This window comes from Oncorhynchus clarkii, chromosome 6, assembly GCF_045791955.1.
Source record: "Oncorhynchus clarkii lewisi isolate Uvic-CL-2024 chromosome 6, UVic_Ocla_1.0, whole genome shotgun sequence".
In the NCBI taxonomy this organism is placed as follows: domain Eukaryota; kingdom Metazoa; phylum Chordata; class Actinopteri; order Salmoniformes; family Salmonidae; genus Oncorhynchus; species Oncorhynchus clarkii.
In genome coordinates, this window is record NC_092152.1 from 52,862,126 (window position 1) to 53,150,483 (window position 288,358).

The window sequence follows — 288,358 nt, forward strand, 5'->3', positions numbered from 1 at the left end:
CACAACACATCCCATGACTACACACACACAAACTCACATGAAGTGCCAATTTATAAACTTACCAGGTATATGTGCACATGGTATCAAATAAAACTTAAGATGATTTGGTTCCTCCACTTCTACCGATGAGTGGGAGAGTGGAAATCTTCACTCTGTTGGTTGAATTTACACTGCAGGACTGTGGGGAACTCAGGAAGGGTGAATATTGTGGGCCACAGTTTTGTGTTGGCAACTAGCTAGCTCATTTGAGTTAGCCTGCACTGTAGCTAGTTAGCTAATAATACATTGTTTTTTAAAAACATTTTCGGAATGTATTTACTTACTTGAATAGGTTCTCCCAGCCTTGTGGCCAATTGTAAACAGTGCAGCGAAGTGGGTTTGTCACCAGCGTGTTTTATAGGATATTACTATTGAACTATGTACCAATTTAAAACCAGACATTCATGCAAACTTGTTATGCTACATTTTTGATGCACAATCGAACATGCTGCTTGCTATATGCTGCCAGCATGCACACTAGTGAGTCACAATGGGCGGCCTAAGCGACACATGGCTAGCTATCTAGCCAACTTCACATACTGTATAGATAGGTAGCTGGTGATATTTAATTCACTTAGCTAGCTAACTTCATATTAGCTAACTATATTGACGTATTTATCACTGTAAAAAACTAACTCCAAATGAATTTGTAGTTAGCTAGCTAACAGCCATGGAGGAGGGTGAAAGTATAGCAGATCCAACTGTCAAAGTGAGAGAGTAGGCTATTCTGGATAAGGCAGGTACTTTTGTGTAGTTCCTGTCCCTGGATGTGAGGACGAAGATAATAGTAACATAATATTCAGTGTGGTGTAATTTGACTATTATGAAGTCTGTTTCTTGTGAGGTTTTCTGTCCTCAGATAAAGATAGCTATGAAAGCCTGTCTACATACGAAGAGCAGTGGTTCTCAGTCCTGGTCCTGGGCACTCAAACGGGTGCACATTTTGTTTTTGCCTTAGCACTGCACAGCCGCTTCAAATGATCAACTCATCATCAAGCTTCAAGTGGTATTTGTGTATTCATTTATGACGCTAACCTTGATATGATCCTGTTATTGTCACATGCTACACATGCACATGTGTGCCCATGCATCTATCAATCCAATGTTATCATGATTTGTTATCACGGTTATTATACTTTAGTAATCCACAATGACCTTGTGATGTAAAAGTCTAATAATTACATTGTCTTCCATATTCATACAGATACCTTGTAACTGGAGATTCCTTCAAAACGATTGCCTACAGTTAACGTGACGGGCACTGCAAGGTTGGGTGACCAGGGCAATCTGGGACTGCCTCCTGGAGAAATTCAGGTGTTTTAAGGCTACCTGTGTTCTGCATAACTTAATGAGGATGGACATGAGGAACAGGAGGGGATCTGCAGCTCGCCGCCGTGTGCCAGAGGAGAAGTCTGCTGCTCTGCAGGATGTTTCAAGGATGGGGTCCAACAACGCAGCAAGAGAGGCAATCCATGTGCGGGAGATCTTCACCTCCTACCTCATAGACACCCTATAACCCACACCTACACACTCATGTATCAATCTGATTGATGGATTGTGTTGTGCAGTAAGCAGGCTCAGGTGTATAACTGTGCCTCCTTCCACCTTCAAAGAATAGGCAATAGGGCCAACCATGGAGAATAGTAAGACACTTCATTATTTCTATAACTAAGCGATATTATTTGTCCTCGTGTGTCCGTTCATGTTTTTCAGCATAAAGTACTCTGCAGCCACTTAGTGTGGTGTGGAGGCCACACACACAGATTCCTGTTGAACGCTGTCCCTTTATCTACCTTATTTTCTCAATAAGTCTCTCTCCTCTTCTCCCTAGATTGTCTATGTTATATCAGCTGATATCAGCAATATCAGCTGAACCCCTCCCGCATCTGAACTGGCTATATAGAGGGCACAGCATGATCAGAGGTGAGATGTCACTTGGTCTGGTCAACAGGAAGTATTATTAAAGAGATGCTTTACATTGAACTACAGGTAGGGAGGGATGCAGTAGTCCCAGAGTTAATGATCCAAGATCAGTTTGCATTGCACCTCCTGATTATTATGATGAGTAACACTGTTAGAATAAAAAATAAAAACAAGGCTTAAAAATGCTATCTCTTATCTCCATCTGTCTCTCGTCTGCAGATATGTTTTGATGTGAGAGAGGATGCCAACCCCCAGTCCCATCATCGCCACCTCATCCGCTTTTAAGATAACCTTCGGGCCGACTAGAGACACTATTATGTAATTGTGATGAACAGAGAATATTTGGGTAGCACTGATTCATGAATCATATCCCTGCTCCTATGTTCTTACCTCTTTCCCTTTGTCTTTTACACCTTTCTCTCCACCGCCTCTTTCTTCCTCTGTTTTTATAATGCACAACAGATGTGCATTGAAGTACAGATGTAACTTTTATTTGTACTACAATTATAATATTAACGAATGTATTCATAACACTTGGATAATTAACTTCTTTCAATGAAGCGTTTCACATTCTCTACTGGTTGAAATTAAGTCTCGATTTGATTAAATACTACACCTATCCTGTGTTTCAAATCAAATCAAAGTTTATTTGTCACGTGCGCCGAATACAACAGGTGTAGATCTTACAGTGAAGGCTCTAACCAATAGTGCAAAAACGTTTATCAGATCAATGTAGGTGAAGGGCATTAAGCCATTGAGATGAACCAGTTTTAGAGTATTTACATGATGCATAGGAAGTGTAGTGTACTTAAAAATATATATATATTTCTGTATGTATGAATTACAAATCCGCCTTTAACTAGTTAAATCCTGTTTCTAGTCTATTAGTTACAATGTGTAATCATTGATGTCCCAGGAGCAGGAGTGGTAAACACTGTTGAAGCGTAAAATTGTAATACATACATGCAGACATACCATCATTCAAAGACTGAAATTTGATACTCATAGTATTGGGTATGAGTGAAAAATTATCTTAGACATTCATACCTGAACTGCACCTTTATTTGCCAAGGTAGAATACATGATCAGTGAATATATTAAATATACAGGCTACAATGTGAGAATCTCATGCATGGTAATAACTACATGTATATACGACTTGCATCCTTGGCACAAAGTTATATTATATTCTACTCAATCCATAGGCTTCATTAATGTCATTGACTGTTTTTAAATTGATATAACTGGCTATGATAGCTGAGGTTCATAGCTAGCTTCTGAACTAATATGTACAGTTGAAGTCGGAAGTTTACATACACCTTAGCCAAATACATTTAAACTCAGGTTTTCACAATTCCTGACATTTAATCTTAGTAAAAATTCCCTGTTTTAGGACAGTTAGGATCCCCACTTTATTTTAAGAATGTGAAATGTCAGAATAATAGTAGAGAATTATTTCTTTCAGCTTTTATTTCTTTCATCACATTCCCAGTGGGCCAGAAGTTTACATACACTCAATTAGTATTGGTAGCATTGCCTTTAAATTGTTTAACTTGGGTCAAACGTTTCGGGTAGCCTACAACAAGCTTCCCACAATAAGTTGGATGAATTTTGGCCCATTCCTCCTGACAAAGCTGGTGTAACTAAGTCAGGTTTATAGAACTCCTTGCTCGCACATGCTTTTTCAGTTCTGCCCACACATTGTCTATGGGATTGAAATCAGGGCTTTGCGATGGCCACTCCAATACCTTGACTTTGTTGTCCTTAAGCCATTTTGCAACAACTTTGGAAGTACACTTGGGATCATTGTCCATCTGGAAGACCCATTTGCGACCAAGCTTTAACTTCCTGACTGATGTCTTGAGATGTTGCTTCAATATATCCACATTTTTCCTCCTCATGATGCCATCTATTTTGTGAATTGCACCAGTTCCTCCTGCAGCAAAGCACCCCCACAACATGATGCTGCGACCCCCGTGCTTCACGGTTGGGATGGTGTTCTTCGGCTTGCAAGCCATCCCCTTTTTACACCAAATATAACGATGGTCATTATGGCCAAACAGTTTTATTTTTGTTTCGTCAGATCAGAGGACATTTCTCTAAAAAGTACGATCTTTGTCCCCATGTGCATTTGCAAACCATAGTCTGGCTTTTTTATGGCGGTTTTGGAGCAGTGGCTTCTTCCTTGCTGAGCTGCCTTTCAGGTTATGTCGATATTGGACTCGTTTTACTGTGGATATAGATACTTTTGTACCGGTTTCCTCTAGCATCTTCACAAGGTCCTTTACTGTTGTTCTGTGATTGATTTGCACTTTTCGCACCAAAGTACGTTCATCTCTAGGAGACAGAATGCATCTCCTTCCTGAGCGGTATGACGGCTGCGTGGTCCCATGGTGTTTATACTTGCATACTATTGTTTGTACAGATGAACGTGGTACCTTCAGGCGTTTGGAAATTGCTCCCAAGGATGAATCAGACTTGTGGAGGTCTACAATTTTTTTCCTGAGGTCTTGGCTTATGTCTTTTTGATTTTCCCATGATGTCAAGTAAAGAGACACTGAGTTTGAAGGTAGGCCTTGAAATACATCCACAGGTACACCTCCAATTGATTTGAATGATGTCAATTAGCCTATCAGAAGCTTCTAAAGCCATGACATAATTTTCAGGAATTTTCCAAGCTGTTTAAAGGCACAGTCAACTTAGTGCAGGTAAACTTCTGACCCACTGGAATTGTGATACAGTGACTTATAAGTTAAATAATCTGTCTGTAAACAATTGTAAGAAAAATTACTTGTGTCATGCACAAAGTAAATGTCCTAACCGACTTGCCAAAACTATAGTTTGTTAACAAGAAATTTGTGGAGTGGTTGAAAAACGAGTTTAATGACTACAACCTAAGTGTATGCAAACTTCCGACTTCAACTGTACATGCACACACTACGAACTCCGAAATTGCTCTTTCTAATATTTCTATATATCTTAATTCCATTAGTTTTTGCTTTGTGTGTTTTGTTGTGTATTGTTAGATATTACTGCACTGTTGGAACTAGGAAGACATGCATTTCACTACACCCACAATAACATCTTCAAAATATGTTTATTCAACCAATAACATTTGATTTGATTTTGATTTAAAGGCGGTGGAATTATTAGGGAATGAAGTAAAGGTCAGTATATGGCATATCTTTTGACAGACACACCGCAACACCTTCATGTATTCGATCTCCAAACCAAAACGAATAGCAGGTGTATAGCACCCGATTCTCATGCTTAAGTTCAAGGTGAGAATACGCATAGAGAGAAAGACCTGTACGTGAAGGCGGAGAAATGTGAGTTTTCCAAACGAGCCGTTTCCTTCCTAGGTTATCACATTTCCACCTCGGGGATGGTGATGGAGTGTGACCGCATCAAGGCCGTGCGTAATTGGCCGACTCCGACCACGGTAAAGGAGGTGCAGCGGTTCTTAGGGCTTGCCAATTACTACCGGAGGTTTATCCTGGGTTTTGGTCAGGTAGCGGCTCCCATTACCTCACTGCTGAAGGGGGGACCTGTGCGTTTTCAGTGGTCGGCAGATGCGGACGGGGCTTTCAGTCGTTTGAAGGCGCTGTGTTGGCGCATCCGGACCCTTCTTTAGCGTTCATAGTGGAGGTGGACGCATCCGAGGCTGGGGTTGGAGCAGTGCTCTCACAGTGCTCGGGTACGCCACAGAAGCTCCGCCCCTGTGCTTTTTTTTTTAAGAAGCTTGGGCCGGCGGAGCAAAACTATGACGTGGGGGACAGGGAGTTGTTGGCTGTGGTTAAGGCCCTGAAGGTGTGGAGACACTGGCTCGAGGGGGCTAAGCACCCTTTCCTCATCTGAACTGACCACCATAATCTGGAGTATATCCGAGCAGCTAGGAGACTGAATCCTCGTCAGGCAAGGTGGACCATGTATTTCACCAGATTTCGATTTACGATCTCGTATAGACCAGGTTCCCTTAACACTAAGGCCGACGCGCTGTCCCGTCTCTACGTCACCGAAGACCGGTCCATCGATCCTACTCCCATCATTCCGGTGGCTAGGCTGGTGGCACCGGTAGTATGGGAGGTGGACGCGGACATCGAGCGGGCGCTAAGGGAGGAACATGCGCCTCCACAGTGCCCGTAGGGTCGTAGGTACGTGCCGCTCGCTGTCCGTGACCAATTGATTCGGTGGGCTCATAGTCTACCCTCGTTGGGTCACCCGTGTATTTCGAGGACAGTGCAAAGTCTTAGGGGGAAGTACTGGTGGCCCACCTTAGTTAAGGACGTTCGATTCTATGTCTCCTCCTGTTCGGTGTGCGCCCAGAGTAAGGCTCCTAGGCACTTGCCACGAGGGAAGTTACAACCCCTCCCCTTTCCACAACGGCCGTGGTCCCATCTATCGGTGGACTTTCTCACGGATCTTCCCCCGTCTCGGGGAAACACGACGATCCTGGTTGTTGTAGATCGGTTCTCTAAGTCCTGCCGTCTTTTCCCGTTGCCCGGTCTCCCTACGGCCCTACAGCTGGCGGAGGCTCTGTTCATCCATGTCTTCCGGCACTACGTGGTGCCCGAGGACATCGTTTCTGATCGGGGTCCCCAGTTTACATCACGAGTGTGGAAGGCGTTCATGGAATGTCTGGGGGTCTCGGTCAGCCTGACCTCGGGGTATCACCCAGAGAGTAATGGGCAGGTGGAGAGAGTGAACCAGGAGGTGGGTAGGTTTCTGCGGTCGTATTGCCAGGACCGGCCAGGGGAGTGGACGAGATACATCCCCTGGGCTGAAATGGCCCAGAATTCACTAAGCCACTCCTCTACCAAAATGTCACCGTTTCAGTGCGTGTTGGGGTACCAGCCGGTCCTGGCACCATGGCATCAGAACCAGACCGAGGATCCTGCGGTGGATGAGTGGGTGCAGCGCTCTAAGGAGACCTGGAGGGCCGTCCAGGAGTCATTACGTCAGGCGAGTGGACGGCAGAAGAGGAGTGCTGACCGTCACCGTGTTTGCACCGGGGGCGAAGGTCTGGCTCTCGACCCGAAACCTGCCCCTCCGCCTGCCCTGCCGGAAGCTGGATCCGCAGTGTGTGGGGCCATTTAAAGTCCTGAGGAGAATAAACGAGGTGTGTTATAGATTATTACTTCCTTCGTATTATTGTATTAACCCCTCGTTTCATATGTCTCTCCTCAGGCCGGTGGTAGCTGGTCCCCTGCACGAAGGTGAGGTTCCGGAGGTCCCTCCGCCCCCTCTGGACATCGAGGGGTCCCCGGCGTACATGATACGGGCCATTCTGGACTCGAGACGCCGGGTGAGGGGCCTGCAGTACCTTGTGGACTGGGAGGGGTATGGGCCGGAGGAGAGGTGCTGGGTCCCGGTGGGGGACATATTGGATCTATCTATGCTGAGGGAGTTCCATCGCCTCCATCCGGATCGCCCTGTGTCTCGCCCCCCGGGTCGTCCCCGAGGCCGGTGTCGGGGCACTGCGGGAGCCGCGCGTCGGGGGGGGGGGGGGGGGGGGGGGGGGGGGGTACTGTCACGAATATTACCGAAGGTGGCTCCCCTTCCCGTTCGGGCGGCGCTCGGCGGTCGTCGTCGCCGGTCTACTAGCCGCCACCGATCCCTCTTTTCCCTTTTCGTTTGGTGTTGTCTAATTGTTTTCACCTGTTCCTTGTTGGGGTTTTTGAGTTGGGGTATTTAAGTTTGGTTAGCCCGCCTGTGTTTGTGCGGGCTTGTTACTGTTTACGTGAGAGGTGTACTCTGTTTATTGTTGGGTTTTCACTGTCCGGTATTTCCCAGTTGCACTTGGTTTTGATATGTTACGCCTGTGTTCGGAGTCACACAGATACTTCTGCTCTATGCGCCTGACTCCACACCCATCCTCTTCGAGCGTTACAGTATCAGTCTATTGAACGCCCAGTTTGTCAACAACTATTGAAAAACAGTGCTAGTGTGTAAGAATATTTGAAGATAAATACACCACGCAGAGGACTAAAGGTCAATAGAGTACTAAAGTTCAAGAGGACTAAAAGTCAATAGAGTACTAACGATCAATGGAAATAGTTTTTTTTCTGTGATAGGGGATTAATGATCAATGGTTCAGAGACATGGGAGGAATTTTAGTCCGGGACTCATAGCTACAAGGCAAGTTCTCATTGGTCCAAATTGTTTATTGAGCATGAAATAGGATACTTGTTATTTGAATATTGGCCAAGTTGAACTGCAATGAATTCTAATTAGTCAACTGTGGTTGGGTTGGGTTATAAAACTACATCCTGTCCCTTTGTTCTGTGGAGAGAATCACCGAGGACAGGGGAGAATGAACATCTACCTCCCATCATAACATCTATGATTTGTCCTCTTTGAATAAACCTATTTTTCTCCCCCCGATTTGCTTTGGGGTCTGTGTTACTGAAGAGTAACATCAACTGCCAACAAGTGCAACTGAGTTGAATTGGTTAACCTCACTTGCAATGCCACCTCCCGTGCTATCAAATTGCTAGTTTTTCGGTGGCTTAGCTGGCTAAGGCAGTTGTTGACAGGGTGTTCATTTGTAGTGAGAGGGTGTTCACGTGTAGTAGTAAGTGCTCGCGAAGAGGCTACCGTATACTGTCAGCGGCAGCGTGACCCCCATTACAGTGGTGTTATGACTGGGATAACTTGTTGTTGATTTGGGAGGTGGCGCTCTTTTTCATGGTCCTTCGAGACGGATCGAAAGAAGCAAGACGCTTGAAACACAAAAATCGGCACATCAGGAATTAAATTAATACAACCATAGTGCAATGTTATATTTATTTCTTACAGTAACTTTTGTTTGGTTGCCATACAAGAAGTATTGAGGATTTGGGGGGAAGGAAGAGTGCAGTTACAAGGAACTTCTCTTTCTTTTTCATTTTGATAATTAGATAGTCGACTCTAAGTATGCAGAATTACAACATATGGAACATGAACACAAATATACACAAAAGAGAAACGTCTTTGTAATTATGTAGAATAAAAAATAAAATAAAAAAATTCAACCATAAGAGAAAATAACAAAAGTATCAAAATAGTTGCCGATGGGTAAGTGAAGGACTGTGTTGTGATGGTAGTGATGATAGTGAGCCATGCCAGTCCTTATGTAGCATAGCCTTATAGTCACACAGTGATGGTTTGTATAGCATCTTAATACGACTACTCAGTTCTATAATTCTGCAAATAAATTAGCTTAGTGATATGTTTTTTTTTTTCCCCATGAAGTCAACAGTCACAACTAGTCTTTTTTTGTACATGTCTATGTAAGTTGAGCATAAAAGTGTTATCGGGACAGTTTTCGATCCAGTGGACTATGAGCTTATGTATACATTTAAAGCGTTTCAGTCATTTATACACACATTATACACAGACTAAGTGATTGGAATTGTCAAAATTTACAATATTCAAGATAGGCAGGTGATGGCCAGAGGATAGTATATAAAATACATTTTTATTGGACAAATGTCTTCTGTCCACTCCAGCTATCAGTGTTCATAACATCAACAGGTGATGATATATCATGATAGTTCATCTTAAGACTGGGAAAAACCACAACCAAGGAGATCCATTCAGTAAAAATATTGCTTCTTAGTTTCCTCATAAATCTGATAATATTAATTTATATTAATTAATATTTATATATAATACATAATATAATATAGTAATATATTTTAAAAAAACAAAAAACTTTTTGGCAAACCACACTTCAGAGTTGAACATTTTTCTCCAAATGTCTTTTAGAAGATTCCATATAATTCTATATAATCATAAAAAATACTGTGCTTTTTTTCTGTCACTCTTTTGTTGTTTCTTTTAAAATAATGAATGGATTATAGCAGCGTTAATACTCCTGTAGGTCCTCTCCTTCTGTTGGCCTGGTATTCCCTTTTTAAATCATTTTTAAAAAATCATCCCTTTGTCTTCCCTTCATCATCATACAGTTGCACACAGGGACAGGGAGCGAGAGAAAGGAATAATCACCAAGGGAGCTTTTTTTTTGGTCCAACAGGAGACCCTAAATTGCAGACAATCCAAACAATCATGGTTATGTTCATAGAACATCCCTGTGAACTGATAGAATCATGGATAATGTCTCAAATGATCACACATACTGTTCACGTTTTAGTGATATGTTATAATATATAGGTAATCTGGGTACAGTAGAATACATGGCTTCCACACTTCTCTTTGCAGTGCATTATGGGGTAGTTATAATCTAGTTCAGAGGCAGAAAGGCCAGAAATGGGGCACTATGTAGAGAATAATGAGCTATTCGAGGCACTATCCAAACACAAAACAGGGATAAAGTGACAAGGAAATAAGTTCTGAGGGTGGATACAATGGTCCTATTCTTTCATAGAAATTCTCTCTCTAAACCTTTTAGAAATATTATACATATCATTATTCTATAGATGTACTCTTTTCTTTAAATCATTCCTTTATACACATTCAAAGCAATAAATATATTCAATTTACGTAAAAACCAATGCCACCAAACACTTCCTGGGTACTCACCTATCAGCAGTTCTCATATTAACATTGAAGTAATGGTGTTTCATGAAAAGGGATGGAGACAATTGATTGGCTGTCAGATGGGATTTCTGATTAGAAGATAAGCTTGTTCTACCTGCTCATTGGTGTGAGAGCTTTTCACTGGTGTTGAGAAAATGTCTCAGTAACACTTTACTTGAAGCCTGTAGTAATAATACGTTATAACGTTTTATAAGCAAGCCTTACAGAATGGTTATACCTGCATGCTTAAGTAAAGTGTTACTGAGGACTCTCCCTCTCATTCTCAAATTAACAGGGACAAAATGCATAATCTAAAGCCTGCTCGGTCAGTGCTGCTGTGTCACACCTATTTTCTTCCCTCTGGAAACACCAGATAGGATTAACACCTCTTCTTGTCAATAATTACGTTTTGTGATTCATCGGCGATGCAAACACGGATTATACACAAACTTTGTAAACGTTCCTATAAATATTTTTTTAAATCCTCTTCGGTGATTGTGTGAATGTCTGGGTAGTAGATTTATTATTATTTTATATATATATTTTTTAATGTAACCTTATTTAACTAGGCAAGTCATTTAAGAACAAATTCTTATTTACAATGACGGCCTACCCCAGCCTAACCCGGACGAGGCTAGGCCAATTGTGCGCCGCCCTATCCCAATCATGGCCGGATGTGATGCAGCCTGGATTCAGATGGAGTGCCTTAGACCGCTGCGCCACTCAGGAACCCACATTTTTGAGTTTTGAGTGAATTCATATTATTCCTATTATTCTTGGCCCCTGCACTACACAGTATACTGTAGGTGAGCACACAGTCAACCACAGTGTCCTACGTTAACAGAGACCACGAAATAACGTCCGTTTTGCTCTCATCCTTTCAAAGTGGGCGTCTTCAAATTCTTGCCGAGAATCATTGTCAACCAAAGAAAATACAGCCCTCACCTATACCACAACAGCACACACTGGTACTAATATAAAAGCAATGTTTGATTTGCGAAAGGAATCACTCAATAACTAGAAATGATTAAAGATGGCTGAACAAAGAGGAGAGATGGCGATATTGTGGCAGAAAATTGAGTTTCCCCAGGTTGTTGTGATAGGTGGATTATTTCTGTTATAGGCCTGAAGGGAGATTGGTCGGTTGGGCGGTAGGGTGTAGGGAGGTTGCATCCCACTCCTGTCGGGGTCGCTGTCAAGTGTGTGGAAGACGATGACAACACACATGATGCCAACACTTAGGGCTAGATTCTATCAGATTCATGCCATCCGCGTAGCTGTTGTTTTTGCGGTGTCGGAGGTGGAACTGTGTTAGAGCTGTCAAATCCACAAGCGGCTCCCAGCATTATACCTAAAACGGACATTGCCATTGGCTGTACGGAGTTGCATTAAGATAAATCCCATGGAGCCCTGTTTACAAGTTCGAACACTGGAATGTGAGATGCAAGAATCTGACAGAATCTAGGCCTTGCACTCTCACTCATGTCTTTCTAAAACACATTTAACAAACCTCCCACAGCGTGTGCACACACACACGTACATCACAAACATGTCTCTGACAAAAGGCAAATACACACACCTTCCACAGTGAACAGGGATGTGAAGGGGACAGTGGCGCCTGCTACAGTGGAGCCCCTCCAGCCATGCATTAGAGTGACCAACACATCATTGTGTGTGTGTGTGTGTGTGTGTGTGTGTGTGTGTGTGTGTGTGTGTGTGTGTGTGTGTGTGTGTGTGTGTGTGTGTGTGTGTGTGTGTGTGTGTGTGTGTGTGTGTGTGCGAATTATATAGTTTAGGATTCAGCTAAACATTTCTGCAAAGGTTCTCGTTTCTAATGTTTTTCAAATGTCTGTTTTTCAAATGTCTCTACAACGTCAGATGCATCCATAAATATAACCCACGGTTTTACTCTAGTGAAGAAATATTATCTGAAGAAACTCTAGCAAAGATAGAAAAGGAGTGCCAACCAGCTCAGCTGGTTTCAAACACCCGCGCTGGGGGAGCTTGAAAAAGGATTGAGTATTCCAATACTGATTTTTATCAGTATTTCAAAGTGTTTGAGGGCTACGTTTCAAGAGTATTCCAAAGTGTGGTCTTTTGTATTGTGAGCATCCCTAAAAAGATGCAGGATTTTTTCCACTCTTTCTCCATTCTGTATTCGGAAACGCCGCCTTTCTCCAGGCTATTCCCAGCAGTTCCGCCAGGATTCCGACATCCCCTGATACTCGGGAAGCAGAATAGGAGTGATCAAACACAAACACGCCACAGAGGCGAGGCAGGAAGGGAGTAGTCAGAGGCCGATTTCTAAATCGTCCAAGACTTTCCAAGACTGAGAAGGAAAACAGGTAGGAGAGAGAGTGTTCCAGATAAATCCACACCCCCTGGCTTTATCTGTCCTGCAGCATTTTGAGGGCCCTCTCGATGTTCATGCGGTGGCCCACCCGCGTCACCCCCAGGTCAATTAGATCTTCTTTCTGCAGCGAAGGCAGGTGGGCGCCTTCGATCTCGTTGTCCAGGAAGGCGTCTTTATGCTCCGACAGATTCAGGCTGTCCAGCCAGTCGGCCACGTCCAGCTTGCTCCACAGCTCCACGGGCTTGGAGGCAAAGGGCTTGCCCGAGGTGGCTATGGCCTGCATTAGGGTGAGCGGCGAAGGGGAGCGCGAGCCACCGCACGAGGACCCTTCACCAAGGCTACCGCCCATGCTGCCGAAGCCTCTCACATTCTCCATGGGCAGGGTGGGCAGGCCGAAAAGGTCGCTAAGGCTGGGTGAGGAAGAGTGGGTTAAAGAAGAGGGGCAGGGGGGCGAGGAGAGGGACGAGGTGTCCGGGGGGCTGCAGAGGTGAGGGGGCAGGCTGGAAGGAGGGGTGCAGGAGGAGGGGGGCAGGCTGAAAGACACGCTGGAGTTACGCTGGCTTCCTGTGGCTGGAGAGCTGAAGAGAGAGAGAGAAAGAGAAAATAGAGAGGGAGAAAAGAGAGATCATGAGAACCTAACATATGTATGGCACAGTGATGAACTATGGTATAGAGTGGCTGTACAAACGAGTCCAGACCATAATGATCAGAACATAGCAACCAAAGAAGACCATGGCAACCTAGAGAAACTTGGCCAGATAGAAACATCCGCCAAGAAGCAGACTCCTCCCCCTCCACACGTGACTCACATCCTCCCACTACAGCATACGTGTGGTTGGGTGTGTGTGTGTTCAGACCTGGCTAGTGTTCGCTGACCTTGACGTGTGGTAAACCTGCTGAGGCTTGGTGTGGAAGTGGGGTTCACCTAGAGCTTTCTAAATAAACACAAAGTTCATGAACATTCAGTATCTTACTGATCTAAGCACAGAATTCTACTGAAATACTTGAAAGAGCCACTATGGTGCAGTGTTGTAAGTGGATTTTTACCTAAACCTTTACTTCACTGTTATTTTACAGTCTACTATTTAACAAGTAGGCTATCCATATTTAGCATTTTTCAAACACCTGAAAAGCTTTTTTCCCCTGCAATATAGAGCCATAATCATTATACTTAATTTTGTGTACAAAATATGTTTATTATTCAGCATATTTAAGCATACATCTTGAGCTGTCTGTATTCTCCTGATGTATTTTTTAAAGAAACTAATTATGCTTCTTTGCATCTTTGCATCTCTGCTCAAATCTGGGTAGAAGATTTAAAGGAATGTGAGTCTTATTCAGTACATTTAGTAATTGCTTGCTTTTCTAAAGTCTATCAACCCTGTCAGCAGGCATGCCAGCTAAGACAGACAGCAAGCTACCTCTTCAATCTGCACACAATACACCATAATGACAAAGCAAAAACAGGTTTTTAGAAATTGTCCAAGTGTATAAAAAAAACAGAAATATCACATTTACATAAGTATTCAGCACCTCTGGCAGTGATTATAACCTTGAGTCTTCTTGGGTATGACGCTACAAGCTTGGCACACCTGTATTTGGAGAGTTTCTCCCATTTTTCTCTGCAGATCCTCTCAAGCTCTGTCAGGTTGGATGGGGAGCGTCGCTGCACAGCTATTTTCAGGTCTCTCTGGAGATGTTCGATCGGGTTCAAGTCCGGGCCTTGCCTAGGCTACTCAAGGACATTCAGAGACTTGTCCCAAATCCACTCCTGTGTTGTCTTGGCTGTGTGCTTAGGGTTGTTGTCCTGTTGGAAGGTGAACCTTCACCCCAGTGTAAGGTCCTAAGCACTCTGGAGAAAGGTTTTCATCAAGGATCTCTCTGTACTTTGCTTCGTTCATCTTTCCCTCGATCCTGACTAGTCTCCCAGTCCTCGCCACTGAAAACATCCTTACAGCATGAGGCTGCCACCACCATGCTTCACCGTAGGGATGGTGCCAGGTTTCCTCCAGGTGTGGAATTGGAATTCTGGCTAAAGAGTTCAAGCTTGGTTTCATCAGACCAGAGAATCTTGTTTGTCATGGTCTGAGAGTCATTTAGGTGCCTTTTAGCAAACTCCAAGTGGGCTGTCATGTGCCTTTTACTGAGGAGTGGCTTCCACCTGGCCACTATACCAGGCCTGATTGGTGGAGTGCTGCAGAGATGATTGTCCTTTTGGAAGGTTCTCCCATCTCCACAGAGAAACTCTGGAGCTCTTTCAGAGTGACCATTTGGTTCTTGGTCACCCCGTTGCTCCCCTCGAACGCGTCTTTTTTTTAGGTATTATATAGTGGAGCTGCATAAATATTGATCTCCACTTTCTGGAGGATCGAGTTTTGAAATCAGTGGAATTAGAGTATGATAGCTAAAGAGATCTCCGGATTACATCTTCATACTAAGGGCAACTAGGCAAGTCAGTTAAAAACATATTCTTATTTACAAAAAGGCAAAAGGCCTCCTGCGGGGACGGGGGCAGGGATTAAAAATAAAATAAATACAAATATAGGACAAAATACAGATCCCGACAAGAGAGACAACACAACAGTACATAAAGAGAGACCTACATTTCTAAGTGACCCCAAACTTTTGAACGGTAGTGTATATTTTTTACACATTTGTAAAAATGTCTAAAGACCCGTTTTCATTTCGTCTTTAAGAAGTATTATGTGTAGATTGATATGGAACTTTTTTAATTTAATACATTTTTGAATAAGGCTGTAACGTAACAAAATGTGGAAAAAGTCAAGGATTCTGAATACTTTTCGAATGCACTGTACATTAGATAACTGTAGGGGGCGCTGTGTTGAAGCCACCGTGCCTACATCTTGGCACTCCCTCACCATTTAAAAAATATATTTTTGGAAGCTATAGAAATGCCTTTATTAATAACTACATTAATTTTGGCCACATTTATTATATTAGACACCTTAATACATACTTTAAAATTATATTATGTGAGCTAAACATAGTAAAAAAATATATATATTTTTTTCAAATCCTTAAAATCTACTTTGTTTTGAGACTGCTAATGTTACTGTCCACAGTACAACAACAAAAATTATATTTACATGCAATTTTGTCCTTTTCATTCCTATGGAAGACTTCAAAGCCTTTGAATGGCCAATACTTAGCATCCTCAATTCAGGATTTATATACATCATTGGTACAAACACTTTGTCATTTGGATGTGGCATTCAACATTTAAACAGTGAACAGTATTTGACTGGGAAATTCATTTAAATTGAAATAACCATATATCACATGTGATTTTCACCATTGCATATTTCAGCTGGCATTCCCTCTAAGGTTCACAATACAGTATTTGTATTTATTAGGGGATCCCCATTAGCTGCTGTCAAGGCAGCAGCTACTCTTCCTGGGGTCAAAACATATTAACAAAGGATAAAACACTACATCATATAACATTATTACACCACTACATATCTACAATACAAAATGTAGAATTCCACCATACAACAATATTACAATGTACGTGTGTGTAGAGTGCGTGTGTTAGTGTTTGTGTGCGTATGCGTGTGTCTGTACCTGGGTGTGTATGTCTCTTCACATTACCCGCTGTTCCATAATGTGTATTTTTTATCTGTTTATTAAATCTGATTCTACTGCTTGCATGTGTTGCCTGATGTGGAATAGAGTTCCATGTATTCATGGCTCCATGTAGAATTATGCGCCTCACAATGTCTGTTCTGGACTTGGGGACTGTGAAGAGACCTCTGGTGGAATGTCTTGTGGGGTATGCATGGGTGTCCGAGCTGTATGCTAGTAGTTTAAACAAACAGCTCGGTGCATTCAGCTTGTCAACACAAAAACAAGTAGTGATGAAGTCAATCTATCATCCACTTTGAGCCATGAGAGATTGACATGCATATTATTAATGTTAGCTCTCTGTGCACATTTAAGGGTCAGCTGTGCTGCCCTGTTCTGAGCCAATTGTAATCCCTCTTTGTGGCACCTGACCTATAGCAGGGGGTGTAAAGGCATAACACATACATTTTTCCAGCAGCAGACTATGATCGATAATTTCAAAAGCCGCACTGAAGTCTAACAAAACAGTAACAGTAACAGTGACAGACTCTGTTTAAGAGAACGCAGATAACCAGGAAAAACACACACACGTCTCTTGGTAGTTGAATTGTACATAGAACAACAATGCACCATATCGAGGAAGAGGATTATACAGTATTTGAGGTCAGCACAGCTGGGATGAATCATTCTGAAGTGATTATTACTGTCATATCCAGCAGTTAATTCCAGAAGAATACCATTTGACCATCTGGCTTCAGCATCACAGTATCCTCGACTCACAAAAATATATATACCTAACACAAACATGCAGTGGGCTTGACACAACACTAGAGGGACGGAAGAGAGAACCTAGATCTGGTTTGCAATCTAATGTAAATATACATTTTTTAGGAACAGTGTAGTGTGTAGTGTACATATCAGCCCCCCACAGACCACAGAGATTTGTGCAGCACCAGATGGAGTGGTGAGATGAGTGATGGATCGATGGGGAGATGGATGAAGAGGCGTATGGTGTGAGAGCAGGGAAACACAGGGCAAACCAATCACCTCCCCCAAAAACAAACACACCTATGCTCCATTCTATTCAGATTAACACCCTCTTTCAATTCCACCTCTAAACTTCCTTCTGTGGTTCCAAACTGATCGGGCTCTGAAGGGCTGCAATGCCTGCTAATTCGTCGACTAATATATGTGTAGAAGTCATTAAATACAGTGGCAAGAAAATGTATGTGAACCTTTTCGAATTACCTGGATTTCTGCATGAATTGGTCATAAAATTTGATCTGATCTTCATCTAAGTCACAACAATAGACAAACACAGTCTGTTTAAACTAATAACTCACAAACAATTATGCGTTTTCAAAGGGTTCACATACTTTTTCTTGCCACTGTATACTGTAATTACACTCCTAAATTTGGACAAAACCAGAATACTCAGCAGCCCTTGGTGCCCAGGTTGGTTGTCCCTTCTTTCCCTCGTACTATATGGATAAACTTAAGGGAAGTTAGGGAGGGAAAGTGAAGAACACAAGGGCGTTATTTGTCCCAAATGGAATTGGGCCAATGTGAAAGCACTCAGTCCCCCCTCTGGACCTGTAGCACTTTGCACCATGGGTAAAACTTACAGCTTGTTTTTTCAGCACCATCTTTTCCACAGGAAGTCGTCGTGATGGAGTGAGAGATGGAGTGAAACAGAGGACACATGAAAAGATGAGACAACAACAAAACACATGGAGAGACACAAACCCTCTATCACGCACGAACACACACACAAAAAGGGGGAAAAAATGGAACACAAAATCTGACAAAATGTAGTGAAGAAAGAACATCTGTCCTTCTTAACTGACAACTAACTCCAACGCGATAACCTGCTTGGGAAGATGGGACTTAAAAAATTCACTTCACAGAACAGAAATCTCGTAATTTCCTCTAACAGTCATAGTCTGGTCTATTTCACATATACTGTGCATGCCCATGAACTGCACATGCCCCATGAATGCACTTATAAAAGTTATAGAAGTCGATGCTTCGTTATCTGACACACTGATCCATTTCTAACTGAACAATACCTTGCTGTTGCACTTGTGATCACAATCAATACCATCATGCTGACGAGGTGGGAGAGGGATGAGGGTGTCAATACCCTACTGTGACAGAGCAGAACACACCCTGGACCACACATGGGCAGACATTATCCAGCAATGAAAGTAGAAATGATACCTTCTGACTTGGTTGCTTTAATGACCAAGCTTTCGCTCCAACCTTCCATAGTAGATGTAATAGCCCAGAAGCTGAATGGTTTACTGTGTATAAATGGGTCTGCTTTGACCGTGTCATTAGAGAGCACACACAACATCATCTGAGCCATTTTCTACAGAGTTAGTACTGGATGCTCCAACTTAGTGCAGTGAATTGAACCGTTATAGATATAATTTACTGTACACACGCATACACACACAAAAACAGTCATGAGACTCTTTCTCCATCTCACCACACACCCTCAGACATGCACGCACGCATGCCTGCATGCACTCACGCACACAATCACACACTTAGTCTCACACACACACTCGGATATGTTATGCAACCGTGGCCTAGTAAAGGAGGTGGCACGTGATGTGGATGTGCACACTGTGATGACACTGAACTACGGTTAGGCCTGACACACACATCCCCTTACCCCCCTCCCGCTGACACCACTCCAGCAGGCCTCAACTCCTTTCATTCACCGGTGCACTAATCTGTGAACCTCAAAGACAGGGATAAAAGTGAAAAGGAAACCATTTAAGAATGCTAAAAAGGAGGAAAAACAAATCACTCATGTCGTAGCGTTCAACGCTGAAGACAGAGAGAGACTGTTTCTTATGAACCTGTCTAAGTTAGAGAGGGGGGGAGAAACTGAGACAGAAAGAAACAGACAGAAAGAGAAAGATACAGAGAAATAAATAGAGATGGAAGGCCCGAGAATGAGAGAGAGAGAGAGAGAGAGAGAGAGAGAGAGAGAGAGAGAGAGAGAGATAATATAGGCCACCCTCTCTTTCATATCCATCTGCTCCATGTGCTCAGCTACATGGCACCTTGCCCCTTCTGCTACCTAATCCCTCACACACTTGCTCACTTCAACTGTTCTATATGATCTCTCTCCTTCCCTCAGGCTGTATTATACAGTACAGTGCCATCTTTCCCTTTAACTTACACTAAGTAGTGTATCTGTTTTCCATATAACAGGTTTTACGGAAAACTCTGTCAATATCATTGGTCCAACTTATTCCAATCAATCAGCTTGAAATGGACAGAATAATGCCAGTCCCAAACACCTTCGCCTCCAACCTTTCCTTAGCACCTATCTCTTCTGTGTTTGCAGATCTGTGGCGAACCAGAAAGCTGTAAGCAATCTAGCGGAAGGAAGCTCTGGTCAGTCCATTGGAGGGATAGGTGTAGTGGAAACCATCACCATATAATTTACTCATACCTAGTCAAAAAACAGATCTGCAAACACTGGAGAAGTATTCATAACCTGAAATAAATAAATCATCTCACTACAATACATTTTAATTGAAAGTTAGCAAAAATAGATAAGCTCTTGCTACTATGGAAATGACAATACCTGGAAAAATCACCCTGATTAACTCGTTTTTCATATCCCAGTTTACCTATTTACTTATAGCCCTGCCTACACATAATGACTTGTTTTTTTATTTTATTATATGAGCAAAAAATATTCCACTTTATTTCCACTTTATTTTATGAACTCGGAGGGCAGAAATGATTAAATATTAAAGCATTTGACCTCTCACTAAAGGCTTCAGTCATACAAAAGCTATACTTAAATCCAAACTGGTTCTCCAGTAGATTAGTAAGAATGGCTTACCCCATGTTCAAGAATGGGCTTTGCCCTTTATTCAGATTACTACCTCTCACTTTCGGTTATTTGAAAAATGTATCCTCCCCAAAATATCGCTATTTTTAAAACAAGCCATAGAAAGCTGGTTGCAATTGCACTTTAATCCACCAGAAAAGACAGAACAAATATTATAAGACATATTATGGCATATTATACATATTATTAAGTCAAATATACTAATTGATAAAAACATTTTTGAACGAAAAAAAGACAACTGTATAATCTTTGTAAATGATATCATAAATATGACTGGTGGAGTTATGTCACATGTGCAGTTAGCAAAAATATCTGGAAATGTCTGCTCTATCTAAATTACAACCAACTGATTGACCAACTGAGACAAGTGGAAGGGGGAGAAGGTAAGGAACTTGTCTGTCGGCCCCGCATTAAAGACCAAAATTGTTCAAAGAAAATTGTGATAAATAAAAAAGTATACCAGTTTAATTTAAGGACCAAAGAAATACAGCTGCGCCATACAGGTTGCAAAATAGTTGGGAAGAGATTTTCGATGTACCGATTCCATGACACAGGGTTTATGAACTGATATACAAAACAACGCTGGATTCAACAGTTCTTAGTTTCTACATTTTTTATTATTATACAAAATTCTTGCAACCAATAGAATGTTATATACAACCATCCCAGCTCTGCAAATTTTGCTGTGAAGAGACAGAATCATTATATCTGTCACACCCTGATCTGTTTCACCTGTCTTTGTGCTTGCCTCCACCCCCCTCCAGGTGTTGCCCATCTTCCCCATTATCCCCAGTATATTTATACCTGTGTTCTCTGTTTGTCTGTGGTCAGTTTGTTTTGTTCGTCAAGTCTACAGCGGTTTACCCCATTGCTCTTGTCTTTTTCTAGTTTTCCAGGTTTGGACCATTTCTGCCTACCCTGACCCTGCATGCCGTTCTGTACCTTGACACATGACCCTGGATTATTGACCTCTGCCTGCACTGACCTCGAGACTGCCTGTCGTTCTGTACCTTATGCACTCTGATCTGGATTACTGACCTATGCCTGCCCTTGACCTGTCGTTTTGCCTGACCCCTGTTCTAGTAATAAACTTTTGTTACTTTGATACTGTCTGCATCTGGGTCTTCTCCTAAATGTGATAATATCACTTGTTTTGGTACTGGCCAAATGCTTGTTTTTGGTTCAGGTCCAGGTCCAGGTCCAGGAATGGCTGAAGAATTGCAACATTTATCTCGAGCTAACTCTGCAAATAGCACTTCTAGTTGATTTGAAAAGTCATAGTCAATCGACCAATAATATAATAACACTCTTATCTTAAATTTACAATCTGTATAAACTATGAAAATAGAAAGGTTCAGAACTTTTGTGAAACATCACAGCAACAAAAATATGGTAATTAGAAATCATAAATAGATGGTCTTCAGAGATATATAGGAGGGGTTGAGGGTAGCTGGAGGGAGGGACTAAAACAAAAAAAGATAACTAATGTAAAATATACTGTGTCCGCAAAAGTAGAAGCCTATGTATTGTTGTCCATTAGTCTATTCCAATTACGGAAGGGGTGTTAGGGTTAGGGGAAAATAATAAAGGAAAATATAAATATATGTATATTTTTAAACAATGTGCAGTACCAGTCAAACGTTTGGACGCACCTACTCATTCAAGGATTTTTCTTAATTTTTACTAATTTCTACATTGTAGAATAATAGTGAAGACATCAACACAATGACATAACACATATAGAATCATGTAGTAAGCAAAAAAGTGTTAAACAAATGAAAATATATTTTATATTTGAGATTTTTCAAAGTAGCCACATTTTGCCTTGATGACAGCTTAACTCTCTCAACCAGCTTCATGAGGAATCCTTTTCCAATAGTCTTGAAGGAGTTCCCACATATGCTGAGCACTTGTTGGCTGCTTTTCCTCTGCTCTGCGGTCCAATTCATCCCAAACCATCTCAATTGGGCTGAAGTCAGGTGATTGTGGAGGCCAGGTCATCTGATGCAGTACTCCACTCTCATTGGTCAAATAGCACTTACACAGCCTGTTTTGAGTCATTGTCCCATTAAGCTCAAACCAGTAGAGATGGTGTATCCCTGCAGAATGCTGTGGTAGCTATGCTGGTTAAGTGTGCTTTGAATTCTATATAAGTCACAGACAGTGTCACCAGCAAAGCACCCCCACACCATCACACCTCTTGCTCCATGCTTCATAGTGGGAACTACACATGCGGAGATCATCCGTTCACCTACTCTGCGTCTCACAAAGACACGGCGGTTGGAACCAAAAATCTAAAATTTGGACAGATTTCCACCGGTCTAATGTCCATTGCCTGTTTCTTGGCCCAAACAAGTCTCTTTTTATTATTGGTGTCCTTTAGTAATGGTTTCTTTGCAGCAATTAATCCATGAAGGCCTGATTCATGCAATATCCTCTGAAGTTCCGATGTGACTGTTACTTTAACTCTGTGAAGCATTTATTTGGGCTACAATCTGAGGTGCAGTTAACTCTAATGAACTTATCCTCCGCTGTGGCGGTCATCATGAGAGCCAGTTTCATCATAGCGCTTGATGGTTTTTGTGACTTGAAGAACCTTTCAAAGTTCTTGAAATTTTCTGGATTGACTGACCTTCATGTCTTAAAGTAATGATGGACTGTCGTTTCTATTTGCTGATTTGAGCTTTTCTTGCAATAATATGGACTTGGTCTTTTACCAAATTGGGCTATTTTATGTATACTACCCCTTCCTTGCCACAACACAACTGATTGGCTCAAACATATTAAATTAACCTTGAACAAGGCACACCTGTTAATTGAAATGCATTCCAGGTGACTACCTCATGAAGCTGATTGAGAGAATGCCAAGATTGTGCAAAGCTGTCAATAAGGCAAAGGGTGGCAACTTTGAAGAATCTCAAATATAAAATATATTTTGATATGTTTAACACTTTTTTGGTTATTACATAATTCCATACACGTTATTCCATAGTTTCATTTTCACAATGAATCTATAATGTAGGAAATAGTATAAATAAAGAAAACCCTGGCATGAGTAGGTGTGTCCAAACCTTTGACTGGTACTGTACATATACAAAAAAATATATATGGGGAATTGGAAATGACAATTACATTGGTAGAAGCCACAGTCCATCTGTAATATTAATGCTGATCTACCCCCTAAAAAAACAACAAAAAAACAAAAAATACAAACACGGGAAAATGAACTGCACTAGGCTAAGAGATACATTTTTTCCAACCAGGTAGCTATATAGGCCACTCTCTCCCTTCTGGCTCTAACAAATTCCATAGTCAAACACTGAGGACTCTTTAATATATTAGACCTAACAGTTCCCAGAAAAACCTCAAAGCTACAGGGGAACCCTCTTGTCTTATCTGTCATAATAAAAACCTAACTCGTGCCAATAAATAAATAAAGCTTCTTGAATTGAAATGTATTTGAATGGAATTCTCAAAGGCAACAGACAAATATCTTGTCTCTCTCGAGACAGCAAGAAGCAGATTGTGCAGTCAACCTTTCTACCTGTTCTTGATTATGGGGATGCTATTTATCAAAGTGCGGCTGCCTCTACTCTTAAACCTCTGGATTACGTTTTTCATAGCGCCATTCGTTTTATCACAGGAGACAGTTTAATTACTCATCATTGTATTCTTTACAAAAAGGTTGGCTGGACCTCTTAAGTCACGTAGACAACAAAATGCTCATCCAGAGGTGTCTCTCCTAGTGGCCGGGGAGTTTAACGTAGGGAAACTTAAATGTCCAACCAGAGGGGAAAAAACTCTAGACCACCTTTTCTCCACATGGAGACACGTACAAAGCTCTCCCTCCCCCTCTATTTGGCAAAACCTAAAGCAGGAAGTACTAGTGACTCGCTCAATATGGAAGTGGTCAGATGACGCCGATGCTAAGCTACAGGACTGTTTTGCTAGCACAGACTGGAATATGTTGCAAGATTCTTTCGATGGCATTGAGGAGTACACCACATCAGTCACTGACTTCATCAATAAGTGCATCGATGACATTTCCTTGTTTGTATTTATTTATTGTTTACTTCAGTATATTTAGTAAATACTTTCTTAACACTTAATTTTTCTTAAAACCGCATTGTTGGTTATGGGCTTGTAAGTAAGCATTTCACTGTAAGGCTCATTTTACAAATAAAATTTGATTTGATCACATCATTACGCTATTTTTGTTTACAAAACCCTGCTCCACAAACTTCCGACTTACATCACTGTTAATATTTAAAATGTTATCAAACCCGTTCACAGGGTTGGTTTAGCACACCGCCATGCAATCTCCATAGACAAACATTGGCAGTAGAATGGCCTAACTGAAGAACTCAGTGACTTTCAGCATGGCACCGTCATAGGGTGCCACCTTTCCAATAAGTCAGTTCGTCAAATTCTGCCCTGCTAGAGCTGCCTGTCAACTGTAGGTGCTGTTATTGTGAAGTGGAAATGTCTAGAAGCAACAATGGCTGAGCCGCAAAGTGGTAGGCCATACAAGCTCACAGAAAGGAACCGCCGAGTGCTGAAGCACGTAGTGTGTAAAACTTGTCTGTCCTCGGTTGCAACACTCCCTAACGAGCTCCAAACTGCGTCTGGAAGCAACGTCAGCACAATAACTGTTTGTCGGGAGCTTCATGAAATAGGATTCCATGGCCGAGCATTACCATCTGGCAGTCAGATAGACAAATCTGGGTTTGGCGGATTCCAGGAGAACATTACCTGACCGAATGCATAGTGACAAATAAAATTTGGTGGTTGAGGAAGAGAATGGTCTGGGTCTGTTTTTCATGGTTCAAGCTAGGCCCCTTAGTTCAAGTGAAGGGAAATCTTAACGCTACAGCATAAAATTACATTGTAGACGATTCTGTGTTTCCAACTTTGTGGCAACAGTCTGGGGAAGGCCCTTTCCTGTTTCAGCGTGACAATGCCCCCGTGCACAAAGTGAGATCCATACAGAAATGGTTTTTCGAGATCGGTGCGGAAGAACTTGACTGGCCTGCACAGAGCCCTGATCTCAACCCCATTGAACATCCTTGGGACGCCGATTGAGAGCCAGGTCTAATTGCCAAAATCAGTGCCCGACCTCACTAATACTCTTGTGGCTGAATGGAAGCAAGTCCCAGCTGAAATGTTCCAAAATCTAGTGGAAAGCCTTCCCAGACGTGTGGAGGCTGTTATAGCATTAAAGGGGGGGAACTCCATATTAATGCCCATGATTTTGGAACGAGATGGCTTTGAAACTGATTGGTTAGAGATGATCCAATCGTTGATGACTTTGTTTTGTACAACACCCCTCATTGTGAGGTCACCATTTGCTTCAATGATAGCAGTCTCAGAGTGAATTATGTAGCAAACATAGAGCAGTGGAAGAATTCATTTTAAGCCATTAGGCAACCATTTCCTGTCAACACAAGTAGAACAGAAACTAACCTCTAACCTCCTCTTAGAAATAGAACAGAGCCAAGCCCTCTTACTTAAATACTTCCACCCCCTCCCATCCTCATCTTAATGAGATAGAGACATATATATATGAAGGATGGTCTGTTTCATACAAAATGCATGTGACCCGTGAATAATTTAACATATTTTTTTTATTCTTCATTACGCAAGAGGAAGGGCAGCTTAAAAAAGCATGAGCTACCTGAACACACACACACACACACACACACACACACACACACACACACACACACACACACACACACACACACACACACACACACACACACACACACACACACACACACACACACACACACACACACACACACCAGGGCTGGGGTCAATTTGAATTGAAGGCTGTCAATTCAGGAAGCAAACTGAAATTTCAATGAAGGTTTGACAACGGGCTCTTGAGTGGCGCAGCGGTCTAAGGCACTGCATCTCAGTGCTAGAGGCGTCACTACAGACCCTGGTTTGATTCCAGGCTGTATCACAACCGGACGTGATTGGGAGTCCCATAGGGTTGTGCACAATTGACCCAGCGTCATTCGGGTTAGAGTTTAGCCGGGGTAGACCGTCATTGTAGATAAGAATGTGTTCTTGACTGACTTGCTGTTGAATGATATTATAGATGAAATGATTAATAATGTATACATTTCAATTAAAACCATTTATTCTGATACTATTATGTTATGATATGAAATGTATGGGCTCTTGGTTAAGCTGTTACTGAAAATGTAAGGAAAACAAATTAATTGTCTGTACTTTGCGGGAAGTTTAAGGGAGGGATGACGTATATTTTCCGACAGATAAGAATGGTCCTTGATGTACCATTTGTGGAGGAGAAGATATCTTTTAGACAGATTGGAATGTCTGGTTTATGAGAGGAGTAGAAGACATCTCCGGACCTGAAAACACTGGGCTATTGTGGGAATCGGAGAGAGTGTGGGAAACTGATGATGTCATTTTCAGTTTATAACCTGTGGAAATATGTGTATGTGGTTAGTACTCTCTTGAAATAAACGCTGTTACCTGGTTTTTAAGACTGGTCTCGATCTACTTCATGCATAATTAATGAACTTACAACTCATTAATGAAATAGAAAGAGTGCGAATTTGGTTTTGGCTACAAAACATATAGGAATTTATTCCTCTAACACTTGCCTAGTTAAATAAAGGTTAAATTAAAAATTAAAACATAACATACACAATGCATGCATGACCTATGGCATAAACATAATGTCAGAAGCCTTGCGGATAGATCTAGCCATAGCTATCATTGTGGCTCCATTGCAATGTAGTTTGCACTTAGCTAGTGTAGCATTGTGGTTAACGTTCCATGCACAATTCAGAGGACTTAGCTTGTATTGCAGCTGAAACCATCTAGTGCATTACAAACATAATTTTGCTAGCATTGGGCTAAATCTAACCTTATCAGTAGATATAGTAGATATAGTACAGTAGTTCCAAGAATAGAGTGCCTTTTAAGTGCCTTTGATATTTTACGTAGAACATTTGCACCAATATTGAATTTTAAAAGCCTGTAATAATATATATCGTGCCCTTTAAAATAAACAACATGGAAAAATCTGATTTATAATATGAATAAAGACTTGCTAAAGTACAACAAAAAAACAGCATTGTCCATGTTTTTCCGACTTCTAGGAAGATTTTAACCCAATTTTTTTTTTTGTGGCAGAAAAATTAATGCTAGAAATGTGTTCACAATTTCATATTTTTTGTGGCATTCAATTGGCCCTCCCTGTTGCACACATCACGCTTCCCTTCCTCCTGTCACAAAGTGATTTATTACTGATTTAAGATTAAATATTTAACCCTGTTACTTTAATTGGCACTTAATTGGCACTAACTCTAGTAATATTTTTTCTTGAGATGGGAACAAGTTTGTAATGAAGTTGAACATGCACTCCTTATGACAGAATGTTAAAATTAGAAATACAGTGCCTTGCGAAAGTATTCGGTCCCCTTGAACTTTGCAACCTTATGCCACATTTCAGGCTTCAAACATAAAAATATAAAACTGTATTTTTTTGTGAAGAATCAACAAGTGGGACACAATCATGAAGTGGAACGACATTTATTGGATATTTCAAACTTTTTTAACAAATCAAAAACTGAAAAATTGGGCATGCAAAATTATTCAGCCCCTTTACTTTCAGTGCAGCAAACTCTCTCCAGAAGTTCAGTGAGGATCTCTGAATGATCCAATGTTGACCTAAATGACTAATGATGATAAATACAATCCACCTGTGTGTAATCAAGTCTCCGTATAAATGCACCTGCACTGTGATAGTGTCAGAGGTCCGTTAAAAGCGCAGAGAGCATCATGAAGAACAAGGAACAAGCCAGGCAGGTCCGAGATACTGTTGTGAAGAAGTTTAAAGCCGGATTTGGATACAAAAAGATTTCCCAAGCTTTAAACATCCCAAGGAGCACTGTGCAAGCGATAATATTGAAATGGAAGGAGTATCAGACCACTGCAAATCTACCAAGACCTGGCCGTCCCTCTAAACTTTCAGCTCATACAAGGAGAAGACTGATCAGAGATGCAGCCAAGAGGCCCATGATCACTCTGGATGAACTGCAGAGATCTACAGCTGAGGTGGGAGACTCTGTCCATAGGACAACAAAACAAGTATATTGCACAAATCTGGCCTTTATGGAAAAGTGGCAAGAAGAAAGCCATTTTTAAAGATATCCATCAAAAGTGTAGTTTAAAGTTTGCCACAAGCCACCTGGGAGACACACCAAACATGTGGAAGAAGGTGCTCTGGTCAGATGAAACCAAAATTGAACTTTTTGGCAACAATGCAAAACGTTATGTTTGGCGTAAAAGCAACACAGCTGAACACACCATCCCCACTGTCAAACATGGTGGTGGCAGCATCATGGTTTGGGCCTGCTTTTCTTCAGCAGAGACAGGGAAGATGGTTAAAATTGATGGGAAGATGGATGGAGCCAAATACAGGACCATTCTGGAAGAAAACCTGATGGAGTCTGCAAAAGACCTGAGACTGGGACGGAGATTTGTCTTCCAACAAGACAATGATCCAAAACAAAAAGCAAAATCTACAATGGAATGGTTCAAAAATAAACATATCCAGGTGTTAGAATGGCCAAGTCAAAGTCCAGACCTGAATCCAATCGAGAATCTGTGGAAAGAACTGAAAACTGCTGTTCACAAATGCTCTCCATCCAACCTCACTGAGCTCGAGCTGTTTTGCAAGGAGGAATGGGAAAAAATGTCAGTCTCTCGATGTGCAAAACTGATAGAGACATACCCCAAGCGACTTACAGCTGTAATCGCAGCAAAAGGTGGCGCTACAAAGTATTAACTTAAGGGGGCTGAATAATTTTGCACGCCCAATTTTTCAGTTTTTGATTTGTTAAAAAAGTTTGAAATATCCAATAAATGTCGTTCCACTTCATGATTGTGTCCCACTTGTTGTTGATTCTTCACAAAAAAATACAGTTTTATATCTTTATGTTTGAAGCCTGAAATGTGGCAAAAGGTCGCAAAGTTCAAGGGGGCCGAATACTTTCGCAAGGCACTGTATAAATTGAATAAAAACGTTTTCCTAAATTGTACCCAAAAGGCACTCTATTGGTGAAATGACCAGGTAGCATGTGTCTGAGGTGTCCCATAACTGTACATATTACCTCAATTACCTCAACTAACCGGTGCCCCCCGCACATTGACTCTGTACCAGTACCCCCTGTATATAGCCTCGCTATTGTTATTTTACTGCTGCTCTTTAATTATTCATTTTTAATTTTCTTTTAATTTTTTCTTAAAAATGCATTGTTGGTTATGAGCTTGTAAGTAAGAATTTCACTGTAAGGTCTACACCTGTGGTATTCAGCACATGTCACAAATAACTGCATCATTAGGGCTATCTGAAGAAATATACCAGAAATTTGAATAATTTACGTGAGGATGGGCTAGAGCAGGGTTTTCCAAACTTGGTCATGGGGCACATTTTAAATGCAAGATTAGTTTTTTGCTCTTGCACTACACAGCTGATTCAAATAATCAAAGCTTGATGATGAGTTGGTTATTTTAATCAGCTGAGTAGTGCTAGGGAAACAACCAAAACTTTACCCCTGGGGGGGAGGGTCCAGGACCAAGTTTCAGAGGGAATATTTGATCAGCAGATGGATATATAAAAATAGAAAATATAGACCATCTAACATTCTTAATGCCCGCAGCTTGGCTCTTTGGAGATGGAGGGTAGGGGTTTGTTTAAAGGTCAAAGGTGAGAGGTGTCGGCGCAAGTGGTAAAGGTCAAAGGGAAGGTAGATTTATGTGTTACCTGGTTCCAAAGCCGCCCCTGGCCCCTGTGGTGGGTGAGTCCAGGGAGTCCCCCGGTTTGGGCCGGTGCATCTGTGATAAGATTGAGCTCAGCTCGTTGATAACCGTGGCCTTGGGGTCGGGCATGGGTGGGCTCCTTAGCTCCGGGGGCTCGCCCCACAGCTTGGACGACCGATGGGGGGGAGTCCTGGGGAGTTCTGGGGGGGATATGGACCCGGGTGGAGTGGGAGGGACAGGAGGGGGCGCCTCAAAGGAGTCCAGGGATTCCTCCATGAGGACGTTGTGGTAAAGTGCAGTGTTCTTGTTGATGATGGGCTTGTTTTTGGGCTTGGGGGGAACAGGGGGTCGGTCGTCGAGGTAAGCCTGGCCGCCAGTATAAACCATAGAAGTGTTCTCCAGGGCGCTGTTGTACCCGCCCTCTGACGACAGTACAGAGATGTTCGAAACTGTGGAAATGGTGCTGGTAGTCTCTACATGGGGGTCTCCACTTCTGCGACTGTCTACCTCCTCGATGCTTGAGTCAGTGACACCTTTCTCAAAGCCACCGTCGGGGGGCGGAGGGGGATAGAAGGGTGGGGGCATGCAATTGGACACCCCGCTCCCTCGTCTGAACTGGCCGACAGGGGTCGGAGCGTGAGTGTAGTAGGGGGGTGGATGTGGTCCCCTGGTTCCCATCCCGTTGCGTCTCTCTTGGTCCCGTTGCTTGAGCAACTCAGCGATGGTCGTTGCCTGGTCCTCAGGGATGTCGATGCTGTTGGCGAACTCCAGCGGTGGCGGCAGGGGCTCGGAGAAGACAAACTCCTCCACCTCCTCAATGTCCACCGAGGCCAGCGGGGGAGGGGGCATGCGGAAGGACAGCTTGACTGGCTCGTCGACCGAACCCCCGGCTGTGATGGTCTTCCCCCGTGGCACGGGGGGCAGGGGCTTGGTACTGTGGCTGTTGGCGGGGGGGTTTGGCTGGTTGGGGTCTCTCAGTTCGCTGGGGATGCTGTTGTCCCGGGCTGGTGTGTTCTCCTGCCCCCTGTCTTCCTCCTCTGGGCTGTTTTTGGAGTGCACCATTAGCAGACCGGCCACTTTCTGCGTTTGTGACGTGTCCACAACGTCGATCTGTATGCCCTTCCCATCCTCCGCCGCCTGCTGCCTCTCCTCCCTCTCTCCGTCAGTCTCGTACTTCTGCTCCGTCATATGACTCTTCAGGTCCCCCCTTATGCCTCGCCCCAGGGTTGTCGTGGAGTTGGCGAAGCCCGGCTCAATGTTGGAGCGGAGCTTGGTATCGATGAAGAGGGGCTGATTGAGGCTAGGTTTGTGGGGGTTGGGGGGGAGGGACTGGGATACGTCGCTCTTGGGGTGCGGTTGAGGTTGAGAAGGGGGTGGGACTTGCGTTGCCATGGTCGTTTGTGTCTGCTCTTTCATGGCTCTGTCCCGGGCTGCCAGCGCTAGGGCGAGGGGCGAGTTAGGTTCCAGGGCATTACCCGTGACGGGGTGCAGGAAGCCCCATCCTCCGTTTGAGCTGTAGGTCTTGGGCGTGGTGGCCGGGAGACTGACGGGGCTGTCCGGGAGACTGACGGGGCTGTCCAGGTTGGGATACTGGCCGGTACGTGCGGTCAGAGGCTCCCTCACCACCTGGGTGGGCTCAGGGGTGTTGAAGTCTGTCACGTTACCGCCACGGTCAACCCCTTCTTGGGAACGCAGCAGGGTGGTGGCCGGCGGGGGTGCCATTATCCTCCGCAGGTGCTCGTCGTTGCTGAACATCCCCTCGTCAATGGACTTGGACTGGCGTAGCCGCGGGGCCGGGGTGGGGTCTCCCAAGTCCTCATCTCCCATATCGGTGGAGAGGAAGCCAGGTGAGTTCCTCCGTGCCTCCAGCCTCTTCTCCCGGTCCCTCACTGCCCCTGCGATGGCAGCTGCAAAGGGGTTGTTGACAATGGGGTCTTCAGGCCTTAGCCCCCTGCCCCCTGCCCTAGGCGTTAAGGGTGGGTGTTCGGGCGTGGTTGGCTCAATCTCCATACTGCTGCCCTGGCTGCTCTTTCCACTGCTACTGGTGGAAGGCTCCTTGACAATGATGGTGGGGATGGGAATGGACGAGAAGGTCCTCTCAGTGGGTGTGGTCGGCATGGAAACGGCGCCTGAGGGCAGGGTGCAGCAGGTCTTCTCTGGGCTGTCCTCCACATTGGGCTGCTTGACCAGCATGCCCTTCCTTCTCGCCGGCTTGGCGGGCACGTACAGCGCCTTGTTGCCCACCTCCGAGTACGGGTTCTCGGGCACGTGCGCCCGTCCTCGGCTTCTACTATCGTACTGTTCTGAGCTCTGGCGGTGATAACCTCGCCTTAGCGTCCCTACATCTACCGTGCGGTTGCCAAGGGTAATGGCGTTGGAACATTTTCCAGCGGAGTTGAGGGTGAGGCCCGGTCGGGTGGTGCCGTAGCCTCTTGGCATGGGGGAGACAGAGGGAGAGTTGTAGGAGGAGGGGGGAGATGGGGGGGAGCTGGCCGGGGGAGGGGGGATGTCTTCGGATGTGTCTGGCATGGAGAGGCTGCGGGTGAACTTGAGTGGGGGAGGGGAGAGGAGCGCCTTCTCTTCTTTCTCTTCTGTTATACCTGAGAGAGACAGAAATAAAGAGAGAGAATAAGAGATGGAGAGAGAGAAAGCGATATCTGTCAATTTTATATGTGTGATTATATTCCATTTCACCTTTCTTATTGAGAAACATTTTTTGAGACATATTGTTCACTTAACTTTTTAAATTCTGTTATCAGTTTTAGGAAGTTGTCTATGGGTCAGGTGTGAGGACTGCATTCTATGTTCCAGATATTATAAAAGTATGCTCAAGCTACTGCATATTTTTTTTATTTCACCTTTATTTAACCCGGTAGGCCAGTTGAGAACAAGTTCTCATTTACAACTGCGACCTGGCCAAGATAAAGCAAATCAGTGCGACAAAAACAATAACACAGAGTTACAAATGGGATAAACAAACGTACAGTCAATAACACAATAGAAAAAATATATGTACAGTGTGTGCAAATGTAGTAAGATTAGGGAGGTAAGGCAATATATAGGCCATAGTGGCGAAATAATTACAATTTAGTATTAACACTGGAGTGATAGATGTGCAGATGATGATGTGTAAGTAGAGATACAGGGATGCAAAAGAGCAAATAAATAACAATATGGGGATGAGGTAGTTGGGAAGGCTATTTACAGATGGGCTGTGTACAGGTGCAGTGATCGGTAAGCTGCTCTGACAGCTGATGCTTAAAGTTAGTGAGGGAGATATGAGTCTCCAGCTTCAGTGATTTTTGCAATTCGTTCCAGTCATTGGCAGCAGAGAACTGGAAGGAAAAGTGGCCAAAGGAGGTGTTGGCTTTGGGTATGACCAGTGAAATATACCTGCTGGACCGCGTGCTATGGGTGAGTGTTGATATGGTGACCAGAGATAAGGTGGAGCTTTACCTAGCAAAGACTTATAGATGACCTGGAGCTAGTGGGTTTTGCGACGAATATGAAGAGAGGGCCAGCCAACGAGAGCATACAGGTCTCAGTGGTGGGTAGAATATGGGACCTTGGTGACAAAACGGATGGCACTGTGATAGACCACATCCAGTTTGCTGAGTAGAGTGTTGGAGGCTATTTTGTAAATGACATCGCTGAAGTCAAGGATCGGTAGGATGGTCAGTTTTACAAGGGAATGTTTGGCAGCATTAGTAAAGGAGGCTTTATTGCAAAATAGGAAGCCGATTCTCGATTTAATTTTGGATTGGAGATGCTTAATGTGAGTCTGAAAGGAGAGTTTATGGTCTAGCCAGACACCTAGGTATTTGTAGGTGTCCACATATTCTAAGTCAGAGTAGTGCAGGTAGTCAGGTGGGCGGGTGCGGGCAACAATCGGTTTAAGAGCATGCATTTCATTTTACTAGCATTTAAGAGCAGTTGGAGGCCAAGGAAGGAGTGTTGTATGGCATTGAAACTCATTTGGATGGTTTGTTAACACAGTGTCCAAAGAAGGGTCAGAAGTATACAGAATGGTGTCGTCTCCATAGAGGTGGATCAGAGAATCACCAGCAGCAAGAGCGACAGCATTGATAAATACAGTGAAAAGAGTCGGCCCGAGAATTGAACCCTGTGGCACCCCCATAGAGACTGCCAGAGGTCCAGACAACAGGCCCTCCGATTTGACACACTGAACTCTATCTGAGAAGTAGTTGGTGAACCAGGCGAGGCAGTCATTTGAGAAACAAAGGCTATTGAGTCTGCCGATAAGAATGCGGTCATTGACAGAGTTGAAAGCCTTGGCCAGGTCGATGACGACGGCTGCAGAGTACTGTCTTTTATCGATGGCGGTTATGATATCGTTTAGGACCTTGAGCGTGGCTGAGGTGCTCCCATGACCAGCCCCGAAACCAGACTGCATAGTGGAGAAGGTACGGTGGGAATCGAAATGGTCGGTGATCTGTTTGTTTGCAGGGCAGGATGGATATAGGTTTGTAACAGTTTGGGTCAAGAGTGGCTCCCCCTTTGAAGAGGGGGATGACTGTGGCAGCTTTCCAATTTTTAGGGATCTCAGACAATATGAAAGAGAGGTTGAACAGGCTAGTAATAGGGGTTACAACAATTTTGGCATTTTCATTTTGGAAAGAGAGGGTCCATATTGTCTAGTCCAGCTGATTTGTAGGGGTCCAGGTTTTGCAGCTCTTTCAGAACATCAGCTATCTGGATTTGGGTGAAGGAGAAGTGGGTGGGGGGGGGGGGGGGGGGGCATGGGCAAGTTGCTGCGGGGAGTGCAGAGCTGTTGGCCGGGCTAGGGGTAGCCAGGTGGAAAGCATGGCTAGACGTAGAAAAATGCTTTTTGAAATTCTCGATTATCATAAAGAACAACCAGGCATCCTCTACTGACGCGATGAGGCAGGCATCCTCTAACCGAACCAGGTCAGTTAGAAAGGTCTGCTCGCTGAAGTGTTTTAGGGTGCGTTTGACAGTGATGAGGGGTGGTCGTTTGACCGCGGACCCATTATGGACGCAGGCAATGAGTCAGTGATTGCTGAGATCCTGGTTGAAGACAGCAGAGGTGTATTTAGAGGGCAAGTTGGTTAGGATGATATCTATGAGGGTGCCCATATTTACGGATTTAGGGTTGTACCTGGTAGGTTCTTTGATAATTTGTGTGAGATTCAGGACATCTAGCTTAGATTTTAGGACGGCCGGGGTGTTAAGCATATCCCAGTTTAGGTTACCTAACAGTACAAACTCTGAACATAGATGGGGAGCAATCAATTCACATATGGTGTCCAGGGCACAGCTGGGGGCTGAGGGGGGTCTGTAACAAGCGGCAACAGTGAGAGACTTATTTCTGGAAAGGTGGATTTAAAAAAATAAAAAGCTCGAACTGTTTGGGCACAGACCTGGATAGTATGACAGAACTCTGCAGTAGATTGCAACACCGCCCCCTTTGGCAGTTCTATCTTGACGGAAAATGTTGTAGTTGGGGATGGAAATCTCTGAATTTTTGCTGGCCTTACTAAGCCAGGATTCAGACACGGCTAGGACATCAGGGTTGGCGGAGTGTGCTAAAGCAGTGAATAAAACAAACTTAGGGAGGAGGCTTCTGGTGTTAACATGCATGAAACCAAGGCTTTTACGGTTACATAAGTCAACAAATGAGAGCGCCTGGGGAATAGGTGTAGTACTGGGGGATACAGGGCCTGGGTTAACCTCTACATCACCAGAGGAACAGAGGAGGAGTAGGATAAGGGTATGGCTAAAGGCTATAAGAACTGGTCGCCTAGTGCATTGGGAACAGAGAATAAAAGGAGCAGATTTCCTGGTCATGGTATAATAGATTCAGGGCATAATGTACAGACAAGGGTATGGTAGGATGTGAGTACAGTGGAGGTAAACCTAGGCATTGAGTGACGATGAGAGAGGTTGCATCTTTGGAGGAACCAGTTAAGCCAGGTGAGGTCTCCGCATGTGTGGGGTGTAGGACAAAAGAGCTATCTAAGGCATGTTGAGCGGGACTGGGCGCTCTACAGTGAAATAAAACAATAAGAACTAACCGAAACAGCAGTAGACAAGGCATATTGACATTAGAGAGATGCATAAAGAAATCACAGATGTTGATCAGCAGAGCTAAGACAACAACGAGCAAATGGCGATGAATGGGCAGAGAGGGTCTGTTAGGAACACACAGGACCTGAGTTCGAGAATGGGGCCAACAGAAAAACAAAATTAGGTACCGTGTATGTGAACAGTACAGCAGGCATCAGCTGTGTAGCCGAGTGATCATAGGGTCCAATGAGCAGCAATAGGTGAGTCAGGGAGCCGTTCGGTCGTCGCTACTACGCTAGGCGAGCGTGAGACAAGGCGTTCAGAAAGCTAGTGGGCCGGGGCTAGCAGATGGGTGTTTGGCGACATCGCAACGGAAAAGCCTGTTGAAACCACATCGAACGATTACGGACGCAGACCAGTTGTGATGGATCTGCGGGACTCCGTGTCAACGATAAAGGGTCCAGGCTAATTGGAAAAAGAGGTATTGAAGCCCAAGAATTAGCTGGTATACTTTGTCAGCTAGCCGGAAGATGGGCCTAGCTCAAGGCTAGCTCAAGGCTAACTGGTGCTTGCTTCGGGACAGGGGCGTTAGCCAACAATAGCCACTCGGTTGCAGCTAGATAGCTGTGATGATCCGGTGTAATGGTCCAGAGCTTGCGGCAGTAATCCGGTGATGTGGTAGAGAAAAGCAGTCCGATATGCTCTGGGTTGATATCGCGCTGTGCAGACTGTAAGGTATTGACCGAGCAAAAGCTGGCTGGTGTCCAAGCTAAAGGTGAAGACCGTTAGCAGTGGTTAACAATGACTAATTTAAAAAAAATAATAATAATTTTACCAGGCAAGTCAGTTAAGAACAAAATCTTATTTTCAATGACGGCCTAGGAACAGTGCCTGTTCAGGGGCAGAATGACAGATTTGTACCATGTCAGCTCGGGGATTTGAACTTGCAACCTTCCGGTTACTAGTCCAACGCTCTAACCACTAGGCTACCCTGCTGCCCGTAGCTAGTTAGCTGGCTAGCACCTGATGGAGATTCCAGTTATAAATAATAAAAATAGCAGATCCGTACCACATTGGGTGAGGTGGGTTGCAGTATATTTAGTTCGTAGATGGAAAGTGAGAATAAAATATATACGGGAAAAAATGAAGAAACAGACTAATTACATGGGACAAGACAAAAACACGTACGACGGCTACGCCGTCTTGGGACACCAAGACATATACTGAAGTTACTAGCTACTGTAGCTATTGCAGTCATAACACACAGACCTGCCTTTGGGCTACTATTGGCTCTGAGTGCCGTGATGAATTGGATGGACCATTAATATAATTTGTTTCTATTAAATCATAGACTGTGGTTTCAGTGTATGGTTAATGGGGTATAATATTGTCGCCTCAGAGCACAATTTGGCAAGTGGATCACTCTAATTTGTTCATTATCACGCTTAATGAAGCCAGTTACTCTCTGAAGTCAACTCTCTGGAAACGGTAATCATAGTAAAGGGCATTAGACATTAGACACATACACACATACCTATGGACTTCTGTCTCCTCATGGTGCCACCCTTGGCAAGTATGCCCAGGAATGCCCCCCCTCTAGGACTGCCTGGCACAGTGGGTGGTACCACTGCCACTCCACCCTGGCGGTCGTACATGGACTGTAAACCAGAGTTGGGTAGGGTTAGAGTTTGACATATTCACAACACACTGAGTATTGACCAATATCGTACTGAACATTGCTTTAGATAGAAACGTCTGCTAAATGGCATATATTATACTGTGTGGAGTAACTCACATTCATGTCAGTAGGCGTGACCAAACAGCGGCTGGAGGGGCGTGGCTTAATGGTGGCCACCTTCATGTCCACGGCCTTCTGGGACGGTGACACCTCGTTCACTTTATCTGCAAGACAAACCCCACCCCCTATGAGTGACAGGGTAAATAGGGCAGGACTTCCTTAAGCCTAAATATGTCATGGGCCAAATGCGTTCGCAAGCCAGTCATTTTCATAACCCCTTCCTCATTTTCCAAACTAAACTGAGGCTGAAACAGAGAAAAAAGAAACACAATAATATTACATAAAAAAACATGTAATTTTGGGAAGAGGCCAGCCTTGGAAGCCGTGCAAGCCTTACAATGCAAGACTTATATAGCTTATATTATGTAATATTTAGTTGTATTCATTTTTGGGAAGGCTCCATGCATTTGGGGATGTTACTGTACTTAGAGTGACTTGAAAACATATCCTCTTCTTCTGACCATCTACACACAGAGGGAAGAGAGTGGATTCAGCCTTAACCAGGACTTAGATTAGTAACAACCTCTAATACGCACATACGCACAAAGAAATGCGCACACACACACACAGAGAATCATACGAACATACACACATATTCTGACACTATGGGTGACTTCTTCTATCTGGCCATTTTCTGAGGCATGATGTGTATAGATTCTGTTTCCGATGCCACTTCAGTAAATGAAACCACTCCAAATTCATCCATATTCCATACAATCTGTTACGCCGTGTAGATCCTGCTATTTAACATTATTGTTAATCTGTTGCCAATCTTTCCATTCATATGGGATTGAATTGCAGATTTATTCTAATTCATTTTTTTATATTATTATTTTTATTTAACTTGGCAAGTCATTTAAGAACAAATTCTTATTTACAAACCTGGACGACACTGTGCCAATTGTGCACCTAATTCATGTAGCAGGATCAATAAAACAGATGGCATGAACCAGTTTTGAAATTTGAAAACCTCTGACAAACTTTGATTTTGGGGTGAACTATCCATTAATAGCTCTTGAGTTACCTGAATAAAACAAAGTTAAGATTTTCAGCTATGTGACTATGCGTCTGACATAAGCAATGTTTGAAATATAATACCATGTTATCACGTTATTGAGTCTGTGATGTCCATTCAGTATGCACAGAGATTAGACTGGAATAAAATCATGCATTCTCATTGGTTCAAACAATTACATTTAATGACAAATCAACTTACTACAGTCAATTCCATTTAATTTCCAGTCAATTCCGGAAGTTAACTGATATTCGGAATTGGAATTTTGTTTACTTTCTGAAGTCACAGTTGGTATTCATGTAAAAAGGAATTCCCCTCGACCACGGCCACAAATTTTGGAAAACCCTCATACTTTCCTCTTGACCCCCATTGTAAAAGAGACAACTTCGTTGTAGATTTTTTGTTATGCAAGATATAATTAAACATGCTGAAAAGCTGCTGTATCGTTCAAAGTACATGTAGACAGGTCAAAAATCCCGACCTACATAGGGAAATAGAGTTTACGAGAAGAGCCCTATGGCTTCAGGCTATTCGGTGTGGGAGATTGGGTAATGTGGAGACGAGGTGTTCAAGTAGGCTACACGTAGCTATGTGTGCGGAAAACATTGAATCATAGGTAAGACATTTAACTTGTTACGTACAGTCTGTTTGTAACTCCACCCACTACTTGTAGCTGTATAGTCCGTTTGTTTGTGTTGTTGGTCTTGGCTAGCTTAATGTTCCGGTTGGTAGCTAGTTAGCACTAACTCACTCAAGTGGCTGCTAGCATCGTCATGAAAAGGTGCATGAGGGAAGTTTTACTAAGTAGTGAGAAAGCTAGAGAGCAGGCAATGTTGAAAAGTAAACTTTAGACATGTACTAGTTTTAAATGTAGTTTTGTAATTGAGTAAAACAAGCAAACAAGAATATTGCGTCTGAAAAAGGTGAAGTTTTTGCTGTGAGCTAATGGGGTAACCTAAGTATCCACAGGTTGTTTTCCTCACAGGCCGGCAGGATCGTTCTATTAATACCGGCTGGGTCTATTGACCGGAATTTGAATGGAACTGACCCCAACCTGCTGGTTGTACCGACTTTATCATGCAAATATTACCAGACATACTAAGTAGGTATGTTTCTCAGGGGGAAACACATTTTGTAAATGATACAAAGACACTGTAAATATCATTTAAAAAAATATTGTTAATACAGTCAATAAAACCAATACACAAGTCAGTGATTTGTGGGTTAGTCCTCAAGTCATCCATACAACATACTGTACTTTGTGTGAAACATGCCTACGTAACTTACCACCTTTCTTTTTCCTTAGTGTAGCTTGGGAGGGATAGAGAAAGAATGCTCTGTATTTGATGTGTATTTGACCCGGGTCTGATGAAAAGTACACTACATGGCCAAAAGTATGTGGACATCCCTTCAAATTAATTGATTCGGCTATTTCAGCCACACCCGTTGCTGACAGGTTTGCCACCATTGGACTCTGGAGCAGCGGAAACACGTTCTCTGGAGTGATAAATCATGCTTCCCCATCTGTTAGTCCGACGGACTAATCTGGGTTTGGTGGATGCCAAGAGAACGCTACATGCCAGAATGCATAGTGCCAACTGTAAAGTTTGGTGGAGGAGGAATAATGGTCTGGGACTGTTTTTCATGGTTCGGGCATAGGCCCCTTAGTTCCAGTGAAGGCAAATCTTAACGCTACAGCATACAATTACATTCTACACGATTCTGTGCTTCCAACTTCGTGGAAACAGTTTGGGAGCCAGGCCTAATCGCCAAACATCAGTCCCCAACCTCACTCACTCAATGCTCTTGTGGCTGAATGGAAGCAAGTCCCCACAGCAATGTTCCAACATCTAGTGGAAAGCATTCCCAGAAGAGTGGAGGCTGTTATAGCAGCAAAGGGGGGACCAACTCCATATTAATGCCCATGATTTTGGAATGATATGTTCGACAAGCAGGTGTCCACATACTTTTTGTAAATGTATATGCATGCACCAAATTTGTAATGAGCAGCCAGAGAGATAATACTCTGACATTCTCTATCCTATACAGCAAGAAAAGACGGTATTAAAATAGCAATGAACAGTAAAATTTGTAGTAGAATTCATGCATGCGTCAACTGAGATCAGGGACATAACATACAATAGTGACATTGGCCTGACACTTTTCAGTTCAGCAAGATCTCCCTTTCTCTCTCTCTTCGCCTCTCTTCTTCTCTCTCTATCCCCAGCCTCTCCTCTCTCCCTTAATTTATCTCCTCCTCTTTATCTCAATCTCTCTCTTCCTTTCCTCCCACTGTGTTCATTCAGTAGTGTTATTGATGTGTAAAGTTTTTCTCCTGTTTTCTACCTTGCACACAGTGTTAATTTCACACTAGTTGACACTTGTCAACTACCTATTTTTCTTGAAAAAAGGCCCTGGAAAAAAACTATAAGTTACTTTTCATTTCAGTGATGAAAATGTGATGAGAATTACATGTGAGACTAATGGACATGTTTTGTCCAATCCTAAACGTGCATGCATAATATTTCATGCAATCCCCTCATTGGCAGAATTAACATCTTTCAGTTGCCCAGTCTAATTGAGCTGATCTGCCTGGCTCTCCCACACAGCTCCCAGGCGGTCACTTCAGTCATTAGTCAATCTTTTGAACTGATGCGAAGCCAGGACACTTGACTTGTAAACTAACCTCAACTAGAAACAGTTTTTACACTCTCTCTTACTTTCATGGAGGCTATTTTTGCTTCGATCACGTCAGAAGCTCTATTTTCCCATCTGTACTGCAGCTCTTGTGCCACGGTCTGCAAATTCGAGTTGCGGTTGCTTTTTTCCTATGGGAAAAATGAATGCTATTTGTTGAATATTAAGAGAACAGTAATACTTCTGGCATTTTTGTAAAGCTCAAATTCTCCCCTTTTCAAGGAAACTGCTTCTATTTAACCCCTTGACAGTTATGAGAGAAAAAAATCAGAGCTGTAAATTGTTTAACCTCTAGCGAAGGCTTTTTAGCCTATATGGTTAATTATGTTGGCATTGGTTACAATCTGCCACAATATCAATATTGCCAGCTAAGGTATACAAGTGGATAGTAGATCTAGTTGGACAACACTTTCTGAATGTGCACATAATGGAAGTTAGAGGTAGCCTAAATATTCATTATTTAAAGATGCACTAAAGTGGTTCCTCCTTTAACATTTGCGAGTTTATACCGTGGGACTTAGAGGTACCCAGCATCACGGCTTCATTGCTCCAGACCACCAAAAGGGGGGAGTTAGAGAACTCATTATGAATTTGGGTCCCACGGTTTTAATATGACCACTCATATCTAGTGGTTCCAATGACGAATTTGATGTGAGCCACCTGTCACTTGCAACTTTCTTCAGCAAAGATGGCTGACAAAACATTACAGTGGAAGCAAATGTAAGTAACTATAACGTCATAACGAGTCAAGCAAACAATGTACAATTGAGATGAATTTGTTAGTCAAACAATTGTGCATATTTTGTGTCATGAAGTTAATTTATGAAAATCGCTATTTAGCAAGGTTTTCTGTCAGTCATATCCACAACCAGGTGTATCAAACTCCATTATTTGAATGATGCTGTGTCTGCATGTACAATTGAAGTCGGAAGTTTACATACACTTAGGGTTGGAGTCATTAAAACCTGTTTTTCAACCACTCCACAAATTTCTTGTTAACAAACTATAGTTTTGGCAAGTCGGTTAGGACATCTACATTATGCATGACACAAGTCATTTTTCCAACAATTGTTTACAGACAGATTATTTTACTTATAATTCACTGTATCACAATTCCAGTAGGTCAGAAGTGTACATACACTAAGCTGACCGTGCCTTTAAACAGCTTGGAAAATTCCAGAAAATTATGTCATGGTTTAGAAGCTTCTGATAGGCTAATTGACATCATTTGAATCAATTGGAGGTGTACATGTGGATGTATTTCAAGGCCTACCTTCAAACTCAGTGCCTCTTTGGTTGACATCATGGGGAATCAAAAGAAATCAGCCATGACCTCAGAAAAAAAATTGTAGACCTCCACAAGTCTGGTTCATCCTTGGGAGCAATTTCCAAATGCCTGAAGGTACCACATTTATCTGTACAAACAATAGTACGCAAGTATAAATACCATGGGACAACGCAGCCGTCATACCGCTCAGGAAGGACACGCATTCTGTCTCCTAGAGATTAACGCACTTTGGTGTGAAAAGTGCAAATCAATCCCAGAACAACAGCAAAGGACCTTGTGAAGATACTGGAGGAAACAGTAATCCACAGTAAAACGAGTCCTATATCGACATAACCTGAAAGGCCGCTCAGCAGGGAAGAAGCCACTGCTCCAAAATCGCCATACAAAAGCCAGACTAGGGTTTGCAACTGCACATGGGGACAAATATCGTACTTTTTAGAGAAATGTACTCTGGTCTGATGAAACAAAAATAGAAATGTTTGACCATCATTATGTTTGGAGGAAATGGGGGAGGCTTGCAAGCCGAAGAACACCATCCCATCCGTGAAGCACGGGGGTGGCAGCATCATGTTGTGGGGTTGCTTTGCTGCAGGATGGACTGGTGCAATTCACAAAATAGATGGCATCATGAAGCAGGAAAATTAAAATGGCTATATTGAAGCAACATCCCAAGACATCAATCAGGAAGTTAAAGCTTGGTCGCAAATGGGTCTTCCAAATGGACAATGACCCCAAGCATACTTCCAAAATTGTGTCAAAATGGCATAAGGACAACAAAGTCAAGGTATTGGAGTGGCCATCACAAAGCCCTGACCTCAATCCTATAGAAAATTTGTGGGCAGAACTGAAAAAGCGTGTGTAAGCGAGGAGGCCTACAAACCTGACTCAGTTACACCAGCTCTGTCAAGAGGAATGGGCCAACATTCACCCAACTTATTGTGGGAAGCTTGTGGAAGGCTGCCCAAAACGTTTGACCCAAGTTAAACTATTTAAAGGCAATGCTACCAAATACTCATTGAGTGTATGTAAACTTCCGACCCACTGGGAATGTGATGAAAGAAATAAAAGCTGAAAGAAATCATTCTCTCTACTATTATTCTGACATTTCATTCTTAAAATAAAGTGGTGATCATAACTGACCTAAGACAGGGAAATTTGGCTAAGGTGTATATAAACTTCCGACTTCAACTGTACAAATTATTTGTGACATTGTGGTTACAATAAAGAATGTAAACAAGTTGTAAACAAGATGTGTTCTATTTACAGTAGTGATGGACAACTGGAGGCATTTTGAAAACAGGTTTTCAAACACTTGTTTTTCCACAAGTGTACTATTAGCAGGACAACAGACTTTTTATAGCTACTGGTGTGAAAATGCCAGACAAGTTCGATCGGGTTTAAATCAGGAGACCTACATGTAGAGTGAATTAAAACGTCTTTTTTTAAAGATTAACAGTCGACCTACCGAAGGTGTTGTAGGTATTTTATTTATTCATTTTTATTTACCCTTTAGGGTGGTACCATTCTGCTCATCTGATGAAGTTGCTCATGGATGAGATTCAAACTTTGAAGACCGAGATCGAGTCATTTAACCTTTTGCGTGTAGGGGGCAGTATTTTAGTTTTTGGCTAAAAAACGTACCCATTTGAAACTGCCTATTTCTCAGCCCCAGAAACTAGAATATGCAATTGACAGATTAGGATAGAAAACACTCGAAAGTTTCCAAAACTGTAAAAATATTGTCTGTGAGTATAACAGAACTGATATTGCAGGCGAAAACCTGAGGAAAATCCAATCAGGAAGTGCCTCTTATTTTGAAATCTCTCTGTTCCTATGCATGCCTATCCTCCATTTAAAGGGATATCAACCAGCTTCCTTTTTCTATGGCTTCCCTAAGGTGTCAACAGTCTTTAGACATAGTTTCAAGCTTTTATTTTGAAAAATGAGCGTGAAAGATCACATTGCGTAAGTTTTATAGGTGCGGGCTCTCAGAGTGAGTTTTGCGCTACAGAGTAAAGCAGAGATTGTTTCTCCCGGTGTTATTAAAAACCTACACACCCTGTTATATTATCGAATATACAGTGCCTTGCGAAAGTATTCGGCCCCCTTGAACTTTGCGACCTTTTGCCACATTTCAGGCTTCAAACATAAAGATATAAAACTGTATTGTTTTGTGAAGAATCAACAACAAGTGGGACACAATCATGAAGTGGAACAACATTTATTGGATATTTCAAACTTTTTTAACAAATCAAAAACTGAAAAATTGGGCGTGCAAAATTATTCAGCCCCTTTACTTTCAGTGCAGCAAACTCTCTCCAGAAGTTCAGTGAGGATCTCTGAATGATCCAATTTTGACCTAAATGACTAATGATGATAAATACAATCCACCTGTGTGTAATCAAGTCTCCGTATAAATGCACCTGCACTGTGATAGTCTCAGAGGTCCGTTAAAAGCGCAGAGAGCATCATGAAGAACAAGGAACACACCAGGCAGGTTCGAGATACTGTTGTGAAGAAGTTTAAAGCCGGATTTGGATACAAAAAGATTTCCCAAGCTTTAAACATCCCAAGGAGCACTGTGCAAGCGATAATATTGAAATGGAAGGAGTATCAGACCACTGCAAATCTACCAAGACCTGGCCGTCCCTCTAAACTTTCAGCTCATACAAGGAGAAGACTGATCAGAGATGCAGCCAAGAGGCCCATGATCACTCTGGATGAACTGCAGAGATCTACAACTGAGGTGGGAGACTCTGTCCATAGGACAACAATCAGTCGTATATTGCACAAATCTGGCCTTTATGGAAGAGCGGCAAGAAGAAAGCCATTTCTTAAAGATATCCATAAAAAGTGTCGTTTAAAGTTTGCCACAGGCCACCTGGGAGACACACCAAACATGTGGAAGAAGGTGCTCTGGTCAGATGAAACCAAAATTGAACTTTTTGGCAACAATGCAAAACGTTATGTTTGGCGTAAAAGCAACACAGCTGAACACACCATCCCCACTGTCAAACATGGTGGTGGCAGCATCATGGTTTGGGCCTGCTTTTCTTCAGCAGGGACAGGGAAGATGGTTAAAATTGATGGGAAGATGGATGGAGCCAAATACAGGACCATTCTGGAAGAAAACCTGATGGAGTCTGCAAAAGACCTGAGACTGGGACGGAGATTTGTCTTCCAACAAGACAATGATCCAAAACATAAAGCAAAATCTACAATGGAATGGTTCAAAAATAAACATATCCAGGTGTTAGAATGGCCAAGTCAAAGTCCAGACCTGAATCCAATCGAGAATCTGTGGAAAGAACTGAAACTGCAGTTCACAAATGCTCTCCATCCAACCTCACTGAGCTCGAGCTGTTTTGCAAGGAGGAATGGGAAAAATGTCAGTCTCTCGATGTGCAAAACTGATAGAGACATACCCCAAGCGACTTACAGCTGTAATCGCAGCAAAAGGTGGCGCTACAAAGTATTAACTTAAGGGGGCTGAATAATTTTGCACGCCCAATTTTTAAGTTTTTGATTTGTTAAAAAAGTTTGAAATATCCAATAAATGTCGTTCCACTTCATGATTGTGTCCCACTTGTTGTTGATTCTTCACAAAAAAATACAGTTTTATATCTTTATGTTTGAAGCCTGAAATGTGGCAAAAGGTCGCAAAGTTCAAGGGGGCCAAATACTTTCGCAAGGCACTGTATATTTTAAAAACACCCTGAGGATTGATTATAAAAAACTTTTGACATGTTTCTGTGGACATTACGGATATTATTTGGAATTCTCGTCTGCGTTATCATAATTTCAAAATCTGAGACGACAGGTAGATTAACAAAAGGCTAAGCTGTGTTTTGCAATATTACACTTGTGATTTCATGAATATGAATATTTTTTAGTAATATTATTTGAATGTGGCGCTATGCTATTCAGCGGTTGCTGACGAAAATGATCCCGCTAACGGGATGGGTAGCGCCAAGAAGTTAAGGCAGACCAGCAGAACGAGAAACATTATCTCAGGGCAGAAATACGGGCGACAGCTGATGCATTGGTCCAGAGCCAGGCGACATTTGTGGAGAGTCAGGTGGAGAATGGCGTGTTGAAAAGGGCGAGTATTGAGATGGAGTCACAATCTATATCAGGTACACCTGTGAGCTCTGGAACTCCACCTCCGACAGGCAGAGTCAACATATGTGGCGGGTTCGTCAGGTCGTCGGTTCACCCTGACATTTCTATTCCTCTTCTGACAACAGAACTTGACCAACTGCTCACTAGGCACAGCAAGGGCCGCCCGGACCGATATGCTGTTCTCCTATTCCAATGATGTGTAACGGAAGAGATACCACGAGCGGGTACAGAATACAAACTGGGATGGATCCGAGGTAAATGTGGCTTACCAGTGAACCTCCGGGTGTTCCTCATTAATACTGTGTCTCAGAAGTTTCTGTCCATGACTGATGCAACCCGAAAAAGCATTAAAGACAGAGTTAAGGAGTACTTGAGTTCACCAAGAAAGTCTGGACATGGCTTTCTCTCCCTTATGTAAGGAATTAGGCACTTTCCCATGTTTCCTACAGTATGTACTGTAGGTTATGTTTACTTGTCAGACTGCACAGTTGCCTAATAAACAAATGGAGGTGGCTTATCTTCAAAATGCTTTATTATCTAAATGTAAAAGCATATACTGTACAGTACTGTATTTCTTCATCAGCATCTTTTATGTTTTCTTTAATAAAATAATGATAAAATACTCTTTCAAAATGCTGATTATTTAGTTATGGATTCATGACGAATTACTATGGGAATAAATATCACTGATTTACAGAAACTTTGGAACAAAGTTGTCTAATGAAGGCAAACAATTTAGAATTGTTATGCTGTAGCCTACTCCCGACCATCACGTTTTATAGCGCCATATTTTCCATTTCATCCTCACGGAAACCCAGAAGATTTCGTTTTTATCGGAATAAAAACACCATAATATTAATCAAATTAATTAAGCCTCATTTCTTACAATCAATCCCATATGCTATGTTATTACAAAAAAAGTGTTTAAATGATTTAGTAATGCAAATATGGAAGACTATCAAATGCTTCTCAAAGATGCCCTCTGGTGGTCAAACTAGCACTAACTTGCATTAACAGAAACAATGGGTGACAATTAGATAACGTGCCACAGAATGCTGCAGCAGCCCACAAGGTCTCCTGTAGTATGGCACAACTTTTAAAGGAGTAACCACTGTATGCCATTTCCTGGTTGCAAAAACTTCAGTTTATGTGACAAAACATGTATAGTGTAGAGAATCATTGTACCATCTAAAACGCTGTGAAATATATTTTCCATAACCAAAAATATTGTATTTTCAGCTGTTTGAAGCTAGTGTACAAAACTTTAAGTAAAATACGCAAAAACTAAACTTAAGAACGGGAAGCATAGAAATAGCCAACATAGAACATATCTACTGCTTCTTAAACGTGCTTTCAAAGTGAATGAACGATCTATAACTCACATTTCTATGTGAATTTGGTCAGGTAACCTAAAAAGTTACATATTGCAGCTTTAATAGAAAAAAAATGCACAGACTATTATGTGACTAAAATGGCTATGACTAAAACTACACAAAAATTGTCCTGAATTTAACTAAAACTAACAAAGGATGAAATGACAAAAATGTGACTAAGACTAAAAATACATTGAAAATAGAGGCCAAAATTAACACCACAAGTTTCATCCCCATTCACCCTCTCTGTTTCTCTCTCTTCCTCTCCCTATTCCCTGTCTTTCCTCCCAGTCGTCTTTCTCTCTTTTCTCTCTCCCATTTTCCCTCTCTGTTTCTCTCTTTCTCCATATTTCTTGTATTTGATCTCTCTTCTCTCTCCATCTCTCTTTCCTCCTCCTCTTCTTTCTGTCTCTCTTTCCCCTAGCTGAGATATAATTGTAGTGCTATAGCGTAGCATGCGTCCCTAGCTACCCACCAGTTTCTCCTCCTCTCACCGGTGGTCTAGAGCAACCCTTCTCAGAAGCGCTGACTGTTCCCTCTGTCAGAACACATTACCACCACACTGCGCTCCCATTCCACACACGGGCCCTCGAATGAGATCTTGGCCCAACACACATACACCCATTCACATGTGCATACACACACTCACAAATGGAGTATCATAATCACACACGCAGATGCACGCTCTCACACAGACACACATTCACAACCGTGTCTGTGTTTCTAACTCAAATCAAATGTTATTGGTCACATACACATGGTTAGCAGATGTTAATGCGAGTGTAGCGAAATGCTTGTGCCTCTAGTTCCGACAGTGCAGTAATATCTAACAAGTAATCGAACAATTTCACAACAACTACCTCATACACACAATTGTAAAGGGATGAATGAGAATATGTACATATAAATACTTAAGATTTCCTAGGGTAACAATGTAAGAAATAACACATAAAAAACTAAATACTGCATAGTTTCCTAAGAACGCGAAGTGAGGCGACCATCTCTGTCGGCGCCATCTCTCTTCCACTCAGACATTAATGCAACTCTAATGCCATCTTTACAACATGCCAGCTCCTCGTTTCCATGGTAGTTACACCAAAAAAATTCTGTGGAGGTATTTTCACAAACGACCACTTCTCATGCAATGACGCAGACAATCACTGTGAGAAATCCCAGTGAAAAATAATAGCAAAAATATTACAATCTAAAATAATACATGGTTAACATAATGAACAGCATGTTAGGTTTGAACCAATGGGCTTGACACTATAGCTTAGCTTCACGGGTTCAAGAGATGAATAAAACGTCAAGGAATCAGCATGTTGAATATGTTGAATATCAGATGCACTTAGTGTATGTTTAGCTCCACTCCTTACCTTTACTGATTTCCACTAATGGGAGATAAATAACAAACCAAAAGGGACAGAAGAGAAAGATCGAAAAGAGGGCGTGGTTAGAGAGTCTCGTCTCAGTGACTCCTCTGTGAGAGCCTATCAGATTGCCCCTTACCTAGTTCTTCCAGTTCAGAGGTCATAGACTTGGAGCGCATAGACAGAGCGGTGGTGGGGGCTCTCTTTGGCGGTGGGGGGGCTAAGAGAGAGAGAGAGGCTGAGAGAAAAATACATTTGGAATTTGGCCTTTATTGGCACATTTCAACACCCAAAATACATGTATCATTTTTGCATGAGCGTTGGTTGTTGGAACAGCATTGTGCATACCATTTTCTACCATAACATGAAGTGGTGTAGGGGTGTAGTACCTTTTTTACGTGCGGTATCCTCAGGGTCCATATTCCTGCTGACCGTTACCACTTTGATGATGAGGCTGTTCCCTGCATGACGGATCATGTTGACCACCTGCCTGTGGCCCACCTTCACCACATTCTCTTGGTTCACCTAACAACACACACAACACATACTCTTACAATACACATATTTATATATCTGTGCCCTAACACACACACACAACAGTATAACACAATACAGTAATGACGGTGTGAATTTGGTCAAGTAGCCATGGAACCTAATCCATTCAGATGTTCCAGATCAGAATGTGTGCGAGTGAAACCATGTAATGCCAGAGCACAGACCACATGTGATACTAAGATACACACACACACACACACACACACACACACACACACACACACACACACACACACACACACACACACACACACATACATACACACACACACAGAGAGAGAAAGAGTGGTATTTAGGGAAGTTGTAAAAATATATGTTTGATGGTAACAAGAGAAACTGTTGCGTTTTTCTAAATTTAAACAAATGGGGATCCCACAAGACTAAAACTGGAACTACATTCTCAGTAAAGGTTGCACAAGAAGAACTGTGTGCAAACCACAATATAAATATTAGAATGAGCGCCCACCTCTAGCTGGGCTTGGTGTGGGCTGGCCTGTGTCTGGCTATTCTAGGCTAACCCGTGTCGGGCTGGTGTGGGCTAACCCGCATTGGTCTTGGTGTGGGCTGGCCCATCTTGGGCTGGTGTGGGCTAGCCTGTGATGGGTTGGTGCACGCTATCCTGTGTTGGGCTGGTGTGGGCTTGGTATGGGCTGGCCCGTGTTGGGCTGTAACCTGTGCCTGCCACCTGGTTCAGGTTGTCAGTCAACCTACCAGGGTATTTACAAACAGCCTAGGAAAGAAATCATCCACATGTACTGATCACATCTTTACTAATGCTGCAGAAAAGCTGCTTTAAAGCAGTATCCACATCCATGTAGCGATCACAATATAGTAGCCATATCTCGGAACACCAAAGTTCCCAAAGGCTGTGGCTAATATAGGGCATAATATTTGATGGTCTGTAATGAGGAGCAACCAGATGCTGCACCTGACACATTTATGAAACTGCTTATTCTAGTTAGTAATAAGAATGTACCCATTATGAAAATGAATGGATTGATTAGGATTTAAAAAATGGTATGGTTGTGAGGGGTGAAGCAAAAAGAATGACAAATAAGTCTGGCTGCACAACCGATTTGAAAAAGTACTGAAAATTGAGAAATCATGTGATAATACTGAATGAAAAGAAGAAGCAACTATACTATGATAGTCAAAATATTTGGAGCCCCTTACATTACATTTTGGGGAAAAAGACAAACTCAGCTACATGATTTAGTGAATCAAATGGCATCACAAAACCCACTGATATTGGCAAATAATTTCATGACTTGCCAGCAACAAACGCAGACCCTACACATCCAAGTACAACTGACCAAATTATGAAAGATCAGCATTGTGTGTGGAAGAGGTGAAAAAAGTATTGTTGTCTATCAACAATGACAACTTGGATGGAAAATTACTGCAAAATTACAGCCTAAAAGAAAGTGTGTGCCATCAGGCTTGGAGGGAAGCAAAAGTCATTTTGCTACCCAAGAATAGTGAAGCCACCTTTACTGGCTCAAATAGCTGACCAATAAGCCCGTTACCAAAAAAACAGACTTCAGCATGCTTATAGGGAAGGACATTCAACATGCATGGACAGCACTTACACAAATTACTGATGATTGGCTGAGAGAAATTGATGACAAAAAGATTGTGGAAGCTGTTTTGATAGACTTCAGTGCAGCTTTTGACATTATCGATAATAGTCATCTGCTGGAAACCGTATGTGTTATGGCTTTACACCCCTTGCTAAATTGTGGATAAAGAGTTACCTGTCTAACAAAACACAGAGGGTGTTCTTTAATGGAAGCCTCTCCAACATAATCCAGGTAGAATCAGGAATTCCTCAGAGCAGCTGTCTAGTCCCCTTACTTTTTGAAATCTTTACTAATGACATGTCACTGGCTTCGAGCAATGTACGATGTATCTACAGCATGTGCAGTTGAAGTCGGAAGTTTACAACAATTGTTTAAAGATTATTTTACTTATAATTCACTGTATCACAATTCCAGTGGGTCAGAAGTTTACATACACTAAGTTGACTGTGCTTTTAAACAGCTTGGAAAATTCCAGAAAATTATGTAATGGCTTTAGAAGCTTCTGATTGGCTAATTGACATCATTTGAATCTGTGGATGTATTTCAAGGCCTACCTTCAAACTCAGTGCTTCTTTACTTCACATCATAGGAAAATCAAAAGAAATCAGCTAAGGCCTCAGAAAAAAATGGAGAACTCCACAAGTCTGGTTCATCCTTGGGAGCAATTGAAGGTACCACGTTCATCTGTACAAACAATATTACGCAAGTATAAACACCATGGGACCACGCAGCCGTCATACTGCTCAGCAAGGAGACATGTTCTGTCTCCTAGAGATGAATGTACTTTGGTGTGAAAAATGCAAATCAATTCCAGAAAAACAGCAAAGGACCTTGTGAAGATGCTGGAGAAAACAGGTACAAAAGTATCTATATCCACAGTAAAACGAGTCCTATATCAACATAACCTGAAAGGCCGCTCAGCAAGGAAGAAGCCACTGTTCCAAAACCGCCATAAAAAAGACAGACTAGGGTTTGCAACTGCACATGGGGACAAAGATTGTACTTTTTAGAGAAATGTCCTCTGGTCTGATAAAACAAAAATAGAACCGTTGGCCATAATGACCATCGTTACATTTGGAGGAAAATGTTTGCACGCCCAATTTTTCAGTTTTTGATTTGTTAAAAAAGTTTGAAATATCCAATAAATGTCGTTCCACTTCATGATTGTGTCCCACTTGTTGTTGATTCTTCACAAAAAAATACAGTTTTATATCTTTATGTTTGAAGCCTGAAATGTGGCAAAAGGTTGCAAAGTTCAAGGGGCCGAATACTTTCGCAAGGCACTGTATATCCAATGTAAAAAACACAATTTCATATTTAGCTACATAAGACCGAATCGAGCCGGTTGGTCACAACTGACCGTTATAACAGAAGCCTGGAGGCTGTTCTAGGCGTGAAGATATTTCAACGGTCTAGGAATAACTTAATATTGGCTTTCAGTTTGGAGAATGTCTAAATTATATCAATAAGAACTATGAATTGCATGCATACATTTAATTAATTGACATATTTGGCAAAATATAAATTCATTGGCTCATTATCTTCGACCACCCAGTCGGCGGAGGAGAAGCGGCCAGCCGACTGTTCAACATCCGCCAAGGGGTCAGACCAGTGGCTGACTTCGCCATTGAGTTCCGCAACCTCGCCGCCGAAAGTGGGTGGAATACAGAGGCCCTAGTCACCGCTTTCCACCAGGGTTTGTCGAACTCCATCAAGGATGAACTGGCCACTCGGGAACTGGGAGAGGACCTCGAGTCCCTAATAACGGTGGAAAAATCAGGATCGACAACCGCCTCCGAGAACGTGTGAGACAGAGCCTTTTTGACACCACCCCAGTACCCGGTTTCCTGAGCACCCCAAGCCCAGCATTGAGGAGCCCATACAGCTGGGACGCACACATCTGAGCCCGCGTGACAGGCACACGCACGAAGGCTGCTGCCGCTACTGCGGAGGTCTCGACCATCTCCATGCCCAGAGCTGACAGGAAACACCAAGGCTAGCCAGGACAAGGGGATACCCTGATGAGCTGTGCAGTTACCTCCCGGCTACCCAGTCACCGTCTGTCACTACCTGCAACCCTACACTGAGACAACTGTCAGCACCAGATTCAAGCCTTCGTAGACTCTGGAGCTGCAGATAATTTAATTGATCAGGACTTTGTCAGAGAATTACAAATCCCTGCGTGGAGTGCCCCGTCCCTCTGAAAATCCAAGCCCTCGATGGACGGCCCATTGGTGCCTGTCAGGTGGAATATCAGACCAAGCCCATTTTACTGCAGGTTGGGGTGAACCACTCAGACTCTTAGTTTTTTTAGCACTGCTCCTGAGAACCCCCTTATCCTAGGGTACCCCTGGCTAGCGCTACATAACTCATTATTCTCCTGGTCCACGGGACACTTACTAGACTGAGCTAAGGACTGCCAGGCTAAAAATCTAAGATTCCCATCAAGAGCCTCGTGTCCTCCTGCATCCATTGAAGACCAAGATTTCTCCGCTCTCCCTCCTGAATACTTCGACCTCCGGGAGGCCTTCAGTAAGAGAAAAGCTGCCACCCTTCTCACCCCATTGTCCATACGACTGTGCCATAGAACTCCTATCCGGCTCCATACCTCCAAGAGGCCGTCTGTACTCCCGCTCGACCCTTGAAGCAGCAGTCATGAACAACTACATCCGGAAGTTGCTCGAGGCAGGTTTCATTTCGACCTTGTACATCCCCAGCTGGTGCAGGCTTCTTCTTTGTGGGTAAGAAGGATGGAGGCCTGCGTCCTTGCATCAATTACAAAGGGCCCAATTCTTCACCAAACTGGACCTCTGCAGCGCTTACAATCTGGTGAGAATCAGGGAGGGAGATGAGTGGAAAACTGCCTTTAACACCCCTAGTGGTCACTATGAGTATTTAGTCATACCTATCAGATTATCCAACTCACCGGCAGACTTTCAAGCATTGGTCAATGACAATCTTAGGGATATGTTGAATCGGTTCATCTTTGTTTACCTCAACGTTTACCTGATCTTCTCCAAAACTCTTCTCCTGAGATGCCTCCTGCAGAGCCAACTATATGCCAAGATAGAGAAGTGTGAGTTCCACGTATCCCAAGTGTACTTCCTGGGTCACATTATCTCTACCGCAGGCATCCAAATAGACCCCGTAAAGGTTGAGGAGGGGCCGACTGGCCCCGTCCCACCTCACTCAAGCAGGTCCAGCTGTTCCTCGGGTTTGCCAATTTTTACAGGTGTTTTATACGCAACTTTGGTGCAGTGGCAGTAGCTCTCACGGTCCTAACCCGCAAGTCCCAGACCCGGTTTTGCTGGATTCCCGAGTCTAACAGGGCATTCATGGAGCTCAAGGGACATTTCATCTCTGGACCCATCATTGTTCATCCTGATCCTACTCATCCCTTTGTGGTAGAGGTGGGCGCCTCGGACACCGGAGCAGGGGCGGACCTTTCACAGCGGAACGAGGAGGACAAGAAACTGCACCCATGCTCCTTTCTCTCCAAGCGGTTCTTGTCAGCAGAACACAACTACAATGTAGGCAACCGGGAGCTCTTGGCAGTTAAGTGAGTCCTTGAGGGGTGGAGACACTGGTTGGAGGGGGAACCTCATCCTTTCGTGATCTGGATAGACCACAAGAACTTGGTCTCCATTCAAGAAGGCAAGAGTTGGAACGCTCGCTAAGCTAGATAGGCTCTGTTTTTTAACAGGTTTGATTTCACACTAGCCTAGGAACCAAGAATCAGAAAGAAGACCTCTCCCGCCAACACGATGTCTCTAACAAGGAGAGGGACTCTGAGCCCATCACCCCCAGGTCCCGTATTGTAGTCCTTGTGATATGGGGTATTTAGACCAAGCCCAGATCCGAGAACCTGACCCCGGCGGGGGACCCACCAACAGACTTTGCGTTGCGCGACCAGCCCATTCCCGAGTACTACAATGGGGACACTCCTCTAAATTAACTGGGCATCCAGGGGTTAATCGGACACTGGAGTTCCTGAGGCATTGCCTTACCCAAGTTGCCCTCAGAGAAGGAGACTCCTGATCTCATGGTTACCCATGTCTTTCAACTACACAGACTTCCCCAGGACAGGTCTCGGATCATGGGCCCCAGTTCGTTGCATGGTATTGGAAAGCATTCTGCTCCCTGTTGGAGGCGTCAGTGAGATTCTCCTCGGGATTTCACCCACAGTCAAATGGGCAAACGGAGAGGGCAAACCAGGAGCTGGAAATGTTTGTCCGCTGTTTTGTCTCCACCCAGGCCAGCAACTGGAGGAAGTTCCTCGTCTGGGCTGAGTATGCTCACAACACACTGCCGAACTCTTCCACTGGACTGTCACCGTTCGAGTGTGAGTTCAGGTTCCGCCCCCCGTTTCCTGAACAAGCGGCCGAAGTAGGGGTGCCATCAGCTGAGGCATTCATTTGACGATGATGCCGCACCTGGATCAGAGGGCGATCCTCTTTGCTCCACACCAACACCAGGAAAACCAGCACTGAAGGCCTCTTTGGCTCCTCCGACCAGGTCAACGGGTGTGGCTGTCCACCTGTGATCTTCCCTTAAAGGTGGACTCGCAGAAGCTCGCTCCACGCTACATAGGACTATTCAAGATCCTGAGTTGCATCAACCCGGTCACCTATTGTCTCCAGCTTCCCAGGTCTATGAGTGTCTATCCATTCTTCCATGTATCCCATCTCAAGCTGGTGAGTACCAGTCCCTTCTCTCCTCCCACACCTGCCCCTCTGCCCCCTGAACTTGTTGATGGTCGCCCGGCCGACACTGTTCAGCATCTGTTGGTCCGACGCACCCTGCAGTGGTTCCACCTGTCACCAGAGGGCGGCAGAGACTGTCCTAGAGACATTAACGGCACTCAGGTGTGTCCAATTTACTCATTATGATTTCCCTGTTAAAAGAGGTGTGTTTTCTGTTGTGCTTTGCAGAAGCTTGAATTGTTTACAGTGTGCGTTTGTTTCCTGAGTGAGTTTGAGACTTAGTGTTTGTTGTTTTTTCAAGTGTACTGTGATCATGCGGTTACCGTTTCTCAGTAAAGTATTATGTTTATCCTTAACCACTGATTCCTCATCTGGTCTCTTCTCTGCACCTTGGTCCAACCTTACCATGTCACAATCAGAGCTGGCTGCACACAACAACCAGTTACGGGGAAATCAGATTTTCAACATTTTTATGCTATATTTATAATTATATAAAATATATGCAACGGATTTCCCACCAACAGGTTCCTGTGCTAATGCTTCACACAACCAATAAGCAAAGCATAACTGGATACTGACTTCGGGCACTTCAACATCATGGTTATGCCAATCTTGTATGCCAATCTTGACAAACAGAAAATACATCCCTCCCTACCTTGCACCTATTATCGAAGGCTTGGCTTGACAATCTCTGAATGTCATTAAACTTTTTGGTGTTTTGGAACAGGTCTCTTTCCATTCATCAAAGTTTGGATGCTGAAATTAGAGTGGACAAACCTGCGCAGGTAGCCTACAGAAGACTTTTGAAGTAGCCTAATCAGATTAAAACATTGTGACTGGTTGTGTTAATGCCAAACATAAAACTAAAAGGTAATAAATACATTTATGAAACAACTCCAGGCGAAAGAACGGCCGGACCTCCTCAGCCATTGCACCAGCTGTCGTCATCTGCAGTTCTATGGTAAGAAACATCATGGTTCCCGGGGCAAAAACCTTGTGATATCGTGGAGCACGATTACAGGACATTAAAAGGCTGCTTCTGACTATTCTATGACAGCTGCCAGGAGCTGACGCTGTTGTCGTCAATGTGGGGTCAAATGACATTAGGAGGGCTAGCTCGGAACTTCAGAAAATACATTTTAAAGAGCTGATTCTAGCACTGAAAGATTCCAAAAAGCGGCCAATTATTTCAGGACTGGTACCATTGTTGGGCCGCGGGTGTGAAAGATTCAGGCTACCGGCATTACACACATGGCTAAAAGATTCCAGTAGCTCTGTTGGAATCACTTTCATAGATAACGTTGAAACCTTCTGGAAACAGAAGATGCTCTATAGCACATATGTCAGAGTCAAGGCCCGCGGGCCACATCCGGCCCGCAAGAAGGTTTTTTACGGCCCCTGGGATGATCTTGATTTATTATTAGAACCGGCCCGCAGCAAGCCGGCAGCCCGCAGATCTTTTACACGCACCAATACTACATTTCCCACAATGCAAAGGTGACGCACCGAGCAGTAGGCTGCTTCATTTCAATATTTATTGGCACAGCAGTCGTCAGCATCACAGTAAAATTAACTTTCAGATACCCATCAAAAATGGCAAAACGGAAGGTGGATACTGAGAACCGGGGGTTTCAAACAAGGTGGGAGTCGGAGTATATGTTCACGAAGGTAGCTGGAAAACCTGTGTGTCTTCTGTGTGGAGAAAGTGTGGCGGTACTGAAAGAGTATAATCTGAGACGACATTATGAAACGAAACACGCGGACACACACGCGGACGCAACTGTCAAGGCCAGTTTTATTTTGGCAGAAGAGATCGCTAAATCAGCCCGGCCATTTACGGAGGGGGATTTCATCAAAAACTGCATGATTAAAGTTTGTGACGAAGTTTGCCCAGAAAAAAGGCAACTCTTTTTAAATGTGAGTCTGAGCAGAAACACCATTGCCGAGAGAGTAGACCAGTTGTCCATCAATCTAAAAGAGCAGCTTGTGAAAAAGGGAAAAGATTTTATTGCATATTCCTTGGCTGTGGATGAGAGCACCGACATTTCTGACATTGCCCAGTTGTCAATTTTCATCCGCGGAGTGGACTCCAACCTAAGCGTGACAGAGGAGTTTTTGGCTTTACGTCCTATGCATGGCACAACTACGGGGCATGATTTGTATGAAGAGGTGTCAAGATGTGTAAATGAGATGGAGCTGCCTTGGGAAAAACTCGTGGGTTTGACAACCGACGGAGCACCTGCGATGTGTGGACACAGGAGCGGACTGGTGGCGAAGATACGGGAAAAGATGCAAGAGGAAAACGCGACAGGTGAGCTGACAGCTTATCATTGTATCATACACCAGGAAGCGTTGTGCGGTAAAGCCTTGAAAATGGAGCATGTAATGAGCATCATCACGCGCACAGTTAACTTTATCAGAGCCAAAGGTTTGAATCACCGCCAGTTCAAGGCATTTCTGACGGAGTTAGAAACGGAGCATGGTGATTTGCCTTATCACACAGAGGTGCGATGGCTAAGCCAGGGAAAGGTGCTTCAAAGATGTTTCGAGCTTCGTGAGGAGATTTGTCTGTTCTTGGACAGCAAAGGGAAAGACACAACACAACTCCGAGACGAAATGTTTCTGTGTGAAATGGCTTTTCTGTGTGACATTACGAGTCATCTGAATGCAATAAACTTGCAGCTGCAGGGTCGGGATCGTGTCATCTCTGATATGTACAGTACAGTGAAGGCATTTAAAACCAAACTGACTCTGTGGGAGACGCAGATGCGGAAAGAAAATTTGAGCCACTTTCCCAGCTGCCAGACCATGAAAGAGAAGCTCTCTACCAGTGCGTTCCCGAGCACACAGTTGGCTGATAAAATAGGTATGCTTGCCGCTGACTTTCGACGCCGATTTGCTGACTTTGAAGCACAAAAAAGCAGGTTGGAACTGCTCGGTAACCCATTTGCTGTTGACGTGGAAAGCTCACCACCAAACCTCCAAATGGAGTTGATTGACCTCCAATGCAATGATGCACTGAGGGCAAAATATGCGGCAGTGGGTGCTGCGGAGTTCGCCCGTTTCCTCCCCGGCACAATGCCCCAGCTGCGCATCCAGGCTGCTCAAACGTTGTCTATGTTTGGCAGCACATACCTGTGTGAACAACTGTTTTCTTTGATGAACCTGAACAAAACATCACACAGAAGTCGACTTACTGCTGAACACCTCCACTCAATTCTGAGGATTTCTTCAGCTCAGAGCCTTACCCCGAACATTGATGAACTTGTGGAAAAGATGGGACACCACCAAGTATCACCCTCAACCTCAAACAAGTGAACATTACTGTGCAATCACATATTTAGAGTTTTTACTCAGTTCAAGTTTAAAAGTTAAAATTTAATATTTGTTTTCACTGCATGTTACTTCTCCTTAAACAAAGTGTTGTTTTTGATTAATAGATTTTTGCACTTTATTTTTTTGTATTTCAATCCAATTATATTTTAAAAATATTTCAGTTGAGTGGATGATAGAAAATTGCTATTATTGTTTTTTCTTTGAAGTAAATTTAGCCCACTTTTGCTAAAATAGAAAATATAGTCTACTGATGGTGCCTTGAATACCGGTTTCTTTCATTTAATGTTCATGTTATGGGGATATTTATATAAAGGAAATTTGTCTTTTGTGTCTGTTGAAAATTAAAGATTACTGACAGAGCCATAAGAAAATATTGCTTTATTTATCTGATCATATTGTAATATATTTGTTAGGTTTTCAGTAGGTTCAATTAGGTTCACTAGACTATATGCGTCATTTAAAAATTTTTCAATGAACATTCGAACAGTCCGGCCCTCGTCTTGTAGCTGATTTTTTTATTTGGCCCTCCGTCCATTTGACTTTGACACCCCTGCTCTATAGGAATAATGGTCCATCTGAATTATCTTGGCTCCTGGACTCTGTCCATGCATTTCAACTCTGTGTTAATACAATGACTTATTAATGACCCAAGCCCAACTTAGTTAATCTCTACCATTGTGTCGCTGAGGTGTCATAATGCTGCAGCAAATGTACATTATTCCAGGGGCATTGGCAGACACAATGAAAAAAAACTAATTTATGTCCCTCTAACTGCCCTGAATGCCTCTGTTGATCCTATAGCTATTGTATGCAGTAATCACTTGCCTATGAACCAGAGTTATACTGTTAGCACTGAGGCGGTGTGTCCTAGTAGGAAGTCCACTGTGTGCAGCTGAGCCTGCACTATCAACTCTAACATAAATAACATGAGCATGTTTACTTCTGCTAAGCTTCCTAGTAAAGCAAAAAAAAACAATCAAGCATTCCAGAAAAGTGCTAAAAAATAGCCCACATTAACACATGTAGCCTAAGAAACAATGTTCAAGAAATGTATATATGAACCATGAGGCTTTTTCTTGAGTTGGCAGCTTGATGAAAGCCAGGCAATATTTAAATCACCCAGAAAATATACCTCTTTCTTTAAATCACATACATTATCAAGCATTTCACACATGTTATCCAGATACTGACTGTAAGCACTTGGTGCGCTAAAGCAGCTTCTCACCAGAATGGGCTTTAGGTGAGGCAGATGACCCTGTAGTCATATTACTTCAACAGTATTTATCATGAGATCCTCTCTAAGCTTTACAGGAATGTGGTTCGAAATAAAAACAGCCACACCACCTTTAGCATTTCAGAATTTTCTGTCAATCTTATAACCATGTATTGCTACCACTGAATCATCAAATGTATTATCTAAGTGAGTTTCAGAGATTGTCAGAATATGAATGTCATCTGTAACGAGCAAATTATTGATTTCATGAACCTTGTTTCTTAAGCTACATATGTTAACGTGGGCTATTTTAACTAGGCCATTCCAAGACATTTAAATGTTTCCCCTAACACCACTCCAGTGTTGCTTTAGCAGTATGCTTAGGGTCATTGTCCTGCTGGAAGGTGAACCTCCGTCCCAGTTTCAAATCTCTGGTTGACTGAAATAGGTTTCCCTCAAGAATTTCCCTGTATTTAGAGCCATCCATCATTCCTTCAATTCTGACCAGTTTCCCAGTCTCTGCAAATGAAAAAACATCCCCACAGCATGATGCTGCCACCACCATGCTTCACTGTGGGGATGGTGTTCTCGGGTGATGAGAGGTGTTGGGTTAGTGCCAGACATAGCATTTTCCTTAATGGCCAAAAAGCTCAATCTTAAGCTTATCTGACCAGAGTACCTTCTTCCATATGTTTGGGGAGTCTCCCACATGCCTTTAGGAGAACACCAAACGTGTTTGCTTATTTTTTTCTTTAAGCAATGGCTTTTTTTCTGGCCACTCTTCCGTAAAGCCCAGCTCTGTGGAGTGTACGGATTAAAGTGGTCCTACGGACAGATACTCCAATCTCCACTGTGGAGCTTTGCAACTCCTTCAGAGTTATCTTTGGTCTCTTTGCTGCCTCTCTGATGAATTCCCTCATTGCCTGGTTCGTGAGTATTGGTGGGAGGCCCTCTCTTGGCAGGTTTATTGTGGTGCCATATTCTTTCCAGTTTTTAATAATGGATTTAATGGTGTTCCGTGGGATGTTGAAAGTTTAGGATATTTTTTTATAACCCAACCCTGATCTGTACTTCTCCACAACTTTGTCCCCGACCTGTTTGGAGAGTTCCTTGGTCTTCATGGTGCCGCTTGCTTTTGGTGATGCCCCTTGCTTAGTGGTGTTGCAGACTCTGGGCCTTTCAGAACAGGTGTATATATAGTGAGATCATGGGACAGATCATGTAACACTTAGATTGCACACACATGAACTGTATTTATCTGACTTCTGAAGGTAATTGGTTGCACCAGATCTTATTTAGGAGCTTCATAGCAAAGGGGGTGAATATAAACTCAGCAAAAAAAGAAATGGCCCTTATTCAGGACCCTGTCTTGCAAAGATAATTCGTAAAAATCCAAATAACTTCATAGATCTTCATTGTAAAGGGTTTAAACACTGTTTCCCATGCTTGTTCAATGAACCATAAACAATGAATGAACATGCACCTGTGGAACGATCGTTAAGACACTAACAGCTTACAGAAAGTAGTCAATTAAGGTCACAGCTATGAAAATTTAGGACACTAAAGAGGCCTTTCTACTGACTCTGAAAAACACCAAAAGGAAGATGCCCAGGGTCCCTGCTCATCTGTGTGAACATGCCTTAGGCATGCTTCAAGGAGGCATGAGGACCGCAGATGTGGCCAGGGCAATAAATTGCAATGTCCGTACTGTGAGACGTCTAAGACAGTGCTACAGGGAGACAGGACGGACAGCTGATCATCCTCGCAGTGGCAGACCACGTGTAACAACACCTGCACATGATCGGTACATCCGAATATCACACATGCGGGACAGGTACAGGATGGCATCAACAACTGCCCGAGTTACACCAGGAATGCCCAATCCCTCCATCAGTGTTCAGACTTTCCGCAATAGGCTGAGAGAAGCTGGACTGAGGGCTTGTAGGCCTGTTGTAAGGCAGGTCCTCCCCAGAAACCGGCAACAATGTCGCCTATGGGCACAAACCCACCATTGCTGGACCAGGCAGGACTGGCAAAAAGTGCTCTTCATTGACGAGTCACGGTTTTGTCTCACCAGGGGTGATGGTTGGATTCGCGTTTATCGTTGAAGGAATGAGCGTTAGACCGAGGCCTGTACTCTGGAGCGGGATCAATTTGGAGGTGGAGGATCCATCATGGTCTGGGGAAGTGGACTGAGCTTGTTATCATTGCAGGTAATCTCAACAATGTGCATTAGGGAAGACACCCTCCTCCCTCATGTGGTATCCTTCCTCCAGACTCATCCTAACATGACCCTCCATCATGACAAAGCCACCAGCCATACTGCTCGTTCTGTGCGTGATTTCCTGCAAGACAGGAATTTCAGTGTTCTGCCATAGCCAGTGAAGAGCCCGGATCTCAATCCCATTGAGACCTGTTGGATCGGAGGGTGAGGGCTAGGGCCATTCCCCCCAGAAATGTCCGGGAACTTGTAGGTGCCTTGGTGGAAGAGTGGGGTAACATCTCACAGAAAGAACTGGCAAATCTGGTGAAGTCCATGAGGAGGAGATGCATTGCAGTACTTAATGCAGCTGGTGGCCACAACAGATACTGACTGTTCGTTTAGATTTTGACCCCCCTTTGCTCAGGGACACATTATTCCATTTCTGTTAGTCACATGTCTGTGGGACTTGTTCAGTTTATGTCTCAGTTGTTGAATCTTGTTATGTTCATACAAATATTTACACGTTAACTTTGCTGAAAATAATCGCAGTTGACAGTGAGAGGACGTTTCTATGCACGCACCACTTTTCCTATTTAACAAAAAATACATTTTTTAAACAAGTTATTTTTTTACATTTCACTTCATCAATTTTGACAATTTTGTGTATGTCCATTACATGAAATACAAATACAAATCTATTTCAATTACAGGTTGTAATGCAACAAAATAGGAAAAACTCCCAGGGGGAAGAATACTTTTGCAAGACACTGCATGTTGTGTTGCAATAACGTTATATGATGTACTGTCTTATCTTGTTTTATGTGTGATGTGAGTGAGTGCCTTAATGAGCTTGGACCCCATGAATAGTAGCTGCTGCCTCAGAAGCAGCAAATGGCGATCCCTAATAAATAAAAATACAAATTGATAAAGTTGGTGTGAAGATGGGGAGAGGTACGTCTGTTATAAAAAGATGTCCTGCGTTTTTGACAGAAATCAACTGTACTAATGGTTCAGGCTCTGGTCTTGTCCCATCTTGATTACTGTCTGGTAATATAGTCAATTGCAGCAAAGAAAGACCTAGAAAGACCTAGCAAAGCTGAAGCTGGCTCAAAAAAAAGCACACCATGCCCTTACCTGCACATACAGAAACAACATCAACAACTTGCATGCCAGTCTTTCCTGGTTAAGGGTTGAGGATGGATTAACTGTTTCTCTTCTAGTTTTTATGAGAAATATTACTGTGAGGAAAATTCCAGATTGTTTGCATAATTAAATAACATACAGCTCAGACATCCATATATACCCCACAAGAAATGCCACCAGTGGTCTTTTCACAGTCTCCAAACAAATTCACGGCAACGCACAGTAATATATGCAGAGCCATGATCCAATTAATCATGCAAACAGCAATATTCCCTCATTTCTTTTTATAAAACAACATATCATGGCACAATAGGGGATGTGAAATGACACATACAAACACTCTAACACACTCAATCTACAGTACACACACGTTATTCTTTAGTTGTATTTTTTGTATATCATAGTATTTTAAATTTGTGTGACTGTTCTAGTCTATCAGTGTTTTGTTACTTGTCGTGTTTTATGTTTTTGTGTGGACCCCTTTTGCTTCGGCTTAAGCTACCGGGAATGTGAATAAACAAATAAACTCTCCCACCATGTGACATGGCAGATTAAGACGGGACAAAAATTATGGATGTGGTGTTTTGTGCTCGTGCATGTAGTAATACATAACCTGACCTCCCAAAGTCAAACTAATCCTGCCTAAATAGGGCTATAGTGCCTTCTTCTAGCATTCTAAATCTCAAACATAGTCTGCTGAACACTGCATATCCATAGTGCTAAGTGGATGCAGCTTACAAGTTAACAGGTTGCAGCGCTAGATATTACAGACCCTTTAGCTATCATCACAATGCTGCTTGTCAGAGATAAAATTGGCCACACACTCAGGCATAATTGGGTCAAGGGCAATGGTTGTAATCCAATCAATATCACTGAGCATAGACATGGGGGCTGTTGGGAAAGCTGCTATAATAGCATGGAACTGAGCTAGCTAGCAACGTAGCATTTTTACAGTGCTAGAATATCACACAGCAAAGTGTTTATTAGCAATGCGCTAAAATGACGAAGACTTAGCTTTAGTGGTTTCTTGTAACTAACTTGGTAAAGAGATAGCGCTATCAGTCCACTGGTAGAATTGTGGTTTGGTAAGAGACTTTGCATTTGTATCTACTGTATTTGTGTAGCACTAGATTGACAGTAAAGTGCTCAGAATATGCAGCAGTGGGGAAGAGATCTGACTGTCACGCGCGCACACACAAACACACAAACACACCCGGGGGTTGAGGGGAGCAGCTGCCTTTGCATACATACAGTGGTCACACACAGCACTCTCCTGACCCGGGAAAGCAGAGCGTTATATAACAGTCTTCCTCCCGATCTCACTATCTCTAGTCAAACACACTCAGGCAGAGAGATACAGCGAGAACATCTGTGTACTGTACTGTACCATATTCATTGTCTTGGATGCCAGAGATCTCCTTGAACTGCTCTAGGAGAATTAGAGAGGAAGAGAGAGCGAGAAAGTGAGAGGGGGGGGCTGCTACATTTGAGAAATGACTATGTACTGTAGCAATCTGCTAACAGTCTTGATCTGGGCTAACCACCACAATCTTACTTAGCCCTGTCAGCATGTAGATAACTAAGGTCCTCAAACTGCTGTGGCAGCCACTTACAGTCCAGTATACCCAAAATACTTTACATGTATTTTAGCGATTTCAGTAGTTACCACAGCCACAAATGAATAAACTCTGCCTATTTCTACAATTTCTCTACTTAAAATGTTGTTTTACCACAGCGAGCATTTGCTTCTATCTATTCTCCTCCGTTCCTGGCTGGCAAAGTACCAGGATGTTGTCTCTGGTTTTGAATCTGAATTTGGAGAACTGAAATTGAAAACGGAATCTGAATGCATCTGAGAAGTTGAATATTTTAAACTTTGATAAACTTGAAATTATAGTTTGTAAACTTGATTCACAGACATTGAATGTAATAGCTACCATATTGAAAATAAATATGTAAATATTGAATTTGAATATTCAAGAATGCAATATTAATTGAAATGAGTTTCAAATCATTAAATACAAGTTCAATTTATGAATTCAATGATTTAATTTATGTATTAGAAATAAAAAAATATATAAAATTAAAATTCAATATCATAATACAACTTCTAAATTATGAAATTGAATTACAATTTCCGTTGGCACTGAAATCACTCCATACTTTGGGCCATACACTCCACTTAACATTAGTAAGCCACTGGTTCTTAAGCCGTAGCCTTTATAGACTGAATAGGCAAGAGACATTCAGCCTCTTGGAAGGAAATGGAAGTTCAATGAAAAATATGTTTTTGGCATTAACTGCCAAATCATTTTGGGGATAAAAAGTGTTTTGGTATATTGCGCATCCTGTTCAAGACCCTGGTAAATGTTAGTGCACTATAAAGGTAATAGAGTTCCATTTGGGATGCAGTCTATCCCATCAGCTAAGGGCACAATCATTTGCCAAAAACTACAATGTCTGAGGAACAAGAGGTCAGACATAAACAGTGTTCTAACAGCAAGGAGTCTCAACATTACAGACAGTTTAACAGAGGAGAGGGGATGAGAAGAGAGGGGAGGGGAGGAGATCCCTCATCTCCAAAAGCAGCTTGGTGAACTCGGCCCTGGTGAACTGTGTATTTCATGTTACCAGCAGCCTGCAGTAAAACTGCCACCTTTAACCTTTGACAATGACAGGATACGAAGTCACCCGAGACCCCTCGGGAATCATCGTGAGCGAGCGACTCATTTTCTACAGTGCTTATCCAACAGGGAAGAGCTAGATTGTCACCTCAGGAACGACGACAGAGGCTTAACTCCAACAATTGTCTGTATTGTGGTGCTAGAGGGCATTACAAATCCGTCTGTACAGTAAAAGACCAGACTCATCAGCTAGGTAAGAGTACAATGGTGGGTCATACTGGGAGTTTTCTAACTCACATTACTCATTCTCTCTTCCATGTTATCCTGCTGTGGGGTGACCGGTCTAAATATCTCCGGGTGCTCATTGACTCTGGAGCTGATGAGAGTTTAATGGACGCTACTCTGGTATTGGAGCTTGGTATCTCCACACAACCCCCCTCCATTCCTATGGCTCCAGAGCACTGGACGGATACACCATAGGCAGGGTCAGCATGGTGCCCATTAACCTGTGTGTGTTGGGCAATCACAGCGAGTCCATACAGCTTCTTCTCATTGAATCTCCCAATGTTCCTGTTGTTTTGGGATTTTCATGGATCCAGAGACACAACCCCGTTATTGACTGGACCACTGATTATATTCTGGGTTGGAGCCCGTTCTGCCACTTACATTGCCTGAAGGTGTCTCAGCCTGTTCTGGGATGTCCTCCTGCGGGCTCTGGTAACACCTCGGATTTCTCCGCTGTTCCCACGGAATCACAGGACCTCCTGGAGGTGTTCGGCAAGGCTCGCACCACCCCCCTCCCTCCGCATCGTCCCTACGATTGAGCTATTAATCTCCTCCCGGGCACAACACTGCCTCGTGGGTGGCTATATTCCCTGTCTGGCCCTGAGACCAAGGCCATGGAGGAGTACATTGAGGACACTTTGGCTGCTGGGAGCATTCGTCCATCTGCCTCCCCTTCCGGCGCAGGGTTATTCTTTGTGGGAAAAAATGACAAGAGCCTGCGTCCATGTATCGACTACCAATGACATCACAGTGAATAATCGTTACCCTCTACCAGTCCTCTCCTCGGCTGTCAAACATCTTCAGGGGGCAACCATCTTTTCCAAGTTGGACCTTCGGAATGCCTACCACCTAGTTCGAATACGCGAAGGAGACGAGTGGAAGACGGCCTTCAACACAGCTAGTGGACACTATGAGTACCTGGTCATGCCGTTTGGACTCACCAACGCTCCCGCAGTGTTCCAGGCCCTGGTCAACAATGTGCTCCGTGACATGTTGAATAGATTTGTGTTTACCTACCTCAACGACATCCTTGTTTTCTCCCGTCCTGCTCAAGAACACGTCCTCCATGTCCGACAAGTCCTTCAGCGCCTCCTAGAGAACCAGTTGTGAAAGCTGAGGAGTGTGAAATTCACTGCTCCGCTATCTTCTTTCTGGGGCATGTCATCGCTGAAGGGAGTGTTCAGATGGATCCTGAAAATGTGAGAGTGGGGATGGATTGGACCGAATGTTTGTCCCTGATTCGGCCCGAGCATGGGCTCATTCCTCCAAGCTTACCTGCCATCCCGGCTCCTGTCGAACCCTGGCCTTCCTCTGACAAAGCTTCTGGTGGCCCACTATGGCTTCTGACGTCTCAGCCTTCGTCACCACATGCATGCTGTGTGCTCAGATTAAGACTCTGCAGCAGGCTCCGGCTGGCCTCCTTCAGCACACTACCTGTTCCTCATCGCCCCTGGTCCCATATATCCCTGGATTTTGTCACTGGGCTTCCTCCGTGATGGCAACACCACTATCCTGACAGTAGTGGATAGTTTCTCCAAAGTCGCCCATTTCTTCTCTCTCCCCAAGTTACCTTCCGCCACGGAGACGGCCCAGCTCATTGGGCAGCACGTCTTCTGAATCCATGGACGCCTTGTTGACATTGCCTCTGATCTTGGTCCTCAATTCTCATCCAGATTCTGGAAAGTGTTCTGCACCCTCATTGGGTCGTCGGCCAGCCTGTCCTCCGGGTTTCATCCCCAGTCCAACGACCAGACGGAGCGAGCCAATCAAAACCATGAGACTGCGCTTAGGTGCCTCATCTCAACCAACCCCACCACCTGGAGCCGGCAACTTGTGTGGGTGGAGTACGCCCGGAACACTTTTCCCTGCCCAGCCACTGGGCTTTTGCCCTTCGAGTGTTCCATGGGATATCATCCCCCGCTCTTCCCAGAGCAAGAAAAAGAGGTTAACATACCCTCGGTCCAGATGTTCGTCCACCACTGTCAGCGTACCTGGAAGAGAGCTCGGTTTGCTCTTCTCAAGGCCACCTCCAGGTATCGTCGACAAGCGGACTACCACCCGACTCCGGCTCCCAACTATCATCTCGGACAGAGGGTATGGTCGCTACGCGGGACCTGCCCCTCCAGGGTGGAGTCCCGTAAACTTTGCCCCCGTTTTATTGGTCCTTTCCCCATCGCTAAAGTCCCTAGTCCCACTGCTGTTCGTCTTCTGTTGCCCCATACCCTTCGTATACATCCCACTTTTCATGTGTACAGGATTAAGCCTTGTCTCACTGTCCTTTGTCTCCTGTTTCCAGGCCCACCCTACCTCCCGTCTCATCGACGGCCATCCGGCGTACACGGTGAGACGCATCCTGAGGGTTCAACCTCGGGGCAAGGGTTTCCAGTACCTGGTTGACTGGGAAGGTTATGGCCCGTAGGAGAAGTGCTGGGTCCCTGCTTAGGACATCCTGGACCTGGCCCTCATCGCCGACTTTCAACGCTGGCACCCTGGTCAACCAGGTATAAAAAATTGTCATTGGATTTAGGTTAAAAAAAAAAAAAGAAATACCCTAACATTGATGAGTTTTTGCAAATCTAATCAGTTTTTCACGTTGACACAACATCCTCACGTTGATTTTTTTTAAATGATGTGGAAATAACGTTGATTCAACCAGTTTTTGCCCAGTGGGTGGTCTGTGATTTAAGATGCTGTAATAAAGAGATGAGGGGAATGAGTGTGTGCAACAGCTCATGAGAGAGGAGTGATGGAGAGAGAGGAGAGAAAGCCAGAGATGGAGGCAGAGGGAGAGTTGCAGATAGATGCAGTTCTCTCTCATCATTTGCTGCTCTATTTGGCAAGAGCCAACCACAGCACTGCACTGATTACAGTTGCACTGTTTGCACTCGTTACACACACATACAGTATTGCACACAAGCCCAACAGGGATTCACAACCATGTTCATAACAATTCTCAAACAGCACCATCATAACCACTATCCCACAAAAACAGAACACAAAAAGTATCCACATAAAAAGTTATTCAGGTCTCCGGATTGTTATTGTGTGATGCTAGCCTAAGCTGGCTATCACTACCTGGATGTAGCTCTTCCCACTATATCCTTGGCTGTGACCCACCTAATGCCTTACAACACAAATAAACAAACCAATCCTACTGGACATAATCACATCTTCATCTGCCACCAGACATGGAACTACCCTTGACTTAGTGGTGGATCCTGACCCAGAGTTTGGGACTCACTGGTCTGATCCAAAAGCACACCAAAACTCAAAGAATTGAGCAGAGACAGGATAAGTGGTGATACCTGGTATCAAAAAGCTGCAAAGTTGGGCTTGTTGTAATTAATCCTAAATAAACAACATTTAATTATAACATTATTATTGCATAATTATCATACCATCGTGTGCTTTCTAAGTAAATGCCAGGTAAATAGCGATCTGTAAAATAAGGGACCTAAGATCAAGTTGAACCAAAGATCAAGTGCCAACAGATATCACCAATCAGCTCTCATTCATCCCAAAAAGGATCTCTACAACTAATCTCATTGCTTCTAGCAGCAGGAAGAAAGAACTCTGTTTGGGAAAGGAAGTGAAGAGTAGTATGACACACACACACACACACACACACACAAAATGCACCCACTCTCACATAAAAGCGCATACATGAACACACCTGCACGCACGTACACACACACACACTTACCTCGATAAGGAAGTCCCCGGTCCTTAGCCCCGCCTGCCAGGCCACTCCTCCCTCGTCCACCGACTCCAGGTATTGGAGGGCTGGGAAGGCAGGGGTGGGAGTAAACTCCTCGATGGGCGTGTCCGCTATGGGAGAGAAAGCGAGAGAGAGAAGGTAAGTGGGTCACATTATCCTGGACACCACTCCCTTCCTCAACCCTGAGCCTATGGAGATCTAGCCCCATTCCAGATCCACACACACACACACACACAATCAGCTTTATTTACATTACATTTTTAGGGTGGATGGGGAGAATGAAATAACAGGGTTTAGCATTGGCTTTGTGGTCGGCGGACAAACATACAAACAAACAAAACAAACATTGGAGTATTCACCAGAGACAAGCAGAGAGAATCCATTCATCACCAATAAACCCACAAAGGTCATTGCCAATTCAATAAGGTGGAAGGCTGCAGACACTGTGCTGTCATCAACACAGCCAGATTACATTACTGCTGTCCTAATGTCTATGCATGGCAGTGTGTGTGTGTGTGTGTGTCTAGACACAAGGTTTGCTCTGGTGGTAGGGGCCAGTAAGATCTCTTTCTCCCATCTCCTATACTCCTGTCTATCTTCTCTCCCCATCTCCCTATCACCACACTTTTCCCCTGTCACCCTCTCTCTCTTTCCCCTCTCCCATCTCTTCTCTTCCACCTTCCACTGACCAGTGATATTCACACAATGTCCTCGTGGCAGCCAGAAGACAATGGTGACAAGTGACATTTCTGATCAATCCCCCTCTTACTGTAAGAGAGATGCTAGGCACTGTGTGCGTGGGATCGTGTTTGCGCAAGCATTCATTTGTGATTTTATGTGAGAGTGGGTGCATTGTGTGTCTGTGTTTTTGTGCGATTTTGTGTGTTTCCGTTGTGTGTGTTTGTGAGCATCAGAGTGTGTGTGTGTGAAGTGCACAGTGCCAGAGGATAAAGAAGGCTGGCTCAGTTCCCTTGGGTGATGGCAGTGTCAGAACAACTGTAGTACATTCGGCTTGTTGTTTTTAATGCTAAATGACTCTCCTCTCTCTCTTCCTCTCTCTGTCACTTTCTTCCTCTATCCATGTCTCTAAAAAAGAAAATGTACCTCTCGACAGTGCAGACCAATGAGAGTATGCCATCTCGCAGCATTTGACAGTGTGGATTATGACATGGCTGTAATCGTCATAGAAACCAAAACAGCCGCTCAGCGGGCTATTTTTAGACAGCATCACATGAGGGGTGGAATATCAAATTATGTGTGGACAATCGCACTAATGTCCTGACAACATGTCCTAAACGCAGGCTGATATTGATGTGTGTGTGTGTGTGTGTGTGTGTGTGTGTGTGTGTGTGTGTGTGTGTGTGTGTGTGTATGTGCATTTGCGAGTATGTGCATTTGCGAGTGTGTGCTCTAGATTAGATGTCTTCACAGATCCACCTGTATCCGAACACCCGAGATCCAGAATTCTAAATAATGTCAAGGGTCTGGTAGGATCTGATATGATTGTCACGGGTCTCGGGTATGTGTAATTTTGACAGACTTGTCTGGAAGGGCCCATATAGATCTGAATGTGACTGCTGCAGTAGAGAGAGAGAAATGTATAATTTATCCTTCTGCTCTTTGATTTTCACCGGAGTGGCGCATGAGGCAATTTTTGGCCAATCATAAGTCATCAACGAGGCAATAGGCTACAGTCATAGAGCCTCCATGTGGGCCATAAGTTATGAGATATTAATCAACGGAAGATGCAATTAAAGTGATGGAATTAAAAGTTAAAGGAAAAGAATAGGTTACAATTACCAAGAGCCAACAGGTAGGCTAAGACTTTATATTCTGAATGGAGTTGTTGTTGTTTGTAACTGTGTTTGTAACTACCCCCTCTTCCTTCCGCTTGAAATCAAATCACATTGTATTGGTCACATACACGTTTAGCAGATGTTGTTGCGAGTGTAGCGAAATGCTTGTTAAAAAAAAGCTCTGGTTAAAAAAGGAGTTTAAAATGGACTTTCTGCTGCTTCTCTCCCTCGGGTCCGTCCGGGTCTGGAGCCGACCAGATCTATAAGGAACAGGTCTAGTTGTCCTCGGGTCCGTTCGGAACAGGTCTCTATATTTAAAACATGTATTTATGGAGATGGGAAAGCCCCAGGTCCATTTCGGAACGGGTCCAACTATTTGGACCCATGAAGGGCTCTGCTCTAGAGAGGTGGACAGAAGTGCTGTTAGTCTTTGTGTGTGTGTGTATGTGTGTGTGTTGTGTTGTGCCTGGCTGGCTAGATATTGATGCTCAGACAGACAGACAGACAGACAGACAGACAGACAGACAGACAGACAGAAGTTGTTTACATTAAACAGTAGGTAATTGCCATACAGAGTGGAGGGGTTCCTGTGGTTACATCAGGTGGCCAAAACCATTTTAATCTCATTAACCTTTTACCATATAGAGACATAGATCAAATACATAGGCTGTTATTATCTTGTTTAATGTGCAGTGCCTACATATCCAGTGACCATGAGAAAGGGATAAGGAGAAGGTGGGAGACACCAGGGTAGCCTCTTACCTTTGGCCCCTCGCAGCACGAAGCCGAAGCCTTCATTCTCCTTCTTGGTCAAGACCACCGTCTTCTCGTCGACCACGCAGTCGCTGTGGAGAAAATACCGCGCAAAGCGCCCGTTATTACAGCCCATCATCCGCATCATGGCCACAGCCGCCCGCCCCGAGTGCAGGTTCATCGCGGTAAACTACTCTGGGCAGCCCCCGATGGAGGGGCTCCTTGCCTCGGCCCCTTTTAGCTCAAATGAAGTGCGCGACAACGCTGGCAGTGGGAGTCCGGCGCCCGCATCTCCAGAAAAGTCGCCGCCGCTCCTCTCCTATCCTCTGCCGCCGAAAACCACTCGGAGGAGCGACAAGCGGAGGCCAGAGCTGGCGACTAAGTCGAAGCGTGACGTCGGATAGAAGCAGCATTACCGACTAAATAAATGATGACGAAAGCGTGGCTTGGCGCGGAGGAGGGGGAGAGAAACGGAACGGAGGGTGGCAGGCAGTTAAAATAGTCCTAGGCGAGGAGTGCGCGCAACGGATGAGAGAAAAGATAGAGGGACCAGCATGGCAGTGCGCGGGCACGACGATAGGAGGCAATGCGTGAGTGATTGACCCTTTCACTCGAGTCGAGAGGTGGGTGTCCTCTCACTCAGTGGCGTGGGGTGGCGGTGGATGACACAGAGCCCCGCAGCCCGCATGCGCTTGCATTACATTTTTCTTTAATGTAATCCAAGGCGACAGATGCGCCCAAGCAAAGTGATGAGCGAAACAGACAGGGAGGGAAAGATATTCAGGTAATTATGTTTCTTTCATTTTGATTGCTGTGGTTTAAAATAACGGATGGGGCGTTGATATAGTTTTTATAAAATGTATTTTTGTTGGATCAGCCTGACTCCAAATGAGATTGGGAACAAAGGTGATAACTCCAACCTGTGCACTCATACTCCAAAAACAGTATGCCACCACGTCAGTCACAGCCACATTCAATCAGGCTATTCAATTCTCAGACATCTCTTCACCTCTATAACTTACAGAAAAAAAACATCTACCAGCAGCAATGACGTGGTCCAAGCAATACAGCCCCATCAACACCACAGTAGGGCAACCAGGCTACCAGCAGTAACCTGGTTGCAATACCCTACCTGCTATATACCCTTTACCTGCCAAATCTGCTGCTGGAACCGTTCAGTCTATCTATATACTATATATAAGGATAAAATGAGGGAGACAAGTGAGATAAGTGTCTAGTGCCAAGTGAAAATTCAATAGGTGTCTTTCATTCCCCCCCAATCCCAGCTCTTATGGCATATGTATTATTTAAAATATATTATATTAATATATTTCACCTTTATTTAACCAGGTAGGCAAGTTGAGAACAAGTTCTCATTTACAACTGCGACCTGGCCAAGATAAAGCAAAGCAGTGCGACAAAAACAACAACACAGAGTTACACATGGGATAAGCAAACGTTCAGTCAATAGCACAATAGAACAAATCTATATACAGTGTGTGCAAATGTAGTAAGATTAGGGAGGTAAGGCAATATATAGGCCATAGTGGCAAAATAATTACAATTTAGCATTAACACTGGAGTGATAGAAGTGCAGATGATGATGTGCAAGTAGAGATACTGGGGTGCAAAAGAGTAAAATAAATAACAATATGGGGATGAGGTAGTTGGGTGGGCTATTTACAGATGGGCTGTGTACAGGTGCAGTGATCGGTAAGCAGCTCTGACAGCTGATGCTTAAAGTTAGTGAGGGAGATATAAGTCTCCAGCTTCAGTGATTTTTGCAATTCGTTCCAGTCATTGGCAGCAGAGAACTGGAAGGAAAGGCGGCCAAAGGAGGAGTTGGCTTTGGGGATGACCTGTAAAATATACCTGCTGTAGCAGGTGCTACGGGTGGGTGTTGCTATGGTGACCAGTGAGCTGAGATAAGGTGGGGCTTTACCTAGCAAAGACTTATAGATGACCTGGAGCCAGTGGGTTTGGCGACGAATATGAAGTGAGGGCCAGCCAACGAGAGCATACAGGTCGCAGTGGAGGGTAGTATATGGGGCTTTGGTGATAAAACGGATGGCACTGTGATAGACCACTGTCACGTTCTGACCATCGTTCGTGTGTGTTTTCCTTGTTTTAGTGTTGGTCAGGACGTGAACTGGGTGGGCATTCTATGTTGGATGTCTTGTTTGTCTATTTCTATGTCTGGCCTGATATGGTTCTCATTTAGAGGCAGGTGTTAGTCATTGTCTCTGATTGGGAACCATATTTAGGTAGCCTGGCTTTCACTGTGTGTTGGTGGGTGATTGTCCTTAGTGTCCTGATGTCATTGTTCCTGTCTATGTGTTTTCACCAGATAGGCTGTTTAGGTTTTCGTTACGTTCATTACGTTCTTTATTTTGTAGTGTTTGTATTGATTCGTGTTTTATGTTTGTTTATTAAAACATGGATCGCAATCGACACGCTGCATTTTGGTCCGACTCTCCTTCTCATATAGAAAACCGTTACAGAATCACCCACCACAAAAGGACCAAGCAGCGTGTCAACAGGCAGGAGCAGCGCGAGGAGATGCGCAATAAGGATTTCTGGACATGGGAGGAAATCCTCGACGGGAGAGGACCCTGGGCTAAACCAGGGGAGTGTAGCCGCCCAAAGGTGCAGCAGGAGAAGAGGCAACAGGAGCAGCCCAAAGAGGAGGTATGGACATGGGAGGACGAATTAGAAGGAAGAGGACCCTGGGCTCAGCCAGGAGAATATCGCCGCCCCAAAGAAGAACTGAAGGCGGCGAAAGCTGAGAGGCGCAGATATGAGGAGGCAGCACGACGTAGCGGATGGAAGCCTGAGAGGCAGCCCCAAAAATTTCTTGGGGGGGGGGCTAACAGGGAGTATGGCTACGCCAGGTAGGAAACCTGGGCAGACTCCCTGTGCTTACCGGAGGGCTAGAGAGACCGGGCAGGCACCGTGTTATGCTGTGGTGCGCACGGTGTCTCCAGTGCGGGTGCATAGCCCGGTGCGGTATATTCCAGCTCCGCGTGTCGGCCGGGCTAGATTGAGCGTCGAGCCTAATGCCATGAAGCCGGCTCTACGCAGCTGGTCCCCAGTGCGTCTCCTTGGGCCGGCTTACATGGCACCAGCCTTGCGCTCGGTGTCTCCGGTTCGCCTGCATAGCCCAGTGCGGGCTATTCCACCTCGTCGCACTGGCAGGGCGACCGTGAGCATTCAACCAGGTAAGGTTGGGCAGGCTCGGTGCTCAAGAGCTCCAGTGCGCCTGCACGGTCCGGTTTTTCCAGTACCACCTCCACACCCCAGCCCTCCGGTAGCAGCTCCCCGCACCAGGCTTCCTGTGCGTGTCCTCGGCCCAGTACCACCAGTGCCAGCACCACGCATCAGGCCTACAGTGCGCCTCGCCTGTCCAGCGCTGCCAGAGCCTTCCTCCTTTTCAGCGCTGTCGGAGTCTCCCGCCTGTTTAGCGCTGTTAGAGCCTTCCTTCTCTACAGCGCTGCCGGAGTCTCCCGCCTGTTCAGAACTGCCAGTTTGCAAGGAGCTGCCAGTTTGCAAAGAGCTGCCAGTTTGCAAGGAACTGCCAGTTTGCAAGGAGCTGCCAGTCTGCAAGGAGCTGCCAGTCTGCATAGAGCTGCCAGTCTGCATAGAGCTGCCAGTCTGCAAGGAGCTGCCAGTCTGCAGGGAGCTGCCAGTCTTCAAGGAGCCGCCAGAGCTGCCAGTCTGCAGGATGCCGCCAAAGCTGCCAGTTTGCAAGGAGCTGCCAGAGCTGCCAGTCTGCAAGGAGCCGCCAGAGCTGCCAGTTAGCATGGAGCAGCCAGAGCCGCCAGTCAGCATGGAGCAGCCAGGGCCGCCAGTCAGCATGGAGCAGCCAGGGCCGCCAGTCAGCATGGAGCAGCCAGGGCCGCCAGTCAGCATGGAGCAGCCAGGGCCGCCAGTCAGCATGGAGCAGCCAGAGCAGCCAGTCAGCATGGAGCAGCCAGTCAGCATGGAGCAGCCAGAGCTGCCAGTCAGCATGGAGCAGCCAGAGCTGCCAGTCAGCATGGAGCAGCCAGAGCTGTCAGTCAGCATGGAGCAGCCAGTCAGCATGGAGCAGCCAGAGCTGCCAGTCAGCATGGGGCAGCCAATCAGCATGGAGCAGCCAGAGCTGCCAGTCAACCAGACTCTTCCAGATCTGCCAGTCGACCAGACTCTTCCAGATCTGCCAGTCGACCAGACTCTTCCAGATCTGCCAGTCGACCAGACTCTTCCAGATCTGCCAGTCGACCAGACTCTTCCAGATCTGTCAGTCGACCAGACTCTTCCAGATTTGCCAGTCGACCAGACTCTTCCAGATCTGCCAGTCGACCAGACTCTTCCAGATTCTCCAGTCAGCCAGGATCTTCCGGATCCGCCAGTCAGCCAGGATCTTCCAGAATCGCCAGCCAGCCAGGATCTGCCGGATCCAACCACCTGCCTGAGCTTCCTCTCAGTGCTGAGCTTCCTCTCAGTGCTGAGCTACCCATCAGTCCCGAGCTACCTCTGTCCCGAGCTGTCCTTCTGTTCCGAGCTTCCCCTCTGTCCCGAGCTGTCTCTTAGGAGGGTCACCTATCTAGGGACGCTAAGGAGGTGGACAAAGACTATTATGGAGTGGGGTCCAAGTCCAGCGCCAGAGCCGCCACCGCGGACAGATGCCCACCCACACCCTCCCCTATAGGTTTAAGTTGTGCGTCCGGAGTCCGCACCTTGGAGGGGGGGTACTGTCACGTTCTGACCATTGTTCGTGTGTGTTTTCCTTGTTTTAGTGTTGGTCAGGACGTGAACTGGGTGGGCATTCTATGTTGGATGTCTTGTTTGTCTATTTCTATGTCTGGCCTGATATGGTTCTCAATCAGAGGCAGGTGTTAGTCATTGTCTCTGATTGGGAACCATATTTAGGTAGCCTGGGTTTCACTGTGTGTTGGTGGGTGATTGTCCTTAGTGTCCTGATGTCATTGTTCCTGTCTATGTGTTTTCACCAGATAGGCTGTTTAGGTTTTCGTTACGTTCATTACGTTCTTTATTTTGTAGTGTTTGTATTGATTCGTGTTTTATGTTTGTTTATTAAAACATGGATCGCAATCGACACGCTGCATTTTGGTCCGACTCTCCTTCTCATATAGAAATCCGTTACAACCACATCTAATTTGCTAAGTAGAGTGTTGGAGGCAATTTTGTAAATGACATCGCCGAAGTCAAGGATCGGTAGGATAGTCCGTTTTACAAGGGTATGAGTGAAGGAGGCTTTGTTGCAAAATAAGAAGCTGATTCTAGATTTAATTTTGGATTGGAGAAGCTTAATGTGAGTCTGGGAGGAGAGTTTACAGTCTAACCAGACACCTAGGTATTTGTAGTTGTCCACATATTCTAAGTCAGGCAAGTTGCTGAGGGGGGTGCAGAATTGTTGGCCGGGGTAGGGGTAGCCAGGTGGAAAGCATGGCCAGCCGTAGAGAAATGCTTGTTGAAATTCTCGATAATCATAGATTTATCGGTGGTGACAGTGTTTCCTAGCCTCATTGTAGTTGGCAGCTGGGAGGAGGCACTCTTGTTCTCCATGGACTTCACAGTGTCCCAAAACTTTTTGGAATTTGTGCTACAGGATGCAAATTTCTGTTTGAAAAAGTTAGCATTTGCTTTCCTAACTGACTGTGTATATTGGTTCCTAACTTCCCTGAAAAGTTGCATATCGCGGGGGCTATTTGATGCTAATGCAGCACGACACAGGATGTTTTTGTGCTGGTCAAGTGCAAGTCTCTTCTTAGTTTTACAAGATAAACGTTTAGCAAATTAGTATGCCACACTAGTCACACTGTCTATGTGCATATTTATATATATATATATATACATACATACAGTGCCTTGCGAAAGTATTCGGCCCCCTTGAACTTTGCGACCTTTTGCCACATTTCAGGCTTCAAACATAAAGATATAAAACTGTATTTTTTTGTGAAGAATCAACAACAAGTGGGACACAATCATAAAGTGGAACGACATTTATTGGATATTTCAAACTTTTTTAACAAATCAAAAACTGAAAAATTGGGCGTGCAAAATTATTCAGCCCCTTTACTTTCAGTGCAGCAAACTCTCTCCAGAAGTTCAGTGAGGATCTCTGAATGATCCAATGTTGACCTAAATGACTAATGATGATAAACACAATCCACCTGTGTGTAATCAAGTCTCCGTATAAATGCACATGCACTGTGCACAAAAACTGGGAGTGCAAAATTATTCAGCCCCCTTAAGTTAATACTTTGTAGTGTCACCTTTTGCTGCGATTACAGCTGTAAGTCGCTTGGGGTATGTCTTTATCAGTTTTGCACATCGAGAGACTGAAATGTTTTCCCATTCCTCCTTGCAAAACAGCTCGAGCTCAGTGAGGTTGGATGGAGAGCATTTGTGAACAGCAGTTTTCAGTTCTTTCCACAGATTTTCGATTGGATTCAGGTCTGGACTTTGACTTGGCCATTCTAACACCTGGATATGTTTATTTTTGAACCATTCCATTGTAGATTTTGCTTTATGTTTTGGATCATTGTCTTGTTGGAAGACAAATCTCCGTCCCAGTCTCAGGTCTTTTGCAGACTCCATTAGGTTTTCTTCCAGAAAGGTCCTGTATTTGGCTCCATCCATCTTCCCATCAATTTTAACCATCTTCCCTGTCCCTGCTGAAGAAGGCCATGATGCTGCCACCACCATGTTTGACAGTGGGGATGGTGTGTTCAGGGTGATGGGCTGTGTTGCTTTTACGCCAAACATAACGTTTTGCATTGTTGCCAAAAAGTTCAATTTTGGTTTCATCTGACCAGAGTACCTTCTTCCACATGTTTGGTGTGTCTCCCAGGTGGCTTGTGGCAAACTTTAAACAACACTTTTTATGGATATCTTTAAGAAATGGCTTTCTTCTTGCCACTCTTCCATAAAGGCCAGATTTGTGCAATATACGACTGATTGTTTTCCTATGGACAGAGTCTCCCACCTCAGCTGTAGATCTCTGCAGTTCATCCAGAGTGATCATGGGCCTCTTGGCTGCATCTCTGATCAGTCTTCTCCTTGTATGAGCTGAAAGTTTAGAGGGACGGCCAGGTCTTGGTAGATTTGCAGTGGTCTGATACTCCTTCCATTTCAATATTATCGCTTGCACAGTGCTCCTTGGGATGTTTAAAGCTTGGGAAATCTTTTTGTATCAAAATCCGGCTTTAAACTTCTTCACAACAGTATCTCGGACCTGCCTGGTGTGTTCCTTGTTCTTCATGATGCTCTCTGCGCTTTTAACGGACCTCTGAGACTATCACAGTGCAGGTGCATTTATACGGAGACTTGATTACACACAGGTGGATTGTATTTATCATCATTAGTCATTTAGGTCAACATTGGATCATTCAGAGATCCTCACTGAACTTCTGGAGAGAGTTTGCTGCACTGAAAGTAAAGGGGCTGAATAACTTTGCACGCCCAATTTTTCAGTTTTTGAGTTGTTAAAAAAGTTTGAAATATCCAATAAATGTCGTTCCACTTCATGATTGTGTCCCACTTGTTGTTGATTCTTCCCAAAAAAATACAGTTTTATATCTTTATGTTTGAAGCCTGAAATGTGGCAAAGGGTCGCAAAGTTCAAGGGGGCCGAATACTTTCGCCAGGCACTGTATATACACAGTTGAAGTCCGACGTTTACATACACCTTAGCCAAATACATTTAAACTAATACATTTACATTTAAAATTCCTGACATTTAATCCCAGTAAAAATTCCCTGTCAGTTAGGATCACCACTTTAGTTAAGAATGTGAAATGTCAGAATAATAGTAGAGAGTAATTTATTTCAGCTTTTATTTATTTCACCACATTCCCAGTTGGTTAGAAGTTTACATACACTCAATTAGAATTTGGTAGCATTGCCTTTAAATTGTTTAACTTCGGTTAAACATTTCAGATAGACTTCCACAAGCTTCCCACAATAAGGTGGGTGAATTTTGGCCCATTCCTCCTGACAGAGCTGGTGTAACTGAGTCACGCTTTTTCACACGCTTTTTCACACGCTTTTTCAGTTCTACTCACAAACTTTCTATGGGGTTGAGGTCAAGGCTTTGTGATGGCCACTCCAATACCTTGACTTTGTTGTCCTTAGCCCTTTTTGCCACAACTTTTGAAGTATGCTTGGGGTCATTGTTCATTTGGAAGATCCATTTGTGACCAAGCTTTAACTTCCTGAAACTGATGTCTTGAGATGTTGCTTCAATATATTCACGTAATTTTCCTTTCTCATGTTACCATCTATTTTGTGAAGTGCACCAGTCCCTCCTGCAGCAAAGCACTCCCACAACATGATGCTGCCACCCCCGTGCTTCACGGTTGGGATGGTGTCCTTCGGCTTGCAAGCCTGCTCATTTTTCCTCCGAGCATAACAATGGTCATTATGGCCAACGGTTCTATTTTTGTTTCATCAGACCAGAGGACATTTCTCCAAAAAGTACGATCTTTGTCCCCATGTGCAGTTGCAAACCGTAGTCTGACTTTTTCATGGGGGTTTTGGAGGAGTGGCTTCTTCCTTGCTGAGCGGCCTTTCAGGTTACGTCGATACAGGACTCGTTTTACTGTGGATATAGATACTTTTGTACCTGTTTCCTCCAGCATCTTCACAAGGTCCTTTGCTGTTGTTCTGGGATTGATTTGCACTTTTCTCACCAAAGTACGTTAATCTCTAGGAGACAGAACATGTCTCCTTCCTGAGCAGTATGACAGCTGCGTGATCCCATGGTGTTTATACTTGTGCACTATTGAACGTGGTACCTTCAGGCATTTGGAAATTGCTCCCAAGGATGAACTAGACTTTTGGAGGTCTACAATTTCTTTTTCTGAGGTCTTGGCTGATTTATTTAGATTTCCCATGATGTCAAGCAAAGAGGCACTGAGTTTGAAGGTAGGCCTTGAAATACATCCACAGGTACTTGATGTCAATTAGCCGGAAGCTTCTAAAGCCATGACATCATTTTCTGGAATTTTCCAAGCTGTTTAAAGGCACAGTCAACTTAGTGTATGTAAACCTCCGTTAAAATAACATCAAATTGAGACTGGTGTTTCCAGACGTTTTCAGCTACAATAGTCATTTACAATATTAACAATGTCTACACTGTATTTCTGATCAATTTGATGATATTTTAATGGCCAAAAACTGTGCTTTTCTTTCAAAAACAAGGACATTTCTAAGTGAACCCAAACTTTTGAACGGTAATGTAAATATATATGCACATAGACAGTGTGACTAGTGTGGCATACACATTTGCTAACGTTTATCTGCCATAAGAGCTGGGATTAGGGGGCAATGAAAGGCACCTATTGAACTTTCAATTGGCAGTAAATCTCACAATCTCCCTAATTTTATCCTTCCTTCACACGATGGCCCCCAAGAAGCTCTCTATGTGTGTGTGTGTGTGTGTGTGTGTGTGTACTCTACAATTGCAAATGAGGGGTAAAAAAACTGTAAAATCCACCCAGACAGTGGATGAGATATGGGACACATTAAACAGGCATGGTAAGGGATGAGAGGAGCGATAGAGAGCTGTAACTGCCTTCCTAGCAACAGAGCATCAAATGCAGAGTTTCCTTAGCAACACAATCTGTTTAGAAAAAAGGACAACATACTGGTTATATTATTATTGGTATTATTATTATTATTATTATAGTAATAACACAACTTTTTATTTAAATAAAGTTTATTCAAAACACCCAGTCACTTTAACTTGTCAGGATAATCAGCAAGATCAAAAGCAATAAGATCACACATTAAAATAGCCCATGAGGTTATCGCCCATGAATTGTCAGACATGGAGTCCAGTGGTCAATGACATTAATCACACCGTTATCACCTGAAGCGTCGCCGCTTTGTTGATTTAACAACTTCCTATGGTTTGACAGAGGAGAGTTTGCATGTTACCGATTAAATCATCACTATCCAACCACCTGAGTGACAATAACAGATACCATTGTCAAAACGTGTACAATGTGAGGCCAGAACCCAAGCCCGCAAAAGGCTTCTGTGGGATATCTACGCATGGTAGTCCTGGTGATGTGACCACTGCACTAATTCAAATGTCGAACCAAATGACCGGTATTGATATGTAGGCTCCGTATGCCTTTTTCAAGTCGATTTTTCATTGATGTGGTTCTGTCCTAGAGCTGCTCTTGTCTATTAATGTTCTATATTAAGTAATGTTTCATGTTTTGTGTGGACCCCAGTAGGAATAGCTGCTGTTTTTGCAACAGCTAATGGGGATCCTAATAAAATACCAAATACCAAAATACCTAAATTGTCCTTTCTTGTTACAGGCAGAGCCATTTACAGTTGAAATTGGAAGTTTACATACACTTAGTGTCACGTTCTGACCATCGTTCGTGTGTGTTTTCCTTGTTTTAGTGTTGGTCAGGACGTGAACTGGGTGGGCATTCTATGTTGGATGTCTTGTTTGTCTATTTCTATGTCTGGCCTGATATGGTTCTCAATCAGAGGCAGGTGTTAGTCATTGTCTCTGATTGGGAACCATATTTAGGTAGCCTGGGTTTCACTGTGTGTTTGTGGGTGATTGTCCTTAGTGTCTTGATGTCCTTATTCTGTGTTAGTTTACACTATTATAGGCTGTTTCGGTTTTTCGTTACGTTTATTGTTTTGTAGTGTTTGTATTTAGATTCGTGTTTCGTTTATTGAATAAACATGGATCGCAATCTACACGCTGCATTTTGGTCCGACTCTCCTTCACATACAGAAAACCGTTACAGAATCACCCACCACAAAAGGACCAAGCAGCGTGTCAACAGGCAGGAGCAGCGCGAGGAGATGCGCAATAAGGATTTCTGGACATGGGAGGAAATCCTCGACGGGAGAGGACCCTGGGCTAAACCAGGGGAGTGTAGCCGCCCAAAGGTGCAGCAGGAGAAGAGGCAACAGGAGCAGCCCAAAGAGGAGGTATGGACATGGGAGGACGAATTAGAAGGAAGAGGACCCTGGGCTCAGCCAGGAGAATATCGCCGCCCCAAAGAAGAACTGGAGGCGGCGAAAGCTGAGAGGCGCAGATATGAGGAGGCAGCACGACGGAGCGGATGGAAGCCTGAGAGGCAGCCCCAAAAATTTCTTGGGGGGGGGGCTAACAGGGAGTATGGCTACGCCAGGTAGGAGACCTGGGCAGACTCCCTGTGCTTACCGGGGGGCTAGAGAGACCGGACAGGCACCGTGTTATGCAGTGGTGCGCACGGTGTCTCCAGTGCGGGTGCATAGCCCGGTGCGGTATATTCCAGCTCCGCGTGTCGGCCGGGCTAGATTGAGCGTCGAGCCTAATGCCATGAAGCCGGCTCTACGCAGCTGGTCCCCAGTGCGTCTCCTTGGGCCGGCTTACATGGCACCAGCCTTGCGCTCGGTGTCTCCGGTTCGCCTGCATAGCCCAGTGCGGGCTATTCCACCTCGCCGCACTGGCAGGGCGACCGTGAGCATTCAACCAGGTAAGGTTGGGCAGGCTCGGTGCTCAAGAGCTCCAGTACGCCTGCACGGTCCGGTCTTTCCAGTACCACCTCCACACCCCAGCCCTCCGGTAGCAGCTCCCCGCACCAGGCTTCCTGTGCGTGTCCTCGGCCCAGTACCACCAGTGCCAGCACCACGCATCAGGCCTACAGTGCGCCTCGCCTGTCCAGCGCTGTCGGAGCCCTCCTCCTCTCCAGCGCTGTCGGAGTCTCCCGCCTGTTTAGCGCTGTTAGAGCCTTCCTTCTCTACAGCGCTGCCGGAGTCTCCCGCCTGTTCAGAACTGCCAGTCTGCATAGAGCTGCCAGTTTGCAGTGAGCTGCCAGTCTGCATAGAGCTGCCAGTCTGCAAGGAGCTGCCAGTCTGCAAGGAGCCGCCAGAGCTGCCTGTCTGCAGGATGCCGCCAAAGCTGCCAGTCTGCAAGGAGCCGCCAGAGCTGCCAGTCTGCAAGGAGCCGCCAGAGCTGCCAGTTAGCATGGAGCAGCCAGGGCCGCCAGTCAGTATGGAGCAGCCAGGGCCGCCAGTCAGCATGGAGCAGCCAGGGCCGCCAGTCAGCATGGAGCAGCCAGAGCAGCCAGTCAGCATGGAGCAGCCAGAGCTGCCAGTCAGCATGGAGCAGCCAGTCAGCATGGAGCAGCCAGAGCTGCCAGTCAGCAGGGAGCAGCCAGTCAGTATGGAGCAGCCAGAGCTGCCAGTCATCATGGAGCAGCCAGTCAGCATGGAGCAGCCAGAGCTGCCAGTCGACCGGACTCTTCCAGATCTGCCAGTCGACCGGACTCTTCCAGATCTGCCAGTCGACCGGACTCTTCCAGATCTGCCAGTCGACCAGACTCTTCCAGATCTGCCAGTCGACCAGAATCTTCCAGATCTGCCAGTCGACCAGACTCTTCCAGATCTGCCAGTCGACCAGACTCTTCCAGATCTGCCAGTCGACCAGACTCTTCCAGATCTGCCAGTCGACCAGACTCTTCCAGATCTGCCAGTCGACCAGACTCTTCCAGATCTGCCAGTCGACCAGACTCTTCCAGATCTGCCAGTCGACCAGACTCTTCCAGATCTGCCAGTCGACCAGACTCTTCCAGATCTGCCAGTCGACCAGACTCTTCCGGATCCGCCAGTCAGCCAGGATCTTCCGGATCCGCCAGTCAGCCAGGATCTTCCAGAACCGCCAGCCAGCCAGGATCTGCCGGATCCAACCACCTGCCTGAGCTTCCTCTCAGTGCTGAGCTTCCTCTCAGTGCTGAGCTACCCATCAGTCCCGAGCTACCTCTGTCCCGAGCTGTCCTTCTGTTCCGAGCTTCCCCTCTGTCCCGAGCTGTCTCTTAGGAGGGTCACCTATCTAGGGACGCTAAGGAGGTGGACAAAGACTATTATGGAGTGGGGTCCACGTCCAGCGCCAGAGCCGCCACCGCGGACAGATGCCCACCCACACCCTCCCCTATAGGTTTAAGTTGTGCGTCCGGAGTCCGCACCTTGGAGGGGGGGTACTGTCACGTTCTGACCATCGTTCGTGTGTGTTTTCCTTGTTTTAGTGTTGGTCAGGACGTGAACTGGGTGGGCATTCTATGTTGGATGTCTTGTTTGTCTATTTCTATGTCTGGCCTGATATGGTTCTCAATCAGAGGCAGGTGTTAGTCATTGTCTCTGATTGGGAACCATATTTAGGTAGCCTGGGTTTCACTGTGTGTTTGTGGGTGATTGTCCTTAGTGTCTTGATGTCCTTATTCTGTGTTAGTTTACACTATTATAGGCTGTTTCGGTTTTTCGTTACGTTTATTGTTTTGTAGTGTTTGTATTTAGATTCGTGTTTCGTTTATTGAATAAACATGGATCGCAATCTACACGCTGCATTTTGGTCCGACTCTCCTTCTCATATAGTAAACCGTTACACTTAGGTTGAAGTCACTAAAACTCGTTTTTCAACCACTCCACAAATGTCTTGTCAACAAACTATAGTTTTGGCAAGTCGGTTAGGACAACGACTTTGTGCATGACAAAAGCACATTTTCCAACAATTGTTTACAGACAGATTATTTCACTTATAATTCGCTGTATCACAATTCCAGTGGGTCAGAAGTTTACATACACTAAGTTGACTGTGCCTTAAAACAGCTTGTAACCTTCCAGAACATGATGTCATGGCTTTAGAAGCTTCTGATAGGTTAATTAACATGATTTGAGTCAATTGGAATAACCTGTGAATGTATTTCAAGGCCTACCTTCAAACTCAGTGCCTCTTTACTTGACATCATGGGAAAATCAAAATAAATCAGCCAAGACTTCAGGAAAAAAATTGTAGAACTTCACAAGTCTAGTTCATCCTTGGGAGCAATTTCCAAACGCCTGAAGGTACCACGTTCATCTGTACAAACAATAATACGCAAGTATAAACACCATGGGACCACGCAGCTGTCATACCGCTCAGGAAGAAGAAGTGTTCTGTCTCCTAGAGATGAATGTACTTTGGTGCGAAAAGTGCAAATCAATCGCAGAACAATAGCAAATGCTGGAGGAAACAGGTACAAAAGTATCTATATCCACAGTAAAACGAGTCCTATATTGACATACAGTGGGGCAAAAAAGTATTTAGTCAGCCACCAATTGTGCAAGTTCTCCCACTTAAAAAGATGAGAGAGGCCTGTAATTTTCATCATAGGTACACTTCAACTATGACAGACAAAATGAGGAGAAAAAATCCAGAAAATCACATTGTAGGATTTTGAATGAATTTATTTGCAAATTATGGTGGAAAATAAGTATTTGGTCACCTACAAACAAGCAAGATTTCTGGCTCTCACAGACCTGTAACTTCTTCTTTAAGAGGCTCCTCTGTCCTCCACTCGTATTAATGGCACTTGTTTGAACTTGATATCAGTATAAAAGACACCTGTCCACAACTTCAAACAGTTAATTAGAAGCATTTTTTAAGCCCTACTTCAATTTGGGATACAGATAATAGAAGTTTAGTAGTCAGGTTTGGATGCAATGACAGCTCATTGCTGAGTTATCTGTTATCACAGGCTATTCCGCGATGGCCAGTTGCCACTATCAGTTGTTCACCTTGACCTATGCAGTACATACACAGCTCCTGCATATTTACAGTTTATTCAGAAAATATTCAGACCCCTTGACTTTTTCCACATTTTCCTACATTACAGCCTTATTCTAAAATGTATTTTTAAAAAAATCCCTTATCAATCTACACACAGTCCCGATAAATACAAAGCAAAAACAGTAATTTTTTATTTTTTGCAATGTATTTAAAATACAGAAATGTAACATTACATTTTCATAAGTATTCAGTCACTTTACTCTGTACCTTGTTGAAACACCTTTGGTAGTGATTATTGTGTTATTGACTGTACATTTGTTTATCCCATGTGTAACTCTGTGTTGTTTGTGTTTATCTTGGCCAGGTCGTAGTTATAAATGCGAACTTGTTCGCAACTGGCCTACCTGGTTAAATAAAGGTGAAATAAAAAACAAATAAAAAAACATCCTCTTGTCTTCTTGGGTATGACGGTACAAGCTTGGCACCTGTATTTGAGAAGTTTCTCTCATTCTTCTCTGCAGATCCTCTCAAGCTCTGTCAAGTTGGATGGGGAGCGTCGCTGCACAGCTATTTTCAAGTCTTTCCAGAGATGTTCCTTCGGATTAGAGACATTCAGAGACTTGTCCCGAAGCCACTCCTGCGTTATCTTGGCTGTGTGCTTAGGGTCGTTGTCCCGTTGGAAGGTGAACCTTCCCCCAGTGTAAGGTCCTGACCGCTCTGGAGCAGGTTTTCATCAAGGATCTCTCTGTACTTTGCTCCGTTCATCTTTCTGTCGATTCGGACTAGTCTCCCAGTCCCTGCCACTGAACAACATCCCCACATCATGATGCTGCAACCACCATGCTTCACCGTAGGGATGGTGCCAGGTTTCCTCCAGATGTGATGCTTGGCATTCAGGCCAAAGAGTTCAATCTTGGTTTCATCCAAACAGAGAATCTTGTTTCTCATGGTCTGAGAGTCCTTTAGGTGCCTTTTGGCAAACTTCAAGCGGGCTGTCATGTGCCTTTTACTGAGAAGTGACATCCGTCTGGCCACTCCACCAAAAAGGCCTGATTGGTAGATTGCTGGAGAGATGGTTGTTCTTTTGGAAGGTTCTCCCATCTCCACAGAAGAACTCTGGAGCTCTGTCAGAGTGACCATTGGGTTCTTGGTCACCTCCCTGACCAAGGACCTTCTCCCCCGAATGCTCAGTTTGGCCGGGCGACCAGCTCTAGGAAGAATCTTCGTGGTTCCAAACTTCTTCCATTTAAGAATGATGGAGGCCACTGTGTTCTTGGGGACCTTCAATGCTGCATAAATGTTTTGGTACCCTTCCCCAGATCTGAGCCTCGACACAATCCTGTCTCTGGTCTCTACAGACAATTCCTTTGACCTCATGGCTTGTTTTTTGCTCTGACATTCACTGTCAACTGTGGGACCGTATATAGACAGGTGTGTGCCTTTCCAAATCATGTCCAAACAATTGAATTTACCACAGGTGGACTCCAAACAAGTTGTAAAAACATCTCAAGGATGATCAATGGAAACAGGATGCACCTGAGCTCAATTTCAAGCCTCATAGCAAACGGTCTGAATACTAATGTAAATATGGTATTTCAGTCTATTATTTTTCATAAATGTGCATACATTTCTAAAACCTGTTTCCCTTTGTAATTATGGGGTATTGTGTGTAGATTTTTATTTATTTAATCAAACTAAATGTGGAAAAAGTCAAAGGGTCTGACTATCTGGTCGAGTTGGGGACCATTCAAAAATTATTAGGGGGGAGGAGGGGTCCAACCCCCCTCCTCGAGTTGTCATGATTTTTTTTACCTCCCTGCCCAACATAAAAAATATTTTCAACTGACCCTCACCTTATACTTGAAAAAACGTATATTACCCTCCAGTTTTGTTTAGTTAACTTAATAATGATTAAGACAACAGTAACTGCCTTGGCAATAGTGTAGCAACCCTGTGTTTCTAAGCGCCGATATCGACTCTGCCACTTAAGCTTGATTTTGTGACACAGTTGATGCCATGCTGGGCTATGGGATAGAAGGTTGAGGGTCCACCCACGACTTCGGCAGGCGAGCTCACTCTCCCTACTATGCTCATTACAATATGTTGTTCAAAGTGGTTAGAGAGGCTAATGAGAGAGAAATAATGGAGGCTACCAAAAATATTACAAGATTATTAAATTATGACAGGAGTGTTTACTTCAGTTCCTCCCATTTAATAAGAGAGGAAGCACAAAACTGGCACCTGTCATCAGTCCTCACACATCTCTCTCAGTACCAGTCAGAAGTCGAATAATAGTGGAGACATCAAAACTATGAAATAACACATATGGAATCATGTAGTAACCAAAAAGGGTTAAGCAAATCCAAAATATATATATGCACTGCTAACACAGCGTGCATCCAACCTGGAACCACCAATGTGTCGGAGGAAACACCGTGCACCTGGCAACCTTGGTTAGCGTGCACTGCGCCCGGCCCGCCACAGGAGTCACTGGTGCGCGATGAGACAAGGAGATCCCTACCGGCCAAGCCTTCCCTAACCCGGACGACGCTAGGCCAATTGTGCGTCGCCCCACGGACCTCCCAGTCGCGGCCAGTAGCGACAGAGCTTGGGCGCTAACCCAGGGTCTCTGGTGGCACAGCTGGCGCTGCAGTACAGCGCCCTTAACCACTGCGCCACCCGGGAGGCCCCTGGAATGAATTTCAATTAACAGGTGGACCTTGTTAAAGTACATTTGTGGAATGTCTTTCCTTCTTAATGCATTTGAGCCAATCAGTTGTGTTGTGACAAGGTAGGGTTGGTATACAGAAGATAGCCCTATTTGGTAATATACCACGTCCATAGTATGGCAAGAACAGCTCAAATAAGCAAAGAGACATAAACTGTTCAGAGGAGACTGCGTGCATCAGGCCTTCATGGTCAAATTGCTGCAAAGAAACCACTACTAAAGGACACCAATAATAAGAAGAGACTTGCTTGGGCCAAGAAACACGAGCAATGGACCTTAGACCGGTGGAAATCTGTCCTTTGGTCTGATGAGTCCGAATTTTAGATGTTTGGTTCTAAACCGCTGTGTCTTTGTGAGACTCAGAGTACGTGAATGGATTATCACCATGAAGCATGGAGGAGGAGGTCTGATGTTGTGGGGGTGCTTTGCTGGTGACACTGTCAGTGATTTATTTAGAATTCAAGGAACACTTAACCAGCATGGCTACCACAGCATTCTACAGCGATACACCATCCATAGTGGGACTATCATTTGTTTTTCAACAGGACAATGACCCCACATCTCCAGGCTGTGTAAGGGCTATTTGACCAAGAATCAGAGTGATGGAGTGCTGCATCAGATGACCTGGCCTCCACAATCACACGACCTCAACCCAATTGAGATGGTTTGGAATGAGTTAGGCCACAGAGTGAAGGAAAAGCAGCCAACAAGTGCTCAGCATGTGTGGGAACTACTTCAAGACTTTTGGAAAAGCATTCCAGTTGAAGCTGGTTAAGAGAATGCTTAGAGTGTGCAAAGCTGCCATCAAGGCAAAGGGTGGCTACTTTGAAGAATCTTAAATATAAAATATGTTTTGATTTTGGTTACTATATGATTCCATGTGTTATTTCATAGTTTTGATGTCTTCCCTATTATTCAGGCCTATAGTTTAGTTCGTAATATTTTTTAAAATAAATTAGCTTTTTTTTTTGAGGAGAAGAAGCACTCTTGCTTGCTGAATATAAAATAGGCAATCAAAATGAACTGGTGGGGAAGATTGAATGGCGAGAGCGTAGGCTACATGTAGCTCTGGTGGGATGTGATCTGGCGGTGATAAATTGATATATTGCAGCACTGATGCATTGTACACGTAGCCTATAGAGAACAGAGGGAAATCCATTAATTCATTCATTCATTCACACAACGAACCTGTGTCTTGCAGTGCACGGCCTGTCAGTGGCAGTACAGGTGTCCCATAGAATATGTTCTATTGGTCGAACCACAGGTTCCATAGGGGAGGCATATCTAATTAGATGGGAAAGTTGGCTAGGATGGAATATAGGAAAACCTGCCAAAACAGTGAATGTAAATAGGGGGGAAATGCACTATACCCTCCACTGTGTGTCCAATAAAAAACCCTCCCCAAAGCAAAGAAAACATCTGCACCCCTCCCTCTCCTATCTTGGTCCCCCACAGTAATTTTCAAATGGCCCCTTATGGGAGATATGCCTATATCACACTTCATGCTGTGATTAGTTGTCTAAAATTGGCTAGTGGTCATATCCAACACATTGGAAAGTAGGCCTGTGACTGGGAGTGGATAAGACAATGAGAGAGAAGAAGAAGAGAAAAATGTAATGATAACAATTGAAAACTAGAGCAAAAACAAACCTCTGAGACAAGCTACCACTTCACATAAACTTCCACTTAGCTAATCACCCTGTGTGTTTGTGTGTGTATGCGTGTGTGTGTTTTAATAAAGGCATCTGAGTAACCTTACCTGGAGGCATCAAAGCTATCGTAGGACCCCACAGTGTAGTGTCGGAAGAGTTTCCTCCTGTCCGAGCGGTCAGCTCTTGTGTCTGTGGAAGAACAGGAGGACCAACAGTCATTGACCACATTAGTCACCTAACGCATGCATGGCTACAGAAATCAATTCATCATCTCTAATAGAAAGAGATAAACAAACAACAGCAACATGCAAACTGTGAAACTCCTTTACAAGAAAGTGCAGCTCTGCAATCCAATCAACTGTGCAAACAACCATAGAAATATGGACACGCTCCAGTTTTCATTCTAAAAGTACAAAACGAATGACAAATTACAAATCGAACCCCAACCCCTACCACCCTATAGGCACTTCAAGTATGTAACTCTGAAAGGATTGGATAAGGTGACTGATAACAACAAGCTGCAGAAGTGTGCACCACTGTAACGCAAAGAACTACAATCTCCTTTGGTAAAAAGAAACAACACTTAAGCAATAAATCAACTCAAGCAACACACACACACACACACACACACACACAGTTACCTCCAAAACAAACTTTCCTCCCGATAGAGCCAGTTTTTTCCATTTGCACTCCTAAATGTCTCTTCCCTCTTTCTCTCCCTCAATTTCTGTCTTTAACATACACCGTCTTTCTATCACTCTCATTCTTTCAGACACGCTTTCTATGTCTTTCCCTCGCTCTTCCTCTTTCTCTCTCTCCCTTTCTTTCAGATGCAATCAGTGGCAGGGACATGCCTTGAATGTTCAGAAATGCCCAAATCCACAGTGTCTAGAGAATAGCCCGAAAACCAGACAGGCAATCCCACTGAGCGTTAAGGATATAATCTGGGTTGAGCTCTGTGGTTATTGCTGAGGAGAAAACATAATGTAAAGGAGAAGAGAGAATAAAGAGGAGGGAGGTGAAAGAGATACATACTTCATCACAACAGGCCCACTCCATAGAAACCACCAGTGTACTGTATGGAGTTTGTTTCCATGACCACCGATCAATGGAGAAGGTACATGACGTGCATGTGTGGTCGCTGTGAAGTTTTCCTTAGTGTGTGTGTGTGTGTGTGTGTGTGTGTGTGTGTGTCTACATCTGAATGTGTGGGTGTGCAGGTGGAGTGGTAGAATAATTGAAGGGTGTGTGTGTGTGTGTGTGTGTGTGTGTGTGTGTGTGGAAGAGGGTGGACGGTTACTGATTTGGTTACAGTTCAACGTGAAGGGAGGTCTTTGTTGACCTCCTCCCTCCTTTGTTCCCTCCCTCCTACTCCCTCCTACTGGGGGAATGAAAAGGACACAAAATGAGCAAGACATATAAAAAATGATTTATGAGTAATAAATAAACTTAGCAGGGTTTAAAATATTTGAAGGCTTACACAGCAAAGGCACAACAACTACAGTGGGGAGAACAAGTATTTGATACACTGCCGATTTTGCAGGTTTTCCTACTTACAAAGCATGTAGAGGTCTGTAATTTTTATCATAGGTACACTTCAACTGTGAGAGACGGTATCTGAAACAAAAACTTAGAAAATCACATTGTATGATTTTTAAGTAATTAATTTGCATTGTAGATGTAGAGGCCAAGGAGTTGCCATAACAAGCGGTGATGCAGCCAGCCAAGATGCTCTCAATGGTGCAGCTGTACAACTTTTGAGGATCTGAGGGCCCATGCCAAATCTTTTCAGCCTACTGAGGGGGAAGAGGCATTGTAGCGCCCTTTTCACAACTGTTTTTGTGTATGTGGACCATGATAGATCCTTCGTGATGTGAACACCAAGGAACTTGAAGCTCTCGACCCGCTCCACTACAGCCCCGTCGATGTGAATGGGGGAGTGCTCGACCCTCCGTTTCCTGTAGTCCACGCTCAGCTCAATTGCCTTGCTGACGTTGAGGGAGAGGTTGTTGTCCTGGCACCACACAGCCAGGTCTCTGACCTCCTCCCTAAAGGCTGCCTCATCATCGTTGGTGATCAGGCTTACCACCGTCGTGTCATCAGCAAACTTAATGAGGGCGTTGGGAGTCGTGCACCGCCACGCAGTCGTGGGTGAACAGGCAATACAGGAGGGAACTAAGCACACACCCCTGAGGGGCCCCAGTGTTGAGGGTCAGCTTAGCGGATGTGTTGTTGCCTACCCTCACCACCTGGGGGTGGCCTGTCAGAAAGTCCAGGCTCTAGTTGCAGGGGGAGCTGTTCAGTTCCAGGGTCCTTAGCTTAGTGATGAGCTTGGAGGGCACTATGGTGTTGAAAGGTGAGCAATAGTCAATGAACAACATTCTCACATAGGTATTGCTCTTGTCCAGGTGAGAGAGGACAGTGTGGAGTGCAATATAAATTCTGTGGATTTGTTGGGGCGGTATATGAATTGGTCCAGGGTGTCTGGGATGATGATGTTGATGTGAGCCATGACCAGCACTTCAAAGCATTTCATGGCTACAAATGTGAGTGCTACGGGCGATAGTAATTTAGAAAGGTTCTTGCCATTCTTGGGCACAGGGACTATGGTGGTCTGCTTACAACATGTAGGCTTTACAGACTGGGTCAGGGAGAGGTTGAAAATGTCAATGATGGTCTGCGTACCGTCTGAGTACGCGCATAGTCTTAGTACGCGTCCTGATAATCTTTATGGCCCTGCGGCCTTGTGAATGTTAATATGTTTAAAGGTCTTACTTGCAGAGGCTAAGGAGAGCGTGGTCACACAGTCCTCCGGCACGGTTGGTGCTGTCATGCATGGTTCAGTGTTGCTTGCCTCGACACTGAACCATGTAGAGTACCTTGTCAGGAAATTGAAGCTGTGTATTGGGTTTTATTACAGGCACAAAGCTTGTTTTTCCTTTTCTGCCAGAAAATAGTTGATTTGTTGTACTTTTCTCTCTGTGTTGGACTATGGTGATACTAATTACAGTGCCTTGCGAAAGTATTCGCCCCCCTTGAACTTTGCGACCTTTTGCCACATTTCAGGCTTCAAACATAAAGATATAAAACTGTATTTTTTTGTGAAGAATCAACAACAAGTGGGACACAATCATGAAGTGGAACGACATTTATTGGATATTTCAAATTTTTTTAACAAATCAAAAACTGAAAAATTGGGTGTGCAAAATTATTCAGCCCCCTTAAGTTAATACTTTGTAGCGCCACCTTTTGCTGCGATTACAGCTGTAAGTCGCTTGGGGTATGTCTCTATCAGTTTTGCACATCGAGAGACTGACATTTTTCCCATTCCTCCTTGCAAAACAGCTCGAGCTCAGTGAGGTTGGATGGAGAGCATTTGTGAACAGCAGTTTTCAGTTCTTTCCACAGATTCTCAATTGGATTCAGGTCTGGACTTTGACTTGGCCATTCTAACACCTGGATATGTTTATTTTTGAACCATTCCATTGTAGATTTTGCTTTATGTTTTGGATCATTGTCTTGTTGGAAGACAAATCTCCGTCCCAGTCTCAGGTCTTTTGCAGACTCCATCAGGTTTTCTTCCAGAATGGTCCTGTATTTGGCTCCATCCATCTTCCCATCAATTTTAACCATCTTCCCTGTCCCTGCTGAAGAAAAGCAGGCCCAAACCATGATGCTGCCACCACCATGTTTGACAGTGGGGATGGTGTGTTCAGGGTGATGAGCTGTGTTGCTTTTACGCCAAACATAACGTTTTGCATTGTTGCCAAAAAGTTCCATTTTGGTTTCATCTGACCAGAGCACCTTCTTCCACATGTTTGGTGTGTCTCCCAGGTGGCTTGTGGCAAACTTTAAACAACACTTTTTATGGATATCTTTAAGAAATTGCTTTCTTCTTGCCACTCTTCCATAAAGGCCAGATTTGTGCAATATACGACTGATTGTTGTCCTATGGACAGAGTCTCCCACCTCAGCTGTAGATCTCTGCAGTTCATCCAGAGTGATCATGGGCCTCTTGGCTGCATCTCTGATCAGTCTTCTCCTTGCATGAGCTGAAAGTTTAGAGGGACAGCCAGGTCTTGGTAGATTTGCAGTGGTCTGATACTCCTTCCATTTCAATATTATCGCTTGCACAGTGCTCCTTGGGATGTTTAAAGCTTGGGAAATCTTTTTGTATCCAAATCCGGCTTTAAACTTCTTCACACCAGTATCTCGGACCTGCCTGGTGTGTTCCTTGTTCTTCATGATGCTCTCTGCGCTTTTAACGGACCTCTGAGACTATCACAGTGCAGGTGCATTTATACGGAGACTTGATTACACACAGGTGGATTGTATTTATCATCATTAGTCATTTAGGTCAACATTGGATCATTCAGCGATCCTCACTGAACTTATGGAGAGAGTTTGCTGCACTGAAAGTAAAGGGGCTGAATAATTTTGCACGCCCAATTTTCAGTTTTTGATTTGTTAAAAAAGTTTGAAATATCCAATAAATGTCGTTCCACTTCATGATTGTGCCCCACTTGTTGTTGATTCTTCACAAAAAAATACAGTTTTATATCTTTATGTTTGAAGCCTGAAATGTGGCAAAAGGTCGCAAAGTTCAAGGGGGCCGAATACTTTCGCAAGGCACTGTATGTGCAAGCCTCAAGCGCTACACTGAAGGCTCTTCACCCTGTGTCATGCAGCCAGTCATTCTGTCACCAATCAGACGTCTAATTCACCATTGTGATCTCTACAATACTGTTGGGTGGACATCACTAGCAACACACAGGCTCAAACACAGGTACATTCTTATTTATAAGGCCATTTTAGGAAAACTGCACACCTAAAAAATCAATGTCAACAGTAAAGAGGCGACTCCGGAATTCTGGCCTTCTAGGCAGAGTTGCAAAGAAAAAGCCATATCTCAGACTGGCTAATAAAAATAAAATATTAAGATGGGCAAAAGAACACAGACACTGGACAGAGGAACTCTGCCTAGAAGGCCAGCATCCCGGAGTCACCTCTTCACTGTTGACGTTGAGACTGGTGTTTTGTGGGTACTTTTTAATGAAGTTGCCAGTTGTGGACTTGTGAGGCGTCTGTTTCTCAAACTAGACACTCTAATATGCTTGTCCTCTTGCTCAGTTGTACACCCGTGCCTCCCACTCCTCTTTCTATTCTGGTTAGAGACCGTTTGCACTGTTCTGTGAAGGGAGTAGTACACAGCGTTGTAAGATATCTTCAGTTTGAGATACTCAGCTAGTCTAAAGAAGGCCAGTTTTATTGTTTCTTTAATCAGGACAACAGTTTCCAGCTGTGCTAACATAATATGAAAAGGGTTTTCTAATGATCAATTAGCCTTTTAAAATTATAAACTTGGATTAGCTAACACAATGAGCCATTGGAACACAGGAGTGATGGTTGCTGATAATGGGCCTCTGTACAACAATGTAGATTTTCCATTAAAAAAATCAGCCGTTTCCAGCTACAATAGTAATTTACAACATTAACAATGTCTACTTGGTATTTCTGATCAATTGGATGTTATTTTAAATAGACAAAAAAATGTGCTTTTCTCTCAAAAACAAGGACATTTCTAAGTGACCCCAAACTTTTGAACGGTAGTGTAGGTCTCCATAGCCTTGGTCTCCAGACCCGACAGAGAGTACAGTCACCCGACAGAGAGTACAGCAGAGTGGTGCCTAGGAGAAGTTCAATCCCGCAGTCATAGTGTCTGTGCGGTGGAAGCGGAGTGGCCCGGACCTTACTGAACACCTCCAGGAGATTCTGCTATTCCGCGGGAATGGCGGAGAGGTCCGGGGCAACTTCCGAGCGCCCAGGAAGACATCCCGGGGCAGGCTACACTGACTTCAGGCAATGAGCGTGGCAGAACAGGATCCAGCCCATGATGGCACTAGCAGACCAGTCAATAAGGGGATTGTGTCGCTGGAGCCAAGAGAATCGCAATACCACGGGAACCTGAGGAGACTTAATGAGCAGGAATTTGATCATCTAACTGTGGTTCCCTGACACACATAGGTTGATGGGGGTTGTATGGTGGGTGACCCAGCCTATAGAGTGCCCGTCCAGCGCTCTAACGTCAATGGGAATGGAGAGGGGCTGAGTGGGGATGCCCAGTTCGGACACCAGGGGAGCGCACATGAAGCTCCCATCGGCCGCAGAGTCGATGAGTACCCGGAGAGATTTCGATTGGTTCCCCCACAGCAAAATGGCATGAAAAAGGGTGCGAGTAAGGGGAGAAGAAAGGTTCTATGTATGGCCCACCAGAGTACTCGCTCCTACCGGTGAGCCTGGTTTTTCAGTGGATAAATGGAGACGAAATGACCAGTAGTCCCGCATACAGGCAACTCTTAGTGTGAAGCCTGTATAGTCGTTCGGCTGGAGACAGTCTAGCTCTTCCTAGTTGCATTGGCTCGGGAAGAGCTGAATCGGCAGGTTTCGGAGACTCTCGAGGGAACCCGGGTAGCCACTGGTTCTCTCGGCAACGGAGCCGACAGAGACTTCCAGTATGCCCCAGAGGGGAGGTGGAATCCTTGGGCGGGCGAGTGAAATCGAATCTCCTTTCCTTCGTTCATTCCCTTAGTCGCCCATCGATCCGAATGTTCAAGGTGATGAGATCCATCGGTAGTTCCTGGGCTGCAAGCTTGTCTTTTACTTCCTCCAAAGCTCCATACAGGAGCATGTCATAACAGTGCTTCCGGGTTCCAGGCACTCTCAGCTGCCAACGTGCAGAAATCCACCGCATAGTCTGCCACACTGTGGGAGTCTTGCCGAAAATGGAGTAACTTCCGGGCAGCCTCTCACGGAAAATGGAGCATCAAAAACGTTCTTTACTTCTGCCACAAACTCCTCCAGACTGAAGCATACGGCGACTGTTGCTCCCATACTGCCGTAGCCCAGGCGAGAGCCCTCCTGGACATTAGTGTGATGAGGTACGCTGTCTTTGAGCGGTCCGAGAGGAAGGAGGAGGGCTGCAGCTCGATGATGCAGCTCTCGGGAAACCCGGGGCGCCCGGGGAGGAGGCGCTGCTAACAGCTGGGTTACCGAGGGGCTGGGAAGTCACTGTCATGGTAGGCTGCCTAACAGACAACTCGCGGAATTGCTCCAGCAATGTGTTCAACGCTCTGTCATGGCGTTCGGCCAAGGTCTTGAACCCTTCCATCAGACCACGAAGCAACTCCACGTGCCTTCCAATGGTGGTTCCTTGGGAGGAGATGGCGTTGCAGAGGTCGGTAATACAGATCACAGTCCAAACGGTACAGAACAGCAGGCAGTCACAGGGTCAGGGCAGGCAGAGGTCAATAATCCAGTGTGATGTGACAAGGTACAAAACGGCAGGTAGGCTCAGGGTCGGGGCAGGCAGAATTGGTCAAAACCTGGAAAACTAGAAAACAGGAACTAGAAACAGTCAGGAGCAAAGGGAAAAATGCTGGTAGGCTTGACGAACAAAACGAACGGGCAACAGACAAACATAGAACACATGTATAAATACACTGGGGATAATGTGGAAGATGGGCGACACCTGGAGGGGGGTGGAGACAAGCACAAAGACAGGTGAAACAGATCTTCTGTTACACAGAAGGTTTTTGCTCACATAGATAGAATGTTCCTCTAACTAACAGAAAACTGGAAACTCAAACATTAGGGAACATTAAACTTCTTCGATATAGGGGGCGCTCTTTTAATTTTTGGATAAAAAAACGTTCCCGTTTTAAACAAGATATTTTGACACGAAAAGATGCTCGACTATGCATATAATTGACAGCTTTGGAAAGAAAACACTCTGACGTTTCCAAATCTGTTAAAATATTATCTGTGAGTGCCACAGAACTGATGCTACAGGCGAAACCAAGATGAAATTTCAAACAGGAAATGCCCCAGATTTTGAATGCGCTGTGTTCCAATGTCTCCTCATATGGCTGTGAATGCGCCAGGAATGAGCTTACACTTTCTGTCGTTTCCCCAAGGTGTCTGCAGCATTGTGACGTATTTGTAGGCATATCATTGGAAGATTGACCATAAGAGACTACATTTACCAGGTGCTCGCTTGGTGTCCTCCGTTGCAATTATTGCGTAATCTCCACCTGCGTGTATTTTCCCATTTTCTTCAGAGGAGAAACCCAACTGCCACGAATGACTTATCATCGAATAGATATGTGAAAAACACCTTGAGGATTGATTCTAAACAACGTTTGCCATGTTTCTGTCGATATTATGGAGTTAATTTGAAAAAAAGTTTGGCGTTGTAATGACGAACAAAACGGAGCGATTTCTCCTACACAAATCATCTTTTTGGAAAAACGGAACATTTGCTATCTAACTGAGAGTCTCCTCATTGAAAACATCTGAAGTTCTTCAAAGGTAAATTATTTTATTTGAATGCTTTTCTTGTTTTTGTGAAAATGTTGCCTGCTGAATGCTAGGCTTAATGCTATACTAGCTATCAATACTCTTACACAAATGCTTGTGTAGCTATGGTTGAAAAGCATATTTTGAAAATCTGAGATGACAGTGTTGTTAACAAAAGGCTAAGCTTGTGAGCCAATATATTTATTTAATTTCATTTGCGATTTTCATGAATAGTTAACGTTGCGTTATGGTAATGAGCTTGAGGCTATGATTACGCTCCCGGATACGGGATTGCTCGACGCAAGAAGTTAAGGGGAACGTTACAAAAATATTCTCTCTCCCTACAATTTTAAGCTGGGTAGTTACTGATTTTCCAATATAAAAAGTGTTGCCTTTAAAAATAAAGAAGAGTACGTAACTAAGTACGGTAAACAATTAGACCCAATCTTCACACTTACACGTCCTGCTATCCATGCATTTGCAATGAACACATGAAAGGCCTGCACCATACTGTGTTCCCCTTTTCTGACAGGCATTCTTGGGGGCAACCCTAAGGTACTTCTGATCTGGCAATGTGTGAGACAAGCTCTCTCTGCTCCAGGGCTGGTTCAAAAGGGGTTTCAGCGGGATGGGGTGAGAACAGCCAGACAGGAAATAAGGGTATGCTGTGTCCCATCTGCCCACATATATATATATATATATATATATATATATATATACAGTACCAGTCAAAAGTTTGGACACACCTACTCATTCAAGGGCTTTTCTTTATTTTTACTATTTCTTCTACATTGTAGAATAATAGTTAAAACATCAAAACTATTAAATAACACATATGGAATCATGTAGTAACCAAAAAAGTGTTAAACAAATCAAAATATATTATAGATTTTAGATTCTTCAAAGTAGCCACCCTTTGCCCTGATGACAGCTTTGCACACTCTTGGCATTCTCTCAACCAGCTTCACCTGGAATGCTTTTCCAACAGTCTTGAAGGAGTTCCCACATATGCTGAGCACTTGTTGGATCACTCTGTTCACTCTGCGGTCCAAGTCATCCCAAACCATCTCAATTGGGTTGAGGTCTGATGATTGTGGAGGCCAGGTCATCTAATGCAGCACTCCATCACTCTCTTTCTTGGTCAAATAGCCCTTACACAGCCTGGAGGTGTGTTGGGTCATTGTCCTGTTGAAAAACAAATGAAAAGCAAACCAGATGGAATGCAGAATCGCTGCAGAATAGTGTGGTAGCCATGCTGGTTAAGTGTGCCTTGGAATCTAAATAAATCACTGACAGTGTCACCAGCAAAGCACCCCCACACCATCACACATCTTACTCCATGCTTCACGGTGGGAACCACATATGCAGAGATCATCTGTTCATTTTCCAGATTGACTGACCTTCATATCTTAAACTAATGATGGACTGTCTTTGCTTATTTGAGCTGTTTTTGCCGTAATATGCACTTGGTCTTTTAACAAATATGACTATCTTCTGTGTTCCAACCCTACCTTGTCATTACCAAACTGATTGGCTCAAACCCATTAAGAAGGAAATAAATTCCACAAATTAACTTTTAACAAGGCACACCTGTTAATTGAAATGTATTCCAGGTGAATACCTCATGAAGCTGGTTGAGAGAATGCCAAGAGTGTGCAAAGCTGTCATCAAGGCAAAGGGTGGCTACTTTCAAGAATCTCAAATATATTTTGATTTGTTCACAATTTGTTGATTACTACATGATTCCATATGTGCTATTTCATAGTTTTGATATCTTCACTATTATTATTATTATTCTGCAATGTAGAAAATAGTAAAAATAAAGAAAAACCATTTAATGAGTAGGTGTGTCCAAACTTTTGACTAGTACTGTATGTACTGTATATGTAATGTGTGCGCTTGGAGTCGGGGAGCAAGTTCAGGGAGTGAATAATTTAATAAATTAACAAAACATAATACAAAACAAGAAACACGAACAATGCACAGACATGAAACTGAAACAATAACGTCTGGGGAAGGAACCAAAGGGAGTGACATAAATAGGGCAGATAATTTTGGAGGTGATGGAGTCCAGGTGAGTGTCATTAGGCGCTGATGTGCGTGACGATGGTGACAGGTATGCTCAATACTCTGCAGTCTGGTGACCTACATGCTGGACAGGAAGCACACGTGACAGTACCCCCTCCCTGACGCACGGCTCCAGCCGCAGGACTCCGACCAAAATGATGATCCCGGGGAATCAGGAGTGGACCGGTCACCTCTGCTGAGGCACGGGAACCTGTCGATACGGCTGAGGCATGGGAGCATGGCGCCGGAGAGAGAGCATATGTGACAGTACGGTGCGCAGCTCCAGCTGCAGGACGCCAAACAAAGGGACGAGTCCTGGGGATCAGGAGCGGACTGGTCGTCTCCGCTGAGGCACAGAAACCTGACGAACCGGCTGAGGCATGAGAGCCTGATGAGCCGGCTGAGAGCTCCCTGGTTGCGTCGGCCGAGGCACGGGAACCTGTTCACCCAGCTGAGGCATGGGAGCCTATCGAAACCGCTGAGGCATGGGAGCCTATCGAACCCGCTGAGGCATGGGAGCCTATCGAACCTGCTGAGGCATGGAAGACTGTTGAGCCAGCTGAGGCATGGGAGCCTGTCAAACCCGCTGAGGCATGGGAACCTGTCAATCCAGCTGAGGCATGAGAGTCCGACGAAACCGGCTGAGGCCTCCCTGGTAGCTGCTGTACCGACACCCGGACCCGACATCACCTCCAACACAAAATAAAACACTCCTTGATGCTTCCCTTTGGTGAGGCGTTATTCTGTAACGTGTGCGCTGGGAGTCGGGGAGCAAGTTCAGGGAGTGAATGATTTAATAAATTAACAAAACATAATACAAAACACGAACAGCGCACAGACACAAAACAGAAACAATAACGCCTGCGGAAGGAACCAAAGGGAGTGAGTGCAGATAATCAAGGAGGTGATGGAGTCCAGGTGAGTATCATTAGGCGCTTATGCGTGTGAAGATGGTGACAGGCGGGCGCAATAAAGCACACGTGACTATACATATATATATATATGAGAGAGAGAGAGAAGTAGCTAGGAAGGGTAAGAGATAATGCATATTGTATTATGCAATTATGCCAACAAAGCACAATTGAATATAATTTAATTGAGAGCGAGACAGAGTAAATAAAAGAATATTGACATAGACAGAGCGAGAGAGAGAGAGAGCACGAGAGAGAGTAAGGTGACAAAAAGTGTGGGAGAGAGAGTGGGCATAGATAGAATAAATGGGCCATTTGAAAGAGAGCATGAGAAAGAAAGAGAGAAGGGGATGGAGCATGATGTGTTCATTCCCCTGCAGCCCAGAGGACATTAGAACACAGCTGATTTAGCAGCGCAGTGTAGCGCTTAGCCTAGCGTAGCAGAGAGAAGAGAGAACAGAGAGACAGGGCCCATTCATGTGGAGCACATGTATATGTAGAAAGAGAGTGAGAGAGACAGAGAGAGGCTAACACACACTATCACTTCCTTCCTTGACATCCCTTCACCTTTAGCTAGTACATTTAGCCTACACTGAGTCTGAAAATTGTAATTGTAATGTTAATGATCCTTTGCTATGGCTAACAGAAGTAGGATTGCAAGTTGGCTTTTGCTAAGACCATTCCAGTGCTATAGGTAGCACAAAGCAGAGCACTGATTTCTGTTATGTTTACAGAACTATGCTTAGCAACACAATAACTGAGCTAGCACAGATAGAGTGATTGCTAATGCTGTTTTTTTTAATATATTTTTAATTGAACCAAATTCTTATTTACAATGACAGCCTAACCCGGCAAACCCTAACCCGGACAACGCTGGGCCAATTGTGCACCGCCCTATGGGACTACCAATCACATCCGGTTGTGATACAGCCGGGAATTGATCCAGGGTCTGTAGTGACGCCTCTAACACTGAGGTGCAGTGCCTTAGACCGCTGCGCCACTCTGGAGCCTAACTTGGTTATTGACCAATAGTATGGGAATGGGAAGGAACCTAGCTAAGCCTCCAGAAATATTATTATTATTATTTATTTATTTATTTTCCTAGAAATGATTGTGGTTATCAGCAATAGAATGACAACCATGACATACACGAGTGATGTCACACTTGTGCCAGCATACCAGTGTATAATCCCCAGAAGACCCCTTGCTTCAAAGGGCATGAGGCAGATCATACAGTACAAAGCTGGCAAATATATCCAAGGGCTTTTGATGACATAGCAGTGAACATGCACACAGTAACATACTAGCTCAAAGCATAGTAGCGATGCATAGATAAAATCACTGGGGAAGCCAAGCCAGGGAAAGAAAGCCATATTACAACCTATGTGTTGTGATAATTGCATTGTTTGCTCTATAACCTGTTAGTTAATACCAGTGGAGGCTACTGATGGGAGGACGGCTCATAATAATGGCTGGGGTGGAGTCAATGGAATTATATTAAACACATCAAACACGTGGTTTCCATGTGGTTGATGCCTTTCCATTGACTCCATTCCATCCATTATTATGAGCCGTCCGCCCCTCAGCAGCCTCCACTGGTTTTTTGCCTTGCTACCGCGGTATATGGTCCTAAGGCCTAGAGAATAAGAAGACAATGGCCAACCACACCTTCGTTTCATCACGAAACCAGAGAGCAACCTCTGAAGTCCACAAAGCATATTGCATGTAGCAAACAGTTACATGACCTATAGCATGGTCCAGAAAGTTAATGTTTACAACATTTTCGGACGAATAAACAACCATTGGTTTAGAATCACAGAGAGTTACCGCAAGTCGAAAAGAAAACAGGAGCTGCCTCAACTATTCCAACACCATTTCAAATTCATCATCAAATCACCTATGGGTGGTCTAATAAAGTGACAACTAAAAGATACCAAAAACGATTTAGTCCAATCAACGTAAGCTAAATATGATGTGGCTGTCCATGTTACTGATTTGTGTGTGTGTGTGTGTATGTCCATGCGTGCCAGTAGAAAAAAACATGTTGACTCACCCTACTTCTAGAGAAACACCAATGACATCCTCCTCTCTTTCATGTTGCCGAAACTGTCTGTCTGTCATACAGTACACACTTTAAGTTTTTGTTGTCCTAGGCTACCTGGCTAAAATGCTTGCTTGCTATCCTAACTTCCTTCATGGGCAACGATGCGCAAGCCCAGCAAGTTAATATTAGCCTATTACATCTAGCTAGCTACATTGAACATTCCTCATCTCAGGCCCAGGGGCACAATGTATGCATTTATGGTTGGATCAGAATCGCCATTATAATCATTGGCCAGTATCTAGAATTAAGTAAAAGTAAAGTAAAGTCCAAATCCCTATCTCCCTCCATAGTTAATTTAAGAAAGGGACGATTTTAGCTAGCTATCTAACCACCAGAGAACAAAAACACAACGAAATGCTACAATTCCATTTTTTTTTTGTAAATTAAGTTTAGCTTTTGATGTGATGTCGTTGGTGTGAAGCCAAATCCAAATGGGCAGTAACAATGTCTTAGTCTTTTTGACCAGACAACTCCCTCCCTCCTCAATCTCTTGCTCTCTACCTCTCTTTCCTCCTTCCTGTCAGCCTGGAAAGACCCCTTAGCCAAGGCCTGGGCAACTTCAGTCCTCAGGGGCCTGATTGGTGTCACACTTTTGCCCCAGCCCGAGCTAACACACCTGACTCCAATAATCAACAATCATGATCTTCAGTTAAAAATGCAATTGGTTTAAATAAGCTGTGCTTGCTAAGGATGGGGTAAAAGTGTGACACTAATCAGGCCCCCCGAGGACTGAAATTGCCTAGGTCTGCCCGAGCCCCTACACACCTTTGGTAGGCAGTCAAATGCTGATGGCTCAATCTAGTGTGTTAATTGGGCTTAGGGGACTCCTCCATATTCCTCCACATTACACCAATCCAAATATTTTGGATCTGTACACACTGAGCAGTTTCTGTGCAGAGCCCATCTACTGGGTGGAAAAGTGGGTCTCGGTGCCCTAGGATGCCACCAGGGGGATCCATAGAGCAGAAATCATCCCTCCTCCTCCACAGAGCTCCCCAACCACTCTTTCCAACTCTCCTATTCCCAAATATCTGGGTCAGCATGCTTAATGACTTACGCGTCCTCTCCTCGCTGGGCTTGGCAGGAATCTCCTCCACGCACTCCGCAGGAAACCAGCCCACCTGGCCCCGGGCACTGCCTTCCCAGAACCCCCCCTCTCCAATACTCAGAACTGGAGGGAGGGAGGGAGGGAGGGAGGGAGGGAGGGAGGGAGGGAATCATTATACGCAGCACATGTACTGTAGTAAATGTCACTCACGGAATGCATGGTACCTGTGTTTATAGAGCTCGCCAGCTTGTAGTCCTCATTTTTATTTTATTAATTACCTCTGGTTCGTTCAGCCATTCCTATGAATAGTGAAAGAATGGGGTTTTGGGATAAACGCCAAAAATAAGATCTGAGGTTAACACAGGCTTAGGAGATCTTATACGTTTTGTTGTATGAGACAATATCAGCCAGTTAACATGGCCTTTATGAATTATGAAGCCTTCATGTGGTTTATGTGCTTGTTTTGAATAAATCAAATACAATTGTATTAACCACATGCGCCGAATACAACAAAATGCACCTTACAATGAAATGCTTACTTACGAGCCCTTAACCTCACTAGGGTACCGGTACAGAGTCAATGTGTGGGGGCACCGGATAGCTGAGGTAATATGTGTATATGTCAAATAAAATCAAAGTTTATTTGTCACGTGCGCCAAAGTCTAGGTCCAACAGTGAAATGCTTACTTACAGGCTCTAACCAATAGTGAAAAAAAGTTAGGTGAACAATAGGTAAGTAAAGAAATAAAAACAACAGTAAAAAGACAGTGAAAAACAGGAGCGTGGCTATATAGAGTAGTGAGGCATAAAAGTAGCGAGGCTACATACAGACACCGGTTAGTCAGGCTGATTGAGGTAGTATGTACATGTAGATATGGTTAAAGTGACTATGCATATATGGTGAACAGAGAGTAGCAGTAGCGTAAAGAGGGGTTGGCGGGTGGTGGGTGGCGGGTGACGGGACACAATGCAGATAGCCTGATTAGCCAATGTGCGGGAGCACTGGTTGGTCGGGCCAATTGAGGTATTATGTACATATGTACATGAATGTATAGTTAAAGTGACTGTGCATATATGATAAACAGAGAGTAGCAGCAGCATAAAAGAGGGTTTGGGGGGGACACAAGGCAAATAGTCCGGGTAGCCATTTGATTACCCGTTCAGAAGTCTTATGGCTTTTGGGTAAAAACTGTTGAGAAGCCTTTTTGTCCTAGACTTGGCACTCCGGTACCGCTTGCCATGCAGTAGTAGAGAGAACAGTCTATGACTGGGGTGGCTGGGGTCTTAAAAAGAGGTAGAGGTCCTGGATGGCAGGCAGCTTAGTCCGAGTGATGTACTGGGCCGTACGCACTACCCTCTGTAGTGCCTTGCGTTCGGAGGCCGAACAATTGCCGTACCAGGCAGTGATGTAACCAGTCAGGATGCTCTTGATGTTGCAGCTGTAGAAACTTTTGAGGATCTCAGGACCCATGCCTAATCTGAGGACCCATGCCAAGTCTCCTGATGGGGAATAGGTTTTGTCGTGCCCTCATCACGACTGTCTTGGGGTGCTAATACCATGTTAATTTGTTGGTGATGTGGACACCAAGGAACTTGAAGCTCTAAACTTGCTCCACTGCAGCCCCGTCGATGAGATTAAACTACCAATGGGAAATTCAAAACTGTTATATCTTATGCTTCACGAAGTTGTGGCTGAGCGATGACACTATCAACATACAGCTGGCGGGTTATACGCTGAACCGGAAGGGTAGAACAGCGGCATTTGGTAAGACAAGGGATGGCGGACTATGTATTTTCGTAATTAACAAGTGGTGAACGATATCTAAGGAAGTCTCGAGCAATTGTTCGCCTGAGGAAGAGTATCTCATGGTAAGCTGTAGACCACACTATCTACCTAGAGAGTTTTCTGTTTACATACAACCATAGACTGAGGCTGGCACTAAGACAGCATTGAATGAGCTGTGTTCCGCCATAAGCAAACAAGAAAACGCTCACCCAGAGGCGGCGCTCGTAGTAGCCGGGGACTTTAATGCAGGGAAACTTAAATCCATTTTCCCAAATTTGTATCAGCATGTTAAATGTGCAACCAGAGGGGAAAAACCTCTAGACCACCTTTACTCCACACACAAAGACGCATACAAAGCTCTCCTTCGCCATCCATTTGGCAAATCTGACCATAATTTGGTGCTCCTGATTCCTGTCTACAAGCATAAATTAAAGCAGGAAGCATCAGTGACTAGATCAATAAAAAAGTGGTCAGATGAAGGAGATGCTAAGCTACAGGACTGTTTTGCTAGCACAGACTGGAATATTTTCCGCGATTCCTCCGAGGGCATTGAGGAGTACACCATTTTGTTCCTCAAAGATTGCATGTTTGCTAGCAGAATTGAAGGAAGTGGGGGTTCATTCGATTGCCTACAAATTCTCAGAAGGCAGCCCGCCCTCTGTCCCCTTTTTTTCTGCCTCATTTTCACGCAAAACACGGGGATCTGGGCCTGTTTCCGAGAAAACAGTATATCTTTTGCGCCGGGCTCGTCAGCCTCGTTAAAGGAAAAAAAGGATTCTGCCAGTCCGGGGTGAGTAATCGCAGTCCTGATGTTCAGAAGTTATTTTCGGTCATAAGAGACTGTAGTGGCAACATTATGTACAAAATAAGTAAAAAAATAAGTGACAAACAATGCAAATAAACAAACAAAAAACACAATCGGTTTGGGACACGTAAAACGTCAGCCTTCTTCTCCAGCACCATTGTTACGCCATTGTTACACCATTGTTACACCATTGTTACAATACATAAATGCTTCAGCTGATGAAGATGATCTCATTGAACAAAACGTGTAAGATCTCTTAAGCCCGTGTTTACTACAGAACTTTTATTCTACGGGTATCCAAACCACCCTCCAAACCCCCCATATGCTTTGGCCAACAAGCCATGGTGGAGTTAGTGCTGACAGAAAGACGGCATTATTATTGCTCTCTATTAGTTTATTTCTCAGGGACCACATGTGCAACAAATGTTGAACCAGATTTAGCTATATACACAGCTCATTTCCACCGGTGTCACAAATGTATCCAGTGGTAGAGCAGCGTTAAGCATAATACAATTGTATCTGTATGTTCTCTCCTTAACATTTCCTAATGTCTCACCTTTGACCCTGTCGTTCTTGTAGAGGGTGATCTCTCCCTCGGCCCGTGGATGGTAGGAATGGACCACCACAAAGTGCCTACCTGGTACGGCACTGTACAGCTTCCTCCGCTGCACCACCACCTCCACATTACCACTGGGGCTGAGGGTGGGGACAGAGAGGTGGGAAGGAGGGAAGAGAGGAGAGGAGATGGAAGAGGGGTGAGAGAGAAGAGGAGATAGGAGGAATATTTGATTTGTATTTATTTTATTTAACATTTATTTAACTAGGTAGATAGAGTAGTGCATATTAGTACATGCCACATTTGACAGAGTACCACAGTATACACAGTATATATTGCAAACTCTTAAGTTACACCGCTGTCCTTATGGAGCTTGTATATGGGGCAGGATGGAAGCTGACACATAAAGTATCGCAGATCCCTGCAGTGTCCTCTGGGTAGGGAAGAGAGGACACTGGGTTCACCCACCACACAAGCAGAAAGACATCCCAACACAGGGAAAAGAGAGAGAGTCTGTGCTTTCCTTTCTGACACGCAATTGATACATTTCCTACAGGAAGTCTCAGATCTTTATTTTTTTTGCGAGTGTACCCGCCAAACCCCCCCCCCCCCCCCCCCGCATAACCAAAGGAGAGGAACAAGCACACGTGTACATTTGCTTGAGTCCAACTACAGATGAAAACGCATGTTTACTACACTACTGAGATGGACCTAATGTTGTGTATCCATTGGTGTCTGGGTTGATCTGTTAGAGTATTGTATTGGAGCGCCACTTGGTGGTAAGCCCCAGCAACAGCAGCATTGTAAGTATTCAAACACAGTCAAACAGAGAGAAAGAGACAGTGAGCGGGTGGGATAGAATGAGAGTGATTGTCAGAGAGAGAGAGAGAGAGAGGGAGAGAAAGAGGGAGGAGTGAGAGAGAAACACGGTAAGTGGGTCACCTTATCCTGAACACCACTCCTCTCCTCAACCCTGAACCTATGGAGATCTAGCCCCATTCCAGATCCACACACACACACACACACACACACACACACACACACACACACACACACACACACACACACACACACACACACACACACACACACACACTACTTTTTAATATTTGTTACATTTCAGGACTTTTTGGGGAGTAAAAATGTTTGACCATTAGAAATCCTATTTTCCCTAACACCTAACCCTACCCCTAATCATTAACATAACCCTAACTTTAACCCTAACCTTAAACCCCAAACCCTTAACCTAACCCTTAAGCTTAAAATAACATTTGAACAAATACAGGACATTAAAATAGTCCTGACTTTTCAGAAAAGTTATTGTTTTCCTACCATGTCACGACATACGGGTGAATTGTTAGGAAATTGGCGTGCTGATAAGATAGAAAAACAAGTATACACACACACACACATACACACACACAATTAGGGGAAGGCCAGGGTTGTATAAAGACAAATCGAGGGCATGACTTTCCAAACCATAAATAGAAATAAATAATGTACCGATCAAATGCAAAGACTTCCAAATGGTGTCAGTTCTAAACGCTACATTTGGGAAATATGGGCCAAGAAGGGTCCATCATATTGCTTTCACCAACTCCATTGATCCCTCTAGATCAGTGACAACAATGGGAAAGGACAGGAAAAAGAGGAGAAAAAACAGTGTCTCCTCCAGATGATTGGGCACATAATCAGTGTTGACTAAAACCTCCTGTGTATGTTGACTCTGTTGACTCTCGATGATGCCCTCAGAGAGAGAGAGAAAGTGAAAGAGAGAGAGAGACTTGCCTTGACACATCCTCTCAGACGGTGCTCAGCCTGATTTTCAGTATAAAGGGATCGTCCACACAAAATAAAACCTAACCTGATTAAATCATCGTTGGTTGTGTTCAACAGAGTTGGCTGCTCCTTTTTTGTCCCAATTGATTGCAGAAACTAATCTGGGTCATTTCGGTGGCTGAAGACGACATTAGCCTTCCAAGCTATAGCCCAAGGCATTAACTTTGGCAGCTAATATTAATCTTCAGGTTGCAGTTAAGGTTACAACACACACTATGCTAAGCAAGACTTCCAGAGTCAAATACTGATCTTATTTTATCTTTTAGTCCACATCGTATATCTATATTGGAAAGTCTTGGGTAAGAATATTCTTGCAGGAGAGAGGGAATCTGATTTGATTTGTCTAGACTCTCTGGAGAGTACGTGAATTAGGCACAAACTCAGGCTATAGGACGAGGATCCGTCACCATAGTTTCTGATTCAGCTATGCATTGAGTTTTTTTTTCTAGAGCAAAAAAGTCAGAGGAGAGAGGGAAAGGGGAAAAATAGAGGTGAGAGGATAGATGGAAAGATTGAGGAGGGTTAACAAAAGGGGAGAGGAGAGGGAGAAGAGAAGCGAGGGAGGGAGTGAGTTGATGAAAATAGGGGAAAATGTAGGATGGAGGGAACGGGCAGAATAAAGGTGTCCGCATGCTTCCCTGCCGAAACAGTTTGGTAGAGTTTGTGCATATATTACCATGAGATTTTGTGACGTTTTTGTTCATTTTGGACTCCGGTGAGGTTTTTTCCCCGGCTGTTTTGGCACACAAACATGTTTCTGGAGGCAAGCTGAAGTTTGGAGCCGAAGTCTACGCCCCTTCGTTGGTGATTGGTCAACAGTAGGGATTCTTTAATAAAGTCTTTGTTGTCATTCAACAAGATACTACTTGTTTTCATGAATAAAAATCCTAGAAAAATACTACACCACACAGCATAGTTAATTGCGTGACTAAGATCTCTTGAGCAAAAAAATTAAAAATGAAATATTAATGAGTTATTTTAGTTAAATTCTGACTACTTTGCGGAATGGTATACTTGGTACGGCGTCTTAAAATTGACAAATTGTACTATTGTCGCTTTTTTTCTTGTTTTTCAATCTATGGTCTTTTAAGGGAGTATTCGAGCACAATTGGTTCGGCTAGGCGTCAGCCGTACTGAAGCATGCCGACGCCTTAAGGGGGAAATGGAGGTGGAGGATGGACTGAGAGAAAAGAGGAGAGTACGATGGAATGAGTGGTAAGAGGGAAGAAATAAGGAGGGAAAGGCTGATGGATGGAAGAAGAAGGGATTGAAGGACATGAAGAAGTGGACAGGACCAGAGGCAAGATGGACATGGGATTGGGAAGGACTTGGAGGGAAGGATGGAGATGAAGTGAAACTCCAACGTCCAACCCATCCTCCTGGGTTGCAGTGTTAAACATACAAAATAGGAAAATGACATGGCTGTCATCATGTAAGGGCAAAAGACACACTTATCCCCTCATTCTCTTTTTGACTTTCCCTTGTTTACCTTCACTCCGTATGTCTTCTCTCCTCCCTATATTCCCCCCCTCTCGCCCATTGTTTCTCTTTGTCAAGCTCTTAATTGGTCTCTCTCTCTCTCTCTCTCTCTCTCTCTCTCTCTCTCTCTCTCGACAGAGTGTGTAGATGAAAGACAGTGCCATATGTCTGTATTAATCTGTCAAGGAGGACAGGGAGCATGGTGTCTTAATCAGTACTGTGCAGAGCCAAGGTTACGTCACCAGCAATATAAAGCCTTCAGTGTCTAATCCGCAGGACGCACGCACACACACACAAACATACAGCCACACACATATGTACATACGCATGCATGTGTGTGTGGGTGGTGTGTGGGTAAAGAGTATGTGCCTACGTACATGGCTGTGTGTCTCTGCTGCTTCTCCTCCTTCTACTGACCTGGTCTGCTGTGTCTGTACATGTGTCTGCGGGTGTGGCCTGCAGGCCTCCTCTCCCAGCCGGTTGAGGGACGGGGACAGACTCCGCGGGACCACCCCCACGCTGGTACTGCGGGACCTCTGGCCCATGGTCCTCACAGTGCCATTTGGGTTCCCCTGCATCTGCTGGAGCAGCTGTGGAGAGAGGCTACGGTGAGAGGTGGAGGTGGGGGGTCCGACCCCTCCCTGTTGGGATCCGTGGTGCTGGGGGGGTCCCTGGGGCTGGGACCAGTCCTGGGGAGGCCCCTGGCTCACTGTGAGGTTGTTGTCACTGTTGGAGCGCAGCAGGACCCGGGGGGCCACCAGGCAGCTGCCGCTGCTGCTGGTAGAGGGAGGGACCCGACGCCGCTTGGAGTATTCCGGGGCCTCGTGGAAAGGCACTGGGTATGAGAGACAGAAAGAAAGAGCAAGAGAGAGGGCCAGTCATTGATTATCTGATAAACCAGTTCTACCTGACCCTTGCAAATAGGTGTCTGTGTCTGATGAGCCATTTCACTCTCTGTTCATGTTCATGTCTTAGAGAAATAGACTTTGTGGTGGAGAGACACATGAGGAACAGAGTAGCTCTCCTCCCTTTCCCTTCCTTCACATCTACTGCTCTGGGATGAGCCTACCTGATAGGTAGAGAATGAAATGGAGAGCACTCCTTCAATAATTAATTTATTGCCCTGCGATTTACTCAAATTCACACAAGCACACATGCAAGCATGTCCGTACTTACACACTTACTTGCTTACTAACACGCACATGGACACAGAATATCAATCACTACCTGTAGGGCGATGTGTCTGATTGATTTTCTTGATGGGAATCAGTCAAGAACAATTTATTCCCCAAAGGCGTTCATCTATCCCTTATTGTAAAACAGTTGAAACACACACACTGCATACACGTACACACACACACATGCACGCATACACACGCACACACACACACACACACACACACACACCCTTGCCTGGGGGATGTCTGCTCTGCATTATTCGATGGCCCTGTCTGGCCCTCTCATAAAAATCCAAGTCATTATGATCCCACTATGATGATGATGATTATTGCACCAAGTACAGCTGAGCTCCTCTGCCCCACCAGCAATGGTATGATTGAACCTTATTTCCCAGTGGAGTTTCAGCATTAGAGTATAGTATCACACTGACAAGTGTGCAACTGCGGCACTTTCGTCTCCACTCGAAATTAAAGCAGTGGAGGAAGTAGCAGGAGCCTGGAGTCGCACCAAAGACCCAATAATGTTTTCAATGTGAGAAGGCGATCAACAATCTGATTCCTCATAAATGTATGAGATATGAAGCAGCCTTTGATTGAGCGCACTGAACTAGAACCGCATGCGTTTCACACACACTGCGGGGGTTGTTACGCACACCTGAGAGAGTGTGTGTGTGTGCTTGAGAGAGAGAGAGAGAGAGAGAGAGAGAGAGAGAGAGAGAGAGAGAGAGAGAGAGAGAGTGTGTGTATGTGCCAGCCAGGCTTTTGGATTTAGCAGAGACTGGAGCCATCGTAATACACCTTCACCCTACCTAACAATAACCACTGTCAAAATCACAACCACAGCCTGATCAATTCTAACTCAACTTCAACCAGGCCCACACTGCTTTACAAACCACCTGTCCACATCCACAACCACATCCTGTTAAATCACAAACACATACCCTGACCACAACCACACTTGAAGTAACACTTCACCATAAGAGTGTATACCCTGACCACAACCACACTCCCTGACCACAACCTGGACCACACTGCTATCTTACCACACCCCCAACGATAACGAACCACATTCCAAACACTTACAGTAAACCATACTAGTGCACATCTGTTTTGTGGGGCACGAAAACAGTATCCATTTGTGTTGGAGGATGCTGAACATGCTTGGTGTCACTGACGTGATTACGTTACACACAAAGGCAATGAATACACCTACATTTAAAAAATAATAACATTTAATTAGGCAAGTCAGAGAAGAAAAAATTATTATTTACAATGAAGGCCTACCAGGGAACAGTGGGTTAACTGTCTTGTTCAGGTGCAGAATGACATATTTTTACCTTGTCAGCTTAGGATTCGTTCCAGCAACATTTCAGTTACCGGCCCAACACTCTAACTACTAGGCTACCTGCCACCCCAATCAAGACAAATAAAACACTGCATTTTCTAAAAGAGATATTCAAATAGTAAAAACAATGATAAAATAACAGTGGATATGAGAGACTAATGCATTAAAATAAATAAACATAAATAAGACATATAATATGGGATAAAATAAATAAAATGTCCGGCAGGCTGTTCCAAAAGGCCAGAACCATCGTGGCGGAAGGTATCCTCACCAAACATTTTTGGTTGTGACCTTTGGAACAAATAAAAGGCCAATGCCTAGCACAACTGAGGTGATCTGGAAGTAAGGAAAGGAAGGGAAAGGGGGGATACCTCGTCAGTTGTAATACTGAATGCATTCAACTGAAATGTGTCTTCTGCATTTTTACTTGCTATATTGTATTTACTTCGCCACCATGGCCTTTTCTTTGCCTTTACCTCCCTTATCTCACCTCATTTGCTCACATCGTATATAGACTTGTTTTCTACTGTATTATTGACTGTATGTTTGTTTTACTCCATGTGTAACTCTGTGTCGTTGTATGTGTCGAACTGCTTTGCTTTATCTTGGCCAGGTCGCAATTGTACATGAGAACTTGTTCTCAACTTGCCTACCTGGTTAAATAAAGGTGAAATAAAAAAATAAAACATTTTTTTAACCCAACCCCTCTGACTCAGAGAGGTGTGGGGAGGTTGCCTTCATTGAAATTCACGTCATCAGCGCCCGGGGAACAGTGGGTAACCTTGTAGCCTTGTTCAGGGGAAGAACAAGATATTTTTACCTTGTCAGCTGAGGGATACAATCCAGCAACCTTTCGGTTACTGGCCCAACACTTCTACCCGCCAGGGAGAATGGAGTTCAAACTTTTCGACTCCTTTGATTGGTTCTATTGTACTGGGCAAACTAAATCAAGTACTTGAACAAATTTGACATAGCGTGCGAAAGTATTCACCCACTTTGGCATTTTTCCTATGTTGTTGCCTTACAACCTCATTTGATGTACACGACATGCCTACCACTTTGAAGATGCTAAATATTTTTTATTGTGAAAAGAACAAGCAATTAGACAAAAAAAACAGAACTTGAGTGTGCATAACTATTCACCCCCCCAAAGTCAATACTTTGTAGAGCCACCTTTTGCAGCAATTACAGCTGCAAAACTCTTGGGGTATGTCTCTATAAGCTTGGCACATCTAGCCACTCGGAATTTTGCCCATTCTTCAAGGCAAAACTGCTCCATCTCCTTCAAGATGGATGGGTTCTGCTGGTGTACAGCAATCTTTAAGTCATACCACAGATTCTCAATTGGATTGAGGTCTGGGCTTTGACTAGGCCATTCCAAGACATTTAAATGTTGCTTTAGCAGTATGCTTAGGGTCATTGTCCTGCTGGAAGGTGAACCTCCGTCCCAGTCTCAAATCTCTGGAAGACTGAAACAGGTTTCCCTCAAGAATTTCTCTGTATTTAGGGCCATCCATCATTCCTTCAATTCTGACCAGTTTCCCAGTCCCTGCCGATGAAAAACATCCCCACAGCATGATCTGCCACCACCATGCTTCACTGTTAGGATGGTGTTCTCGGGATGATGAGAGGTGTTGCGTTTGTGCCAGACATAGCATTTTCCTTGTTGGCCAAAAAGCTCAATTTTAGTCTCATCTGACCAGAGTTCCTTCTTCCATTAGTTTGGGGAGTCTCCCACATCCTTTTGGCGAACACTAAATGTGTTTGCTTATTTTTTTCTTTAAGCAATGGCTTTTTTTTGGCCGCTCTAATGTAAAGCCCAACTCTGTGGAGTGTACAGCTTAAAGTGGTGCTATGGACAGATACTCCAATCTCCGCTGTGGAGCTTTGCAGCTCCTTCAGGGTTATCTTTGGTCTCTCTGTTGCCTCTCTGATTAATGCCGTCCTTGCCTGGTCTGTGAGTTTTGGTGGGAAGCCTTCTCTTGGCAGGTTTATTGTGGTGCCATATTCTTTCCAGTTTTTAATCATGAATTTAATGGTACTCGTGGGATGTTGAAAGTTTTGGATATTTTATTATAACCCAACCCTGATCTGTACTTCTCCACAACTTTGTCCCTGACCTGTTTGGAGAGCTCCTTGGTCTTCATGGTGCCGCTTGCTTGGTGGTGCCCCTTGCTTAGTGGTGTTGCAGACTCTGGGGCCTTTCAGAACAGGTGTATATATATATACTGAGATCATGTGACAGATCATATGACACTTAGATTGCACACAGGTGGACTTTATTTAACTAATTATGTGACTTCTGAAGGTAACTGGTTGCACCAGATCGTATTTAGGGGCTTCATAGCAAAGTCGGTGAATACATATGCACGGACCACTTTTCCGTTTTAGATTTTTTTAGTTAATTTTTTCATTTCACTTCACCAATTTGGATTATTTTGTGTATGTCCGTTACAAGAAATCCAAATAAAAATCGATTTAAATTACAGGTTGTAATGCAACAAAATAGGAAAAACGGCAAGGGGGATTAATACTTTTGCAAGGCACTGTACATTCAAGTATGCAGACATATGCGTGCACACATGCACACACGGACACACACACACGGCTCTTAATTGTGGAATGTAATAAGCACACATTCCCTCTGTAGGAATAGAGAAGCAAGGAAAAGAAGATGACAAACATCCAGAGCTGTCTTATATAAGAGAGGAAAGCAATCAGTGTGATCTATATCATTTACTGCTGCTCCCTAATACTAAGAGAACTAAGTTCAAAGGGCAATGAGTGATCAGCTCTGGTCAGTGTCATGCAACCAAGGGATTTGACATAATGTAGCCTACCAATGGAACTATACCACGCTTTGAAATAAAAGTAAAAAATGCTGTACTCATATATCCATTTTGAGTAAATCTCATTGAGAAATAGTCTGTCCGTTGGAAGTAAAGGGTTAAGGAACCAACTGTTTTCACACACAGGCAGATGGATCCATAATGCACCCGGCAGAGCCGTTTTGGTGACGTAAGTCATCCACTCATTTTGGTGGGTGTGTTTTCTACCCCGTGGACCAGGAGAACGATAGATACACCGTGTGTCCTCTCGCTGGCTATAATCTACATACGGTAGGTGATTGGTGGAGGAGACTACAAATACCTTTTGTAGAAGACTGAATCATAACACATTTATTTGGAAACCACTCAAATGCGTGCCAACATTTAATCTATGACATAACCTATAATTTATCCTGCATGTTAAAGAACCTCTAGCCCAAAAAGAACGACACACATCTCCTTTTATAGGTACTACTAGTTTAAATTAGGACAACAATTACACGCATGAATCCACAACGCAAAGACCTTGCTATATTCGTCACATTCAAAAAACCCCATGTAGAATTACTTTCTGGAGCAGATGAAATGATTGAACTTGTGCCACGCAGGGATAAAAATACTCCCTCAGAAAGTTGAAAATGAACACGCAGCAGCAAAGGTAGAGAATTCCATCTATTTATGAGTCAAAAGCAAATAAAACTTGGACCCAGACTCATAAAGGTGATAGACCTACCTTCCTTTTTTAAGGCATTGAGAAAAGACTTCATTTTCACCCTTTTTTTTATGTTACTCCAATGTTCACAATACCTGCATAATCAGTGCACCTTTCAAAACAGCACAGAAAAAAATAAGACTTTCACTGTGGTAATTGAAGAATGTAGCGGCAGGTACCACGGACAGCGACCGATGGAGTTTAGCTCACTGGAAATCGGGAGCCCGAGCACCGCGCACATGACCCCACCTGGCAGAGGTGTGAAAGCACACTCACTGCCATACTGCCACTCATCTATCTCTCTCTCTCTCTAGTTGGAAATATAGACTCGTTGGAAATATACGGATTTTAAGGTGAACTTGACATAATGTTTCATTGACTGATGTTGTTAATTCATTAAAAGATCATTCCACATGATTTCAATCATTTTCGGACTGCACTCTTAATTTTAACGAAACGTTTCATACATATTTGCCCATGGTGGAAGTGGCCAGAAAGTTACCTGAATGCCAAAACATTCAGGAGATAGAGGTGCTCAAAGTTGACCCATTGTGCATACCCTATCCTACCATGAGACATCCATGTCTTCATCACTTAAAAAGATAAGCGGTTAAGCTTGATATAATGTGAAAGCTTACAAACACGGTTGTCAAACTATTATATTATTTTAAGTAAACAACTATGTATTTTTTTTAAGCTTGTTGTAGCATAGATTCTATTTTACATAATCTGAAGTGTTTGTGTTGTGCCAGTAATTGGTTGAGACACAGTATCCTCTTGAATACATGGTGGGTGTCATTTCAATCATAGAAATATAATTCATAGAATGGACCTATCACTTCAGAGCCCTGCAATTCAGCGGGTACACCATTAACATTTAAATTGAATTGAAACTTTAACTTCCAATTACTACTAGAAAGATGGCCGCCGGTCCACTTTAAAACAAAAATATCCAAAACAACTTTCTATCACTGGATTCTGTTAGCTTCTAATTCTCAGAGTAAAAAACTCATCGGACACTATGAAAGTTTAACCAAGTTTATTCTTCCAAGAGGGTCAATACAGCTGCATTAGACAAAAAAATGTTCACACAAGCACTGATATTTAACCCTTCCTACGAGTCTCCTCCTACACATCTGTACAAACATTGTATCTTTACTGCTAGGCAGGACACTAAGTGATACGGGCCATAAACATTTATTTCTCCCTTAACGTGACCTGACCTTGACCCCTCTTCATCACTAATCCATGGCTCTCTCCCCTTATCAATGCCTACCACATGTGATCGCTTCCCTGCACTCAATACATTCCAAGCTAAATTGCCCCCACTATATACCTTCCCCCTGCAGATTAACTTCTGGTGTAGACCCTCTAAACCTCAGCACTCCCTCGGTGACATGAATAAGTATATTTTATATTCTCAGAACCTTAGAACCCAACAATTTGAACATGCAACCTTTGGAACCAGAGGCAGACACTTACTGGAAGTCTATGAGTATCTGATAGCATGCTTGTGCAACTACATTTAACTTCTGTCATACTGGACACAGAGACATAAACATGGTATCCACAGGTTTATCTGACTCTGGGGAAGTAGATAAAGTGCCTCATTTCCAAAATCCTGAAGTATCCCTTTAAAACAAAAATATCAAAGTTGTCCAACAATATATTTTTATTTTTTTGTTTTAAAGGGATACTTCCGGATTTTGGCAATGCCTTTATCTACATCCCCAGAGGCAGATAAGCTCCATGATACAATTTTTATATCTCTGTGTCCAGTATGAAGGAAGTTAGAGGTAGTTGCACAAATGCTAGAAGACACCCATAGACTTCCAGCCATTGCGCTAACACTAACTAGAATTGGCTGGCAAAACTACCTTTAACTTCCTTCATACTGGACACAAAGATATATAAATTGAATCCACAAGTTCATCTGACTCTGGGGAAGTGCATAAAGGGCCTCATTGCCAGAATCCTGAAGTATCCCTTTAAGCCTATCCCAAACCTTAACCCTTACCTTAACCATTCTGAGTTAATGCATAACCTTAAGAATTTGGAGTTAATTCCTAAATGTAACCTTGGAATGATACAGAAAAGTAACCAAATACTTCACCATTTAACATTTGGAAAAACTTACAAATTTGACGTTTGAGAAACATGGATGAACGTCTTATTCTTGTGTGAGACTGTGAGAGCTTTTGGGGTGACAACATGGTAGGGTGGGGTATGCAAAATGGGTCAACTAAGACCACCCCTGTCTCCTGAATATTTTGGCATTCAGATCTAAAAAGTCTCTTTCTGACCACTTCTACCACGGGCAACATGTATGGAAGATTTCGTTAAAATAAAAAGGTGTGCAGTGATTGAAATCATATGGAACGACCATAAACACAACTTATCTGTTAATTTACTGTTTATCAATTAATATACTGTTAATTGCTCAACTCATTCACCCTGCAAAGTACAAGGTTTAGGCTAGGGGTTCCCAAACGTTTTGGGCCCAAGATTCCATTTTGATATCTGAAAATTCTCTCGACCCCAACCATGTGAACAAAAAATGATGTAATTAACAGCAAATGTTTTTTTTTTTATTTGGGGCTATGGCAGGCAATTGAAAAACATTCTAACACTATTTCTGATTGTCTTCTCAACTCACCATCACATACTTTTAATGTGGGGCTATGACAGTCAATTGCAAATTAGTCTGACATAATGTCTCACCAACATTAATGAGATGGGTGTGCTTGATACCAGTGGAGGCTCCTCAGAGGAGGAAGGGCAGGACCAAACATTAAAAAGTTATCCTTTTTAGATAAAACTATATGAATGTATTCATATGTCAGCAAATAATTGATTAAAACACACCGGTCTACAGTAACTTCAACAGCACACTCAAGTTTTCAGTTTTTGTGTCTTATTTCTTGTTTGTTTCACAATAAAAAATATTTTGCATCTTCAAAGTTGTAGGCATGTTGTGTAAATCAAATGATACCCCCCAAAAATCTATTTTAATTCCAGGTTGTAAGGCAACAAAATAGGAAAACTGCAAAGGGGGGTGAATACTTTCGCAAGCCACTGTATCAACAGCACTGCGTTTTTGGGCATGCAATAATTTGCTTTTAGAGGACACGAGGGAAAGTTCCACCGACAGGGGCAACTACAAGAAGGTTGCAGAGGTAATTGCACGTCACGATGCTTTACTTGCTGAACATTTCAAACTTTCGACTGTCAACTCCGAATGATTTGATAGCTTCCATCACGTCATCCATTAAACGACTAAAGAGGTAGACGCTGTGCATTTATTTGCGTCAAGTAGGCTTTTCACTTTCCTCCAGTATTTATTTAGCAAAGATGATAACACATCATCAATCCGGACAAGCACAAGCAAAAACTCATGATATAAATGTTGCAGCAGCTTAGGCTACACCTAAACATTAGAAATCTGAAATGCTGTATGGGTTGAAAATGAGACTATTTTTCAGTCTGATCAACTGTAGGCTACTAATAAGAGCCCTGTCGATCTGGTCAGGGTAAACGAATTAGTAACATTATGTATTTATGGTCTATTTGTGCGTCAGGAGAAATATTCAAAATATATTCAAAATTGGGCTGACTAGGCTGCCTATATGTTTTTAATCCAACATTATTAACTGGAATTAATGATTCAACATAATAGTGACGACAGATGTGAGTACATTTTTTTTGTAAGGCCTACAGTTGCATAGGCCTGCATGATGCAAACATGGATAAAGAAAGCTCTGCCCTATGAGTTATATTGTCTATCAGTTGTTGTCTATATGTCTGGTTAGAGGTAATCCCCCTCATAATCTAGTCTAAATGTATATCAACAAATATAAGGTAGCTGCAGTTTGAAAGGGTTTTCATCCCCCCCAGGGCCAGTAGTTGTTTTTTAGGAGTTTTTTTAAAACCATGTGACCTGATTAGGAAAAACTGGTCCCGTCACAGCCCATATCAAACCTTTTTACAACGGATTAATCAATGTCATACCTTATAGGGTCCACCGTTTTCCTAGTTAGGATAACATATAAGGAAAAACCAGGCTCCAGGGGGTAAAAATTGCCTCAAAAATCGCTCTGGGACCTATGGTGCCACCAGTCTGCTTGCAGTTGTCAGGTATGTGGATGATCAGGACTTTATTCAGGAACATTTCTTGGGATACTTTGATGTGTTAAAGAGGGTGAGATGCGCAGTCTGTGTTTGACTTCATGAATTTTGAGATGTCTGAGTTTAACTTCACAGAGAAACTCTTCCAAACCTATGATGGTGCAGCTGTAATGGAATGTATCTACTATTTGTATTTACAGCTAAGTCCTCTCCTGTTCCCTGATTAAGAGGTGATGACTACTCCACTCCACTCCACTACCATTGCCACTTTCTCCTGACATGAACTGAAACCACATCTCATGTGCCCGCTCATCCACTGGCACATTGAATGTTTCCCCTCCAAGCACTGTGAGTACCCCTGTCAATTGTCTCTCATTACTGTATGTATTTGTTGTCTCTGTGTGTTCCGCGCCTATACCGTGGGTCGCCTATCCTCTTCAATTTTTCAAGTCACCAGCCGTCACTGCTTGATACGTAACTTTGGAGCTTTTCAAAGTCAGGGGGTGTGGTCGACAGTGCGCCTCTGCTATCACATCCAACCTGTATCGATATTTGGTTTTAATGCAGACAAGAGCACTGAATCCAGCTTCAAACAGATATGAGCTGAAGAAGGGTAGCCTACCATGAGATTTATAGCGCTTTCAAGACAACTGGGAACTCTGACAAATACGAGGTTAAATCATGACGCCAGTGATCCTTAGGTCGGAAAGTTGTAGATCTAGAGTGTACGTAAATTCAATCTGGAGTGCAAGAGCGCGGAGTGAGCCTTTCATCATAATCTAAGAAGGGTGCTCTCTGGTTGAATTTGATCTTTTAGATTTTAATAATTTCCATTTAGATTTTTAATGTAAACCACATTACAATGCTTTTGAGATACGAAGACGATATTATAACATACAGTACCAGTCAAAAGTTAGGACACACCTACTCATTCTAGGGTTTTTCTTTATTTGTACTATTTTCTACATTGTAGAATAATAGTGGAGACATCAAAACTATGAAATAACACATATGGAATCATGTAGTAACCAAAAAAGTGTTGAATAAATCAAAATATAGTTTATATTTAGGATTCTTCAAAGTAGCCAACCTTTGCCTTGATTACAGCCTTGATTGCAGCTTTGCACACTTTATCAGTGGCAGAGAGGAAGAAGAACACTTTAGGAATTTGACAGTTTTCCCTGAATTGAATTGGGTTCCCATTACAATCTGAAAGAGCGGTTACAAAATAATCAGATTTAGCCTCACAACATTCATAAAAATAATATTGTACTTTTTACGCCATACGTTTTCCCTAACACGCAAAAATACTCATTACATTTTTATGCTTGGCAGGACAGGAAAATTGGCAAATTCACGCACTTATTAAGAGAACATCCCTGGTCATCCCCACTGTCTTTGATCTGGCGGACTCACTAAACACACACATGCTTCGTTTGTAAATTATGTCTGTGTTGGAGTGTGCCCCTGGCTATTCGGAATTTAAAAAAAATATGAATTGTGCTGTCTGGTTTGCTTAATATAAGGAATTTGAAATTATTTATGCTTTTGCTTTTACTTTTGATACTTGTATATATATATATATATATATAAAACCAAATACTTTTAGACTTAGTATTTTACTGGGTGACTCTTTTTTACTCCAGTCATTTCTATTAAGGTATCTTATCTTTTAATAAAGTACGACATTTGAGTACTTTTCCCACCACTACCATTCACAGACTCCGACACATACACACTAGGGTTCAATATTTTATGCAGAATCGACCAATTTTCCTCCCCAAGAAATAGCAAGAAATGAACGGTCTTTCCAGTTTTCCCGCTCAAACTGGAAATGCTATTTAAAAGCAAATAATACCAGTGAAAGAAATCTGACATGATTATACCACTGGGGGGCTCTCCTGATAGTGGTCCGGACTGCCAAACGCATCACGGGGAGCACACTTTCTGCACCTCCAGGACACCTACAGCACCCGATGTCACAGGAAGGCCAAAAAGACCATCAAGGACATCAACCAACTGAGCCACGGCCTTTTCACCCCACTACCATCCAAAAGGCAAGGTCAGTACAGGTGCATCAAAGCTGGGACCGAGAGGCTGAAAAACAGCTACTACCTCAAGGCCATCAGACTGTTAAACAGCCATCACTAACTGGGAATCACCCGGTTACTCGACCCTGCACCTTAGAAGCTGATGCCCCATGTAGATAGACCTGGAATCACTGGTCACTTTAATAATGTTTACATACTGGTTTACTCATTACATATGTATATACTGTAATCTACACTACTGTATTCTAGTCAATGCCACTCCAACATTGCTCGTCCTAATATTTATATATTTCTTAATTCCATTATTTTACTCTAAGAGTTGTGTGTATTGTTGCATTGTTTAATACTACTGCACTGTTGGAGCTAGTAAGACAAGCATTTCGCTACACCCGCAAAAACAACTGCTAAATGTGTGTTGGTGAACGATAACATTTGATTTGATATGTAAACGGGGAAATATACACATGAATCGAACGGTTTCTTGTTGTATTTGTTGCAAATGAATCAACTCAAAGTTCTCTCAAAGTCACCGCACAATTTTGTTGATGTAGTCTAGTTTTAAACTGGCCACTGTTGGCCAACTGCTAAACTATTATGAGTTTAGACTCTATTGACATTCATTTTAGCTTACTGAAAGATGCAGCTTTGTCCTTTTCTCTCCCCTTGCACCTGGCCATCGAGGGAATTGGGAAGGTTGTTGCTGTTTTAATTTTTTTTATTGTGGTGATCTTGTCAGGAGGAATATATCCCGATTTTCTGCTAATCCAAAATACTCAATACCATGGATGGCGCTGTGGTTGATAAATTGTATATGAATCGAAACCCGCCAAAAATCATATGCCATTCTAAGCTAGGTTATATTTGACATAAAAGTGAACATTTACCTATTGCATTCGTTAGTTAGCCCAAAAAATCGATGGTAAGCCTATTTCTAGCAATAAAGTAACATTTAAAGGTACAGTTGAAGTCAGAAGTTTACATATACCTTAGCCAAATACATTTAAACTCAGTTTTAACAATTCCTGACATTTAATCCTAGTAAAAATTCCCTGTCTTAGATCAGTTAGGATCACCATTTTATTTTAAGAATGTGAAATGTCAATAATAGTAGAGAGAATTATTTATTTCTGCTTTTGTTTCTTTCATTACATTCCCAGTGGGTCAGAAGTATACATACAGTCAATGAGTAATTGGTAGCATTGCCTTTAAATTGTTTAACTTGGGTCAAAGTTTTGCGTAGCCTTCCACAAGCTTCCCACAATAAGTTGGGTGAATATTGGCCTATTCCTCCTGACAGAGCTGGTGTAACTGAGTCAGGTGTGTTGGCCTCCTTGCTCACACACGCTTTTTCAGTTCTGCCCACAAATTGTCTATGGGATTGAGGTCAGGGCTTTGTGATGGCCAATCCAATACCTTGCCTTTGTTGTCCTTAAGCCATTTTGCGACAACTTTGGAAGTATGCTTGGGGTTATTGTCCATTTGGAAGACCCATTTGTGACCAAGCTTTAACTTCCTGACTGATGTCTTGAGATGTTGCTTCAATATATCCACATCATTTTCCTACCTCATGATGCCATCTATTTTGTGAAGTGCATCAGTCCCTCCTGCAGAAAGCACCCCCACAACATGATGCTGCCACCCCCGTGCTTCATGGTTGGGATGATGTTCTTCGGCTTGCAAGCCTCCCCCTTTTTCCTCCAAACACAACAATGGTCATTATGGTCAAACAGTTATATTTTTGTTTCATCAGACCAGAGGACATTTCTCTAAATAGTACAATCTTTGTCCCCATGTGCATTTGCAAACCAATGTCTGGCGTTTTTATGGCGTTTTTGGAGCAGTGGCTACTTCCTTGATGAGCGGCCTTTCAGGTTATGTCGATTTAGGACTGTGGATATAGATGCTTTTGTACCTGTTTCTGCCAGCTTCTTCACAAGGTCCTTTGCTGTTGTTCTGGGATTGATTTGCACTTTTCGCACCAAAGTACGTTTATCTCTAGGAGACAGAACGTGTCTCCTTCCTGAGCAGTATAACGGCTGCGTGGTCCCATGGTGTTTATACTTGCGTACTATTGTTTGTTTAGATGAACATGGTACCTTCAGGCATTTGGAAATTGCTCCCAAGGATGAACCAGACTTGTGGAGGTCTACAATTTTTTTTCTGATGTCTTGGCTGATTTATTTTGATTTTCCCATGATGTCAAGCAAAGAGGCACTGAGTTTGATGGTAGGCCTTGAAATATATCCACAGGTACACCTCCAATTGAATCAAATGATGTCAATTAGCCAATCAGAATCTCCTAAAGCCATGACATAATTTTCTGGAATTTTCCAAGCTGTTTAAAGGCACTTAAAACTCAATTTATGTAAACTTCTGACCCACTGGAACTGTGATACAGTGAATTATACGTGAAATAATCTGTCTGTAAACAATTGTTGGAAAAATGACTTGTGTCATGCACAAAGTAGATGTCCTAACCGCCTTGCCAAAACTATAGTTTGTTAACAAGACATTTGTGGAGTGGTTGAAAAATGAGTTTTAATGACTCCAACCTAAGTTTATGTAAACTTCCGACTTCAACTGTAAATACTAATGTTAAAACATTAGTTTTAAAATGTAAATTTAAATCGTACTTTATTGCTAGAAATGGGATTACCATAGATTTTTTTGGGCTAACAAATGCTAATAAATGGTAACGAATGCAATCGGTAAATGTTCGCTTTTACCTATTGCCGTGGCTCGGTGTGTTGATGTCCTTGATGATCTTTTTGGCCTTCCTGTGACATCGGGTGCTGTAGGTGTCCTGGAGGGCAGGCAGTGTGCTCCCGGTGATGCGTTGGGCAAACCGCACCACCATCTGGAGAGCCCCCAAGTGTTATAATCATGTCCGATTTTTTTCAATGGAACTATTTGCTTTTAAATAGCCCTTCTGGTTTGAATGGGAATACTAGAAAGACCGTTCATTTCTTGCTATTTTCTGGGGAAGGAAAATTGGTAGATTCTGATTTCTCCATGTTTTGTTTTAAAATGTTTATTTAAATTAATTGTTACTTTATTGCTAGAAATAGGCTTATCATCGATTGTTTTGGTTAACTAATGCTAATGAATGGTAACGAATGCAATAGGAAAATGTTATTTAAATTACATGCATTTATTGGGAAAAGTGAATGGGTTTTGGCGGGAAATCCCGGTAAATCTCGGTAACCCTGAGTCCGCCATTAAACCCTAATCCACACCCACCGCACACGTTCCACCGCAGCAAACTAGGACACACAATATATTCCACAACACTACTCAACCTTCTCCTCAACAGCAGGAAGTAGCTCTCTCACTTCCTTTCATCTTCCGCTGTCTCCTCTAAATCCCATCACTAAAGGGTGCTCTCTGGCTGTCTCATCAAAAGCTGTGTAGAACAGGCTGCAGTGAACCGTGTGACCAGCTACTCAGAGCCACGCAGGCTGTGTTTGTTCTTTAATTAGGGAGACTGGATTTGCTAGTCAGTGACATTAAGAGAATAATTCACTACCATGGTACACTAAGGAGGAGACATAAGACTTATTTGAACTGCTAAAAAGTGTATTTTTAAATTACGTCATGGCCCTGCAAGAGTATGCCATGTTGTCGCTGAGCATTGGTCGAGTGTGTGTTTGGTCGTCTGGGTGTTTAGTTGAGTGTTTGTTTGGATGGCCATTTGTGTGCTAAGTTGAGTGTGTTGAGTGTGCTGAATGTGTGTGTGCACGTGTCTCTGTGTGCATGTTTGTGTATGGTGCGCACATTGTGTATCTGTGTGTTTGATTTGACCCCCATGTCGGATTATCACGCTCTTGCAGCGTGATGTCTAATACACACATCTGCCAATCATTCTTAGAGAGGCTTACCGGCAGAATGGGAAAAAAACTAACTGGATTTAAGAAACAGATTTACTAGCCTGTCTACCAAAGCAGAGGGTCTGGACACATTCAGTCACACCTAGTTCCTAAAGCACTGATCGATTGGACACATTGCACACTAACTCCTATGTCAATTTAACCTCTACTTACTACCCCCTATATCTACTTATAGCTCTCACCACCTTTATTTGCTACCCCTCTCTGCTAAACTTCTCCTGGGGTGCTGCTCTGTGGCTGACCATGTTGCTGTGTCAGAGTGATATAAGGATATGGATGGGTGCTTAACTTTATCCTAAATGTGTTTTTGGCATATCCCAACTCTCCCTTAGAAACCCCCTGAGAATGGGGTCACAGCCAGAATGCTCATTATCCAGCGACCCTGGGGCATTTTTCTCCTTGTAAGCTTGTGGATTTGAACTAGCGACCTTTCGGTTACTGCCCCAGGAGTACTGTGTCAGTAAAAATACAAATTTCTCTGCAAATGAACAATAAAGTCCTATTCTTTTCTATACAATTCTCTCTCTACTAGATCCCTCTCTGTCACTAGTTATTTCCCATCCCTATCTCTATCTACAGTATTACCCCTTTCCAACTATACTTCTCTTTCTACAACATCTCTCCACCCCCCCTCCCCACCCCTCCTTTATCTCTTTTATCTCCAACTATCCCCTCTCTATAACTTTCCTTCAAACTGGGAATTGTACCTCTGCCCAACGTTCTCTTACCATCTGGGGCATCAGCCAGATGCCATAGTCTTGTAATGATTAGCACACAGGCTCTGATGCCATGGTAACCTGTTTGCCGGTTAGGAGTGTGTTGCTTTCACTAGGAGCGAGAGTCCGCTGACTCAAAAGAGATGAACATAGCGAGACTCACCTCTCATCACTCCCGCCATTGTCTGTGTCATTACTATGGATGTAGATCTCACACACACACACACACACACACACACACACACACACACACACACACACACACACACACACACACACACACACACACACGGGAATTCTCACTATAGGCTGAGCTAGAGAATGACGCCTCGTCCTCCGAGGAGATTAATTTCTGCTCTATCCATCCCTAATTCATCTACTTTAATATTCATATATTAGCCTTGTGTTTGCTAACCCAGTCCAAAAACCTAAGCATACATTATATGGCAATATAACCCATCCACCATAATCTATCCAATCATTTCTACTGTTTTGGTCTGATTCTCTGGTATCTCCTATGGGTCTAAATACAGAGATTGAATAACAGACTAGTTAATTGAATATGAGTGTTGAGACATACCATGATAGTAAATAAATAATACACTGATTCATGAGAACCTTGAGTTGGGTTCTAGGGCTAGGCAGTGTCAGGCTTAGCTGAAGTGCTCTGTGCTCTCTTGTACAGGATTAAATTCATGCCTATTTTATAATCAAACTCCAACACAAAGAAAGAGAGAGAGAGATAGAAAGAGACTATAATGTCACTGACACTGTCCATCACACATCTGGGAACAAGGGAGCGAGAAGGATGTAGGGAGAAAGAGGGAGAGAAGGTGTGTGAGTGTTAATGAAGCATAGTGCTACCGACTCTACTCTTTCTGGGCTAATGCTCTTTAGTGCACATTCTAAATACTGTACAGACACACACACACACACAGGCACATGCGCATAGGCACGCACACACACACACACACACACACACACACACACACACACACACACACACAGTATGTACCCATGCCAGGGTAATGCCTCAGCTCATGCAGGATAGACAACTACCCACCATACCGCAGAAACACAATTCGACCTGTATCCCAACATAGCAAGCTACCACCCACCTGGAGCGGGCGAGAAGGGAACTAGGGATGGCTGGACAGGGCAGAGGGTAGGAGGGTAGAGGAGGTAGGAGGGGGGTGGTTGAGCTTCAGAGCACCCACCTTTCTTTGCTTTGCAACATGCAGAACCCATCACCGATAATCCAGCATCGCCAATATCCCATCACAAATTGACAGTGAGCCGAAAGATAGAGGTAGAAAGAGGTAGAGAGAGAGAAAGACAGAGAGAAAGAAAAAGCAACGAGGACTGTAACAGAGAACAGTTATCCGGGACTTTTCATTCCGCTAGCAACATCTAATGGTCAATGGCAGAGTTCGGGCGTGGCAGGCTCTCATGGCCCCACCAGAGTTTGAGGTGCGACGGCGTCCCGGTGTGAGAGGGTCCATGCTGAACGTGGGGAGCGGGAAGGGGGCTCTGAGAGGGGGGAGCGGGAACGACGGCAGCAGATGTGAGAGACGCGGGGTAATCCTGCAGCGCTGCGTTTCATCTAGCCCTCGCTGCAGCTGTGAGGCCTCGGGAATTTCGCTCGGGGGGGGCGGGCGGCAATCGTGGATTACATCTTTAGATGATGTTGTTTATTTATCCATTCACTCTTTTTCTATTTATTTATTCCATTTTTATTTCATTTGTCTGGGGATGGTAATCCCTCCCGCTTAACCTTTTCCCCTCCATGTGAAATAGTTGAATTAAGAAAGATGATGCTGTTGTCGGGTCGTGGGGGGTGTGGAGTGCAAGGCAGATAAACCCACAGAGAAAGTAGAAATCTGTTTTTTAAATTCCTTTGGAAGAAGGACACCCTTTTTTCGGCGGGGATTTAGTAGAGAGTCTGTGAGGAAATATCTCTGCCCCATTCTATCCCTCCCTAACCCTTCTCTCATATGCCACCTGAAGGATCCTGGATTCCCCAGTGTGATAGGGTAATCCCACGAAGGGGGGGGGGGGCTGTGCTGAATGTCAAATCCTGTCATGGTTTCCTAGCACCCACGCAAACACGCACTCACAAACACACACTCACACATGTGGCGGCGTAGCCTAGCGGTTAGAGCGTTGGACTAGTAACCGAAAGGTTGCAAGATTGAATCCCCTCAGCTTACAAGGTACAAATCTGTCGTTCTGCCCCTGAACAAGGCAGTTAACCCACTGTTCCTAGGCTGTCATTGAAAATAAGAATTTGTTCTTAACTGACTTGCCTAGTTAAATAAAATGATGGAGAGCATACTTGCAGAAGGGCAGATGCACTCACATACAGACACAAGAAAAGATCAACAACCTATTATCCAATAATATATCAATTTCAGACATAGAAAACAGGAGGGTAACCATGGTTACTCACCTATATCTGTCTCTTTGTGGTTCTTGACCAGTTCGGCCAGTTCAAAGTTCCCCGCAATGATGGCCACCTGTGAGAGAGGGGGGATCAGGAGGATTGCAATTTGAGGGCCACATTTAGTTTTCTGCAAAACAGCCTTTGCATTGCTCTACAAATTCAAACAATTCATTGTGTGTGTGTGTGTGTGTGTGTGTCTGTGTAGTAATCTGGACATGATTCCACTAAATTCTTATCTGGTTTTAACCATCTGCAACCTGTTACAAATCCTGACCTTTTAGCACACACACACACACACACGTGCATACCAACATGCGTACACACACGCCCACACTCACCCACACCCACCAGCGAAAGAGTGAGAGATGGTGAGAGAGAGAGAGCAGTGGTGGAAGAGAGCAAGTAGGAGAAAGAAAGTGAAGAGAGGGAGCAATAGTTTTTAATAGAGAGAGGGAGGGACAAGAGAGAAAGCAAAGGGTCGCCAGAGAGAGGGATATAGGGATATGTTGTGAGAAAAGCTTGAGAGGCCATCCTACCTACACATGAGAGAGACCGAGTGTGGTGGCTGGCGGGTCAGCTGTGGCATCCTGTTAGCATGGCTCTAATGGAAGAAGGACCCTCTCACTAGCCTTGTGTGACATGAAAGAATCATAAACCCGCATTCACCCGTCCCCTCTCATCTTTCTTTCCTCTCACTCTCCTCTCTCATCTTTCTCGTTCTCCCCTCCTCTCTGCCCTTTCTCTTCATTACCACTTCTCCCTCAGAGGACAAAAACAAACGTAAATATAGCAGCAAGCAGCCATGTCCGTTTTTAAGCCTTTTGGCACCACAGCGCCACCGTCAGCTGGTTAACATGGCAGCATGGGCATCTATGGGTTGGTGACAAGTCACCCTCAGTCTTACCCACTGGAGGAAAGGGCGCAATATCATAGTGTCCCCAGGGTACAGTGGATGTACATATAGTGTACAGTGAGAGGGACAGCGCTTTGATTCCATTACAGGAGAACTAATTCCTGGGAGAGGGAGTAGGGGGGAGTAGGGGGGGGAGTGGGGAGGAGGGAGGAGGAGGAGGGTATGTGGGGGGGTTTACTGCAGTCTTTTTGGACGACACTTAATAACAAAATCCAAACCTTCCACGCTTAAACATAACATACCCTCATTTCTTATGAGTCGTTGTGATAGGCATAACACCGATTGCAGATCACTGGGTATCATAACTGAACACTGGTCAACTGAGAGCGATAGCACTGAGGCGATGGAAGGTACAGAATGAAGCCTAGAGCTGATTTTAAAAAAAAAGGTGCTATCTAAACCAAAAATGGTTATTCGCCTGTCCCCATAGGAGAGCCCATTGAATAACCCCTTTTGGGTTCCATGTAGAACCCTTTCCAAAGAGGGTTCTACATGTAACCCAAAAGAGTTCTACCTGGAACCAGAAAGGGTTCTCCTATGGGGACAACGGCAGAACTCTTTTTGAACCCTTTTTACTCAGTGTACAGCTGTCGTGTGGTTTAAAGTCTAAAGACCACATCTAACCCACACGGCTGTAGTGTAGTGCACAGCCTTGTATAGGGGAAACCAGTCCACTAACGCCTTGATTGCATCCCCCTCCTTCACTCCCTTACTCCTTCACGTTCCCACGGCATAAAAATGCTCGGAATGACCCCTTGTTTCCCATGAAGACACATTGTTGTCTATGGTGATGGATGAGAGGAGGAGGAGCAGGAAGAGAATGAGGTAGGGGAGGAGGAATGGGTGGAGAATTGTGCCTGAAATTACATCCAACAACTCAGGGAGGAAATGAATTCTGATTCAAGACCAGGGAGAATCCTTAAAGGGCCAGGCACATAGGAGAACGCGAGTAGGGAAGATGGAGGAGATTGGAAAGGAGATGGGAAAGGAAGAATTGTTAGAGATACAGAGATAGAGAGCCGAAATACTCTCTTTCCCTTCCCCTCGTTCTTGAATTTGCATGTTCTTGTTTCTGATCAGGAGTTTCTCAATACTGATAAAGATCAGCCCATACCCTGGGCTAAAAGGGTAGACTTTCGCCGGGAGACAAATAGCGATTGGAGCTTCAGTATAGTGTTGAACACTTCTGCATGTTTCACTGATTCCAGTGTTTCATCTCATTCCAGTTTCTTATTCCACATCCCACTGGGCACAGACCGTTGAACGTAATTTACATGAAATGACATGGGAAACAAAGTTGATTCAACCAGTGTGTGCCCAGCGGGATTCCAATCTCATCTGAATGCAACACAGTGAAAGAAACTGTTCTCACTTTCCACTGCTGACAGAAAGAAAGAGGGAGAGATTGAAAAAGAGAGAGAGAGAGGGGGATAATAAATGGGAGAAAGGAAAGACAAGTGAGCAGAACGTTTGAAGAGAACGAGAGGAGAGAAAAGGAGAGGAAAATGTGAAAAAATTTGAGTCACTCAGCAGAGCTCTAATTGATGGATCTCATTGTGCTGCTGGGACTCTATTTTTAGCTACAGATACACAGGCAGACACACACTATTTTTTTTCCACTCCATTGAACTCTGCCCCAATACTTGATCAATTCATTGGCAACGTTGGTAGAGACACCTATATTCCGTTTCTGGGACCCATACGGGAATTGTACCCACAACCATGGTATTGGGAGCACCATGTTCTAATCCACTGAGCCATCCTCTGCTTGTGTCTTTTCCTTCTCTCCAATTGGAAAAGAATAGGAGACAATTAGACAAGATCAACTTTTTCTGTCCAACCCCACTGAAGGCCAGAGTAATTAAAAGGGCCACTGAAGTGCCTGTGGAGGGCCATCGAGGATCCGAGGACTGCCTTATATCAAAACGCTCCTTTGTGACTCAGACGTGACTCATGCGGGACTCTCATTGGAATCAATAATGTCAGCTGCACTGCCTTCTGTGTATTCAAGCAATTACATATTATCTCTGCAAGACACACGCAAAATATCTAGCCAACCCATGGACATATGCAACTTTGTATGATGTCTAAAACTGCGTCAAACACACAACTATGTAGCCTAGTACGACTCAACCCATTCCCTTCAGCACTTGCTTTTCAGATGCAGATACAGGAGAGGAGTCAAGTAGAGGAGTTAGGTACAGTAGAGGAAGCAACTTCAGACTATTGAGATGCATCCTTGGTATTACTTGGGACTTGAAACATGTGTTTTTCTCAACAGAGTCCCGTTCACACTGCCATCTCTGACCCAGGTTTCACCTGCTGATAAGAAAACTTCCCCACAGCAGCACATTAAAGAAGTCGGTACACATTCTCTCTCTCCGTCTGAACCAACGTCATAATACTATGAGAGCATTAGCTGAATGTAGGAGGAACGTTGGAGGACATTAAGCCATTAGCTAACAGGCAGAATATGACCCAGAATATATTGGATAAACTATGTAGCCCATGATGGAAGTAAACCCACGGCACTGATATGTCAGAACTACGGTAATGCTTTTGGATGGGAGGATGTATTACGGGTCTCACCTGGAAGGGACTCTGGCTGTTGTAGTTCTTCACCTCTTTGTTGGCTCCACGGACCAGCAGCACCCTGGCACAGTTATCCTGAGAAAATACAGGGAAGAACAGGACTCTGAGGAGCGGCTCTGAGTAGACAGAATACTTGTACAGTGACCCGAATAGTCCAGAAGCCAGTTTTCGATTATTTGAACTAGCAGTAAACAAGTAGACTGGAAAAAAGCAACATAGGTGGGCACAAACCCCAACTTTTAAAAAACAAAAATGGAAGAGAGAGAGAGAGAGAGAGAGAGAGAGAGAGAGAATAAAATAGATATTGACAGACACACAGCTACCTGTATGAAGGGAGATTATGTGTGAAGGAAAGGAAAAAAGCTGTTGAACAGAAAGAGTGTGAAAGAGAGAAAGAGAGAGACAGTTAAAGGGTCTGAATGTGCAGCACAACTCGCCCACAGAGTGCTCAACCACGCATGAACAGTGTTGTATACAGAAACACGCACATTAACACACACAAAGACACACACACAATCAATTCTGTCCTCATGCCAGTTTGCAAAGTAACTAACATGAGGGATGTGAATTCTGGCATTTGTAGAGTGCATAATATGCTCTCTATATTTTGGCACGTTCAACAAACTAACAATCCCATGTATTGGCATTTTACACCCTCCATTTGCATTGAAGCTTATTTGGAAATAGAAATGGATGACGTGTAAACCCCCCTCTCTCTCTCATTCTGCCCGCCCTCTTTCTCTCCCACTGTCTCTCTCACTCTGACCCCTCCCCCCAACTCTAATTGTAGCCCTGTCACAGGATAATACGACTTGAAGGTTTAAATACCAGGAGAACAGTGTATGTGTACAGACACTAAACTACCAAACATTAGGAGACGTGGGGATTCCGCCCTCAACCATTTGCAGAAAAATCCCCAAATGTGAAAGGGATGAAGAGGAAGAGAGAGAGAGGAAGAGACAGAGAGGAGGATAGATACAAGACATGATAGAAGAGCGTGTTCAAACATTCGTTCGTTCCTTGTGCTGTTCATTCGTTCCTTCCTTGTGCTGTTCATTCGTTCCTTCCTTGTGCTGTTCATTCGTTCATTCCTTGTGCGGTTCATTCGTTCCTTCCTTGTGCTGTTCATTCGTTCCTTCCTTGTGCTGTTCATGTGTTCCTTCCTTGTGCTGTTCATTATTTCCTTCCTTGTGCTGTTCATTCGTTTGTTCCTTGTGCTGTTCATTCATTTGTTCCTTGTGCTGGACTACTAAATGCAAAGTAAATTGTATCGGTATATGTCTTATCTATCCAGTGCAGCTGGGACAGAGGTCGGTTGTAAGTGAATGTACTAATGTCCTCTATGTTTTTAGTGTACGCAACATCTATTCTATCCTATTCTATTCTATTCTATTCTATTCTATTCTAGGCCATGGTGCTAATTGAGTCAGATGATTCTCAATAAGGATGTAGTGGGAGAGTTGAGAAACAAGTGGGTTGAGATGTGAAAAGCTTTTCAAGCAAGAGTGGGGTCAGGACTCAAATGCATTTAAGAAATGCTATGATGTACGATGTGATGTTCAATAGAACACATTTAGCTAATGAACATGTGCAAATCTGGGGCCTCATTGAGTCTAGAGTAGGAGAGCTGAATGGTGGGATCGAGAGACAGACTTAACCCCTTGCCACTCATTCTCCACCCTTACTCATGATCCTCTCCTCCAATTTCTCTTAATTGCGGAAAATAATTATGTTAACGAGAATAACTGCCGTTTAATTGTAGATATACTTCAAACTCATACGAACGGAACGAGAAGCAGGTATGTGTGTGTGTGTGTGTGTCTAAGGTCAATGATGATTGGTGGTGTGTTCAGTTCATTCACTCAGACACTTAACAGACTTTAACACAAGTAGAATAGGTTAACAGAGAGACATCAGGGAGACCTCCAGGCCTACACAATCAAACCAGATGGGAGTAGGGCAGTTATACTTGTATGAACAAACAAACACATACACCCTCACCTGGTTGTAGAGAGCACAAATGTGCAGCGCTGTGTTCCCTGAGGCATTCTGTGCGCTCATGTCCGCCCCGTAGAACAGCAGATGCTCCAGGTGCTGGACATAGCCATTCCGACAAGCCTGTACAGACACACACACACACACACACACACACACACACACACACACACACACACACACACACACACACACTTTGTCAGCAATTACAACTGTAAATCATTTTTTAGATGATTCTACCAGCTCAAGACAACTCTTAGGGCAACATATATCCATTGTTTTTGGCAAAATTGCTCGACCTCAGAAAAATTTGGTTGGGAATTATGGATTGACAGCAATATTCAGACCTTGTCTCAGATTTTCAAGCAGATTTAAAGTCAGGACTGAGACTGGACCTGTTGGGAGCCCTCCACACCTATTGAAAAGCCATTATGTGTGTTCATTAATATTTGTGTGATTGTCCCACTGAAAAATAAAACTCTATCGCAGGGTTAGGTACTCAGAAGACTGAGGCAGGTTTTCCTTTAACATTTTACCTGGACTTTCTCCTTTCATAATTATTTTTATCCTGACAAACTCCCCAGTCCCTGCTGGTGACAAGCATACCCATAAAATGATGTTGCCACCACCAAAAATTGTGTTTAACCAGATAAAATTATATTTTACAGTAAACAAATTGACAACAGACTTTCAGCACACTTATAGGGAAGGACATTCAACAAGCACAGCACTTACACAAATGACTGATGATTGGCTGAGAGAAATTGATAATAAAAAGATTGTGAGGGCTGTTTTAAAATGATCGATCATAGTCTGCTGCTGGAAAGATGTATATGTTATGGCTTTACATCCCCTGCTATATTGTGGATAAAGAGTTACTTGTCTAAAAGAACACAGAGGGTGTTCTTTAAATGGAAGTCTCTCCAACATAATCCAGGTAGAATCAGGAATTAGCCAGGGCAGCTGTTTAGGCCCGTTACTTTAAAAAAAATCTTTACTAACGACATGCCACTTGTTTTCAGTAAAGCCAGTGTGTCTATGTATGCAGATGACTCAACACTACACACGTCAGCTACCACAGCGACTGAAATGACTACAACACTTAACTTCTTGGTGACAGGGGGCAGTATATTCACGTCCGGATGAAATGCATGCCCAAAATACAACTGTCTGCTACTCATCCCCAGAAGATAAGATATGCATATTATTAGTAGATTTGGATAGAAAACACTCTGAAGTTTCTAAAACTGTTTGAATCATGTGAGTATAACATAACTTATTTAGCAGGCGAAACACAGAGGACAAACCATTCAGATTTGTTTTTTGAGGTAATTCTCTTTGCAATTTTCATTGGGAATCGAGATTTCTAAGGGACCTTCTTCAACAGTCTTTAGAAATTGGTTGAGGTTTTTCCTTTGTGTAATGAAGAAGTATGGCCATCTTGAACGAGGGTAACTTGAAGTGTACTGTTAGATATAGACGCGTGACCAGAAAGGTAGCTACAGTTTGTTTTCCTCCTTTTATCGATTATTTACGTTTAAAAATATACCTAAAGTTGTATTACAAAAGTAGTTTGAAATGTTTTGGCAAAGTTTACAGATAACTTTTGAGATATTTTGTAGTCACGTTGCGCAAGTTGGAACCAGTGTTTTTCTGGATCAAACGCGCAAAATAAATGGACATTTTGGATATATATCGACGGAATTAATCGAACAAAAGGACCATTTGTGATGTTTATGGGACATATTGGAGTGCCAACAAAAGAAACTCGTCAAAGGTAAGGCATGAATTATATTTTTATTTCTGCGTTTTGTGTTGCGCCTTTAGGCTATCCTCAGATAATAGCATCGTTTGCTTTCGCCGAAAATCCTTTTTGAAATCTGACATGTTGGCTGGATTCACAAGTGTAGCTTTAATTTGCTATCTTGCATGTGTGATTTAATGAAAGTTTGATTTTTATAGTAATTTATTTAAATTGGGCGCTCTGCATTTTCCCTGGCTTTTGGCCAGGTGGGACGCTACCGTCCCACATATCCCAGAGAGGTTAACAAAGAACTGCAGTTAGTTTCAGAATGGGTGGCAAGGAATAAGTTAGTCCTAAATATTTCAAAAACTAAAAGCATTGTATTTGGAACAAATCATTCCCTAAACCCTAAACCCCAACTAAATCTTGTAATTAATAATGTGGAAATTGAGCAAGTTGAGGTGACTAAACTGCTTGGAGTAACCCTGGATTGTAAACTGTAATGGTCAAAGCATATTGATACAAGAGTAGCTTAGATGAAGTGCTGCCATAATAAAGTGCTGCTCTGCCTTCTTAACAATGCTATCAACAATGCAGGTCCAACAGGCCCTAGTTTTGTCACACCTGGACTACTGTTCAGTAGTGTGATCAGGTGCCACAAAGAGGAACAATTGGCTCAGAACAGGGCAGTATGGTTGGCCCTTAAAGGTACACAGGGAGCTAACATTAAGGATATGCATGTCAATCTCTCAAGGTTTATAGTTGAAGAGAACTTGACTTCATCACTACTTGTTTTTGTAAGAAGTGTTGACAAGCTGAATGCACCGAGCTGTCTATTTAAACTACTAGCACACAGCTCGGTCATCCATGCATACCCCACAAGACAAGCCACCAGAGGTCTCTTCACAATCCCCAAGTCCAGAACAAACTTTGGGAGGTGCACAGTACTACATACAGTAGATCCATGACTAAATGGAACTCTATTCAACATCAGGTAACACATGCAAGCAGTAGAATCATATTTTAAAAAACAGGTACAAATACAGCTTATGGAACAGTGGGGAATGTGAAGAGACACACACAAAGGTACAGACACACACATACACACACAAGCGCTAATGTTATATGTTGCACTGTTTTATATGTAATGTAAGTGCCTTAATGTGTTTGGATCCCAGGTAGAGTAGCTGCTGCCTTGGCAGGAACTAATGGGGATCCCTAATAAATACAAAACAAAAATACTTGAAAATACAGAGGGTTTCACAACATTGCATTCTCTCCACATTACTGGCCGGTATGACAAAGTGACAAAAAGGAAGTCTGTGTCACGCCCTGAACGTAGAGATCTTTTTATTCTCTATGTTTGGTTGGTCAGGGTGTGACTCGGGTGGGAAACTCTATGTTCTTTGTTTCTATGTTTTGGCCGGGTATGGTTCTCAATCAGGGACAGCTGTCTAATGTTGTCTCTGATTGGGAATCATACTTAGGCAGCCTTTTTTCCTTTTATATTTGTGGGTAGTTGTCTTTGTTAGTGGCCTGTATAGCCCTAGTAAGCTTCACGTTTGTTTTTGTTGTTTCTTGTTTTGTACGCGACATTTATAATAAAGAAAAATGTACGCTTCTACGACGACTGCGATCGTGACAGTCTGTGTTAAAACATTTCTTTTAAATCCTCCATTATGTTTGCAAAAAGGTCCTTAAGTAATACTGCAAGACAAAATGAGAAGGGAATAAACTTTTTGGCTCAAAATAAAAACTTCCAATAAAACACACAGAGTAAAACCATCTGTATTTTCAATTTATGTGGTTGGGCATCGTCATGGTATGTGTGTGTATGCTTGTCGCAATTTTAATGCCAATGACACACCAGATTGGCTTTCCGAGAGGAGTTCAGTGTTCCTGAGGGGTCCAGTCTCGGTCCTGACTTAAATCTGATTGAAAATCCGAGACAAGGTTTGAATATCGCTGTCCATCAATGATCCCCAACCTGAATTTAGCAATTTTGACAAAACAATGGATATACAGTGGGGCAAAAAAAACTATTTAGTCAGCCACCAATTGTGCAAGTTCTCCCACTTAAAAAGATGAGAGAGGCCTGTAATTTTCATCATAGGTACACTTCAACTATTTTTTATGAATTTATTTGCAAATTCCGCTTCCACTGGATGTTACCAGTCTTTGGAATTTGGTTGAGGTTATTCCTTTGTGCAATGAAGAAGTAGGCCAACTCGGAACTGGGGATACTTTTGTGAGTTGCGCAAGACGTGAAAAGCAGCGCTGGTTTGTTTTCGTTCCTGTATTGAATACAGATTGCCCCATCTACAATTTGATCGATTATTAACTTTTAAAAATACCTAAAGTTGCATTACAAAAGTAGTTTGAAATATTTTGGCAAAGTTTATAGGCAACTTTTGAAATATTTTGTAGTGACGTTGTGTTTTTGTAAGCTGTTTTTTCTGGATCAAACACACTTTATAAATGGACATTTTGGATATATATGGACGGAATTAATCGAACAAAAGGACCATTTGTGATGTTTATGGGACATATTGGAGTGCCAACAAAAGAAGCTCGTCAAAGGTAATGCATGTTTTATATTTTATTTCAGTGTTTTGTGTAGCGCCTGCAGGGTTGAAATATGCTAGCTCCTTTGTTCACTGCTGGTGCAGATGGTGCAGGCTATCAGATAATAGTTTATGCTTTCGCCGAAAAGCATTTTAAAAATCTGACATGTTGGCTGGATTCACAACGAGTGTAGCTTTAATTGAGTATCTTACATGTGTGATTTAATGAAAGTTTGAATTTTATAGCATTTTATTTGAATCTGGCGCTCTGCATTTCCCCTGGCAATTGGCCAGTTGAGACATTTACATCCCGCCTATCCCTAAGAGGTTTTAATCACTTTTAGATACACATATACAGTTTATATACAGTATTCAGACCCCTTAACTTATTCCCCATTTTGTTACGTTACAGCCGTATTGTAAAATGTATTTAAAAATGTTTCCCTCATCAATCTACACACAATAACCCATAATGCTAAAACAAAAACATTATTATTATTTTTTGCACATTTAATAAACATTTTAAACTGAAATATCACATTTACATACTGTAAGTATTCCGACACTTTACTTTGTTGAAGCAATTTTGGCTTCTTGGGTATGACGCTACAAGCTTGGCACATCTCTATTTGGGGAGTTTCTCTCATTCTTCTCTGCAGATTATTTCAAGCTCTGTCAGGTTGAATGGGGAGCATCGCTGCACAGCTATTTCCAGATCACTATAGAGATGTTCGATCAGGTTCAAGTCCGGGCTCTGGCTGGGCTACCCAAGGACATTCAGAGACTTGTCCCGAAGCTACTCCTGCTTTGTCTTGGTTGTGTGCTTAGGGTTGTTGTCCTGTTGGAAGGTGAACCTTCGCTAAAGTATGAGGTCCTGGGTGCTCTGGAGTAGGTTTTCATCGAGGAGCTCTCTGTAATTTGCTTTGTTCATCTTTCTCTCGATCCTGACTAGTCTACCAGTCCCTGCCAGTAAAAAACATCTCCACAGCATGATGCTGCCACCAACATGCTTCACCGTAGGGATGGTGCCAGATTTCCTCCAGACGTGATGCTTGGCATTCAGGCCAAAGAGTTCAATCTTGGTTTCATCAGACCAGAGAATCTTGTTTCTCATGGTCTGAGAGTCCTTTAGTAGGTGCCTTTTGGCAAACTCCAAGCAGGATGTCATGTGCCTTTTACTGAGGAGTGGCTTCCGTCTGGCCACTCTACCATAAAGGTCTGAATTGTGGAGTGCTGCAGTGATGGTTGTACTTCTGGAAGGTTCTCCCATCTCCACAGAGGAACTCTGCACCTCTGTCAGAGTGACCATCGGGTTCAGTTTGCTGTAGGAAGAGTCTTTGTGGTTCCAAACTTCTTCTATTTAATAATGATGGAGGCCATTGTGTTCTTGGGGACCTTCAATGCTGCATAAATGTTTTGGTACCCCCTTCAATCAAGTTCTAGAAAGGTCTCAAGGATTATCAATGTGAACAGGATGCACCTGAGCTCAATTTTGAACCTCATAGCAAAGGGTCTGAATACTTACCAACATAATTAGAGCAGTAAAAATATGTGTTTTGTCATACCCTTGGTATACGGTCTGAGATACCACAGCTTTCAGCCAATCAGCATTAAGGGCTCGAACCATCCTTTTTATAATTATAAACAGATAACACGAGTATGACAAAAAAATACTATTTACTGGTCTAATTATGTTGGTAACCAGTTTAGAATTGCAATAAGGCACCTCGGGGTTTGTGCTATATGGCCAATATACCATGGCTAAGGACTGTATCCAGGCGCTTTGCGTTGCGTTGTCTGTAAGAACAGCCCTTAGCTGTTCTTACACACCCCCTCGTGCCTTATTGGTTAAATATACCACATATGATACACATGGTGAAACAAGCTATATAACACTGTCTTGGCGTTTCCCTAGATTCAGGCTGCAGTTGCATGCCACGTCCAGTAGATGTCAGTGTTCGACATAAGAGGCAGCACTGAGGCCTTGGAGTTTGTGATATTACGTCCTTAGTTTGAACCCAGTCATCAGATGGAAGAATCAATTCTAGGGGGGTGTAGGGAACAGATGTAGAAAGACACCAGTGCTAAATTAGGAATGATGTATCAAAGTATAATTCGAAAGCCTACATAGATCCAAAGTAATTTATAGTATCAGGTTGACAGAGAGTGAGTGAAAGAGAGTCAGTGGGGGAGCGAGGGAGAGAGCAAAGGAAACAGGCATTTCCGTAGCCCATGGGCAAGGCTCGTTTTCGGAGGATGAAAATTAATGCGTTTTGATGATAGTTAACTGATAGGCTAACCTAGAGGAGGGTTGTGTTTGATATGCTGACAGTGCCATGTTCTAGAGGAGAGACCGCACAGTACGTCAGGAAGTGTGACATTACTGCTGGCTAGAGCTGATAGCAATCAGAGTAGAACAGGAAGGGAGAGGGTCTAGGAGAGCTATCAACCATCAGTACACACACATGCACACGCACATACACACACATACAGAGGAAAAAATATGTGTGTGTACATGTGTGTGCCTGTGTGTGTGTTTTTCCTCAGCCTCTCTGTGTGTGTGTGTGTGTGTGTGTGTGTGTGTGTGTGTGTGTGTGTGTGTGTGTGTGTGTGTGTGTGTGTGTGTGTGTGTGTGTGTGTGTGTGTGTGTACCTGGTGGACTTCATGCCAGCCGTTTTCGTCCTGGCAGCAGACGGTGGCGTGTTCATGTAGCAGCAACTCACAGCAGAACGGATCTCCTCCCACCATGGCTGTGTGATAGAGCGCCGTCAGACCCCGACTGTCCTTATAGTCTGGAGACAAACCAAGCTCCAACAGGGTCTGCAACACACACACATACACACAGACGCAGGCAGGCGCACACACATTGACATTAGATTTAAAATACACCTTATGGAACAGCGGGATTGTGAAGAGACACAAACACAGGCACAGACACATGCATACAGACACACAATAACACTGTACACACACGTAAACATGGATTTTGTGTTGTAGATATGTGGTAGTAGAGTAGGGGCCTGAGGGCACACACTTAATGTGATGTGAAATCTGTTGTGAATATATTGTAATATTTTTCAAATATAAACTGCCTTAATTTTGCTGGATCCCAGGAAGAGTAGCAGCTAATGGGGATCCATAATAAATACAAATACAATACTTATCAATACAAGGTATGGGTAAGCTTAAGAGTGGCAGGGTTAATGTTGTGTGTGTTCATGTGCATGTGAGTATGCATGCGTGAATTGGTGTGTGTGTGTCCGTACCACACCAACGTGTGTGTCCCCGTACCATCAGAGTAACCTGGTTTTTGGACCTAGCAGCTTTGTGTAGGGCCGTCATGCCATCTTTGGCCCTGAAGTCCAGGTGAGCCCCTCCATTCTTCAGAACCTTTATAATCTCCACCACGTTATCCAGGTGGGCCGCAAATGTCAGGGGGGTCTCTGCAGAATGACATGGACAGGATAAAGTGTAGACCATGGGTCTCTACCTTATTTTGCCTGAGGCCACATTCTGTTAGACTGATCCACCATGTTAACCGCTGCACTCTCATTTAGTTTCAGAATGGAAGCTTGCTCGTTTACGATGGTCGAACGAGGTTAACATTCTCTCGGCCCATCATTTTTTTTCAACAATTACGATGTTTCTTGATTGTCTACAGTAGCTTTCATTTTGGTGATTCTGTTTGTGAGTACGGTTAGAACACCACAGACACATTAGAAGAGAACAGAACAGAGAAGAAAGGGACCAAAGATGGATCAGAGAACAGAATGCAACATAACATAGGAACACAGTCGGAATGGAACAGAAACAGAACAGAAAACAGACAAAATGGAACCATAAAGGAATTATAGGCCATAGAGGCAGTGGTGGAAAAAGTACCGGAATGTCATACTTGAGTAAAAATAAAGATGCCTTAATAGAAAATGACTCAAGTAAAAGTCACCCAGTGAATTCCTACTTGAGTAAAAGTCTGTAAGTATTTGGTTTTAAACATACTTAAGTATCAAAAGTAAAAGGAAAAATATAAATCATTTCAAATTCCTTATATTCAGCAAACCTGACGCACCATTTTATTTTGATTTATTTTATTTACGGATAGCCAGGGGCACACTCCAACACTCAGACATAATTTACAAATGAAGCATGTGTTTAGTGAGTCCACCAGTTCAGAGGCAGTAGGGATGACCAGGGATGACCAGGGATGTTCTCTTGATAAGTGTGTGAATTAGACAATTTTCCTGACCTGCTAAGCATTCGAAATGTAACGAATACTTTTGGGTGTCAGGAAAGACGTATAAAAAGTACATCATTTTCTTTAGGAATGTAGTGAATTAAAGGTAAAAAATATGAAGAGCAAAGTAAAGTACAAATACCCCAAAAAACTACTTAAGTAGTACTTCCAAGTATTTGTACTTAAGTACTTTACACCACTGCATAGAGGAACCACAACACAGACACAACAGACACAACAGAACAGAAAAGAACAGCTAACAGAAAAGATCAGAACAGCCAACAGAACAGAACAGGACAAGACAGAACAGACAAGAGAACAGACAACAGAACAGAAAAGAACAGACCACAGAACAGAACAGAACATAGACAGGGAGAGAATAATGTGCATCAATTAAACTCAGATCAGCAGTGATGGTGACAACACCGTCCATTACTCTGTGCTTACACAGACATATTTTCTCAGGAATCTAAGTGGTTCTCCACTGTCAGTGTTATTCATCATCCAACCGCCGCAGTCACACGAAATTCATCCACACTCGGCCACACATCTATCTACACTGATGTCCGTCCATTGGTCAATAAGTGGATTTCTACTGGCAGTGGCACTGACACATTGGTTAAAGATCCAATGTAGTCATTTTCATTTATCTGAATAGAGTGGGAACATTTATCTGAATAGAGTGGGAACATTTATCCGAATAGAGTGGGAACATTTATCTGAATAGAGTGGGAACATTTATCTGAATGGAGTGGGAACATTTATCTGAATAGAGTGGGAACATTTATCTGAATTAGAGTGGGAACATTTATCTGAATAGAGTGGGAACATTTATCTGAATAGAGCGGGAACCTTTATCTGAATTAGAGTGGGAACATTTATCTCAATAGAGTGGGAACATTTATCTGAATTAGAGTGGGAACATTTATCTCAATAGAGTGGGAACATTTATCTGAATAGAGTGGGAACATTTATCTGAATTAGAATGGGAACATTTATCTCAATAGAGTGGGAACATTTATCTGAATTAGAGTGGGAACATTTATCTGAATAGAGTGGGAACATTTATCTCAATAGAGTGGGAACATTTATCTCAATAGAGTGGGAACATTTATCTGAATAGAGTGGGAACATTTATCTGAATAGAGTGGGAACATTTATCTGAATAGAGTGGGAACATTTATCTGAATGGAGTGGGAACATTTATCTGAATGGAGTGGGAACATTTATCTGAATAGAGTGGGAACATTTATCTGAATAGAGTGGGAACATTTATCTGAATAGAGTGGGAACATTTATCTGAATAGAGTGGGAACATTTATCTGAATAGAGTGGGAACATTTATCTGAATAGAGTGGGAACATTTATCTGAATAGAGTGGGAACATTTATCTGAATAGAGTGGGAACATTTATCTGAATAGAGTGGGAACATTTATCTGAATAGAGTGGGAACATTTATCTGAATAGAGTGGGAACATTTATCTGAATAGAGTGGGAACATTTATCTGAATAGAGTGGGAACATTTTTCTGATTAGAGTGGGAACATTTATCTGAATTAGAGTGGGAACATTTATCTGATTAGAGTGGGAACATTTATCTGAATAGAGTGGGAACATTTGCTATATAACGCAACCATATAACGTTTGTGACAAAACAATCATTGAAAATGTGATGGAAACCCACTTAACTTGTATTTTTCATTCAAGACACGGAATTTAACGGCAAAAGTTATTTCTAAGTGCACTACATATACGCACAGCCTTTGATCTGCAAAATGTCAGTTTTATGAAAACACTTCTCTGGTGGAAAATGCCCCTATTGTTTTATGCAGATTTTCTTTTCTATTTGCTTGAAAATCTGTCACAAATTGGATGGAAACCTGTGATTGTTTTTCAATTAAAATGGTCAAAAAGACACAAAAATAGCTTCTTAGCAAAGAGCAATTTCTCAAGCAACATTTTTGCTGGGACTGTCTTGGAGTGGTCTGAGTGGGGTGGGGGAAACTGAAAACTAGCTGTTATTGGCAGAGGTTTGGAAATATCTGTTTTATTGGTCTATTAAACAATTTGATTTCACCAGGTAGGCCACAACTCCCTCCCACCAAAACAGGCTGACATTTCAGGCAGTCTTTTCAAATAGCTCTTGCACTAAAAGAGCACCCACTGTTCCTTGGCCGGCATTGAAAATAACTGACTTGCCTAGTTAAATAAAGATGAAATAAATGTAAAACAAAAAATGATCCTATGAAGCATCATTGAACTGGCATTATGTACCGCCAGAATGTACTCCAACGCTTTGAGCATAAATTAACAAACGCAGGAGGGTATTTGGGGGCTAAGAGGGGGGTAAGTCGAGATTTTAAGGCAATCTGTGAAGCTATTAGGGGTATTAGGACTGTAAGGGTTCTAAAGATTTCCACGAGTTAGTTAGAGGTATTGCGGCATTTTAAGAGCTGGGGACACAGTCAGCATTGTGTGAATAAAGTATTGGACAAGCAGGATAAATGCAGAGCAAATGCAGCCTTTCAGTTAAGGCTTATTAAAGAAGAACCTAAAGGAAACCGGTGTTAGGGCTCGTAGCAGGGAAATTAAGGGGGTTTTAATGGGATATAAGTGGTAATGGTAGATTAAGCCTTATTGCTGGGAGATTGAGGGATAAGAGCAGCTTGTAGAATAGCGCTCAATTATAGAGCTCTGGCTCACTATTGATTTTGGTTGTAGAAGTGCACACACAGACATGGACATAGGCATAGTCAGGCACACACACACACACACACACACGTTCTGTTGTAAATCCCAAGCTAATTACATCACAATTACATAGGGCTCAGATGTAGGCCGACACAAATTGACCCCCGAAAATGTACCACCCACTGTGTTGCCCAGAACATCGTCTCATACAACTATGTTCTATTCCATATTCATTTGAATTGTTTCAATTCATTTCAAGATCTCACAGAGGAATTGGTATCTTTGTATACCCGTCTTAAAAGTGCAATGTGTTATTTGCTACATCCATTTTTTTTAAACTTTTGAATGATTTTTTTATAGCCATTGATTCTTGAAGAACACCCATCAGAAACCACAATATAAGCTTGTTTTACTCCATTGTTTGTAAGAACGTAATTGTAAACGAACACGGTTTACAATTATGACATTAAAACATTAAAACATGGTTGGGCTCCCGAGTGGCGCAGCGACTAAGGCACTGCATCTCAGAGATCCGTATCATTAGCATAGGGGAGAGTGGCCATAAGCCTCCCTGTGTGGTGTACACAGAGTTAGCAACAAGGGATAAGAACAGGGTAAGAGGGAGCAGAGGTGAACATACAGAGCTTAGAAAAATGTGTATATACTCTATTAGAACTGCGCAAACTATCTTGTTAGCTCTGTGATTATGTCAAACCACCCGTGTTCATGATCTGTGTGTTTGTGCATGTGTGTGTGTAGTATTACCACCGGTCTCTGTATCCTGGTAGTTGGGGTCCAGCCCTCTCTCCAGCAGCCTAGATACTTTCTCCACCTGATGGTGCTGGATGAGGTCCATAAACTTTCTCAAGTTGGCCTGGAGATGGAGAATGAGAAAAAAAGGAGAGTTAGAGAGAGAGAGTGTAGAGAGAGAGTGTAGAGAGAGAGAGTGTGTGTGTGTGTGTGTGTGTGTGTGTGTGTGTGTGTGTGTGTGTGTGTGTGTGTGTGTGTGTGTGTGTGTGTGTGTGTGTGTGTGTGTGTGTGTGTGTGTGTGTGTGTGTGTGTGTGTGTCTGCGTGCGTGCGTGCGTGTGTGTGTGTGTGTGAGAGCAGGTCAGAGATATGAAGGGGAGAAGGTTAGAAAAAAGAGAGAAGGAGAGAGAAAAACAGGGACAGAAGAGGGGGGAGAGAGAACAAAAGAAAGAGAGATAGATTGAATGATTGGGGTGTGCTGATTGGAGCACAGAGTACACAATGGGATGAGTGTTCTCATCTGCTTTCCAGGGCAGATATAAATAGATAAGAGAACAGCTCCCTAAACACTATAGGAAGAGAGGAGAGGAGGAAGGGAGGAGGAAGAATGAGGAGAACAGGATGATGATGAACATATGGAGAAGTTGGGGAGGGAGGGAGGGAGGGAGGGAGGGAGGGAGGGAGGGAGGGAGGGAGGGAGGGAGGGAGGGAGGGAGGGAGGGAGGGAGGGAGGGAGGGAGGGAGGGAGGGAGGGAGGGAGGGAGGGAGGGAGGGAACAAAAATAAGAATCTTTGAAGAGATGGAGGTAGAGAGAGAAATGTAGGAAGGAGGAAAGAGCAGAACATAGTAGGGGGTGGACCTGTATACACCTCATCTGCGTCATCAGAGTCAATCTATATGTGCCAGAAATACAGTACATGGAACTGTACACCAGTATGGAGACAAGCATGTGCTCACTTCCCACCCTCTCTTTAGATCACCCTCCCTTCGTTTTCCGTCCTATACTGCTCTCTCAATTCAGTGATTCTTTATTGGCACATAATACAAAGGTGTGTATTGCCTTAGCATAAATTCATTTATAATGACATAATTAGAACGGAATATGACGCACCATCAAGTTATCATTTACTAATAATTATTATATATCATGTATTCATCATTTTTTCCTCATACAGTCAGTGAACATTTACCAGCGGCAGATATGCAAAGTGGGTATTCTGTGTGCTTATGCGTGAGCACATGCACAATGATCCAGGTTAAGTGGGCACAGGCGAGACATGAAATATACGTCCATTGAATAATTTACAGGCCAATTCCACCTTTGCCACGGCATCCTGACTCAACTTGCCAACAGATAATGGACCACAATTACGAACTCGTCTCTCACACTTCCTATGAAGGTTGTTGGCCTAATGGACTTGTATAATGCCACCCACGACCTTGGTAACAGCACCTTAGATTTGTATGCACATTTTTTGGGCTTTCTTCCACCTTCTACTGGTTCAATTTCAGACTGCTGCGAAACCTTGTGTAATTGAGTGTGGTTATAAGGTGTGAAATGCCAGTGTTGGACGTGGCATTTAAAAGGTACGAGACAGGTTCCCCTCACTCTCCCTGTCTGTATCTCCTCTCTCTCTCTCTCTCTCTCTCTCTCTCTCTCTCTCACACACACACACACACACACACACACACACACACACACACACACACACACACACCATTAAGGGTGAGCTGCTCCAGTCCTAACCCAGAAATGTCACCTGTCAGGAGGCAGAGAGAGAGAGAGAGAGAGGGCCCAGGTGGACTGGTCCCCCCACAACAAGGGCTCTTAGAGCCACACACCTCAACAAACATCCCCTAAAACAGGGGTTTTCAGTTCCAGATATGGGCCTTCCCGGGCTGAATATTTTTGCTCCAGCTCAACACAATCAAAGCTAATAATTTATTCTGAAAACTGAGGTGGGTGGCACTAATTTAACTCCATACAGTACATGATTACATGGGTTTTATTATCAGTTTAATAAGTTAATGGTGCCATCAGGCTCTCTGTGGTTGAGCAAATAACGACCAACCTCCTCTCTCCATATCACCATCTTCTTGCCTCCTTGACTCTTACAGAAAGTAAAGAGTATACATGTGGACAGGAGAGCATAGAGTAGAGAGAGGCATGCAGGCAGGACACTAGAGAGATACTACAGAGGCTCACAGTGATAACAGCTGACATAACTGAAGATGTTTGTGTGTCTGTGTGTTGACAGTGAGCTAAAGTGACACTCCAGCATCTCTGACACTCCCAACAGTGTGCCTTTGTGTTTGTGTGAGTGAATGTGTGCAGTAAGACCCCAGCTGGTTGTTAGGAGAGAGTGTGACGTTTGTCCACACCACTCACCTTGGTGTGAAGTTTGGCAATCTGCTTCTCTTCCACATGGGTCTGCCTGTAGACTCGGCTCTTGTAGCGGAACTGTGGAAAAGAGGATAGAGGAAGAAAAAAATAGGATTTGGGTCAGTCAGATATGTATGACATGGTGTCATGTAGCAATGACAGTTTTTCTTATTGGATGAGAAGGTAATAGTCTCCCTAGAGACGCCATGCTAATTGGTTGGGACTCGGAAGTAAAACTCTTTCAAAAAGTCACCTCTTTATTTATTAATTTATCGATTTAATCAGAAGCCACTGCCAGATTTCTGGATAGGGCTGCGCTCAGAGTTTCTTGCCTTGGCAAAACGCGCTGTTAAGACACTGATGCCCTTTGCAACCACATACCTATGTGAGAGTGGATTCTCGGCCCTCACTAGCATGAATACTAAATACAGGCACAGACTGTGTGTGGATAATTATTTAAGACTGAGACTCTCTCCAATGCAACCCAACATTGCAGAGTCATGTGCATTCTTTCAAGCACACGATTCTCATTAACCTGTGGTGAGTTATTCACACTTTTTGATGAACACATAAGGTTTTATATGTAAGAACGCTAAATAAAGAGCTTGATTATTATTATATTATAATTTGTGCCCTGGTCCTATAAGAGCTCTTTGTCACTTCCCACGAGCCGGGTTGTGACAAAAAACTCACACTCATTCTCATGTTTACAGTTTTTTTCGATTGCTAAACGACAGTGGACACAACTGGAGTCACATGTGCAAAACTCTAACTACAGTCTGCACAGCAGCAGTTCATGTGGACCAAACTCTAGTTCGTTTTTCATTGCTTGAACACAGTTTTCAAAACTCTACACACTTATCCCATGACTTTAACCACAACCTGCACAACACTGTGGATTTACAGCACTTTGTTCAAATGCTAACACACTGCTGTCAAAACTGTGAACCACACATTCAAAACGGAATAGATTTCAGCCTTGTGCCTTTCAAACACTGCTGATTGCAATTTCAGCTGAAAGGCTAAGCAGGTGTCTTGTTTTAGACTTGTTAGTGAACACACACACATATTACAGTATATATAGGTAGAGCTCAGAAAGACTCATTCTGGAAATGGAACAAGGAAGATGGGTTCGTGGAGGGAGAAGGGTGGCAGGGAGAGGGCGGATGCGTGGAGGAAGACAAAGAAGACAAAGAGCTGTTATTTCAGATGAAATAAGGGCTACACTTATAGACCATGTCGTGAACCATGGTCTCTCATTGAGAGAGGCAGGGTTGAGGGTGCAACCCAATCTGCAAAGATCCACAGTGGCATCTGTAATGCGAATTTTCCATCATGCAAACAGGTGAGAGTTACATCCTTACAGTAAATGAAAACATTACAGGAATCTATTTTGTATTGCAATTATAGAATATTTACACAGATATATATTACAGTAAGTTTGACTGTAAAATATATTTTTACAACAGGACCCAAAGGCTGCCCCCAACAGGGGGAAGAGGAAAAATATTTTCAGATGCGCAGGAAAATGCTATTGTTGACATGGTTGTTGTCAACAATGCAATAAAACTGCGGGAGATTCAAGATAGAGTGCTGGCTGATAATGATATATTTGAAAATGTTAATTCTGTCAGCACAACAACTATTGCTCGAGTCCTAAAGAAACACCAAGTTACAATGAAACAGTTATACACTGTACCGTTCGAGAGAAACAGTGAACGGGTAAAAGAGCAAAGATACCAATATGTCCAGGTAAGACGTCTGAGGTTACGTACACAGCTATACAAAATATTTACAGTAAAAAAAAACACTAGCATTTCTACAGTAAAACTGTGCACTTACTGTTTTTCAGAGAGTAATGGAGGTGGAAGCACTGGAAAGACCACATTCATTTGTATTTATCGATGAAGCTGGATTTAACCTTGCCAAAACACGGCGCAGAGGAAGGAATGTTATAGGTCAAAGGGCCACTGTGGAGGTTCCAGGCCAAAGGGGGGGAAATATCACCATGTGTGCTGCAATGGCCAATGATGGTTTGCTTCTCAACACACCACTCATTGGCCCATACAACACAGAAAGGCTTATAGCTTTCCTAGAACAGCTCTATGCTCAGCTAGTGCCAGCAGAACAGGGGGAGCCAGTAAGAAACCCCCAAGTTTTTGTCATAGTTTGCGATAACGTTGCTTTTCACCACTCTGCAGCTGTCACAGATTGGTTTGCAGCACATCACAGATTTATGGTTTTGTACCTGCCTGCATATTCACCCTTCCTCAACCCAATAGAGGAGTTTTTCTCTGCCTGGAGGTGGAAAGTGTTTGGTCACCACCCACATGACCAAATGTCTCTTTTGGAAGCCATGCGTGCCGGATGTGAGGACACGAGTCCAGAGGACTGCCAGGGATGGATAAGGCACTCCAGAAGGTTCTTCCCCAGGTGCATGGCAAGAGAAAACATTAGATGTGATGTTGAAGAAAACCTGTGGCCTGATGCTAGAGAGAGGCAGGATTAGCCCCTCAATTATTTGTTCGAATTACAGTATGTACTTTTAGTTTCTACCTTTTTTTTCTCATTACTGTAAATTACTACAGACTATTGAAGCAAACTGCTAATTTTCATTTACCTTAAAGAATTGTCACTCGTTTCTTTGAAGAAAATATTACTTTGTATGAAGTCACTGAAATTGTTCAAACTGTAAAGATGAAAAGTTTGTATTTTCTGTATTGGTGTTTGATGCTAGTGTTTTTACTCTCAGTGTGTTCTGAGTGACAGTGTGTGTTATCTCAGTGAGGGTTGTGCATAGTGTTTGGCTGCACTGAGCGTGTTTTGAGCCATGTGTTAAGAGTTGTGTTGCTTGGAATGAGTTTTGCAGGTGATGTGAACTGTTTAGCTCAGGTGACTGTTGGTAGTGCAGACTGTAGTTAGAGTTTTGCACATGTGACTCCAGTTGTGCCCACTGTCGTTTAGCAATTGAAAAAAAACTGTAATAAATGTTTTGTATAGTGTGTGTGGCAGGCTTACAATGATGGCAAAAAAACAACATTTGAGAGTGCGCTGACCCTGGTGCAAGAAGGGGTACGCAGCTGGAGGTTGAATGTTTGAAGGGGTATGGGACTATAAAAAGTTTGGGAACCACTGGTGTAGAGCTTAGAGAGGATCTCATGTCAAATATTTTTGAAGTAATATGGCTCCTGTAGCCATATTCACCTGCCTCACCTAAATCCTATTATTTTGGGAAGTTGCTACAGACCACCAAGTTCTAACAGTCAGTATCTGGATAATATGTGTGACATGTTTGATAATGTATGTGATATCAACAGAGAGGTATATTTTCTGGGTGACCTAAATATTGACTGGCTTTCATCAAGCTATCCACTCAAGAAAAAGCTTCAAACTGTAACCAGTGTAACCTGGTTCAGGTTATCAGTCAACCTACAAGTGTATTTACAAACAGCACAGGAATGAAATCATCCACATTTATTGATCACATCTTTACTAATGCTCTAGAAATTTGCTTTAAAGCAGTATCCAAATCCATTGGATGTAGTGATCATAATATAGAAGCCATGTCTAGGAAAACCAAGTTCCAAAGGCTGGGCCTAATATAGTGTGTAAGAGGTCATTCAATACGTTTTGTGGTGATCCCTACGTTGAAGATGTAAATAATATTTTCTGGTCTGTGGTGTGTAATGAGGAGCAACCAGACGCTGCACTTGACACATTTCTGAAATTGCTTTTTCCATTTACTAATAAGCATGCCCCAATTAAGAACATTTCTGTAAAAACTGTTAAATCCCCGTGGATTGATGAGGAATTAAAAAATTGTATGAATGAGAGGGATGAGGCAAAATTTATGGAAAATAAGTCTGGCTGCACAACCTGTCACGAGTCCGACCGAGGGTGGTTTCCCTTCCCGGGCGGGTGGCGCTCGGCGGTCGTCGTCACCGGCCTATTAGCTGCCACTGATTGTCTTTCCTCCCCCTCCTTGTATGTTTATTGGTAGCACCTGTTTATGACTGATTAGTTTGTCTTTATTAGACAGCCGGCCCGCCTGGTTGTTGTGCGGGATTATTCATTGTAAACCTTCGGCTCTGTTGTAGAGGTATGTGTTAGTGCCCGGTCGTGCATTTTCAGTTGTACATTTTCATTCCCTGTGTTTGGGGCCGTTACTATTGTGAGCACCCTGTGGTGCGTTGGTGCTATTAAAGAAGCACATCATTGCACTCTCTGTCTCCTGCGTTTGACTCCACACCCACGACACCCGGAGCATTACAGAATCCCGCACCAGCAAATTGAATGGAGTCAGCAGGAGCAGCAGCCAACCCTCTCCCATCGATGGAGGAACGGGTTCTCCACCACACCACCGTCCTCCATCGGATCGGATCCACGATGGATCAAGTGATGGAGAGAATGGACCGATGGGAGAGGAGTGGTCTCCTCTCTCCACTTTCGGCACCCCCGGCTCCGGACCACCCCAACTCCCGACTCCAGCACCCGTCTGACGCTACCGAGGGCTTATGATGAGCGGCGGCGGGTTGCCAGGGGTTTTTACTCCAGCTGGAGCTATACCTGACCACCGTCAGACCGACTCCTTCGGGAGCGGAGAGGGTGAGTGTCCTCATCTCCTGCCTCACGGGTCATGCTCTGGAGTGGGCGAACGTAGTCTGGAATGGCCCAGACTCAGCGCGGGAGCACTACCCAGAGTTTTGTGGGAGAACGACTATTTCATCTCATGCAGGAGAGGAGGAGCGCCCAGGATTACACGCTGGAGTTCCGGACCTTGGCAGCAGGATCTGGGTGGAACGACAGGGCCCTTATGGACCACTACAGGTGTAGTCTCCGAGAGGACGTCCGCCGGGAGTTAGAGTGTCGGGACACCGCTCTGTCACTGCATCAGCTGATTGACATGTCCATTCGACTGGACAATCTGCTGGCTGCCCGCGGGCGTTCAGAGAGGGTCCTGTGCGTTCCACCACCCAGCCCCTTCGCTCCCATTCCGATGGAGTTGGGAGGGGCTGTGCCGAGGGGTACCGGAGGAGGAGGCCTCCCCTGCACCAACTGTGGTCGGAGAGGACACACGTCTGAACGGTGCTGGGGGGGTCCGTCTGGGAGTAGAGATGGCAGGCGGAACGCTTCTCGGTCACCCCAGGTGAGTCAGCATCAAACTCACCCAGAACCCCCTGTTGGCCACATGTTTGTCTTAAGCTTTTTTCTTCACTTTTTTCCCTCTTCCCAGCATAGGGCGCTAGTCGATTCAGGCGCAGCTGAAAACTTTATGGATTGCGGACTAGCCCTTAAGTTAGGGGTTCCGCTGGTGCCGATAGATTCTCCTTTCCCCGTGCACTCCCTAGATAGCCGGCCATTAGGGTCAGGGATGGTCAGGGAGACCACGGTCCCACTGGACATGGTGACGCAGGGGAATCATAGGGAGCGTATCAGTTTTTTTATTATTGATTCGCCTGCGTTACCAGTGGTGCTGGGGATTCCCTGGCTGGCCCGGCACAATCCTAAAATTTCGTGGAGACAGGGGGTTCTCCAGGGGTGGTCAGAGGAGTGTTCTGGAAGGTGTTTGGGAGTTTCCATCGGTGCCACGTCGGTGGAGAGTCCAGACCACGGTTCCACGGTGTGCATTCCCCCCGAGTATGCCGATTTGGCAATCGCTTTCAGTAAAGTGAAAGCGACTAAATTACCACCTTATCGACCGGGAAGGGATTGTACGATAGATCTCCAGGTAGACGCTGCGCTTCCCAAGAGTCATGTGTACCCGCTGTCCCAGGAGGAGACGTTGGCAATGGAGACATACATTCGGCCCTCCATCTCACCCGTCTCCTCGAGTTTCTTTTTTGTGAGGAAAAAGGAGGGAGGTTTGCGTCCGTGTATTGATTATAGAGGTCTAAACGCCATCACAGTGGGGTATAGTTACCCTCTACCTCTCATCGCTACGGCGGTGGAATCATTCCACGGAGCGCAGTTCTTCACAAAACTGGATCTCAGGAGCGCGTATAGTCTGGTGCGTATTCGGAAGGGAGACGAGTGGAAAACCGCATTTAGTACCACATCAGGCATGAGTACCTCGTCATGCCGTATGGGTTAAAGAATGCTCCAGCCGTTTTTCAATCCTTTGTAGACGAGATTCTCAGGGACCTGTGCGGGCAGGGAGTGGTTGTTTTTATCGATGACATTCTGATCTACTCGGCCACTCACACCGCGCATGTGTCTCTGGTGCTTGGTAGACTGCTGGAGCATGACCTATACGTCAAGGCTGAGAAATGCGTGTTCTCTAAACGAGCCGTCTCTTTTCTGGGTTATCGCATTTCCACCTCGGGGGTAGTGATGGAGGGCGACTGCATTAGGGCCGTGCGTAATTGGCCGACTCCGACCACGGTAAAGGAGGTGCAGCGGTTTTTGGGTTTTGCCAACTACTACCGGAGGTTTATCCCGGGTTTTGGCCAGATAGTGGCTCCCATTACCTCACTGCTGAAGGGGGGCCCGGTGCGGTTGCAGTGGTCAGCAGAGGCGGACGGAGCATTCAACAAGTTGAAGGCGCTGTTCACTGATGCACCCGTGTTGGCGCATCCGGACCCCTCTCTAGCATTCATAGTGGAGGTGGACGCGTCCGAGGCTGGGGTGGGTGCCGTGCTATCACAGCGCTCGGGTACGCCACCAAAACTCCGCCCCTGCGCTTTCTTCTCAAGGAAGCTCAGCCCAGCGGAGCGTAACTATGATGTGGGGGACCGGGAGTTGCTAGCGGTGGTTAGAGCTCTGAAGGACACTGGCTTGAGGGGGCTAAGCACCCTTTTCTCATCTGGACCGACCACCAGAACCTGGAGTATATTCGGGCAGCTAGGAGACTTAACCCACGTCAGGCAAGGTGGGCCATATTCTTCACCCGGTTCCGGTTTACTTTGTCTTATAGACCGGGCTCCCAGAACGTAAAGGCTGACGCACTGTCCCGCCTTTACGACACGGAGGATGGGTCCACCGAACCTACTCCCATCCTTCCCGCCTCAAAACTGGTAGCACCAGTGGTATGGGAGGTGGACTCGGACATCGAGCGGGCGTTACGGGCGGAACCCGCGCCTCCTCAGTGTCCAGCGGGGCGAAGGTACGTGCTGCTTGGTGTTCGGGACAAACTGATTCGGTGGGCTCACGTCCTACCCTCCTCGGGTCACACTGGGGTGACAAGGACAGTGGGGAGCCTTCAGGGGAGGTATTGGTGGCCTACTTTGGCTAAGGACGTTAAGGGTTATGTCTCCTCCTGTTCAGTGTGCGCCCAGAGTAAGGCTCCTAGGCACCTTCCTAGAGGGAAGTTACAACCCCTCCCCGTTCCACAGCGGCCATGGTCACATCTGTCCATAGATTTCCTGACCGATCTTCCGCCGTCTCAGGGGAACACCACGGTTCTAGTGATAGTGGATTGGTTCTCTAAGTCCTGCCGTCTCCTCCCGTTGCCCGGTATCCCTACAGCCCTACAGACTGCGGAGGCGTTATTCACCCATGTCTTTCGGCACTACGGGGTGCCGGAGGACATCGTTTCTGATCGGGGACCCCAATTCACGTCTCGGGTATGGAGGGCGTTCATGGAACGTTTGGGGGTCTCTGTCAGCCTGACCTCCGGTTATCACCCCGAGAGCAATGGGCAGGTGGAGAGAGTGAACCAGGAGGTGGGTAGGTTTCTGCGGTCGTATTGCCAGGATCGGCCAGGGGAGTGGGCACGATACATTCCCTGGGCTGAAATGGCCCAGAACTCACTACGCCACTCCTCTACTAACGTGTCCCCTTTTCAGTGTGTGTTGGGGTACCAGCCGGTCCTGGCACCATGGCATCCGAGCCAGACCGAGGCTCCTGCGGTGGAGGAATGGGTACAGCGCTCCAAGGAGACCTGGAGGGCCGTCCAGGAATCGCTACAACAAGCGAGTGGACGGCAGAAGAGGAGTGCTGACCGCCACCGCAGTGAGGCCCCCGTGTTTGTACCGGGGGACAGGGTCTGACTCTCAACCCGAAACCTACCCCTCCGCTTGCCCTGCCGAAAGCTGGGTCCGCAGTGTGTAGGACCCTTTAAAGTCCTGAAGAGAATAAACGAGGTGTGTTATCGATTACAACTCCCTTCCTATTATTGTATTTACCCCTCGTTTCATGTGTCTCGCCTCAGGCCGGTGGTAGCTGGTCCCCTGCAGGACAGTGAGGTGCCGGAGGCCCCCCCCTTCTGGACATCGAGGGGTCCCCGGCGTATACGATCCGGGCCATTCTGGACTCAAGACGCCGGGTGAGGGGCCTGCAGTACCTCGTGAACTGGGAGGGGTACGGCCCGGAGGAGAGGTGCTGGGTACCGGTGGATCCATCCATGTTGAGGGATTTCCATCGCCTCCATCCGGATCGCCCTGCACCTCGTCCTCCGGGGCGACCTCAAGGCCGGTGTCGGCGCGCCTTAGTTTGTCTTTATTAGACAGCCGGCCCGCCTGGTTGTTGTGCGGGATTATTCATTGTAAACCTTCGGCTCTGTTGTAGAGGTATGTGTTAGTGCCCGGTCGTGCATTTTCAGTTGTACATTTTCATTCCCTGTGTTTGGGGCCGTTACTATTGTGAGCACCCTGTGGTGCGTTGGTGCTATTAAAGAAGCACATCATTGCACTCTCTGTCTCCTGCGTTTGACTCCACACCCACAACACCCGGAGCATTACACAACCGATTGGGGCAAACGTACTGTAAATTGAGCAATCATGTGACTAAACTGAACAAAAAGAAGAAACTGTACTATGAAACAAAGATAAATTATATAATGAAAAGAATGATAATAAAAAGCTTTGGAGCACCTTAAATGATTTTGAGCAAAAAGGCAAACTCAGCTCCATCTTTCATTGAATCAGATGACTGATTCATCACAAAACCCACCAATATTGTTTTTTTTATTGGCAAGATTAGCACATTTAGGCATGACATACAAACAACAAATTCTGAACCTACACATCAATGCATAACTGAAACAAATTATGAAAGACAAGCACTGTAATTTTGAATTCCGTAAAGTGAGTGTGGAAGAGATTAATTAATAATTGTTGTCTATCAACAAAGACAAGCCACCTGGATCTGACAACTTGGATGGAAAATGACTGAGGATGATAGCGGACGATATTGCCACTCCTATTTGCCATCTCATCAATCTAAGCCTACAGGAAGTGTGTGCCCTCAGGCCTGGAGGGAAGCAAAAGTCATTATGCGACCCAAGAATAGCAAAACACCCTTTACTGGCTCTAACACCCGAACAATCCGCCTGCTACCAACCCTCGGTGAACTTCTGGAAAAAAATTGTGTTTGACCAGATACAATGCTATTTCACAGTACACAAATTAACAATTGACTTTCAGCATGCTTATAGGGAGGGGCACTCAACATGTACAGCACTTACACAAATGACTGATGACTGGCTGATAATAAGACGACCGTGGGAGCTGTTTTGTTAGACTTCAGTGCAGCTTTTGACATTATCGATTAGAATCTGCTGCTGGAAAAAACGTATGTGTTATGGCTTTACATCTCCTGCTATATCGTGGATCTGAGAGGTACCTCTTTAATGGGAGCCTCTCCAACCTAATCCAGTTGTCTGGGCCCCTTACTTTTTCCAATCTTTACTAATGACCTGCCACTGGCACTGGGTAAAGCCTGTGTATCTACAGTATGTATGCCGATGACTCAACATTATACACGTTTGCTACCACAGCAATTGAAATCACTGAAATACTTATCAAAGAGCTGGCATGTCATAAACTAAATATGAACAAAAAAGCATTGTATTTGGGACAAACCGTTCACTAAACCCTAAACTTCAACTAAATATTGTAATGAATCATGTGGAAATTGAACAAGTTGAGCAGACTAAACTGCTTGGTGTAACCCTGGATTTTAAACTGCCATGGTCAAAACAATTGATGCAATGGAAGCGAAGATGGGGAGAGGTCTGTCCGTAATAAAGTGTTGCTCTGATTTCTTGACTTTACTATCAACTAAACAAGTCATACAGGCCCTAGTTTCGTCCCACCTGGACTACTGCTGAGTCATATGGTCAAGTGCCACAAAGAGGGACATAGGCATATTACAATGAAGAGAGAGAGTGGAGAGATATGACTCAAGTAGCGAAGTAAACTATAAAAATGTACCTTATACACGGCATATCGCATTTAATAAACCAAACTTTAAAATATGCTTATAGAAGGTAAAGTAAAAACCTTAATCGGTCCGTGCATCAATACCAGTATAGCCCTAATCTCTCCTGGCTCAAAGTAGAGATTGACTGCACCACTACTTGTCTTTGTGAAAGGTATTGACATGTTAAAAGCAACGAACTGTCTGTTTGTATGACTAGCACACAGCTTGGACAAACATGCATACTCCGCAAGACATACTACCTGGGGTCTCTTCATAGTGCCCAAGTCCAGGACAGACTCTGGAAAATGCACAATACTACACAGAGCCATGACTACATGGAACTCTATTCCACATCAAGTAACTCCTGCAAGCAATACAATCAGACTTAAAAAATGTATAAAACTACACCTTATGGAACAGCGCGGACTGCGAAGAGATACACGCATACGAACACAATTCTTCTACACACACGTATATTTTTTAATTGATTTCTAGTGTAATTATACTGCCTTGGCAGCAGCTAATGGGGATCCATAATAAATAGAAATACCACACCTTTTTAAATACATAACAACTTAAGTGATTGGCTGGCACTCTACCTCCAGAGCTGGAACTCCTTTGCTGATTGGCTGTGGGTATTCCAGGAGGAGGCGTTCCTCATCCAGGAACTTCCCATCACGTCCGTTCATGGCGGGCTGGAAGAGGCCATAGTTCAGCACATCCTTCAGACTCTGGCTCAACGTGCACAAGATCCTCTGCTTGGCAACCCACACAGTCGCGTTAGGGTTGAACCGCATACATTTCTGCGTGAGGGGTTTGGGTTGGGTTGGGAATAGGGGTTGAAAGGGGTAGGGTTAGAGAGGGGAAAAGTGAGAATCATGGTAAAAGAAAACAGGTCACAGACTTTCAGTTGTAGGCCAAGAGCCTGGGCATGAGCATTCCCAGGCAAAACCGTCACCAACATTTCCTTTACAAACACTTACAAACATTACCCTACAAACACTTATACATACAAATACTTAAAGGGATAGTTCACCCAAGTAAAAAAAAGACACATTTGTTTCCTTAACCTGTAAGCAGTCTATGGACAAGGTATGACAGCAATCTATGCTTTGGTTTAGTTCCCCTGACACTGTTTTCACATGCTAACATTTCAACATTTCTGGCACAAATCCCATTCAAGTCATGGGACCGATCTTAGAATTTTTTGGTCATCATGTCCAAATCACCCAAAAGTATCTAACATTGCTTGTGAAGCTCAACAAACTCACTTGTAGATCATTTGAAAAAATGCTAATATCATAACTTGAATGGGATTTGTGCCACAAATGCTAAAACATTAGCATGTGGAAACAGTGCCAGGGAAACTAAAGCAAAGTATGGATTGCTATCATACCTTGTCCATAGTGTCACGTTCTGACCTTAGTTCCTTTGTTGTGTCTTTGTTTTAGTATGGTCAGGGTGTGAGTTGGGTGGGTTGTCTATGTTCTTTTTTCTATCATTTGGGATTTTCTGTGTTCGGCCTGGTATGGTTCTCAATCAGAGGCAGCTGTCAATCGTTGTCCCTGATTGAGAATCATACTTCGGTAGCCTGGTTTCACTTTTGAGTTGTTGGTGTTTGTTTTCTGTTCTGTGTTTTGTTGTACCGTTCAGGACTGTTCGTTTGTCGTGTATTGTTTTTGTTTCAGTATTCATTCTTTATTAAATTACAATGAATACTTACCACGCTGCACCTTGGTCCTCTCTTTCTCCCGACGACAACCGTTACACATAGACTGCTTTCAGGGTAAGGAAACCAATATAATTTTGTAATTTGGGTGAACTATCCCTTTAAAAAACATTGCCCATACAAACACATTTCCCACATCTTCTCTAAGGGCCACAACCTCAGCTATGGCGCAGGTACAGCATGACAGTCACACCACACCACCCAACTGACCCCTCTCCTGCACCCAGCCAGATTACATCCGAGCTGAACAAACAAACAATACAGCAGCATCTGCCAGACCTGGCTGAATCAGAGAGGATTATGGGCCACGGCCGTGGCATTCAGTGTTTGTTTGTTTGTTTGTTTGTGTGTGTGTGTGTGTGTGCGTGTGTGTGTGTGCGTGTGTGTTTACCTCTGGATCTGCTGCTCAACTGGTGATAGTGGACCTGTGCCTGTGATAAAGACTGAGGCTGATGAACACTCTGAACTCTACCCATAACACCCCCTGGCTGGCAGCGAGTAGGTGAGGAGGAGATGGAGGGATGGAGAGAAGGATAATGTACAGGAACAGATGCCTGGCATCTGTCAGTGGAGAGATAATGGGCTGTTTCCACCTGGCTGAGGACCATTCCAACAGTACAGTATGTTACTTCGCTAGTAAATCTCCCATCATGTTACATTATGCTCCAGCTTCATCATGAGTGCATCTCAGAACAGTAAATCGAAAGGTTAAGTTTCAGGAGAAACTTTGTTATGTGGTCCTGTGTGGCTCAGTTGGTAGAACATGGCACTTGCAACCCCAGGGTTGTGGGTTCAAATCAAAAATCAAAACAAAAAAATCCCACAAGTTCGATTCCCACGAGAGACCAGTACCAAAAAAGTATGAAAATGTATAAACTCAATACTGTGTCGCTCTGGATAAGATTAATGCTAAATGACAAACATGTAATGAAACAGGGGAAACTTTATGAAATAGTGAAGTAGCTATTTGAAAGCCTCTCTGACAGTGAAATGGCTGAAATGGGTTTGAAGTGCAACTCGAGCAGGGGTGGTAAAGGGATGGAAGAAGAGAAAGAAAAAACAGAGGCTGTTTGTCACTGGGAAATACATCAACATACATGTAATCCTCTCTTCAATTCTAAGGGCTTAATTGGGATGGGAAACATGTGTTTGTTTACATTGCCAAAACAAGTGTAATAGACAAACAACAGTGAAATAAACAACAAAAAATGTACAGTAAACATTACACTCACAAAAGATCCAAAAGAATAGAGACATTTCACATGTCATATTATCGCTATATACAGTGTTGAAATGATGTGGAAGTACAAAAGAGAAAATAAATAAACATAAATATGGGTTGTTTTTACAATGGTGTTTGTTCTTCACTGGTTGCCTTTCTCTCTCTCTCTCTCTCTCTCTCTCTCTCTCTCTCTCTCTCTCTCTCTCTCTCTCTCAGACACGATAACACACACACAGCCCACTGATGTTACAGCTACAGTCACCAAGCGGTAAACCGATCTAACGAAATCCTCCAGTGCCCACCACAAGCCCATTCTAATATAATGAGTCAATTATGACTCAAAATTAACGAATGGTAATTCAACCTAATAAATAAGTTAAATCATTTGAATATATATGAGAGAGGAGGAACAGTTCATCCCAGTACTTTGATTTATTCAACACTATAGAGTACAAAACCGCCTCCTTTCAGAAGCTCTTATGTGGGTGGTCTTGTACTGTACTGTACTTATGTGGGTGGTCTTGTACTGTACTGTACTTATGTGGGTTGTCTTGTACTGTAAGTTAATTACATCACAATTGCATCAGGCTCAGATGTAGGTCAACACAAGTTGACCCCAAAGATTTCCACCCACTATGTGGCCCACTCACCCCCTACCATAAACCATCCCCTCTATACCTATCCCTAACCATAAAGAGTCATAACCGTTCCATAGTTGAACAACATGTTTCCCATTTATAGGAATGAACAAAGAGATAGAGACAAGATCAAGAGGAGAGACAGAGGGAGAAAGGGAGACAAAGAAACAGTTTAGAAGGGAGACAAAGAGACTAACAAAGAAAAAGTGAGAGATGGACATACTGTAAAAGCAAGAGAGTGTGGAGTAGTGGAGGGACATAAAAACAGTTGTTCATTGTAGCTGATCTCTCTCTCTCTCCAATTCAAAGGGGCTTTATTGGCATGGGAAACATGTATTTACATTGCCAACGCAAGTGAACTTAACAATAAACAAAAGTGAGAAGACACAAAACACTAACAAAAAATATTATAATTTAACAGTAAATATTGCACTCAATAAGGTTTAAAAAATATAAAGACATTCAAATATTGGTAGTATTTACAATGTTGTTTGTGTTCCACTAGTGTGCTGTGATTGCAAACTGCAGTATTTAGCCTAACAGATATGGGAGTTTACAGTGCATTCGGAAAGTATTCAGACCCCTTGTATTTGAGGTGTTTTTCCCATTCTTCTCTGCAGATCCTCTCAAGCTCTGTCAGGTTGGATTGGGAGTGTCACTGCACAGCGATTTTCAGGACTCTCCAGAAATGTTTGATCGGGTCCAAGTCCGGAATCTGCCTGGGCCACTCAAAGACATTCAGAGACTTGTCCCAAAGCCACTCCTGCTTTGTCTTGGCTATGTGCTTAGAGTTGTTGCAATGTTGGAAGGTGAACCTTCGCCCCAGTCTGAAGTCCTTAGCACTCTGGATTAAGGTTTCATCAAGAATCTCTCTGCACTTTGCTCTGTTCATCTTTCACTCGTCTCCCAGTCCCTGCCGCTGGTGCAAGGCGTGATGCTTGGCATTCAGGCCAAAGTGTTCAATCTTGGTTTCATCAGAAACCTCCCCCTCCACAGGGGAGATGGGAGAACAACTGTTTGATTTGTTTTCAAATTCTTTCTGGTCTGTGTGATTTGTGGGAAATATATATCTCTAATGTGGTCATACATTTGTTAGGATAGGAAGGGCAGTTCAGTTTCCACCTCATTTTGTGGGCAGTGGGCACATGGCCTGTCTTCTCTCGAAAGCCAGGTCTGATGTGTGACCCTATCATGTGGTAACCTCTCTCAATAGCAAGGCTATTCTCACTGAGTCTGCACATGGTCAAGTATTTTCTTAATTTTGGCAAAGTCACAGTGAACAGGTATTCCGCAGTATAACTCAGGTTCATAGGCGCATGATAACAGCATACAATAGCTGTACGATTGACAGGGGGCATTCAGGGGAGATAGAGGGACATAAATTAGGTTATTTACATTATGACTGCCAATGCCCTTGGGACAATGTACACTTGCAGCAGCACTACGACAACTCAGTAACACAATGGTAGGGATTATATGAGCAGGGCTCGGGACACTGATAAGTGTGGTCTTATCAGTGTGGTCTGGATGTAGGTCCTCTTGGTGTGGGTCCTCTCGGCGTGGGTCCTCTAGGTGCAGGTGGGGGGCCTTGCTGGTCTGGGCGGGCTGTCCGATGCTCTGTTGCTCCTGTGTGAGGTGCTGGGGCTGCTTTTGTGGGCAATGTCTTTCAGGGTCCTTGAAAAAGTAGGGACTGCTGGTTTGTAGAGGTGGACCTGGTCATAAAGGCTGTTCAAGTTCAGGATGGGGTACGGTGGGCCAGGTAAACATTTGTTTTTTGTCACGACTCCTACCGAAGGTGGCTCCCCTTCCTGTTCGGGTGGCGCTCGGCGCTCGTCGTCACCGGCCTACTAGCTGCCACTGATCCCCCCCCCCCCTTGTCTGTTTATAAGTTACACCTGTGTTTCGTTAGGTTAATTAGTTGGGCTTTATTATCCAGCCGGGCCGCCTGCTGGGTGTGCGGTATTGTTTTATGTGTACTCTTGTGCAAGCCTGTAAGTCACAGTTTTATGTGTACGTGTGTTGTTCGGGACTGTTTAGTTCGCCTGTGTTTTGGGGCATTTGTTTGAGTGGCGTCGTTTTCACCTGTGTGGTGAATAAAGAAGTAGCTCAACTCTGAACTCTCTGTTTCCTGCGTCTGACTTCTTCCTCCACTATACCCCGGGCATTACAGTTTTGAGGCACAGTCATGGGAAATGCTTGAGTTTACCCTCTGTATGGTACCAGGGTGAACGTCTTTCGAAGTAGCAGGGTGGCGATAACCACTTGTGCGTTGGGGAAAGTGAAAGAAGCTTTTTCAATCACTCCCTTGAGTGCTGTGGCCACCCTTTCCTGCTGTGCACACACTCGCTCTCTCTCTATCAATTCCTAGCCTAATGCTTGCCTTTTATCCTGCCTGCCAAGGAAATTCTCAAATGCATCAAAGGAATACCCACTATTCTGGACACATAGTCTGTTACGGAGAACTATTACAATTCACATTGCTGTGGTACAATAACAATAAAAAACACTTAGCCACTAAATAAATAAAAAATATTCACAATTCGACAACAATATGCCTTAGGACTAGGGACTCAAGACAAATAAACTCACTTTTTTATATAGCAAATTCCTTCCAAATAAATGTAGTTCAGTGTTTCACATACATACATATTATTTACAATGAATTTGTATGACATATGAAATATCTATTACATAATTATGATGAATATTGAAAGGAATATACATTCACACGTCACTGGAACCCCCCAAATACTTTGACCAACAAATATCATCTAAAAACTCAATCTATCTGCTTTGAAAGCCACCAACATTCAATAGCACTACTAGATCCATGAGATACCAGTTTGAAATGTCATCATATAATGTCATGTGTTATGAATGCGTGGGATTTAACATACAGTGAGATTTAAAGATGAACAATCCAATGTAATCTAAGTTCATGTGTTATGTCATGCTTCCTATGACAGTGTGGGTTCAACTAAGGGTTTGGACGTACAGTTAGCCTTAAAAAATCATTCAATTCAATATGCAATCAATCTCTCTGCTCATGTACTGTATATCACTTCCATCTCCCTACCCCACTACTTTCATTGGACCAGTAGAAGAGCTAATGCCTACATTGATTAAAAAATGTATAATAATAATTCAACTTTATTTTTTAACAGGGGAGTCCCATTGAGACCAATATCTCTTTTGGGTAAATCCATTTGAATTCAGTTACTTTTTGAGAGCACCCCTTTTGATTTGAACAAACTTTCCATACATGTTTGCCCATTGTAGAAGTACTCAGAAAGTTACTTTTTGGACCTGAATTCCAAAACACGCAAGAGATAAAGGTGCTCAAAGTTGACCTACTTTGCATAACCCACCATACCGGAAGACATCCATGTCTTCATGACTGGAAAAGGTAAACGGTGGAGATGTATATAATTTAAAAGCTTACAAATAGGGCTGTCCAAACTATCTTTTTTTTATGTCGTTTTTTTCATTTAAAAGTAAATTATCTAAAAATGAGCAAACTCTTTTTTTTGTTTGTGGCATATGTTGTAGCTTAAAACCTATTTGACATAGTTTGAGGTTTTTGTGTTGTGCCCGCTATCGGTTGAGACACAACATGCTTTTGAATACAGGGTGGGTGTCATGTTTTGGCTAATAAATGTACAAAAATGATACCCACACTGTGTTCAAGAGCATGTTGTGTCTCAACCGATGGCGGCCACAACACAAAAATGTCAGAAGATGAAAAGTATGGTCTAAGCTACAACATATGCGAATATGAAAAAAATCTAAGTGGATGTTTTTAGATAATTGACGTTGAAGGTAAAACAAATAATTACTTATGTTTCAAGACAATAGTTTGACAACCCTGTTGATAAGCTTTTGAATGATATCAAACTCAACCATTTCTATTTCCCAGTGTTGAAAAATGGGTCAACTTTGAGCACCTTTATCTCTTGAAGTTTGGGGCATTCAGGTCCAAAAAGTCACTTTCCAACCACTTTATGGGCAAACATGTATGGATTATTTATTTTTTATCAAAAGGGATGCTGTCAAAAAGAGATTGATTTCAAATAAGCAGCAAATAAGGAGTTAGTGACAGAATTACATACATCAAAGGAGGGCGCACAAGAAATGCAAAAATACAAAAACACAACTAGAATTAAGCAGATATTAAGCAGAACTGGCTTCAAATGCTATTTGAAACCTTTAAAATACTTTTAGCGTTTGCTTTAAACTGCCCGGAGTGTCAGACTTTTTATTTGATATTTGTGCAACTATTCTGTTGGTTTCATTGCAACAGGCATGTCAATCAATCCCAGCTTAAGTATTTGAAATTATTTAAAATTGTATTTGAACCCAGGTCTGGTAATAAGAGAGGAATGGGGAGCGATATGCATGTCCCCATAAATTTGTGAGATACACACACCCCACTGCCTTATTTTTTCTATTACGAAACAAGGGTTGATAGAAGCTTCCCTTAGATGAAAAAGTCTATACGTCAACGCCCACAGATCGTTCACACTGTGTGTGTTCTCCACCAGGCGAAAGGATGCAACACAGCCAGGATAATGGATGGCCAGAGCTGGCTTAAAACAAAGGTTTTATACCAAAGGGAAATGAGAGAAGTTAACAAGTGTAATCTAAGACTTTATCACTTGAACTTCTTTAAAAACCCTTTGAGTCAGTCTATGAGTCTATGATTAAACAGTTCTATCCTTTAAAAAGAAAAATGGGTGTAAAAAACCCTCCAAAGGTACATCAAACATTTCTTTCTGACTCAAATTAACATACAACTCCGTTGTACGTTCCTGAGTAAATATAGGCAAGCATACACACACACACACACCCACACACGCACACACCCACACCCACACACACACACACACGCACGAACACGCGCAAACACACACACACACTCACTGTCTGCTGCAGGTCGGGGATGAGGACGCGGACAACCAGGGAGTGAGTGTGTATGTCGTCCATGCGTCTTGAGGTCGGCTCAGCGGTGGCTCTTATGGTCTCGTAGATGGTCTCCTCACGGGAGCTGTCAGAGGCGGAGTCCACGGAGTAGTCAGAACAACTCTGGGCCATCTCATCCTCACTGGACGTGGGACTCCGGGGCATAGTCAGTAGGCCAGACGAATTCAGCTTTGGAGGAGTAGAAAACTATGAGTAAACAACTTAGAAAAAACAACTTTGAGACGAATCCTACATTTGAACTTAGTCTCTCTCCCATTGACATCAATACATGACTAAGTGAAAATATGACGTTAGAAGATAAGCTCTAATATAAGCTCTAATAATGCTCTATATACAGTGGTTCCTCCTTTAAAAGTTGCGAGTTTGCACTTAGAGGTACCCAGCGTCACGGCTTCATTGCTCCAGACAACCACAAGGAGGAGTTAGAGCACTCATTATGCATTTGGGTCCCAAGGGTTTTATATGACCAATCATCAAGTGGTTCCAATTACAAATTTTGCCTCGAGCCACCCTTGCCTTGTGGTGTTCTTCAACAAAGATGGCTGACAAAACATTACGGTGGAACCAGATGTAAGTTGTTATAACGTCATAATGAGTCAAGCAAAAACATTACAATTGAGAGAAATATGTTAGTTAATGTAGAGACAAACGTTTGTGCATATTTTTTTGTCATAAAGTTCATTTACGAAAATCGCTATTTAGCAAGTTATCTGACTGGCTAACATTAGCCAGCTAGCTAGTGTTAGGTGAATTAATTTGTAATTCGTGTTGTTTAATGTTTTAGGGACTCCTGAGAAAACAAGCAAACCAGGCTGTCGTCTTGTGAAACAGTGGATGTAAAGAATCTAGCTAGCTAAAGCATTTACTGCAAATTGAATGTACAATTGTGTAAGCTTGCCTTGCAATGCAGCTGAAGTAACAAAGCTAGCTAACTATTTACTTGCTTATTGTGTCGTGGAGAATACAAATAACTGTATGCCTATGGATGTGTAGCTAGCTACAGTATGTAGCCGATCTGTGTATGAGCCCTAAAACGTTAGGTTCTGAACTAATATTCATACCAATCTATGAACCTCAGCTATCATAGCTGTTGTATCAACTTCAAGTCTGAATGGCATGAATGAAGCCTATGGTTAGAGTAGAATATAATAATTTTATTGTGCCAAGGATGCAAGTCCTATACACATGTACTGTAGTTATTACCACGCATGAGATTCCCACATTGTAGCCTGTACATTGAATATTTTCACTGATCATGTACACTTCCTCTGCAAATAAAGGTGCAGTTCAGGTATGAATCTATTGAGACATTCTTATTCAGTCATATCAAACTGTGTGTCTGCATGTATGTATTACAATTATACACTTCCAACAGTGTTTACTAATCCTGCTCCTGGGACATCAATGATTACACATTGTAACTATGCAATAGACTATAAACATGATTGATTTGTAAGTCATACATACAGAAAAAAAACTATGCATATCTGAGGCCACAGGATAGTATTTCAATGAGATACTTAATTTCAACCAGGGGAGAATGTGAAACGCTTTATTGAAATAAGTTCATTATCCAGGTGTTATAAATACATAAATTCAGCATAATTATGATAATTGTAATATTATAAATACAAGTCAATCTGTACTTCAATGCACATATGACGTGCATTATGAAACGAGGAAGAAAGATGAGGTGGGGAGAGAGGTGTAGAAGACAGAGAGGGAAAGAGGTAAGAACAGCGGCAGACAGCATATGATTCATGAATTACAGTGCTACCCTAATATTCTCTCAGTTCATCACACTTGCGGTGTCTCCTAACCAGCCTTGGGCCCCCAGTTGGCCCGAAGGTTATCGTAAGGGTGGGTGAGGTGGCGATGACAAGACTGGCTTCCTCTCTCAAAACATACCTGCAGATGGAGAGCATGATTAAGCCTTGTTTTTTTTTACTCTAACACAGTCAGTCATCTTAAATCAGGCGTTGAATTGCAAAACTGACCTTGGATCATTAACTCTGGTACTACTACATCTCTGTCTGTATTTCAATGTAAAGCATCTCTTTAATAATACTTCCTGTTGACCCGTTCATGCTGTGCCCTCTGTGTCAGCCAGTTCAGATGCGGGAGGGGTTCACCAAAACAGCTGATATAACCTAGAGGATTTAGGGAGAAGGGGGAGAGGGATGAAGTGAAGAAGAGAGACTGGTATTGTGTGTGTGTGTGGTCTCACCTGGTGTCCACACTAAGTGGCTACAGAGTACTTTATGCTGTGCCCTCTGTGTCAGCCAGTTCAGATGCGGGAGGGGTTCACCAAAACAGCTGATATAACCTAGAGGATTTAGGGAGAGGGATGAAGTGAAGAAGAGAGACTGTTATTGTGTGTATGGGGTCTCACCTGGTGTCCACACTAAGTGGCTACAGAGTACTTTATGCTGAAAAACAGACACATGAGGACAAACAATAGAAGATAATGTCAATAGAAGATACTGTATGTGACACAGACACCTATCGGAGTGTACCTGAAACATTTAAAAATAGAGGGCTATGTGTCTCACCACCATGACTTGGCAGAAACAGATAGTCCAGTGAAAATGACTGTGTTTATGTGGTGTAAATCTGAAAATTAGTAGCTGACATCTTAAGGGTATTTTTAATTAATGCATGTGAGAAAGGTTCCATGTAAAACAGTTTAATTACCTCTGGTTATGGACACTTTTGCCAGCAATAAAGCTTCCACAGCCTGTTTCTCGGACAGTAAACATCTGGCAATATTGACATTTTCGACCCCTTGATCAGCTCGCTCTTTGAAAGTAAAGAAAACAGCTTATTTTTGATGGATATGAAAGCAATAACTGAGATATGACCGTTCAATCTAAAGCAGCAGATGTCATTTTTAGGATACGTCAATACAGCCCAGTGCTGCTTACCTGAGATGCCATCTTCGTAGGTGTCCGCTTTCACTTCCTTCGTGTCCGAAAAAGTTGCTTTCAAAACAATTCTTTTTTATTGAAAATAAAAAAGGTTTTGCTCTCGACAAAAAGACACCAATCTACCTCCATAGCATATAACAATTTGCCTTTGAATATCTACACCTTCATACAAACGTGCTACTGTCACAAGAATTCTTGACGCACAACCGAAGATGCTGCCATATCCTGCCAGCACGCCCACAAGCGAGCCACTCAGGAGCAGAATGATGACGTGTGGAAGAGGGAAAGGAATGAGATGGGAACAGCTATTTGTTGCAAGTTGGGGAGGAGGGCTAATAGCTGAACAATAGACTATTCAACCTTTACTAAAGAATAGTCTAATAGCTGAGCTAGGTGTGAACCCCCCCCCCCCCCCCCCCTATCACAGACCAGATTTGCCCTAACGACCAGGGGTAGCTTGCTACTCAATGTAATAAAGCAATGACTTTTCAAATAAGTTACCTTACACGTTATGTTGGCTGTCCTTACGAACGACATAGCGTATCATTACAGCAGTATGTACCAGTATGTTACTAATGTTTGTAGTTATACATCAAACTTGCCAGTATATTAACTATAGGCTATCTAACTACCCAACGTTTATTGACTTGATTATTATCGTCATTCTTAGCTTAGCTAAATGGTGTAGTCTGTGCTTTCTCAATGGACATTCGGGTGCTTTCCTAAATTCAAGTCAAAAATTCACCCAAGGCTGACAAACGGCTTACGAATGCTGGAACACTAGCGTGAGCCCATAGCAAATTCATGGAATCGAACGTTCGCAGAGTCTGTTTTGACTGGAGTGATGCTTAGAATTCCATAAAAAAATGTATCCCTTTTTATTTTACCACAACAATCTGTTCTTCGGACAAAATTGGAAAAAAAACAACTTGTGTAGAAAGTAAACATCCGCACCTCGATGGTGTCAACTGTGCTTATGTCTGTGTAATGAAAAAGTAGAGAAAAAACTTCTATTTATGGTCTAGCAACTGATGACAAATGAGCTTGCTGCCAAGACTTACATACAAAGAGGAGATTCTCCTGATTAAAATGGTGACCGTGTAACAGTTTTGCTTCCGTCCCTCTCCTCGCCCCTACCTGGGCTCGAACCAAGGACCCTCTGCACACATAGACAACAGCCACCAGTTACACCCAACTTGAAAAATATATATACATACACATTGCAAAATATTTGCCGAAATAGACAGACATGCCTATATTTACCCCATAGGAAACAATGGGAAGACCGCAGAGTTCCAAAATTATTTTTGTTGTTTCCATTTTGTTGTTTCCATTTTAACTATAAAACAACATGAGCAGGTCTCATTGCCAACAATAGCGAAGCAGGCATTGTGAAGTTGAACAATAAGCTGGGAATAGAATGTTCGGAAGGCGAGTTGGAGCCACAGTGCTCAATAGAACTAATAGGAGCTGACGGTGAAAAATGCACAAAAATAAGGCCTGTTTTTTCGCGATTACTTCAAAACGACGGCCTTATCAGCTCTGCTAGGGCGAGTAAAATGGTCAGAGTGGTCTCATTTGTGTCTGGAAGTAGCTAGCCAATGTTAGCTTGGGTACTTGACTGCCGTTGTAAGGCCAAAACGCTCAAATCAACCCTACTCCTCGGCCCGAACGTCCAGTGTGCGCTCCGAGAGCAAAACGGTCTGAATATACAAATTGACAATTTTTCTCTGAATGGAAACACCATAATATGAATCAAATTAATTAAGCTACATTTCTTAAAATCAATCGCATATACTATGTTATTACAAAAAAGATTTTAAATTCTCTGGTAATGCCAATATGGAATAATATCAAATGCTTCTCAAAGATGCGCTCTGGTGGTAAAACTAGCAATAACTTGCGGTAACAGAAGAAATGGCTGAGAATTAAATGACGTGCCACAGAATGCTGCAGCAGCACGCAGGGTGTGCCGCAGTATGACGCAACTTTTAAAAGGAGGAATCGCTGTAGCTATACAGTCATGTTCATGATGTGCTTATAAATGTGCAATGTATGTATGTACTTAATATACTGAGAATATAGGTTATACTGTAGACTGGGCTGATTGTACTTTTCTCTCAATTTAAAGTGGTCTAGTACAAATATGATTCAGCCAGTCAAGATTCAGGGCAGTTCTCTCAATTTTAGGCTACTGGGCAGATTGTACAATTCTCTCAGGTTAAAGTGGTCTAATACCAAAAATTACTTGACATACCTGCTGTTGGATTCTAAACTTTGAACATTGAGATATTAAAGACATCATAGATCAGACGCATAGTATATAAAGGAGTGAGATCTGTAGAAAGACAGTGGCTGTGGAATGTGCTGGGTGGACAGGAGGAGATCAGGCGAAGGAGGAGTTGAGGTCAGGAGGTCAGGTCAAATCCCCTGCAGGGAGGGATAAGGGTTTATTATCCTGTTACCCTTTTCCTGTGGAACCATAAGATGTAAGGATTGGAGAGAAGGAGGAGTGTCTAAAGTGGGGTATATACAGTGGGGCAAAAAAGTATTTAGTCAGCCACCAAAAGTTCTCCCACTTAAAAATATGAGAGGCCTGTAATTTTCATCATAGGTACACTTCAACTATGACAGACAAAATGAGAAAAAAAATCCAGAAAATCACATTGTAGAATTTTTAATGAATTTATTTGCAAATTATGGTGGAAAATAAGTGTTTGGTCAATTACAAAAGTTTATCTCAATACTTTGTTATATACCCTTTGTTGGCAATGACAGAGGTCAAACGTTTTCTGTAAGCCTTCACAAGGTTTTCACACACTGTTGCTGGTATTTTGGCCCATTCCTCCATGCAGATCTCCTCTAGAGCAGTGATGTTTTCGGGCTGTTGCTGGGCAACACGGACTTTCAACTCCCTCCAAAGATTTTCTATGGGGTTGAGATCTGGAGACTGGCTAGGCCACTCCAGGACCTTGAAATGCTTCTTACGAAGCCACTCCTTCGTTGCCCGGGCGGTGTGTTTGGGATCATTGTCATGCTGAAAGACCCAGCCACGTTTCATCTTCAATGCCCTTGCTGATGGAAGGAGGTTTCACTCAAAATCTCACGATACATGGCCCCATTCATTCTTTCCTTTACACGGATCAGTCGTCCTGGTCCCTTTGCAGAAAAACAGCCCCAAAGCATGATGTTTCCACCCCCATGCTTCACAGTGGGTATGGTGTTATTTGGATGCAACACAGCATTCTTTGTCCTCCAAACACGACGAGTTGAGTTTTTACCAAAAAGTTATATTTTGGTTTCATCTGACCATATGACATTCTCCCAATATTCTTCTGGATCATCCAAATGCTCTCGAGCAAACTTCAGACGGGCCTGGACATGTACTGGCTTAAGCAGGGGGACACGTCTGGCACTGCAGGATTTGAGTCTCTGGCGGCATAGTGTGTTACTGATGGTAGGCTTTGTTACTTTGGTCCCAGCTCTCTGCAGGTCATTCACTAGGTCCCCCCGTGTGGTTCTGGGAGTTTTGCTCACCGTTCTTGTGATCATTTTGACCCCACGGGGTAAGATCTTGCGTGGAGCCCCAGATCGAGGGAGATTATCAGTGGTCTTGTATGTCTTCCATTTCCTAATAATTGCTCCCACAGTTGATTTCTTCAAACCAAGCTGCTTACCTATTGCAGGTTCAGTCTTCCCAGCCTGGTGCAGGTCTACAATTTTGTTTCTGGTGTCCTTTGACAGCTCTTTGGTCTTGGCCATAGTGAAGTTTGGAGTGTGACTGTTTGAGGTTGTGGACAGGTGTCTTTTATACTGATAACAAGTTCAAACAGGTGCCATTAATACAGGTAATGAGTGGAGGACAGAGGAGCCTCTTAAAGAAGAAGTTACAGGTCTGTGAGATCCAGAAATCTTACTTGTTTGAAGTTGACTAAATACTTATTTTCCACCATAATTTGCAAATAAATTCATTAAAAATCCTACAATGTGATTTTCTGGATTCATTTCTAATTTTGTCTCTCATAGGGGGTTAGGGTTATTGGTTAGGGTTAGGGTTAGGGGTTAGGGTTAGGGTTAGGGCTATGATGAAAATTACAGGCCTCTCTCATCTTTTTAAGTGGGAGAACTTGCACAATTGGTGGCTGACTAAATACTTTTTTGCCCCACTGTACATGTTCATATGCCAGATTGTATTTACTCTAAGTATGTTTGCACCGTTATTGATATGTGTGCTCAAGGTTATTCATGTGTATGTAGCATCTGAAGACGTTTAGATGTTAATTCATGCTGTTAAATGTTAATTGAAAAGGATGTGAAAGGGCTTCTTCGCATTGGTCAGATGCATGATGGATATTGGTATTCAAACCCTGTCATTTATGTGTTTGAGAGTGTTAAGGGAATTTTTATCAATGATGACTAATTATGTATACATTTCAATCAGGACTGACTAGTCCAAATGCTATTATATACTGTACATATATTAATTTTCTATCTTGCTCCCATTCCCAATTGTATATAATATAGTCAGGAGTTTAGTAACAATGACGGTCTGTTCCTTTGTACAAATGAATGAACTGTCTCCAGATGGCAGGGACGGACTATCTCCAGACTGTCTAGAATGCTGATTTACAATGACTGACCTTGGCTTCAGGTGAGGAGGGAAGGCTCGAGAACTATAGGGCCTCTCTACTAGTGTCATGAAGAGATAGAACATTTAGAAAACGCTGACGTCATTTGCAGTTTATAACCTGTGGAAAAATGTGTATGTACCAGTACTCTCTTGAATTAAACGCTGTTACCTGACTTTTAAGACCGGGGCTCTGTCCATTCTTATAAAAATACTGGGTCTTATAATCCCTTTAGAATGCATTGACAGAGTATTGAATTATGATTGGGAAATAATATAGAGGAATTTAGAATTCCTCTAACAGAGAGACAGATGGAGACAAGACAGGGTAAGATTGGCATGCTGTCAGGTGCAGGAATGATTGAAGCCTGGCTTTTTGTTTGAGTCGATTAGGCCTACTTTTTGTTCATCGTCCTGTTTACTTGTTTTTGTAAATACTTGTACAGTCGCCGGCTATATTAACTTTTTATGGCTGCAATCCCACTAACGGGATAAGTGTCATCAACAACCGCTGAATAGCATAGCGCTACATTCAATAAATATTACTAAAAATATTTATATTCATGAAATCACAAGTGCAATATAGGAAAACACAGTTTAGCCTTTTGTTAATCCAACTGTCGTCTCAGATTTTGAAATGATGCTTTACAGCGAAAGCAATCCAAGCGTTTGTGTAAGTTTATCGATCGCACGACAAAACATTAAGTACACTTAGCATCAGGTAGCTTGGTCACGAAAATCAGAAAGCAATCAAATTAATCGTTTACCTTTGATGATCTTTGGATGTTTTCACTCACGAGACTCCCAGTTACACAATAAATGTTCCTTTTGTTCCATAAAGATTATTTTTATATCCAAAATACCTCCTTTTGTTTGGCGCGTTATGTTCAGAAATCCACAGGAAAGAGAGGTCATGACAAGGCAGACACATTTGAAATAGTTTCCATAATGTCCACAGAAACATGTGAAACGTTTTTTATAATCAATCCTCAGGTTGTTTTTAAAATATATAATCGATAATATAGCAACCGCAAATGTCTTTCACAGTAGGAGACCTTCACTGTCAGTCATCCTACCTGTCCAGCTACTCACACAGTTTCCACTAATCTTTCAATGGTCCTTCGAGCTGGATGATGACTGAACCAAAGACAGGTGAAAAGGAAATGGAGGCGGAGAGGGAAGAATTGTCTCCACTGGAAGGAAGAAGAGAGGAGGAGAGAGCAGCTGAGGCAAAGGTCTTGGAACAAAGGAAATATCCAGGAGCTAAGCCTAAAGCAACAAAGGCTTCATCCTCAACCACCAGCAGGACCAGAAGAACCAGGCAAGCACCTGGTTATCTTAAGGATTAAGGATTATGTGGTCAAGTTTCCGACATCAAAGGGCAAGCCCACCAGAGCTCAAAGAGTTGATGGATCAACTATACGTTTCAGCCATCAACCATCTCCTTTGAGCCAAGGACCGGAAACTGCTTTGGAGCAGGAAAGTGGTCTACATGAAGCACCTATGTTCTCAGAGACCTGGCCGCATGGTTGGAGGTGAAGGCAAAGGAGAAGAGCATCGCTCACCAGGCCACAATCTCAGCCATAGCCACCGGGGGAAGGAAGGAGTTTGAACGCCAGGAGGGACAGAAAAGGCCAAATCCCACTACCATGTACTTAAATAGTGAGGCCGGGGAGGGTCAGGGTAAAAAAGCTCACTCAAACTCAATTGAAGGCCTGGATCACTTCAGTCGAGCGATGCTACAAGTGTGCCCGTAGCTATAAGGCGGAGACCTGCACATTGAGGAAACCCTGCAACCGCTGTAAAGAAATCCATCTCACCGTGTTGCATGATGTAATTCCCCAAGCACAGAAGGAGCAGAGTATGCTCATGGTAGGAGCTGCAAAGGAGCTGTACCTCGACCAGCAGAACCGGTCTCCAAGGGTCATGTTGAAGGTGGTCAAGGTCACTCTGCAAAGTGAAGGGAGAAGTATTGATACATTCGCCGTTCTAGATGATGGGTCAGAAAGAACAATCATTCTCACGACGGCCACCCGTCAGCTTAACCTGGAGGGGACCCCCGAGACCCTTAATCTCAGAACGGTGCGACATGATGTTATCCAAATGAAAGGCTCTGCTGTAACCTTTAGCATTTCACCTTCAGGAAACAGGGACGTGGCCTATAACATCACCAATGCCTTCACGGCAGATGGCTTGAATCTCGCAGAGCACTCCTGCCCGGTAAGTGTTCTACAGAAACAATATCCTCATCTACGAGGATTGCTTCTTCCTAACCTGGCCAGAGTAGCACCACTTATCCTGATTGGGTCAGACCACCCACATCTCGTCACCCCGACTGAGCCTATACGAGCTGGACCAGAAGGAGGGCCCATTGCTGTCCATACATCCTTGGGTTGGGCTGTGCAAGGTTCATCCCATCTACTTCTCTCCACCCAAGCTGTACAGTCACAGCAAGTCCTCTTCACCAGAAGCAATCCAGATCCATTCCCCTGTGCAGCCACTGACCTCCTTCGGAATGTCGAGATGCTCTGGAAGATGGACACCTTCTCCAACCGGAAGCTACAGGAGGTCACTCGCTCGAAACTTGACTCCTATGCATTAGACCTCCTGGAGAAGAGCACCACCACCACTGAAATGGATGGCGTTCGCAGGTATGCAACCCCACTGCTACGGGTGCCCAACCATCCTCCTCTGGAAACCACGACACGGGCTGTACTCCCACTACTGTGTGGAACGGAGCGACGCCTGGTGAAGAATCCTAAGCTTGCAGAAGTTCATAACCGAGAGATTCATAAACTTGTGAAGGCCGGCTACATCACTGAAGTGACAGCTCATGAAGAGGGAAACGCACTCCGTGAATCCTGGAATCTCCCTCACCATGTTATCCAGCAACATGGTGGGAAGTATAGATTTGTCTTCAACTGTTCATTCCAAGCTGCTGGTCAAAGCCTGAATGACTGTCTACTCCCCGGACCAACCTTAGGTCCTTCCTTGCTCGGTGTCCTTCTCCGGTTCCGGCAGCACTCTGCATCCATCAGTGGAGACATCAAAGCCATGTTTCATCAGATTCGTTTACTGCCTTCCGACACCACACTGCTCCGGTTCATATGGCGAGATATGGAACGAGATGAATGGCAGGTACTCCCATTTGGCACCACCTGCAGTCCTTGCTGTGCCATATACGCTCTGCAGAGACACGCACGGGAGCATCCAGACAGTGACCCAGAAGTATTGGATTCAGTGGAAAATGCCTTCTATGTGGACAACTGCTTACAGAGCGTCCCATCCACGGCTGAAGCGAAAGCACTCCTTGATAAAGTACAGAATCTCCCGTCCAAAGGGGGATTTGAGGTCCCACAGTGGGCTAGTAACAGAGCGGAGGTTATCCAGCACCTCCCGCCACAAGCTAGGTCCAGTAGCAGTGAAATATGGCTAACGCAGTCTGGTGCTAACCCAGAAGAGCCCACTCTAGGACTGAGGTGGAGCTGCATACCGGATACCCTGGGGTATAAGCACCGCTCATCCCCGAGTACCGAAACCCCCACTCTGCGCACCATCTATCGGACCCTGGCCAGTCAATACGATCCCCTTGGGTATATCCTGCCATACACAACACGGGCCAAAGCCTTAGTCCAGGACCTGTGGGAGACCAAGAGGGACTGGGATGAACCAATCCACCAGGCTGAACCAATCCACCAGGCTGACCTAGTGGAACGATGGATCTCTGATGTCCAAATGCCAAGATGTTATGTTGTCAATGCCTAGGCTGGAACTCAGTGCTGCCCTTTCCGGAACCCAGTTGGCCTCTACCTTGCGAGCCGAGCTCACCTTGCCAATCCAACGGGTCATCTACTGGAGTGATTCGACCACTGTATTGACCTGGCTCAAGTCGGAGTCCTGCAGGTATAAGGTGTTTGTCGGAACTCGCATTGCGGAAATCCAAGACCTAACAGAAGTCCAGGACTGGAGGTATGTTGATAGCATAAACAATCCTGCTTGCGGTAAAAAAGAATTGGCTCAACCCCATCGCTGGAGCTTGGGACCACCATTCATGTCCCAACCAGAGAACGAGTGGTCGACAGCCCCCAGGCGTGCGGCCCCACCGCAACCAACTGAAGCTCATGAGTTAAGGAAGTCCACCCAATGCTACAGCATCTCTACGGAAACAACAACGGCTCTCCCTGACCTAACACAATCCCAAACACTGCCGGACCTGATCGCCGCCACAAACCAGACCTCAGATGGGGTGGCTTCTATACACACCTCCCTCGCGGCAGAGACACTACTCCTCCAGCAAGCACAAGCGGTTAGCTTCCCTGAGGAGTTAAAAGCTCTGAAAGCCGGTAGGGAAGTGGCTAAGGACAGCTGTCTTCTCTCTCTTGCCCCAGAATATGATCCAATCCTTGCCGTGATCAGAGTTGGAGGGAGGCTGCGCCAAGCAGAGGGTTTGGACCCAGATGCTCTCCAACCAATTATCCTTGACTCTAGACACCCTCTTACCAGGCTCCTCATCAAGAGTTATGATGAGAGGCTTCTCCACCCAGGGCCAGAGAGGGTCTATGGGGAGATGAGGCGGAAGTACTGGATAATTGGAGGACGAGGAGCCATTCGTAAGCACCAATACGCCTGCGTAGAATGTCAGAGATGGCAGGCCGGAGCCACAGTGCCCAAAATGGCAGATTTACCCCCTGCTCGCTTGCGCCTCCTTAAACCACCCTTCTGGTCAACAGGAGTAGATTGCTTTGGCCCCTTGATGATCAAGCTAGGTCGTCGTGGGGAAAAGCGCTGGGGCATTCTATTCAAGTGTTTGACAACCAGATGTGTCCACTTGGACCTACTGGAGAGTTTGGATACTGAAGCCTTCCTCATGGCCCTATGGCGGTTTATCTCCCAACGGGGGAAACCCTACAAGATCCTGGCTGACAGAGGTACGAACTTCAAGGCAGGAGAAGCTAGGTTGGAGGAAGCCTTCCAAGCCATGGAACCCAGCCTCCAGGATCAGCTGATGGACCAACAAATCTCATTCAAATTTAACCCTCCAGGAGCTTCTCATTTTGGAGGAACATGGGAGCGAGAGATCAAATCTGTAAAAACGGCCTTACGAGTCATACTAGGGGACCAAACTGTCACTGAAACTGTCTTGAGGACCGTCCTGATAGAGGTGGAAGGGATACTGAACTCCAAACCCTTGGGATATGTCTCTGCAGACATCGCTGACCCCGATCCGGTTACACCGAATATGCTCTGGATGGGACGCCGAGATGCGTCACTTCCTCAAGCCATGTATGCTGATACCAACCTCGTTGGCAGACGCCGGTGGCGACACAGCCAGATCTTAGCTGACCATTTTTGGGCCCGATTCATTCGGGATTACCTACCAAGTCTACAGCTCAGAGGGAAATGGCAGAGAGAAATGGCCAGCTTGGAAACTGGCCAAGTAGTAATGATGGTGGACCCTCAGCTGCCTCGAGCCTCCTGGCTGGTGGGCCGTATCACTAAGACCATGCCTGGGACCGATGGTTGTGTTAGATCAGTGGAGATCCAGGTGAACCGACTAATTCCTCTCCCTGAGATGACAGAGGACGGGGAGCAATGAGCCTTTTTTGAGGAGTGTGGAATTTAACACATTTCCGGGGTGGCTGTAGAAAAGGCCCATGGAGTTGGTGGAATAATCCTTTAATTCATTGCCATTTACTCAGCTGGGCCAGGGGCGCTTTAATTAGGTCAGGTGGAAATATCCAACAGATCTCAACTCCATAAAAGGAGGAAATTGCTATATGCCTGATCTCGCTGCTTTCTCTTCCTTAACTCCATCTGATCCAGAAGTTCTGTGCGTCCATGAATCCACCACAGACTACTCAGTAAATATACCACTTTATGGTTAAAGGAATTCCTGCCTCAGTCTCATCCATTCCTCTGTCACCTGACACGTGACCACCTGTTCACCTTCACTGTCAGTCATCCTACATGTCTAGCTACCCACACAGATTCCACTAATCTTTCAACCCAACTGTGAAACAGTCTCTTAAAATGTGGAATCAGTTCCATTTAGCCTTAAAGGCTTTTCTCTGTCAGGTCCAATCAATCAGAACATTTTATTTTCTCCATCTTTAGATTATGGGGCTTTTGGCATCAGGCATTCACTCAGCCTCTCCTCAGTAGCTCAATTATTCATTGATAATACATTTGGCTCTTTTGCTCAGCTACAGGAAAATTACGACCTCCCCCAATCCAACTCTCTAGACAAGGAACTTTGGTAGAGCTAACACATTTCAATTTCCCATTAGGAATAGAAGTACAGCAATGGAGAGCTTTTTGAATTAAACAAGCTTCCTAAGGGTGCAATTTCAGACATATCATAAATGACTTACAGAACCCATCTTTTTTGCCTTTAAAGACCACGGGAGAATGATTTGGGGGTAGGAACTTGGGGCTGACACCTGGGAATCTGTGATGCACAGGAAACATTCTTCCTCTTTTAGCGCCAGACACAGCCAGATCCAATTCAAGGTGGATCACTGGTCCAGGGCTACATTTGGGAAAATATTCTCTGATTTGGATCGTTTTTTTGTGTTCAAACAAGTAGCCACACTATTCCATATGTTTAGGAACTGTAATAAACTGTCGGTTTCTGGGAATTCATATTTAAATGCTTCTCTGATATACAGTATATAGGGCTGTCATAGGGCTGTCTCCCCTTACCATACTCCAGAAATGGTTCCCCTATATTATAAATATTGGGTGGGAGATTTGTTGGGTTCTCTGAAATGAGAGAAAATGTCATTCACACACGTGGGAACTCCAAAACTGTTTTATGAAACTTGAGCTGTATTTTACATCCCTGTGACTTACTGCTTGGAGGGGACATATTTGTTCTGTGTTTTCTGGAGGTGGGGGCATTGAGATTTGTGATGAGTGCCCATTGATGCTTTAAGAATGTTACTTGTGAATGCCTTAGCCCTCGTGTCCCTTCAGAGCATAACATGTGAGCTTTTTTTGCTCTGTTGTTTGTCAACAATGTAATCTTTAAAAAAAAAAAAAAAAAACTTTCTTTTTGGTCCAGTGAATGGTCAGTCTTTGTGGCCATGAATGTCTGTGAATATGAGAGTGGTTGCATTTCTCCACCCCACCCCTCGGCTGATTATAGGAACAGTGGTGGGGTGCCTCCTTGTTTGAACAACAGATGGACCTTTATACCCTTTTGCCCAGTGTGAATTTAACTTGTCTAAAGAATAGTATCTTTATTGTTTTGTCTTATTTCTTATATATATTATATATAGAGTATATTATTTATATTGTGTTGTCTAATTGTGTGTGATGTGATTTGTGTGTAAACTGAATAAACAGTTTTCAAAGAAAAAAAATCGAAATGATTCTCTCTCTCCATTCTCGCCTCAGGACACTCCACCGCAACCACACTTACACATTTGCTGCAGTCACACACATATATGTTTGTTTAACGCAGAGATTTCTCCAAACCCCCCGAAACGATTACACCAAGCATTAGGGAAGCTTCTGTATCTCTTCCAATCTGGTAAAAACAACCCCGGCAAAGAGTCAATTTAGCAGAGTCAGCGCCATATTTGTATTTATTAAGGATCCCCTTTAGCTGCTGCCTTGGCAACATTAAGGCAGTTATATACAATTTAAAATATGACATGACATTTCATAACACTTTTCACAAAACATTAAGTGTGTACCCTTAGGCCGCTAACCCCATTCGCCCCAATAGGAAATTATTTAAGTAGCTTAGCTTTTGTGTTACTTTAGCTGTGAAATAGTTTGGTTTTTGGCATCTCTCTCTCCCTCACTTTTTCTTCTCTCGCTCATATTGGAAGTGGGGATTTTGTTAAATCATGTGAGATTATCACTGGCTGAGCTGAGGGGCATGGGCATGTCTTACACCCCCCACCCCCCCACCCCCCCTCCCATCCTACTTCTCTCTACACCAAGACAGGGGAAGGGAGAGGGTAAAGAGGCCTACGAGAGGGTGGGAGTTCAGTTCATCTCTTCCAGTTCATCTCTTTCATAACCTAAAAGATTACTGAATATGACCAGATTGGCTTCCCTATGGAGAAACGTGCATGTGCTCAGACAAAAGAGGTGTTGGTCATAGTAGTTTACATTCTTAGAAACCTAAAAGGGTTCTTCGGCTGTCCCCATAGGATAACTCTTTGAACAACCCTTTTTGGTTCCAGATAGAACCCTTTTGAGTTACATGTAGAACCCTTTAAATAGAGGTGTAACCAAAAAGGGTTCTCCTATGGGGACAGATGAAGAACCTTTTTGGAACCCTTTTTTCAAAAAGTATTTGTACTTATTAGGGATCCCAATTAGCTACTGCCAAGGCAGCAGCTATTCTTCCTGAGGTCCAAACACATTAAGACACTGACATCACACATACAACAGTAAATCATATTACACCACTACATATCTACAATACATAATAAAGTACAATAGAATACCACCATACAACAATATTACAATGGAGGTATGTGCAGAGTGCGTGTGTGCGTGTGTCTGTACCTGTGTATGTGTCTCTTCACAGACCCCGCTGTTCCATAAGGTGTATTTTTTAATCTTTATTTAAATCAGATCAAATTTTATTGGTCACATACACATGGTTAGCAGATGTTAATGCGAGTGTAGAGAAATGCTTGTGCTTCTAGTTCCGACCATGCAGTAATATCTAACAAGTAATCTAACCGTTTCACAACAACTACCTTATACACACAAGTGTAAAGGAATGAATAAGATTATGTACATATAAATATATGGATGAGCGATGGCCGATCGGCATAGGCAAGATGCAGTAGATGGTATAGAGTTCAGTATATACATATGAGATGTGTAATGTAAGGGTATGTAAACATTATATAAAGTGGCATTGTTTAAAGTGACTAGTGATACATTTATTACATCCAATTTTTTATTATTAAAGTGGCTAGAGATTTTAATCAGTAGCCACTAAATGTTAGTGATGGCTGTTTAACAGTCTGACGGCCTTGAGATAGAAGCCGTTTTTCAGTCTCTCGGTCCCAGCTTAGATGCACCTGTACTGACCTCGCCTTCTGGATGATAGCGGGGTGAACAGGCAGTGGCTCGGGTGGTTGTTGTCCTGGATTATCTTTTTGGCCTTCCTGTGACATCGGGTGCTGTAGGTGTCCTGGAGGGCAGGTAGTTTGCCCCCGGTGATGCAGTGTGCAGACCTCACTACCCTCTGGAGAGCCTTGTGGTTGTGGGTGGAGCAGTTGCCGTACTAGATGGTGATACAGCCCGTCAGGATGCTCTTGATTGTGCATCTGTAAAAAGTGTTTTTAGTGACAAGCCAAATTTCTTCAGCCTCCTGAGGTTCGCTGCAAACTTGATGATTGAGTTGGAGGCGTGCATGGCCACGCAGTCATGGGTGAACAGGGAGTACAGGAGAGGGCTGAGAACGCACCCTTGTGGGGCCCCAGTGTTGAGGATCAGCGGGGTGGAGATGTTGTTTCCTACCCTCACCACCTGGGGGCAGCCCGTCCGAAAGTCCAGGACCGAGTTGCACAGGGCGGGGTCAAGACCCAGGGTCTCGAGCTTAATAACGAGTTTGGAGGGTACTATGGTGTTAAATGCTGAGCTGTAGTCGATGAACAGCATTCTTACACACAGTGGGGCAAAAAAGTATTTCGTCAGCCACCAATTGTGAAAGTTATCCCACTTAAAAAGATGAGAGGCCTGTAATTTTCATCATAGGTACACTTCAACTATGACAGACAAAATGAGAAAAAAAATCCTGAAAATCACATTGTAGGATTTTTAATGAATTTATTTGCAAATTATGGTGGAAAATAAGTATTTGGTCAATAACAAAAGTTTCTCTCAATACTTTGTTATATACCCTTTGTTGGCAATGACAGAGGTCAAACGTTTTCTGTAAGTCTTCACAAGTTTTTCACACACTGTTGCTGGTATTTTGGCACATTCCTCCATGCAGATCTCCTCTAGAGCAGTGATGTTTTCGGGCTGTTGCTGGGCAACACGGACTTTCAACTCCCTCCAAAGATTTTCTATGGGGCTGAGATCTGGAGACTGGCTAGGCCACTCCAGGACCTTGAAATGCTTCTTACGAAGCCACTCCTTCGTTGCCGGGGCGGTGTGTTTGGGATCATTGTCATATCGAAAGACCCAGCCACGTTTCATCTTCAATGCCCTTGCTGATAGAAGGAGGTTTTCACTCAAAATCTCACGATACATGGCCCCATTCATTCTTTCCTTTACACGGATCAGTCGTCCTGGTCCCTTTGCAGAAAACCAGCCCCAAAGCATGATGTTTCCACCGCCATGCTTCACAGTAGGTATGGTGTTCTTTGGATGCAACTCAGCATTCTTTGTCCTCCAAACACGACGAGTTGAGTTTTTACCAAAAAGTTCTTTTTTGGTTTCATCTGACCATATGACATTCTCCCAATCTTCTTCTGGATCATCAAAATGCTCTCTAGCAAACTTCAGACGGACCTGGACATGTACTGGCTTAAGCAGGGGGACACGTCTGGCACTGCAGGATTTGAGTCCCTGGCGGCGTAGTGTGTTACTGATGGTAGGCTTTGTTACTTTGGTCCCAGCTCTCTGCAGGTCATTCACTAGGTCCCCCCGTGTGGTTCTGGGAGTTTTGCTCACCGTTCCTGTGATCATTTTGACCCCACGGGGTGAGATCTTGCGTGGAGCCCCAGATCGAGGGAGATTATCAGTGGTCTTGTATGTCTTCCATTTCCTAATAATTGCTCCCACAGTTGATTTCTTCAAACCAAGCTGCTTACCTATTGCAGATTCAGTCTTCCCAGCATGGTGCAGGTCTACAATTTTGTTTCTGTTTTCCTTTGACAGCTCTTTGGTCTTGGCCATAGTGGAGTTTGTAGTGTGACTGTTTGGGGTTGTGGACAGGTGTCTTTTATACTGATAACAAGTTCAAACAGGTGCCATTAATACAGGTAACGAGTGGAGGACAGAGGAGTAGCCATGGCTCTATGTAGTACTGTGCACCTCCCATAGTCTGTTCTGGACTTGGAGATTGTGAAGAGAACTCTGGTGGCATGTTTTGTGGGGTATGCATGGGTGTCTGAGCTGTGTGCTAGTAGTTTAAACAGATAGCTTTGTGCAGTCAACACTTCTTATAAAAGCAAGTAGTGATGAAGTCCTGTACCATCCAATGTGGCTCAGTTGGTAGAACATGGTGCTTGAAACACCAGGGTTGCGTGATTGGTTCCTATGGGGGACCAGTACGGAAAAGGTATGAAAATGTATGAACTCACTACTGTAAGTTGCTCTGGGTAAGAGCATCTGCTAAAATGTAGTCAATCTCTCATCCACTTTGAGCCATTAGAGATTGACATGCATATTATTAATGTTAGCTCTCCATGTACATTTAAGGGCCAGCCATGCTACCCTATTCTGAGCAAATTGTAATTTTCCTAAGTCCCTCTTTGTGGCACCTGACCACTCGACTGAACAGTAGTCCAAGTGTGACAAAACTAGTGCTTGTAGGACTTGCCTTGTTGATAGCGCTGTTAAAACTTCTTACGGGTACGTGGGACAGTAGCGTCCCACCTGGCCAACATCCAGTGAAATTGCAGAGCGCGAAATTCAACATTCTTGAAAATGTATATGTTATGCATCAAAATAAAGCTTAACTTCTTGTTAATCCAGCCGCCATGTCAGATTTCAAAAAGGCTTTACGGCAAAAGCAAACCATGAGATTATCTGAGGACAGCACCCCGCATACCTACAGATGAAAATCATATTTCCACCAGGCAGGTGCGACACAAAAGTCAGAAATAGCGATATAAAAATGCCTTACCTTTGATGATCTTCTTCTGTTGGCACTCCAAAACGTCCCAGTTACATCACAAATTGTCCTTTTGTTCGATAATGTCCTTCTTTATATAAATCAAAAACTCAGTTAAGCTGGCGCGCTTCAGTCAATAATCCACTCGGTTTCCCTCTATCAAAATGCATACAAAATGAATCCCAAACATTACAAATAAACTTTTCCAAACAAGTCAAACAACATTTATAATCAAACCTTAGGTATCCTAATATGCATATAAACGATACAATTTAAAACGGAGAATAGTATGTTCATTATCTGAGATAAATAAGAAAGAACGCACTTTCCTCCAAGCGCTTGGAAACACTACAGCCAAAATGGGAGCCACCTAGAAAAACAACAATTTTGGGTCATTTTTCCAAAAACCAGACTCTTTCTAAAGACTGTTGACATCTAGTGGAAGCCCTAGGAACTGCAATTTGGGAGGACTTGGGCTTATAATTATAGTACTAGCCATTGAAAACAGTGGTAAGCTAAAACATTTTGGGGGGCATGTTTTGTCCTCGGGTTTCGCCTGACATATCAGTTCTGTTATACTAACAGACATAATCTTAACAGTTTTAGAACCTATAGAGTGTTTTCTATCTAAATCTACCAATTATATGCATATCCTAGATTCTGGGCCTGAGTAACAGGCAGTTTACTTTGGGCACGCTTTTCATCCGGACGTCAAAATACTGCCCCCTACCCCAGAGAGGTTAAGAAGGCAGAGCAGCACTTTATCAGGGACAGACTTCTCCCCATCTTAGCTATTGTTGTATCAACATGTTTTTTTTTAAACATAACAGTTTAAAATTCAGTGTTACTCCAAGCAGTTTAGTCACCACAACTTGCTCAATTTCCACATTATTCATTACAAGATGTAGTTAAGGTTTAAGGTATAGTGAATGATTTGCCCCGAATAAAATGCTTTAAGTTTTTGAAATATCTAGGACGAACTTATTCCTTGTCACCCACTCTGAAAATAACTGCATCTCTTTTGTTAAATGTTGCAGTCATTTCAGTCGCTGTAGTAGCTGACGTGTATAGTGAGGGGCCTAGACAGCTGTCCTGGGAAATTCCTGATTCAACCTGGATTATGTTGGAGAGCCTTGCATTAAAGAACACCCTCTGTGTTCTGTTAGACAGGTAACTCTTTATCTACAATACAGTAGGGAGTGTAAAGCCATAACACACAAGTTTTTCCAGCACAGACTGTAGTTGATGATGTCAAAAGTCGCAATGAAATCTAACAAAACAGCCCCCAAAATGTGTTATCTGCCACACCCTGATCTGTTTCACCTGTCCTTGTGCTTGTTCCCACCCCCTCCAGGTGCCACCTATCTTCCCCATTATCCCCTGGGTATTTAAACCTGTGTTTTCGGTCTGTCTATGCCAGTTTGTCTTGTATGTTCCAAGTCAACCAGTGTGTTTTTCCCATGAGCCTGCTTTTTATATTCTCGTTTGCTAGTCCTCCCGGTTTTGACCCTTGCCTGTTTTCTGGACTCTGTACCCGCCCGCCTGACCATTCTGCCTGCCCTCGAGCATGCCTGCCACACTGTACCTCCTGGATTCTGAACTGGTTTTGACCTTTTGCCTGTCCATGACCATTCTCTTGCCTACCCCTTTTGGATTATTAATAAATATCAAAGACTCCAACCATCTGCCTCCCGTGTCTGCATCTGGGTCTCACCTTGTGCCCTTACAGTTATCATCAATCTCTCTCAGCCAATCATCAATAATTTGTGTAAGTGCTATGCTTGTTGAATGTCCTTCCATTGAAGCATGTTGAAAGTCAGTTGTCATTTTGTTTACTGTAAAATAGCATTGTATCTGGTCAAACACCATTTTTTCTAAATGTTTACTAAGGGTTGGTAACAGGCTGATTGGTTGGATATTTGAGCCAGTAATGGGGGCTTTACTATTCTTGGGTAACGTAATTACTTTTGCTTCCCTTGCACACATTTTCTAGCAGGCTTGTCACGTCCTGACCATAGGTCCTGAAGTAGGTCAGGGTGTGACTGGGGGGTTAGTCTAGTTTATATTTTCTATGTGGGGTTCTAGTTTTGTTTTATATGTTGGTGATTGGTATGATTCCCAATTAGAGGCAGCTGGTAATCGTTGTCTCTAATTGGGGATCATATTTAGGTAGCCTTTTTCCACCTGTGTTTTATGGGATATTGTTTTGAGTTAGTGCACGTAGCACCTCTGTAGTGACGGTTCGTTGTTAGTTTATTGTTTTGTTTTGCTAAGTTTCACTTTCTAATAAATCAATACCCGCTGCGCCTGGGTCCGTCTCTACAAACGAACGTGACAGGGCATAGATTGAAGATATGGCAAATAGGAGTCGCAATATCGTCCGCTATTCTCCTCAGTAATTTTCCATCCAAGTTGTCAGACCCTGGTGGCTTGTCATTGTTGATAGACAAGTTTTTCACCTCTTCCACACTCACTTTACAGATTTCAAAATTACAATGCTTGTTTCATATTTTGGTCAGCTATACTTGGATGTGTAGTGCCAGCGTTTGTTGCTGGCATGTCATGCCCAAGTTTGCTAATTTTACCAATAAAAAAATAATTAACGTAGTTTACAATATCAGTGAGATTTGTGATGAATGTGCCATCTGATTCAATGAATGATGGAGCTGAGTTTGCGTTTTTGCCCAAAACATAAGATAAGGTGCTCCAACGCTTTTTACTATCATTCTTTGTTTCATAGTATAGTTTGCCAATTGGTTGTGCAACCAGACGTATTTGCCATTCCTTTTGCCTCATCCGTCTCAACCATTAAATGTTTAAATTCCTGATCAATCCAAGGGGATTTAACAGTTTTTACTGTCATTTTATTAATAGGTGCATGCTTAGTAACTGGAATAAGCAATTTGCAGAAATATGTTAAGTGCATTGTCTGTTTGCTCCTCATTACACACCCCAAACCTACAAATTCCTTACATCATCAACATAGGAATCACTACAAAATGTATTTTATGACATCTTATACACTATTAGGCCCAGACTTTGTAACTCCTAGATATGGCAACTATATTTTGATCACTACATCCAATGGACTTGGATACCACCTTAAAGTAAATATATGCAGCATTAGTAAAGATGTGATCAATACATGTTGATTTCATTCCTTTGCTGTTTGTAACTAACCTGGTAGGTTGACTGATAACCTAAACCAGGTTGCAGGCACTGGTTACAGTTTGAAGCTTTTTCTTGAGTGGGCAGCTTAATGAAAGCCAGTCAATATTGGAATCAACAAGAAATTATACTTCTCTGTTGATATCGCATACATTATCAATGTAACGTACGCTGAGAGTCAGGAAGTGAGTGTTTTAATAAATAAACAAAAGATGATACGAAACACAGACATGAAACAGAAACAATGACGCCTGGGGAAGGAACCAAAGGGAATGACATATATAGGGAAGGTAATCAGGGAAGTGATGGAGTCAGGTGAGTCTGACGACACGCAGGTGCGCGTAACGATGGTGACAGGTGTGCGCCATAATGAGCAGCCTGGTGACCTAGAGGCCGGAGAGGGAGCACACGTGACAATCAGTAATTTCACACATATTATCCAGATACTGACTGTTAGCACTTGGTCTGTAGCAGCTTCCCACAAGATGAGGCAGATTATTTAGATGAGGCAGATTAACCTGTAGCCATATTACTTCAACAGAATTTAACATGAGACCCTCTAAGATTTACAGGAATGCGGATCTGAATATAGATGGCAACACCATCCCCATTGGCATTTTTGTCTTTTCTGTAGATGGTATAACTATGTATTGCTACCACTGGTATTATCTAAGTGAAATTCAGAGATAGTGGGATTTAGTTTATTACAAAGTGTTGAACTGTAGCCTGGCCTAAAAACACCAAAAGAGAGCACATAACCATGTAATGGGCAGTGGTTTACTCTAGAGAGTTTTCCTTGTCACAATCAAAGAGTAACCACAGAGTGACCAATCAACTACATCTTTGTCCCATGTCCCATTAGGCGAGACCTGGGGATAAATCAATCCATTTTCTCCAACTGATCTATTGCACACAAACGATCACCACCCATCCAAAGAGCAACCACAAACTAGAAAAGAGAGAGGGATATGATTTGGACAACAGGGGAAACAACCGTGTGTGGACTAGATGTTTTTCAAAACCAAGAAAGTAGAAACATCACTTTGTATTCCTCTCATATCCATTCTGCTGGTAAGTGGTCCTGATGCTCAGTGGAGTTGTCTGTTAGAGTGTGTTAACTTGGTTGAACTTGTGAATGGTCCGTAAATTGCATTTGAACAATTTTCAGTCTTTAAAGTGCATTTTCATAATTTCTGTCATTCAGCATAAAAATACTGTAAGCATTCCGTTATTAAGATTGCCGCCATGATTTGAATAATTGTTTGTAATTGCGTTGTACTGACTAATGATGTGTTCTGAAGAGTGAAGGGTGAGGTAAGATTAGCATTAAGACACTTCCTTGTCTGAATGCTAATCTGGATAGGTTTTACTTCACCTTACTTATTAGAAACCCTACATACACCCACACTTGTCTATATGAACAAATTGAATAGGTATAAGCAATATTGCAAGCAATACAACAAGCAATAAGCACATTGCTCTGTTGGTGGTAATCTGTTTTTTGACCTTAATTGTTTAGCTATATTCTTTGAAGAGACTATATGTCTGTTACTCTACTCCAGTTTTAAAAGCTCATCACGTTGACCTCACATTGACTCCCAAGCCCAACTACCTTGCTAAAAGATACTACAACCTAACTGCGGTTCTTGCCAGCATGCCAGGAGCAGCCAGAGGCTTAGTGAAAGAGAATCTAATAATGAGAGATTCTCGTCACCTCTCTTGGTAACCGGCAGTCCTGGCTGATTACTACACTCATAGACTGCCTCACAACCGCCTCATTTCCAAAGCACTTTAGACTGTTAAGAGTGTTGTTTTTCCCACTCTGCCTTCTGTATAGCTTCTCATGCATATTCAGCAAGCATTGAATGTAAGCTCCAGATGTTGGTGATAGACAGAACTGGTTCGTATGTGCATTATTGAAACACTGCATGAAAATGCAATGGCATTTCTACATAGATATAGAAGGTCCTGGCGAGTAATGTATTTTTGTATTCATGGCTTTTACATGCCCTGTACAGATGTGAAGTCTCGTAGTGTAAGGGAAGGGGTGTATTTGGTTGAAGACAAATACAGTAGATACAGTGCCTTGCGAAAGTATTCGGCCCCCTTGAACTTTGCGACCTTTTGCCACATTTCAGGCTTCAAACATAAAGATATAAAACTGTATTTTTTTGTGAAGAATCAACAACAAGTGGGACACAATCATGAAGTGGAACGACATTTATTGGATATTTCAAACTTTTTTAACAAATCAAAAACTGAAAAATTGGGCGTGCAAAATTATTCAGCCCCCTTAAGTTAATACTTTGTAGCGCCACCTTTTGCTGTGAATACAGCTGTAAGTCGCTTGGGGTATGTCTCTATCAGTTTTGCACATCGAGAGACTGAAATGTTTTCCCATTCCTCCTTGCAAAACAGCTCGAGCTCAGTGAGGTTGGATGGAGAGCATTTGTGAACAGCAGTTTTCAGTTCTTTCCACAGATTCTCGATTGGATTCAGGTCTGGACTTTGACTTGGCCATTCTAACACCTGGATATGTTTATTTTTGAACCACTCCATTGTAGATTTTGCTTTATGTTTTGGATCATTGTCTTGTTGGAAGACAAATCTCCGTCCCAGTCTCAGGTCTTTTGCAGACTCCATCAGGTTTTCTTCCAGAATGGTACTGTATTTGGCTCCATCCATCTTCCCATCAATTTTAACCATCTTCCCTGTCCCTGCTGAAGAAAAGCAGGCCCAACCCATGATGCTGCCACCACCATGTTTGACAGTGGGGATGGTGTGTTCAGGGTGATGAGCTGTGTTGCTTTTACGCCAAACGCCATAACGTTTTGCATTGTTGCCAAAAAGTTCAATTTTGGTTTCATCTGACCAGAGCACCTTCTTCCACATGTTTGGTGTGTCTCCCAGGTGGCTTGTGGCAAACTTTAAACGACACTTTTTATGGATATCTTTAAGAAATGGCTTTCTTCTTGCCACTCTTCCATAAAGGCCAGATTTGTGCAATATACGACTGATTGTTGTCCTATGGGCAGAGTCTCCCACCTCAGCTGTAGATCTCTGCAGTTCATCCAGAGTGATCATGGGCCTCTTGGCTGCATCTCTGATCAGTCTTCTTCTTGTATGAGCTGAAAGTTTAGAGGGACGGCCAGGTCTTGGTAGATTTGCAGTGGTCTGATACTCCTTCCATTTCAATATTATCACTTGCACAGTGCTCCTTGGGATGTTTAAAGCTTGGGAAATCTTTTTGTATCCAAATCCGGCTTTAAACTTCTTCACAACAGTATCTCGGACCTGCCTGGTGTGTTCCTTGTTCTTCATGATGCTCTCTGCACTTTTAACGGACCTCTGAGACTATCACAGTGCAGGTGCATTTATACGGAGACTTGATTACACACAGGTGGATTGTATTTATCATCATTAGTCATTTAGGTCAACATCGGATCATTCAGAGATCCTCACTGAACTTCTGGAGAGAGTTTGCTGCACTGAAAGTAAAGGGGCTGAATAATTTTGCACGCCCAATTTTCAGTTTTTGATTTGTTAAAAAAAGTTTGAAATATCCAATAAATGTCGTTCCACTTCATGATTGTGTCCCACTTGTTGTTGATTCTTCACAAAAAAATACAGTTTTATATATTTATGTTTGAAGCCTGAAATGTGGCAAAAGGTCGCAAAGTTCAAGGGGGCCGAATACTTTCGCAAGGCACTGTATATTGAAACTTAATTGAGAATCCAACAAACATGAATTAACATAAATGAGAGAGAAAATAACACTTTATTTGGATAGTCCCAAGTAGATGGTTTGTAGATGTTCAGTAGACGTAAAATAACTGTCAAACAAAATTAACATTTACCATCCTGGACCTAACCCTTATCCTAACCCTAAATTTAACCCTTACCCTAACACTAGCTCTAAACCTTACCATAGTCCTTACCCTTTGTCACACCCTGATCTGTTCCACTTGTCCTTGTGCTTTGCTCCACCCGCCTCCGGTTGTCTCCCATCTTCCCCACTTATCCCCTGGGTATTTATACCGGTGTTTTCTGTCTGCCTGTGTCAGTTTGTGAAGTCAACCAGCGTTTTTCTCTCAGCTCCTGTTTTTCCCAGTCTCCCTTTTTCTCGTCCTCCTGGTTTTGTTCCTTGCCTGTCCTGACTCTGAGCCTGCCTGCCTGACCACTCTGCCTGCCCCTGACCTCGAGCCTGCCTGCCGCCCTGTACCGTTTTTCACTCTGCCCTGGCTATGAATGCTTGCCTGTCCCCAACCTGCCTTTTGTCTATCCCTTGGATTATAATACACACTAAAGCTCAAACCATCTGCCTCCTGTCTACATCTGGGCCTCACCTTGTGTCGTGATAGTACGAACTGGCCATGACTGAATCAGCAGACTTGGACCAACTACGTCACACTGTCTCCCTGCAGGGAGCTAACATTAAGAGAGAGGAGGAGCTACTTCAGAACCTGATGGAGGGGTTCCGATCTCTGGTGGAATGCCATGACCTGTGGTTCATGGCGCTGACTGAGCAATTCTGTGAATTAGCTCGCAAGCAGCATGCCACATCTGAGACCTCCCAGCCACTCAGTAACTTCCCTACTAGTGGTGGGTTTGTTCAGCCTAGCTTGGCTCCCCGAGAACCCCACTTATCTCCTCCAGAGTGATATGCTGGCGATCCTGGAACCAGCCGGGCGTTCCCAGTGCTCCCTCATTTTTGAGCTACAGCCATCTTCATTCCCTTCAGATCGATCAAAGATGTCCGGAAGGGCGCTCTCCTAGGCCACGGCCATTTGGGAGCAATCCACCGTTTGCCATAACCTGGAAGATTTTATGGCGGAGGTGAGGAAGGTATTCAATTCTCCGGTAACCGGGAGAGAGGCGGCCCAAAAAACTACTGAAGGTACATCAGAACTCCCGTAGTGTGGCAGACTATGCGGTACAGTTTCGTACACAGGCCGCCGAGAGTGGTTGGAATCCGGAGTCTCTATTTGATACCTTCCTTCATGGGCTGTCGGAGGAAAAAAATAATGAGCTCGCAGAGCGGGAGTTACCATTGGACCTCCATTCCCTCATCGCCCTCACGATTAGGATTGATATGCATCTATAAGAACGCCGGAGTGAGAGGAGGTCGGGTCTCGGGAACATTCGTTCATCCGCTGCTGCCTGCTCACCTCCGAAGGAATTCGGAAGTCCCCGAAGTGTGCACTTCCGAGGAGAGCCGAAGCCACCCAAGTTCCCTCAAGAATCATTGGCGACGAGTGAGTCGGTTACCCCTGAGCATATGCAACTGTACAGAGCTGGACTATCGCCTAGGGAACGTCCCCGTAGGCTGAGCGCCAACTGTTCTCTGTACTGTGGGGCTGCAGGACATTATATAGCCACCTGCCTGGTTAAGAGACCTATTTCTTAAGCAGGTACAAGTACTCTGGTGAGCCAGACTGGGTTATCCTCTATTTCCCATCACCCACTCCATTTTTTGTGTACTGCTGTGGGGAGACCAGTCTAAGTCTCTCCGTGTGCTCATTGACTCTGGGGCGGATGATAGTTTTATGGACACTACCCTAGTTTCTGAATTACGTATCCCCACTCAACTCCTCTCTGTTCCCATGGATGCTAGAGCCTGGTGGACCATGCACAAGCTCCACCACAGTCTCGACCTTCACTTCCTGATCACAGTCCACACCAAGTTTGCCCAGGACTGGTACTTCGGCCTCATCAAGCAGCGTTTTGTCTGAGGTTACTGGTGTTGCGAAGGACAAAACTGTGACATGAGTAAACATCCCACAGCTAGTTGGACTGGAGGATGGTACGGTGCTGGTGGAAAACTATGCGGTAAAATTCTGGACATTTTGGGATGTTAAGCCCAGGAATTTAGTTTAGATTCATCAAAGAAGTTAGCTTATAACAGTGAACCTTTATTGTGGGATATACACAAGGCAATTCTAGGTCTTGTGGCATATTTTGGTTAACCTTTCCCCAATTCAATGGAATTGCAACCCTCTGCATGCACAGTGCATTCTTCCATCGCATGTGCAGTGCACTCTTCCATCACATGTACAGCTGATTCTCAAGATCTTGCACACTAATAAGATTCTATTGAGCCCACACTACTACACTGTCTGAGCGAAGGACTACATGCTTTCTGGTATGTTTTGATTACAATACTCGGTGGGGTGAATATATTTTATATGACATACATGATTTGTTGTTAATTAGTAAATAGTAGCCTACAGCAAAGTAGGCTTGTTAACAATTTCGGCTAGTTAGTTTTTGCTACCATGTGGGGTTTAGCTTGCTTGAGCCTCCTAACTGAGGAGTGTTAATTCACCTGTTTCCATACATGTTTCATTTTAAAACATGTATCGTACAAAGGAGTTGTTTAATCTAACTAGTTATCAGTACATGTAAATGTATTTGTTTTTTAAAACTTTTTCCCCTTATCTTTACAGGAAAATGCCACGGGCACAATCTGTTGTGTGGAGACATTTCACTGCTGCTAATGTAGAAGGAAAAGCTGTGTACATTTGCAAATACTGTGCCAAATCATATGTGAAGAATGCAACAAAGATGCAGAATCATCAGGCCAAATGCACAAAGTTCCCTCAGCGCTCACAACAAGTAACCTCTGACAAAAGTCCCTCTACTTCTATTCGAGGTGAAAATGATGAATCAGACACCTTATCGATAACAACAGCTCATGGTCCTCCTGGAATCAGAAGTTTTTTTGACTTACTGGAGGAACGTAGTCAGAGAAATGCTGATGAATGTCTTGCTCGAGCTGTATATGCAACTGGTTCACCTCTGATGCCCACAACCTGAAATGTTTAACCCAAGTTAAACAATTTAAAGGAAATGCTACCAAATACTAATTGAGTGCATGTAAACTTCTGACCCACTGGGAATGTGATGAAATAAATAAAAGCTGAAATAAATCATTCTCTCTGCTATTATTATAACATTTCACATTCTTAAAATAAAGTGGTGATCCTAACTGATCTAAAAAGATCTGAAAAACTGAGTTTAAATATATTTGGCTAAGGTGTATGTAAAATTCAGACTTCAACTGTATCACAAAGTTGCTGCAACCTAGCCTATGAATGAAAGTTTACAACAGGGTGCACAGGTCAAGAGATATTTGAAAAAATCAAGGTGTGTGCGAGCCGGTGAAAAAACCTTTCCAAGCCAAACCTTCCTATCATAACCGCTAAATACAGCCTTCATCGTTGTCACCATATCAGCTAACTTCAATTCAACAACATACTGTAGCTACTAAAATGAATGCGTTAGTAAACCTGCTACAATCATGCAGTACAATGTACAGTTAGAAAGCAGTTTAGCAGTTACACCAGCGGCCACGGTGACAAACATATAAACGCAACATGTAAAGTGTTGGTCCCATGTTTCATGAGCTGAAATAAAAGAACCCAGAAATGTTGCATTTGCACAAAAAGCGTATTTCTCTAAAATGTGCTCAAATTTGCTTACATCCCTGTTAGTGAGCATTTCTCCTTTGCCAAAATAATCCATCCACCTGACAAGTGCGGCATATCAAGAAGCTGATTAAACAGCATGATCATTACACAGGTGCACCTTGCACTGGGGACAATAAAAGGCCACTCAAAAGTGTGCAGTTTTGTCACACAACACAACACCACAGATGTCTAAAGTTTTTGAGGGAGCGTGCAATTGGCATGCTCACTGCAGAAATGTCCACCAGAGCTGTTGTCAGATCATTTAATGTTAATTTCTCTACCATAAGCTGCCTCCAACTTCGTTTTAGAGAATTTGGCAGTACACCTAACCAGCCTCACAACCACCTGGACAGCTGATGAAACTGAGGAGTATTTCTGTCTGTAATAAATACCTTGTGGGGAAAAACTCATTCTGATTGGCTGGGCTTGGCTCCCCAGTGGGTGGGCCTGGCTCCCAAGTGGGTTGGCCTATACCCTTCCAGGCCCACCCATGGCTGTGCCCCTTCCTTCCTTAGGTTATAATGAATGTATTTCAATTGACTGATTTCCTTATAATAACTGTAACTCAGTAAATTCATTGATGCCAACAAACTGTTTTGCAATGAAGGTCTACAGTAGCCTCAACAGCACTCTGTAGGATACCACCATGGTGTTGCCAGAGGAAACCTGATATCTAAAAATGATCACTTTTTTTATGTTTCACCATTTTTATTTTTCACTGAGGAGGAGGGTCCTCCCCTTCCTGCTCTGAGGTGCCTCCACTGGTGTGCAAATGTGTGTGCATGCAAGTGTGTGCATTATTATATTTGCAGGCGTGTTTCCTTTCATTTTCTCTGTAAAGGTCACACAGACTTGATCTACAACCACTGCAGTTTTCCCATCACCTAGCAACAGAGGACTGAGGAGAGAGATGTAAATTGTATAAGAATTTAAAGTATGTGAATGGCAAAGTTTTGTTTAACAAAGGCCCGCCATCGTTAGCATCTATTTAAAAAATAAAATTCACAGAGTCACTTGATGATATATACTCTATACACAATGAGAAACTGCTTTTTGTAGTCACATCTCCAGTATGTACATTAGAAACATTATCATTTTTAGTTAATGACTGGACATTACTTAAAAAAAATTGAAAAATTGGATTGAATTGAACAACCCATCAGAGTCTAAGCCTTGTCTAAACTGGGGTAGGGGGTTCTACTTTAACTGCAGTGCCTTGCAAAATTATTCACCCCGTGGCATTTTTCCTATTTTGTTGCATTACAACCTGTAATTTAAATTGATTCTTATTTGGATTTCATGTAAAAGAAAATACATAAAATAGTCCAAATTGGTGAAGTGAAATGAAAAAAATTACTTGCTTCAAAAAAAATGTAAAGATAAAAAACTGAAAACTGGCGCGTGCATATGTATTCATCCCCTTTGCTATGAAGCCCCTAAATAAGATCTGGTGCAACCAATTACCTTCAAAAGACACATAATTAGTTACATAAAATTCACCTGTGTGCAATCTAAGTGTCACATGATCTCAATATATATACAGCTGTTCTGAAAGGCCCCAGAATCTTCAACGCCACTAAGCAAGGGGCACCACCAAGCAAGCAGCACTATGAAGACCAAGTAGCTCTCCAAACAGGTCAGGGATGAAGTCGTGGAGGAGTACAGATCAGGGTTGGGTTATAAAAAAATATCTGAAACTTTGAAACCATGAAGGCCTGATTCACGCAGTCTCCTCTGAACAGTTGATGTTGAACTCTGTGAAGCATTTATTTGGGCTGCAATCTGAGGTGCAGTTAATAACTCTAATGAACTTATCCTCTGCAGCAGAGGTAACTCTAGGTCTTCCTTTCCTGTGGTTGTCAAGGCTCAGGAGAAGACCCAGATGCAGACAGTTTCAAAGTAACAAAAGTTTATTACAAAAACAGGGGAGCAAGCAAATGTCAGGTCAAGGGCAGGTAGAGGTCAGTAATTCAGGGTGGTGTGACAAGGTACAGAACGGCAGGCAGGATCAGTCAGGGCAGGCAGAACAGTCAAAACTGGGAAAACTAGAAAACAGAAACCATAGAAAGACAGAAGCACGGGAAAAACGCTGGTAGGCTTGACGACACAAAACGAACTGGCTACAGACAAACAGAGAACACTAAATAATGGGGTTAATGGGGAAGATGGATGACACCTGGATGGGGGTGGAGACAAGCACAAAGACAGGTGAAACAGATAGGGGTGTGACAGTGGCGGTCCTCATGAGAGCCAGTTCCATCATAGAGCTTGATGGTTTTTGCGACTGCACTTGAAGAAACTTTCAAAGGTCTTGACATCTTCCAGATTGACTGACCTTGATGTTTTAAAGTAATGATGGAGTGTCATTTCTCTTTGCTTATTTGAGCTGTTCTTGCCATAATATGGACTTGGTCTTTTCTCAAATAGAGCTATATTCTGTACACCACCCTTACCTTGTCACCACACAACTGATTGGCTCAACACATTAAGTTCATAAATTCCACAAATTAACTTAACAAGGCACACCTGATAATTTAAATGCATTCCAGGTGACTACCTCATGAAGCTGGTTGAGAAAATAGTAAAAATAAAGAAAAACCCTTGATGGAGTAGGTGTGTCCAAACTCTTGACTGGTACTATATATATATATATATACACACACACTACTGTTCAAAAGTTTGGGGTCACTTAGAAATGTCCTTGTTTTTGAAAGAAAAACATTTTTTGTCCATTACAATAACATCAAATTGATCAGAAATACAGTGTAGACATTGTTAATGTTGTAAATGACTATTGTAGCTGGAAATGGCAGATTTATGGAATATCTACATCGGTGTACAGAGGCCCATTATCAGCAACCATCACGCCTGTGTTCCAATGACACGTTGTGTTTGCTAATCCAAGTTTACCATTTTAAAAGGCTAATTGATCATTAGAAAACTATTTTGCAATTATGTTAGCACAGCTGAAAACTGCTGTGCTGATTAAAGAAGCAATCAAACTGGCCTTCTTTTGACTAATTGAGTATCTCGAGCATCAGCATTTGTGGGTTCAATTACAGGCTCAAAATGGCCAGAAACAAAGACCTTTCTTCTGAAACTCATCAGTCTTTTCTTGTTCTGAGAAATGAAGGCTATTCCATGCGAGAAATTGCCAAGAAACTGAAGATCTTGTACAACGCTGTGTACTACTCCATTCACAGAACAGCGCAAACTGTCACTAACCAGAATAGAAAGAGGAGTGGGAGGACCCGGTGCACAACTGAGAAAGAGGACAAGTACATTAGACTGTCTAGTTTGAGAAACAGATGCCTCACAAGTCCTCAACTGGCAGCTTCCTTAAATAGTACCCACAAAACACCAGTCTCAATGTCAACAGTGAAGAGGCAACTCTGGGATGCTAGCCTTCTAGGCAGAGTTCCTCTGTCCAGTGTCTGTGTTCTTTTGCCCATCTTAATCTTTTATTTTATTGGCCAGTCTGAGATATGGCTTTTTCTTTGCAACTCTGCCTAGAAGACCAGCATCCCAGGGTCGCCTCTTCACTGTTGACGTTGAGACTGGTGTTTTGCGGGTACTGTTTAATGAAGCTGCCAGTTGAGGACTTGTGAGGCATCTGTTTCTCAAACTAGAAACTCTAACGTACTTGTCCTCTTGCTCAGTTGTGCACAATCCAACACGCAGAATTTACAAGGAAAGCATTTGTGTTTAGCTTAGTCCGCCAGATCAGATGCAGCAGGGATGACCGGGGATGTTCTCTTGAGTGTGTGAATTTTTAAGTTTTCCTGTCCTGCCAAGCATAACATTTTTTATGAGTACTTTGGGTGTCAGGGAAAATGCATGTAGTAAAAACAACATTATTTTCTTTAGGAATGTAGTGAAGTAAATGTAAAAGTAGAAGGAGAGAGAGAGAGAGACTCCTTTTATAACAGTAGTCTTGGAAACATACACTGTGTGTACAAAACATTAGGAACACCTTTTGCCCTCAGAACAGCCTCAATTCATCGGGCATGTACTCTACAAGGTGTCGAAAGCGTTCCACAGGGATGCTGGCCCATGTTGACTCCAATGCTTCCCACAGTTGTGTAAAGTTGGCTGGATGTCCTTTAGGTAGTGGACCATTCTTGATACACACAGGAAACTTTATGAGTGTGAAAACCCCAGCAGCGTTGCAGTTCTTAAAATCAAACCGGTGTGCCTGGATCCTACTACCATACTCCGTTCAAAGGCACTTAAATCTTTTGTAGTCACCCTCTGAATGGCACACATACACAATCCAAGTGTCAATTGTCTCAAGGCTTAAAAATCATTTTTTAACCTGTCTCCTCCCCTTCATCTACACTGATTGAAGTGGATTAACAAGTGACATCAATAAGGGATCGTAGCTTTCATCTGGATTCACCTGGTCAGTCTATGTCATCCATGTATACGTGTGTGTATAGTGCCTATGTTATCGTGTGTGTGAATGCATGTGTCTGAGCCTATGTTTCTGTTGCTTCACAGTCCCCGCGGTTCAATAAAGTATATTTTTATGTTGTTTAAAAAAAAAATGTCTCTACTGCTTGCATCAGTTACCTGATGTGGAATAGAGTTCCATGTAGTCATGGCTCTATGTAGTATTGTGCACCTCCCATAGTCTGTTCTGGACTTGGGGGCTGTGAAGAGACCTCTGGTGACCTGTCTTGTGGGGTATGCATGGGTGTCTGAGCTGTGTGCTAGTCGTATAAAGAGACAGCTCGGTGCTTTCAACGCGTCAATACCTCTCACAAATACAAGTAGTGATGAAGTCAATCTCTCCTCTACTTTGAGCCAGGAGAGATTGACATGCGTATAATTAATTCTGGGAACTCTACACACCCATCAGACCTTCAGCAGGGTTGGCCTGCTCCAGTTGTAATAGGTTTCTACATTGTGTGTGATGTTTAACTGTATTTTTGTATACAACATTGCTAACATAGGTATGCTTACACAGAACGAAATGACGCTTACCCAGACACACCTGTCTAAATTGATGGGTCATGCGAAATAAATGCTTTCACCCCAAGCCACATCTTTCCAAGTGGACGGGTCTCTACAAAAGGTGTAAACGGTACAGCCAAATGGTTACTTACATAGTAGCAATATACGAAATAGATAGTGTCAATATAAATAAAATAATATACAGCATGTACAAGAACAACGTCAATAACGATATCAGTGATCGATGAGGTAGTTATATGCATACAATCAGGGGTAAAGTGGCTAACCAACAGGGTAAAAAAATGTGTAGCAGCAACGTATGGCTTGTGTGTGTTAGGAGAGACTGGAGTAAGCAAGTGTGAACAGAATGATAAAGGACTTGTGCCGTGATTTCTGTCCTGCCCGTGTTTCGACTGACACGGGGATCGTTGTTGGGTCCTACCGTTGCTTAAGTGACAGGGGTTGTTAGTCTTGTTAAAGTAGAACTTGTCTGGAATAGTACAAATCCAATATAAACAGCATTGTTACCTAAATGTAATAACGGAAGGGGTCCCAAACAACACACACAAGCACACACACCGACACACACACACACACACACACACACACACACACACACACACACACACACACACACACACACACACACACACACACACACATCAAAGCAGCTGTCATTTTGAAATCGCTTTTTCAAGGGTTGTTTTGAATGAGTAAGCTTATTAGATATCTCTATGCTATTAAGATGGCCACTGTGTTCTCTGAATGTAAAATCTAATTTGTTTAGAAGGGCGAGAACACTCAGTTGGGGAACAACTTGGGATAAACAAGAGAGATAGACTTCTGTCTCCCAAGTATCCCCCCTCTCACTCTCTCATTATTTTTCTTTCCTTATCTCTCTCTCTTCTTCTCTCTTACACACGTACACACAGTGGTGTGAAATACTTAAGTCAAAAATACTTGAAAAATAATACTTAACCTCTTTGATCTCTAGGGGCGCTATTTCATTTTTGGATAAAAAACGTTCCCGTTTTAAGCGCGATATTTTGTCACGAAAAGATGCTCGACTATGCATATTCTTGACAGTTTTTGAAAGAAAACACTCTGAAGTTTCAGAATCTGCAAAGATATTGTCTGTAAGTGCCCCAGAACTCATTCTACAGGCGAAACCAAGATGATGCGTCAACCAGGAAATGAGCAGAATTTCTGAAGCTCTGTTTTCCATTGTCTCCTTATATGGCTGTGATTGCGCAAGGAATGAGCCTACACTTTCTGTCGTTCCCCCAAGGTGTTAGCAGCATTGTGACGTATTTGTAGGCATATCATTGGAAGATTGACCATAAGAGACTACATTTTCCAAGTGTCCGCCTGGTGTCCTGCGTGGAATTCGGTGCGCAATTGCCAGCTGCTTGTACTTTTCCATTTGATTGAGGGGAGAAACCATGCTTCCAAGAACGATATATCAATGAAGAGATATGTGAAAAACACCTTGAGGATTGATTCTAAACAACGTTTGCCATGTTTTCAGTCGATATTATGGAGTTAATTTGGAAAAAAGTTCGCGTTTTGAGGACTGAATTTTCGTTTTTTTTTGGTAGCCAAATGTGATGTATAAAACGGAGCTATTTCTAATACACAAAGAATCTTTTTGGAAAAACTGAGCATCTGCTATCTAACTGAGAGTCTCCTCATTGAAAACATCAGAAGTTCTTCAAAGGTAAATTATTTTATTTGAAGGCTTTTATGTTTTTGTTGAAATGTTGCGTGCTGGATGCTAACGCTAATGCTAACGCTAAATGCTACGCTAGCTAGCTACTTTTACACAAATTATTGTTTTCCTATGGTTGAGAAGCATATTTTGAAAATCTGAGATGACAGTGTTGTTTACAAAAGGCTAAGCTTGAGAGATGGCATATTTATTTCATTTCATTTGCGATTTTCATGAATAGTTAACGTTGCGTTATGGTAATGAGCTTGAGTCTATTCCTGATACCGGATCCGGGATGGGGAGATCAGAGAGGTTAAGTCATTTTTGGGAGTTTCTGTACTTTACTATTTAGATTTTTAACAACTTTTCCAAAGAAAATAATGTACTTTTTACTCCATACATTTTCCCTGACACCCAAAAGTACTCGTTACATTTTGAATGCTTGGCAGGACAGGAAAATGGTCAAATTCACACACTTATCAAGAGAACATCCCTGGTCATCCCTATTGCCTCTGATCTGGCGAACTCACAAAACACATGCTTCGTTTGTAAACGATGCCTGATCTGGCAGACTAAGTAAACACAAGCTTTGTTTGTAAATCATGTCTGAGTGTTAGAGCGTACCCCTGGCTATCCATAACTGAAAAAAAACATGAAAATGTTCTGCTTAATATAAGGAATTTTAAATGATTCACACTTTTACTTGTAATACTTAACCCTTGTGTAGTCTTAACATTCTGTATATTCCCCTTGTCCTATGGGTCAAAATGAAGCAGCTTAATTGAATTTTAAACCCCAAATCTATTTTGCATTTAGAAACAACCTGTCATTCATCACAAACTTTGTGAATATCTGGGTTTTCCATCTTCACAATGCAGAAAGACTGCATTTAATCAGTGGACCACTCGTTTTTATTACAATACACCTGTCATTAATGTTTTCTTTACTAAAGTAGAGGTTCATTATTATTATTGCTAAAGGTACTGCATAGGTGTAAACATACCTTTTTTTGCAAGAGATAGCACTTGTATAGCCTAAGAAAGTAGCAGCAATGTGCAGAAAGTAGTTTTGAATGAAACAATAACAGTCTTGAACGTTTTTGGCAACATACTGATATATTCTTATATGCTGAACAATGAGGAATTCAACTACAAAATATTAGTTTTCTCCAATTTTTTTTAAACCATTGCCCCCACCCACAAGGTGCATAAACAACAACAATAAATAAAATAAGATAATAGATACAAAACAAAAACATGAAGAACATAAATCCATCAACTCTAATTAGCACATGTAGGACAGTATGCAAGTGTGTGTGCGTAGACTTTGCAGATGTATTTCTCATATGTGCAGCACATAGCATTTGTTTTACAGCAGAATTGATATCGCCTCCTCTTGCCTGCCCCAGCTGCAGCCTCAGGTGTATCAGGACAAGATTCAGTCCCCTGAACGGCTTTCACAAGCGCTGTCTGAGTTCATAAGAGGTGAAGAAATTGTCACACGTGACATTGTGCCCCCTCAGTCCATCTGTCACATCAAGCACAACCCGCATCCCCTGGCTCTCCTCCGGGCCTCCACTGGTCGGCTTAGCTGGATAGTGCGTCACAGGCCACCCATATCTTGATGCCATACTTTGCTGGCTTGCTGGGCATATACTGCCGGAAAGGACAGAAACCTTTTGACAAAAGAGATTTACTATCAGTAATTAGTATCAGTGTCACAGAAAATAATCACATAAATAAATTATATTACACCAATACATACTAAAATTAACAGCGAAAATCACTTACATTACAGATATGAAAATAAAAATGTACCTCTGAATGGAACCAGTTGCTCATCCACTGTTACTTCAGGCCCAGGGTTGTGTAGGTATGACAGATGCTCCACCCTCCAAATTTGTCATCTCCAGGATGATTTTTTCAATGGCTAGTGTGAAGAACATGTAGAATGCTGAGGCGATGTCCTGGCCATGGGCAACTGTATGTCATGTGGGCACTGGGGTCATCCTTATGACATTTAGGCACCGAAACGTGCACTCATGGCTTCGGCAAAGAGAGAACTGGAGGGACTGTCATCTACAGTACCTTTGTAGCCTCTGAATGCATCCCCCATTAGTATACAACACTTTCAAGAAATGTGTATTTTGTCTGAAATTGTTTTTATTTTGTCTGTGTGTGGGGTCTTGGAGTGGAGATGCTGCAAAAAGTTTTAGTTTTGTTTGAGTTCAATCAGTAGCACACATAAACAACATTTCTCATTGTGTGTGTGTGTGTGTCTTTGTGGTGTGTAAATGATTTTGTAACTGCCGGGTCAAAAATGACACTAAGACAATCTTTGTACCATGGTGGTGTACAGCTTTCATGGAAATATGAACAATGGCGATGTTTAACTTTCTCTAATGTTGGGGTCACTCTAGGAAAAGTCATCAAATGTCAAGTTGAAAAAATATAATTTAGGGGTTTTTCTCTGCTGTTAAACATAGTGGCAGGACATTTTTTACCCTTAAGACAACACAAGGGCTAAGTATATTCTAGCAAATACATTTCCTTTTGATACTTAAGTATATTTAAAACCAAATACTTTTAGACTTTTACTGAAGTAGTATTTTACTGGGTGACTTTCACTTTTAATTGAGTCCTTTTCTATTAAGGTATCTTTACTTTTCCTCAAGTATGACAATTGGGTACTTTTTTTTCAACCACTGTGCACGCACACACACACACACACACACACACACACACACATTTATAAACATACACCTCTCGAAAGGAACATTTTCCCTGGAACAGTGGTTCCTTAATTCCTTAATCCTGTGCTATCCCTTCTGGTGAGGCTTCCGTGTGAAGCATATCAATCATACTCTATTTACATACACTGTGCATGAAATATATGTGTTTATCCTACACTATAATTTATTTAACATTATTTTGGTAGTGCTATGCAGTGTGTGTCACTGAGTGCCTCATAGTGATAGATGTACTAAGCATTTGCACTTTCAGAAGTCTACATGTATACATTATTACAGTAGATTAAAGTAGATAATTTCAGTAACAGAGGTAGTACCTGTTTAGTAAATCACTTATAGAATCATTGTCAATAGAAGTTTATCTATTTAGTATGCTTTCTCTGAACCTAAATCTGGAGGAATGATGGTCAATGAGAGTATCCAGATAGAGCCAACAGATTGCAGAACCGAGACTGGAACGAACTTAGCCACTAACCATGATCCCACATGGGATCGGCTCTCTGGACTGCTCGGCTCTCTGGACTGGAGATAACCTCTCCTCATCCCCCTCTCGTTGTCTCTTGGCCAGTCCAAACACGCCCTTTTCAGCCAGCCCCCTACCCATTTGGTGCTCACAGATCAGAGAGGACTGAGTAGATATGAGTAATGTTGTAAAGCTGTCAGTCGACCGAAAAATATTAGTTGATTAATCAGTAGATTCGTGGAATGAACCGTCTTCAAACGAGGTCTCTTTCTCTCTTTCTCTTCTCAATTTCACCCATTTTACTTTCACTTGTTACCGCTCCCTTTATTCTCTTTTTCATTCTTTCTCTCGCAGACTCATCATCAAACACTCATTCTCTCTCCTAATCTCTCAGTATCATGCCTTGCTCTCTTTCTCCCTCTCCCTCGGTCTCTCAGCCTCACTTCACAACCTTCCCAATTTCTCTCCCTTTCTCTTTGTCTCTCACTGCAACATGTGAACGCAAATAGGCCAACACACAATGGAGCACTTTCTCCAAATTGAGAGGTGTCTAAATGGAGTGTATTAGCCCTCGTAAAAAAAGGCTGCCCTCCAACAGAAGACCGAAATACGAATTGGAACACCCTCACAGACCCAGAATTTCAGTCCTGTGTCTGCTACGATAACTAGCTAGCTAGCTACTTGGCTTATCGCCTTGAGAAAGGAATGTGTCAGACTAGCACCTCCTTAAACAGAGCAGTGAATGTGGTGCTGAAATCCTTTTGGCTTTCGAACAGCCAATGAGGTGAGGCCAGGGCCATAAGGGTCTGAGAGTTTCAGCCAAAAAACTAAGTGTCCCAATCTCAAACGGACCACTAAACCCTACACACTGTGCACTTTGACAGGTGCAATCTTGTCCTCTGATAGGCTAGGTTGACATTTCACCATATTCCTTAAACCAATCCAATCCTCTCACTGTAGATCTCCACAAGTGCATAGGGAAGTAGGGTTGAGGGTTCGATTTGGGATTGGGTGTGCTTCCTTCTCTCCTACACCCTCTGTTTTTCCCTCCCTCCCTCCCTCCTTCCCTCCAACCTCTCGGTCAACAAGAGATGGAATGGCCAGGTATGGAGGCCAAGTAACAGATGTAGGCTAATTTAATTCATCCATGATTCAGTAAGTCTCATCATTCAGCCTAAGTGTGTGTGACAGGACAAACAAAACATGGACATGTAGGCTTTATCTCTGTAGATCCGTAGTGGGTGGGTTATGGCCTAAAGAAGCTATTTCCACATATTTGGCTCACTAACAAGTTCCAATGAGGTAGCTAGTGAAGACGTGGACATGGACACTGCAGTATGGCTCAGGAGACAGCTGGTGGCCTACTACAGTTTTACTCACATAGAGCTAAGGCCTTACTTGCTAGTGAATCTGACAAGTCATTCAAGGCAAGCCAGCACTTTTAATAAAGGAAGGGAGAGTGAGAGAGAGAGAGCGAGAGAGAGAGCTTCTAGTGCCTTCGTATCGAGATGTATTGCCTTGTCCTTAACAACCTCTCTGCCTCTCACCTTTTCATCAACGATGATATCCACTTCTACACTTCTACTAATACTCAAGGAACGTCAGTGATGCCATAGTGACTCAAGGTGGGTGACGCCGTCGTACAAGGGTAACACTTTCTATGAGCCACGCAATGTGTGATGCATTATGAATGCATGTAAAGGCACTTCTAGGCTGATACAATGGGCTGCTCAATGTATTAAAACCCCAAAAGATATTAAGTGAGAAGTAGGCATTGGTCTGAAGCTGAAAAAAATAATGGGAATTCACATGAGCACCACAATGCCTACTTCACCCATGGTCTACCAAGGCTTTCCAGCACACAAATTTGACCTACTGGAGTAGCTATGTTGGTCTATGTACCTCCAACAATGTGTAGGCAGATTGGTTCGGATTCAAACCTTCTCAAACAGCCTAACTCACACTCTGAGAGGAGTTGCTCCCACAATAACGTGATTTGTACTGCATACACGGTAAGGTGTTGCATTCTTCTAACCCCACACTAAGTCATTATCCCATTCTACACCTGACGCTTTTTCTTAACTACATGAAACCAAGCTTTGCTTTTATACTCGCAGGACCATCTGGCTTGATTGAGTGAGCCGTTTTGTCTTGTAGTAATGTGCTGCCTGCCTGTATTTCCTTAAACCTTTTATTTTAACAATACATGTAAATTAGAAATAAATATTCATAACATATTTTTGGGGGTCAGTAGGTGCCCAACATAAAAAAGGGGGTGGGGTGTTGGAGATAGTCACTCATATAGATATAGAGGTCTGCATGTCTGATTTCTGTAACCATTAGCTTACCAGTGTAATATTGACATAAAATGAAAATCAAATGTATTTGTCAAACGTGTTGAACACAACAGGGGTAGTAGACCTTACACTGAAATGCATACTTACAGTTGGAACCATTTCATAAGCTCAGAACCACTTGTTTTGCAAACATGGTCCTATTTAATCAAATGCATTTCTTCTGTCAAATTACTATGTATTTGTTTTTGCAATTATGATGATGCTGCTACAATAATACACATTTACAATAGGCCTGTCTCTAACACATACATAACCTAATGATACTGTATACACATAAGGATTCAAATTAAGTGTCTATTGACGCACCCGTGCATGAATTTAAGTAACATAATAGAACGAATTCACAGAAGAATCCGTCAGTTTAAGCTAGAGATATTTGTTGTTGTTGCATGGGCTGCGATGGAAGGTTGCCAAGCTACAGTGGTGTTTGTCAGATCTTCTCATGAAAACATCTGTAGCGTCCGAACCGTCTGGGCTACAAACTAAGATGACCCCAAAGTGTAAAGATGAGACTCTCACGTTTTGCTCTGCACTTTTTTTTCTCTACAACCCCGCCAAGTGTCACAGGACTCGTCTGAAGGTAACCTATACAAATGAATGGAAGTATGGAGGTAGTTTTGTGCCAACGAAACTAAGGGGTTAAATGTGACCCGTTTCAGGAAACTAGGCGTATGTTGCAAGTCACGACTTCACAGGAGAGCCATTTGAACATTTTTATTAGATGTTTTATTATCAGAAATGTCGTCTGGAACATGTGAACTTTCATGTGCCTACATAATAAACGTGTATGCCATCTGTAAATGTGACTACAATTGTTAAATTACAAGTTTTGTCGGTTAAGCCACAGAAAAAGACGGCAACCTTCCCACTTGCCATGATTGGCTGAGATAATTACTGGGCTGGACATGCCGAGAGAGGAGTTCAAATTGGTCTGCCATATAGAAGGCTTCTGTCTATTTGAGCTGGTCAGTCTGTGTCGGTAATCCTGTCGAACGCAGCTTTTACCAAAAATGTAACCTGTCTGACTCTGACCTGATCACGAACCTCTGCCTGCCCTCGACCTACCCTTTGCCTGCCCCGTGTCTCTAATAAATCATCTGAGAACTGTACTATCCTCCTCACGTGTCTGCATCTGGGTCATACCCTGAGTCGTGATAGTTAATAGCAGAACACTGTAAAGTCCATTGTCTCTATGAAGAATATGTATTTTGGCTGTTTGAGAAGGTTTGAATCCTAAGCAACCTGCCGACACATTGTTGGGAGTACAATAGACCAACATAGCTACTGTAGTAGGTCAAAGATGTGTGTTGGAAAAGCATGGGTGAAGTAGGCATTGTGATGCTTGTGAATTTCCTTTCGTTTTCGGCTTCATATCAATGCCAACATGTATATATTTACATGACATTTTAGTAATTTAGCAGACACTCTTATCCATAGCGACTTACAGGAGCAATTAGGGATTTGTTTACTAGTCGGCTCGGTGATTCGAACCAGCAACCTTTCGGTTACTGGCCCAACACTCCTAACGGCTGTTAAGTGTTATATTGTTACTTTTTTTCTATTTTGATTAATTACTTCTTAACTCTGCGTTGTTGGGCAAGGGTTCGGAAGTAAGCACTTCACTGTAAAGTCTACAATTGTTGTATTTGGTGCATGTGAAAAATAACATTTGATTTGACTTTGAGAGTTTGAGAGCTGGTCTCTCCACTGTTCTCTCCTCCGTTGTAGTATGACGAGCGCAGTACAAGTACACACCACACTCCCTATCCTTTGCGACTCAATGATGTTCAACAAACCCAAAGTCTCTAAATAAAAACTAATCAGACACCGTGCATGTGTGTGCATGCTGATTTACAAGTGTCAAAACTACACACGAAAGAGAATGGTCAAAAACATGCCTGGCAGTCTGGTCCTACAAGTGGCACTGATCGGTCAGTGCCATCAAGACCCACCGTACCAAACCAGCCATACTGTACCAAAAGCGCCGGTGCCAATCAAGCTGACTGCACTACTGCCTATACCCCCCCCCCCCCCCCCCACACACACACACACACACACACACACACAGACACACACACTCACCACTGATAAGATAGAAAAGCCCGTATCTGTGGCAGCATCTCAACCACCACCTGCCTGCTCTGACAATCGAGCCGTGACAAAAGCCAAGAGGTCACTGATAAACAAATGGCACACCTCGTCTCTCATTCTCGCCGCCTGCAAAGCCTGCTGGGAAACATCATCACAGCGTGCAAACCATGCATTTCTCGCTTTGCCTCCGAAGTAACAAAGGACGTCAAACCTGCCTCCTTTTGTGCATTTTCGAGAAAAGAGCACTGGCAGATTTCTGAGTGTTGATACACACCACAGCCTCTGAATGATTTCTGAATCGATTCCCCCACTGAGCTCTCATTCTGCGGGTGGTGAGGAAGAGAGAGAAAGGGTGAGGGCTTCTCAAATGAGTATAATCATCACCCTTTATCTCCAAATGGCTGTTTTGTTGTGTATAATTTCCCCTGGAGATCTATTAAACCGGGCAGAGCAGGGGCATTCAACACATACTACCTGACGGAAATTGAAAAATGGTAATATCCGCAATGAACACAATCCATTGTCAGAGTGGTAATGATAAGAAAACAGTGATTATTTTGTATCATTGTATTAATATGAGGCCTCGAGCAATAATTAACAAATGTGGGGGTTATCAGATGGACACTACCGGTCCAAAGTTTTAAAACACCTACTCATTCAAGGGTTTTTCTTTATTTGGACTATTTTCTACATTGTAGAATAATACTGAAGACATCAACATTATGAAATAACACATATGGAATCATGTAGTAATCAAAAAAAGTGTTAAACAAATCAAAATATATTTTATATTTGAGATTCTTTAAAGTAGCCACCCTTTGCCTTGATGACAGCTTTGCACACTCTTGGCATTCTCTCAACTAGCTTCATGAGGTAGTCACCTGGAATGCATTTCAATTAACAGGTGTGCCTTGTTAAAAGTACATTTGTGGAATTTCTTTCTTTCTTAATGCGTTTGAGCCAATCAGTTGTCTTGTGACAAGGTGGGGGGATATACAGAAGATTGCTTATTTGAGCTGTTTTACCAAATAGGGCTAAGAGAAATGACAGTCCATTATTACTAAGGCATGAAGGTCAGTCAATACGGAAAATATCAAGAACTTTGAAAGTTTCTTCAAGTGCCGTGGCAAAAACCCATCAAGCACTATGATGAAACTGTCTCTCATGAGGACCACCACAGGAATAGAAGACCCAGAGTTATCTCTGCTGCAGAGGATAAGTTCATTGGAGTAACCAGCCTCAGAAATTTCAGCCCAAATAAATGCTTCACAGAGTTTAAGTAACAGACACATCTCAACATCAACGGTTCAGAGGAGACTGCATGAATCAGGCCTTCATAGTCAAATTGCTGCAAAGAAACCACTACTAAAAGACACCAATAGAAGAAGAGACTTGCTTGGGCCAAGAAACACAAGCAATGGGACATTAGATTGGCGGAAATTTGTCCTTTGGTCTGGAGTCCATATTTGCGATTTTTGGTTCCAACTGCTGTGTCTTTGTGAGACGCGGTGTGGGTGAACGGGTGATCTCTGTCACATTTATTCCCGCTTCCCCTCTCCGGCGCTCGACGTCACCAGTTGTCTCGTCAGCACCTGCCTCTCATTACACTCACCTGGACTCTATAACCTTGCTGATTACCTCCCCTATATTTGTCACTCCCCCTGGTCCTTTCCTCAGGCATTATTGACTCTGTTTCTGTTTCATGTCTGTACACTGTTCGTGTTTTGTAATATGTTCTATTTATTATTACATTTGCCCTCCCTGTACTTGGTTCCCGACTCCCAGTGTACACGTTACAATCTCCACATGTGTATTTCCCATCGTAAAGCATGGTGTGATGGTGTGGGGGTGCTTTGGTGGTGACACTGTCAGTGATTTATTTAGAATTCAAGGCACACTTAACCAGCATCGCTACCACAGCATTCTGCAGCGATACGCCATCCCATCTGGTTTGGGCTTAGTGGGACTATCATTTGTTTTTCAACAGGACAATGACCCAACACACCTCCAGGCTGTGTAAGGGCTATTTTACCAAGAAGTAGAGTGATGGAGTAGTGCATCTGATGACCTGGCCTCCACAAGCCCCTGACCTCAAGCAAATTGAGATGGTTTGGGACGAGTCGGACCACAGAGTGAAGGAAAAGCCACCAACAAGTGCTCAGCATATGTGGGAACTCTTTCAGGACTGTTGGAAAAGCAATCCAGGTAAAGCTGGTTGAGAGAATGCCAAGAGTGTGCAAAGCTGTCAAGGGAAAGGGTGGCTATTTGACACTTTTTTGGTTACTACATGATTCCATGTGTTATTTCATAGTTGTGATGTCTTCACTATTATTCTACAAGGAAGAAAATAGTAAAAATAAAGAAAAACCCTTGAATGAGTAGGTGTTCTAAAACTTTGGACTGGTAGAGTGTGTCCAATTGAAAACATATAATTTGTTAATGAGGAAGGCGCCTTCTGATTGCAGTCACACTTCAAGCTATTCCACATCTGCGGTTTTGCTATAATTAGCTGAGCGACTCAATTAGTAAATTACTCATGAATGGTAAAGTAAGTTGTTAGTACCCAATGCCTGTCAACATACTTAGACATTTGAAATGTTAAGGCATATTAAAACAAACTATTTAATATAACCATCCTGTCTTTTACAGAGAAACAGTTGCAGAGTGAAACAGTGCAACAGAGTACCCTTCTTCATGACAGCGAAATATGGAAAGCTTGTCACACTGTGTGGGTATTCCTGAACTTATACAGTGTCAGCCTGACATCATCTTTACCAGTTGGAGGATAACAAAACACTAGTGAGAGGAAATGTTTTTAAAAGTTACATATTGTTATATTGTTTTGGGACGATATAGAGCCAGCTTCTAGTCCTAAAAACAGGAAATTAGTTACCTCTGGGTTGTTTAGCAATTCCTATAGGGAAAATTAATTGGGAAAGAATAGGATTTTGTGATAAACACCAGAAATAAGATCTGAGCTTAACACAGGCTTAGCAGATCTTATATGTTTTGTTCTATGAGATAATAACAGTCAGTTTCTTGACCTTTATGAATTACGAAGCGAACTCTGGTCTAGCACTAACACCAAAGCTCCAGCCACCTCAGTACTCCAAAATACTTACTGCATGCCTGGACCCAGTGCCAGGCGCTACACAGATGATGAGTGGGGCCCAGCCCAGTGGGGCCCATCCTGATCGTGACGGTGCTGCTGACCTGGCAGAAATTCCAAGCACGCCGTGACCACCTCACAGCCGGACCCACCAAGATCAACGACAAGCCAGAGAACTACTGGGCTTGGAAGTCAACGTTCACCAATGCCATTGAAGGCCTCAACCTGAAGCCTATTGAGGATCTCAACCTACTGATTAACCCTTTCATGGGTGAGTTCCAAATATCTCTAGCGGTCGCCCCGGCGTGAGTTTTTTTATGCATGTGATTTTAGAACGTTCTTTCCATTCCAAAATTTGATTGTTACGCAACAGTACATTTAATACGTGCTGCTCGAAAAACCAAGGCACGCAGCCTGTTTTTATTTATAGGCTGTTTTCAACTTGTCAATGTCAAATTATTTTCTAACAAGTAATTTTTTTCTAAGAACAGTTTGAATTGAGGTGTGTTCTACCTCATTCATTCACATAAAAGTAGTCATTTTTACTTTTGCGGACCAATTAATTTTACAGACATTTCTGACCCGGACAAAATTCCTCAAACACTTCCCAATTGTTAGTGCAGTTCAAGTCTGCAGACATTTGCTAATTTCCCGTCCTGCACACACGTGTTCACATTTTCCGTCTGTTGTCTGCATCGCAGTCATAGTTGTTTTCGTTACCAATAATAACTTTGGAAATGTGTGCGTTTCTATCAAAGTAAGTGCCTTATTACGTTGTAATAGTTTCTGCATGTCGTGTTATGTCGTTTCTACTGTAGCATAATATTTGTGTATATTCCTTATAACCACGGACACCGAGGTAACGTTACTCATTTCATAACCTTTATGGTGTTATACTCAATGCTTAGGTAGCTAGCTACATTATTCTATTAGCTCTGGAAAACAATGCTAATTGCATCAGAGAAGTATTAGCATGTGCTGTATTTTGAAGCTGCTCTGGTCTTATGACTTCCAAGTGGTGCAGCTGTCAAAGGCACAGCTTCTCAGTGCTAGAGGCGTCACTACAGACACCCAGGTTCAAATCCAGACTGTGTTTCTATCAAAGTAAGTGCTTTATTACGTTACAATAGTTTCTGTATATCGTGTTATACTGTAGCCCACTGTGTGTATGGAGCATAATATAATTGTGTATATTCCTTATAACCGCGGACATGCGAGGTAACGTTACTCATTTCATAACCTTTGCAAACATAGGATCTCTGCTCCAGTATTCTCTTAGGGAGTTCTTCTTTACTATCCCCATGAGGACTGTCACCAGGAGGGTATACATTTCACTAATTGTGGTTGCCCCCCCCCCCCACTCCTGGCTCTCTCTTCTCCTGTAGCTCCAAGGCATAGTGATTGGTCTCTGCTATGTCTCCCACCAGCTCCTCTGTCAGAAACAACTTGAAACACTCTGCCTCAGATGGAAATGGGAGTGTTGCACTCCAGACTGGGACTCATCAAAGCAAACAGCTGGAACAGGAGGGGTGAAATGGCTGGCAGCCTTCCAGCTACCACAGAACTCCTGTACTTCATCCACTATCGGTCTGCCTCCATCACCACCAGCATCTTCAAATGGAACTAGGACTTTGTCAATGGACAAGGGGTCCTCAGATTCAGGGTTCTCAATGGCTGGAGGGCAGCTCCTCACTGTCACTCTCAGTATCTGATTCCCGACTTACAGACTCACTGTCAGATTTTTTTTTTAAATCTCCAGAATTTCCGCATTTGTGAGTTGTCTCCTTTTGAAAGACATTGCTAATGCTACAGTTTAGCTCACTAGCTACATACATAAACAACAACACTGAATGGCTCAAAGTGGGAGTGAGAGGTTAAGTGATTGACTGCCTGCACGCACCATTTGTATCAATAAATCACTATCAGAAAATGTTTTGTGTGGTAATTGATAAATTTACTGTTTTATTCACGTTTTTCAAGTACCGGTGATAAATCATGCATTCTGATTCTTGCATAGATTGTAATGGGCACATATTATGTATGTAAAATCATTTACATGGCTATGTGTGGAGCCATGTTTGTTGACATTCAATGCATTCTGGGTTTCACGTGATCGTCTGTCGGACCAAAGATGCTATAACAAAATGAGGTGAGTAAGGGTTCCAATTTTTTGAGAACTTCAGGAAGTGAATGGTGGGACGTGATCGATGGTAGACGACACACCCCTTCAACATGCATACTATAAACAGACCAAACTCATCTAGTCTTCTCTTATTATCTTTGGTTTCTGTGATTGAAAAAATGCATGGCTGCGCGCTGAAACTAATCATCATCGGATTACTTTCGATTTCTAGAAAGTGTTTTACTCAATTATTTTGATCAATGGTGAGCTCACCCGTGATGTGATCAATTATAAATAGTAATTGCTATTAGCTAATCCATATTGTAGTTTATGTCAGCCGAGAGTTATAAAATATGACCGCTTGTGTTGTGTCAATCTTTCCTCAGTTAGCGCTAGGACAAATGTAGCCTACAGTTTGGATGATTGTGTTATGCTATAGATACGTCTGTGAATATCTAAACATTGCATCCAAAATAAACTGCTCACATTCTGGACATAATTTTGTAAGGACTGTGTTTGTGGAAATAGTTTCTGAAAAAAAGTGTGGCAAGCTCAAATGTTGATTATTGCATCATTCGAAACTGGCCAATCTAAATAAGCTTTCTAATCACACGGGTGTGACCGTACGCTTCAGGGAACACTGTAGAACAATCACACCCGTGTGATGGTACGTATGAAAGGGTTAAGTGGCTTGGACCAGAGTCTGCTGAAAACGTGAGAAAAATGAGGTCTGTCCATGTCAATCACCCTGCTGCAGCCCTCAGTATGGCCTGGCAATGGCTAGAGGAGATCTAGGAGTCTGATGAAGCTATGGAGGCAGCCCTCTTCAACAAGCTTGAACAATTTCCAAAAACCTCCAAAAAAAGACCCTCAGCATCTTAGAGAGCTAGGTGACCTTCTGCTCGAGTTGGAGGCAGCCAAAGCTTAAGGTTACCTACCCGGTCTATCCTACTTGGACACTGCAAGAGGGGTCAGTCCTTCCTGGAAAAGCTTCCCTTCAGCCTACAAGAGAAGTGGATATCATAGGGGACCAGATACAAAGAACAGCACGGTGTCAGCTTCCCACCCTTCACATTCTTCTCCAGTGTAATCCATGCTGAAGCAAAGATGAGGAATGACCCAAGCTTCATCACTTCCACTTTTGGCCAACTATCATCTAAAGGAAAGAAATTCTCAATGAGAACGGCAAGATCCCCTATCACTATGCACAAGACAGAAGTGGACAACGCCATCCTGGAAGATGAATCTAAGATGGATGACCCTAACAAACAGTGCCCTATCCACAAAAAGCCACACCCTCTGCGAAAGTGTAGATGATTTAGAGAAACTCATTGAAGAAAACTTCACTTAAAGAGAACTCTTTGTATGCTTTCGGTGTCTCCTCAACCACAGGCGAAGAACTGTAAAATGTCTCACCTTACACCCTCAAAACGTGTCTCAGAGACCATGGGCCAGAGAGTAAGAGCCTTCATTGTAGAATCAGCTGATGGAAAGGCCTGTTTACCTCTTCCCATACTCAGTGTGGAATGAGCTTCCTAACAATAGGGCAGAAATCCCTACACCAGATGCTGCAAGGTACCACCCTCACCTCAAGTTCCATCAGGATGCATCAAACAGCTGGGTTGCTCCGCTCACTTTCCGTAGCTACGGCAATGCCTCCCCAACAACCGCGCCCTGGCCAACAATCGCCTCACTTCACTTACACGTACGAACAAGAAACATCCAGAGATGAAGGACCACGAGTAATTGTCTCTGGCTCCCTCCCAGTTAGGGGGAGTGATGAGCTCTACAGCAGAGTCTCACAACTCAATCGCTGGTTGAAGACTGTTTTCTGCCCCTCCCAAAAGATAGAATTTGTAGATAATTGTCCCTCTTTCTGGGACTCACCCACAAACAGGACCAAGCCTGACCTGCTGAGGAGTGACGGACTCCATCCTAGCTGGAGGGGTGCTCTCATTTTATCTACCAACATAGACAGGGCTCTAACTCCTCACAATGAAATAGGGTGCAGGCCAGGCAGCAGGCTGTTAGCCAGCCTGCCAGCATAGTGGAGTCTGCCACTAGCACAGTCAGTGTAGTCAGCTCAGCTATCACCATTGAGACCGTGTCTGTGCCTCAACCTAGGTTGGGCAAAACTAAACATGGCGGTGTTCGCCTTAGCAATCTCACTAGGATAAAGACCACCTCCATTCCTGTCATTATTGAAAGAGATCGTGATACCTCACATCTCAAAATAGGGCTACTTAATGTTAGATCCCTTACTTCAAAGGCAATTATAGTCAATGAACTAATCAGTGATCATAATCTTGATGTGATTGGCCTGACTGAAACATGGCTTAAGCCTGATGAATTTACTGTGTTAAATGAGGCCTCATCTCCTGGCTACACTAGTGACCATATCCCCCGTGCATCCCGCAAAGGCGGAGGTGTTGCTAACATTTACGATAGCAAATTTCAATTTACAAAAAAAAAATGACGTTTTCGTCTTTTGAGCTTCTAGTCATGAAATCTATGCAGCCTACTCAATCACTTTTTATAGCTACTGTTTACAGGCCTCCTGGGCCATATACAGCGTTCCTCACTGAGTTCCCTGAATTCCTATCGGACCTTGTAGTCATAGCGGATAATATTCTAATCTTTGGTGACTTTAATATTCACATGGAAAAGTCCACAGACCCACTCCAAAAGGCTTTCGGAGCCATCATCAACTCAGTGGGTTTTGTCCAACATGTCTCTGGACCCACTCACTGTCACAGTCATACGCTGGACCTAGTTTTGTCCCATGGAATAAATGTTGTGGATCTTAATGTTTTTCCTCATAATCCTGGACTATCGGACCACCATTTTATTACGTTTGCAATTGCAACAAATAATCTGCTCAGACCCCAACCAAGGATCATCAAAAGTCGTGCTATAAATTCACAGACAACACAAAGATTCCTTGATGTCCTTCCAGATTCCCTCTGTCTACCCAAGGACGCCAGAGGACAAAAATCAGTTAACCACCTAACTGAGGAACACAATTTAACCTTGCGCAATACCCTAGATGCAGTTGCACCCCTAAAAACTAAAAACATTTCTCATAAGAAACTAGCTCCCTGGTACACAGAAAATACCAGAGCTCTGAAGCAAGCTTCCAGAAAATTGGAACGGAAATGGCGCCACACCAAACTGGAAGTCTTCCGACTAGCTTGGAAAGACAGTACTGTGCAGTACCGAAGAGCCCTTACTGCTGCTCGATCATCCTATTTTTCTAATTTAATTGAGGAAAATAAGAACAATCCGAAATTCCTTTTTGATACTGTCGCAAAGCTAACTAAAAAGCAGCATTCCCCAAGAGAGGATGACTTTCACTTTAGCAGTGATAAATTCATGAACTTCTTTGAGGAAAAGATTATGATTATTAGAAAGCAAATTACGGACTCCTCCTTAAATCTGCGTATTCCTTCAAAGCTCAGTTGTCCTGAGTCTGCACAACTCTGCCAGGACCTAGGATCAAGAGAGACGCTCAAGTGTTTTAGTACTATATCTCTTGACACAATGATGAAAATAATCATGGCCTCTAAACCTTCAAGCTGCATACTTGACCCTATTCCAACTAAACTACTGAAAGAGCTGCTTCCTGTGCTTGGCCCTCCTATGTTGAACATAATAAACGGCTCTCTATCCACCGGATGTGTACCAAACTCACTAAAAGTGGCAGTAATAAAGCCTCTCTTGAAAAAGCCAAACCTTGACCCAGAAAATATAAAAAAACTATCGGCCTATATCGAATCTTCCATTCCTCTCAAAAATGTTAGAAAAGGCTGTTGCGCAACAACTCACTGCCTTCCTGAAGACAAACAATGTATACGAAATGCTTCAGTCTGGTTTTAGACCCCATCATAGCACTGAGACGGCACTTGTGAAGGTGGTAAATGACATTTTAATGGCATCGGACCGAGGCTCTGCATCTGTCCTCGTGCTCCTAGACCTTAGTGCTGCTTTTGATACCATCGATCACCACATTCTTTTGGAGAGATTGGGAAACCCAAATTGGTCTACACGGACAAGTTCTGGCCTGGTTTAGATCTTATCTGTCGGAAAGATATCAGTTTGTCTCTGTGAATGGTTTGTCCTCTGACAAATCAACTGTAAATTTCGGTGTTCCTCAAGGTTCCGTTTTAGGACCACTATTGTTTTCACTATATATTTTACCTCTTGGGGATGTTATTCGAAAACATAATGTTAACTTTCACTGCTATGCGGATGACACACAGCTGTACATTTCAATGAAACATGGTGAAGCCCCAAAATTGCCCTTGCTAGAAGAATGTGTTTCAAACATAAGGAAGTGGATGGCTGCAAACTTTCTACTTTTAAACTCGGACAAAACAGAGATGCTTGTTCTAGGTCCCAAGAAACAAAGAGATCTTCTGTTGAATCTGACAATTAATCTTAATGGTTGTACAGTCGTCTCAAATAAAACTGTGAAGGACCTCGGCGTTACTCTGGACCCTGATCTCTCTTTTGAAGAACATATCAAGACCATTTCAAGGACAGCTTTTTTCCATCTACGTAGCATTGCAAAAATTAGAAACTTTCTGTCCAAAAATGATGCAGAAAAATTAATCCATGCTTTTGTCACTTCTAGGTTAGACTACTGCAATGCTCTACTTTCCGGCTACCCGGATAAAGCACTAAATAAACTTCAGTTAGTGCTAAATACGGCTGCTAGAATCCTGACTAGAACCAAAAAATTTGATCATATTACTCCAGTACTAGCCTCTCTACACTGGCTTCCTGTCAAAGCAAGGGCTGATTTCAAGGTTTTACTGCTAACCTACAAAGCATTACATGGGCTTGCTCCTACCTATCTCTCTGATTTGGTCCTGCCGTACATACCTACACGTACGCTACGGTCACAAGACGCAGGCCTCCTAATTGTCCCTAGAATTTCTAAGCAAACAGCTGGAGGCAGGTCTTTCTCCTATAGAGCTCAATTTTTATGGAACGGTCTGCCTACCCATGTCAGAGACGCAAACTCGGTCTCAACCTTTAAGTCTCTACTGAAGACTCATCTCTTCAGTGGGTCATATGATTGAGTGTAGTCTGGCCCAGGAGTGGGAGGGTGAACGGAAAGGCTCTGGAGCAACGAACCGCCCTTGCTGTCTCTGCCTGGCCGGTTCCCCTCTTTCCACTGGGATTCTCTGCCTCTAACCCTATTACAGGGGCTGAGTCACTGGCTTACTGGGGCTCTCTCATGCCGTCCCTGGAGGGGGTGCGTCACCTGAGTGGGTTGAGTCACTGATGTGGTCATCCTGTCTGGGTTGGCGCCCCCCCCCCCCCCCCCCCCCCCCCCCCTTGGGTTGTGCCGTGGCGGAGGTCTTTGTGGGCTATACTCAGCCTTGTCTCAGGATGGTAAGTTGGTGGTTGAAGATATCCCTCTAGTGGTGTGGGGGCTGTGCTTTGGCAAAGTGGGTGGGGTTATATCCTTCCTGTTTGGCCCTGTCCGGGGGTGTCCTCGGATGGGGCCACAGTGTCTCCTGACCCCTCCTGTCTCAGCCTCCAGTATTTATGCTGCAGTAGTTTATGTGTCGGGGGGCTAGGGTCAGTTTGTTATATCTGGAGTACTTCTCCTGTCCTATTCGGTGTCCTGTGTGAATCTAAGTGTGCGTTCTCTAATTCTCTCCTTCTCTCTTTCTCTCTCTCGGAGGACCTGAGCCCTAGGACCATGCCCCAGGACTACCTGACATTATGACTCCTTGCTGTCCCCAGTCCACCTGGCCGTGCTGCTGCTCCAGTTTCAACTGTTCTGCCTTATTATTATTCGACCATGCTGGTCATTTATGAACATTTGAACATCTTGGCCATGTTCTGTTATAATCTCCACCCGGCACAGCCAGAAGAGGACTGGCCATCCCACATATGCTCTCTCTAATTCTCTCTTTCTTTCTCTCTCTCGGAGGACCTGAGCCCTAGGACCATGCCCCAGGAATACCTGACATGATGACTCCTTGCTGTCCCCAGTCCACCTGACTGTGCTGCTGCTCCAGTTTCAACTGTTCTGCCTTATTATTATTCGACCATGCTGGTCATTTATGAACATTTGAACATCTTGACCATGTTCTGTTATAATCCCCACCCGGCACAGCCAGAAGAGGACTGGCCACCCCACATAGCCTGGTTCCTCTCTAGGTTTCTTCCTAGGTTTTGGCCTTTCTAGGGAGTTTTTCCTAGCCACCGTGCTTCTACACCTGCATTGCTTGCTGTTTGGGGTTTTAGGCTGGGTTTCTGTACAGCACTTTGAGATATCAGCTGATGTACGAAGGGCAATATAGCAAAAAAAAAAATTGGATTTGATTCATTGAGTTTATGTGCATCTTCGAGAATGAGCATGCTGAAATCGCTCCACTCTTACAAGCAGATGAAGAGTGCTGGTATCTTCCAATCTTTGGGGTGTATCATCCACAAAAACCCAGACAGATAAGAGTGGTATTTGACTCCAGAACCCAGCACCACAGGGTATCGCTGAACAACTTTCTGCTTACCGGTCCCAACATGAACAACAGTCTGCTTGGGGTACTACTCAGCCTAGCACATTGATATCCAACTTGACGCTGTCACATTCTACTCAGACAGCAAAGTAGTCCTGGGTTACATTCACAACAACTCCAGATGAAACTATGTACAGTGCCTTGCGAAAGTATTCGGCCCCCTTGAACTTTGCGACCTTTTGCCACATTTCAGGCTTCAAACATAAAGATATAAAACTGTATTTTTTTGTGAAGAATCAACAACAAGTGGGACACAATCATGAAGTGGAACGACATTTATTGGATATTTCAAACTTTTTTAACAAATCAAAAACTGAAAAATTGGGCGTGCAAAATTATTCAGCCCCTTTACTTTCAGTGCAGCAAACTCTCTCCAGAAGTTCAGTGAGGATCTCTGAATGATCCAATGTTGACCTAAATGACTAATGATGATAAATACAATCCACCTGTGTGTAATCAAGTCTCCGTATAAATGCACCTGCACTGTGATAGTCTCAGAGGTCCTTCAAAAGCGCAGAGAGCATCATGAAGAACAAGGAACACACCAGGCAGGGTGTTGTGAAGAAGTTTAAAGCCGGATTTGGATACAAAATACAAAAAGATTTCCCAAGCTTTAAACATCCCAAGGAGCACTGTGCAAGCGATAATATTGAAATGGAAGGAGTATCAGACCACTGCAAATCTACCAAGACCTGGCCGTCCCTCTAAACTTTCAGCTCATACAAGGAGAAGACTGATCAGAGATGCAGCCAAGAGGCCCATGATCACTCTGGATGAACTGCAGAGATCTACAGCTGAGGTGGGAGACTCTGTCCATAGGACAACAATCAGTCGTATATTGCACAAATCTGGCCTTTATGGAAGAGTGGCAAGAAGAAAGCCATTTCTTAAAGATAAAAAGTGTTGGTTAAAGTTTGCCACAAGCCTCCTGGGAGACACACCAAACATGTGGAAGAAGGTCAGATGAAACCAAAATTGAACTTTTTGGCAACAATGCAAAACGTTATGTTTGGCGTAAAAGCAACACAGCTCATCACCCTCAATACACTATCCCCACTGTCAAACATGGTGGTGGCAGCATCATGGTTTGGGCCTGCTTTTCTTCAGCAGGGACAGGGAAGATGGTTAAAATTGATGGGAAGATGGATGGAGCCAAATACAGGACCATTCTGGGAGAAAACCTGATGGAGTCTGCAAAAGACCTGAGACTGGGACGGAGATTTGTCTTCCAACAAGACAATGATCCAAAACATAAAGCAAAATCTACAATGGAATGGTTCAAAAATAAACATATCCAGGTGTTAGAATGGCCAAGTCAAAGTCCAGACCTGAATCCAATCGAGAATCTGTGGAAAGAACTGAAAACTGCTGTTCACAAATGCTCTCCATCCAACCTCACTGAGCTCGAGCTGTTTTGCTAGGAGGAATGGGAAAAAATTTCAGTCTCTCGATGTGCAAAACTGATAGCGACTTACAGCTGTAATTGCAGCAAAAGGTGGCGCTACAAAGTATTAACTTAAGGGGGCTGAATAATTTTGCACGCCCAATTTTTCAGTTTTTGATTTGTTAAAAAAGTTTGAAATATCCAATAAATGTCGTTCCACTTCATGATTGTGTCCCACTTGTTGTTGATTCTTCACAAAAAAATACAGTTTTATATATTTATGTTTGAAGCCTGAAATGTGGCAAAAGGTCGCAAAGTTAAAGGGGGCCAAATACTTTCGCAAGGCACTGTATATGTAAACAACAGGGTGCAGCATATCAGGAGATCAACCAACACAGAAGCACGTTCCTACTGACCAGAACCCTGCTGATCATGCCTTGAGATGAGTTCCTGCAGGAAGCATGACTCACAGAACATGGTTTACAGGACCAGCTTCCTTGCTCAGGTCAGCAGAGCCAGAAACTCCTCAGACACCTTTTGACTTGGTTGACTCCGGATCTGACATCAAGATCCGCTCCCAAGATACTTGGCATGCCACCAACGTCTCCAGTAAGAAGTTCGACCTCAAGCGCTTTGAGAGGTTCTCAAGCTGGCGAGCACTGACACAGGCAACAACTTGGCTTGTGCACATTGCACATTCCTTCAAACAAAGGATGGAACATCTGTGACAAACCCTGCTCCATCGAGGACCTGGATCAGGCCAAGACCATCATAATACACAGTCTGCAATACAGCATCTTTCAAGAGGAAATGGAATGCGTCAGAGAAGGTAAAGCCATTCCTAAGCAGAGCCCACTCTTCAGTCTGTGCCCCTAATTCGATGATTCAGGCCTACTGAGGATTGGAGGATGCCTGTCCCAAGCAAATCTTGGCCAAGATGAAATCAACCCTCTCATCATGAGGCGCATCCTGGATTTCATGTTGCTGAAGGTGGGTCCATCCAAGCTTACTCACGAAGTCTTGACCACATTTATGGCAGAAGTCTCAGCCATTGTGAATGCTCTTCCACTGGTTCCTGTGTCTATGGATCCAGACTCCCCCCTCATCTTGACACCAGTGACACTACTCACCCAAAAGGTCGCTGCCATTCCCCCTCCACAAGGGATTTTAACGAGAAAGACCTCTTCAGCTGTCAATGGAGACAAGTACAGAGCCTTGCCAACACCTTCTGGCACAGTGGGAAGAAAGAATATCTTCCTTCCCTGCAGAGTCATCGGAAGTGGCAAAATGAGAAGCCCAACCTTCAGCCAGGAGACATTGTGGTGCTGAAAGACAGCGAAGCTAAAATGAACAACTGGCCCATGGACATCGTCACAAAGACCTTTCCCGGCAGAGATGAAAAGTTGAGAAAGGTCAAAGTCAAGACAGCAAGGGAGAGGTCATGCAAGACCTTCCTGTGTCCAGTCTCAGAGGCTATCCTACTCCTCTCTCCTGAGACTGATAAGTAACATTGAAGTTCTAACCTGCATAGTCTTAATGGTTAATGGTGGCATCCTTACAAGACTGAAACAGGTTTCCCTGAAGAATTTCCCTATATTTAGCGCCATCCATCATTCCTTCAATTCTGACCAATTTCCCAGTCCCTGCAGGTGAAAAACATCTCCACAGCATGATGCTGCCACCATGCTTCACTGTGGGGATGGTGTTCTCGGGGTGATGTTCTCAGGGTGATGTGAGGTGTTGGGTTTGCACCAGACATAGAATTTTACTTAATGGCCAAAAAGCTCAAGCTTTAGTCTCATCTGACCAGAGTACCTTCTTCCATATGTTTAGGGAGTCTCCCACATGCCTTTTGGCGAACACCAAACATGTTGGCTTATTTTATTCTTCAAGCAATGGCTTTTTCGGTCACTCTTCTGTAAAGCCCAGCTCTGTGGCGTGTACAGCTTAAAGTGGTCCTATGGACAAATACTCGCTTGCTTGGTGGTGCCCCTTGCTTAGTGGTGTTGCAGACTCTGGGGCCTTTCAGAACAGGTGTATATATACTGAGATCATGTGGCACTTAGTTAAATAGGGTCCACCTGTGTGTAATCTAATTATGTGATTTCTGAAGGTAATTGGTTGTACCAGATCTTATTTAGGGGCTTCATAGCAAAGGGGGTGAATACATATGCATGCACCACTTTTAACCACTTTATTTTTTATAATTGTTTTAAACAAGTTATATTTCTAACTTCACTTCACCAATTTGGACTATTTTGTGTATGTCCATTACATGAAATCCAAATAAAATCCATTTAAATTACAGGTTGTAATGCAACAAAATAGGACAAACACCAAGGCGGATTAATACTTTTGCAAGGCACTGAACCAGGTGTGTTCTGGCCCCTGAAGTTGGGTTTGAGTTTGTTTAGGCTATCGTGTAATTCCATTGTTGACCACATGGGGGCCACTGTCCTGTGTTGACGTGTGTGTTGTTCATTTAATGTGCTAAATCCTGTAGAAGAAGAATTGTTACGTTCCAAAATGGTGAATGTCACATTGTGGAGCTGCAGACGTTATGAAACGACATCCTTCTTGCTATTATTTTGTAGAAACATTGTCTGTAAGTAAAATTATTCACAACATATTTGACATTCAATTCTTGATCATATTTTGTATGGATGATCATTTTAATGAGATTTATGAATCTTCTTGATAACAACATGGATATCTGTTCAATGCATTTGATCTTGTCGTGTTTTGGAGAATTACTTACATCCTGTTTAATGCATAATGCTGCATATTTCTGTGTTTATGAAAATGTATACAAATACATGTTGTGTTATTATTGAGAATTAAGCCTATCAAATCATTTGTCACGTGCGCCGAATACAACAGGTGTAGTAGACCTTACAGTGAAATGCTTACTTACAGGCTCTAACCAATAGTGCGAGAAAAAAAAGGTGTGTGTGTGTGTGTGTGTGTGTGTGTGTGTGTGTGTGTGTGTAAAACAACAGTAAAAATACATTTTAAAATAACAGTAGCAAGGCTATATACAGACACCGGTTTTATTGAGGTAGTATGTACATGTAGGTATGGTTAAAGTGACTATGCATATATGATGAACAGAGACTAGCAGTAGCATAAAAATAGGGGTTGACGGGTGGTGGGACACAATGCAGATAGCCCGGTTAGCCAATGTGCGGGAGCACTGGTTGGTCGGGCCAATTGAGGCAGTATGTACATTAATGTATAGTTAAAGTGCCTATGCATATATGATAAACAGAGAGTAGCAGCAGCCTAAAAGAGGGATGGGGGGGCACACTAGAAGTCTTACTAATTTTTCTTTTTTTTCTCCAATGAACCATGGCGGAGTTAGTTCCTACAAAAAAACGCCATTACTATTTATCTCTATTATATTTGAATTAAGTATCGATTTGTACACAAATATACATACATACATACATATAGTACATTCAAACCCCTTCTCTTTTTTCCAGATTGTTACTTTAAAGCCTTATTCTAAAATGGATTTAATAGTTTTCCTCCCATCAATCTACATACCATATCCAATAATGACAAAGCAAAACCTGTTTTTTTTATACATTTTTGCAAATGTATAAAAATAACAAATAAACTGAAATATCACATTTACATAAGTATTCAGACCCTTTACTCAGTACTTTGTTGAAGCACTTTAGGCAGTAATTACAGCCATGAATCTTCTTGGGTATGACGCTACAAACTTGGCACACCATTCTTCTCTACAGATCCTCTCAAGCTCTGTCAGGTTGGATGAGGAGCGTCACTGCACAGCTATTTTCAGGTCTCTCCAGAGATGTTTGATCGTGTTCAAGTCAGGGCTCTGGCTGGGCCAGTTAAGGACATTCAGAGACATGTCCCAAAGCCAATCCAGCATTGTCTTGGCTGTGTGCTTAGGGTTGTTGTGTTGTTGGAAAGTGAACCTTTTCCTCAGTCTGAGGTCCTGAGCACTCTAGAGCATTTTTTCATCAAGGATCTCTCTGTACATTTCTCTGTTCATCTTTCCCTCAATCCTGACTAGTCTCCGGGTCCCTACTGCTGAAAAACATCCCACAGCATGATGCTGCCACCACCATGCTTCACTGTAGGGATGGTATTGGCCAGGTGATGAGTAGTGCCTGTTTTTTCAGGTCAAAGTGTTCAATCTTGGTTTCATCAGACCAGAGAATCTTGTTTCTCATGGTCAGAGTCATTTAGGTGCTTTTGTAAAACTCCAAGCAGGCTGTCATGTGCCTTTTACTTCTGTCTGGCTACTCTACCATAAAGGCCTGATTGGTGGAGTGCTGCAGAGATGGTTGTCTTTCTGGAAGGTTCTCCCATCTCCACAGAGGAATTCTGGAGCTCCCTGACCAAGGCCCATTGCTCCCGATTGCTCAGTTTGGCTGGGCGGCCAGCTCTAGGAAGAGTCTTGCTGGTTCCAAACTTCTTCCATTTAAGAATGATGGCCACTGTGTCCTTGGGACCTTCAATGCTGCAGAAATGTTTTGGTACCCTTAATATAGATCGGTGTGTGCCTTTCTAAATCATGTCCAATCAATTGAATTTACCACTCCAATAAAGTTAGACATCTCAAGGATGATCAATAGAAACAGGATGCACCTAAGCTCAATATCTAGTCTCATAGCAAAGGGTCTGAATGTAAATAAGGTATATCTTTTTTTAAATGTATTTTATATATATTAGCAACAATGTCTAAAAAACTGTTTTAGCTTTGTCATTATGGGGTATTGTGTGTAGATTGATGAGGTAAAACATTTATTTAATCTGTTTTAGAATAAGACTGTAACATAACAAAATGTGGAAAAAGTGAAGGGGTCTGAACACTTGTCTCTCTGCAGCAGAGATATGGTGAGAAATATGTTCGGAACATCAAATCGCAATATCGAATGGCAATACGTTTAGTATCGTGAAAACTGCAATAGATATCGTATCGGCACCTAAGTATCGTGATAATATCATATTGTGAGGTCCCTGGCTATTCCCAGCCCTAGAAAATAGTCTAATTTACGATTAGGGGAAACAACTTCTACCTTATTCCCAGAAGGTGCTGACAGTTGGGTGTCTTAGGATGCCACCAGACAAAGTAAAGACAAAGATGACAGTCATCTAAGGAGACTTGGATTCTCTTATCCACCCACCCACAGAAGGGGAGACAGCAGTGTGGGAGGTTAGAGGACCCTCATCCTGTTCCACTGAAACAAACTAGCCTTCCTAGATCAAACGCAGTGATCGTCTTTGGATCAATATCTGTCGCCTTGGCCACCACGGACCCGGCAACTGTCTCCTAGTGACAGTAAATTGGGAGGACTCACTGGGGCAGGCAACCCTGCATACATATGAGTGTGTGTTTGTTTGTGTTAGATTGTGTGTGATTGAGAGAAGTGTGTGTGTGTGTGTGTGTGTGTGTGTGTGTGTGTGTGTGTGTGTAGCAGTGTTTTGGCCTCTCCCCAGGGTGGCCAGAAACAGTAGCTCATTAGGGATAATTGGCTTCTTAAAGGCCCTCTGACTCATTATAATGGCTGCTTTTGGGGGTCTGGAGGAATCTCTGTCATTTTCTCCGCTCACACACCGTCTTATTTCACATCGTGAGAACACTAGATTTATGCTCCCAGGTCTCGGGGTTGCACACAAAGCTTTCACCATTCCTCTGAGCCTGTGGTGAAATTGCCAATGGTTATATTACAGTATGTGGAACACATGCTCGCGCACACACACCCCAGCGAGACAAGAGGATATATGAATTATGAATCCACTCACAGAACAAACAGGAAAATGGGTCACTGTGCATTAAAGTGTAGTACGTTGTTTCCGCCAACAGAACGTATAAAGGCCGTATAGTATGGTAGCCTATTATAGTAGTGTATAGTAGTCCAGATGGGTGGCTCTAGAAACACCGGCGTAAAGAAAACATAAAGAAGGTAGGAGTTGATAGAAAATAATGTGTGTGGGAAATTCCACAGTAAGAGACTAACACTGAAACAAATTTTTCATTTTCAAATGTAAACAAAAGACTATGATTGCAAAGTTAACCAAACCATACAACTCTATTAAGTGAACTCTGTTAAGCTAACGCGATTAGCATGAGGTTGTAATTAACAAGAACATTTCCCAGGACATAGACATATCTGATATTGTCAGAAAGCTTAAATTCTTGTTAATCTAACTGCACTGTCCAATTTACAGTAGCTATTACAGTGAAATATTACCATGCTATTGTTTGAGGAGAGTGCACAGTTTTGAACATAAAAAGTTATTAATAAACCAATTAGGCACATTTGGGCAGTCTTCATTCAACATTTTGAACAGAAATGCAATGGTTCATCTGATCAGTCTAAAGCTTTGCACATACACTGATGCCATGTAGTGGCCAAAATCGAAATTGCACCTGGGCTGGAGTAATACATTATGACCTTTCTCTTGCATTTCAAAGATGACAGTACAAACAAAAATACAAAACAACAAAAAAAGGGGCAGATCCTTAAGAGGTTTTAAAAGTAGTCCTTGTGCATACAGTTGTATTGTTTGTTTCACTTTGCAATCATTGGCGAGATAATTTGTCTGAGTAAGGCACTCTGATCCTTCCTTGGTGGTGGTCAAAGAACCATGGAAAACTAGGCTTCAGTAAAGAGATTGCACCATCTGCCGCCAGCTAAACCAATCCAAATAAATCAATTACAGCATGGTTCAAGTCATGTTCCCCCAAGATTGACATTCAACTGATTCCTTATCTGATTCCTCATAAATGTTTAGTCAGAGTTTTGTTTCAATGGCACTAGAATGGGTTATTGTGCTGGAAGCCTCTCCAAATGTCTCTATTTAGACATTATCGCTCATCTGCTGCTGGTAAAATGTATGTGATAAGGCTTTACATCCCCTGCTATATTGTGGATCGAGAGTTACCTGTCTAACAGAACACAGATGGTTTTCTTTTATGGAAGCCTTTCCAATATAATTCAGGTAGAGTCAGGCATTCCCCAGGGCAGCTGTCTAGGCCCCTTACTTTTTTCACTCTTTACTAATGACCTGCCTCTTGTGTGTCTATGTATGCTGATGACTCAACACTATACACATCAGCTACCACAGCAAGTGAAATCACTGCAACAGTTAACAAAGACCTGCAGTCAGTTTCAGAATGGGTGGCAAGAAATAAGTTAGTCCTAAATATTTCAAAACTAAAAGTATTATATTTTGGACAAATCATTCACTGAACCCTAAACCTCAACTAAATATTGTAATGAATAATGTTGAAATTGAGCAAGTTGAGGAGACTAAACTGCTTGGAGTAACCCTGGATTTCATGGTAAAAACATATTGATGCAGTAGCTAAGATGTGGAGAGGACTGTCCATAATAAAGCGCTGCTCTGCCTTCACTACAACGCTATCAACAAAGGTCCTACAGGCCCTAGTTTGGTTGCACCTGGACTACTGTCCAGTTGTGTGGTCAGGTGCCACAAATATTACAATTGGCCCAGAACAGGCAGCAGGGCTGGCCCTTAAATGTACACAGAGAGCTAACATTAATAATATGCATGTCAATCTCAACTGGCTGGTAGAGGAGAGATTGATTTCATCACTACTTGTATTTGTGAGAAGTATTGACATGTTGAATGCACCGAGCTGTCCATTTGAACTACTTGCACACAGCTCAGACACCCATGCATACCCCACAAGACATACCACCTCTGAGGCATACAGTATTACATAGAGCCATGACTACATGGAACTCTATTCCACATCAGGTAACTGATGCAAGCAGTATAATCAGATTTTAAAAAACAGATACAAATGTGCTGTATGGAACAGTGGGGAATGTGAAGAGACACACACCCAGGTACAGACACACGTAACACACACACGATAACATACGCACTATACACATGTACACAATATACACAAGAGTGTGTGGACACCCCTACAAATTAGTGGTTTTGGCTATTTCAGCCAGACCCGTTGCTGACAGGTGTATAAAATCGAGAACACAGCCATGCAATCTCCATAGACAAACATTGGCAGTAGAATGGCCTTACTGAAGAGCTCAGTGACCTTCAATGTGGAGGACATAGGATGACACTTTTCCAACAAGTTGGTTCATAAAAATGTCTGCCCTGCTAGAGCTGCCCTGGTCAATTGTAAGTGCAGTTATTGTGAAGTGGAAAAGTTTCGGAGCAACAACGGCTAATCTGCGAAGTGGTAGGCCACACAAAATCACTGGGTCAGAGACATGGGATCAATGGGTCAGAGACATGGGATGAATGTGTCTATACAGTGAGCCTGAAATAGGATACATGTTATTGCAAGGAATTCTAATTAGTCAACCACAGGCTAGGGCTGGGTTATAAACTACATCCTGTCCCTTTGTTCACTGGAGAGAACCACAGGAGAGAATCACTAGAGAGAATCTCTGAAGACAGGGAAGGAACGACAATCTACCTCTCAGCATAAAATCTATGATTTGAATAAACTTAATTTCCTCCCCCTGATTTGCTTTGGGTTTTGTGTTATTGAAGAGTAACATCAACTGCTAACATTCTGTTCAATCCCTCTCTCATCCCTCTTCCCCCAATCTGCCCTCTTCTTAGCAGCCATCTACATTGACACTAAAGACGTACTCGGGAGAACCATCAAATGAATAAATATGTAGTCCAGCCGAAACATTCTTGTGAGAACTAGAGAAGAGCATGTATTTAGTCTTGCCCGCATTAAGTTTATTTAAATGCTATTAGTCAATCTGTAAAAAAATGCAGATGATACTATTACGTATGCAATTGCCCCGATTGCTGACCTGGCTGTGACAAGGCTACAGTCTGATTTTGCAGTTGTGCAAGAAGCCCTTACTGATTTAAAACTTGTACTTAATACGGGCAGAACTAAATATTTGTTGTTTTCAAGTTCTCGTAAGATTGTCCCAGATGGATTACATCTTTACTCATCGGATGGTTCTATAATCAAATGTGTCTGGTTTGTATGATTGTGTTTTGCTTTTTTTTTATTGATATGTATAATAACGTGTATTATGAACGTGCATTTGCAAACTTCAGATGTGCAGCAGTGTTTTGTTTTTTTAAGACAGCTGTGGTTTCTTCCGTGGTGTCCTCCCATGAACACCATTCTTGTTTAGTGTTTTATGTATCGTAGACTCGTCAACAGAGAAGTCTCTGGAACATGCTAACATCTCTAAGTCTTTAGCTGACACTCCTGGATTCTCCTTAACCTCACTGAGCATTCTGCGCTGTGCTCTTGCAGTCATCTTTGCAGGACGGCCAGTCCTATGGAGAGTAGCAACAGTATAGACAATTTGTCTTACTGTGGACTGATGAACATCAAGGCTTTTAGAGATACTTTTGTAACCCTTTCCAGCTTTATACAAGTCAACAATTCTTAATCTTAGGTCTTCTGAAATCTATTTTGTTTGAGGCATGGTTTACATCAGGCAACGCTTCTTGTGAATAGTAAACTTACATTTTGTGAGTGTATTTTATAGGGCAGCTCTAACCAACATCTCTAATCTCGTCTCATTGATTGGACTCCAAGGTTCACTGACTCCTGTCTCCAATTAGCTTTTGGAAAAGTCATTAGCCTAGGGGTTCACATACTTTTTCCAACCTACACTGAATGTTTAAATGATGTACTCAATATAGACAAGACAAATACAATCATTTGTGTGTTATTAGTTCAAGCACACCGTGTTTGTCGATTGTTGTGACCAAGATGAAGATCAGATCAAATTGTATGACTCATTTATGCAGAACTCCAAGTAATTCCAAAGGGTTCACATACTTTTTCTTGTCACTGTACTGTATTTTATACCATCCATTGCATCTTGCCTATGCCGCTCGGTCATCGCTCATCCATATATTTATATATACAGTATATATTCTTATTCCATCCCTTTACTTAGTTTTGTGTGTATTAGGTAGTTGTTGTGGGATTCTTAGATTACTGTTAGACATTACTGCACTGTCAGAACTAGAAGCACCAGCATTTCACTACACTCGCAATAACATCTGCTAACCATGTGTATGTAACCAACAAAACTTGAATTGATTTGAAATACCAACTGATTTGTACTCAACCCTCCTTGGTATGACAATATGTAGCACCAGGAAGATTGGCTAACTCTCCTTATCTTCCTGATGCTTTATTATTCTCACAAGACCATTATTGACCTTTACTAAAGGATCCTGAATGGTCCCTTTATTGGAGGCAATTTAGGGCTTATAAGACACAGCCTCACAGCCTATACAAGATGGCCTGGAATCCAGCACCTGTTTTTCTGTACTCTGTGTCATGAAAACACGTCATGTTTGGCAATCGGCATGACAAAGGGCGACAAGGAGTGGAATGATAGCTCAGACTGGTGCCCAGGCTATATACAAGAAGTGATGATGATGAAACACATCAGAGAAACATAATGGGGAAGAGACAAGTTGGGTCCAAATTCAGAGCCATTAACTAGGGGCATTTAGTTGTGACGTTTCTGATAAATGAAAGGAGGGGTAGAAAGAAGCCAACAAATTGACAGTGCAGACACAGCTAGCAGGTGTAGACTGGAAAATTGCCAGGAGGTCATTTTCTATGTACAACAGATTGTAAAAGTATTCACACCCCTTGGCATTTTTCCGATTTTTTTGCCTTACAACCTGGAATTAAAATAGATTTTTGGTGGGGGTTTGTGTCATTTGATTTACAAAACATGCATACCACCTTGAAGATGTAAACATTTTTTTTATTGTGAAACAAACAAGAAATAAGACAAAAAAACAGAACTTAAGTGTGTTTTTTGTCAATACTTTGTTGAGCCACCTTTTGCAGCAATTACAGCTGCAAGTCTCTTGGGGTATGCCTCGATAAGCTTGGCACATCTAGCCACTGGGATTTTTGCCCATTCTTCAAGGCAAAACTGCTCCAGCTCCTTCAAGTTGGATGGGTTCCACCGGTGTACAGCAATCTTTAAGTCATACCACAGATTCTCAATTGGATTGAGGTCTGGGCTTTGACTAGGCCATTCCAAGACATTTAAATGTTTCCCTTTAAACCACTCAAGTGTTGCTTTAGCAGTATGCTTAGGGTCAATGTCCTGCTGGAAGGTGACCCTCTGTCCCAGTCTCAAATCTCTGGAAGACTGAAACAGGTTCCCCTCAAGAATTTCTATATATTTAGCACCATTCATCATTCCTTCAATTCTGACCAATTTCCCAGTCCCTGCCGATGAAAAACAGGATATTGTTCTCAGGTGATGAGAGGTGTTAGGTTTGCGCCTGTCACGTGCTGACCCTAGTTATTGTGTTAATTGTTTGTTTTAGTTGGTCAGGACATGAGTTGGGTGGGCATTCTATGTTTTGTGGGACTAGGTTGTTTTTCTGTGTTTGGCCTAGTATGGTTCTCAATCAGAGGTAGGTGTCGTTAGTTGTCTCTGATTGAGAATCATACTTAGGTAGCCTGGGTTTCACTGTTGTTTTGTGGGTGATTGTTTCCGTGTCTGTGTTTGTTTCACCACACACCACACAGGACTGTTTCGGTTTTCACATTTATTGTTTTGTATTCGGTTATCGTCTTTATTAAAAGATGTTTAACACTAACCACGCTGCATTTTGGTCCTCCTCTCCTTCAGCGGAAGAAAACCGTTACAGCGCCAGACATAGCCTTTTCCTTGATGGCCAAAAAGCTAGATTTTAGTCTCATCTGACCAGAGTACCTTCTTCCATATGTTTGGGGAGTCTTCCACATGCCTTTTGGCGAACACCAAACGTGTTGGCTTTTTTTTACTGGCCACTCTTCTGTAAAGATTAGCTCTGTGGAGTGTACGGCTTAAAGTGGTCCTATGGACAGATACTTCAATCTCCGCTGTGGAGCTTTGCAGCTCCTTCAGGGTTATCTTTGGTCTCTTTGTTGCCCCTCTAATTAATGCCATCCTTGCCTGGTCCATGAGTTTTGGTGGGTGGCCCTCTCTTGGCAGGTTTGTTGTGGTGCCATATTCTTGACATTTTTTAATAATGGATTTAATGGTGCTCCGTTGGGATGTTCAAAGTTTTGGATATTTTTTTATAACTCAACCCTGACCAGTACTTCTCCACAACTTTGTCCCTGACCTGTTTGGAGAGCTCCTTTGTCTTCATGGTGCCTCTTGCTTGGTGGTGCCCCTTGCTTAGTGGTGTTGCAGACTCTGGGGCCTTTCAGAACAGGTGATACTGTATATACTGAGATCATGTGACACTTAAAGAAAGTCCACCTGTGTGCAATCTAACTAATTGTATGACTTCTGAAGATAATTGGTTGCACCAGATCTATTTAGGGGCTTCATAGCAAAGGCGGTGAATACATACATATGCACGCACCACTTTTCCATGTATATTTTTTTACACATTTTTTCCACTTCACTTCACCAATTTGGACAATTTTGTGTACGTCCATACTTTTGCAAGGCACTGTGAATGAGGAGGAGGCCCTCCCACATATGTTTGTGTAAATTACAGACAGGTAAGAATCATTGATGAGCTCCTGTAATAATAGGCCAGTCACAGATCACATAAACTGTGTGAGAGAGAAGGTGGGAATGGGATGGGCATACACACACACACACACACACACACACACACACACACACACACACACACACACACACACACACCTAGGCACAGTGCTCTCAAGTTCTCATGAGTGAGATTGAAAGAGTGAAGAAATAAACATCAACAACTGGGTTGTGGCACACAGCTAATTGAGCCATTAGAAGAGACTGAGCAACAGCAGCAAATTGATGAGTGAATAGCAGCAGGCAGCCATGTAACCTAATTGGTTTTCAATGCTCTCGTCTAGTGTGTGTGTGTGTGCAGTAGCAGTGCATGGGTAAAATAACTGGGGAAACAAAGCCACCACCCCAACCCCCCAAAAAAGCCGTATTACAACTGATGTATTGTGATTATTCCGTTGTTTGCTCTATAACCTGTTAATTCATATGCCCTGCGACTGTGATATACTGGCATCTTCAGTAAATAGTACCCGCAAAACAACCGTCTCAACGTCAACAGTGAAGAGGCGACTCCGGGCTCCTGGCCTTCTAGGCAGAGTTCCTCTGTCCAGTGTCTGTGTTCTTTTGCCCATCTTAATATTTTCTTCTTATTGGCCAGTCTTGTGAGGCATCTGTTTCTCAAACTAGACACTCTAATATACTTCTTGCTCAGTAGTGCACCGGGGCCTCCCACTTCTCTTTCTATTCTGGTTAGAGTCAGTTTGCGCAGTTCTGTGAAGGGAGTAGTACACAGCATTGATCTTCAGTTTCTTGGCAATTCCTGGCATGGAATAGCCTTCATTTCTCAGAACAAGAATAGATTGATGCGTTTCAGAAGAAAGGTCTTTGTTTCTGGCCATTTTGAGCCTGTAATCTAAATGCTGATGCACCAGATACTCAACTAGTCTAAAGAAGGCCAGTTTTATTGCTTCTTTAATCAGAACAACAGTTTTCAGCTGTGCTAACATAATTGCAAAAGCATTTTCTAATGATCAATTAGCCTTTTAAAATGGTAAACTTGGATTAGCTAACACAACGTTCCATTAGAAGACAGTAGTGATGGTTGTTGATAATGGGCCTCTGTTTGCCTATGTAGATATTCCAAAAAACAAATATTTTTAAAAAATCGTCCGTTTCCAGCTACAATAGTAATTTACAACGTTAACAATGTCTACACTGTATTTCTAATCAATGTTATGTTATTTTAATGGGCAAAAAAATGTGCTTTTCTTTCAAAAACAAGGACATTTCTAAGTGACCCCAAACATTTGAACGGTAGTGTATGTTATAGGCCTAAATGCCGAGACAATAAGAAGACACCGTGGCAGAATAAATTCAACCACAGCTTTGTTTAATCACAAAACTGGATAGCATTCTCTGTCCAGAGAAGTCCACAAAGGATATTGTGTGTACAGTAAAAGACAGAGTTACATGACCTACAGCATGGAAAAGCAAGGTAATGTTTCTGACATTTTCGTGCCACTAAACAACTATTGATTTAGAACCACAGAGTTACCGCAAGTCGCAAAGGCAACAGGGGCTGCCTCTGTAACGGCTTTCTTTGGGTGAAGTAGAGTCGGACCAAAATGCGGCGTGTAGATTGCGATCCATGTTTATTAAACTGAAGCAACATGAATCTAAATACAAAACGAAAACCGAAACAGCCTAATACTCGTGCACATAAACACAGAATACGGACACTAAGGACAATCACCCACAAACACACAGTGAAACCCAGGCTACCTAAATATGGTTCCCAATCTGAGACAATGACTAACACCTGCCTCTGATTGAGAACCATATCAGGCCAGACATAGAAATAGACAAACAAGACATCCAACATAGAATGCCCACCCAGCTCACGTCCTGACCAACACTAAAACAAGGAAAACACACACGAACGATGGTCAGAATGTGACAGTACAACCTAAACCTATAGGGGAGGGTGTGGGTGGGCATATGTCCGCGGTGGTGGCTCTGGCGCTGGACGTGGACCCCACTCCATAATAGTCTTAGTCCACCTCCTTAGCGTCCCTAGATAGGCGACCCTCCTTAATGGCAGCTCGGGACAGAGGGGCAGCTCGGGACAGAGGGGCAGCTCGGGACAGAGGGACAGCTCGGGACTGAGGGGTAGTTCGGGACTGAGGGGTAGTTCGGGACTGAGGGGTAGTTCGGGACTGAGAGGAAGCTCAGCACTGAGAGGAAGCTCAGCACTGAGAGGAAGCTCAGCACTGAGAGGAAGATCAGCACTGAGAGGAAGCCCAGGCAGGTAGTTGGCTCTGGCAGATCCCGGCTGGCTGGCAGTTCTGGCAGATCCTGGCTGACTGGCAGTCCTGGCAGATCCCGGCTGACTGGCGGATCCTGGCTGACTGGCGGATCTGGAAGATCCTGGCTGAATGGCGGATCCTGGCTGAATAGCGGATCCTGGCTGACTGGCGGATCTGGAAGAGTCTGGTTGACTGGCGGATCTGGAAGAGTCTGGTTGACTGGCGGATCTGGAAGAGTCTGGTTGACTGGCAGATCTGGAAGAGTCTGGTTGACTGGCAGATCTGGAAGAGTCTGGTTGACTGGCAGATCTGGAAGAGTCTGGCTGACTGGCAGATCTGGAAGAGTCTGGCTGACTGGCAGATCTGGAAGAGTCTGGCTGACTGGCAGATCTGGAAGAGTCTGGCTGACTGGCAGATCTGGAAGAGTCTGGCTGACTGGCAGTTCTGGCTGCTCCATGCTGACTGGCAACTCTGGCTGCTCCATGCTGACTGGCTGCTCCATGCTGACTGGCAGCTCTGGCTGCTCCATGCTGACTGGCTGCTCTGGCTGCTCCATGCCGACTGGCGACTCTGGCTGCTCCATGCTGACTGGCGACTCTGGCTGCTCCATGCTGACTGGCGACTCTGGCTGCTCCATGCTGACTGGCTGCTCTGGCTGCTCCATGCCGACTGGCTGCTCCATGCTGACTGGCGACTCTGGCTGCTCCATGCTGACTGGCGACTCTGGCTGCTCCATGCTGACTGGCGACTCTGGCTGCTCCATGCTGACTGGCGGCTCTGGCTGCTCCATGCTGACTGGCGGCCCTGGCTGCTCCATGCTGACTGGCGGCTCTGGCTGCTCCATGCAGGCTGGCGGCTCTGGCTGCTCCATGCAGGCTGGCGGCTCTGGCTGCTCCATGCAGACTGGCAGCTCTGGCGGCTCCATGCAGACTGGCAGCTCTGGCGGCTCCTTGCAGACTGGCAGCTCTGGCGGCTCCTTGCAGACTGGCAGCTCTGGCGGCTCCTTGCAGACTGGCAGCTCTGGCGGCATCCTGCAGACTGGCAGCTCTGTAGGCTCCTTGCAGACTGGCAGCTCCTTGCAGACTGGCAGTTCCTTGCAGACTGGCAGCTCCTTGCAGACTGGCAGCTCTATGCAGACTGGCAGCTCCTTGCAGACTGGCAGTTCTGAACAGGCGGGAGACTCCGGCAGCGCTGGAGAGGAGGAAGGCTCTAACTGCGATGAACAGGCGGGAGACTCCGGCAGTGCTGTAGAGGAGGAAGGCTCTGACAGCGCTAGATAGGCGGGAGACTCCGGCAGCGCTGGAGAGGAGGAAGACTCTGACAGCGCTGGACAGGCAAGGCGCACTGTAGGCCTGATGCGTGGTGCTGGCACTGGTGGTACTGGGCCGAGAACACGCACAGGAAGCCTGGTGCGGGGAGCTGCCACCGGAGGGCTGGTGCGTGGAGGTGGTACTGGGTGGACCGTGCAGGCGCACTGGAACTCTTGAGCACCGAGCCTGCCCAACCTTACCTGGTTGAATGCTCTCGGTCGCCCTGCCAGTGCGGCGAGGTGGAATAGCCCGCACTGGGCTATGCAGGCGAACCGGAGACACCGAGCGCAAGGCTGGTGCCATGTAAGCCGGCCCAAGGAGACGCACTGGGGACCAGATGCGTAGAGCCGGCTTCATGGCACTTGGCTCAACGCTCACTCTAGCCCGGCCGATACGCGGAGCTGGAATGTACCGCACCGGACTATGCACCCGCACTGGAGACACCGTGCGCACCACAGCATAACACAGTGCCTGCCCGGTCTCTCTAGCCCCCCGGTAAGCACAGGGAGTTTGCGCAGGTCTCCTACCTGGCGTAGCCATACTCCCTGTGAGCCCCCCCCAAGAAATGTTTGGGGCTGACTCTCAGGCTTCCATCCGCGTCGCCGTGCTGCCTCCTCATACCAGCGCCTCTCCGCTTTCGCCGCCTCCAGTTCTTCTTTGGGGTCGGCGATATTCTCCTGGCTGAGCCCAGGGTCCTCTTCCGTCTAATTCGTCCTCCCATGTCCATTCCTCCTCGCGCTGCTCCTGCTGCCGCTTCTCCTGCCGCACCTTGGGACGGCGACACTCCACCTGGCTTTGCCCAGGGTCCTCTCCCATCGAGGATTTCCTCCCAAGTCCAGAAGTTTTTATCGCGCTGCTCCTGCTCGTTACCACGCCGCTTGGTCCTGTTGTGGTGGGTGATTCTGTAACGGCTTTCTTTGGGTGAAGTAGAGTCGGACCAAAATGCGGCGTGTAGATTGCGATCCATGTTTATTAAACTGAAGCAACATGAATCTAAATACAAAATGAAATCTGAAACAGCCTAATACTCGTGCACATAAACACAGAATACGGACACTAAGGACAATCACCCACAAACACACAGTGAAACCCAGGCTACCTAAATATGGTTCCCAATCAGAGACAATGACTAACACCTGCCTCTGATTGAGAACCATATCAGGCCAGACATAGAAATAGACAAACAAGACATCCAACATAGAATGCCCACCCAGCTCACGTCCTGACCAACACTAAAACAAGGAAAACACACACGAACGATGGTCAGAACGTGACAGCCTCCACTATTCCAGCACCATTTCAACTTCAACATCATCAAATAATCTATGCTTAGTCTAATACAGTGACAACTAAAAAATACTAAAAACAATTCAGTCCAATCAACGTAAGCTACATATGATGTCCATAGTTCTGATTTATGTGTGCGTGCACATTTTGCAAGTACAAAAACATGCCAATGCCATCCTCCTCTCTTTCATGTTGAAACAGTCTATCACTCTGTCATACAGAACATGCTTTTATTTTTTGTTGTCCTAGGCAACCTGGCAAAAATGCTTGCTTGCCTAAATTCCATTCATGGACAACGATAGCTAGTTAACATTAGCCTTCTACATCTAGCTACATATTGAACGTCCATCCTCTCAGGCCAGGTGCATAACAATGTATGAATGAATGGCTTTTGGATTATCCAAACTCAGTAACGTAGTCTGATTACATTCAGTTACTTTTAGATTACTTTCCCCTTAAGAGGCATTAGAAGAAGACAAAAATGTATGTTACCAATTGAACCACATCTATTGCAGGATAAATCAATGTAAAAATGTACGCAGCTGGCCATATGTGGATATAAACTTTTACTTCAAGGGTTGGTTATGTAGGCTTCTTCTAACCCATCGCTTTCTACTACATATAATAAATAATATGATAAAATTATCTTCACATTAAAAACCGAAGTCTGTCAGAATTCCAGTCATTCCAATAAATCTTATATATGGAAGTATAGATTAGCCATTGTTTAATCTGAGCCTAACCCCAAAGCTAGAGACGTATTAGCCAGCCCTACTCTGTTGTTTATGATTTTGTTGTCATGGAGGACTGATTGGGCTCATTGATTCGAGTTGAAAAATAAAGGACTGACCATGCATGATATAAAAATTATATATATAATTTATAAGTCCAAAAATGGATGTAGCAACTACAAATTGCCCCTTTAAGTCTATCAAAGGTGTGCTAGTTTGAGCATGTGTCCATTAGGCCTATGGATTAATTTATTTTATCAGCATGAATTAGATTGAGCAATAAAAGCCCCACTTTTATTCCATAGGCTGGGATCCCCACTATGCAGCTGTTGCAAGAGCGCATTTTTCACTGGCTGTCCACTGGTTTCAAAAACAATGATTGATAGGCAGCTTAAACTTCTTGAAAATTAACCATTATTGGTTTCAAATACACAAACATCCACAACAAGGCGCAAATAGGCGCAAACAGCTAAATGAGAGAGCAGCAGTGTGATTCACATCAATGCCCTATGTAGATATCAATAATAAGTGATATCTGTATCGCCATAGACTACACCACTGTTGTCATCCTTACCTCCAAGCGTTGGATAATCTTTGGATGCCGACAGCATCCAAAGAAGACATAGCTTGGACTATAGCCTACAAAAGCCTATTCTTGCTCTTTTCCGGCGATTGATCAAACACATTTGGTGTAATCATGATGGTCTCTGACTTGTGGTCAGACTCACTCAGGTGGAACAAACTTAAACATGCTCCTTTTTTCAATGCTGATTTGAATGTCAATGAGAAAACAGAGAAGTGTCAAATACTTTTTTTTCGCAAACATCCTTTCTGAATTTAAAAGTAATCCAAGAAGTAATCAAATGTTTCTGTATCTGATTACAGTATCTGTATCTGATTACAATATATTTGCTAGTAACATAACAGATTACAGTTACAGTTTTTTTGTAATCCCTTACATGTAATGGATTACAGTTATTTACCAACCCTGATTAATGATTGGGTCAGAATCGCTGTTATAATCATTGGCCAGTACGAAGAACTTAATAAAGCCACAAGTCCAAATCCCTATCTACATCCATGGCTAATTTAGAAAAGGGACAATTTTATCTAGCAAGCTAGCCACCTGAGGACGACAACACAACAACACAGAAACAAATCAATTTTTTTTGTCAATGATGTATGCTCCAAATTGGATTTGATAGGAGTGACACCAAAATCCAAGCTGGCTTCCCTTTACTCTTTTTTTTTTGGTGTGCCTTGACCATTCACAGTTGAGCTCGCTCAGTTTAGCTCAATGCTGATTGGCAAATGTTTATAATTTTTTCATCAAGGGAGGCCAAATGCTCACTGGTTTCCCTTACCTTCAATACTATGGCAGCAACAATGTCATCCTCGTTTGGACCAGACAGCATCAGATAGATGGCCTACACATAGAGAGACAGAGGGGTTTCCCTCGCCTGGATGCTTTCTCCAGTGAGATACATTAAGCCTCTTATGAATTGAAGGAAAATTATGAAACACAGAGGAAAGATACATTAGTTGATGTATTTTTTATTTTTTTCTTGGTAATTTTTTTTTGTGAAGCCTGGATTCCCTAGGCATCCATGAATGCACGCCACTGTATGTGTGTGTGTCTGTGTGTATCACTGTCAAAGTTACATACAGGGAGAGAATGAATTGTGAATAGGACTTATGACTGAAAATATGCTGCAAGTGCACCCTGTCTCAGAATCAACCTCTGAATAAACAGTGCATTCCCGTTGCCTAATTAACTCGAAATGCAAAAATGAGGCTACGTCAAGATGACAAATGCCTATTGTCTACCCCGTTACTTCACCATTAGACAATCTCCATTATCGCAACCAGCCGGCCCTGTTGATGCCTGTTGGGCTTCTACTCCATACCCGCGACGAATAACTGGAGAACACTTGTCCACTGCACAAACAGCCAGTGCTCAGTGTTTATCAAAAGATATAGGCTAAACTTTTAAAAAGTAAACAAACAAAAGTCTTACCTTGAAGGTTTTACCCGGTCCTTTAAGGAACAATGTTTTATTCCGTTTCACCTCCGCCCACAATCCTCAATACTGGCGGGGAAACTTCTTCTCAAAAGTCGGTGTTGCTCTGTGGACGTTGGCTGAAAGTGGGAACGAGGAGGAGGAGGATGAAGGGACGGGAGTGTTCGAGCTTGTGCTCCGGGAGAGGAACTCTGACGCGTGATGTAATTCAATACGCCGCGACAGACACCAAGCGCTGCTTTTACGCTCAGCAAGCAGATGAGCATAGGTTGGCACCTAAAGCGAAAGAGAGCGAGAGACTGGAGAGAGAGAGAGAGAGAGAGAGAGAGAGAATTCGATAAAGGAACGTGCACCTGACAACCGGTATAATGTTCATGTTGGCAGGCGCCAGTTAAGGACTGTTAGCTGTTCTTAAAGGCCATTGGTCATTCTGCCATCTGCATTGGCCGTGCAGCATTTATGGTGATACGGCCTCTGCAGAAGTCAGGGCATTCAGGGCATTCATACTTCTCTCGCTTCATGGGGCAGTTGTCATGGAAGAGTTTAGCTGTGTTCGAATACCCATACTAACATAGTGTATACTACATACTGAATGAGTATATACTACATACTAGAAATTCATTTTAGTATACGTAAAAACGTGTTTTTATTTCGTATTCTTCTAGTTGTGTGTACTAGTGCTTCGCCTGTCTACTGGAAGTTGATGCCGTTGCTATGCAACCTCTTGCTAGCTTGTTACCATAACAAATTACCAGCTAGACATTTTACAATTTCGGGTGTGTTCTTAAATTCAATCTGGAGTGCCAGGGTGCACTCTGAGCATTCGAAAATTCAGAGCCTTGTCAGATTGTCCAGAGCACACTGGACGCTCTAGCAGAGGAAGGTTGATTCAAGCTTTTTGACCTTACAACAGCAGTCAAGCACTCAAGCCAACTGGCTAGCTACATCCAGACACAAATGAGAGAACACCTCACTCTGACCATTTTACCATTTTACTCGTGGTAGCAGAGCTGGTTAGGCAGCGTTGTAAAATGTAACTGTGCTGCTGGCAACAATTTAATTGCACTTTTTTGCCAACTGTGTTAACTAACCTCCAGACGAGCTTCAATGCCATACAACTCTCCTTCTGTGGCCTCCAACTGCTCTTAAGTGCAAGTAAAACTAAATGCATGCTCTTCAACCGATCGCTGCTCGCACCTGCCCACCCGTCCAGCATCACTACTCTGGATGGTTCTGACTTTGAATATGTGGACAACTACAAATACCTAGGTGTCTGGTTAGACTGTAAACTCTCCTTCCAGACTCACATTAAGCATCTCCAATCCAAAATTAAATCTAGAATCGGCTTCCTATTTCGCAACAAAGCATTCTTCACTCATGCTGCCATACATACCCTCGTAAAACTGACCATCCTACCGATCCTCGACTTCGGCGATGTCATTTACAAAATAGCCTTTACAAAACAGTGCCATCCGTTTTGTCACCAAAGCCCCATATGCTACCCACCACTGCGACCTGTACGCTCTCGTTGGCTGGCCCTCGCTTCCTACTCGTTGCCAAACCCACTGGCTCCAGGTCATCTACAAGTCTTTGCTAGGCAAAGCCCCGCCTTATCTCAGCTTACTGGTCACGATAGCAGCACCCACCCGTAGCATCACCCCCAAAGCCAATTCCTCATTTGGTCGCCTTTCCTTCCAGTTCTCTGCTGCCAATGACTGGAACGAACTGCAAAAATCACTAAAGCTGGAGACTCATATCTCCCCCACTAGCTTTAAGCACCAGCTGTCAGAGCAGCTCACAGATCACTGCACCTGTACATAGCCCATCTGTAAATAGCCCATCCAACTACCTCATCCCCTTACTGTATTTATTTATTTATCTTGCTCCTTTGCACCCCAGTATCTCTACTTGCACATTCATCTTCTGCACATCAATCACTCCAGTGTTTAATTGGTATAATGTAATTTCTTCACCACCATGGCCTATTTATTGCCTTACCTCCCTTATCTTACCTTATTTGCACACACATACAACACTGTATTATTGATTATATGTTTGTTTATTCCATGTGTAACTCAGTGTTGTTGTATGTGTCAAACTGCTTTCCTTTATCTTGGCCAGGTCGCAGTTGCAAATGAGAACTTGTTCTCAACTAGCCTACCTGGTTAAATAAAGGTGAAATGAAAATAAATAATAAACGTTTACTGACACTGGCCATATTCAACGGGTGTTGGGCGTTCGTAAATTCATCAGTTATTCAACAACTCAGACGAGAGTGCTCTGAAATCGGAGTAGATAGAGTGAATTTACGATAGCACTCGAATGTCCATTGAGATCGCACAACGACTATACCATTTAGCTAAGAATGGCTGGAATAATCAAGTTGGGTTGTTAGTTAGATAGAATATAGTTAATATACTGGCAAGTGTGATGTATTAGTAGCCAACTAACGTTAGGTAGCTAGCTAACATTGCATATCATTACAGCAGTATGTACCGGTATGTGGTGCGTAAGGACAGCGTAGCTAACAAATTGTCAGCCAATATAAAGTGTAAGGTAACTTATTTGAAAAGTCATTACTTTATTACATTGCTCAACATTTTCTTAACATTTGTCATAATTAGTTAAAGCAATGAATTTGTATCCGCTCTCGTTCGACTGCATATTTTCCTCCATATTCTTCAAATCTGAAGACGATGTGAAGCCATGCCCGTTTTCAGAAGAATTGCATTATTGGCCCTAAAAGCACAGAAATAGTGTCCACTGTTTGTATATTTTGTATTTTGGCAAATGTGGTATGACATCCTGGAACTTTTGGCATACTAACATGCTATGACCAATAAGCATTTTATATTCTCAATTTATGTCACAAATAGTATGGTTAGTGCAGTTAGTATCAGTATAGGAACACAGCTACCATCATGCCCCCACCTACCATCAACCAATCATGTCAATGCAGAGCTATACTGAGCCCTCCGAATTGTTCCAACATTTGAGAGGCGCACAGTGATGTGGTATAGAGCTCAATGTGGCCTCTGCGTGCCTCCTGAGGCTTCGCAATTGTGTTGGCAATTGCGTCACACCATCCATACAACGCCTCCAACCACATTTATCGGATCAAGCATAAATGGGCTCTTATATAGTGATGTAGAGTGGACGAGATAACGTTGTTACATTACATTGGGATTATCTGTAAGACTACCTATTCATGTGTGCCTGACTGATGTCTAACTGATGTCATAGTGTATGCATGACTGACATGTACAGTAACCTACAGTAGCCAACATGTAAATGTGAATGTATATAGTACTGTATATGTCTAAATGCACCATTTTCAACATGTAGAAGATGTAAATGTGAATGTATATTGTAGGCTACATGTCTGCAATAACCATTTTCAACATGCAGTTGATGTTATTGGACACAGAGATCCTGTGAAATGATGATGTGTCATTCGATATGTAAATATATGTTTTTGGACATAGACTGTGGGATACCCCTCTCCCATTGAGGGTGGCGTGTCAAAGTGTTTTCTGGAGTGATGCTCCCACCATTCCCATCTGTTAACTCTCCTCAGGCAGAAGGACCATTCTAGAAAGTATTTCTCTCCACACACACACACACACACACACACACACACACACACACACACACACACACACACACACACACACACACACACACACACACACACACACACACACACAATTGTCTGGAAGGTGCATTTTCACACTCGTATAGATACAACTCACTCTAACAGAGAAACACAGTCCCTTTGCTCTCATCTTGTCCAGGGGTCACAGTTAACATGTGGACAACAAGACGTATGTGTTTTTCTTCTTGTCAAAGATGTGATCTCCCCACCCCCAGTCACCCATTCCATAAACAGTTTGGACCGACTTCTGCAAAATGAATGGCCATCATCCCCATGGAAACCATACACTGAAATTGGATGTAAAACATGGCAGTGAAAAAGTGAAATCCAGCCAAACCCCCACCACCATCCTTTCCACTTATACAGCAAACCAGGGGATGCCACCCATCATACATCCCAGTTCGGGTGATTGGGTCCTGGGATACAGGGAGCATTGCAACAAAAAAAAACCACCACGGTTTGTGTATAGGTTTGTCTACCCTAGAACAAACTGGGACCTGTTAGGTGTTTTCTGTTCTGTTGTGTTTTCAGTGGGAAGCCCTTGAATAATTGACTGCTCTAGGTAATGCTTTGTTGAGTTCACTAGCTGGCATTGATGTGGAATCATCATGCCTGGTTTGTTGTGCCACCACTCTGTTGCGGCACCATTTTCTCACCAATGTTATCATGGCTTGGCTGTATAAAAAATAGGTCTGATCAATGGACAAAATGTCATATTTTATATGAGGTGGTTTAGTTACATTACAGTTGGAAAGAGATATTGAGCGCTATTAAGAGTGGGGAAGGAGAGAGGAAGCGGTAGAAAGATAGAAAAGAGAAAAAGGGAGACTCCTGACCACAGCGAGGGTGCAGGGGAGTCTTTCTCACCATGACAACCAGGAGGGGGAATCTGAGTGCAAACATTGGTCGGATCAACCACTAAGATCCTCCCATGCACTCATAATATACAGAGCACTGTTTCACAAATCAACATTCTACTATTATCCAAAGTTCTATCCAAAGGTGTGAGAAGAGGAGTTAAAACACCAGTTACTGTAAATAACGTAGTAAGTTGCAACTTTGATACATGTGGATAGAATGTCAATTGTATACGAAAATGCTGTTCCAGTAAAGATATGACAATTAGAGTAGCCTATGGGTTACAACAAGCTTCACTTCATTGATCTATGTGCCTGCGCGCGTCTGGGTGGAGTGGGAATTTTGGAGCAGCATACACCTTTTGGTAACATGATAATCTCGCTGGTACTACTTCCATTCGCAAGGGGGCAATAGCCACGTTTTTTTTCTTCTTTTTTTCTCCATTTGGTAAAAACATAGAAGAGTATAGAAGAGTAGTAACCAGCCCCCAGTGTAGGGTCTGGGGCTTGAAGTCATGAGCCCTGCTTGTCGGCTACTGCGTAGCAGCCTAACAGTGCCAAAAGACCTGATCTGCCCTAGATAACTGAACACAAATATAAACAATATGTAAAGTTTCATGAGCTGAAATAAAAGATCCCCTAATTGTTCCATACGCACAAAAATGTATTTCTCTCAAATGTTGAGCACAAATTTGTTTATATCCCTGTTAGTGAGCATTTCTCCTTTGCCAAGATAATCCACCCATCTGACAGGTGTGGCATATCAAGAAGCTAATGAAATAGCATGATCATTACAGAGGTGCATCTTGTGCTGGGGACAATAAAAGGCCACTTTAAAATGTGCAGTTTTGTCACACAACACAATGCCACATATGTCTCAAGTTTTGAAGGAGCATGCAATTGGCATGCTGACTGCAGGAATGTCCACCAGAGCTATTGCAAGATAATTTAATGTTAATTTCTCTACCATAAGCCACCTCCAACGTCGTTTCAGAGAATTTGGCAGTACATCCAACCGGCCTCACAACCGAAAGCGTGTTTCAGTGCCTGACAATATCCAGCAACTTCGCACAGCCATTGAAGAGGAGTGGGACAATGTTCCTCAGGTCACAATCAATAGCCTAATCATCTCTAAGCGAAGGAGATGAGTCGCGCTTCATCAGGCAAATGGTGGTCCCACCAGATACTGACTGGTTTTCTGATCCACGCCCCTAAGTTTAAAAAAAAAGGGATCTGTGACCAAAAGATGCGTATCTGTTCCCATTCATTTGAAATCCATCGATTAGGGCCTAATAAAAACAATTAAATTGACTGATTTCCCTATATGAACTGTTAATCGCCAGAACAGCCAAACAAAAAAAATGTAGGCGGCTGTTTTGGGCTCTAACTTTCGTTTATTATGATCAAGTTCCATTCCCACGGTAAATTATTTTAAAGTTTGTTACACATGTATTTAATTCAATAGTGATCCATTCTGACTACTACATTTGTCGTCACACAGGACCACGTGCTGACACAGACCAATAACGGACCGGCAGGCTACGAGGAGGCTCTCAGGCAGGATGAAAACAACTAAGTCGACCATGATCCTTTGCTAGTTACAGCTATATTCACCATGATCCTTAGCAATTTTTTTGTGACATTCACCCTTATTCAACTATAAGGCACGCTTAAAATTCTGGCTTCAAGTGGCATCGGGAGTTTTTCATATCAATACGTGGATGACATCAGCTCTATCAATATATACTGGTTTAAAGTCTCTGGCAGGATCTAGCTGGCAGCCTGGCTATCTGGTTTTAGCCTGGCTAAAAACATATCACGCTAGCTAGCCTTTTTAGCTTCCCACATATCCATGTGACATAATCAGATTAATAATAAACAATATGCCCTACCTAATATTTTTACAGTTGCCGGTGTAAGCTCAAACATTTTCCCAGTTGGATTTCTGCTTGTGTATTCATTCTCATATCAGCTAAAAATAGAACATCATCATGTTTTAGTTATGGTATTTGATATATATATATATTTTTTTAATTTTACCCCTTTTTCTCCCCAATTTCGTAGTATCCAATTGTTGTAGTAGCTACTATCTTGTCTCATCGCTACAACTCCCGTACGGGCTCGGGAGAGACGAAGGTTGAAAGTCATGCGTCCTCCGATACACAACCGCTGCTTCTTTAACACAGCGCACATCCAACCCGGAAGCCAGCCGCACCAATGCGCCGGAGGAAACAAGGTGCACCTGGCCACCTTGGCTAGCGTACACTGCGCCCAGCCCGCCACAGGAGTCGCTGGTGCGCGATGAGACAAGGACACCCCTACCGACCAAGCCCTCCCTAACCCGGGCGACGCTAGGCCAATTGTGCGTCGCCCCACGGACCTCCCGGTCGCGGCCGGTTACGACAGAGCCTGGGCGCGAACCCAGGACTCTGATGGCACAGCCCTTAACCACTGCGCCACCCAGGGGGCGGTATTTGATATATTAATATATTAATATATTTAATTAATATATATTTGGTTATCAAAGCAAATTCTATAGATCATATCAAGGAACCAAGTGACAACATTGCCCACATGGCTGTGGAAGGAATGATACGGCATGTCTTTTCAGGTAGTAAGAAAGTATGTTGAATGCCAGAGTGTATTATAAGGAGCCACCCTCTAAGTGACGAAAAACAACATTGCAACATTGTGCTATGCTCCGAATCTTGCGTCTCCGTAGAGCTTGTAGTAAGCTTTAGGATCCCCACCCAGCATTGTTGTTCTCTAGCCAACCCCCTTTTTAAACTGCTGATAAAATGAGTTTGACTGGGCAGCTAACAGCCACGTAAATAAATAATTAAAACTAGGATTACAAAATTAAGTGCTAGCTCACACACACACACACACACACACACACACACACACACACGTCACATGTCACATGTCACACGTCACACGTCACAAGGGACAAGCAATATTCTCAATCAGCATAGCCATTAGGAAAACGTAATGTTATGACTATAACTACTGTTCCCTGAAGGAGGTCAAATATACTATGGGGAAGTATAACTCTCGTGACTTCTGTTGAAGGAACTAAACTCACGCCTGACAAGGCCGACGAAATTCATGCCATGCTAGAAGCCCCGCCTTCCACAGGATAAGCATGAGACTTGGATTCATTCCGTCAATATAATACTACACGTCACTGAGCCAAGGAACAGGCAGTGCGGGGCAGAATAGGTGTTGTCCCTCGTTTCCTTCAGGGAACAGTAGTTATAGTCATAACATTTACGTTCTCTTTCAGTCAGTCAATATACTATGGGGAAATGGAATCCCGCCCCAAGCCGACCCCAAAGGATACTAAACGGCCCATGGTAGACCACCTAGACATGACCCCGCAAGATGCAGCAGTCTGTGTATTGCACACATAGCGCGGTGCCTAGTGACCTTCACCTTTTCCAGCTGTAGCATACTGTGGGCTACACTGGGAGCAGTGACATCCAAGCAATAAAACCTCACAAAAGTGTGTGGTAATGCCCAACTCACCACAGCACAAAAATCCCCTATAGTCAACCCAAGACGGTGCCAGACCTCTGGTGGCAGGTAGCCTAGCGGTTAAGAGTGTTGGACCAATAACCGAGGTTGCTGGTTCAAATCTCCGAGCTGACTAGGTGAAAGATCTGTCAATGTGCTCTTGAGCAAGACACTTAACCCTAATTGCTCCTGTAAGTCGCTTTGGATAGGAGCTTCTGCTAAATTACAAAAATGTAAATGGTGGAGTGGCCGTGTACAACGCTGGGTATCCCTTGCACCCTGCTGCTATATATCAGGGAGATAGCCTCCACAATCCAGTGACAGAAACACCTCCTAGACAGCTGGATTAGCAACACGGACAAAAAGCAACGTCACCTTAAGAGTCACCAGGGGCGACCTGGGTACAGGGAGGGTGTATGGATCATGCATGGAGTTCCCAACGCTTTTAGCCAAAGCCACAATCAGGGTTGTCCTGTAGGAGAGGGTCTTCAGATCCACAGCCTCCAGTGGTTCCAAAGGGGTCCTCACACTGACCATCCAAAATTATTGTGGACTGAATAGCAGAAATTATGTTCCGCAGTAAAGCCCACCGATCCCAAATCTCTGGCCGAGGGTGCCAAACCTGCCAGTGTACCTGGGACAACAGAACGGGACCGGGACCGCGACAACAGGAGAACGATCTCTGTGAACCGAGTTAGCTAACCTGGCTAGCACGCTATGCAGCGCTTGTTAGCTAGCCTGGTCTTGAAAGTCTATGTAAGACCAAATAATCGATAAGTCTGTATCGGTAAGTCGAGGAAGAGAGGCAAGCTTTGCTTAACCAAAGCAGACATAGGTGGCAAAGGGATGCCCACAGAACCTAGTCACCCTCTCTCTTCAAGTAGCCTCCAGTAACTAGTGACAGAGTGCACAGGAGTCGTGAGACATTTAACCCGACCAACAACCCAATCCATCTCCAGGTCCCACAACTCAGACGAGGTACGGCTCCCCCGGGAGAGGAAGTAATTATATGAATCTCCAAGCCACCTAAAAAATGCTACAGGATTGTCAAGAGAACCTGTGCCACGGACTATTAGGGAAACAGTGCCAGCCGTCCCCTAGTCCCGCACACAAACTGATTCGAGCGAGGGCAGCCTGAGCATGCATGGACCGAGCTGAGACATAGAGTTGAAGTCGGAAGTTTACATACACTTATGTTGGAGTCATTAAAACTCACTTTTCAACCACTCCACAAATTTCTTGTTAACAAACTATAGTTTTGCTAAGTCGGTTAGGACATCTACTTTGTGCATGACACAAGTAATTTTTCCAACAATTGTTTACATACATAGTATTTCACTTACAATTTACTGTATCACAATTCCAGTGGGTCAGAAGTTTACATACACTAAGTTGACTGTGCCTTTAAACAGCTTGGAAAATTCCAGAAAATGATATCAGCAGCTTCTAGAGCCATGGCAAGCTAATCAACATCATTTGAGTCAATTGGAGGTGTACCTGTGGATGTATTTCAAGGCCTACCTTCAAACTCAGTGCCTCTTTGCTTGACATCATGGGAACATCAAAAGAAATCAGCCAAGACCTCAGAAAAAATTATAGACCTTCACAAGTCTGGTTCATTCTTGGGAGCAATTTCCAAACACCTGAAGGTACCATGTTCATCTGTACAAACAATAGTACGCAAGTATAACATCATAAGACCATGCAGCAATCATAAAGTTCAGGAATGACAGATGTTCTGTCTCCTAGAGATTAACGTACTTTGGTGCAAAAAGTGCAAATCAATCGCAGAACAACAGCAAATGACGTTGTGAAGATGCTGGAGGAAACAGGTACAGGGCCAAAATCTACCCAACTTATTTTGGGAAGCTTGTGGTAGGCTACCCGAAACGTTTGACCCAAGTTAAACAATTTAAAGGCAATGCTACCAAATACTAATTGAGTGTATGTAAACTCCTGATCCACTGGGAAAGTGATGAAAGAAATAAAAGCTGAAATTAAATCATTTTCTCTACTATTATTCTGACATTTCACATTCTCAAAATAAAGTGGTGATCCTAACTGACCCAGGACAGGGAATTGTTATTACGATTAAATGTCAGGAATTGTGAAAAACTGAGTTTAAATGTAGTTGGCTAAAATGTATGTAAACTTCCCACTTCAACTGGACAAGACAACAAATGTGAGTATCTATCTTTCAGTCGCGTTAGCCATCTTACTTATTGCTATAGCCAGGCCAAGCAATCTGAAGAACAACTAATTGCTTGTGATTAGGAAACTTATGAGAATCAGGCAAACTTCAGCACACAATATCCAGGGGGTGAGCACGCTCTACCACTAATGGACAGTTTAGTTCAACGTAAGACAGTCTAGTGTTCAACTTGTTTTTAGCAGTGTGAATCATTCCTGTTACCACTGAGTTGAAGAGTGGAATATTTGAAGGAATGGATCTGAGTCTATCACTTATTACCTGTGAGAGAGGCCCGGATTTCATTGGTGATTTTAGTTCCTTCAACTGAAGTCAGCGAGAGTGCGACTCCCCATACATACTATGTTGTACCGAAGTTCACTGAACTGGGTCCATTTCTGTGTATGAAAACTTGCATGTGCCAGTGCAATGCTCACTTCTATCTGTAACAGTTTATGCGATAAGACATTGCACAGGATTGACACTGTCACTCCAGTAGTTTTACTGTAGCAATCTGCATGTCACTGTCCTTGCACTCTGAGACTATGTAGGGCACACAGAAATCTGTATAAAAGAGAAAGAGAAGCCAACGAGAACAGATCCATGGCAGAGTTTAGAGTCAGAAGACAATGGCAAGTCTTCACCCTAAAACCCAGAGTGGCGTGCCCACTAACACGGCAAACAGACACACATACACAGAGTGAGGCATGACCAAAACCCAGGTAGAGCAAGCATACACATGTAAACACATTATTGGACTGTGATGTAGCATTTCGAGAAGTTTTCAATCAAGTGTCTATGCTGTATGAGTAACCTTCCCCCCACGCTAACTACCATCCACTGGCTCTGCATTTGGCTTGTTCTGCAGCCACCTACCATGACCTTCCCCTCCCCCCAAAGGAAATACAAATGTAAATGTTATAGTAGATTAAAACAAGTCTTGTATGCAGTATCTGACCTTAGAGTGATACTGTGGACCAAAGAAAAACATGTTTGTGTTCAACACCTGCATGAATCACTTGGGATTGTGGTCAATGGTAGTTAATGATGATCATTTGTCTGGCTAAAACACCTAAGTATTAAGCCCTAGTCATGAAAAAGATATGTCCCACTTAAGTGGTAGTTCCTTGCCTTTTCACAATCACTCCTGTACTCGTTCACCCTTACACATAGGGGTGTCGAGCACCCCAAAAATCTAAGGGGGCACAAAGTATGTCTGGATGGCTGATAGGTGGTCCGGAGGGGGGTTAGGCCCCCCTGTAAATTGGAGAATTTAGCATTTTTCATTGTTCCTGCAATCTAGAGCCATAACCATTATGCTTAATTCTATGTAAAAAATATTCATATTTTTCTGCATATTTAAGCATAACTCTTGAGCTTTCTGCATCCTCCTGACTGGTGGTTCTCGTTTTTTAAGAAAATAAATATGCATCTCTGCTACATTTAGTTATTACTTGCTTTTCTGAAGTCTACCAACCTTGCCAGCAGGCATGTCAGCTAAGCTAGCTACTTGTAACTTGATTGAACGCCTAAAATGGTTTCTTGGTAGCTCGTTATGAGGTTGGGAGATTGGGAACATATTTAACTAACTTCATAAAATTGCTAAGTAGCTAGAAGCATTACAGATAATTTTTTTTTTTTTTTTACAGAACAAATCTGAGGGTGCACTTACCCCTGTACCCCCTATGGGCATGACCCCTCTGCCTACGCACCTCTCTCTCACACACATGTGCACACACACACTCACAAAGCCCATTAAAAGGTCCAATGCAGTCGTTTTTATCTCAATATCAAATCATTTCTGGGTAACAATTAAGTACATTATTGGTAAAGAAATATCTGGGTAACACATTAATTGTAACACATTAACAAATTAATGGTCAAAAGAAAGAAAAATAGCTTCTAAGCAAAGAGCAATTTCTCAAGCAATAATTTAACTACGACTGTCTGGGAGTGGTCTGAGTGGGAAGGGGAAAACTAGCTGTTATTGGCAAAGAAGTTTGGAACTCTCTTTCTTAATGGTCTATTAAAAATATACCACCTGGTTATGTCACCAAGCAGGCTAAAACCCCATTTCACCAAAACAGCTTGACATTTCAAATGGTCTTTTCAAACAGCTTTTACAAAAAAGGGCATGAGCAACCTCCCAGATGTTTTCACCTTCATTCGTCTACCTTCTCTCTCATACTTTCTTTGTCTCTCTATTGCAGTTGGACACAAGCGGGTCAGAGGAAACTGGTTGATGGAAATGGGCATTTAGCAGGCCAAGGGGTAAATTAGGAAAGAGGAATGAGAAATGTGACATAGACAGTGCCTTCAAGAAAGTATTCATACCCCTTGACTTATTCCACATTTTGTTGTGTTACAGCCTGAATTCAAAATGGATAAAATTGTTCGTTTTTTTCTCACCCATTTACACACAACTCCATAATGACAAAGTGAAACATGTTTTTAGAAATGTTTGCAAAATGTAAATACAGAAATATCTAATTTACATAAGTATTCACAGTCCTTAGTAAATACATGTTAGAATCACCTTTAGCAACAATTACAGCAGTGAGTCTTTCTGGGTAGTTCTCTTAGAGCTTTGCACACTTGGATTGTACAATATTTGCACTTTTAAACATTCTTCAAGCTCTGTCAAGTTGATTGTTGATCATTGCCAGATAGCCATTTTCAAGTCTTTTCATAGATTTTCAAGTTGTTTTATGTGAAAGCTGTAACTAGGCCACTCAGGAACATTCAATGTCATCTTAGTAAGCAACACCGGTGTATATTTGGCCTTGTCTTTTAGGTTATTGTCCTGCTAAAAGGCAGTGGTGTAAAGTACTGAAGTAAAAAATATTTTAAAGTACTATTTAAGTAGTTTTTGGGGTTATCTGTACTTTACTATTTATATTTTTGACTACTTTTACTTCACTACATTCCAAAATATTTTTTTTTTACTTTTTACTCCATACATTTTCCCTGGCGCCCAAAAGTACTCGTTACATTTCCAACGCTTAAGCAGGACAGGAAAATGGTCAAATTCACACACTTCAAAAGGACACATCAAAAGAACATCCCTGGTTATGCCTACTGCCTCTTAACTGGCAGATTCACTAAACACAAATGCTTTGTTTGTAAATTATGTTGGAGTGTGCCCCTGGCGATTCGTAAATTTAAAAAAGAAAAAAGAAAATAGTCTGGTCTGGTTTGCTTAATATAAAGAATGTGAAATGATTTATACTTTTACATTTACTTTTAATACTTAAGTATATTATTTAAAACCAAATACTTTTAGACTTTTACTCATGTAGTATTCTACTGGGTGACTTTCACTTTTACTTGAGTAATCTTCTATTAAGGTAGCTTTACTTTACTCAAGTATGACAATCAGGTACTTTTTCCTCCACTGCTAAAAGGTGAATTTATCTCACCGGGGATTTTAGAAAGCAGACTGAATCAGGATTTCCTCTAGGATTTTGCCTGTACTTAGCTTTACCTATTGCAAACAGGATGCATGTTTTTGAATAAAGGCCCTTATTTGTGAGGCATTCTAAAACATCCCTGGTCTTTGTGGTTGAATCAGTGTTTGAAAATCATTGCTCGACTGAGGGACCTTACAGATAATTGTATGTGTGGGGAACAGAGATGAGGTAGACAATCGTGTTAAACACTATTATTGCACACGGAGTCCATGCAACTTATTATGTAACATGTGAAGCACATTTTTACTTTTGAACTAATTTAGGCTTGCCATAACATAGGGGTTGAATACTTATTGACTTAAGACATTTAGGCTTTTAATTTTTAATTAATTTGTAAAAATGTCTAAAACATGATTCCACTTTGACATTATGGGATATTGTGTGTTAACCAGTGACACAAAATATAAACGTAATCCATTTTAAATTCAGGTTGTAATACAACAAAATGTGGAAAAAGTCAAGGGGCGTGAATACCTTCTGAAGACACTGCAATTCAGTTAGGTTCACCATTCCCCCACGATAGAACATACAGAGAATTCCTTCAGTATAAAAACATCATAGCCAGGGGTTTGGGTCAACTCCATTTCAATTCAGTTCTGAAATGCATAAATTAATTAAATACATTACAAATAAAAAAAGGATTCTGTCATGTCAGGGACTTGATATTATTTATTTGGTGTCAGGGTAAGGCATCAAAAAGTGTATCTGGACTGCAATGAACAGTTCTGTGTAGGTGTATTTCAGTATTTTTTTTTATCAGAATGGATCAAGAGCGCTGCCCTGTGGTAGGATATGAAAAGTAATATTTTCACAATATTGAGAGAGAAACATGAATAGGGTTGCTCCCTCTGTGCACTTTTATTTATAAATGACACCTCAAGCCTAAACCCAAACTGTAAGGAGTGAAGATTTTGATATTGCAAATAAGGAAATTATTTTTGATAGTAAGATAGTTAACTTGGAGGCATCACTGAAAGAGAAAACATCTTCCTCTGATGAAGTTCTGCTTTCTTGGTTCTGGTCATTGTCCTTTAGATTTGTTGACAACAGGATCTAAAAAACAAAACAGAATTTGAATGGGAAGTATTAATTGTAAACGGTAGGTAATCCTTCTTACTTTAAGATTAAAAACATACCTTTTGGGAAAAGCAACTCGGTCCGTCGCGTGTGTCCGTTTCGGCAGAGTTGTTTTTCCTCCTGCACACTGTTCCAACACACACATTTCAGTTTTAAAAGTATTTTAATAGTATATTGGTAGAGAAACAACATAATTATCATTTGAAATAAGTGCAAGAATATAATAACTACACAGTTGTGCATTGACAAATAACAATTACATTAGATACATTTGGCTTACAGGTCATATATGTCTGAGATTTGGAGGTTCTGCCAGTCTCTCCAGACGAAGTAGGCTGTGCAACCTTTCTCCTTACAAGGGGTGTGGACATGTTGGGATAGGCCAGGCCACTGTCTAGACAGCACCACTAGTTTTTTCATCACCGACAGGAAGAGATCCCAAGAACGACGGAACTCTTCTCGGGAAAAAAATACAAATATGCTGATGTCAATGAGATGAAATTGTTTACAACACATTAATGACATACTTTTACATGTTTTTCCTCATTAGGACTAAATGTTTTGTGTTCATAGCGTAACTACATAGTTTGAGCTCAAATGTCATCTGCCCTTGAAAACCAACTTCTCTTTTTGAAAACGGTCTATGGCATCGATATGAGTCAGAAACATTTATTATAGTTTCCAAATTGACTACAAAGTGTAAATAGGATCATTTTGGTTTATGAAGTCTCATCCAAAATGGAATTTGGTTAGTGAATGCGACATGACTTACTGTACTTGAGGGTTTCATTTGTATTACAATTATGTGAACAATTCATGTCCTATTTTGCCTATTAACACATTGTGGTGCAGTGTTTTCTGTGAGACGACTGCGCGAGTTCGATTTCCATGGTTCGGTGCCCCAGGCGGGTGAAGACCTCTACTTAGGAGGACCAATGGAATGGTAAAGATAGAGCGAACCCCGTGCACCCGGGGCACCAGGTCACGCAAAACGAACTTGGAAAATAGCTATTCTAGTACAAATGGCTTTCCATAAAGTTGTTCAACAATTTTGGGAAGTGCAGATTATGGATTACATCCAACTAGCTTCTACTTGGGCTGTTTACCATCAAACCTGAGACTGGAATGTTGTTGGTAAATTGCTACGTTTTGTTTATAGCTAGCTACATGTCATTATTTGATTGCCTATGTCGCTATGATACTAGGCTATGATACTTTGATGTAACTAGCTACGTTTTGTTTATAGCTAGCTAGCTACATGTCATTATTTGATTGCCTATGTCGCTATGATACTAGGCTATGATACTTTGATGTAACTAGCTAAATACATAACCTCTCCCTAATGTGTAAATGTGAGGCAGATATGTGGTGCACATGAAGACAGGTTTGATTCCTGCTAGGTAACGTTAGCTCATAATCAAGCAAACCTAACGACATGTGTGATACATGTTGCCAGCTTACTTACAATAATAATTCAACTCGTAGATCAACTGTGGTATTCCAGGGGCTCTATCAATGTAACTGTTTGCATAGTTTCTAATCCCCCTTATTTTGTGAAATGTTTTCTACATCATGTATTTTCTCTAACCCTACCATCCCTCCTCTGATTGGAGTAAACGAATGAACAACAATACTTCTACTGCTACTTACAGCTATTTCTGCTCACAAATACGGTACATGTATTTAAATTATACATACTGTACATTGAGTGTACACATCATTAGGAACACCTGCTCTTTCCATGACATAGACTGACAAGGTGAAAGCTATGATCCCTTAATGACATCACTTGTTAAATCCACTTCAATCAGTGTAGATGAAGGAGAGGAAACAGGTAATAATTTTAATTTTTTTTTTACCTTGAGACAATTGAGATGTATTGTGTGTGTGTGCCGTTCATAGGGTGAATGGGCATGAAAATATTTAAGTGTCTTTGAACGGGGTATGGTAATAGGTGCCAGGCACACTGGTTTGAGTGTGTCAAGAACTGCAATGCTGCTGGGTTTTTCACACTCAACAGTTTCCCGTGTGTATCAGGAATTGTCCACCACCCAAAGGACATCCATCCAACTTGACACAACTGTGTGAAGCATTGGAGTCAACATGGGCCAGCATCCCTGTGGAACACTTTCGACACCTTGTAGAGTCCATGCCCCGACGAATTGAGGCTGTTCTGAGGGCAAAATGGGGTGCAACTCAATATTAGGAAGGTGTTCCTAATATTCTCTTTCTGCAAGTGTTGGATTTTCACCAACAGCGACCAATCCACCATTCATTCTGATTTTAACTCCAACCCGCCGATGTCCATAGATTAACCCATCTTTCCCAGGATAATGCTATTCTGATTTTAACTCCAACCTGCCGATGTCCACAGATTAACCCATCTTTCCCAGGATAATGCTATTCTGATTTTAACTCCAACCCGCCGATGTCCATAGATTAACCCATCTTTCCCAGGATAATGCTATTCTGATTTTAACTCCAACCCGCCGATGTCCATAGATTAACCCATCTTTCCCAGGATAATGCTATTCTGATTTTAACTCCAACCTGCCGATGTCCACAGATTAACCCATCTTTCCCAGGATAATGCTATTCTGATTTTAACTCCAACCCGCCGATGTCCATAGATTAACCCATCTTTCCCAGGATAATGCTATTCTGATTTTAACTCCAACCTGCCGATGTCCACAGATTAACCCATCTTTCCCAGGATAATGCTATTCTGATTTTAACTCCAACCTGCCGATGTCCACAGATTAACCCATCTTTCCCAGGATAATGCTATTCTGATTTTAACTCCAACCTGCCGATGTCCACAGATTAACCCATCTTTCCCAGGATAATGCTATTCTGATTTTAACTCCAACCCGCCGATGTCCATAGATTAACCCATCTTTCCCAGGATAATGCTATTCTGATTTTAACTCCAACCTGCCGATGTCCACAGATTAACCCATCTTTCCCAGGATAATGCTATTCTGATTTTAACTCCAACCTGCCGATGTCCACAGATTAACCCATCTTTCCCAGGATAATGCTATTCTGATTTTAACTCCAACCTGCCGATGTCCACAGATTAACCCATCTTTCCCAGGATAATGCTATTCTGAGTTTAACTCCAACCCGCCAATGTCCACAGATTAACCCATCTTTCCCAGGATAATGCTATTCTGAGTTTAACTCCAACCTGCCGATGTCCATAGATTAACCCATCTTTCCCAGGATAATGCTATTCTGAGTTTAACTCCAACCTGCCGATGTCCACAGATTAACCCATCTTTCCCAGGATAATGCTATTCTGAGTTTAACTCCAATCTGCCGATGTCCACAGATTAACCCATCTTTCCCAGGATAATGCTATTCTGAGTTTAACTCCAACCTGCCGATGTCCACAGATTAACCCATCTTTCCCAGGATAATGCTATTCTGATTTTAACTCCAACCTGCCGATGTCCACAGATTAACCCATCTTTCCCAGGATAATGCTATTCTGATTTTAACTCCAACCTGCCGATGTCCACAGATTAACCCATCTTTCCCAGGATAATGCTATTCTGAGTTTAACTCCAACCTGCCGATGTCCACAGATTAACCCATCTTTCCCAGGATAATGCTATTCTGAGTTTAACTCCAACCTGCCGATGTCCACAGATTAACCCATCTTTCCCAGTATAATGCCATTTTTCTTTTTGCAATACATCCCTCCATTTTACTGTGATGTCTTATGAGGGTCCTGAACCTCCCTATCTGTAACACTTCTACCAATGTTGCCCTAAAAATAAATACTTTACCCAAGAGTATAATGATATTTCCCATTGATTGGTCGTGTTTTTTTTCAGATCTCCTGGCAACACAGTTTGCAGGTCCATCTGAACTCTGATATTATGACATAACAACCATTCCTGGACCTGACTCCAAAAGCGAGCCAGCGATGGACAGTACCAGAAAAAGATGCTGTATTGATTCGGTTTATAGCAAGTATTTTATATACCGTAATAATTCCAATTGAAACTAATGGATTGATGTGTCAATTGTTGTTTTATATATCAGTTTATAAGCCCAATGCCAAGGTATTGGGACATCAAAGACCTGTTCCCAACGGACTTGAATTTTATACATCAAACCTTTTGACTAAGTGAGACTGATACATTTTTCAATTCATACTAATAATTTTAAGCCATTATTTGATTTTTAATGGGTGGCAGACAGACTAATTGATTAATATTTTTTTTAAGTAATTGTCGCTTCCAATTTTATGGCTGAACTTAAGACTTTTATGAGTTGGTTATAATTTTCTATTGCGCATACAACTCCATACACTGTTCTTAGTTGCTTGTATGGCAATTTTACCGTACTTCATAAATATTATACTCTTCTTGTACAATTTTCCTAAGAAACACTTGTTTTTTTTCTCTATCAGTACGTTGTAGAGATTAGCCATTTTAATTGCCTTTAATATTAGATCGGCCTTTTCTGGAGGATGACATTTAAATTGTAGCCAATGACTTCATTTAAAAAGGAGGATCCATTGTCAATCCAAAATGTGAGGGTTTTAATCTACAAAAAGGCAGAGTCCAAATCTCTTAGTAGCTTGTTGGAAGACCAGTTTGGATTTAGTACAATTTTGTTACAATGGAGGCTTAAAGAGAGATGTTTAATTGCCTTATTATTGAATAGTTTTAACCCTCCAAACCCTTTGTTATATAAATAATCTTGTTTAACTTTATCTAGTTTGCCATTCCAAATAAAGATACATATTTTTTCTTGCATGATTTGAAAAAGGATTCTCCTGTAGTTGGTAGAGCCATGAATAAATACATAAACTGAGAAATCACTAAATAATTAACCAGGGTAATCTACCTCTAAATGGATAGGTGTTTCTCTCTCCACAGTTTCAAGATTATATCTATTTAGCTAAGTTTTCTATCAAAGTTTATAGTTACAAGATCTGTCAACTTTTCCAGGACATGTACTGTGGGGCAAAAAAGTATTTAGTCAGCCACCAATTGTGCAAGTTCTCCTACTTAAAAATATGAGAGAGGCCTGTAATTTTCATCATAGGTACACTTTAACTATGACAGACAAAATGAGAAAAAAAATCCAGAAAATCACATTGTAGGATTCTTTATGAATTTATTTGCAAATTATGGTGGAAAATAAGTATTTGGTCAATAACAAAAGTTTATCTCAATACTTTGTTATATACCCATTGTTGGCAATGACAGAGGTCAAACATTTTCTGTAAGTCTTCACAAGGTTTTCACACACTGTTGCTGGTATTTTGGCCCATTCCTCCATGCAGATCTCCTCTAGAGCATTGATGTTTTGGGGCTGTTGCTGGGCAACACAGACGTTCAACTCCCTCCAAAGATTTTCTATGGGGTTGAGATCTGGAGACTGGCTAGGCCACTCCAGGACCTTGAAATGCTTCTTATGAAGCCACTCCTTCATTGCCCGGGCGGTGTGTTTGGGATCATTGTCATGCTGAAAGACCCAGCCACGTTTCATCTTCAATGCCCTTGCTGATGGTAGGCTTTGTTACTTTGGTCCCAGCTCTCTGCAGGTCATTCACTAGGTCCCCCCGTGTGGTTCTGGGATTTTTGCTCACCGTTCTTGTGATCATTTTGACCCCACGGGGTGAGATCTTGCGTGGAGCCCAAAATCGAGGGAGATTATCAGTGGTCTTGTATGTCTTCCATTTCCAAATAATTGCTCCCACAGTTGATTTCTTCAAACCAAGCTGCTTACCTATTGCAGATTCAGTCTTCCCAGCCTGGTGCAGGTCTATTGTGTTTCTGGTGTCCTTTGACAGCTCTTTGGTCTTGGCCATAGTGGAGTTTGGAGTGTGACTGTTTGAGGTTGTGGACAGGTGTCTTTTGTACTGATAACAAGTTCAAACAACTGCCATTAATACAGGTAACGAGTGGAGGACAGAGGAGCCTCTTAAAGAAGAAGTTACTGGTCTGTGAGAGCCAGAAATCTTGCTTGTTTGTAGGTGACCAAATACTTATTTTCCACCGTAATTTGCAAATAAATTCATAAAAAATCCTACAATGTGATTTTCTGGAATTTTTTTCTCATTTTGTCTGTCATAGTTGAAGTGTACCTATGATGAAAATTACAGGCCTCTCTCATCTTTTTAAGTGGGAGAACTTGCACAATGGGTGGCTGACTAAAGACTTTTTTGCCCCACTGTACTATATATACACACAAGAGTATGTGGACACCCCTTCAAATTAGTGGCTTTGGCTATTTCAGTCACACTAGTGTATAAAATCGAGCACACCGCCATGCAATCTCCATAGACAAACATTGGCCTTACTGAAGAGCTCATTGACTTTCAACGTGGCACTGTCATAGGATGACACCTTTCCAACAAGTCAGTTCGTCAAATATCTGTCCTGCAAGAGCTGCCCCAGGCAACTGTAAGTGCTGTTATTATGAAGTGGAAAAGTCTAGGAGCAACAACGAAGTTGCGAAGTGGTAGGCCACACAAACTCACAGAACGGAACTGCCGAGTGCTGAAGGGCGTAACGCGTAAAAATTATCTGTCCTTGGTTGCAACACTCACTACCGAGTTCCAAACTGCCTCTAGAAGCAACGTTAGCACAAGAACTGTTCATCGGGAGCTTCATGAAATGGGTATCCATGGCCGAGGAGCCACACACAAGCCTAAGATCCCCATGCGCAACGCCAAGCGTCAGCTGGAATGGTGTAAAGCCTGCCGCCATTGGACTCTGGAGCAGTGTAAACGCGTTCTCTGGAGTGATGAATCACACTTTACCATCTGGCAGTCTGACCGATTAATCTGGGTTTGGCGGATACCAGGAGAACGCTACCTGCCTCAATGCATAGTGCCAACTGTAAAGCTTGGTGGAGGAGGAATAATAGTCTGGCGCTGTTTTTCATGGTTCGGACTGGGCCCCTTAGTTCCAGTGAAGGGAAATCTTAAAGCTACAGCATACAGTGGTATTTTAGATGATTCTGTGCTTCCAACTTCGTGGCAACAGTTTGGGAAAGGCCCTTTCCTGTTTCAGCATGACAATACCCCCGATGGGGTTCAGGTCCATACAGAAATGGTTTGTCGAGATTGGTGTGGAAGAACTTGACTGGCCTGCACAGACCCCTGACCTGAACCCCATCGAACACCTTTAGGATGAATTGGAACACCGACTGCAAGCCAGGCCTAATTGCTCAACATCAGTGCCCGACCTCACAGAGTGTGGAGTGTGACAGTGGAGTGTGACAGTTGAACTAAGCTCATGAGTTGTTTATAAATTAAGGAATCAAATATATATATATATATATATATAATATATATATACATATAATTAATTTATAAGTTCCAAAAACGGATGTAGCAACTACAGATTGCCCCTTTAAGTCTATCAAAAGTGTGCTAGTTTGAGCATGTGTCCATTAGGCCAATGGATTAATTTATTTTATCAGCATGAATTAGATAAAAGCCCCACTTTTATTCCATTGGCTTGGATCCGCACTATGCAGCTGTTGCAAGAGCGCATTTTTCACTGGCTGTCCACTGGTTTCAAATACAATGATTGATAGGCAGCTTAAACCTCTTGAATTCAACCATTATAGGGTTCAAATATACATTTAGATTTGTGAACAGCCATCCACAACAACCACAATTCGAAAGGTGCAAATAGCTAAATGAGAGAGCAGGAGTGTGATTCACATCGACGTGCTCTGTAGATAATAATAAGTGACATCCATATCGCCATAGACTACACCACTGCTGTCGTCCTTACCTCCAAGCGTTTATTCAAGTTGGATAATCTTTGTATGCCGACAGCAGTCACACCATTGAAAGAAATAACTTGGACTGTACCCTACAATAACCTATTCCTGCTCTTTTCCCGCGATCCATCAAACACATTTGGTGTGTCATCATAGTGGTCTCTGACTTGTGTTCAGACACGCTCAGGTGGAACAAACTTAAACTTGCTCCTTTTTTCAATGTTGATTTGAACGTCATTGAGAAAAACAGAGAAGTGTCAAAGATTTTGTATAGCAAACATCCTTTCTGAATTTAAAAATAATCCTTGAAGTAATCACCTAGTTTTTCAAAAGTATCTGTAATCGGATTACAATATTTTTGCTGGTAATGTAACAGATTACAGTGACCGTTGCTATTATTTTTAATCCTTTACATGTAACAGATTACATGTAATCCGTTACTGCCCAACCCTGACGACTGCACATGTCCATAACCTGTAATACATTACATGAACGGAAGGGTCTTCATCACTCCCTGGAGAATTGAAGACAGAACCTCACCCAGAGAGTTGTGCATGTTAGTGTGTTAGACAGCCAAACCTTACATTTTGGGAAATAGACCATAGAAATGCCATTCTAGTTCTGGTTACACAGCTGTTGTTGTACTCTAAACACACCGGACTTTGATCTGTTAGGTAAAGTGTAGGCAAACTGTCTTTATAAGAATATAATATTTACAGCAGAAAATGTTTCGTCTTTTTTTACAGGAACACATCAATCGATTTTCGTTGTTGATGTACTGCATGTACACTCAAGCAGGATGATGTTTGTGCAATGTCCACATGTAAGCAACACCTGTAGGGGTAGTAGTTCTGGGATTTGTATCCCGGGAAAAATCTGACAGTGGACATAAGGAGAGATGAGACAAAACTAGGCAGTTATAGAATATTGTGTTGTAGGACAGCTGAACTGACTGAAGACCGCGGGCATTCAACTCGCAGTAGTTGCTATCGTTTCCAATGTAACATATTTTCACATGATGTGATGAAACGTCGACATTCAGTTGCAAGCTTCTTTCGTAGCAAGGCGTTGTAGAGCGGGTGTCTTATGAAACACATTCCAGACACTGGCACTTGCCATAACTGATTTGACAGAGAAATATCAGCTAGATAGGATAGCCAGCTGCAGCTATCACCAAGCTATGCTAGGTAGCTGGCCTCAGCTTTTTTTTTATTTTTATTGAACCTTTATTTAACTTGGCAAGTCAGTTAAGAACAAATTCTTATTTACAATGACAGCCTACCCCGGCCAAACCCGGACGATGCTGGGCCAATTGTGCGCCGCCCTATGGGACTCCCAATCACAGCCAGATGTGATACAGCCTGGATTCGAACCAGGGACTGTAGTGACACCTCTTGCACTGAGATACAGTGCCTTAGACCGCTGTGCCACTCGGGAGCCCAGCCCCGCTTTGGTAAACACAAGGTAAGTGCAGGCTTTAACCTACACATAGAACTGAATTAGCTGACTATCTTGAGATGGCGAGTCAGTCGGGAAAGGAGAAGTCCTCAACTTCTCAACTGCACACTCACATCAAACCACGCCCCAAGACAACTCTTATTTGCCTTCAGCCATTTCTTAATAAGCATGGATTAAAAACAAGGCCAAATCAGGAAGCGCAGTCGCCCTTCAAATACATTTTTTTCAGTTTCATGTTTTGAATGTTTGAAAACGTCTTTTTTGAACACGAAGTATGTGACCTTATTTAAACTAAAAGTGATCAGCTGGTCCTTATGAGCACTTTTCTTACTATGCTGACTGATTGAACTTACCCCATATTCTCATTAATTTGCCTCTCCAGATGAAATAGAGGAATAGCATACTGTACCGCTGGTCTCAGGTCTCTTGCAGCGAATCTGTATGTGTTGATCTCCATCTTTATTGTCTCCATCTTTATTGTTCTCTCTCATCAGCACCAGTTTGTCTCCAGAGCTAAGCAGGCAGTGGTCCTTCCCTATCCAGTGAATCGGGTACAGGGAGCACGTCTTGATGATCAGCCTGAAATACAAATAAATGTCGTAAATAACCACATATTTTATCTATCAATAGTTTACTTGTAAAACCATATAAACTGCACATAAATATTTATTTAGGAACATTTGTGACAATTAAGGTGAAACATCAGGGCAATGAAATGGTAGACTAGATTCCAATGCTACCTGTGGAAGAAGCCATGAGGGATCTCAGGTAGAAAGTAAACACAGACATTTATATCGTCCAGCTTGTCTTCTCCCCACATCTGCACCACCATTTGATTGTCCTGCAGGTAGCTGGGGAAGAGACATGCTCCGTCCAGATGACCCATGGCCAAGTTTGATGACTTCCACTGCTTCTCCCCGGGTTTGAACTCCGGGGCCGCCGGGTTCAGGGGACTACCCACCTTAGCCGGGAGACAGACCTCAAAGTGCTGCAGGAGGCTAAGTAGCGTCCCCTCCTTAGTCCTACTCCCCACCACCTCCTCCACCAGGTCTTCATCGTCCAGTCGCAGCCGCCTCAGTTCTCTGCGTACCAGGATCCGTGTGGCCGCGTTGTGCAGGGTGCCCTTCTCCTTGAAGTCATCCACCCACGTGCCCCGGTGGACCAATAGGTTGCCCTCTTTCCGCAGCTCGTCTCTGGGGATGGCCTCCATCTGCTTGACCAGGTCGTGCCTCACGATGGTCTGGGTTAGTAGAAAGGAGAGACGTTGGTAATAGGAGTACAGTGTCCATATTAGAACAGCAGTCAGAGTGACTCTGGCTCAACTTTCATGGACATATGATGTTGTCCTGATATGGACACCGTACTGAAGAAGACTTTAAATACAACACTGTAATTCAAATAGATTACAGCATGTTCACTTTGCTACTTAATTGTGCCACCTACAGTGTCTTGCAAAAGTATTCACCCCCCTTTTTCCCTATTTTGTTGCAGTACAACCTGTCATTTAAAAAAAAAAATATTTGGATTTCATGTAATGGACATACACAAAATAGTCCAAATTGGTTAAGTAAATGAAAAAAATGAAATATGGAAAAGTGGTCTGTGCATATGTATTCACCCCCTTTGCTATGAAGCCCCTAAATAGGATATGGTGCAACCAATTACCTTCAGAAGTCACATAGTTAGTTAAATAAAGTCCACCTGTGTGCAATATAAGTGTCACATAATCTGTCACATGATCTCAGTAAAAGAAAGGCCCCAGAGTCTGCAACACCACCAAGCAAGCGGCACAATAAAGACCAAGGAGATCGCCAAACAAGTCAGGGACAAAGTTGAGGAGAAGTACAGATCAAGGTTGGGTTTTAAAAGAATATCAGATACTTTGGACATACCACAGAGCACCATCAGATCCGTTATAAAAAAAATGAAAGAACATGGCACCACAACAAACCTGTCAAAAGAGGGCTGCCCACCAAAACTCACAGACCAGGCAAGGAGGGTGTTAATCAGAGAGGCAACAAAGAGACCAAAGACAACCCTGAAGGAGCTGCAAAGCTCCACAGCGGAGATTGGATGTATTAGTCCATAGGACCACTTTAAGCCGTACACTCCACAGAGCTGGGCTTTACGAAAGAGTGGCCACCCAAAAAAAAGCATGTTTTGTGTTTGCCAAAAGGCACTTGGGAGACTTCCAAACATATGGAAGAAGGTACTCTGGTCAGATGAGACTAAAATTGAGCTTTTTGGCCATCAAGGAAAACACTATGTCTTGAATGATGGATGGCGCAAAATACAGGGAAATTCTTGAGGGAAACCTGTTTCAGTCGTCCAGAGATTTGAGACTGGGACGGAGGTTCACCTTCCAGCAGGACAATGACCCTAAGCATACTGCTAAAGCAACACTCGAGTGATTTAAGGGGAAACATTTAAATGTCTTGGAATGGCCTAGTCAAAGCCCAGACCTCAATCCAATTGACAATCTGTGATATGACTTAAAGATTTCTGTACACCAGCGGAACCCATCCAACTTGAAGGAGGAGGAAAGGTTTTGCCTTGAAGAATGGGCAAACATCCCAGTGGCTAGATGTGCCAAGCTTATAAAGACATACCCCAAGAGACTTACAGCTGTAATTGCTGCAAAAGGTGGTTCTACAAAGTATTGACTTTGGGGGGTGAATAGTTATGCACGCTTATTTCTTGTTTGTTTCACAATAAAAAATATCTTGCATCTTCAAAGTGGTAGGCATGTTGTGTAAATCAAATGATACAAACCTCCCAGAAATCCATTTTTAATTTCAGGTTGTAAGACAACAAAATAGGTAAAATGCCAAGGGGGGTGAATACTTTCGCATGCCACTGTACTCAAAGCACACTTAACCTAATCCTGGAGAGCTACAGGGACAGGAAATACCAGGTCTTGCTCTAGCCCAGCACAAAAGTACCTGATTCAACTAATTGAGAGTATGCATTTGTCAAATACTGGGCAAAAAGCCTCCGTACCCCTGTAGCTCTCCTAGACCAAGTATCGTTGATCACTAATTTAGAGGTTTTCCTTCCGTCACCCTCAGGTCTCACCTTGAAGAGTGAGATGAGAAAAGATGGCTGAACGAACACCCTATCCTTCAGAGCAGGGATCTCCTCGTACCACACGATGATGCCGATACGATGGAGGTAGCGTAGGATGGAGTGGACGTTCTCCTCGCCCAACTCAAGGTGCAGAATGAGGTCACTCAGAAGGTCATCAAAAGAAACTATTCCTGGTGTTGAGGAAAAGAGATGTCTGATTAGAGTAATGTGACCTAGTTATAATGCGGTACCTACCTCATTGTGTCGATATTAGGACAAGCACAATTTGACTGTCCTAACATGGACATATGTCAGTATTGATAATATAATTATTAAAAATGAAATTAACAGGGTTGAAGTTGATTTCATTTCAATCCAGTAACTTGAGAAAGTCAATTATAAAATGACAATTCAAAAGCCATTAACTAGGGATATGTTTTTTATTTTTTTTAAATAACTTACCGTGTTGAGGTATTTGGTTTTGTTTCACTAGGTCATGAATGACTAACTCAACTTCTTTGTAGCTTTTGGGCAGGGTCCTTTCAGCACATGGGAATGTATCCTTTGTTAAGATATGCCTCACAATGTGCTCCTTGAGCTTGACAATGTCCTCATGCATAGTGCAGTCAATAGGTACAAGTTCCAGGACCTGCAAACACATTAGAAACCAATTCATATACTTGCAGATCAAATGTCAGGCCATTTCAAAGAGCAAACACTCTTTACAACACTGAAATTAGGACACAATACCTGTAAATTATACTCCATAAGCCGGTCAAGTTCGCTCATCTGTTCAGAAAACAGAGAGGGGTCTGTATTGCCCTTCAGGTTCTTCTGCTGTAGTTGTAAAACCTCCTTCCTTTCTTTGAGCATGACTCGAACATTCTCCTCGATGTGTCTCTTCTTCTCCCTCACCTCATCTTGGTCTTGACACTGGTCACAATGAGTTCCCACCAGTAAGACCACAGAGGCAGGGACGCGAAGCTGGATGTTATTGATCCAGAAACACACCTTCTCTTTGTAAGACTGGGGGTCTTCCATGTTGTAGCTGAGACATTACAAAGATACATTTTGACATGTAAGGCAAGGTCATGCCCAAGTCAGTAAAACCAACAAACTACAGTATATTCATCAATATACTGTACTATCAATAAAACATTAGTGATCTTCGAAACTATCTGTTGATGAAAATATTAGAAGACTGTAAAAGACTGATAAATGACAAATGTCAGTTTCCCACAAATTAACACGTGTGCACAGTGATCTCCATCAGCTGACATGTTTACCTGGCCAAATCAACAGCGAGGATAACGAGGGCTCTGGGGGTGATGAAGACGTGATGCGTCAGGTAGTATTCTTCCTGCCCTGCGAAGTCCCAGAATAGGAACCGGATCCCCTCCATATCCATCTCACTGATCTCTATCCCCTCCGTTCTGTCCTCCTCATCTACCCTCACAGGCCCCCCCTGCTTCAGGCTACGACACAGCGTGGACTTTCCAGCCATGGAGGAACCCAGGAACATGGTCTTGACTGTCCAGGCTGTGGTGTGCGTGTCAGGGCCTTCCTCCTCCATCATGGCGAAGTAGCTCTGAATGTCCCTCACTCCTCCGTCACACACCTCCTCTGGGGGGGTCCTCAGCGGGTTCCCTGTGGCCTTGAACAGGGTCAGCTCCGAGTTCCCCTTCTGGAACAGCTGGGCTGGAAGTTCGGTCAGGCTATTCCGTTCTACAAACAGCTCCTTGAGTTTAGGTAGCCCCACCAGTGCCTGGATGTCCTTCAGGCAGTTATTGGACAGGTTGAGGTAGCTGAGGCTGTGGCATTGACTCAGGTCTACCGGGAGTTTGGCCAGACGGTTGGTGCTGAGCTTGAGGAACTGTAGCTTCCCCAGATGAGGGAAGACATCCTCAGGGATGACCTTGATGTTGTTCTGGTTCATGTAGAGCCGCTCCAGAAGTTTCAAAGATCTAAACTCCAGGGGAAAGTCCACCAGCTCATTCCTGGAGAGGTTGAGCTCTCTCAGGTTTACCAGGTTGGAGATCCAATTGAGCTGTCTCAGTTTGTTCCTCTGGAGGTCCAACCTTCTGACCTCGTCAGCATGCTCCAGGAGAATCGGAGGGACGGACTTCAGTTTTCTACCAGACAGGTCCCAATCTTTCTTACTCTGCCCAGTACCTAAAATGACATACATGTTAGGGAGACCTTGCCATGAAGGCATCTCTTTTACACTGTTGAAGCAGTATATATTCAGGGCAAACAATTAAATGTTGTTACATTGAGGAGCGGCACTTAATACACTTTTATAATCCAATCTGTAATCTATCCACAATAAAAGCAGATTATGTCTGGCCACAACAGCATCAACATCTATGAAGTCTCCTATCAACAGTAGTTACAAGACTGAATTAATGCGTGAGGTTTCCACACAAACAAATAAGGAGTAAATGTATGAACACCTTCCTAATATTGAGTTGCACCCCATTTTGCCCTCAGACAGCCTCAATTTGTGGGGGAATGGACTCTACAAGGTGTTGAAAACGTTCCACATGGATGCTGGCCCATGTTGACTCCAATGCTTCCACAGTTGTGTCAAGCTGGATGGGATGTCCTTTGGGTGGTGGACCATTCTTTATACACACAGGAAACTGTTGAGCGTGAAAACCCAGCAGCATTGTAGTTATTGACACACTCAAACCGGTGGGTCTGGCACCTTCTACCATAAAAGTTAAAAGGCACTTAAATAATTTGTTTTGCCAAATCACCCTCTGGATGGCATACATGCACAATCCATGTTTCAATTGCCCTTAGGTTTAAAAATCCTTCTTTAACCTGTCTCCTCCCTTTCATCTAAACCGATTGAAGGTTACACATGGATTCACCTGGTCAGTTCATATCATGGAAAGAGCAGGTGTTCCTAATATTTTGTACACTCAGTATATGACTCATCAGTTCACTCCAGTTGACTCAGTTGTCATTACCAGTAACTACGATGTTTCCTTTACAATCATTTATGACTGGGTTAAAGTCAGCCTTATATTCCTGAATGTGACTCTGATGTGTATTATTTAATCTAGTTACAGTTGTATTACGCACTCCTTCATTTGATAATAGTTGTCAGTTATACAATAAACTGAATTGCACTATGACAAAAGAGAAAGTAACAAGACAAAAGCAAAGAGAGTTGTCTGTCTTTCATATTTTCATTTAAAATCCCCAATCCTCTCTCTCATCAATGAGTTACATAGGCAGTCATATAATTATTATCTATTATCTAATGCTAGTTTATTATGAAGAGCGTCATGGTACTTGCCATTAGGTCGAGACATGTTGCCAGACAGTGTTTGTGGTGCGTTGTCTCACCCACTTCCACAACCGGTATGCAAGGAGCTCTACACACAGGCAAATTCACCACTCTTCTTACTTCCTGGTTGTCTCCAATAGGCAGGTCCAAACAGTTCACTTCTCATCCCATTCATGCAAGATTATTGCTCCTTTTTTATAAAAGAAAAGTATAGACTCTGAAGTACAACACAGAATAGGTATTTAAAAAAGAATATAAGGGCTTACAAGATACACATTTTTACTGCCAAAACTTTTTCAAAACACATACAAGTATTCTGATCATCTAAATAGTCTGATTGTACAGATGTTTTGCATCTATAAAGAACCAAGTGCGGTTGTGTGACAATGAATGGCAAGGGGAAAAAAGTGGCACTATGCATTTCAAATAATATAGACAATGTATCTAATCAACATTCAAAAATCTAGAACGCTTTGGTTTCGATATCCTCTGTCATACTTGACTTTCGTTTCCTGTAAATGTCCCCTCGGTATAGAGCTCACCAGTTTGTAGTCCTAAAAAAACGGAAATGAGTTACGTCTGGTTTGTTCAGCCATTCTTATGGGGAAAATGAATGGGGAAAGAAATAGGGTTTCGGGATAAACGCCAAAAATAAGGTCTGAAGTTAACACAGGCTTAGGAGATCTTATACGTTTTGTTCTATTGGATAATATCAGATAGTTAACATTACCTTTATGAATTATGAAGCCTTTATGTGTTTTTTTTATTACATAAACACTTCAAAATCCACAAAAAGTCACGTTAGCTGATAAAGATTACCTCATAGAACAAAATGTATAAGATCGCCTAAGCCTGTGTATACCACATATCATATCTTCGGCATTTATCCAAAAACCCTACTTAAACGGCATTCATTTCCCTATAGGCTTTGTCCAACGAACCATGACGGAGTTAGTGCCAAGAAAAATACGTTATTAGTTTCAGTCGCAACTCACAAGCCCAGCCCACCGGAGGATCTGTCTTTTTCAGCCATCTATTTTCTGCGGTTGAGTGTTGCAAAATCCACTTGAATGCTTTCATTTTACTCCTGTGACCCTTTAATACTCTTGCTTATGCCTGTCATTTTTGCCTGGTAACATTAAGACTGCGAAAATGTTTGTAATGACCTGTCGAACACACAGGTCTGCTGAAATGGGCTCAATTGAAGACATTGGGCGCGTTCGAGTGGACCAGTTTTGATAAGACGTTGAACAACTTTGGTCACCGCCTTTCAAAGTGTGCTGCATAATGGGTATAAACTTGTCCAACTTGCAACTACATGTCGACTGCATGACCTTTACAACAACCAAATGATCACAGGTCATGAGCTTTCGACTGCAGTCGACTGGTCTCCATTTGCTCCTCACCAACAACTGCAACTTGAAGTCAGAACCACAGCATTGTGTGAGACCTTCTGTTTTCTGGAAGTGAAAGGCACCACATGCTCATAAATATAGCCACCTATCATTGGTTATTATCAATGCATGTTTACTGTTTTGGGTGCATGACTATTTAGAACTTAAATACATATTTATCCATACATCCTTACAATCTAATTACATAGGCCTACATGTGATCCAAATTTCGAACATAAATAAATGCAGTATCCTACTTTCAACAATAGTTATCTAGATGTTACTGCAATGTTGTGTCCCATGTTAAAGCCTACAATTAGTCTTGTCTGTAGTATTGCTGTCACCAAACAAATTCACATTTGTTGATTGTTTATTGAGTGTGAATAAAATGGAATATGTTGTAGGCTACACATGGGTTATTGGAGGGGATTTCGACACTGGCAATTTAAGAGGCTTAATCTGTGTCAGGGAAACCGGCCCTTAAACCCCCTAATCTATTGACACACCGGTGTGTCAATTTAAGTAACACAATACAAAAAAATCCACTGCAAAATCTGTCAGTTTAAGCTAGAGATGTGTTTTTTTTCCATGGGCTGCGTCTCAATCCAACACATCTGCTTACCCTTCCGCATCTGCGGTGGAAAGTGACAGAGCTACAGCTCTGTTTGTCAGACCAGGAGACATCCTGAAAATTGGGTCTTCTCATGAAAAAACATGTGTTTGTAGCATCCAAATGCTTACAAATGGTTACAAACTATTATGAACACTCTATAGAAAGAGGAGACTCTCACGAACACGATAGTGTTCTCTGTTTTGCTTTACGACCTACACAAACCCCACGGGACTCATCTGAATTAGGTAACGCTGGTGTGCCAACGTTTGTCTGTAGCGTCTGCACAGTTTGAGCTAAAACTACAGTAATGTGACCCCACTGTAGAAAGGGGAGACTTTCACGAACACTAGTCTAAAGCTAAAGAAATATATATTTTCGCCCCAAAGTACATTAATCTCTAGGAGATTTATTTTGATTTCCCCATGATGTCAAGCTCTTTGAGTTTGAAGGTAGGCCTTGAAATACATCCTCCAATTGACTAAAATGATGTCAATTAGCCTATCAGAAGCTTCTAGAGCCATAACATCATTTTCTGGAATTTTCCAAGCTATTTCATGGCACAGTCAACTTAGTGTATGTAAACTTCTGACCCACTGGAATTGTGATACAGTGAATTATAAGTGAAATAATCTGTATGTAAACAATTGTTGGAGAAATTACTTGTGTCATGCACGAAGTAGATGTCCCAACCAACTTGCCAATACTATAGTTCATTAACAAGAAATGTGTGGAGTGGTTGAAAAACAAGTTTGATTGACTCCAACATCAGTGAATGTAAACTTCCGACTTCAACTGTATGTCTCGGCTCAGGCTGCCCTCGCTCGAATCAGTTTGTTTGCGGGACTAGGGGACGCTGGCACTGTTTCCCTAATAGTCCGTGGCACAGGTTCTCTTGACAATCCTGTAGCATTTTTTAGGGGGCTTGGGGATTCATATAATTTCTTCCTCTCCCAGGGGCGCCATACCTCAACTGAGTCTGAATTGTGGCACGTGGGGATGGATTGGGTCGTTGATCGGGTCAGATGTCTCACGGCTCCTGTGCACTCTGTCACTGGTTACTGGAGGCTACTTGAAGAGAGAGGGTGACTAGGTTCTGTGGGCATCCCCTCGCCACCTATGTCTGCCTTGGTTAAGCAAAGCTTGCCGCTCTTCCCAGACTTATCGATACAGACTTATTGATGATTTGGTCTTACATAGACTTTCGAGACCAGGCTATCTAACAAGCGCTGCATAGCGAGCTAGCCAGGTTAGCTAACTCGGTTCACGGAGATCGTTCGCCTGTTATCCGGGTCCCAGTCCCGTTCTGTTGTCCCAGGTACACGGGCAGGTTTGGCACCCTCGGCCAGAGATTTGGGATCTGTGGGCTTGGCCCCTGAGAGGTCCAATCTGACGGCTAGAGGTTTACTGCGGAACGTCATTGCTGCTATTCAATCCGCAATCATTTTGGATGGTCTGTGTGAGGCCCCCTTTGGAACCATTGGAGGCTGTGGATCTGAAGACCCTCTCCTACAGGATAACCCTGCTTGTGGCTTTGGCTAAAAGCGTTGGGAACTCCGTGCGTTATCCATGACATCATTTTCTGGAATTTTCCAAGCTGTTTAAAGGCACAGTCAACTTAGTGTATGTAAACTTCTGATCCACTGGAATTGTGATACAGTGAATTATAAGTGAAATAATCTGTCTGTAAACAATCTTGTGTCATGCACAAAGTAGATGTCCTAACCGACTTGCCAAAACTATAGTTTGTTATCAAGAAATTTGTGGAGTAGTTGAAAAACAAGTTTTCATTGACTCCAACCTAAGTGAATGTAAACTTCCGACTTCAACTGTATGTGCCTTCTCTTCCCCATGGTCCTTGTTGGTTTTTGTTACCGTGTCCGTTGGTCCTGTGAGTACCTGTGCTGTTGTATCGGCTTCCATGCTATGTGTATTTGTGCAATTGTTTTACGGGTCTTGTCCCGTGTATTATTTTCAGATTTACACCTTGCTCTTTTCTTTGGGCGGAGAAAATAAAAACCTCTATTACGTATTCCACCTGTCTCCAATCATTAGACAACATGACACTCCTAGATATAGGACAGACATTTAAAAACCTTATTCCTTATGATTTGTTCTTTGACTGTCTTTTTTTGCCATTTATGAATGTGTTATTCAATGTTTTTCTATGGGCTATAGTAGTAAAGGTCAAATTCAATATTTTATCAACAAATAAAATTATATATTTTTTTAGATACCTCAACGGGTCCTAAAATTCAAACTCACATAGCTAAATTATTCAAGGTATGTATGACCTTCTTAAAACAAGTCCATACACTGCAGGCTGTAGTGATGCTGAAATGCAAACAATTACCATACAGTAAGAATCGTTGTGGACATTTAATCACATCTGTTACAATTCCATGTTGCATAAACACAAATTATAATGAGGAAGGTACAAGGGCATGTATTAATGACAAACAGCAGGGCATAGCCCAAATGCTGCAAAAATGCTTAGATTCTCATTTTAGTAGCCTATGCACTCACTGCCTGGTTATATTTTGAAAAAACCATCACAATAATACAAAACAAGTCTTGTGAATGTTAGTCTTATTCATTCCTTGGACCATGTTGATCATGTGCAGCTTCGTGTAGGAGAAGTGGAACTTCGATAGCATCCACTTCCTTGGCAATAACAAAGGCAAATGCCATGTCTGTTGTCGCGTTTTCTAGAAACAGCAAAAGTTGTGTGCATATGTACCTCCCCTAACTTGTTGACTTCCGTCTACAGTCAGCTACTTTCGGCTTACCACTCACACGAGCCCGTTGTCTTTTGTTGCATCTATAAGAATATGATATTTTTGGGGGATATTGATCCGCAGACTGCCAGTTGCCCATCCCTTGTCTAGACAGAGGAAGTATTTGTGGTTTCAGCCTGTTCCAGCCCTTTATGTTAATGTCTTCTTATATACATATACACCCAGTGTATTTATGGAAATTACGTATATAATTTTCATTATTTTAGTACCATTAGAACGTTTTTATGAGTGCATTCTAAGAAAAAAACGGTGACATTTTACAATAAATTGACTACCTGAATTCCTACCAAAATACCTGAACTCCATTCATTAATTGTTTGTGCCAGTAAAATGTTTTATGTGCTATTCAGTCAACACCTGATGGATCGAAAAATTGTATCTTCATCCATTGTCAAACTGTTGCATTTATTATAATTGTTTTTTAAACCTTTTAACAATTTTGATGACCGTTTCAGTTTTGGTCACATGATTGTTAGTTCCTTTGTCAGGGAGAATAAAGTACAGCTCATTTTAATGGCAATTCTCTTCCTCTGCTTCAAGCACATTAAATGCACATCCAGATAATTTCAGGTGCTGAATTGTGGGTTGAGCAAACAGTTCAAAGCTACATGCAAACCTCACTGGAATCAGTCTTCTGAAAACCTAACCCTGGTTTTATTTTTCTGTGGGACAATTACACAAACTTTTATGCAAAAGACAGAATGGCTTTCTAAGAAGTGTTAAATGTTCCTAAATGATCGAGTCTTGGTGCTGTCTTAAATCTGCTTAAAAAATAAGTGTCACGCGGGACTAGGTGTGTGTGCAGGAATCAGACGCAGAGAGAGAGTAACGGAGTAAAGTGCTTTACTATTGCACACCAAACTGATAAGCCCAATAAAATACAGGGTGCAGGACACTATACCAGACAACCCAAAACCACAGGGTGTCCAGTATAGAAAACAAACTACACCACAACCTAATATGTACACACGTAACAAAAAGACAATCCCACACAAAACAAGGGCGGGTCAAACTACTACATATAGGGAAGCTAATTAAACCAAAATACACACAGGTGAACTAATAAGACAAAACCAACAGACAAACGAAAAAGGGATCGGTAGCGGCTAGTAGGCCGGTGACGACGACCACCGAGCACCACCCGAACAGGTAGGGGAGCCAACTTCGGCGGAAGTCGTGACAATAAGAGACAAGGTTAAATATCACTGTCCATCAATAATCCCCAACCAAATTTACAGAACCTGAGCAATTTTGACAAAAACTATGGATATATGTTGCCCTAATCAATCAAATTCAATCAAATGTATTTATAAAGCCCTTCTTACATCAGCTGATGTCACAAAGTGCTGTACAGAAAACGAGCCTAAAACCCAAAACAGCAAGCAATGCAGGTGTAGAAGCACGGTGACTAGGAAAAACTCCCTAGAAAGGCTGAAACCTAGGAATAAACCTAGATAGGATCCAGGCTCTGAGTGGTGACCAGTCCTCTTCTGGCTGTGCCGGGTGGAGATTATAACAGAACATGTCCAAGATGTTCAAATGTTCATACTGTAGATGACCAGCAGGGTCAGATAATAATGATTACAGTGGTTGTAGAGGGTGCCACAGGTCAGCACCTCAGGAGTAAATGTCAGTTAGCTTTTCATAGCTGATCATTCAGAGTATCTCTACCGCACCTGCTGTCTCTAGAGAGTTGAAAACAGCAGGTCTGGGACAGGGTAGCACGTCCGGTGAACAGGTCAGGGTTCCATAGCTTCAGGCAGAACAGTTGAAATTGGAGCAGCAGCACAACCAGGTGGACTGGGGACAGCAAGGAGTCATTAGGCCAGGTAGTCCTGAGGCCTGGTCCTGGGGCTTAGGTCCTCCGAGAGAAAGAGCGAGAGATAGAGAGAGAATTAGAGAGAGCATACTTAAATTCACACTGGACACCGGAAAAGACAGAAGAAATACTCCGGATATAACAGACTTACCCTAGCCCCCCGACACATAAACTACTGCAGCATAAATACTGGAGGCTGAGATAGGAAGGGTCGGGAGACACTGTGGCCCCGTCCGACGATACGTCCGACGAAAAAGTTCAATCCCTTCTTAGATGTCATTTTAAGGCAGCAAAATGTGTAAAACGTTCAAGGGGGTGTAGACTTTCTATAGGCATTGTATATGACAAATAAATGTAAATAAAAGTGGCACTGTGTTATCCTCAAAGTGGGCGAAGAAGGTGTTTAGCTTGTCCGGAAGCAAGACGTTGTGGCTAGTTTTCCCTAGTCCGTGATTGTCTGTTGAAACTGCCACTTACACCTTGTGTCTGAGCCATTGCATTACGACTCCACTTTGTCTCTATACTGAGGTTTGCCTGTTTGATTGCCTTAAGGAGGGAATAACTACACCTTTTGTATTCGGCCATCCCAGTCACCTTGCCATGGTTAAATGCAGTGGTTTGCGCTTTCAATTTGGGTACAGTGGGTACAACATCTCCTATACACTTTCTGATAAAATCAGTCAACATATCTGTGTATTCGTCTATGTTATTCTTAGAGGCTACCTGGAACATTTCCCAGTCCATCAAAACAAGCGTGGATTCCGATTGGTCAGTTGAATAGGCCTTAGCATGGGTACTTCCTGTTTTGAGTTTCTGCCTAGAGGAAGGGAAGAGCAAATTTGGAGTCGTGATCAGATTTGCCGAAGGGAGTGCAAAGGAGGGCCTTGTAGGGATACCGGAACTTGGACTAGCAGTGGTCGAGTGTTTTAGCAACGCGAGTACTACAGTCAATGTGTTGATAGAACTTCCGTAGCATTTTCCTCAATTTTGCTTTGTTAAAATCCCCAGCTACAATAAATGCGGCCTCAGGATATATGGATTCCAGTTTGCATAAAGTCCAGTCGCACGACCAAATATGGTGGATAAATGAAGATGTCCCTGCTCCCGGGTGGCGCAGTGGTCTTAGGCACTGCATCGCAGTGCTTGAGTCGTCACTACAGACCCATGTTTGATCCCAGGCTGTGTCGCAGCTGGCCGTGACCGGAAGAACTATGAGGCGACGCACAATTGTCCCAGCATCGTCTGGGTTAGGGGTGGATTTGGCAGGCCTGAATGTCCTTGTTCTATCACGCTCTAGTGACTCCTTGTGCTGGGCCGGGTGCTTGCATGCTGACTTCGGTCACCAGTTCTACGCTGTTTCCTCTGACACATTGGTGTGGCTGGCTTCCAGGTTAAGCAAGCATTGTGTCAAGAAGCACTACGGCTTGGCAGGGTCGTGTTTCGGAGGATGCACGGCTCTCAACCTTCGCCTCTCCCGAGTCTGTAAGGGAATTGCTGTGATGGGACAAGACTGTAACTACCAATTGGATATCACAAAATTGGAGAGAAAAAGGGGTAAAAGTTAAAAAATATATATTTAGTCCCACTCAGGCCATTTACCATTTAAATAAATGGTCCGTTCCGATCAGCTTAAGGGGTTGGCTCTCCCATAGGCACCAATGCATTAGCAGTTGGGTCTGACCTGCTTACTTCATTGACTGTATATAAACCAGACAAAAATTGCAAGTGGGATGTCTCACTTCCTCTTCCGTCACTGGAGGGGCCTTGCTTGATTTGGTGGGTAAAACACGTTTTATGCACATGCAGATATCTTTGGTTTGTCTCTACGATATTCAGAAGCTGAGATATGACCAGCTAAAGTCAAGGAGTAAAAAATACAATCGGACTTGCTTTGAATTTTGGAAGTTATCTTAGCCCAAGATCGGACTTTTATTAAGGAGTGTAGGCGACCTTATACAGTATGTTATGTGCAGAGGTGAACTGGTTCAGTCAGCCAAAACAACCAAACACTCTATCTAAACGTGATTTGTCTCAATTGCAGTACGGATCTAGAAACATACAGCGCTTTATTTTTTTACATTACATCAAAATAATTTCACAAATGCAAAATATACACTTACTGTACACTACTTTAACCGGGTTTAACACACCTGCACCCGGTATTTTTCAGTTACAATAGAACATTTTTCTGGCGTGTTTCTTGGGTTACACACAGGTGTTCAGAAACGCTTCGATAGCTAGAACCTTTTTATTCTCGCTTTGAGGCAAGCAACACAGAAG

General features: G+C 43.2%; 2 protein-coding genes across 2 annotated transcripts; both read right to left on the minus strand.

Moving 5' to 3' along the window:
• Positions 1–9,049: 9,049 nt before the first annotated feature.
• LOC139411283 (SH3 and multiple ankyrin repeat domains protein 2-like) lies at positions 9,050–171,629 on the minus strand. Its single transcript, XM_071157362.1, has 24 exons — positions 171,420–171,629; positions 163,510–163,713; positions 152,777–152,848; positions 150,405–150,513; positions 146,005–146,156; positions 145,366–145,533; positions 138,412–138,528; positions 136,408–136,485; positions 132,912–132,978; positions 114,038–114,455; positions 110,303–110,442; positions 107,165–107,278; positions 92,778–92,859; positions 73,734–73,816; positions 71,161–71,285; positions 50,205–50,340; positions 49,955–50,035; positions 41,345–41,353; positions 40,253–40,276; positions 38,376–38,414; positions 37,948–38,054; positions 37,687–37,810; positions 30,109–32,704; positions 9,050–13,413 (listed from the first exon to the last, which is right to left on the minus strand). The coding sequence occupies exons 1-24, from the start codon at positions 171,621–171,623 to the stop codon at positions 12,870–12,872; spliced, it is 5,793 nt and encodes a 1,930-aa protein (XP_071013463.1). The 5' UTR covers positions 171,624–171,629; the 3' UTR covers positions 9,050–12,869.
• An 89,453-nt stretch (positions 171,630–261,082) lies between these two features.
• On the minus strand, positions 261,083–280,603 carry LOC139411284 (malignant fibrous histiocytoma-amplified sequence 1 homolog). The gene is made up of 11 exons (XM_071157364.1): positions 280,000–280,603; positions 279,467–279,647; positions 277,446–278,331; positions 276,910–277,207; positions 276,622–276,808; positions 276,169–276,350; positions 273,834–274,333; positions 273,503–273,672; positions 264,155–264,329; positions 263,934–264,001; positions 261,083–263,850 (listed from the first exon to the last, which is right to left on the minus strand). The coding sequence occupies exons 2-11, from the start codon at positions 279,480–279,482 to the stop codon at positions 263,819–263,821; spliced, it is 2,514 nt and encodes an 837-aa protein (XP_071013465.1). The 5' UTR covers positions 279,483–279,647; positions 280,000–280,603; the 3' UTR covers positions 261,083–263,818.
• Between the last annotated feature and the right edge of the window lie 7,755 nt (positions 280,604–288,358).

Excerpts from the sequence above, each read along its gene's own strand:
- LOC139411283 (XM_071157362.1), bottom strand. The coding sequence starts at position 171,623 with ATGCCCCGGAGTCCCACGTCCAGTGAGGATGAGATGGCCCAGAGTTGT. Across the intron at positions 150,514-152,776 it reads TTGCCAAACTTCACACCAAG|GCCAACTTGAGAAAGTTTAT; the intron begins GTGAGTGGTGTG and ends CTCCATCTCCAG. Across the intron at positions 146,157-150,404 it reads CCAGGATACAGAGACCGGTG|AGACCCCCCTGACATTTGCG; the intron begins GTAATACTACAC and ends GTCATTCTGCAG.
- LOC139411284 (XM_071157364.1), bottom strand. Across the intron at positions 276,351-276,621 it reads AAACCAAATACCTCAACACG|GAATAGTTTCTTTTGATGAC; the intron begins GTAAGTTATTTA and ends CCTCAACACCAG. Across the intron at positions 274,334-276,168 it reads TTCTCATCTCACTCTTCAAG|ACCATCGTGAGGCACGACCT; the intron begins GTGAGACCTGAG and ends CTACTAACCCAG.